Source organism: Mesoplodon densirostris, chromosome 10 (assembly GCF_025265405.1).
Source record: "Mesoplodon densirostris isolate mMesDen1 chromosome 10, mMesDen1 primary haplotype, whole genome shotgun sequence".
In the NCBI taxonomy this organism is placed as follows: Eukaryota; Metazoa; Chordata; class Mammalia; order Artiodactyla; family Ziphiidae; genus Mesoplodon; species Mesoplodon densirostris.
In genome coordinates, this window is record NC_082670.1 from 4,928,964 (window position 1) to 5,217,321 (window position 288,358).

Sequence of the window (288,358 nt, forward strand, 5' to 3'; positions counted from 1 at the left end):
TTAGTCAGGTTATAGACCCTGGAGACGGAACCACTTCAGACAGAGAGCCCAGCTCAGCTCCGCACCATAGGCGACTCTTTACTGCCCCCTGGTGGATGAAGTAAGAGATACATGGTTGCCAAGGACGAAGGCCAAAGACCCAACAAATTGGTTAATTCTTCCCAGAGTGAAGGTGGGGCCGGTGGGAGGCGGAACAATACTGGCTGGATGTGGAGCTGGGAGGTTAGAGGTTAACTGGGTCCCTCCCTTATTCAAACGCCCTGTCTCCCTATTTTGTGGTGTCCTCTGTTGGGCCCAGGTCCTTCATGGTTGTGTTCACTCTGGCCTTCCACTTTGGCCTAGCCTTCCTGTCCAGGGGTCCCCCAGCCCTTCCCACGTGAAAGGAGTCCCTCTCCCAGCTAACTCTGATGGGGGCTGAGCCTCCACCTCATCACACATTTTCCAGCTCTCTTGTTCCTGACAGCGTTTCCTCCCAGACCTGTCTTCTCACTCCTAGGCATCTCACAGCTTATCCACCTTCTGGATGGTGGTTGGCTAGCAATGACTCAATGAGTTTTCCAGTGAATTTGTGTCTCCATATATCCGCAGTGTTTCTTGAGCATTTGACCTCTTCTGACCTGCTAGTATAATTAACAGTCATTTTTGGAGCCAGGTTGATTATTAGCTGCCCAGCCCTTAACACATCTTTGCTTCCAGACCTTTACCTGCTTTTATAATACCCCATGGTTGTTAATTGAAAGGTAATTGTCATTAAAAACTGGGCCTCGCATGCTGTGGAAAAAGCCTGGGAATCTAGCTAATAAACTGGAAGGCTCTATCTTTTTGTTACTTTTACCATCTTTCATTACTAGCAGTCCAAGAGCATATTGTCTTTATCTGATAAAAAGAGTCGGCCAGAAGGGTGTATTGATGAGGCTCAAGTTATGGGTTAAGAGTGAGGTAATGATATTTTTATCTATGGACACACTGCAAATACAATCCATGATAACCATCTGGGTCACAGAAAGGACTGGATGACACAGTGAGTGATTCAGAGCGTAGACGGGGAAATGTTAGGTTTTCTGTCAAACACAGATCTTATAATAATTAATATTTAGACTTGGTAGTGACTTTAGAAATCATCTTATCCATTCTCGTGTCTAGTTTAGAACCTCGTGAAACTATTCCCAGCAGATGGGCTGGCAGCCCAGCCTCCATTTGGGGACCAGGTTGGGGATTCACTACCTTGAGTGGTTGTTTGGTCCATTATGGGAAATTGTATTTGTAGGAAGGTCAGCACATAGTGCCTAGTTTTGAGATAGAAAATGAAGGCTCAGCTTTTCTCCCTTCTGTAAGCTTAATCTCCAAATTCCCTAAACCCAGCCTCATTCTGAACCGCAGCAACAGAAGGGGCTCTAGGGTGACTGATGTCTTCTGCAGAGTTGTTTAAAACCACTTTGGCAGTAAGATGAGGAAGGAAAAGGCTATTTCTGACTCTTTGATTATTGTCTTGAGGGTGCTTGTGCATGGGAAAATGGGAGGTAGATTTCTGGGAAAACTTGGTTAGGATAATTCAGGCTAGAATGCTTCAGGATGTTCCATTCCCATGGAGGAGCAGACAGACAATGGGCTGTGTTCAAACGAGCTGTGTTCAACGGCTGAGTTCTAACCCCTGTTCCCTTTGATATTATTTTGGCTTTAAAGCTTAGGTCAACTCTAGAAGGCGGAATGGTAAGAAGGAAATGAACTACTGGAGGCAGATCACTTTAGGATTTTAGTAGCATGAAAAATACTTGAATGGGAGTAACCGAGATGACAGGGCAGCCTGAATTGTGAGTGCCAGGGAGAGTAGCTCTCCCTCCCTACTCCGTTGGGTGGCCATTGTGATCATTCATTCATTCAGCAATGCCTATTGACAGATTATTCAGCACGAGGTACACAGTGATGTATGCACCAGCGCCACAGAGCTCTTTTTACAAGAGGAAAAGTGGAGAGCTGCCTAAATGGGATCTATTTTAATCATTTGAAACTGTTAGTCATTTTTGGCAAAGGAAATCATCGTGATGGGTCAGCCAGATACTACAACTTCTTTCAACATTTGGTAGGAATTGTCAGGGAAGCCATGCCAAGGCACAACAGAGATGGAAAGAGATAATCTACTTTAAGCTTAAAGGTTATTCATTTCCCACATGTTAACATATGGTTTGCCATACAATCTCTACTGTATTTGTTGGCTTTTGTGTACGATGACATGAACCCCAGTTGAGGTGGTACAGATATTAACTGTGAAGGGTGTTGGTTTTCCAGGTTCTTTTCTAAGCTGTGTCTGTAATGTGATATTGAAGTGAAAATAGCAATTCCCCTGTCTCTGGCATCCAGATTTTGCCTTCTTAGCTAGAGAAGGAGATGAGCAAGCAGGTCAAAGATGCTCATTTGGGGGAATTCCCTGGTGGTCCAGTGGTTAAGACTCTGTGCTTCTATTGCAGGGAGTGTGGGTTCAATCCCTGGTTGGGGAACTAAGATCCCCCATGCCATGTGGTGTGGCCAAAAACATTTAAAAATTAAATTTAAAAAAAAGATGCTCATTTGGGTCTGATCAAATGGTGGTCTGTCAAGAAGTAAATCCTGAAGCTTGATGTCTTCTGTTAAGCAGGAAAAAGCCCAAAGAAACTGAATTAGAACTCAATATGTATTCATGGACAGCTTCTTAGGCCAAAGATGGACAACACAAAACTAAAAATCTTGTGTAGCCAGACCCTGTGACTTCACTTGGCAGTTCTAAGAATAGTATTTTTTACATAAATTTTATTGAGGCATAACTAAGATAGCCCCAATGATCCCTGCTTCCTAATATTCATCTCTGTGTGATTCCTTCCCCTTGACCTTGGGCTGGACCCAGTGACTCACTTTTCATAGATGTGACAAAAATGATGGGGTGTCACTCCTGAGGTTAGGTTACAAAAAGATTTTGGTTTCTGTCTTGTCCTCTTGCTTTCTCATTATGGTGGAAGCCAGATGTCAAGTTGTGAGCTGCCCTATGGAGAGGCCAGCAGGACAAGGAACTAGGAGAGGCCTCAGCCAACAGCCAGTGAGGAACTGAGGCTCTCAGGCCAGCATCTGTGAGGAGCCCACAGATGAGCTCGAAGGCAGAGCCTCTCAGTTGAGCCTTCAGATGAGACCTCAGCCCCGGCTAACTTTGATTGCAGCCAATCTTGAACCAGAGCAACCAGCTAAGCCATGCCTAGATTGCTGAAGTTTTTGGTTATTTTGAATGCTATGAACATTTTTGAATACTCATCTTTTGGTGAATATATGCATCATATTTCTGTTGGATATATATCTGGGAGTGGTATTACTGGGTCACAGCATGTATTCAGATTCAGTAGACACTGCCAAACAGCTTTCCAAAGGGGTTGTACCAATTTACACTCTAGCCAGCAGTGCCCAAGGCCAAGCTTTTATCTCCTTGTTTCGGCAGGACTCTGCTGCTTCTCAATTCAGCATGGGGCCAAGTAGGCCATGGGATTTTAATGGCATATTTTATTCGTAATAATACTAATAAGAAGAATAATAGCAGCAAAGGTAACCTTTTGCATACCTAATTATCTGATGTTTTAATTTTCAAAAAGCAATATACAGACAGGACTTCATTATGTATTATTACTTTATGTGTATTGAGCACTAATAGGACAAAATATTAAGCACTACTGAGAATACATAGATACCATGGTTGTCCTTAAATTAGATTTCTTAGGAGATAACCAGGATTAAAGAAAAGAAATGGTTGAAGTAGAACATTTTTATATTATGTTTTTAATATTTAGGTTATTTAGGTGAGCTCTGGCTTTTTTTTTTTTTTTAGTTTAAATTTCCCAGATAATGGCTTCATTTTCTGCTTAACATTGCTGGTGAGGAGATCACTGAAGCCTATTGTTTTTCGTCATAGACAGTGTTTTTCTTGTATTATACCTATTTTTCAATTTTATGTCATAACAACACTTTGTTGATCTATATGCATTTTTAGCATTGTATACTCGATAATGCTAATTGGGATATTATTGAAGATACCTAGCTTTTCTTTTAATGATCTGCATGAAAAACAGATTTCTTTATTAGAGTCATATTTTTTGAATTCATGGTTATAGCCAAGAAAAAGAATAATACTCATGAGCTTGGCCTTGTGTCCATAATAAAAGCAGCATACAGAAAATCAAGTTTGGCAGCAGTGGGCAAATACCATGGGCACTCGAGCCTGGGCAGGCCTGGTTTGAGTACAGAAACACTTGGTGGGAGTGTGAGCTTGTCACTTAAAAATCCCTGGAAGATACAGACGTCCAAATCTGAAATATGGGTAATGTTAGCCATAAGAAACTAGCCCCAGAAACAGTAAAGGAGAAGCAAATGATAAAATATCATTAAGAGTAGGAGAATAAAGATGTCATTATGGTAGGAAAACATTCAAAATCCATATTAAATGCCATGGTTCATAATATAAGGACATGTTCTTATAAGTTGAGGAAACTTTTCTGGGGAAAGGTATAGACTGGCAAAGCAGATGCCCTCAGCTTTCTGAGGAAGTGGTGGTGTCTGGGCTGGTGAGCGTGGCAAGGACCTCCAGTGTATCCTGCCACAGACCCGGAGGACTTTCCTGCATATGGCTCTTCTGTGGGTTTTGGATGGTGCTTTTTTTTTTTTTTCTGAGTATCGGGAGTACATCATTTATTGACCCTGTGTTCCCCCACTACTCTTGACTCGTAGGACAACAGGTACAGAACTGCAAGGGATCATCCCCAGCTCCATGGATGGTGCTCTGATGCGAGACTCTGCACAAGAACGTGGGCCCAGCTTTGGCACAAAGGTTCTTGTAGAGGAGAGTCTGGGCAGGAGGATGGCAACTCATTATGACCACTGGTGAGTACTCAGGACATGTTTCTAGAGGGCAAGACTGGTCTAGGGCCACTGCCATCAACTGTGGCAGGAGAGTGACATTTCCTATGTTCATGGCTAATTTCCAACAAATCTTTATTAGGCTGTTAGGCTGCTTACCTGTAGCAGTGGCCATAAAATTTGGGTTTAGGTATAGCTAACATAAAAATAACTTAACTTTATTTCATTTTGTTTCACATAGTTAGAGGTAAATCAGAGTTGACCTGTGTGCAAATCAAGGCATTTTAAGATGTTCAGGGAGAAACAATGGCATGTAGGTTTGTGACCAGACTCGTTAACTGTCCCCTGGTACTTCATTGGAAAGCTGGGTTGGTGGGGTGTTAGGGGAACTGACATCTCTTCGAGGTTCTCAATGGAATGGTCCTATTTCCTAAGTTTTTGTGAAAGAGCAATGCCATCCTTCATTGTTGTGTCTTCTCTCTCATCTTCAAGTTATCCCTAGTGGTATCTAACCAGATATTGATGGAGACGCGGGTGAGGAAAGGCCTAGAAAATCATAGCTTCAAAGTCAAGGTCACCTGCAATGCAGTAAGATATAACCAGAGCACTTAGCCCAGCGATCTCAGAAAGGAGACCAACTTACTGATTAATGTTCTTCCTGCTTGAAGGAAATGCTCAGTGTTTTGATCTTTATCTTTCCTATCCAAAAAATATACAGAGATATAGAGATATAAAGTTTGTTGTTAACTTTAATCTCCACACATTTGAAGAGATCTAACGTGTGTCCTCCCAAGTCTAATAGTTTAAATATTGCCAGTTCCTTTAATTCTTCCTTTTAAGCTATGATGGCTTTGTTATCATGTCTGGCACCTTGGAGAAGTAGCTGGAAAGCTGAGCTCAGCTAGGATGGTTGACCAGAGCATCTACATGTGGTTTCTCCAGTATGGCAGACTCAAAGAAGCTGAGCTTTCACATAGAAGCTCAGGACTTCCATGGAGAGGATTTCAAGAGACAAGAAGTGAAAGCCACCCGTCTCCCTGGGTCTGAGAACTGATAGAGTTGTTTCTACCATATTCCATCGGTCAAAGTGACAGGAGAGTCAACCTAGTTCAAGGGGAGGGCAGGAAAGGTGGATCACATCTCTCAGTGGAAGGAGTGACAATGATTTTATGGTTATTTATATTCTACCATCATAAGATAACAAATTCTGATTGCAATTTTTTCGTGCTATACTTCCCCATTGCCTAAACTTGCTCAAACCAGAAAGAAGAGAAAAGAGTACTCTTTTGTGTTACAGGCACTTGCTTTTACTAATAGGAAGTAGTCATTAGGACCCCTTATGTTTGAATTAGTTTCAGGGTGGTGAAACATTGCTTAGATAATTACTGAAGTCCTAGAACCATAATTAGTGTGAAAATTAATGGGAGTTTATGAATTGTATTAGCAGCAAGCTTGTCAAGCATCTTTTAAAAATGTCCATTGTCTTTGAAGCTAGAAGATCTTCCCAAACTCCTGGCAATTGAGGTGAACAAAATTTCCTAGTAACTTTTCTTGCTGCAACTGAGGTGCTTTTTTTCCCCCTTCTCATTTATTTATGTGTTTGTTTTTATAGAGTGATTTCTGACAGACACATTCAGAAGATGTTGATGTGGTTTTCTTGCTTTCATTCCTCTGTAGAGGCTTATGGGGGTAAAACTGAGTCGAACTGAGCTGAGGTGCTGAGAGCAGAGGGAAGCTTGTCCCGAGGGGAAGGAGTGTCTCTGGAAGCAGTGGGCTCTCGTGGGTACAGCTTTGCCTTTAGGACAGAGGTGAGCACGGCCCTAGGGGGCAAGATCCTGGGCCTCTAGCAGCCCCTGCCTCTGGTAGTAGGGATGCTCACATTTTACTTGGATGCTCAAATTTTAGCATCTAGGAACTTGCCTGTCACACACTTGGATCCATTTGTGAGACAGATGTCTCCCCTGACACACTTCCTCTCCCACTGTATCCACTTGGGCCCTAGCACACCTCATTTCCCATCCCTGAACCCAAACGTAGCCACACCCCATCGTCTACCCTCCTCCCTGACCTGAATGGGTATTCTACCCCATACTCACTTGTCCTTCCTGGACCCACCGTAGTTTTTAGCTCTGAATCCAGTTTTTGATCAGCAACTTCTTCTAACCTTTCTCCACAACACAGCCTAGAAGGAACAAAGTCTAGTTCCTGGAAGTGCTCCAACTCTGACTCGTACCGGCACTTCTGTGGCTAAAATTCTGTAGCTATTTACTAATGAGTGATCCCATGAGTCATTATGATGTGAATACAAAGAGCGCTGCCTCTCCTTGCTGGATACTCACAGTCCCCGCAGACCAAGGTAACTGCAGTTCCCAAGAAGAGTCGTCCTCTTTCCCTCCTCTAGGCTGTTACCTGAGCTCTTCTCTGTCTAATGTTCTCCAGCTTACCTCCTTTCTTTTTGTTTTTTCAAGATGCAACTTAAATCTTTTCTCCGTTATTCTTGGAGGTACTAGGGGATGTTTTTCAGGCATCTTTTTCTCTTTATTCCCATGGTACTCTAGATATATACCTCTATTAACATACCTATCCCCATCTGATTACAGATTGATAAATACATACTTTATACATATTTTATCTATTTATCTCTCTGGCTTCCCATCTGGTGTTGTGAACTCTCTCTGGGTAGGGGCCATGGGCTTTTTATCTTTGAATCTCTAGTATGATGCTTACTGTTCAATAAATACTTGTTGAATTCATGCTTGCATACAATAATTAATGTGTGATGGATGGTTGACTGGATGGTTGGAATAGAGGATGGACAGGTGGTTGGAATGCTGGCAGGCTGGATGGTGGGAGGATGGCTGGAGGTAGAAAAGATGAATAAATGGATGGTTGGGTGGGACTATTTTAAAATAACACTGGAAGCATGTTCATCAATGATAAATTTACACCTGGACTTTGTGACTTTTGATGGCCAACGAGTCTATAGCACAAACTCCGTTTCACCCCATATTCCTATTACAAATGTGTGCATTTTTTATTTGTTATTATACTGCAACTCTTCAAAGAGTATTGAGTTGGTTTTAATTCAGTATTCTTAAAACTCCAGGAGATAGGGCCTCCCTGGTGGCGCAAGTGGTTGAGAGTCCGCCTGCTGATGCAGGGGATACGGGTTCGTGCCCCGGTCTGGGAGGATCCCATATGCCGCGGAGCGGCTGGGCCCGTGAGCCATGGCTGCTGAGCCTGCGCGTCCGGAGCCTGTGCTCCGCAACGGGGGAGGCCACAACAGTGAGAGGCCCGCATACCGCAAAAAAAAAAAAAAAAAAAAAACTCCAGGAGATAAAATGAGATTTAAAGAGCGTACAGTAAAGCAGAGGCTGATTTCACTGCCTGCTCCCACCCCAGCTTGATTTGCCTCCATGCATGGCTTCCTAGGCCTTTTTAGCGTCTTCATCAACAGGTTGGAAATAATAATATTTACTCTTTTAAAGGGTTGATACAGTAAAATTATTTGAAACACAATCAATTCATACAATCTCTCTCATTTCTCTCTTTCTCACTCAACCATCTCTCTCTTTATCTATCTATCTATCTATCTATCTATCATCTATCTATCATCTATCTATCTACAGCTTTGCATGTGTTGTTTTTAAGGCTTGCTTGGTATACTCCCAGAAGAACCTTGTGAAAATAAAAGTATTGTTACCCCTCTTTAGTCATCGAAGCTATAAACACAAATAAGGATTCATTCAAAGAATAGAGGACTGGGCTTCCCTGGTGGCACAGTGGTTGAGAGTCCGCCTGCCGATGCAGGGGACACGGGTTTGTGCCCCGGTCCGGGAAGATCCCACATGCCACGGAGTGGCTGGGCCCGTGAGCCATGGCTGCTGAGCCTGCGCATCCGGAGCCTGTGCTCCACAACAGGAGAGGCCACAACGGTGAGAGGCCCATGTACCGCAAAAAAAAAAAAAAAAAAAAAAAAAGAATAGAGGACTATAACAGGCAAAAACTAGACTTTAGAGTCTCTGCTGCTATCTGAGATACACTGCTTGTTACCAGTGCTAAAATATGATTTTTAGAGCCACAGCATTATTACACAGTGTAGAGTCCCAGTTGTCAAAGGGGATGGGCTGGCTCTAAGGTAGGTATGGCGAACAGGTTTTATTTTGAGTGCCAACTCCTTATCAGTTGGTAATAGCTGCTTGGAGTACTGTGTACAGAAGGATCCTGAGGCCCTGTCTAAGATGCAATTTTTCAGTGATGTCTGCCATGAATATAGGACCTCCGATACATATCTGTCATATATTTCCCATCTCTGTTCTAAGACCACAAAGTGTGTCTGTTATGATAGGTATTCCTGCTGGCTTGTCCACTGAGTCACCATAATGATTCATGGGATTATTCATGAAAATGTATCTACAGAGATTTTGCAGTTTCTGGAAACTGATTTTTGAACCAAACTTGCTCCTTTGGTGCATGAGGTTATTGAAATGTAGATAGAACAGTGAGGAAAGCTAACTGTAACATCATTACCCATTCGAGTCCTTTTCTCTAAAGGAGAGATGCTTGTTTCACTATCCAGGGTGGGTTATCTACTGCTAAAGAAGGGTGGTTTCTTGAGCAGCTGTGGTTAGTAACACGTTGTATTGAAAAGCAAAAGTGTTCACTTCTGTGCAGATGCAAATACAATCAGATTAACTTTATTTTAAGCTTTGATTACATTCTAGTTAATAAGAATATACTATATTAAGCCAGTTGAACAGTCCAGCTAAATGCATTTCAGTTTAGAATTGAGTATGGGAAGGCTTGGCAAATGCTGGAAGATTACTTAGTACAGTTAGGTATGATGTACCTATAGAGGGGACCAGCTGACCCTCATGGATTCCTGGTGCTGAAGGTTCAGGAACAGTCTCAAAGGCTTAGAAATGTGCTTGTAGAGACCAGAGAATTTCACTGGGACGTTTCCCCAGCTTCCTTCTCACTGTTCATCTTTTATTTTCTTTTCTATCTTTCTTTTCTTTCTTTCTTTTCTTTTCTTTTCTTTTCTTTTTTTGCTAAGAAACACAGTCTACTGACCTAAATCACATTCTAGGCATATCAATGGGTAATTTTGACAATAAATCAGCCTTGCAAATAAATATCAGATAGCCTTATCTGTTGGAACCTTGGAGCCTAATATAAATGATGTCAGCGTCCTCTGTCACTGGGTGTGTGGTAGCGCAGGCAGTTTGCAGGGTGGAGTCCATATTACCTTGTAGCACCTGTGTGCCGAGCTGAGGTCTCAACACGGGTGATGTGAAGGACAAGACAGTGAGTGGGTGCCCATCCTTCCACATGTCTGGTCACTAAATCCGCCAGCTTCTCCGACTTGTTGGGTTTATCCCATCTCTAAAACTGTATCTGGACCTGTGTCATTGTGCAAAGGAGATGCTTTCAGAGAGACAGGTGAAGTATAACTACTAATTAAAGAGACTAATTCCTCATCCTTACTTGTCCCAAGTCGGCCTCGTCACTTTCTAGTACTACAGCCCCCAAAGGGTTAAAGTTAGGGCTAATGTTTCCTGCTGATCAGGCCACAGCGTGACAACTCCTATAAAATGCACTATAAAACTACATTATTTAATAGATCTGAGTATTGCACCTGCTTTCTTATCTCCCCTTAGGTGATTAAGTGTTCCACAAATGCAATTTGTTAATATGGGGCCACATCTTCTCCAAGGTAAATCTGTGAAATTTGGCAGGCAGTAGCTTTGCTTGCAGGTGCAAGATGAAAGACCTTTCCCTGGCTTTGCCAAGAAGAAAAATGATGCTGCACTCAATTCTGGGGAAAAATATTCTGACACAGAGGATAAAACTGATTCCAAGAAAGGGGAATAGAATTCTAGGGCCCAAATCATGTGCTGGCCTCCTGTTTGGGGAGTACATTACCCTGAAAAGGCTGAGCGGGGGATGAGCAGCCCTGTTTTACATGAGGCCAGGTATTGAGCAAATCCCCTTTCTAAGGGAAGTCCTCTGATACTTGGAGCTGCAGCCATCTGAGATGAGAAATGATAACTTTTACTCTTATGAGCTATGAGAGCTTAATTAGGGCTTAATTAAAGCTAATGCTCAGAATCCTTTGGAAGGTGAAGCGATTAAAAACTAACTTCCACATTGAATAACCACACTGAAAAGTGTGTCTTCAAAATACGTGGCATCACCATTCTGGGGCTGTATCCAGTCCTGTCTGGCTCTTCACAGCTAAGTTAAAGCAAGAGCTGACTATTTTTGCATTAGAATTTCCTTAGCCAAGACTACAAGAGGCCAAGTGCTCGGGCCCATCTCAGGCCCCTGTGCATCTACATAGACGGTCGTCTCTGAATCTGCAAGTCCAGCTCGCCGTACACGTGTCTCAAGTGGTCACTGGTCAAGCTGGCCATCAGCTTCCGAGGGCCAGAAACCCAAGGCCGACACACCTCCTCCCATTTCACGGTGGAGTTGGGCCGGATTTCCCTGAAAGGATGGAAGAGACAGGAAAGGTTTTATGCTCCAGAGAGGCAGATCCAGTTTCCCACCTTGACCAGGAAGCAGCGAGGCCCCTGCCTGAGTCACAGGCTCTCTTTCTTTTGGTTGATGGTGGTTGGAAGACGGAAGGGTCAGGGTGGCTGATTTCCAGTGACCACCCGAATGAGGCCCCTAGATGAGGCTCAGCCAGAGACAGCCCCGTGGGTCCTGGTTCCTTCCACACGGATGCATCAGCTGGCCTTCTGGTGGACGTGGTCCATGCAGTGTCTGGTGGAGCTGAGCTGAGCACCCGGCCAGCCGTGAGTCAGCTGAACTTCAGCTTATCCCCAGGCTTCCACAGTAACCTTGAGGACATGACTGATCTCCCTCGGTTCATTTGCGGGCTAAAGTGCCCTCCTGGGATCAGACTTCTCTCTGAACCCCCAGCTGCCTTTACTGAGGTCCTGACGCTCTAATTGGTTCTGGTCAACCCCTTTGGGATAGACCTGTTCCCAGGCCCACGATCTGGAACATCACCCAGCCTGCTCTGTAATTCATAATCCTGTTTCAACCAATTGATTTTGGTCCCTTGCCCACATACCTTGCTGCTACGCATTTGTTGCTGATCCCCTAATCCATCCTGATGCTGGGGCCTTCAATGGTCCTGCTTTTCCTCGTCCCCTGCGGCCATGCTTTGAGGTCTTCCTAAGCGTCATGGCCAAGCCCAGCCCAATGGATGACGAAGTCAATCAGGGTGGGGAATTTAGGCTTCTCTGGAGTATTTCACATATACCCACCCCCCCAATGTGATATAAGCTCAGGAGGAGATTACATGCAGGTTTTATATGTATGATAGTCCCCTGAGGTGGACACTATTCGACAAATTTTCTAGTTAAGAAAAATGAAGGGATTAAACACGGGAGGTGACATTTCCATGGTCACACAGGTGTTAATGGGCAAAGGCAAGATTTGGACCCAAGTTCATCTGTTTCTAAAGCACATGATCTTCCTACTTCTCTAAACTATATTTCATCCTGTATCCTCCAATGAAATGCCTTTTCCGACCACTGTGCTTGCTTTTTCATGTCTGATTTCTCAAATGAGACAGATGTCCTTTTGTTCAGTATTGAGAGCTTCCTGCAGGTCTTGTTATTGGAGGATTCCTGGTCTCCGCTCTCTGACTCAGGCCAGGCATGCGCTGGGCAGCTTTGAGTATAACCCTTGGCCTGCACTTTTCTGGGAAAGCATCAGGGATTTGAATGGAGACCACCATGCATGTCTTAAAAAGAGAGAAAAGGGACCAGACTCTTTTTATGGGGTTATTGGGGCACAGCATGTCAGAGTTGGAAAGGACTTAGAAATCACTTCATCCGACTGTCCCATTTTACAGACGAGGACTCTGAGGTCCTAAGGAGCCTGTGGAATCCTCCACAGTCACAGACCCTGGAAGAACAGAGACACACACACTGGGGACACAAAGAGGGTGCTCAGAAATGAAGAATGTGTTGTGCAGAGGAATTTGGTGGGTAGATCCTTAGACCCCTGGGCACTTCCTACGAGCTCCACGGGGTGGCCTGGGAACTAAAGGAGCTGACGGGAACACTGTGGCTTTGAACTGGAGTGGTGGTGGAGGGTGGCACAGAAGGGGACTGTCGGTGAGTCTAGAGTGGTTCAAAGGCCTCAGCTACAAGAGCCCCCATTTGCCCTTGGAGGTCAGGGCCATACAGCATCACTTTAGACAGAGCCAAAGCGAAGGAGAAATATGAGGCCATCCACCCGTGCTTGACCTAGTGTACATAAAGTTAGAATCCCATGATATCCACAAAGATCACTAAAACAATATGTATTTTATCTGGCTGCATGTATACATCCTCTGGGATGAAAAGGGGAAAGGCTCCAAATCTTAGAAATCTAGCTGCTAAATAAGAAATCCCTTTACCCTTGTATCTGTGGCCAGTGAATTGGGAAATGCCTCTAAGGCTAGGGGACTCCTCTCTCTAGGGCTGCTCCAGGCACTGGTTCTGAGAGTCTCAATGTCTCAATTAATTTGTCATTAGTTCTTAATTTTTGTTCTTTAGAAATGAGGCTATATAAATTATCTTATTGAGTTATAGAAAAGCCAAATTATGTGACAAGTGCACACCCAGAGCCTACATATAGGAGCATTTTTCCAACTCAGTAAATTACTTTTATGATTCAAGGTTTGAAAAACGCTGAGCTCACTGTGGGTTTCCTCACCTGTAGAAGGACACTATGAAATATTGAAAAGGGTGTGGAGAGGGTGGGTGAGTTAGTATTTGTGCTGCGCTTAGAACCATGGCAAGATGTGGTTAAATACCACATATTAGACATATGTTGCTGCTGCTGCTTTGCTATTATTATTATTATTATCACCATCACCTTTGTGGTCATCATTTTCTGCCTTAACTCCCTGCAACATAATTTAGGAAGGTTCTTCTGGCTTGTATGCAGGGAAACAATTCTCTACCCTTAACTTAAATAATCTTTTCAATATGAATATAGGTTTTTAGATATTTATTTCTCAGTAGCTGTGCTGTTTTTACCCTGATCCATTCATTCTTTCTTCCCTGGTTTCCCCAAGTGATCCATCCAGAACATTTTGCAAAAGAGCTGTCCCGCTTAAGGATATGGCCTGAGGCCTAGAGTGCAGGCAACTCCCTCAAACAGAAACTGTAAGCCCTGAGCTTTACTTCATTATTTGGTCTAACTCATAAACACGTCCTCGTAATGATATTCATCCATGTATCTATGCCCACTCATGAGCATCACTGAAGATACTCATACGTGAAGAGACACATGCATGCCTAAGTATGCATTTATCTACAGAAAAATGCATGCACAAAGAAAGAAAAAAATCATGTCCCCATCTTGCTAAGGGGAGTATAAAAAATAAATAAATAAAATTCAAAAAAAAGTGGAGTAATACTGGAATAATCCTATATTCCCAGGGATAGATGTTGTGATAAATGATTCTCAGTAACACGCTGAGCAATGAAGATACGCCGGCCATTTATCATCTTGAGCACGAGCAGGCGTAGGGGATTATTACCACAATAAACTGCAAGTATCTATGGTTTGTCCTCCACGTGTCTAGCCCTCTGTCCTACTTGAAAGCCTCAAAATTTAAAACAAAATCACAAAGTCGGAAAACTTTTCTCTTAAAATAACTTACGGAACCTCATCATTTTTTAAAGAGAAAAATGAATCTGGAAGATGAATTATTTGATGTTGCAGAAGTAGCAAGTGCAGAAGCCGGACAGCTGCTGGTCTGTGGGAGCAGCACCTCCGCACATCTGAGGAAGGTGTGGGGAGGTCGGGGGGAGAGCAGTAAGGTAAATCATTTTGGAGTGGAGTTGACTATGTCCTGACTGAGGAATGGACGTGGCACCACCTATTCCTCGCTCAATTCCCTGCTCACTAGCTCCCGCCTTCCAGACTCTCTGCTTGGAGCTCCAGACTCCCTAAGGCCTAGGGCCCTTGAGTGGGCAGGTGGGGTGGAGACTCCCTTGACTATTCAAGGCGTGGATCTGAGAAAGGAATACAGTCTTGTGAAGGGTTCTGGTTCTACAGAATTGCACTTCTTAAGGGTCCAAGTTGTTACATTGATCTGCCGCTCTTTGATCAGGTCTTGGCAGTATAGGGTACACTGCAGTGTTTCAACCATCCGAAAAGATGGTTGTGGGTGCTGGCTGGCTCAGGTCTGGGCTGTGAAGGTGTGAGGAGAAATCAGGAGGAAACAGAGAAACCAGTGGTCTCTCCGAAGTCCCTAGTCCACCCTAGGTCATAAGTATTTTCTATGTCAAGTTATTTCCAATTTTTGACAGTCTCTGAGAAATAAAGCTTCCCTTGCTTTGGAGAGATCCACCCTCTGGATCTGGATCCCCATAAGAGATTGAGGACCTGGCTCTCTGTCTGTTACTGATCTGCCATAGACCTGTGCGTTGAAGGTGATTACTGATAGAGCCAACGGCAGACTGCGGGCGGGACATTTGCTTTGTGTCCACCGTGTAGGGACTGGCCTCTTCCATCATTTCCCCAGTTCACTCCCCTTTGCCCTACCCCAATGTCAGATATTAACAGTAAGAAATGCACCTGGACACTCAACCCCCTTTGAGCCCTGTGTCTCCTAAGTGGTGGGTCATTGCACTGTGCTAGGATTCATCTTTCTTCTAATACACAGATTATCTCCTCCCTTGCATTGGTTTGGGATCAAGGTGGAATTCTTGCACAGCCAAGGTGTCAAGGTGGCAGGAGGTTCTGGCACCCTCAGATGAGGCTTGTTGGAGAAGGAAAAATTGGCTACAGCAGGGGGCTGTTTTAAAGAAGAAATGTGTTTCACTTTACCTGAATGATTCTTGCATCTGATTTGAGTGGGAAGGTGTAAGAATGGGTGAGTGAGATTGTCGTTTCTGATGAAAGCAGGGCTAGCTCTACTGACCTCTCCCTCTAGCTGGGGTTGATTTCTAATTTATTTTTTTTTCTTGCAGCTTTCCTATTAGCACAGGAAGGTTGTTATGTTTTGTGCTTGCATTTTTTAAAAAAGCACTCAAATTATTTTCTCTGTTGTCTATTGCATCCTCCAGCATCAGGTACCTCTTAAATGATGGGATGCAGAAGCTGTGAGCACTGTAATTTCAAAGAAATGCAGCGAACCTCTAGTGCACACATTGTCTTTAAAGGTGCTTCAGAAAGGGTGAGAGGTCTTGCATTTGTCTCACAGACTCCGAGCGGGGTAGCTCCCATAAAGGGCATTGGGGAAATTCCTAACATATCTGGGTCATAAGGCAGTTTCCAAATCCCTGCACCTCCTTTTTTATACCTTAGAAGGTCACCCCACAGGAAATATGCTAGATTGATTGATGCTGACAGGGACTTCTTTGCGGTAGAAATGAAAGTAATAAACCTCAAAGATTGGGATGCATTCTGGGTGTCACACTTTAAGAGGAGTACTGACAAGTTGGAGGATGTGGCCAAGGGCGGGAGCCGAAACCACGTTAGCGATGAGGGGAATGAAGTCAGTGTAGGAACAGAAAAGACGCAAGGAAGACTGGACAGCTTCTTGCAAACATTTGCAAGCCATTAAATGGAAGACAAATGTGCCTTACTCTGTATACAGGTCCAGATGATGGGGTTAGGATCATCAGTGGATTGAAAGGTGGAATTGTTTTCTAACGACCAGAAGTACCTGAATACAGAATGAGCTGTCCTGTTGGGTGACACTCTTTGTCAGTAGAAGTCACAGAAGCTGAGAACTGTAGGGCACAATCTAATGGCGTGAGGTGTGGAAGAAGCAGAGCCTCATTCGTGTTACTACAGAGCGCAGGGTGGTCGTTGGTCCCTTGAATAGGGAACCAAGTCTAGAACTCTCTAGGCTCACCTTTGTTCTACTGAAAGCAACAGTTCTAGAGAGAGGGTTGGTAAGATCTTGGAGGTGGGGTTGGAAAGAAAGGACTCATGAAAAGGGACATCTTTCAGCGTGATACCTCCGTAAACACGAGAAGAATGAGTACACGAGGAAGAACTATGGCAAAATTCTTGAACTTCGGGATCTGCAATCAGCCAGCCACGTCTGGATGTTGGCTTCCTTCTATAAAATGCACAACTTGGGACAAACCAGTCAACCTCTCAAAGCCTCAAATTCCTCCACCACCAAAGGGAGCTAATTATAGTGCCCACCCCACTGAGGTGGTTTTAAGGATTGAAAGATGGAAGCGCTGGTCAAAGCAACGCTGTGCTTTTGGAGGTAGCAGCTTCTCAGACATGTTCGCTGGGGATTGGATGTGAGTTTGGAAAACATGGAGAGAGACAGAACTTCCTACAACCCCACCTCACCTCCCCACTTTCCCAGCACTCACTGGAACATCTTCCTTTTGGGTTTCGTCACTCCAGGGCCATCCAGGTAAATCCAAATATTTTTCAGAGTTTCTTTTAAAGGATTGGTGAACTCAACGATCACAAGCATGTCAGAACCTACTACCTGAGCGCCATGGACCTAAGAAGTGAATTGGGAGAGAGAGAAGCTCCTTAGCAGCACATAAAGCCTCTTTATGCTCCCCTGTATTTTAACCCTCTTTACTTTTTCTTCTGTGTTACAGCATGGCCATTTTTTGGCAAGGGAACCAGTGCGATGAGGCTATCGCTTTGACTGGGGGATACCTATCGAGAAAAAGATGGGACAATTACTAATTAGAATCACACTCGTTTCCCCATTATAAAAACCACCCTAATTAGAATTCAGGTGAACGGCCGTGGCCCCCAGCTGTTGTTTTCAGCAGGAGGTGGAAGTGCATCTGGTGTAGCAACGGCTTTCCGTGGTGAGGGCAGCCAGGCGAACTCTGCTCCTGGAAGGGGTTCAAGTTTCCTGCCAGGACAGGAGGGATCCCTGAGTTCAAGAGGAAGAAAACACTCCATGGGGCCCGCGCCTTCTTACTTGGAGGCACTCTACAAAGAAATAGGTCTGAGGAGGGAGGCCTCACCGTTGAACTTGAAGGAGAGGAATCTGGACACTAAAATAGGCAAAAGGGACTTTCCCTCTGCAGCCACAGCATCTGTGTCCAGGAGGCTGTAAGACTTTTTGTGGTGAGTTTATCCATCACAAGTCTCAGAAGTATTGGGTATTTGTCAAAGTGGCCAGAGTTCAAGGACACCTCCAACGCTTACTAGCAGTGGGGACTTGGGTGACTTTCCAACCTTTGTGAGACTCAGTTTTCTTGTCTCTGTAACAGGACTGACGTTCCTATGGGGTAATCTATGTAGAATGCTATTATTATTGTTGTTTTTATTATTAGTTCTTATGCTGTGTTCACGATGTACCACACACTTGGGACTATAAGCTTTCCTAACACCAACACGACGTGCTGGAAAATGACCAGGGAGCTATAGTATTTGTTTGTTCATTTAGAGGCTTTGTATGCCAAATGGTTGGGTGTGTATAAGCTCTAAATAACTTGGGAACAAGATAATAACAATAGTTCTTCCATCATAGGAAAGGAGTAGGTTGAGTTAATACATATAAAGCAGCTAACACAATGCATGGCACATTGACAAAGTTTCAATACATTATAGCTCATAGTTTTTTGGATTAGCAATACTTGGGGTAGTTTGCTCTATTCACCTTATTTTAGCCCACTTTCAACTCCAGTATCTAGCTGGTGTCCAGTAGATATTTGTTATATTAGGTTGACTGCTTAAAAATGAAATTTATTGGTTGTTTGAGTTTTCTATACATCAACCCAGGCACTATACTGCCTTATTTTTTAAGCGGTCTATAACACAGGAAAAATCATGTGGAAATGAGCCTTTCTCACGAATAGAGGGAAAGAGGAAGGACATTGCCCAGAGAAGAAGATTCTTGCTCACTGGCTCTAGTGTTAAGAATTAGAACATTATGGCTTTACTCTTTTTTTTTTAACATCTTTATTGGAGTATAATTGCTTTACAATGGTGTGTTAGTTTCTGCTTTATCACAAAGTGAATCAGCTATACATATACATATATCCCCATATCTGCTCCCTCTTACATCTCCTTCCCACCCTCCCTATCCCACTCCTCTAGGTGGACACAAAGCACCTAGATGATCTCCCTGTGCTATGCGGCTGCTTCCCACTAGCTATCTATTTTACATTTGGTAGTGTATATATGTCCATGCCACTCTTCCACTTCATCCCAGCTTGCCCTTCCCCAGCCCCGTGTCCTCAAGTCCATTCTCTACGTCTGTGTCTTTATTCCTGTCCTGCCCCTAGGTTCTTCAGAACCTTTTTTTTTTTTTTTTTAGATTCTGTATATATGCATTAGCATACGGTATTTGTTTTTCTCTTCCTGACTTACTTCACTCTGTATAACAGTATCTAGGTCCATCCACCTCACTGCAAATAACTCAGTTTCGTTTCTTTTTATGGCTGAGTAATATTCCATTGTATGTATGTGCCACATCTTCTTTATCCATTCATCTGTTGATGGACACTTAGGTTGCTTCCATGTCCTGGCCATTGTAAATAGTGGCTTTACTCTTTAAGACATGTTGATGACTAAATTTATGTCTATGAGATTTTAAAAAATCTATAAGAAAAATGAAAATTGCAACCAATTCTCCATGGTCATTACATTCAAATCTCCACCCGCTAAGGTGGGATGGGTGGAGAGCTGGAAAGAGGAGTCGGGGTGGAGCAGACACTGATTATGGTGGTGACAACTGCAGGTGTCACCTACAAAGCATGGATTGTATGCCAAGCAATGTGTCTCAGTGGTCCTCAACCTGGCATGCACAACAGAATGTAAATTTGGTTGAATTTGTGGATACTCAACCTGTGGATATGGGTTTTGGTATCTGCAGGGGTCCTGGAACCAATCCCCATGGATACCGAGGGATGACTGTATAAAAGTGCATTATTAGAATACTTTACATAGAATCTTTGGTTTAATTCTCAAGTGCATCCAACATATTTTTCCTAAGTTGAAAAAAATTTCAGAACACTTTTTGGTTTCTAAAAATACAAGATAAAGATAACATTTACAAAAACTGTCTAAATTGGAGAAAGTGGGACTGGTTTAGAGACACTATTGGTGAAAGTGTTTGCTATGATCACTTTGATTTTGGGGGAAAATATTTTGGAGTCATCTGCTTTCTTCGTGGTATGCTATTGAGATTACGGGGACAACTTCTTAAAAATCTGATAATAGCTACTGATCCTTCCTCCCATGGACAAACACAGTGACAAATACAAGATACATACACTTTGTAGGTAGTTTTAGGGGGTTCACTACAGACCCAGGATGTCTATCCATGGCCCTCAAGGGGCTGATGGGCTCCAAGTTAAGGATCCTTTACATACTGGCAGGCTACCTCTACAGGAAGATTCTTCTGCTGTGGAAAGCAAAGCGGACCCTTCCAGGTGACAGATGGCAGAGATAAGGAGAATTTAGTATTTGAAAGGCTGGCCCAGGGTTTGGGCCTTCAGAGATAGGCTTTAGATCTGAATATGATTAGAAGATGAAGCCTTCTCAGGTAATTTCATGTGTCATGCCTAATCAGTTTGCTTCCAGATATGACCCCTGGTATTAGCTGCTGGCACGGGTATATAAATACTTCTCAGCCTTCCCTGATACTGGAGCCTGAAGGAGGGGGCCCTTCTCAGGTCGTAGAGTGTTTCTTTTGCCATTAACGAAGACTCGTGTCCCTTTTCTGACACTGGTCTCCTGCACCCGGATTTAAACGTCTTTAACCTGACTGCTGAGATAATAGCGAAACTTAGAAACGTGAACCAAACCAAATATAAAGCCTGCCCAACACCCAGCATCACTGTCTTCTGCTTAGGCAATTTAAGTGGAGGTATTTCCTCCCACTTTCAAGGAAAATGGAGCATTATACATAGTATTTTCATATTATGTGTTGATTTAAGTGGTGTGCAATTCACAGTGTGTGTTCACTATAGAGAAGACCAGCCATTACCTGGACCAGAGGAAAGGATGCAGCATATGTCATACTCAGTGACATCAAATACTTTTGCATCTTGATTTTTTTCAATATTCCATTTAAAATATTTCTGTTTTTTTATACCGACATAAAATATGACGCTTTTTCAAGTTAGACACCTTTTACCGATATTGACATACTGAGTTCTTGTCTTTTATGCTGTTTCATAATGATCAGTATTCTGTTTCTTTGATAAACAAGAAAGTTACTAACACACACACACACACACACACACACACACATTTTGGAGGAAATTACTTTTAGGAAATCACAAGCTCTCTTCCATGGGGTATATGCTTTATAATATACATAATAACTGTATTCAAAATCAAAACTGAAATGAAGGAAGAAGTGTGAGAAAGAATAAACCTAGTTGTCAATGTAATTCACATGATTTATTAGTTCACCTCACAGCCCTTACTTCAAGTGTTGTCAATCATGGATTCCGTGAATTAGTGGAAAATGATTTTTCCCCTCCTCCCCACCCTACGGTCACTGCTGGTAATAAGCAGTTGCTTGTTTGTAAACCGCTTCACCAGCACCGGCATCACTGTTGCTTCTCACTAGCCCACTTAGGTTAGCCTTGACTAAATAATGCACATTTTTTTTTTACGACGGTCAGGTTTTACGACAGTCAGGCAATGTTCTAAGTCTGCACCGTCCAATGTGGTAGCCACCAGCCACAAGGGGCTATTTAAATTTAACTGAATTAAAATGAAATTAAATAAAAGTTCAGTTCCTTAGTTGTACTAGCCACAGTTCAAGTACTCAGCATCTACACATGTCTAGTGGGTATTATATTGGAAGGTTCAGATTTAGGGTATTCCCGTCATTGTAGAAAGTTCTACTGGACGATGCTGCTAAGTGTTTTACTTATATTAACTCATTTAATCCTCATGACCCTATGAGGTAGACGCTATGAGAATTCATTTTACAGATGAGGAAAGTGAGGCACAAAGAAGTTAAGTGACCTGTTCAAGTTCACACAGCAAGTAGGGGAAGCGAGACTTGGATGCAGACAGCCTGGCACCAGAGTCACTGCTTAACCACCTGCTGTGCTGACTCTGATAAGTAACAACAATAATAGCGACTCACATTACTTTTAGTGTTTACTTAGGCATCCTGCTCATTATCTTGTTATCTTACATTATCTTGTTTGATCTTCTATGGACTTGGCAGTGGACATTAACATTATCCCCATTCTACTGATGTGAAACTAAAACTTAGAAGACAAACAAAATCCCCAAGTTACAGAGCCAGTAAGTTGGCAGGACCCAGATATGAATCTAGGTCTTTCTGACTCCAAAGCCTTTATCTTTAAGCACTACATACACTGTCATCTCTGACAGCAGAGAGGCAAAAATAGAAACCTTTTCTGCTGAGAATAGTTTTTTTTTTCCTGAGATCCACTGAAGAATCATTTGCAGGGTTACCTTTTGCCATCACTAAACTGCCAGTTGAGCACAGTGATTACAAGTCGATTCTGCACTAAATTTGAAAACATATATATTACTGCTCAGCTCCTTCTTTTTGACTTTATGGGGAAAGAAGCAGATTTCTATGCCAGAGTAAAATGTGACAAGGTAGACTTGAGGCCTTGATATACTGTATTACTTGATGATCATAGGATGTGCTATTTGGGGTAAAGATAGAGACATCATTTAAAAACAAAGAGCCAGTAGCTGAAGCACACTGTGCTCATGTGACAAGGTAGATGAGATTTGTTATTCTTTTTCTTTTTTTTTGCGGTACGCGGGCCTCTCACCGTTGTGGCCTCTCCCGTTGCGGAGCACAGGCTCCGGACGCGCAGGCTCAGCGGCCATGGCTCATGGGCCCAGCCGCTCCGCGGCATGTGGGATCCTCCCGGACCGGGGCACGAATCCGCGTCCCCTGCATCGGCAGGCGGACTGTCAACCACTGCGCCACCAGGGAAGCCCAGATTTGTTATTCTTGTTGTTTTACTTGGCTTCTGTGTGAACAGGAGTGCACGGAGAATGGGTTTTAGGTGCCCCAGTTACCAGTGGTTCTTGTTTTCATTCTCAAGTGCAGGTTGTTCCATAGCTGTGCTGAGAGGGAGGGGGAAATGCTCCCCTTCCAGTGGAGGCCTCGCTCACAGAGAGTCTGGGACGTGCTCTCCTGGCCAATGGAGTAACCCACTGCCTGATCCTCCGGGAGCAACAGAGGATGGAGGGAGAGTCAGCTATCCAAGCATGTCAAGCCATGGCTGGTGGTACCCTGTCTGGGACCCTCCCCAGGTCCGTGGACTTCACCTGCTCAGAGCGCCTCATGGTGGGGCCTCACAGACAGACTTTGATTTTCTCCACAGATGGCTTACGGCAGTGCTGAAGGCACCACTGTGGTGGCCGGGACGAAGACAGTGACCATGGTTGGGGCACGCTGAGGGGAAAGCATGCTGGGCTCAGGGTCTGAAGACCAGGGACCACTGCTGTGTGTCCTTGGGCCAATCACTTGAACTCTCTGGGCCTCGGTTTCTTACGAGGTTCTTGGGAAGGTTCAACGTGACATCGTACATGAAGCGATCTGGCAGAGCATCTGCAACATCGCAATTATTGACTCTAAATGCCATGGAGGTCTGAAGGGAGACAGTGCTGCCAGGGTGACCAGGAGGACTTCCTCAGCCTCAAGGTCCCCCGTGGGGAGTGATGTGGATTCGGGTTCTCAGATGCCGGAGCCGAGAAGCACAAAGGAGAGAAGCTGGCAGCCTCCACGGACACTTTCTAAAGAGACGTGGAGAAGCCCACCCCCCGTGCCCTGCTCCAGCCTCCCACTGAAGGGCTGTGGACACGGCAGGGTTGCGTCCTGGTGACTGGAACATGTGTCAGAGTCACGGAGAACCCACGGGAGGCCAGGAGGGAGAAACATGCTCGGTGGGAAACATGGCAGGAGAAATGGTTTAGGGGTTGGGGTTCGGGATAATTAGAACACAGAGTTTTGCTTTCATTTTCTGCCTTGATGGAAAGTTTCAGATATTTAGGCTCCCACAGAAGGAAGTGAGACTGCAGTTAAGCCTCACAATGTACCTGGTGGCTGTCAAGCATTTGGGGATGCTCACTATTCCTCAGGTGGTTCCCCAGTTTTAACCTGTCCTCCGGTTAAAAAGCAAAACAACATATGAACTGGGATGTTGGAGGAGCAGGGCCCAGGCATCCGCCACAGCATCCCTCCTCCAGGCTCTTCGAGACCGGCCCCCCTCTCAGGAGGCTCCCACAGGGAACAATGCACATGCTCAACACCCAGGGGTCGGTTTCAATGCCACCAGGTGAGCCTTGGCCAGAGGGCCGCTCCTGCCCTGAGCAAGTCTCAGGGGCTTGACTACAGAATCCCCGGCACAGAGAGGACTGGGCGGGGAGGGAGGGAACCAGACTGGTGCCAGCAGCCACCGGTCCTGGCAGGGGCTAAGCATTCTCAGCAACGGCCCAGATTTAGTCCTTAACAACTTTGTGTTTTATATATGATTGCAGTTAATAATGGGACTAGTATTATGAGTGTGTTATTTTGCAAAAAGGGACAGGGAAGTCCAGAGAGAGAGGATGTGTGTGTGAGAGAGAGAGGAGAAAGAAGGAGGATGAGAGGAAGAAGGAAAGGGAGAAAGAGGACAGGAAACTTGGTGGTGGCTACGCCGGGTGACAGAAGCTGACAGACGCTGGTCTTCATCACGGACTTACTATGATCAAGGTACCGTGTTACACCCTTTATGAGGATTATTTCTATTATCCCTCCCAGCAACCCAACAAGGTCAGCTATATTACTGGACCCATTCTACATCTGAGTTGTTGAAGAATTAGCCCAGAGCAGCCCAGGTAGAATTAGGAACCTGGGATGTCAGGGTCCAGCCATCCAAGCCCTTGCGCTGGGGGGCTTCTCTACAGAAGGGGCTGTAAGGGTTCCCCCCACCCCTGTGTTCCTGCTCTAGTTGACTTGGGTGAGGACGTGAAAACTGTGAAAGCTTCACTGCTCCCCGAGACTGGGAGGAAGCCACCGGTACGCTGCCCCCATGTCACACACCACGACTCCTGCAAACCAGCCTCTAGCCGGCAGACCAGCTGAATTCCCTCTGTTGCCCCCATCCCCTCCCCCAAATAGCCGTTCCTTAAACATCAAAATGCTGAAGAATCTTTTCCTGACTTAAAGCCTCTTAACAACAATCAACACGTGGGAAGGCAGAGACAAATTCTATGTCTGATTTTAATAAAATATACTTTTCTCATCAAAATATTTTGATAGTCTGGGAAAAGAGATGTGTGCTCATTAAAGTTTAATGACTGTCTCTCCCTGCCGCTTTCCATATGAGGATCACACACGGTGACTCATGCATGGTGAGTGCCGGGAATAGTCAACTGGGGGCACAGTTTAACCCAGTTCCCATATCTGTGCTCACAGGGACGAATGCAGTGCAAGACTGGGTCCTTAGGATGTAAGGACGTGTCCACTGGCCTAACTGCTTTGGTTGACGGTGATGTGGATCCAGACAGGTGGGCCCCATCGTGGTCCAGGTTGGTGTCTATTTGCTCTAGAAAGGCAGCTGGGTAAGAAAAGCTGCAAACTAGCCCTCAGGCAGCTCCAGCCCCCAGGCTGAGCCGGGTCTCCCAGGAGACAGTGCTTTGGGCAAAGGCTTTGAAGAGAGGGGAGAAAGGCAAGAGGTTCCGACTCCTGGGAGGTCGGAGTTGACAGTGATGTTACATTCATGCTCTAGAATCTCCACTGAAGCCCCCCTGTTCACAGATCAGTTAGGAAGCTCTCATCCAAACCTTTTAGCCTCACCTCAAAGTGGCCCCAGGCTGCCTTGCTCGGTCTCTCTTCACTAGTCACCTGCTTCCAGCCTGCACTCCCGCTGCGGCGGCTTCCAGCTGCTCCCCACACCGCCCTTGGTTATGTTTTTTTTTTTTTTTCCCTAGCATCTGGAGTGGTTTCTCCATCCATCTCTACCTGCTGAATGTTATCCACTCACCAAGGATCATCTATGGCTCTACAGCCTTAATCCTTGACACCCCACTCCACTCCAACTCCTGTGATCTCTCCTCCCTGGAAACACCAGGCTGTTTGGTAAGTGCAGACACCAACTTCTATTCTGGTGAAAGTTCCAGCGTGAGAGCAACGTAGCCGAGCCATTACCTGTACAAGCTTGCAGGTCAGTAAGATCTGGGTTAGAAGCTTCCTTCCCTCCCTTATCAGGCAGGTGATCACAGGCAAGTGGCTTGTGAGCAGTAACAAGGACAATACCAACAACCAACACGTACTCGGCGTTGACCGTGAGCTAGGCATTAGGTACCCATTATTTCGTTTTACACTCACAACAGCTCTATAAAGTAAGACTTGCTATCGTCTCTGTTAAACAGCGGAGAGAACAGGAGCTAAGAGACAGTAAGTGATGCGTCCAGGGTTACACAGCTAGTGTGTGGAGGCAACAGGCTTTGAGTTCAGATGGTTTGGTCCCAGAGCCTGTGTTTTGACCCCCATGCTACAGGGCACTGCCCTCTCTGGGCCTCTCAGATTTCTCGTCTGTAAAATGGGTACAATACTGCCCACCTCATAGGGTGGAAATGAGGATTACATAAGAGAGTACAGGAGAAGCATAAGAGCATAGACCTCAGTACTCAGAGCTACTGTCATGGTCAGCACTGTGCGCCGGTCTCCCCGCCCCCCGACTCCTGCCTGGGAGTCGGGGGGATCCTGCCTTCCTGACCCTTGTCTCTCACACCCTCTCATCCTGTGCCTTCATCATAGTGACCTTGGGAGCTTCTGTAAGCTGTGGGCCGATCCCAGGCTCAAAGAGATGGACCAAGGGTTCTAGCGTTTTCTTAGAACCCGGGGACATGCGTCCCACGTGGTCTGGACCTCTGAGCCACGGTGCTTTTGTACTTTCACTGCATTTAGCTTCCTCTCCAACTCCTGTTTATGCAGTTTATTGGACTTCCGCCCCGAGGTCTCCTGGGTAACACTTGTTTCCATGTATATTTCTTTTCTCCTCCCCTCCCCTCCTCCCTTCCCCGCTCCTCCTTTTGTCTGTGTCCTCTCTCCCTGCAGTCGCTTTCAGGATAACTGCCCTCTGGATACCCACGGTCCGTACCCCATGCCTCCAGTAGACTAACTAGCATCCTGGCCGCCAGTCCATTAGCCGGTTTCTGGAGTTGGGGCCTCTCACAGCTCAGGGACACCTGGGTGACTTTCAGGGTGTGAGGGACTTTACCCAGGAACACCTCTTCTGCGGCTCGGATTCAGTCTGTCCTTGGGGCTAATACAGTTCATGAGGTTAGTGGTTAAGCGACCGCTTCTATGAGAATACTCCTGCCTGCTTTCCTGAGCACTCCTGGACCTGAACGGAGGCCAGAATTGCTACCTCTCTCCTGCTGGAGTCCCAGTCAAATGACCCTACCCTCTAAATGCATTACCTCTAAGAACTGCCTCTTTGACACCCTTATGGAAATTGAAAAACAACACAACACAAAGCAAAAACCCCACACGACTCTTTGTAAAGTACACCCTCCCCATCCAGGTCACTTGAACCACAGGAGAAGGGATTTGGGCTCTGCCCGTGGGGAGTTAAACTGCTCTCTGAGTAAACTCGGAAGATGACTAGTCAATAATCCTTCAATTAATGAGGTCTAAAAGATGAAAGTTATCAGTTTCCTGTATTCATCCAGTTTATTACCAGCGGTGCAATTAAATTCTATTTTATGCTGGGGTTGGAGCACTTCCCAGCTGGGGAGAGCTCTCTCCTGCTCCCTTCGCGGGGACAAGCTGTCAGTTCATAATTAGGTGAGCGTGTGGGCCTTGCCTCTGGTGGGAAAGGTTCCGAGGTTGAGCTCCTGAAGCAGCGGGAAAGGAGGCCTCCCCCACCCAGCCTCCGGGAGAGGCCTGCGGGGCACTGCACATGTCCCAGGAGAGCCCGCCAGGAGGGCAGTCGCCACATGGCGGGTGGGCAGGGCGCCCCGGTCACGGCACCAGCGCCTTATGCTCGGGGGAGAGGCAGCTCCTCTGCAGGGACCCCAGTACCACTTCTCTGTTCTGCATTCGTCCCTGTTCTGCCTGCAGACCTGCACCCCTCACTCTTATGCTGTCTCTTAAGGCCTCTTGTGTAGGTGGTGCTGTGATGGGCCTGTAGCAGGTGACCGGGGTGAAAGAACCGAGGAGGCGTGAAGATTCAAGCCTTCCTAGAAAAGGAGGGCCTGGGGTTCTCCTCCTCCGGGGCCCTACATGTCGGCCTGGTGGGACTCATCGTACAGTAGCCCTCAAGGGCCGTCCACACGGCACTGGACCCAGGGAAGGCTGCCATTTTGAATGCTACATAGCATTATTAGCTTTACAAGTGTTTCTCAGCGAACGATTCAGAAGAGACACAAGGCCTACTGCTCCCTGCCCACTCATTGTCAACACCCCACCTCTAGATGCTTTAAAATATGAGTGCCTCTAAAATTTTGATTTACCCACCACTTTAGAGGAATGCATCTTTAGGTCTGTGCTAATCACTCAATCACTTGGAAAGGTCTCCAAGCCCTGGATAAGGCTGACATGAGATGTCACACTCCAAGAACCCTGATGGAGGCCTGGGTTTCTGCTCCCAGGGCAGGCGGTGTCTCGGGGATGCCTTCCCCTTTCACCCATGCTCACCTCTCCACTGCCAAGTGCCTTTGAGACATTTGGACAGAGAGTTCTGGCGGCTAATGGGGAGACAACGTTAAAACTATTAGCCAAACGGGCAAAAAAGGCCCTCTGGTGATAGAGGTCAGAGCAATGGTTGTCTTGGTGACGGAGGAGAGAGTGAGGGACTGCAAAAGGCGTGAGGCAGATTTCTGGGCTGTTGGATGTTACAAATCCTCTGTGTCTGCATCTGGCTGGTGGCTGCCAGGTGTATACCCACATGACAACTCATGATCATCGCGCTGACATTTCGGTTTGTGCATTCTACTGTATACAGTGATAGCTTCACGGACAACAGCACAGTCCAAAACGCAGCTGGGAGGGGATCCAGGCGGCTTCTCTTTGATGCTGTGCCTGACCTACTTTATTCTGGAGACACTGAGTTTCAAGTATCTGTATCCTTTACACATCTCTATCTTCCTCCACAAGCGTGTTTATACCCCCAGGTTATATTTATATCTGCAGCCACATCTATATATTTAAATCTGGAGAGGAGAGAAAAGTGTTATATGTGCATGTCAGTGTATAGGGTGGTTTACTTCTTTCAAAGAACAGGAGGATTCCTTGGATTCCTTTTTTTTTTTTTTTTTTTTGGAGCAGGACACACTTTCACACACACACACACACATATTTATAAACACTAACAAACTTGCCTTTCTCCCTCATCTGAGATGCTAACACTGACCTTGATGATGACCTTGGGGACGGTCAGCACAATGGACTTCTGCTTAGCCAGAACATCCTTGGTCTCATTGACACGGGCCGTGACAAAGAAGTGTAGGAACGCCTGCTCCAGCAGCTGGCCCATGTATTCGCCCGCTTGGATCAGCACCTCCTCTTTCTTGACTGGCAGGAGGAAAAAAAACATGGCGACGTCAGGACCTGGGGTAGGAGCTGCTTCACTCTTCCCTGAGGGCCCCATCTTTTCCACGATAGCACTGTCTCCACCAGGAACACACACAGGTGAGGGCAAGTGGAACACAGAGTCCATCAGGGACAAGAAGCTCTCCGGCTTCTGGGGTAAAGAATGTGCTGGAAATTTCACATTCAGTAAAGTCTTCCTAGAGAAAACGTGTCAAATTTTCCCAACAGTGCTTTTGCTGTTGTAAAATGCAACGTGACAAAGAGGTTTAAAATCAAGGACCAAGGGGTTTTAGCTGTGGCTGTGGTGACATATGTGGGGCAGTGATGTCCACGGCCACCGTGCCGCGTGCCCTCCTGTGATAAGAAACATCTCACGCGCCACGGGCCACGCTCGAGCAAAGCTGTCAACGACCTAAACCTTTTCCTTGATTCCTTTGCTCCACACTTTCTCTCCAGCTTGTACTGTACCAATCTGACTTGATTTTTCTATTTAAGAGAAAGAAGCAGTTGAAACCAGTTTTCACCGTAGGCATGCAACTCTCTCCCACCCCTTCTGCTATTTGCAACTTAAAAGACCTCTGTGGTCTCAAGGCACCGACAACGTGAGCATTTAGGGGTTGGGGAGGAGCCAGTGAGGATGACAGGTGGAGGGTGGGGCGTGGTCCTGGCACCCCTCTGCTCACCATCCAGGCTGAGGACGGGAATCCTGTCTTGCGGCTCTGACCGCAGCCGTGAGGTTCTGTTTGGCTGCACTGCCCAATTTCTCTCACTCTCATTTCCCAGAGCCCAGGATTCTTAAGGGCAAAGGGGCAGTTCTCCTGCCGGCCGAGCCCGGGCCTGAGCAGAGCCAGGGGCCTCCATCCCCCTGCATGGAATCGAACGTCCCCACCATGGCTTCCCTGCCTTTGGCCAAAGATTCCTCCTTCCGGTGGAAGTTATCGAAGGAAACAATTCCCAAGGTTGATAGTTTCAAGTGCAGGGGGTGGGTCGTCTTAGAGCTCCCTCACGAGCGGCCGTCCAGGACCCAGGACGGAAGACCCTGGGGGGTGAACTCCAGGGCACAGGGAGGCCTCCTGCCTTTTGGGCTCCCAGACGACAGTGCATCAGGCCGTGCCAACCGTCTGCCTCAAGGTCTCCGCATGGATGAGTAGGTGCTGTGACCACCCAGTCTTGGCTTTACCCCACAATCACTTAGGGACATTGAAAAACCTGCCCTGTTGGATCCCACTCCAGGCCAATTCAATCAGAATCTTGGCGGCTGGGGCCCAGGCTTTGTTTTAAAATTCTGCAGATGAGTCTTACGTGCAGCGGGGCTGAGAAGCACTGCTCAACACCTAGGGGGACCCGCCCTTTCCGCCCCCAGATCAGCCCTGTAAGAGCCTGACACCGGTTCTCTAACCCCACCCACACTTAGGGAATCAGGGTCTGTATTTGAATATGATGCTCAGATGGTACATATTCAAGTTTGAGGGGCTCCCAGAGATAAGAGATTGTAGCAGGAGATGGGGCGGTGTTAGGGTAGAATTCGGTGGACTTAGGCGGTCTCCGTTTTGAAACTGAAAGTCTTGCGCCCCAGAATGCACTCAATTCCCGGCAAAATGGAAATTGATGGCAAAATGGAAAGGATGGTCATCCTAGACCAGTGGTTGTCAACGGGGTGCAATTTTGCCCCCCGGGGTGTTTAGTAATGGATGGAGATGCTTTTGGTTGTCACAACTGGAGGTTGTTACTGGCATCTATTGGGTAGGGGCCAAGGATGCAGCTAAACATCCCACAACACACGGGACAGGCCCCGTAACAACTGTCCAGTCTGAAAGTTCATGGTGCCCAGGCTGAGAGATGGCCACGGGCTATGCAGAGTTATTAGAACATACTGGTCCACCCTAGACAAGCAGTCAGCAACTTGACCTACTTCCTAGGGCAGTCCCATTCCACTTAGAGCTGGCCTTTGGAATCGAAGACCTTGCCTTGACCTTGACCCTCGAATTCTGCCTTTTTGGGTGACCCACTCAAGTTGCCTTCTTTGGGACTGAGCCTGGACCTTGCTTCCTCCATGGCTCCCTGAGCAGTGAATTGTCCAGAAGACTAAGGCTCTGTCCCTCAATTGGAGACAACCTCAGATGAGCACATGAGGGCTGTTTTCACTTCGCCAGATGGGGCCAGATGGAGCGGCAAAGTGACAGGCCTTGAAGAACACGCATTTTGCCTCTAGCTGCCTCCAGTAATAATAATAAAAAAAATGGACATCCTCTGGCTATTTCTAGAGGGCCGTGTTTGACCACTGGGCTGTTTAGGTTGGTGAGATGTGCTTGACATCTTTACAGAGGCTTTCACCGCCTTGATCCTGTCAGCCACGGGACTCTTCATTCTGTGAGGTAGAACATCCTCTGAATCTTGGCACTAAAGAAACTGGGCTGTGTTTCTGAGCCCAAGAGAACAGGGCTCTTGAAATAGTACATTATGTAAATGCTGTGTTTTGCCACCGCACAAGAAATTGTTCTAGATAAAGTTTATTAAACGTGGCAAGAAGAAGAGATTTTCATTCTCTGAGTGGTGGAGCTGGGACCCTGCCAATACCATTTACGGTGTCTGGGGAAAGCCAGTGTGGGACACAGACAGGAGCTGCTTCATCTCTTTTCCAAAGAGCAAAGAAAACTAAATATAGCCAAGTGGAAACGATAGCACCTTTGAAGGTATGGGAGGTTTAAGTTATTCAGATCTTCCCAGCTGATTCTAGCCTACACATTCCCTTTCATCATCAATCTGGAAAATATGCTTCCCGTTCTACTTGGAAAACTTTCTTTGCAACAGACTCTCCTAGGATTGTACCCTGACCTGCTTGATCGATGTCTAGAATCCTGTGGCTTTTTGCCATATATTGCCATTTATTTTAGGTTGCAATATGCAATTTATTGCTTGCTGTTAGTGCCACCTACATGCAGGGTAAAGCAAGAAACAGTCTTCAACTCCCTTCAGGTTATTCAGGACAAGCCTTGGGGTGGGCTGAGTGCGTGGGAGCTGTGTTGATACTGAGTCAGGCTTCAGTATCCCTAGATCGATGACTGAGATGGCTAATGTATCATGCCGTTCCAGCCCGCTAACTCACGTAAGCTCATGCTTTTATTGGATCATGGAGAGAAGGGGAAGGAGATTGAGAGATGGAACTCTAGTGCGGTGGGGAAAGGATGGCATATAGTTCCTCGTCCAGGGAAGTGAGGGGCAGCTGGACCCTAGGCAACGGGGCACAAGTAAGGGGCGGGCCTACTTAGGGCCCAAGAATGCACGGAGCTGGCTCACCATACCTGCCTGAATGGGATGTGGCTTCTGATACCTGATTTGCCTCTGATTGCTATGTGTGGCCTTGAACATGTCAACTCACCTTTCTGGTCTCAGTTTCCCAAAGTGTAAACACGTTGGAAGTTAGCATTTATGGGAAGCCTACTTGCGGGAAGCCTTCCGCATATATTATCTCATTGAGTTTCCTCCACAGCCCCCTTCTCTCACGCCACCCATCCAACCTGTCAACCAATCCCGAGGGCTCTACCTTCAGGAAACACCCAGATCTGGTAGCTGTCACCACCTCCCTCACCTTCACCACCATCTCTCACGGGACTATTGCAACAGCATCCTAACTAGTCTCTAAGCTTCAATTCCACTTCGCCTATAGTCTGTTCTTAGCACAGCAGCGGAGTGATCTTTCAGAACCCAAGTTAGACCAGGGCACACTTCTGCTCAACACCGTCTTAAGGCTCTGCAGCTCACTTGGCATCACAGCCAAAATCTTTACGAGGGCCTCCAGGTCTTTACCTGGTCTATACCCACTAGCCTCCCCTGGATACCTTTGCTCCTGACCCTGGTCTCCTTGCTGCTCACTGAACACATCACATGAGCTCTGGCCTCAGGGCCTTTGCACTTACTTTTTTTTTTTTTTCTGGCTGGAAAGCTCACTCCTTCCCTTCTGTCAGATTTCTGTTAAATGTCACCCTATCGGAGGGACTTTACTTGACCACCCCACCCCCGGCACTCCCTGTCTTCCTTCCCTTGCTTTGTATTTTCCTATTCTACGCAGAACCATATATATTCACTTGTTTGATTGTTTATGTGGACCCCCCATCTTTCTCCCAGGAGACCATCAAGAAGCAACTCATCGCTGTGTCACCAGCACAAAATAATACCTGGACTTGTAGGCATTAAATAAAGGTGCGTGTGTGTAGCGGGGGTGAATCAACAACCCAGGGATGTGGGTAGTATTATTCCCACATGCAGATGAGCTCAGATTACTTAAGTAATTTGCCTAGGGACACACAACTAGTAGGTGACACAGTCACAGCTAAAATCCAGATTTGTCTAATTCTAAGGTTCAGGCCCTCTCAATCCACTGAGTCTGTCTGTCCTAAACAGCTGTGATTACTGTTTTTTCTCCTGAGTCCTTTATGTTGACAACGCGTTTCTGTAAGAATTATCTTTCTTCCAAGTGCTAGATCTTCCAGTTTCCAAAACAAATACCATGGTGATTTCTTAATTGTTGGCTAGTCTACTGAATCGAGGGGGATTTGCTTCCTTCAAGATTGAGTAGATTTCTTGAAATTAGGATTTTTTAGGAATAGTTTCCCATTTTTCTGGGAACATCTTTCTGAAGCCCCCCCAAAGATACTTCCTGTGGCTTGGGACAGACACCAAGTCCAGGAAGCTTGAAAACAAGTGAGACGTGTGGCTTGGCCACCCCAGGTGGGATCATACTCTTGCCTGCCTCTGTGTTTTAAAAATTATTATTCATATACTTTTTTTTCCATTTCTTTTCCTGACTCACCTGTCAGGTCAACGGATCTGGTGCCCTGCCATGTTGACCCTTTCAACATGCTCTGTGTTCTAACTCCGTGTGCTCTGCCTGGAGACCAGGTTCTTCTGGTTGGCTCATTTGGCCAGTTGAGTGACCAGCTGCTGTGCACACCAAACACTGGTACCCCAGGGAATGAGACGGGTCGAAATTGCAGTCCCCAGGGCAAGCTGTGGCTTGTCAATCCCGGGCCTACTTAAACTAGTCTGAATTTTTCATAGTGAAGAAGATGCTTTGGAAGGCCATGTATGCAAGGGAGGTGAGGATCGAGGTGTGGGAGGGGCCCCCGGGAGATGGCCAGGAGAGCAGAGCCTCCAGAGGTTTCTGGACAACACATCCCAGGGCTCGAGTTTCCTCTCCCAAGGATGGGCCCTCCTGACCCTGTACATCAGACAGCCCACCCTGCAGGGCTTAGATCTCCCTGCCCCCTAAATGGTAAAGCCAAACACACCATTCCTGCTGGGTGGCCCCCCAAAGCTGTTCCTGAGTTGGGAGAGAGGTACCGCCAGTGGGCCTGCTTTCTGAGACACAAGCTTCACCAACTCTCCTGTGCACAACAGTCCCCCTGGGATCTTGTTAAAATGCATGGGTCTGGGGTGGGGCCTGAGAGTCTGCATTTCTGACCAGCGCCCAGTGGGTGCTGATGTTTCAGATCCTTGGCCCACCCTGTAAGTAGCAAGAGGTTCAGTGACATTTAATGTTCGCGACTCATGGGGCTCTAAGCTTTGAAAATTTCAGCGCTCACTTCTGTGCACAAGTCACGAAGATGAAAGTGGGGGCCTTTCTAGAAAAAGTGGGTCCTGCCCTGTAGTTCATGCACCTGAGCTCTGGGCCAGGGCTTTAACTTTGACAGGAAGCTATTAGGGAAGATCAGCACAGAGCCAGACAAGGAAGCAGGTGACATTTCCTGGAGAGAACAGCCCCCCTCGTTAACTTACAGGACAAGGGCTCCAGTGTCACCTCAAACGTCTCGTTCTTGAATTCTGCCTTGGCGACCCCGGTGTAGAAAGTGATGTTGCCTGAGAGATAGGCTGAGATGGTGTAGCGGGCGGGGCCATTGTTTCGGAAGGTGATGGTGACCTTGAAGTCTCTTCCCAGCACGGCATTCTCCACTTCAAAATTCATGTGGACGTCAGACCTCGATTTGACGATGCCCTCTGTGTTGAGGGGCTTTTTAGCCCCATACATCAGGGCAGTTTCTAGGGCCAACCTCTCTTCTTCTCGACCTAGGAAAGGTGCAGAGATAAGGACAATGCAAGCCACCCGAGAGAAAGTCACCTTAATGAACAGTGTGCTGTGGGCACTGTTTGCTGGGCTTGCCGGGCTGCCTCTGTAAGCCACAGGCTTCCCTCTGGGGCAGGCGTCACCATCATCCCACGTTATACATTCTGCAAAATCAAGTTCCCAGAGAGTTAGGACCTGCCTGGCTGCCGGGTTCGGCCTATCTGAACAGGGGTTACTACAGAGCATACTCCAAGGGTTGTTTTTCCAGGGTCACTGTTTCAGGGCTCAGCAGATAGAACTGGCAAAACCTAACTCTTCTCAAACTGTGGGATTAGTTGGCTTTCCTCCCAATGTCCTAGCCACATAGCTGGAAGAGTTGCATCTTGCCTTTCACCTTCTACAATGTGAGTTTTCTCCCATTCATGGGTCTGCCCGGCAAGACCTGTCTTCCTCATGTCTCCTTCCACTCGGACCTGTCCCACTTGGCTTGTGAAAGCTAGTCATGCAAATGGCTAGCAAAAGAAGAATCACTTTGAAATAAAAATGCTGGTTTTTATAGTTACATTAATTTTTAAGATGTTGCCTCTCACTTAACTAATAACAAACTGCAACGAAAAGGAAGAGGTCAATTAATAGTGCTAACAGGTATCACTGGGAGCTAACTATGTGATGGGTGTCATGGGAAGTGCATATTGTGCTCCGGCTCATCTAATCCTCAGAAGGACTCTGCAAGGCAGGGACTATTACTACCATTGGTTTCCTTGTGTGTAAAATAAGGATGCATACGTGGTAGGGTTGGTAAGCGTTCTACAGGTAGGACATGCCTAAGAATTGGCAGCTACTAGGACTTTGCAAAGACAGAGAAAATGCCAGCAGGTGTTGCGAACAAATGAATGTGTATTTCTGTGTGTGTATTAACAATTTCTCTGATTGTCAAGACTGCAAGAATGTGCCAGAAACAACTGGTCCAGGACAAGCATTGGCTAGAGCACATGTTTCACAGTCGACAAGAGGGAGATAACACTAAAGGGGAAGAGTGGCTGTGATAGGAAAAGCATAGTGAAATATTTTAGCGGAAGGCATCTGGCAAATAGCTCCCCAAGGAAGAGGGCATTAATGATCATGGCTTTGGACGGGCACCAAACATGCGTTTAGGCAAAATGTGGGAGGTGAACACCAGCAGTGGGAACATGGTCATGGTCAGAGGGGTGCCTCGCGGGGAGAGGACGAGCTGGCCGAGTGGAGGAGGGGTGGTGGAAGCTTCTGGACTCTGGGAGGGACTTCACAGCGGGTCGTAGATGGAGGAACCTCTAGCTTCCTTCTGGGGACCAGCCTGTCCCGCTGAGCAGGAGCTGCCAGCGAGGCAGGCGAGGGTTTCCAGGAAGCGCAGGCCCAGGTAAGAGGCAGAATTCCCAGCTCGACAGAATCCCCGCTCTCTGCAGTTGTGGTCTGAGCTCTGATGTCTCACATAATGCAGGGCCATGAATTTGGTGCCGAGAGAATGATCTAAAGCCAGATCACATTTTCTGAGGCTCCTCTGTGGCTCCAGGACCAAGGTCAAAACCACCCTTCCATTAACTGGGTGTCATGAGAGTCCCCTTTATGTCTGATGAAGCCTCTTCTCATTGCTCAGGTCTTAGCTCAGATGTCACCTTCTCAGAGCGCCCCCCCCCCCACTTCCGTTACTCTGGTCCTCTCGTCTCTCACTAACACTTTACCTGGTTTTCTTTCCTTTTCCCAGAACTCGTCACTGTGTGACATTACTTCTCCCAGGAGATAGTTAGCTCTGTGTCCCCAGGACCTGGGACCCAGCCTGGCACAGAGGCTCTGGAGGACTGGGGTTTGGAGAAGCACTTTGCCTTCATCTAGGGACAAAACTTTCATCTTTATAATAGATATGAAATAGCCCGGTTTAGGACATCTGATGTTCAGTTGAGCTCACCTGTGCAAGTGCCACCTGAGCTACCATTCCTTTGATCACCTCATGCTAGGTGTGCCCCTGTGATGTCCAGGCACCGTGCCAGGCTCAGATGAGAAGCACAGCCCTTCCCACCCGGGTCTAAGGGGGCTAGTGCAGAGGGATCACCACACGCGTATCCGTCACAGATGCTGGGTCAATCGTTTGTGTGTGGTGCAGGGAACACGGGGCAGAGATTTGACACCACCTGGGGGCAGGGGAGGCTTCTCAGAGGGTATTTCCTTCCAGAGCAAGAGCAAAGCCATAGAGGCAAGTGGGAGCCTGGCTTGGTGGAGGAACTGTCACAGCTCACCTGGCTGCTGATTTTGATGCCTTGTGGGTATGGCTAGGAAGAGCTGCGAGGGGGCAAAAAGGCAACTAGCAGAGGCTTGGCGAGCTCTGGCTGGAATACCCTGCAGGCAACGGAAGCGAGTGAGGGCTTTTAAGCAGTGCAGCAACATGTTGAGATTTATGTCATTAAGTATGTCACTTTGGAGGCAATGGCTTAAACAGAGGGAAAGAGGGTGAGGAGGGAAGGTGGAATTGGGAGGCTATAGCAGTTATCCAGGAGAAAAAAAATCAGAGTCCAAGCTGATAGTAGGAGCACGGTAGTAATAATAGAATTACCCGCAATAGTGGAAACTAACTTTTGTTGGCCATTTACTACACATCAGGGACTATGTTAAGGGCCTTCCACGCCCGGCACCATTTGATTCTCAGGGAGGGGCCATGGAGACAGGGGAGGAGATAAATTTGGACCATTTCGAAGGGGACTTTTAGAGGATTTGCTGCTTGACTTATTCTCAACGTGCTAAGTTTGGGTGGATCATGGTTTTCTTCCCTGGGGCAGGGAGCATGGGAGAAATAGATCTGGGGTGGGGAGGGAGTGATAGAAGGTGGCATTTGGGAAGGTTCAGGTTCCTATGGGACGTTTAGGTGAATGTGGGGCTTAAAAGTGAAGTCTAGGCTGGAGACAGACTTGGGAGAATCAGTATGTGTGTGCATGTTAACACGAGCTACTGGGTAGGAACAAAGCCTAGAAGGAAGAAACATTCTGAGGGGGGCAAAGAAAGGGGAGCTCTGAGTTGCAGAAGAAGATGGAAAAACGAGTCAGGTAGGTTGGGATGGAACCAGGAGAAAGCTGTATCATAGGAACAAAGAGAAGAGAGAACGCCAAAGCAACCTAAGTGTCCAATCAAGAGATGAATGGTAAAGGAAGATGTGGTATGTATACACAATGGAATATTATGCAGCCATAAAAAAGAATGAAAATATTGCCATTTGCAGCACCATGGATAGATTTGGAGGACATTATGCTAAGGCAAATATGTCAGACAGAGAAAGACTAATACTGTCTGATATCACTCATATGTGGAATCTAAAAAACTAGTGAATAGGACAAAAAAGAAGTAGACTCACAGATATAGAGAGCAAACTAGTGCCTACCATTGGGAAGGTGTGGGAGGGACAATAGGAGGGTAGAGGATTAAGAGGTACAAACTATTAGGTATAAAATAAACTACAAGGATATATTGTACAACATGGGGAATATAGCCAATATTTTATAGGAACTCTCAATGGCATATAACCTCGAAAAATTATGAATCACTATATTGTACACCTGTAACTTATACAATATTGTACAGCAGCTATACTTGAATAAAAAATAAAGTTAAAAAAGTTTAAAAATTTTTTAATTAAAAAAAGAAGAGATAATTTCAAGAATTGTGAGTGAGCAACAGCCTCAAAAAATGCAGGAGGTTTTAGGCAAACTGAAATCTGCAAAATGTTTATTCTACATGGCAATCAGATGTCTTGGCAACCTTGAGGAGAAGGGCTTCAAGGATGAGCAGGTGGCAGAACTCAGGGCACAGTGGATGAGAAATAGCAGGAAAAGGAAAAGGATGTTGGGTGCAGGCAGCTGTACAGGCAAAGAGAAGAAAGGATGGACCATGTTTGCAGGGGACTTTATTGTTGAAAAAGAGTTTTGTAAATTTTCTTAACACAGGTGTTATGGTCATGGGAAGGAGCTAATAGAGAGGGAGAGACGAAAATACACGTGACAGAAGGTATAAGTGATGGAGCGAAGAGGAAACGGGACCCAGACACCATCACAGAAGAAGACATCGCTGCAGGAGAAGTTCTAAGAATTCTAGTTTTCCCAATTTTATAGTTTCTTCATCTTATATTTTAAAGAAGGGTATAAAATTGACATTAAGCTTTAGCTCATCGAAGTGAAAAATGATCTTTCCACAGTCTAGTTCATTAAAATAGTAAATGCCTAAATCTGGTAATATTTTTTTCTATGTTTTCACTCCTACCACAGGTTAGTGGCCACACTCAGCCTTTGTAGAGAAATTACATAAGAGATTCAATAATGAGGATCAGGGTGGCAAATGCACGGGCCCAGGTGCTGGCAGTCTCTCCTAGATGCCCTTGGGGGACATCGATAACCACTCCCTCTTTCCCAACGCATACAGGAGCGGGGTCGGCTTCCTTCTTCAACGGCACTCACTCCGTCATTCCCAACGTTAGAATAGGAAACCCACATGCCATCCTTGATTAAGAAGCTAACGATCCACCTGGAATCAGACTCCAGCCCAGGAGCAGGATGCGATGTCTCTTAAACCATCTATGCAGATTTTAGGGGCTCTTCTGTTTGGACAAGCCCTCCACAATTCCCACTCCTCTGAGCCTTGCCCTCTTGCCAGACCTTGGAGGCCTGGACCTCAGCTGTCTTCCCCATTCAGAGCTGGCACATTTTATGTGTTTTAATCTGGGATTCTCCCTTGGCCGAGCTCCTGACTCCTCTTTCATGGACTGACGTCTGACCCCGATTTGTTCTTCACCACCACCTCCGTGGCTGACCACGCAGGGCATCCTGCTGAGCAGTTTAAACAAGATAGCTGGTCACTTGGACGGCTTCCTAGAGGACGGCTCAGCTCTTGTTCTAGACACTGTCTGCTCAGGACTCTCCCACGCTGGGAGAGTTTATCCACAATCCCTGCCCTGCTGCCTTTTCCTGGAGAGCTCGTTCCCTGGGGAAAGAGTCATCCCCGTGTCTCCCTGTTTGTCCTTCAGACTCGGGGAGCCCACAGCTAAAGTCCTCCAGGATCCCTGAGCATCTGTCCAACCAGCCCTGTCCTAGGCATCCAACACACAGCTTCCTGCCCGTCGCTCTAGCTATTATAGATGGGAAGGCAGGGCTGTGTGTGGCTCCATCCCGTGTTTGGAATCTGGCGGGTGGTTAACAGCAAGTAGTTGAAAGGATGAATGAATAAATGCGTGGATGTTACAGCCAGTTCCTTTCATTCCTATATGGACTCCTTTTTCCTTTCCACATCCTTTTGCCTGTCACTCTATCACAAGAGGGCATGGCTCGTTTGTTTTGTTTTATTGTGCTTTAAAAAAAAAAAAATTTAGTTATTTATTTATTTTATTTTTGTCTGCATTGGGTCCTCACTGTGGTGCGCAGGCTTCTCATTATGGTGGCTTCTCTTGTTGTGAAGCACGGGCTCTAGGCGTGTGGGCTTCAGCAGTTGTGGCACATGGGCTCTAGAGCACAGGCTCAATAGCTGTGGCACACGGGCCCAGTTGCTCCACGGCATGTGGGATCCTCCTGGACCAGGGCTCGAACCCGTGTCCCCTGCATCGGCAGGCGGATTCTTAACCACTGCGCCACCAGGGAAGCCCTCGCCTATGTTTTTAAAAACTCTCTTTTTAGAAAAAAGCCCAAAAGAAAAAAAAATCTTTTGTATCGAGGTTGTGCAGTGGATGATAACCAACAGAAGAGAAGAACTATCTATTTCAGGAATACAGCAAAAATTCACGGGTTCAGATGGCACAAATCCTGAATTTCTCAATTCAACAAACTTTCTCTTTATAGTGCAAATTGCTTTTGTAAATAAGAGCAGGGAGACAGAGGATCTAAAATATTTAAAACAAATTCTGCTCTCAGCATTTCAGGAATACTGATGAATATTTAGGTATATGCAAATGACTCTTCATTTTTATCCATTTACTAAAATGGCATTTGCCATTCCTAAGAAGCTCTGTTGGTGAATCACTTGTAAGATATATTCCACGTCCCCACGAAGACATCCAAGGTCCTCCACCTCCTGTCCACTACTGACCTTGGGGAGATTTGACCCCAGCCTCTGGGCACTTAATGAGCTTAATGCTTCAGTAATGTCTGCAGGACCCTAAACACACCGGCTGATTCACACCCCATGGCCTTGTCATATTCTCATCTCCTGGAAACCCTGGTCCAGCTTCCTTTAGCTATGGTCTGTGACTTCTCTTATCGGGCTTTGTTTCTCTGAATCTCCTGGTTGGACTGACTGCCCCTCTTCTTTGTTTCCAAAGCCCTCAGCAGAATGAACCTATCCCTTGCCCAGAAACTGGGTTCTACTCACCGTGGGGGTCCCAGCACCAAACACAACTCCAGGCATAGAGCAGGCACTCAGTATGATGGAGACAGGACTGAACTCAACAGCTCCATCTCAAACATTCCACACACGAAGAGTTAACAAAAACCACCTTAACATTATTTTATGATTGAAACGGGCCTTCATTCTAATTGGCCTCAGTTAGTGAGACTGCAGTGTCCTATTAATGTTCTATCATCTACCTCAGGGGATTTCCACGATATGTCAAGGGAACAACGCATGTGAAAATAGTTTTCAAGGTACTATACAAACGTGACCAGGTATTTAAATTTCATTATTGAACTAAAAGTACATTAGTTATGTCATGTTTTCTGATAGGATGATTTGAAATTAAGATTCTTTCATATTTTTATGAACACGAACACATTCTATATTCTGTTAAAATAGACGTGACTTTAAAGCATTTATTTCAAAAGCCATGTGAAGCAGAATTCCGCTCAAAGCAAACAAACAAGTAAAACTACATTGACACGATAAATTGTGGGTGTGATGTGTATTCACTCCAGTTCTCGCCTAACTTCCAAATGCTGCAAATGGCCATGCCTTCTCCAGAACACATGTCTTCGTGGTGACCGTGACTGTAACTACGAAAGTGCTAAGCAGACTTGGGCAGAGCAGTCTTCATTCGACGGCAGGAACTTACCTTCTTGGAACTTGTAGGCATCAGTAATGTCCTTCACGCCGTCTCCTCCAACTTGCTTGGTCACGATTAATTTCCCAATGTGGGTGGTGTCAAGGGTTTCAACCACATGAGTGCCATCTTTCTTAGCTGTAATGTAAACAAGATCACTGTTGACCTAAAAACAGGAGAGGAGACCATTAGCCAGCATCCAATGTTCCTGTCACCAAAATCTCTAACCCTCAATAGTGTAGCCATGTAGGGTCCCTGGAGACAGCATTATTCATCGTGCTAAGTCATTTAAGTGCCAACCATTTCTTTCTTTCCTTTCTCTTGCTGGCAAATTCTACCTCCTAAGGCAAAGCAGAAAGTGCCCTGTCTGTTACTCTCCTTCTCAGACTTCTTTAAACTGACAGTGATGGCGTGACCTACTTCCAGGAAGAAGAGAAAGTCTGCTGGGTGGCTCCTGGGAGATTTTCCTCCAGGTAGATGCATAGGTCCAAATTCATCAAGATGTATACATTAAATGTATGCATTTTAAATATCAATTTTACCCCATTAAAGCTTAAAATAATTAAAGCAAGTAAATGGAGAGAAGGAAGGCTGTGCTAGGCAGAGGGCCTGGCCGCTTCAAAGGTTCTGAGGAGGGTATTTGAGAGACGCCCGGGATTAGCTGCAGGGAACACGGGCTCTGGTCTTGGGTGTGTACTTCTAGAAAGTTACCTTGTCCTCTCTGAAACTCCGTTCCTGCTTCTATAAAATGAAAATAATTACACTTGTTCTGCCAGTTTCATAGGAACACCTTGGGACTGAGCGAGATAGAATCTATGTGAGCACGATTCTCACAGAGGTTTGTAAACATCAAAATTGAGTAAAAATGTAATGATCACTACTAGGTAATGGGAAAACTTGATGATAGATCCCTAGCTTTTAAAGATGAGGTTTAAGAGAGCAACTTTTCTCTGCTTTCTCACAAAATGTTCTGAATTTACGTGAAGTCTGATCTCCGTTAAGGAGAAAGGAAGTAATCAATATTTATTGACCCATAATGTTTCAGGGACATTTTTAAATGATTCAATTTAAGCCCCACAGCGACAATCCTGTGAGGTAGGTACTATTATCCTTGTTTTATAGGCGAGGCACCAAGAGTCAGAGAGTCAGCAGAGTGTTTGTGGTCACATGGCTGGGAGGTGGTGGAGAAGAAGTACAAACATGGGCAGGGGCGTGCCCATTGCACGTGCCCTGACCTTCACCCTGGGTGGTCACAGCACATGCCCTGACCTTCACTCTGGGGGGTCACAGCACATGCCCCGACCTTCACCCTGGGGGGTCACAGCACATGCCCCGACCTTCACCCAGGGTGGTCACAGCACATGCCCCGACCCTCACCCTGGGTGGTCACAGCACATGCCCCGACCCTCACCCTGGGTGGTCACAGCACATGCCCCGACCCTCACCCTGGGTGGTCACAGCACATGCCCCGACCCTCACCCTGGGTGGTCATAGCACATGCCCCGACCCTCACCCTGGGTGGTCATAGCACATGCCCCGACCCTCACCCTGGGTGGTCATAGCACATGCCCTGACCCTCACCCTGGGTGGTCATAGCACATGCCCCGACCCTCACCCTGGGTGGTCATAGCACATGCCCTGACCCTCACCCTGGGTGGTCATAGCATATGCCCTGACCTTCACCCGGGGTGACCCGTACATGTTCCCTGGAGCTTCACAGCTCACTGCCTCTCCCGCATCACCCCACAGGACCATGGCACCACGTGGTGAGGAGATGCTTCCAGGCCCGGGGCCTGGGTGGTTCTATGCTGCCTCAGATTTCTGAGGGGTGATGATGCTGGCCCTGCTCCTCAGCAGAGTATCCAGGGCTTGGTGGCAAAAGGCACATGATGTGAAAGGCTGAAATGCGACACCAGGAATCAGGACAAAGAGGACAGAGCAGACACCTGAAGAATATTTCTCATTTTGGAAAACAAAGTTCAAGGAAACTTTAAATGAGCTTGCTGAGAATGTCAGCCTTCCCTCTGGAGGAGACCATGCAGGCATGGACAGCTCCCTCCTCACTTGCAAATTATAGCCACAATGATGATAAATATCCTCTTAATAAACAACTCTTACAGCAGCTTTCAGTTTTCCAGGGAGACCAGGCTAAATATGAAAGTGGATAAATCCTTGTCTCCCCTTGAGCATAGCTTAGGAAATTTATGTAAGCTAAAATCTCAGGCGAGCCCACTACACTGTCCCTTGTGAGGAAAGGAAAGGAGAAAGACACACATAAAATGGCTTTTGCATATGTATGTTGGGCGTCAGGGTTTAGGGAAAGGATCCTTTCCAAGTGACATCCGCAAGCTTTCTTTTCGGTTGCAGCCGCTAGTGTGGTGGTTCTCCATCCGGACTGCACATTAGAATCACCGAGGGGCTTAGAAAGTGTATGCAAGGCCAGCTGGATCTCTATGGTAGAACAGTCATAAGTGGAAGAAATATTGGACCTAGGCTGCGTGACTTTGGGCAAGTTACTGAATATCTCTGAGCCTGGGTTTAATTATACCTCCCTTGCAAGGCTGGCAAGTAGATCAGCAGCACCTGTGAAAGTCCTATGTTTAATTTCTTTTGAGTGAAAAGGAGTATTAGGGACCCTCTAGTCTTACCCATACATTTGAAAGGGCTCTGGTCACGCAGAACCTGGGCAACCCAACGTGAAATATGGCTATTCTCAGCCCCACCACCCCTTGCTTCTTGGTCAGACACAGGCACTTCCAAAGTGGGGTGGACAGTAGGGGGAGGGCTTTCCTACCAGGAGGAATGTATGTGTAAAGACTCTGATACGACAGAGTTTCAGGGCCCCTGGGGCTCAGCAAAGGTGGGCTGGGTCCTCAGGCTAGAGGGCGGCCGCCTGCAAACTTCTGCTTGTTGCCCAAGGAACGTAAACGTGTGTCCACTGCTGGCAGAAGCTACACTTCTCACCTCTCAAGATGGAAGCTCTGGTTTTCAGGACCCAGGACAGTGTTTGCTCTCTTCATTTGTTCCCAAGTGGAAGTAACCGCCCTGCAGGCTGTGCTGAGATGGGGGTGGTCCTTCCGGGGCTTCTGAAGGAAGGCAGTGGGTGCCCACCTGGTCCTGGAGCTTTCCTGGCACAACTGCCAGACGTCCACCCCGTGTTTGCCACTCCTTCAGCCCGTAGGGGCTGGCTAGGCGGCCACACTCCTGTGTACGCCCCCTGCTGCTGCCTACGTGGGCCTCATCTCCCACCAGGACTGCCGGCACTTGAGGGTGCCATGTGACCCCTGTCTCTCTGGGATACTGCTCTCAGCAGGGTACTATGCACACGCTTTTGCTTGCTCTATTCACTCACGTATTTACTGGTGGCTGCCATGTGCCAGACCCTGCTTTCAGCGATGAGAAGCCAACAAGAGCCTACCCGCGTGGCACTTACGTTCTAGCAAGGAGAGAAATAATAACACTGAGTCAGAGCAGAAGGACGGAAACAACAGGGCAGATGGTGATGTTTCAGGTGGGAGGTGGTGTCACTGAAGGTCTCTTCGAGGACGTGAGCTGAACAGCGATCGGGATGCAGGGAGGGAACAGGACATGCGAAGTGGGGTGGAGGCGAGGGGAGGAGCTGTCACAGCCAAAGGAACAGCATGTGTAAAGGCTCTGACAGAAGAGCAAGAAGGTCAGTATGGCTGGAAGGAAATGAGCAAGGCATGGGGGTGGAGGGGAAGCCAGGGTCCAAATCACACAGACTCTTGTAATGATTTATGCTTCAGTGTATTGTAAAAGTGATGGGAATCCATTAGAAGGTTTGGGGCAGGGGAGGGACATGTTTCTATTTACATTATGAAGGATACTTCTGGCTGGTTTGTGGAGAATAAACAGGAAAGGGGCAAGCGAGGCGGAAGCAGATGATTTAGGGGCAGACGTCCCAGATCTCAGTGCTGTTCAGAGCTCAGAGGGTAATGATGGAGATCGCTGGCGTGGTTGGATTTGTGATCTTATTGGAAGGTATTATATTTCCGGCAAGATGCCTGAGGAAGGTTAAGAAGAGAAGCCAAGATGATTTCAAAGTTTCATAGGGTATTTGAACGAATGGGTGAATTATTTTAGATCAGACTAGGGGGTGACAAAAAATGGGCTGCATCTAATAAGTGGTAGGAAAATAAACAACCTTGAATTGAGAACGAAGACTCTGCACAGGAGCAGTTGCACAGTTAGTGTACAGGGAACTGCTGGCCCAGAGCAAGGGGAGGTGTGGCTTCTGGAGCAATGGGGTGGTGACTGCGGCCCCGAGGAGCCTGTCACTGCTGCCGTGAAAATTAGCTTGGGGCCAGGGAGGGAAATCGGGTGTGTGCGTGTGCGTGTGTGTGTGAGTTTGAGTGGGACGGCGTGAGGGGGTCAACAGACACAACTAGAAGAAGCTAAGACAGAAGAGAAGCAGCAGTTCCTGATGCTTAGTGAACGTGGGAATTGCGTGGGAATGGGGAAAGCAGCCCCGACACTGAGAACTGTTCTGCTCTCTTTAGGAGCCCCAGGTCCCCAGGAGTCAGGAGGACAGGCCGAACAGCCTCCAGAACCAAGAAACTCACCGCAGGGCTGAGGGCATGAGAAGGGAGGGGGATAGAGAAGTAAGCTTCAATCCCTGGAAGAAATCTAGAAATGGGAAGGGTAGATTTCCAAAACGGAGGAGAAGAGAAAGGCAGAGGTAGGATGCTTTTCGTACATACCTCCCTTATTTGGGGTTGTGCTTTCACTAAAAAAGCCCTGAGAAAACCAAAGGACGTCAACGAACATGATGCTTGATCTGGCCCGGAAATGAGTAAGGAGTGACCAAGAAAGTCAGCCTGCCGAGAGGCAAGAAAAGGCACGTTCCGGCTGACGTGGCTGGGGTTAGGGAGAGGCAAGCTTAGGCAGCAAGGAGGTGGGAAAGGGAGGGAGGATGCTGTCTAGGACCTGAGTCACACAGACTCTCATTAAAGTGAAATCCGACGCGCCCCATGGAGTCCTACTTTAGGACCCTCGAGAAAAGAGTCCTCACGCACTTTTCAGCACTTGGAGCATCTCTTATAAATGGCTCAGCCCTGAAGCTCAGCCCGTGCCAAAGCAGCAATCCTACATGCTGTCAGACAAGTCTGCAGTGGGTGAGAGAGGAGTAATTATAACCTGAGCGTCCCGATGACATTCACAACACCCCGATCTATATTTAATAACAGCAGAAAGCGTTCGCATTAACAGCTCTTAGGCAATTTGCTCTTGGAGGGAGGCTGTTCCTCTCCCCTTCGCAGCAACAAAGCATAATAAAAATACAGAAAGAAGGCTTGGCGAGTTTTAGAGTGATTTCCCATTAAGAAGTGCTCGAGGCATCAGAAATGATCAGAGGGCAGCTGGGTAGGATTGGATAAATCTTTAAATCTCAAAATGAAGTCGAGAGGGTGAAATTCCAAATACAGTCTGCCTGTTCTCCCAAGGCTTCTAGAAACTGTAATGGTAGGAACAGTAGAAGAGACACTGTTCCTTCTGTGTAATTCACATTTCTGCTTTGGCTTATTTCCGAAACATTTCCCAGGCCTGTCGCTGTTTGTCTGGTTTGGGCGTGGGGTAACATCCCAGCCTTCCCGTGTCCCCGGCCAGAGGCCTTCCCTTCAAGGCCGTGCTGCACAGGTTCCCGTCCGTTCCCCGTGGGAAGCCTCTCGTTTACAGGACGAGGTGCCCGTTTCTCAGGACAGAAGGTCCCATGTCTAGTTCCTTCAGCTGTCATCATTTGACGCCTCCCAGCACATCACTTTTCATGAGCCTGTATAGTTTTGTGTGTGTGTGTGTGTGTGGTACGCGGGCCTCTCACTGTTGTGGCCTCTCCCGTTGTGGACGACACGCAGGCTCAGCGGCCATGGCTCACGGGCCCAGCCGCTCCGCGGCACGTGGGATCCTCCCGGGGCACGAACCCGTGTCCCCCGCATCGGCAGGTGGACTCTCAACCACTGCGCCACCCGGGAAGCCCCCTGTATAGTTTTTAATTGTCTGCACATACCATTCGGAGGCTCAAGTTTTCTCCTCTGTGTAAAATGCTTTCCTTCCTCTGGCTTCTTTCTGACCCCCTTTGCCTGAATAATTACTAATCATCCGTCCAGGCTTGCTTCAGCTCCACTGCCTCCAGGGAGCGTCCCTGGCCCTCCTTCCATGGGATCCTGTAATACTCCACTCATCGTACTGTGGCTCTCATGTGGCTGTCCTTGTGTCTGATCTCAGATCACTGTCCCTAGACAGGGTCTTGTGGCCTTTGTTGTCCTGGCTCAGCTCCCAGCTCATATTTCTCAATTAACTTAAACGCAAGTCATTTATCACCTACATTGCTCATCTGACATTTAGTTCCATAGCACCCCTTGTGTTATTGTTATTTAAATGTTGCTGTGTTTACGTACCACGTCTCCATCAAGAATCAAGTTACTTAAGGACACAGGCTTCTGAATGCGCACAGTGCCTGGCACATAGTGATAATAGACATTTGCTCATTCTAGAATAGTAGCAGAAAGTGGTGTTTACTGGCATGAGCTCAGGCGCCTGCCTGGCTTTAAATCTTAGCCTTACTCTTTGTTGGTTAGATGATTGTGGAAAGGTTATTTAACCACTCTTTGCCTCATTTTTCTCTTCTGTAAAATGGGAAGAATTATAACACCCATTTTAAAGGGTTGCTAAGAGCATCGGATGGTAGGCAAAGTGATTACATATCAGTAGGCATTATTTCATTGCGTTCATTCGTGAAATTATACTCTAGGTCAGTCCTGCCTCTCATAAATCTCTGTTCCTCACCCCTACCTTCAGCAGCCTCCTGGCCTTCTCCTTCACCTGATGTCTCTTACATTTAATTTGACTTTCTGAGCTCTCTTTGGAGCACCCTTGAACTGCCCTCTCTGCTTCCGACCTCCATCCAGTTCTTGCAGAATTTCAGACCCTTTCCCAAACCGTCCCTATCCACCCTTTAGTGTGCAGTGTTCCAGACCCTCTTCTCCCCTCCGTATTCCAGCAGCTGTACTCTCTGTCTCCACTGTTGGAGGATGGCCTGGAATGGCAGGAAATGGATTGGAGTTCGCAGACTAAGACCGTAGTTGGGGTGTGTTTGGGTGTTGTTCCACGTGAACTGTTGGGCTAGTCTCAGGGTGAAGAAGTACACTCTGCCATTTCAATTCATGGACCGCCTCCACCAACTTGTTATTGAGTGATTCATTTAGTCACTTAATTTCTTGGGAGCAGTTGATACCTACTTCAGGGGTACAGAGAACTAAGCTAAGGTTAGTAAAGCAACTGCTTTCCGGCAGAAAAATCTCAAAACATCAAGGAGAGAAAAATGTTTAAGTAAGAACTGCATTTAGCATGCAGTGCCTGGGGGTTGGAATGATGTCTAGTTAACTTTGTAAACATGAAGCATACACTATGTACCTGGGAAATTTAGAAGTAACAGCCCAGTACCTTATTTTTTGATGTGTTAAGAGGTTGGGAAGGAAAGCAGCTCTTTTCCCCAGCTTTCCACTTACCTCTGCAAAAACGAAGGGTGCGTCAAACTGGAAGCAAACATTGCCATGCTTAATGGCTTGAACAGAGGCCGGGCCACACCGATACATCCCTGTATCACACAGAGGAGGGAGAGCATGAGTTTGCCATCGTCAGTTCTGTCCAGATACAGAGCTGATCTGGATCATAGCCCTGAGGTGACTCTGTAGAGACAAATATTCCTCCACTTCATCACCGAGGTAGCCCCAGTGCTTTCCATGGCCGGAGCGGGTGAATGACCCACGTGTGTAATCAAGAGGGACTTGTTGGAAATGACTCTGCAAACCAAAATTTGAAGCCACGAAAAGAATATAGGGCAACACTATTTCTGCATCTACTCTTCCAACTACAAACAGACTCAAGTGTGTTGGTGCCCAGCCGCTGGCTTACATAGGGCTTATCCTTTTAAAACTCATATCTGGAATGTTGGAAACAGTGATCCGTCTTCAGTATTTGTGTTGTTGTTTGTTTGTTTTCACTTTTGTTTTTAGTGTTTGGACATTATGGACACACGTCAAGTTTAACTGGAGAATCTGGATATTAGCCACACACATGGACCACGTGCACTCAGGAAGTCAGTAGGCCCACGCTGACTTTTACAAAGTCCTTTGAAAGTCCAGCATCTCTTGTTAATAGGAGATTAGCTGCCTTTAGTCACCCAGCTATCTCGTCATGATATATAATCCGGAACATCAGAAAGTGTTGAAATTTCTCTCTTAAAATCCAGTACTGTACTGGCGTTCCCTTATGAGTATGTAATGAATGTTTTTGTGTATACATGTATGCACACATCAATATCTTATATCAACACCTGGGGAGATAAAAGTCATGTCCTAGACCACTGATTTTTTATCATCATGCTAAAGAGAAATGGGGCCTTATGATGTGTGTGATTTTATAAAAATTCGGTGGGGGGGGGCGGTCATAGCTGCCACTACTTAGCACACACGTTAGAAGATAAGTACCTACATACTCAAGATCTGAAAGAAATCACACAACCTAAAAAGAAATCAGCGTCTGGAAAAACAACAATTTAAAGGATGATCTGTAATTATTTTTTGAGTTCTTTATTTTCACCACTGCCTTCTATCTTATCACTGTTTATCAGGCAGGGCTGAAGTATATTTTATAGCCTAGCAAAAGTGCTTACCCAGATACTTTTTCTCTTGTCTTCAAAACTGCTTATCAAAGCAAGAATCGATGAGTTATATATGTTAAGTTTTATGCTTTTTTCCCCCGAAAAGTTACAAAATAATCAGAGTAAAGACGACCAGGGAAATGAAGTTAAACCTGACTGGCAGGTAGTCAACCCTGTACATGTGCTCAGGAAGCACACTTCTGATGCTGCTTCCCACTGGGAGGGAGTGTTCCCCACACATCAAATGCAATCATAAAAGCAAAATAAAGTTCAGTACTACATCCATTTCCCTGAGGGAGGATGCGGTGTTTACCGTCGCTGTTTTCCTGTGGGGTGCTGTCCACGACTTGCCAACCTCCAAACCCAACGGGAAGATCAGGCCTCGTCATCCAGGCTTCGTTCCAGCAGTGGTAGTTCCTTAAAAAAACACCACCCCAGCGAGATTAAAATTCCCATCACATTCAATGCTCCAGGAAATAAAAAAATGACCCAAAATCCTGTGACTATGCTATCTATAAATTACTGGAATGGCTTAAGCTAGCTGGAAGCTTCCCAGAGATATACTGGGGCTCTAGACTTAAGTTTTCTGTGCAGGTCCTTTTCTACTGGCACCCCTGGGGTGGCACTCATATGGCTGGACATTGCTCTCTCCCCCACTAATATCAGCTTCAAGGCCACCCAGAGATATTTTAATCAATGCCTTAAACAATTTTGATCTTAACCCTTGTCTATTGCCTAATGAAACAGAATTTACTATGGGCTCAAGGGATATGGCAGGGAAGAAAATTTAATTAAAACTGAAATACATATTATCTTTAAATTCCTTTTATATTTATATGTATATTAGATTTATAAAAAGCAAATCCCTTTGTAACAATTAAGCAACAGAATGCTTTTGTTTATGGGCTTAGACTATTGCCATAGAAACTGTAACGTTAACTCCTGATTTTAGCTGTCTGTAATTTGTGGCAAATTTCCATCTGGCGTCCAAGAAGAAGGAAAGGTTATCAGGGTGAGTGTCTCTTTACACTTTATCAAAGGTGGGTGACCCATGAGCTGAAGGCCAGGCAAAACTTTTCAGACTCAGCAAGTGACCCTTGAAGCAAGAGCATGGGATAAAAATATCATCATGAATTGTATTATTATGTCCTCGGAAAGACCTGAAATTATATGACATTACAGAAACAAATAGGAGCACATTAACCTGTCGGCATTATAGAAAATATTCATATAGTAATAACAATTCAATGGTGGCACGAGGTAGTTACAGCAGCCTTTGTTTACAGCACTGGTGAATTTCAGATCCAGCTACCATCCACCCATTCCTCAGTGTCCTTCAGTGTCAGTCATTCGTGCATGTGCCTATCTCTCTCTGAGTTCAGCTCATCTTTGATTGGCTCAGTTCAGAGGTATTCACTCATCTATGGGTCCATCATGCACCAGGCACCATGCTGGACACCCAGTCATGATCAAGTCATAGGTTCTTGCCCAACACAGAAACCAATTGTTAAAACATTTCATAGGTTTGCTGTGAGGCTTAAACAAGCTAAACATGTACAGCACTTAGAACAGGGTCTGGCATAAGATAAGTGCTCAAACATGGTAACTCTCTGACTTTTAAAAATAATTGATTGAAGTGATGCATGCTACAGGGGAAATTCATTTGGGGTACAATCGGGTCTCAGTGGGGAAGCCCTTGGGGCAGGAGGGAAGGCACCACAGCAGAAGTGATATTTGAGCTGAGTCCCCTGAAATAAATGGGAGTTTAGCAGATTAACAAAAGGACTAAGAACAAAGCTGTGGAGACAAGAAATAGCCAACATGGTGTGTTTGGTGACCTGTATGCTGGTGTGGCTGGTGAGTAGCATGTATGCATACTTGTGTGCATGCGAGAAGAGGATTGGCAGGTGAAAATGGGCAGTACATCACAAGACTGTCAGATACACATAGCACTTACTGTATGCCAGGCACTGTTCTAAAGTCTTTATGTACGTGAATACATATGACGTTCCCAGTACTCTGTGAGAAAGGTATTGTTATTATATCCCCCATGTACAAGGGAGGAAATGGAAGCACAGAGAGGTTAAGAATCTTGCCTGAGGTTGCACAGTGAGTTAGTGATAGAGCTCCAGGATCCATGCTTTTAAACACTGAGCTATGTTGTTGGTGAGGACGAGTTTGTGAGATCCTTTTATCCCAAGTTAAATATTTGGGCTTTATCCTTGGGCCAGTTAAATTCGCAGATCTGTATTTGTGGCAGCTGGGTGAGGACCAGAGACTGAGCTGAGTTTCCCCTCATCACCGTGGAGAAGCAGAGAAGCTGTCAGAAGGGAACTGTGAGTGTTGAGGAAGCTCTTGAGTTTCCAGGGAGTGTGATGGTTCCATTCACCAAGACTGGATGAAGGAAGAAGAGAAGCTTAGTGTTGGGGGCTGTGTTGGGTGGGTGACATGTTCATTTGGGACATGATGAACTCGAGTGCCCGTGAGAAACTCAAAGGATGAAACCCAAGAGGCATTTTTATATACACACGTGACACTCAGAATTGACGTAGGAAGCCACTGGCGTCTTTCTTGCTGATGGAGGTGAGTGGTGAGTGCAAACGCCAGACGCAGAGGGAACAGGAGGGGAGAAATGCAGAGTGGATTTCTCCCCCAAGGGTGACCTAGGTTGTGAATGCAAGATAGGGCAGTGGCTAGAAAATAACGCAATGCGGGAAGATTGTTTGGATTATTTTTACGTTAGGAGAGATTGTCATGTCTATGGAGGAAGAACCAGTGGAGAGGGGGTGAGATAAAGATAGAATAAAGGGAGAGATGGAATAAAAAAAGGCTCAGATACCAAGGATGCAGGAGGATGAGGTGGAGAGCGGCGCCATGCACAAGTGTGGGGAGCGAGGCATTGTCTGCAGGGGACGGGGGTGCAGGTGTAGGTCAGGGTCAAGGTGTGAGGTGTCGGGGCAGGAGCATGAGGCTGGCTCCCACCTGAAAGCCTCTATCTTTGCTCTGAAGCTGGAAGGAAGGTCCCGGTGATCAGGTAATAAGCAACGCTAACCCCCCTTAAGAACGGTAAACGTCGCACCATCAGACAGAGAGATCCAGAAAGAACAGCAGTGAGACATTTGCAATCCCAAATGGCCACAGTCACACTTCCCACACAGCCTGCGATGTTAGCAACCCTGGCTTTCACCAGCACCGCCCTAGGGTAATAGGCCCCAGAACCTCCTTATTTAAATTCAAGTATCCTGGGCCAGGTTAGCCTTGAACAAGATAAATAAGCTTTGCATTTCAGATCTCAGGTAAAGACATTGCTTTGAGGATTTTATTTCTTTTCAAATGACCAGGAGATGGGGAAAGGTTTCTTCTCTCTGTACTCATGGTCTCTTGCACTCTCACCTAAGACTGAGACCTTATTTGTGTGTTTGGGGTGGAGGAGTTTAATAAGAAGGTCAGGAACTTGTAGCAGTGGGTGAAGTGAACAGAACTTATGCTCTGGAGGGGTTGGCCTTAGTCAACGGGTGGCAGGCCGGTAGCTGGGCTCCCAGATTGCCACGAGCAGAGGAAGAGGATGCAACCTCTGAAGAAATGGGGCTTTTTCCATCATGCCATTCTCTCTGCTCAGGAATGGCCAGGGAAAATGCGTCCTGGGCCACCCATGCCACAAGGGTCCCCTTTGGGCTGGATGTTCAGTATTTCCGGTTATACACGCCTGCCTTTTACATCTCAAATTCCCCTATGAAAGGGGTTAACATTTACAGACATTGCTGAATTCCGTTTACCTACTATCCAGGCTGGGAAAATATATATGCTTCTTGGAAAGTTTTTTTTATTTTAAAGCTTTTTAAACTAGATCTGCATCTAGATAAATGTATCTTGCTGTTTCATCATACACTTGCACGGTGTGTGGATTCATTTTGTGAGCTCCGCCTGCCTGTTCACCATCACATTCCCAGAACTAGAACTGGCCCATAGGAGGTGCTCACAAAGTATTGGTTGCTTGAAAGGCAAGGATATCTCCTAGCAAGGCAGGCAGGCATAATTAAATCTGTGTGTGTTTGTTTTTAAGATTCACGGTTTTGTATTTTCTCAGAGCCTTCATTTGAAGCCTGACTTGCCACCATACCATCAAAATATGCAGTGTCCCTTTAAAGTTAAAAAGATTATCAACCTTCAATGTGATCTAGTATCCTTGTTGTCTTTTTCTAAAGAAGCAGGGTAGAAATTAAAATAAAGCCCCCATCTCGTCGAAAGTTATTTAATCAAATTGAAAATAACTTCTTTGGGGAGATGAGGGAGGTGACAAGTGAACATCACATCTTTACTTTATGTTACTTCCTGTATGTTTCCTGCAGTGGCAGCTAGTGATTTCTAGAACTCCTTTCAAGGATGTAGTAATTTGGCAGTAACGGAGCAAAAGACGTAGAGAATCTTCACCAAAAGCAGAGCCTCACTAGCAAAGCAGCACCATGCACTGCTGGAGGACCCTGGAAGGGACATGGCAGCATCAGTTTAGTTTATCCTTTGATTTGGTAAAACTCCTTTCCTTAGCATTACACACTTGCAAAGACAAGAATGTAAAATGTTCATCCTTGCATAATTTTTAAGAAGGAAAATCAGAAACTGTCCAATATGTGATTAACTATTTTAAATCACAAAATAAAATACTATTCAGCCATAAAAATCAGATCTGTATTTATTAGGTAGGAAAAATAACCATGGCATATCAATTTTTAAAAATCACGCTACAGAACACCAGGTACAGTGTTCATTGTGTATGTATATATGTGTGGAAGGCAGAACGTAAATGATCCTCACACTTGTATGAATCCCTCCCTTTGAATGTGGGTGAAGTCTATGAATAGGATGGGATGTTGCTCCTGTGATTACATTTTTACACGGCAAAGAGGATTTTGCAGATGTAATTAAGGTAAGTAAGCTGTTGATTTTGAGTTAATTAAAAAGGAGGTTATCAAGTAGGCCTTTAAATCTGGGAGGTCTGGAACATAGCAAGCTAGAAATTTGAAGCAGCAAAGACATTCTCCTGCTGGCCTCGAAGAAGAAGATGGAAACTTCCATAAGTTCTACAGCTGCAAGGAACTGAATTTTTCCAAGAACCTGAATGAGCTTGGAAGAGAGCCCTGAGCATCAGAGGGAACCACAGTCCAGGCTAACACTTTGATTGCCATCATTTGAGACCCTAAGCAGAGGATCCAGTTAACCTGGGCCCAAACCCTTCACCTACAGAGACTGTTGGATAATAAGCTTGTGTTGTTTTAAGCTGCCAAGGTTTTGGAAATTTGTTATGCAGCAATAAAAAATGAATACAATATGCAAAGGGACCCATTAAAGAATGCTTAGCAAAATGTTGTAAATGTTCTGAGTAGCTAGAAAGTGGATGACTCTTATTTTTATACTTTTTTCTGTAATGTTTGAAATTTTTATAATAAATATATACTAGTCCCCCTCACCCCCCAAAAGAACAACCATTAAGAGGACTCTTTTTTATTAAAGAAGGAAGAGCACAGTTCTAACAACTGGCTAAGGTCACATCCAGAGTGACAAGTGCCCATGGGAGGATGCAGACTGGACAGAAAACGCAGCTGAGACCAGGATGGGCTTCGGGGCTCTGTGTGCTGCATGTTCAAAGAAAATAGAGTGGATAATTTAAGCAAGGAGTCCTTTACTGCCTTTAACTTGGCTAACTGCTTAAACATTCCACAGGGTCATCTCATCTGCAATCTGTGCAGAAAGGTTTTCTTCCCTAAAAGGGAAGAAAGAGACGTGGGACTGTAATTTTGTTTCTGCAGCTTTATTAGGGCTCAAGGGAGAGCACAAATAAGATTGAGAGAAAGCCAGGGCAGAGATGTCTTGGACCAACTTCAAGTGTAAACCCAGTCTTTGAATTCTTCTATTTTACAAATGACAGGGGGTAGAAGAAAGGCCCTGGTCTCTCTTGCAAGCTATTTGTGCTTGTCGCAGATGGGCACAGCCCTACCTCTCTGGCCCTGTTGTTGTACTCCTGACACAGGCAATGATACTGGTAACAAAAACGACAGCACGCCCTGGACTTGTTAAACTCTGGTCACTCCAGTAACAAAGCGGGGTGGGGGGTGGGGGTGGGAAAGAGGTAGAGACAGGTTGGTGGACTCTGGGGCTTGCCTAGTAAGACATTCCAAAGTGGAAATAAAAGTTTGGACCAAGAAAAACCTTGTCAGTTGGGAAAGGTAATGAAGCAAGACAACAGAAAGGAATTATTCAGAGGAAGGGAAGTATGCTGGAGGAATCTTTTATGGAGCTGGGAGCTGGGAGAACCAGGCTAGTTCAGAATGCAGCTGCTCATTGTTGGAGTGCTGAAACAAGGGAGAGGCATCTGGAGTTCCTCTGGGGCCTTCTCCACCGAAGGCCAAAAGTCCAATCAGGTGGAGACCAAGCCAGTGCCCCCCGTAGGAAACAATCACCCATCAAGAAAAAAGAGAAAGTAATGAAGGTGTTTGTTTTTGCTTATTATATGCAGGAAAGGGATCCTATGATGTTCATTTAGAAGTCACAGTTTAGGGCTTCCCTGGTGGCACAGTGGTTAAGAATCTGCCAGCCAATGCAGGGGACACGGGTTCTAGCCCTGGTCCAGGAAGATCCCACGTGCTGCGGAGCAACTAAGCCTGTGCACAACAACTACTGAGCCTGTGCTCTAGAGCCTGTGAGCCACAACTACTGAGCCTGCGTGCCACAACTACTGAAGCCTGTGTGCCTACAGCCCATGCTCTGCAACAAGAGAAGCCACTGCAAAGAGAAGCCCGCGCAGTGCAACAAAGAGTAACCCCCACTCGCCACAACTAGAGAAAGCCCGCACACAACAACGAAGACCCAATGCAGCCAAAAATAAATAAATAAATTTATTTTTTTTAAAAAAAGAAGTCACAGTTTAAGCACAGTCTGATGTAGCACGAAAGACCCAGTTAAGGGGCTGAAGATGGCATGTGTGAGAGACCAAAATGGAACCTTCAAAATGTTCAGGAAGTAGATGACACCCATCCATATGAGCCACATTTGACACACTACTTAACAGAAGGCCTTCTGTAATTCTGCTGAGTTCCCCTTGCTGGATTTACTTTGAAAATAGTACCCTGAACCCCTTTACCTCTCTCTTTTGCATAGCAAATTACCAATTGATATTCCTGCTGAAAATTAAGAAAAGATTGGATTTAGAGAATGACTCTAAGGTATAAAAAGCTTTCTATAATAAATTCTGGCCAAGTTTATCCATAATTATTGAAAGGAGTTTTAAAAAATACAACCAACAATCTTAGTATGTACCAAAATTACTGCTTTGCATTATAAAGCTGTTTATGAGTATATATTCTAAAAGCTCTTATTTATATGATATTTTTCTAGAGGTCTTATTAATCATCAAAAGAAATTAAATTGCATTCAGTATAGCTCAGGAGATACATATTTTATTAGCTTTTAATTATTTGAAAACTGGTAACTTTTGATCAGTATATATGGTGACTCTCTTAAGCAGAATTTATGATTAACTAAAACATGACATTTTTCTTGTTATGAAAAATGCCTTAGTACCTTCTATGTGGTTTATTAGCTGGCTCCCACTTTCTTTTTTATTCTAATTTCCCGAGAGGTATTTGTAATGACCTCTGATTTTATTTACGTCCCAAACTCCCTCTTCGTTCACTGTTAAGTGGAACTCGAGTAGAACAGGAACTGCAGGCACTCTTTGGAGATATTGTAGCTGCAGGACTAGGGTAGATATATGAAAGGAATGGGAGGAGAGTCTAGTGCAGTGATTTTCAACCTTCAAAAATTAATGTCCCTTCCTAGTTTTAAAACAAATATTTTGTAACACCCCTCTATTATACTGAAATGAAGTCCACAGATTTCTATACACAATTTCTAAAAGATAATATAATGCCCTATAATGTATAGAAGAAATGAAGAAATAAAAATACATAAAATAATATGTATTTCAGATATATGTCAGGAAGATGGTATTAGATACCAAACTATTCCTACAAAATGTAAACCCTTCAAGGGGTGTGGTAGGCCCCCAATTTGGAACCACTTGTAGGGTGGTTAAAAGTGTGTTCTGGAGAAACACTCCCAGAATGACAGAGTAAGGGCCTCCAAAAATCTGCTCCTTCATAAAAATAATGAGGATACTAGCAAACATGATCAAAACCAACTTTTCCAGAACTCTGGAAATGAACCAAAGATTTGCAACAATATAAGGAGGATTTACTCAACAAGAACAAAAGAATCTCAGAACTGTGAGCTTTGTGGCATTTTAATTTGCCTTATTTCCACCCCTCTCTCCCTAGCTCCATGGTAGTCTTGAAAATGAACAGCCTTACAACTATGGTAGCCATAAAAACTTAATTATGCAGCCTAGCAAACAACAAAGAGGAGAAAATGGGCTTGGAACTCCCTAAAATTCAATAAAAGAATTGTCACTATTAACCTGTCTGGCAGCCCTCTGAAAAGTTCCATTCCCAGGGCTTATTTTTATTTGATCTGATTCAGAGCTTACTATGTGCAAATAGCCCTATCTATAGGATGTTTTTCAAAACCAATTAGAAGCAACTGTTTAACATTATAGGTACCTGAAGAGGTGATACGAACTGGGGCTAATAAAAGGCTGTCCCCAAAAATTTAACAGGAGGGACTGAAATTTCCTTAGGGGACTTTGAACACTTCTGACATACTCCTGAGAGTCTAGATGGCCACACAGATGAGCAGGTCTGTAAGCATGCCCAGGAAAGCCCCAGCAAGGTCCTAAACTCTCACCTCTGGCTGAACTTCAGACTCTGTGCAAGCAGGAAGTGAAGGCTACAGCAGAATTGTGTACTTCCTGCTGGAACACTGAAGACAATTAGCTGTCCACTGAGTTTACCCAGCACAGACTTCAGTGGCCATGCATGATGAATACAGACCTTACAGAATTAGTCCAGGAAAGTCACTAAACAAACAAACAAGAGCAACAACAACAACAAAACATCAACAACAAATTCTGGAGATCAGGATATCCTGTTTGCAGAGTTAACACATTATATTATTTAAAATGTCCAGGTTTTAACAAAAATTACAAGACACAAAGAAACAGAGAAGTATGGCCCATACACAGTGAAAAAAGAACCAGTCAAGAGAAACTGTCACTAAGGAAACCAAGACACTGGGCTTACTAGACAAAGATTTTAATTCAGCCATTATAAACATATTCAAAGAACTAAAGGGAACCATGGCAGCAATGTCTAACTAAGTAGAGAATATCAATGAAGAGATAGAAACTATGGAAAGGAATCAAACAGAAATTCTGGAGCTGAAAAGTATAATAACTGGAATAAAAATTTCAAAAAATTCACTAGAGGGTCTCAAAAACAGATTTGATCAGGTAGAAAGAATAAAGAACCAGTGAACTTGAAGATAAGTCAACTGAAATGATCTAATCTGAATAACAGAAGAAAAATATGAAGAAAAATGAACAGAGCCCCAAGGCATGTGGGCCATACTCATAATGAAACTCCCTGAAGGAAGGGAAAGAGAGAATCAGAAAGAATATTTGAAAAAATAATAGCTGAAAACTTTCCAAATTTGATGACAGATATGAATATACACATCCTAGAAGTTAAAAGACCCAAAGAGGATAAACCCAAAGGGATATACACCTAAAATCCTCATAGTCAAACTGTCCAAAGCTGAAGATAAAGGGACAATCTTGAAGACAGCATACAAAAAAAGTGACTTGTTATGTACAAGGGATTATCAATAGAATTAAAAATGACTTCCTATCAGAAGCCATGGAAGCTAGAAGGCTGGTGACCATGGTTAAGTTACTGTGCCTCAGTTTCTTCACTTATAAGTGAGGACAATAATAGTAGTACCTTAACAGGTTGTTAAAAGGATTAAACGAATTAATACATGTCACCCACTTAGCTTAGGGCCTGGCACAAAGAAAGTATTCCATAAGCATGAGCTATTTTGATTCTTGGAGGTGGCAGATAACTTTTTCAATCCTTCCTTCAAGACTCTGGTGTGGATTTACGGCATATATTCTTAGTTCTCTAATGACAGGTCTTGTGATCTAGCTCCAGGTAATTTTCTCAAAAACTATTTGGCTGACAGTAATGTAGTTAACTAGATAATTTATTTGAAAAGAAATATCTTTGGTAGCTGTTCAGAATTGGTAACTTGGATACATCACAGGATAATTTTACAAACTCGTAAGCATCTTAAACAGTTTGGCCTATATTCAGAATATTTCTTCTATTTTTTTTTACTTGGAATTCATTTTTGGATAATTCTTCTTTTCATACACCATGATTAAAAGTTAGGGTAATATAACAATATGAAAGTTCAACTAGTTGGAGCATACTGAGCATCTAAAAACAATGTACAAAGTGGATCAATCTGAAGTTCAAAATTGCACCTATGATGTGCAAACCAGCATGCCAAGTGTGCAGACTGCAATTAGAATTAGGTTGGTGGGACTGTGTTAAACCCAGGGCTGGCTCCCAGGTGTGAAAGCTGCTTACTTCTGCTATAAAAGTTGCTTTGAAAGAGCTTTGTTTATAGATTCAGTGCTACCCATTGCAGCAGAGTTTTCTGCATTTGGAGTGAAAAACACAACAGAACAATAACAACTGCTCTCTTTCCAAAAAGTACTGAAGGAAGTTGGGATTTTTTTTTTTTTTTAAGAATCAGGTGCATTGAGGCCAGCCAAAGAGTTACAGCAATTTTTTGTGGCGTGTTTGATTTCTGTGTCTTTTCTTCCTGGAGAGCTGACGTGAAGACAGTTTGCAAAGCAGCACCTACATGTGGGTGAGTGGGTCACAGCCCGGTCCTGTGAAGGCAAGCAGATCTTCACTCAGAGCACATGACAGAACCCGCTAACTGTGGGAGGAAAGGCCTGGTTGGAAGAACAGTGACATTTATTTAAATAATAATAATTTTGGAGCTGAAGGTGACCCTATACCTCATTAAATCCAAAGCCATATGAGAAAATGAAGGCTCAGAGAAATCAAGCAACTTGCCCAAAGTCACTCAGCTAGTCAGTGGCACAGCTAAACATATTGCTGTGAGCCATGGAGAGAGAGGGAGGGAAAGAAATTGTAAGAATAGTTTGACTTGATTTGGTGTTTTTCCATGAGATCCTAAGGAAAAACAAAATAAAATTGCAATTTCTTTCCACTTGGATCACTGACTATTTCTTAGATTGTCCCAACTTTGAGCTGAAACTGATAAATACAAATTTGCTAGTTCACAATTATTTTAAAACATTAAATTGAGAAAGCCAGTTTAATCAAACCTACTTAATTTGAAATGAAAAGGCAATAAAGGAAAGAAAGACTGTTGTTAATTGTTGTAGCATTCATCATCTTTCCAATTATCTTTAATATCATATGAGATGCTTAAAACTCTGAGTTAGGCAATTTTCTACATCTGCCGATTGGCCAATCAGCTGGCCTCTGAGAAGCAGAAGGGTCAGCCTATGGGCCTTGGTGTGCACACAGGTGCACAGCCCCTTCTCTTCACATCCTGAGGGCATGAGCAGCACATGCTCCTACCCACCCTACTTGGAACTCCATCATCCAGAAATGAAGACCTTCCTCTGGGAATGTGAGCGGGATGGAAAGGGGTGCATGAAGGAGAGGCCTAGAAGATGGACCAGAAGGAGTCAGGGTCTAGGAAGCTGTTGGCACCAAGAGAGACTCTGGAACACTGTTGACTGTCGGACCCTCTAAAACTAAGAGTGAGGGGTGGGTTTGTCTGAAAGGAGGCAGAACCTGGGATTGGACAGCGGGTAGGGAAGCGGGAGAGGTGGTGATAGATGGTAATAGCGACCCACCCCCATCCCCATCCCCAAACAGTATTGACTCCATCTGCCTCTTGTGAATGTACAGCCTTGGGGGGCATTAGCCCTTTCAGGAAGAGGACAAAGAGCCAGCTGTTCTTGAGGTCGTACAAGAAGTAGCAAGGGGCTGGATCTTGAGAGAGTGAGTTTCAATATCCAACAACTGTAACCATAATAATATGGGATAACTCTGCATGAAACTCCATTCCTTCCTGCCTGGTCCTTGAAACAGACTGACCTCTGGTTGTCTCATCTCAGCCCCTTAGACTTATACCCCTGAGTTTTATCTGTGGGCCAAGGTCATTTCCTGGACATTCCATCTTTGAACAGCACAGCCAGAAGATTGCAGGGGGATAACGGCTTTGAGTCTGCGGCCGCTGACCCTGTGAACAGCCTCCCCCCTGCTCCCCTGGGTTTAGGACAGAAGCCCCTTCCCCTCGTCTGCATGACTCCTGGCTCACCTTATAGCCCACCTTATATTTTTATAGAGTGTACTGTATGTGGTTGTTTCACTCATGAACACTGGATGGAGCTCCTCAAGGGCAGAGACCTAGTTAATTTCCTTCTGAATCCTTAGCATCTGGTATTTGGAAGTATTAGTGTATAATAGTGTTTGTTGAATGAATTAAATGAGATTTATCTGTTAAATCAGCATTTAAAATTTTTTCCAACCAATTCCATTTATCAAGTCCTTGCTCTTTGCCTTGCACCCTGTTGGCAAAAGTAAAATACATCAGACAAGGCTTCTCCCATGGGGGTTGCCTACTGGTGGAGGAAAGTCAAGAGGTGGGCACAGATCTTTCACCCAGAATCATCAAATCTGGCTACATCCTCTCCAGCAGCGGGACACAGGATAACACCTTCATTTAGAAGGAGAGGAGCCTTTTCCTGGAATACCTTTCATGACCCTAATAAGCGCCACCATCCTTTTCTTTGAAAATTGTTTCCATTTCCACTGTGGCCGTCGTATGATGAGGTGACCAAGCTGAGTTCTTTCAGGAAGTGGATGAAGGGTCACTTTACTCCTGCCCATTGTGAGCCCCGTATCCCTATTCACTGTTTAGATTGCAGTCGGACATTGCACAAGCATCTTCATTAAACTGTCCACCGTGATTCATGGATGCCATCTCCCAGAGGTTACACATAATCCAAACCCATCAGCACGCTGGGGACAAGAGGCTTAAATTGCTCCTTCCAGGGTATGTTACCTTCTGTTGGCCCTCCTGGAATTTCAGTTGGGAGCCCGAGGTGCAATTCCGCTGCCCAGCTGTGCCCTTCTAAGGTTCCTCGGGCCCTCCCTCTCCTGAATCGCTAACAAGCCCACTCTTCCCTCTGTCGGCATCAATAGCATGCCCACTCTGGGCAAAATTGCTGCCCCTGGCAAGGTGAGGCTCTCTGGGAAAGGAAATACACATGCAGGGACCTAAGATGGCAGACCAGGAAGCAGGCCTGTAAGCAGTCGGTGCTGGATGGTCTGCGGTGGTAAAGGGAAAGGGTGAGAGTGCGGGGTGAAATCCAGACCTCACCCCTCTCGGCTCTGGATCACACTGCGCACAACACACCTTCGCATGCATCCTTGAGCTCTCCCTCTGAACCCTCGTGCTGCCTTATTTCTGCTTTGGGGACACGGGACCCAGCTGAGCCGTGGAAAAGAAGATGTCGTGGGTCACCAAGACCCAACTGGACAAATTAATTTACCACATCCTGTACCATCAGGACCTCAGTGTCGAAGAGATGGTGGAGACACAGGAGAGAGAACCAGGAAATCATTCTCGTGGCTTCCTTTAGAAAGAGGCGGGCAGGGGCCACGTACAACCAAGAGTTTGTCTGAGTAGAGCCTACAGAGGGAAGTGAGGCTGGGGGGCTTGGGTGAGGCCAGTGGCTCCTGAGACCCGTGCTAGGACATTTGTCGGGCCACGTGTTGCCAGCCATGCTGCACTGGCCTCTGGGTGCTCAGCTGATGCCGACCGAATCCTCCCTGCCCTGCCTCAGCCTCTGTCAGCTTTCTGCCCCCAGCCCCACCCCTGCTCGCCAACCCTGCAGCTCAGGTAGCCCCCATTTCTTACCAGCGGTCATTACTAATCTCATCAGCAGGTGCCAACTGAGCACTCCCTCTGGACCTAGCCCTGTGGGAAGTACTTTAAATGGCCTCGTTAAATTGCCATTTAATTGGTAACTACTAAGTTTACCGTCATTCTACTGATGAGGAAGCTCAGAGAGGTAAAGACATTTTCTCAAGGTCACACAGCCCATGACTGCCCAAGCCAGAGCTTGATGTGGGGGGTGGCTGTGGTGACCATAAACTGGTGGACGTGTCCAGGGACAGCCACCACCAGCCCCCTCAATCAGGGAGGGGCTTAGAAATACTTTTGGTTTTCTGGAACCTCTGTAACTTCTAGGGTTCACTGGTGTTTGCACTGAGGAGGCAAAGTTTCTGCTTTTGTTTTTAAAATGGCCCAAAGTGACAGAAATAGCACAGTCATCTTAGGACACCGGGCAGCCCTCTCCTTCCGACTGCTTCAAGGTGCTTAGGTTGATGGCAACATATTGCCTCCAAGAAATTCCAGCTGTGTGACTAGTAATGAACACAATAACAGCAGCTAACAGTCATTAGGCACCTGTTATGCTTGCAAATTTTGTCATCTCCACTTTAGAGGACAAAAGAGAGGCACAGAGAGGTTGTGCCTTGCCCAAGGTCACACAGCTGCTTGGTGCATGACCCAGACCCGACGGAGCCCTTTAATCCCTGTGCTCCACGGTCTGGCGTGTCCCATTCAGTTAGTCAGACCGTAAGCCACCCTCTGTGAGCCAAGCAAAGGGAAGACGAGAAGCCTGGGGCAGTGGTCTGGCTGTGAGGAGGAGGGCCCCAGACCAGGGAACATGGTCCCAGGGTGATGGGATATGTGGGGAGGACAATGAAGGAACAAGGGTGATAGAAGCAGGGAAAGGAATTCGGAGCAGAGAGCTGAAAGAGGACAGGGTTACCGAGAACGGGGTCTAGCAGCTTCACACTTTTGTAGCAATCTGGTGAGGGGCAGACTTGTGCGGTTATTTGCTGGGGCGCCCGTGGGGATTTATGGTGGGAGGGCTTCGGATCAAGGAACCGGGAGGAATGATTCTGAGCGGCAGTTGGCTTCAAGGGCATTGAGTGAGTGAGTGTGTGTGTGTGTGTGTGTGCAGGGCGGCGGGGTGTGTAAGGAAGAGGTGAGCAGTGCAGGATGCCACATAATCCTTATTTTGTCATTTTTGGCTGTCACAGCAGGCTTAGGGGGGTGGCTATTTGGGTCTGTTTTTGTCATTCCATATACATGCAGGGCTGCTGTGCTGTAATTCCAAGGGCTTAAATGGTGCTTCAACGTGCTATTCAGTTTACAGGGCTGAGGCTTTGTCTAGGCTATAGCCGCTAACTTGTCATTGCTGAGCTCTTTCCCTGCAGATGAACTGCAGTGTTTTTTATCCACAGTAGCGCTTTGCTACTAGTTCAGCGCTTTCCTTCTCTCCACATTCTCGAATGAGCGTTTACCGGCACTGCTGAGTTAATACTGCCCTCCTACAAGTGTGCACCATTCCTGTAACATGGGGCAATTAAGACACTTCTAACTTTTCATTTCTCTTAAAATGAGCTTATAACTTCCTACCATCCCCATCTGGATGCTTTTACAACCGACAGTGTTTTAGCTTTACTGCTTCTAAAGAACCACTCTAGGAGACACATTTTTGGTTCCACTGAGCCGAATTCCACTGAGTTCAACGCCTGGCAATTTCCCTCCCGTACAGACCTTTGTAAATATCCTTTACATTTGGACTCTTGGGATTTTCCCCCCCTCTTTTTAGAATATTGTTTTGGACTGAGTGGGTCCCAATGGAAAAAAGAAATTTCTTTGGAATCCTAAACTCCCTGCAGCCAGCTTGTGATATAGCTGTTCAGGGCAGTGAAAAAACTGTGTGGTTGGTATTTGGTAATAATTTCAGTTTTATTTCCACTTCTATCTCTGAATGAAAGATGAGGTCACAGATCGGGAGAACCACATCTTTACATTCAAAGAGCAATCCTATATTGCAAAGGCCAAAAAAAAAAGGGCGTTGTGGTTTAGGGTCAGATGCTCTTGGGTTTTATTCTTAGCTTACCAGATGTATGACCTTGAGAAAATTATTTTAACCTCTCTGTGCCTCAGTTTCCTCATCTGTAAATGGAATATTAATAAGCACCCACCTGATAAAACTTAAAAAGCTTAGATAAGATCATGCTCAGGCAGAGACTGGTACACAGTAAGTGCTTAGTAAACGTTGGCTGTCTTACTCTTAGAGTAGAGAATGCTTGACTCCCGTGTCTCTGCCATTCACCATAATAGTCATATACTAAGGTAGAGAGGAACTAGTATAGGCTCTGGCCGCTAAAACCATGGCCTTTTCCAGTGGTTGCTATGGTAATGTGATGATCGATCTCTATTATACGAAGCCCAAACTGCCTGTTCAGTAACATTTCTCATTCATTAGCTAAAAACAATCTCTGACAATCAGACATTTCTGCCTATGGTATCAAATACTCCTTAAAATAGAACAGAAAGGAACACTAGACCGACTCCGTCTCCTGGTAAATGTATGTCACTTCAATTTGATATCGGCAAATGCCCTTGTAAATCAAACTCACCACACTGAATCCTTGGTGAGTTTGGAGTTCACATTCCCATCTTCTTCCAGGAAGATGTCCAACTGCAAATTGGCATTGTTATCATGGGCTGAGAAATAGTTGGTAACGACTCTCGCTGGTATCCCGAGGCATCGCAAAACTGCAGGAAAGAAAGATGGACCACAGCTAAACACATCACCAAGATCTAATAAATGCAGAGTGAACAATCCCTTCTCAGAAGGGACCTTTTTATTTTTTTTTATTTTGCGGTACATGGGCCTCTCACTGCGGTGGCCTCTCCTGTTGAGGAGCACAGGCTCCAGACACGCAGGCTCAGCGGCCATGGCTCACGGGCCCAGCCGCTCCGCGGCATGTGGGATCTTCCCGGACCGGGGCACGAACCCGCGTCCCCTGCATCGGCAGGCGGACTCTCAACCACTGCGCCACCAGGGAAGCCCCTTCTTCTTTACCAACATGGACATGTTGTTCTCAAATGTCCCACACTGAGGAAGGGGGCCTTTTGTCAAGGATCAGGGCTGCAGAGAGAAGCCTCGCTGCCTGATCATGCAAACTGTAGTTGGCACCAAACGAAGCCAGTGGGAAGGGGATCCCAGGAACAGGCTTCCAGGTGTTTAGTTGCTAATCATACGATCATCAAAGTAGGATTATTTTAGTCCAGCTAATGGACTAAAATTTCTGAAAATAAAATTTTAAAACCCCAGCTAATAGGAAGTTAGGAATTTACCAAGCAGACCCTCAGTGTGGTTTGCTTTCTCAGCTGGAACATGCTCTTGTGACACTTGGTGGAGGGTGACAGCACAGATTCATTTTAATCATTAGATAATAAATTACAGGGATGCATCTCTTGCCGTATATGCACTTATTGATTAAACTTAATCCAAATGCCCTCCCTGGCTGCCAGGACGCCAGACCTCAGGGCTCATTGAAAATAATTCAGCTGACACCTTTAAGATGAATGAGTTGCCTTCCCTTTTTTTTTTCCTATCAGAATTGTTTAGCATTTTTAACCAAAGACTATCCACCTCCTTCAATAGAACAACCTTGGAAGTCCAAACTTGAATCTGGTAGAGACTCAAGGGTCCTCATTCAATGACTAAATCTTTTTTTAAATTAATTTTTATTGGAGTGTAGTTGGTTTACAATGCGGTGTTAGTTTCTGCTGTGTAGCAAAGTGAATGCATTATACAGATACATGTATCCACTCTTTTCTAGATTCTTTTCCCACACAGGTCATTACAGAGTATTGAGCAGAGTTCCCTGTGCTCTACAGTAGGTCCGTATTAGATATCTATTGTATATATAGTGGTGCATATATGTCAATGACTCAACACTCCAAACGTCACCGATGGCAGCCACCACCCGCCTCTCACTTCCATCTTCCTCTATGGATTTACAGCCCCTACACTTGCTACAGTTTTACCAAAGAAATGACTGGCACTCTAGTTCTATTTCTAGCTTAACACTAATTCACGTGATTACAGAATCTGCCGAACTCATAATTTTAAGACAGGTGAAGTTTGACATGGGGGCACCAGTGCCTCCTTCCCTCCAAATTTCTTTTTCAGGTTTATCCTCACAGTGACATCCCACGTTGGGTCTCTGCCTTTTCTTATCACCAAAGTCTGTGTTCAGGAAGAGACCCGAGGACCCTTTTATACAAAAGGCATACATGAATGGAAGGTGTTTACTATTTTATCTGGTTCTGAACCTAAAGGAATTACACCGGGAGAGTGAAACTGCAGACATCAGGAGGACGTGGGGAGTCCTTTCTCTTTTCCTGGCATCATCTCATAAGAGAGGCTGCCTCTACTGAGCACCCTGTACTTAGACTTGGCTTGGGAGCCATGAGGGAGGGGGCTTACCTCCAACTGGTAGCCCTTTGTGAAGTTCAGGCTTCCATGTGGCACTTGAGAGACCAGCCCTTCTAGGACACTGACACATTGGCTACAATGCCGTTCATTGCTCCCAGGAAATATATATTCCTTTAGCCCTTGGGTATATGCAAATGGTTAAGAAAATGATCTTATCCAGTTTGACGCCATGGAGAAACAAAACACACAACCCAAACTCATGATTTCTTTCCACTTGGATCTCTGACTAATTCTTAGACGGTCAGAACTTTGAGCTGAAACTGACAGGCTTCATAATCATTTATAAAAAAATAGTCTCATCCTGGCTTCCAGCCTCCAGATCCTCCTTGATTTTTCTGATTAAAAACCATGCTAACTGGGTTTCCCTGGTGGCGCAGTGGTTGAGAGTCCGCCTGCCGATGCAGGGGACATGGTTTCGTGCCCCGATCTGGGAGGATCCCACATTCCGCGGAGCGGCTGGGCCCGTGAGCCATGGCCGCTGAGCCTGTGCGTCCGGAGCCTGTGCTCCGCAACGGGAGAGGCCACAGCAGTGAGAGGCCCACGTACCGCAAAACAAACAAACAAACAAACAAAAACATGCTGAGTTAAACAGTGTTTATTAATGAGCCAGCAGAAATGACACTTTGATTTGAGCTTAATGTTTTTTTTGTTTTTTTTTTTTTTTTACAGGGCTTTAGAAATGGCGTGTTAATGAAAATCATTACCAATGATGAAGACATACTGAAATAAATGTTTTTTAAAAATACCCACTGAATTAACAATAACATTTTCTGGGCCAGGACAGACAAATGCCATATTGAAAAATGGTGCCTGAGGCTGAAGAGAACAATTCTGTTCCCATATGTTTTCCTCTATGGATTGGATGTTGGGTGGATTAAAAGCAAAAGGGGAAGCTGGGGAGTACAGATCGTTCATTAAGTTCTGGTATCTAATTGCTCAGGGGCATTGAGACTCCCATACAAGAATGAAGATGTGCCCACCTGCCACAGTCCCTTCCATAGCTGGGGTAAAAACTAAGTGGGTAATGTTTAGAAAATTCTCAGTGATAAACAGTAAGCAAATAAGCATATTTACAAAACTGCTCAGTAACAAGCGGTACATATCTTATTATTTATTATTTTAAATTTTGCTAATTGAGCCTTTTAAAATGTGGGGATTACTAGGAAATAAAACGGCATAGCCTTTCCCTCACATCCTTATGTGGCCCCGTAGATGCTCCATTTCTCTGGGTATTGAACGACGGATTATGTAGGAAATAGTCCATGATTCTTTCTATGAAGCTTCGGCAAAGAGAAACTGTGAGCATATTTGGCCAAGTACAATTTAATTATGCATTGACTGCATCCCAGAATAGCCACCCACAAATTCTATAGGTCCAACAGAGCTTGCTAGGTTGCTTTGCCAGGTTATGGATAAGATGTCTTGAGGTGAAATTTCCTTTGCATTAAAAATATATTACTCAACTGGATACTTACATGTGTTAAAGACACCAGCAAAAACCCAGCACTGACCATAGCGGACTGGATTCTCAGAGCTCCTGTATTCCAACAGGATGTCAACACTTCCAGTCCAGGCTGATGGGGGGATGCCATAAGCATAGACATTGTCCCAGGATCCAGCGACGACGCCTTCATCATCCTTGGCGTTAATCTAAATGAGACCATGAGAGGTGAGAAGGGATCAAGGTCATTTAGAAGAGTCCTCTCCAGACTCTGACACTGGGCAAGCTAAGGTTTCCAGTGCCTTCTGTATTCCCGCATGATGAAAACAGTTCCACTTCTGTTCAGTTCACTGTTATTTGTCAGGGAAAGTGATGTGATGATGAGAGTGTGAGGGGAAACCAAATAACAAGGACTCCCTGTTATATAGCATATGATCGTTGTAAGGTGGTGTTGAAAAGCAGGCAGGAAGAGTTGTCATGTTTTCTCACATGCTTGGGAGAAGATACACACAGGGCCCTTGGTCTGGTTGAAATAGTGCTGGAGAATGTGTGAGGAAGAGAGGAAGAAGACCTGCAAAAGAAGACAGCTCAAGTAGGGAACTTGTCTTGAAAGAAGGAGAGTTAAAAGCTGACAAATGACAGAAGATGTTAGAGTGGGGGTCCAGAGTCTCATGGTCTAACGAGTTTTGACTTTGAGGATGAGTGGCAGACTCTAATAAATTGAAAAAGTAAGCAGGTGCTGTCATAGGAACCATTAAGAATTAATAAGAAATTAGATTCCCATAGGTGCCTTGCAGTCTGTTTTTTAAGAAGTTGCATTACAGAAGGATTTTATTTATGATTGCCTAAGGTGATTAAAGATGCATAATTTTGTTAAAAGATATCTCCAGTTATAATACATAGAGGGCCTGGGGTTTATAGTTTAAATATAGGGGAGACTTAAGCAAAGAATGGCAATCGAATATTTGGGAAAACCTGGCTACATGTTCAGACCACAGTCATTTGGTAGCAGCAGACCTCAAGTGCAGGAAACTCTCGTGTTTAGACAATAAAACGGGGCAGGAATAAACAGTTTCAAGGCATCCTGTCAGTTTCGTGGGGGTCACTGCTGAATCTTACTTCTCTTGCTGTAGCTTTCATTATGTTTAATTACAGTCAGAAGAATTTCTAGGTGGGGAGCATTGGGAGTTTTTCCAAAAACGGATGACACTTTAACAATGTTTATATGTTGACATGACAATGGTTTATAGATTTCCAACATGTGGTCTGTGGACCAGCAGCAGTGGAATGCCCGGGAACTGGTTGGAAATGCAGACTCTCAGGCTCCTCCCCAGATCTACTAAATCAGAGCCTGCCTTTTAATAAAATCCCCAGGTGATTTTTGTGCACATTAGTTTGAGAAACATAGGTTCAGACTACACCAAAAAGACATTAGTAAGCCATGTAGAACATATAATTGAAGCAGGTGGGTTTGGATTATGACAACCATAGAAGAGATATTAAAATATGGTGATTTTTTTAATGTGTTCATAAAAAAATGTGTGCCTTGCTAATTAACAGCCCACCCCCAGCACTCGCCCAGACCCCTCTCTTAGGCTTGCTGAGTTTAGTTTTTATAAAAGTCTATCCTCCCCAGTGGGTCGTGAGTACATTGAGAACAGAGATAAAAATCGATGCCTTTCTGACTTCTAACAAGTATTGGCAAAGAGCAGGCGCTCAATAGCTGTTGAATAATCTGTTGTATATTCAACAAGCATATAGGCATTGCACATCTGAGTAAGAGTAAGATCTTCTCTGTGAAAAGAGATGGTCGAAAACCCATCAAGCAGAAGTAAATGTTATCAATATTAATACAGAAAGATGTACAGGGAGAGTCGGGTCCCAACAGAAGGAGTAATCCGTTTTATTAGATTGGAGGGTGTGGTGACGGTTGTGGGCTGGATAGAGAAAATGACATGAAAGCTAGGTCTGGAGGGGCTGAGGTCCAGAAAAGGTTATCTACATGGTAGAGAGAGTTTGAATAATTGCTTGGTGTCATGAAGAAATATGGCATGTTCAAGGACCTACTGCAAGTATCATGTAAGTAGGCAATATTGGACGAAGTAGAAACTACTAGAAGAAAACACTTAAGATGTGCAAGCAACTTCTATTTTTCCCCTTTGACTCTGTCCAGTTAGGTTAAAGGGAAGGTAACTACCCAGATAATTTGTTTAATGTAGAAAAAAATTAATCCATTAGAGATTACTGAAGGACCCCATTCAACTAATGGCAAACTCCTTCCTTTGAGGTTAACTTTGACTTTATCCTGTAACTCCATGAAATGACTGCAGAGCAGCAGGGTTTAGACAACAATTTTGGTTCTATTCATGATCAATAATGCTCCTTGCAGTTGAATTGATTATTTACATCTCCATCTATTATAGTGAAGCCTGAAGAGTGCCTTGGTAGGCTATGATGTGGTTTGGTATTTGTGAGTAGGTGGATTCAGCTTTAACTCCCATTACCAGTTTCTTATCCTTATCATTGAGAAATAGGGTAGAGCAATGAATCTCAGAGGCAAAAGTTCCTAAATTATGGTTCTGATGACTGATTTTCAAACAGACAGCCATTAATTAAGTGTTATTTATAGCATACAGCTGAACCCAATCAGCCAAAGGAAAGAGTAAGGAAAAAAAGAGCTCTCTCCTCTACAGACCTTTTAATTCTTAATGCTGAGCTGTTCCCCTGTTGCTAGATAAATCACAACTCTCATTTATTAGCATTTAGCCAGATTAGCTACTGTTTTCTAATTAGAATATTGATTTCTGGGGAGCCTAGATTCAGAAAGAGATAAGTCTTTAGTGACAGATGTAAATGGTTAAAGTAATAGCCCCCTCCCTAGACAACAAGATATGTTTTGGGGACAGTTCAAGGGCATGCTGGTCCCTTGTCAGGCCACAGTTAACTGTGAGCACCCTATCATGAACTCTGAGTTGGACCAGTGACAGAATGAAATGTCTTGGTCTTGCATCATTGGTGGTCAACAAGAATATATGAGCCCAGGATTTTGGACAGGGAACATTATTCAACTTCATTAAGGTTTCACTAAACTGTCCTCTCATAATACCTACAATATTGGAAAAAATTTAAAAACCAGCCCCTTTGAAAGTCACTATCAGCAACCTCAGTGGCATCACATAATTCAATAAACTTCAAAACCTGATCCAAGAAAAGGGGAGGATTTTGGAGTGCGGCAGAGGGGCAGCTTGGCTCAGCTTCTAACCCTGACCACCAGGGCTTCAGAAGCCCTGCTGTCAAGTCACCAAAATCCTGAGGTTGCTCATTTGTATTTCCAAATCTGGAAAGAAACAAACTGGATTAAAATGCTGATCTTTTCCTTGTTCCGACCAGAATCATGGAAATGACTGCGGTGGAGAAGTGGGTGAAAAAGGGTCTGCATCCCTTAAAAGGTAGAGATTCTGGGACTACAGTGGAGACATGATACAAAGCCTGTGAGTTATCTCCATGAGGGAAGGAGATCTACCTCCAATTAGGTAGAGTAGATTCTAGAATGAGAAATTTAACAGAATCTTAAAAGAAAGAGCAGAGCCCACGGATTTTAACAGAGTTTGCCATCTCGCCAGCTAAACTCCCTCCTCTGTTCCAGTCTGTCTCAGGGTACAAAAGAGTAGAATGAAATACACTGGCCTCAAACTGTAGTTCAGAGGTTAAATCAAACTAATCTTGGATTGGAGAGTCAAGATTTTATCTACAGTATATTACAGCAAATAGGACACTTGGAGAAGACTTATGCAAGTATGAGCATGAGTAAAAAGAAAAGCAAAGAGGAAAGAGAGAGAATGGAAAAACTATACATAGAAGAAAACAAAATTAGGGAACATAAAGGAGTTTCTCACAACCTCCTAGGAGATCACAGACCTAAAGGAACACATTGGGCACCAACTCACATCATCATGCAACTAAAGATAAATTATAAACTGTAAGAAACAGAATAGATAATGTTCAAAACAAAATTAATGACATGGAAGAAAAGCTTGAGACAAAGAAAATGCTAATGAAAAAGATAAAGAGATGAAGTTATTAGAGAGAAACTAATAGTTATGGAAGACAAGGATGATACAACATAAGGATAATTAGTATCCTTAAAATAGAGAACCCAACAAATGAAACAGAAGATATATTCATGACATAATATAAGAAAATTTTACCTAATTGAGGAAAAACTGAATCTATACATTGGAAGAGCAATCTGAGCTCCAGGGTAATTTGATGTAGAATGCTCATTACCTAGGAATTTTAATTAATTAATCTAGTTGAACTTAAGGTTAAAGAAATAATTGTTCAGTCCTACAGACAGAAAATGCAAATTAACAATAAGGGGGAAATGGGGCTGTCTTTAGACTTCTCCAGAACAACCAGTTGATGTCATCCACATTTGCATGGTCCTGAGAGGAGGGTGGACCCAAGAATATTATGCACAGCTAAGCTGTTCTGTGAGTATAAGGACAACCAGCACACATTTTCAAACATGAAGGATCTCAGAGAACACAGGACGCATCACAACCAAACCACTTGAAAAGTGATATCAAGATAATTAAGGGATGAATCTAGCACAGATCCCAGTAACAGAGACTCTGTGGTAAAGATCCAGGGGTGAGAAAAATCCACATACATTCAAAAATCTTTGGGAATCACAGTAACAAAATGAATATGAATTTTAAAACTTGATAATGTAAAAACAATGATAATCCTAAGAAAAAAATTAGACCCGAGGGAGGAAAGAGGAAAGGAAGAATGGCAGTACTGATGTTTTAATGTGTTCATCTCTCTTAGTTAACTGACACTACCTAAGACATAACTTAAAACATGTAATTACTTTATTCTTTTAATGGTTTTCATAATTTTCTAATAACCTTAGAGGGATCTGTTAGGCAATAATATTTCTTGTAGTAAAGAAATATTTATTTGAAGTTTAACAATTTCTTCTGTTGTAATTCAGTTTTTTTCTTGTGTGAAAGTAAAATTTAATAAAATTAAAACAAATTTTGATTTGAGTACAATTAAATGTAATACTTTATTAAATAGAATGATACCATTCAGCATAAATACAAACAAACAGACCAATGGATCACAGTAGAGAACACAGAAGTAGACCCTAGAATTATAGTTAACTGATTTTTGACAAAGTTGCAAAGGCAATACCATGGGCAAAGGATAATCTTTTTAACAAACGGTATTGGAAAAATTGGATATTCATATGCAAAAATGAACTTTGATTTATACCTTGAACCATATTAAAACTTATCTCAAAATGGATCATAGACCTAAGTATAAAAACTAAAAAACTATAAAAATCTCCAGAAGAAAACAGAGGGGGAAAATTTTGTGCCTTTTGATTAGGCAAAGATTCCTTAGATGTGGTATCAAAAGAATGATCCATAAAGAAAATATTTACCAATTGAACTTCATCAAATTAGGAACTTTTGCTCTTTGAAAGACATAGCTAAGAGAATGAAAAGATTACTCCAGAGTGGGAGAAAACATTTGTAAATAATATATGTAATAAAGAACTTGTATCCAAAATATGTAAAAAATGCTTGAAACTCAATAATAAGAAAATGAACAAAATTTAAGGACATGGGCAAAATAATTGAAGAGATACTACATCCAAGAAGATATATGGATGGCAAATAAGCACAACAAAAGATGCTCAACATCATTAGTTATAGGTAAATGCAAATTAAAACCACAATGAGATAACACTGCACACCTATTACAAAGTCTAAGATTAAAGACTGATCATATCAAGTGTCAGGGAAGACGCAAGCACCTGGGACTCTTATACACTTCTAGTGGGAATGTAAAATGGTAAACCCATCATGGTAGTTTCTTAAAAATTAAACATATACCTACCATGTGACCCAGCCATCCTACTCCTAGGTATTTATCTAAGAGAAATAAAAGCTTAAGTCTATACAAAGACTTTCACATGAATATTCCTAGCTTTTTGTAAGAGGAAAAAATTGGAGGCAGCCCAAATGTCCATCAGCAAGTGAATGGATAAACAAATTGTGGGTCATCTATAAAATGGAACACTACTCAGAAATAAAAGGAGGGAACTGCTCATACAAACAGTAACATGGATGAATTGCAAAATGAGATAAAGAAGCATGAAAGAAGCCAGATAAAAAATGCACATACTGAATGATTCCATTTATATAAAATTATAGAAAACATAAATCAATATGTAATGACAGAAAACAGAACAGTAATTGCCTGGGAATGGTAGACAAAGCAGGAAGTTACAAAAGGGAGAAATTACAAAGGAAACTTCTGAGCAGTGATGGATGTATTTATTATTTCCATTTTGGTGATGGTTTCACGGGTGCATCAAAATTATCAAACTGTGCATTTTAAACATGTGCATTTTATTGTATGTCAACTATATCTCAATAAGGCTATAGAAAGTAAGTATAATACCTTTTAATTATACTAGCATATACAGTATAATACCATTTATGATCTTAAAACTATATTTGTTTATTTAAATATCTATCTAGTTGGAATGGTGTACATCAAATATTAATAATGGTTATTTCTTGATGGTGAAATTCGGGGTGATTTTTTTGAAGGAAGGTTTTTTTTTTTTTAACTTTTATCTTAACATTTTTCTGGATTGTCTGAATTCTTTTTTAGAAAGCATTGTTATTTTTTTTAACCAAAAAATAAAAAAGACCTTTCATTAAAAAGACTGGAAGCAGATAGGCCAAGATGCTGTGTTCAATTCTTGCAGAGAGAATAAATATAATTATTATTTTCTTCTCTATACTTCTAAAAATGTTTAGAATTTTCTCAAATACTTACCCTAAGGGAGAGAATAGTTAAAATTCCTTTTATACCCAGTTGGGTGGGCTGCCTCTCTGAATTCAAGGCTTAGGTCCATTACAGTTTGCATAATTACTATTTTTTTGTGCTTCTTTTTAAATATGTAAAGGTATTTTTCTTATCCTGTGTGCACATTTTATATGGCTATGAAAAGGTGACTTTTCTCTGTTATAAACCTACTATATGTGGTTAAATTTCAATGTTAAAAGTTGTGTTCTCATAAAGGCTAGGATTTCTGTAATTCTTACAGAATACAGTTTTATACCTAATCTTGCCTATAGTAGTTTTTCAAAGACCATTGGAAATAAATTTGGGGCAACATGAACTAGTTTCAAAGGTGGAGAGTTAAATTTGGGAAGGAGAAGGACTATTCCTTGAAGAAGAGTCTTTCCAGGTTTTGTGAACAAGCCCCCAAGTACAGTCTGGTGGAGATGAATCTTAATTGTAGGTGGAAGTTGTACAGTATGTGTCAAATTGTGTCCATGACACTTTAGGGTTCCAATCACTTTGGAAAACTGGCAGATTCTTATCAAGTTAAGCATCTACATGCCCTGTGATTTAGACATGCCATCTTTAACTACCTACCTCAGAAATACCAAAGTGTATGTACAAAGTGACTTGTACAAGAGTGTCCCTAACAGCTTTATTCATAAGAGGCCCAATCTGGAAACATCTCAGACGTCCATCAGCAGGTGAACAGGTAGACAAACTGGGATATAGAATACGATAAAATACTGCTTGCCAGTGCAAAGGAACACATTGAAGACACGTGCAAGATCTGATTGAGTAGAAGCCAGCCCCAAATAGTACATACGGTATGAATCCAGTTATGTGAGATTTAAGAAAAGGCAAATCAGGCTTCCCTGGTGGCGCAGTGGTTAAGAATCTGCCTGCCAATGCAGGGGACACGGGTTTGAGCCCTGGTCCGGGAAGTTCCCACACGCTGCGGAGCAACTAAGCCTGTGCGCCACAACTACTGAGCCCGTGTGCCACAACTACTGAAGCCCGTGTGCCTAGAGCCCATGCTCCGCAACAAGAGAAGCCACTGCAATGAGACGCCTGCGCACCGCAATGAAGAGTCGCCCCCGCTCGCTGCAACTAGAGAAAGCCCATGCGCAGCAACGAAGACCCAACGCAGCCAAAAAAAACCCCCCAAAACAGTGAAATCTATTGTAAGGAATCAGAATAGTGGTTGCTTGCTTCTGGGGATGTGGAATGATTACAAGAGAGCACGAGGGAAATTTCTGGGCTGATGGTAATGTTTATATTTTGGTTACATTGGGGTAGTGATTACCCCAATCAAAACTCATTGAATGTTACATTTAATACCCATACATTTCACTGTACGTACATTTTACTTCACAAAAAACACATAAAAACCACATGAACTAACCCTAACCTATATTGCGAAGCATATAATCACTGCAAATGTGCTCTGCTTTATAGACTTGACTAAAGCTCTGACAGGAGTTGGTAATTAGCTTCATTTCTTATGAAAATCTTTACAACTAGAGATTATTAACCTTGTCTCCTTTGGTAACTGAGGATTCTTATTTGGCCCAAACATATTTTACTAATTGACAATCGTGAGAGAAATAACAAAAGGTGGACCAAGAGAGAGAGAGATACTGAGATTTTAAGCTTTCCAAGCACTGTCTGCTGTTTTTCATTGCTATTCCGCTGCTGTGTGGTGCAGGGCTGGTGTAGAGAATGGACCTCCAAAAATATCTGAATGAAGGAATGGATGGATGAATAGATGAATGGGAAAGAGAAAAAGCAGAACAAGGAGAGGAAAGGAAAAGGATGTCAAGAGAGAGGAGATGGGGAGGAGAGAGGGCAAGAAGGGATGCAAAGCGCACAGCCCTGAGAGGGCATATCCTAAAGGGCGGTGCTGGCTTTGCTGCATTTCTGTTTATCCATCCTGGGGATGTCTGCCCCAGGAGACCAGAGCAGCCCTGACTGCACAGCTTGGAAGGAGTGCTGAGAAGCAGCCCCGTGTTTCAGAAATAGCCAATGTGATTACAAAATAGATGTAGCACTGAAACCTCATTCCGGGAAGCAATTCAGGGAAAGCAGACATTTAGATTGACTGTGATTATCACATTTGAGAGATGGCTTGTAATAAACGTCTGTTTTTCTCCCAATATATGGGGAGCACAGGCATAAGAAATGTAACCTTAATAATTGAGAAGCCAAGCTGTTTGCCCACAAATGGAAACTTCATTACATTGCTAGTTTTTAACCACAAGAGAAGAAAATGATGTCTGAACAGTTCATTTGTCTCCTGAACCCCTCCACCCCAACTTAAAAGAGAAGGATTGAATGAGACAGGGCTTGTAAAAGGCATTACTTTTGTACCCAGGGAGGTCATGTGATACGGAGAGAGGACAGGCAGAGGACAAATACAGGGGACACGTAACATCGTGTGTGGAACAGTGGGGTCAGGCCACCTGAGAGCCATTTCCAGTTTGACCGGTGACCTTGGATAAGTCATTTAACTTCCTGATACTTCTCTCTCTTTATCCGCACATTGGTTATTTATGAAACGGATACGGTTTCTCAAAATTGGCTATGAAAACAATTTCCGTTAGGTAAATTCTAATTTCCTACTGGCTTCCAATGTATTTGTCGATTGTTAAAAATTCTTCGATAAACAGAAATGAAAATCCCTGGTGAATGAGGTGACCTTATGGCATTATGTTTAGTTTGAAAGGCACTAGAGATCGTCCTGACTCTGTACCTTCCATTCATCACTGGATTCCCTTAGCCATTCTTAAATCTTAGGAAGGCCTCCCATGCTTGTGGGTACCTAGACTCCAACTTTAAGATAAAAAAAAACTTATTAGAATTAGTATTTTACCCTGTTGAACTACAACCACGTTTTTCGTTAATCCTAACCGGTAGATTCTCCAAAGTTGCCACCCATGGGAGCTCTTTTTTTTTTTTTGCGGTACGCGTGCCTCTCACTGTTGTGGCCTCTCCCGTTGCGGAGCACAGGCTCGGGACGCGCAGGCTCAGCAGCCATGGCTCACGGGCCCAGCCGCTCCGCGGCATGTGGGATCTTCCCGGACCGGGGCACAAACCCGTGTCCCCTGCATCGGCAGGCAGACTCTCAACCACTGCGCTACCAGGGAAGCCCCCGTGAGAGCTCTTGATTGAGGCTGGAAAGGTTATCAAGAGCAGCAGAGACCTCTAGCTTTTTCTCCTCTACCAGAGTGAGGAATGTCATTCTTGACGTTCCTGGGCATGAATCATGGAGAGAGAAAATAACAATTTAGGATAAGAAAGCAGATAGGGTCAAAGCTCCAGAAACTCTGGATGGGGGCTGAAATCCATGAAGGAACCTACATCTGGCAATGGTCGCCAGCCTGGAAATTTTAACTCTTAGGCACCTGCAAAATTATGCAGGCGTGTGAGTCATTGCCACTTTTCCAAAACACCGATGGAAGTCATATCTTTACCTTCACAGAGGTGGCATCGAGTCACACGGAGTGCTTGCACTGAATGTAGCACTCCCATTAGAAGTTCTGTTTGGCCGTTAGATAAATCTCTGATGCAAGAATGGGAAAACAAATTATTATTACATAAATAAGCTTTTTTGATAGAGGACATTTTTCCAAAAACAAGATCCAAAAGCAGAAACGTGAAGAAGCTCCTCGGTGGGGAAATGGTTGGGGACAATGGCTCTTAAGCACCTGAGTCCTCAGATTTCTCCAGGACAATTCACTCCAAGAAAGGGGGTTTTTAGCTGCTTATAAAACAAAGGAGCAGTTATATAGTGCTTTAGCATTTGTATTTATTTTTTTTAAATAAAAGTTTTAGGGAGCTATGCTTTGGCTGGTCTGTAAGATCAGGGACTAGACTTCATGTATGTATTTCTGATTCTAAAGTTCATTTGGGGTAGCTGGGTGGAATTTCTAACCCAAGTGAATTTGTAAATGTAGTCTGAATGGTTGAAGTAGTTTGTTGCATGAAGAGGTTTGTTGAATGTGAAGCTTTCTATGAGATGACCAAGTAAACAACTGGGGAAAAATAAAAACTCCGTTCTGTAGTAGCTTCCTGTGAAGCTGCTTACCAAAATATCAAAAGAGTGATGTCATGACTGTCTTTTTCATGCATAGAAGAAAAAAAAAACAGTCTAAATACTGGGACAAGAAGAAGGGGAAGAGAGATGGACTTTATTTTCAGTTTATCTGTGAGATCATGTGTGCTTGGGGATCAGAAGCTCTGAAGTCCACTTTGCCTGCAAGGTCTACAGTCATTCGTCTTGTGTTGGGCCCTAGGGAACTCCAGGACCTATACTTCCACTTGTGATCAGTTTGATTTACTAGCTGGAGTGCAAGAATTTTTTTTTTAAACACCGAACATGATTGGTTAAAAAAAAGTTCAATCTTGAGTTAGTTCCCAAAAGGCACAGTTAGAATAGGGTATCAATGGGGATTAATGATGGCATCGTGTTTCGATGTTAGCAAAAGACCAGGGTTAAAAATAAATGTGTACACCTCAAGGGAAGCAGGAAAGCCCAGGCTGGCAACAGTGTAAAGACTGGTATTTAAAACTATGTAACTAGTATATTGATATTTTTTCTTCTCTCTCTCCTTCCAAAATTTCCCCAAAATGTCACTTTTTTAAAAAAAATGTAGTTGAAACAAATTAGTCCCCAGAGGAGCAAGTTTCCCCTGACTACATGTTCCTGCAGTGCTTTTGGTGATGGCTATTTGGGTATAATTTCCACCAAGGAAAAAGGGTTTCCATGAATAGTAGCGTGGCTTATTATTGCTCTGGACCCTTGTCAGTTATTCTTCTATCATTTCATCCAATACCCCAACATTTGTTAGGTCACTGCTTTGCTCCGGGAAACCTCTGAGGAAAGCTTGAGAGGTTTGCTTTCTTCTACAACCCCATGCTTAGTTCATCAGAGACTTTGCCATACTGTGTTGAAATGTTCTACTTACAAGTCTATCTTCTCTGTTAGACTCTAAGCTCTGTGAAGGCAGAAACTATATTTTTTTTTTTTACAACTGTACCTAGACTGGAGAGTCTCAATAAATACTTGTTGAATGAATGAGTTGATACTAGTGTTTTGCTACCATGAGAATCATTACAGCAATTACTACCATCACTGTCACTAATACCACCATCAAAGCACATCACCACCACCTCAGCCGCCAATACCACCATCAAACCATCGTTGGTACCTAGTCTTCTTTGGGAACTCTTTCCCCAGGGACCCAATGCCTCTGGCTATTTAGAATTTTCTGATTTATGCCTGTCTTCACTTATTCCCCTATTTCAAAATTCACCTGTTCTGGAACCCATTCTCTTGGGTCCTTCTTTTCTAGGAGATAGCTACCAGCGACCAGTGACCTTGGATAAGTCATTTAACTTCCTGATACTCCTGTCTCTTCATCCGTACATTGGTTATTTGTGAAATGGATATAGGTTCTCAAAATTGGCTATGAAAACAATTTCCATGAGGTAAATTCTATTTTCCTACTGGCTTCCAATTTATTTGTCAATTGTTAAAAATTCTTCAATTAACAGAAATGAAAATCCCTGGTGAATGACAGATTAACATGATGTACGAATTGTGTCATGGGTGCTTGTGTGTTGGTGGTGGCCGTCTAAGGTCTAATATGACCTGAGAGCAAGGACAATATCTAGTTCCAGCTCAACCACTTATTTGTGTGTGACCTTGAGTGACATCATTTCCAAGGGCCTCCACCCCTTTACCTAGAAGACCCCTGGAGAGTCTTCCACATCTCATGTACTGGTTCTGTGTGCATGTTGACACAGATGTCCTATTAATAAGTCTCAACCCAAAGGAGGGAACCTGCACTGAGGTGGGATGCTAGGGCTTCCACAGGGAATAAGCAAGCAGTATCCACAGGCCCAGCGGCCACGGCAGGGCCAGTATGGGAGAACTTCTCTGCCCAGACTTGCTGCCAGATCCAATCAGTCATGAGGCAGAAGCAGGCAGGGACCAGTTACCACCCAGCAGTAAAGGCAGGCTATTGTCACCGTCTCTCCTTTCCCCAGGACCCTGCTGTTCTTGTCAGATGGCATAGTACACCTGTCTTGAGAGTGTGACTCGGGCTCAGAGTCCATGTCTGGTTACTTCACTGTAATTCAGGGTCCGTGATGGAATGCTTTATTAGTGCCCTGTGAGCAAAATAAGTTTTCAGATGGCACAAAGCATCCTTCTAAGGTTTTCCTGGCACATTTCCTGGCAATTGTCCTGGTGGGGACTGTCACATCAGGTACGAGGTGGAAAGCAACCAGTAATCAAGTAGTTTAAAGGAGGAAGTATAACTATTGATACTATGTATAAAATAGGTAACTCATGAGAACCTACTGTATAGCACAGGGGACTCTACTCGATGCTCTGTGGTGACCTAAATGGGAAGGAAATCCAAAAAAGAGGGGGAATATGTATATGTATAACTGATTAACTTTGCTGTACAGCAGAAACTAACACAACATTGTTGTTTTTATTGAAGTATCAGGAAGTTAAATGATTTATTCAAGGTCACAAGGTCACTGGTCACAAAGCAACTATACGCCAATAAAAATCAAATAAATAAATAAAAATTTAAAAATAAAAAAAGGAGGAAGTATAGCTTTGGGCAAGGTTTTTCTTTTTTCTAATCTCTTAAAAAATTTTTTTCTCTCTTAAATCAATCTGCAGTGTAGCTTCGGTAAAATGTACCACTCACTATTTAGAAAAGCCTAAATAAAAGTTCGCTTATGTAAGGTTATAGCATCTCAGGACTAATCCCCAGACAATGAGCTTTACAGGAGTTTTCGACTTTCCTGTAAAACTCTTTACAGGAGTTTTAGACTCTCTTTCCCCTGGGAAAACCCAATAGCCCAAGGCTGTCCAGATTGTCATAAATTTTCCTGATTTTCACATCAAAATGAAGTAACAGCAACTCAAAAGAACTAAATATTGAATTTATAAAGGGAAACAGTAGAAGAAAGAAGAACATTGTTTTGCAGGAGAAAAGGGAATTCTTGCTGCCACCGGGAATAACAAGTGTGATTTGAGTACAGAGGCAGAATTTCATTTTAAAGATAACGGAGGCCCGGAGAGGCTGAGTGATTGGCCCTGCGTCACATAGGAAATTCCAGGAAGAGTCAGAACCCAGAGGTCTGACGTGACCTGGACCAGGACCTTCCCGCAGGATGCTGCCTCCACTTTCTCTTCAGCAGAAGAAGGAAAGCCAGCAGGTTCTGAATAAGGTAAGAAAACAGATCCTCCACGCAGGCAAGAAGAGAGGGTTATGTCCATCGCACAGGCAGGGAAGCTGAGCCTCGGAGGCGTTTAGTGCTGTGGCCCTCACTGGGGGTGATTTTGACCCAGAGGGACATTTGGAAATATCTAAAGACATTCTTGGTTGTCACAACTCCTGGCATTTCTTGGGTAGAAGCCGTGGATGCTGCTAAATATCCTCTCGTGTGTAGGATACCCCCAAGGCAAAGAACGGCCCAAGGTCATAAACGCTAGACGACAAAGATTTTTATCTGGGGCCTGTAAAGCCAGGTTTAGATCATCATCATCATCACCCTCATCAGAAAGGTAGATAAGTCAGATAATAACCTGAGTTATTATCTGTGCTCATATAGCACCAAGCACCCATCTACTTTCTGCAGATTCCTGGCCAGTCTTCAGTGCCAGACTTTGCCGCGACCACAGGAAGCAAATTTGTCTTTGGGGTCCCAGTCACCTGCTCTTGCCTCCTGTCCCCTCCCCACCCTCTGCAGGTGCCCAGCCAGGACCAGGCTTCTCATCCCACTCCTTCCTGGCAGTAACTGAGCCCAGGAAATCTCTGCCTTCCATCACTGTCACCTTGGCATGAACTGCAGTCAGTGTGCTACCCCTCCCAGAGAATTTGCATGTCACGGTGTATCCTGTTCCAGGATTTGTATCCTATAAAAGGAAGCTCCGGCCTCAGTGACCAGGCTGGGGAGATGATGGAGAACTTTAAAAATAACCATACAGCTCCCTCTGTTCTTCCAGTGGACTGGACCAGCCCCCTAGAAAACATCCACAGGCCTATCTGCTCGGACCCAGGGTTCTGGCTAGACTCAAGCAACTTCAGAATATTTTCTTTCTGGGCACCCTAAATACGTCTTCTCACATATATATATATATTTTTTCTCCCGTTGTGGAGCACAGGCTCCGGACGCACAGGCTCAGCGGCCATGGCTCACGGGCCCAGCCACTCCGCGGCATATGGGATCTTCCCGGACCGGGGCACGAACCCGTGTCCCCTGCATCGGCAGGCGGACTCTCAACCACTGCGCCACTAGGGAAGCCCCATCTTCTCATATGTTAAAGCAAATCTTTAGTGAGAAATTTGAGGGGTTTCTGTTTTGTTTTTGTCTTTCAGTCTTTGCTTAACTTCCCTCAGCAATTTCATGATAGAGTTCCAAGATTTGTGAACAGGAGAGGAATTCCCTGAGTGACCAGAAAACAATTGATTTTTTGGGAAAGTTGCATATTTTTTATTGATTTTTGGAGGCTCAATATTTTATTTTCTAAAATCATTATAACTGAATAGACTTTGGAAAGATTCACAGAGCTCTTCTAAGGATTAAAAGACATAAGAGATATAAAAAGATTTGGAAAACTCTCAGACGTATATTTTGTGTATGTAAACGATGGTGGTGGTGGAAATAGAGATATTGCCCAGGGTGGGCCTCTCCCCTGACACCCAAGGCCTCTCCCTCAAAAAATAAAACCAAACCGAACCCCCCAAATTGATTCTGTCCAGTTCTAAATCTTGTGAGTTATAGATTTTCAAAATCAGAACTTCATTGGCTTTTTATGATTAATAAGATTTCAAGGCAATTTGCATTAGGATTCTCTGCTTAATTCAAGACTTAACGTCTTCCATCTGGCCAGATGCCACCATAGTGTTGGGTTAGCTGCTTCCTGTTTGTGTCCCTCTTGCTTTGGCTTGTGTTAGGTAGTGATTTCTAGACTCATAAATATACCCACAACATATGAGTAAGCTCGGGTTGACGAGCATGTCATTTCAGAGTGCCTAAGAAGGAATTAATTTCTATCTAACCACTGTGAGCAACTGCTTCCCATCTCACTGCAAACCTGTCATGATGACTTCAAAGGAGAAAAGGGAGAATTTTGTCCATGAAACAGGAAAAACAGAGACTGACTGCAGGTCTAATGCGTGTTGTAATAAATAGCTATTATAAAGAAATTCCCAAATTCTTTAGAATCCATTGTCTTTTCACTTGCACAGTTTATGTTGCATACATAAACTAACAACAGAAAACAAAGCTGCCTTTAGATGTTAGCTTTTACCTTCTCTTTTTAAGCTCCACTTTCCTTAAATTTACACATAGCCTAGTTACTAATAAAACAATCTTTGTTCTTAAGAGCTAACCATAAATTACATTTCATATCATTCTCAGTCTAATATCTTTATATAAACAATATCTGATTTTGATTTTATTTAACTTAAACCAAACCCAAAGACAGCATTCTTTCAGAGACATTGTTTTTTTAAATAAAACTTAAGGAAATTGGTAACAAAAAAGAGTATTTGTTGCTCAGTCTTTGTATGAAATAGCACCTAGCTTGATGTTTTTTCAGGAATATTCTGCTCGTAAATCAGATTTGATTCGCTTTCATGCACCAAGGGCAGGATCTGTGTGTGTGGCACGTTGGTATGGTCCAGGGCTGCACAGGACCCGGTCCACACGTCAGTACAGTCCAGGACCTGGGCAACACAATTAATTCACCGCCCACACCTGACCCCCAACCTTCCCACTCATGAGAATTGTATCTCCTCTCTCAGGAAGCTGTTCCGTTGCAGGGTCTGTGCATTCCCCGAGATGTTTCAGGATCTCCTGCAGAGACCAGCAAGGAAGGTAGAAAATGTCTAGTTTTGGAGTCAGCAGACCTGGGTTCTAGCTGAGGCTTTGTCACTGACAAACTGTCATCACACTGTTTCCTAACTTGTAAAATGGCATGGGTAATGCCACCCCCTCCCCACTTATCTCATGTGAGTACTGTGAAGAATCAATGTCCATTTCATAAACTATAAAGCCCTGTGGTGAGGTATCATTGAAATAGAAGCTGGGATTATTCATTTATTTCTTTACTCTTACTATGGGTGTGAAAATGTAGAATATTTCCATCTTGCAGGGTTTTTTTTTTGGTGCTCTTTGATGTTTGTTTGTTGATTGATTGATTATAGTTGCTGACATTTTGTCATGGTCACTCTCAGCCCCTAGGCAAAGATTCTTAAGAATAAGTGATCTATACTGTCCACGTCATCTATCGGCATTTGTCTGAAGCCAAAGCAACACATAGTACTGACGTAAGAACTTTGTTTTACGGCACATGACAAGTTCAGGGAATTACAGATTCTTCCAAATAAAAGTATATTATGTGTAAGTCACCATTTCAACAGCATTTAATGAGCTGACATCTATACTGAGGCAAATGACATGTGTGATCGATTTTAGTAATCAGTGGTTGTTCTTACCATGGCAGATCCAACACGGCTGACTTTGATGGGATTCCCTCTTCCAGAAAGGTCCATCTTTGCTCTGTCCATCACATACAGGCAAGCATCGAGGATGCCATCCTCAAACTATTTGGAGAAAAAAAATTAGAAACTATTTAATGTCCATTCTGAAAACATGACATTCTCTGCTGAAAAATAAAATGAAACCACAGCCTCATGTTTAGAAATGTGTATTTCCTAGATGGTAATCACTCATGATCTTTAGCATGAAATATCAAGGTGGAAGGAAGGAGACACCCTCTCTTATTTTTTAGTAAAATGATTAGGAACTTAAATGCTAGCTAGAAATATAAATAGAACTACTAGCGAGCTGATGTACTCAAAGGTCAAGAACTGACTTGAGGGCTTCCCTGGTGGCGCAGTGGTTGGGAGTCCGCCTGCCGATGCAGGGGACACAGGTTCGTGCCCTGGTCCGGGAAGATCCCACATGCCGTGGAGTGGCTGGGCCCGTGAGCCATGGCCACTGAGCCTGCGCATCCGGAGCCTGTGCTCTGCAACGGGAGAGGCCACAACAGTGAGACGCCCACGTACAGAAAAAAAAAAAAAAAAAAAAAAAGAACTGACTTGAAGTTCTTCAGAAAATTGTAGGGTTAATTTAGAGGATCTCTCCAAAATATTGGCTCCAGCGCCAAGGCAAGGGAATGAACCATTTACCAAAGTCAGGCCAAAGTCTCGAGCCCTCAAAAGTAACATGAGTCCTTGTGCATATCGACAGTAAGTGGCTCTCAGGTACTTCTCAGGAAGGCACTTCAGGTCTGCACTGGAAATAGTAGGAGACCTCACATAGTGAATGTCTGTCTAAGGTTTCCTCTCTTCTGAGATAAGGTGGATGACAGGGTCAAAGAGAGGGCAGGAAGACTTAGAGAAAGGAGGTTCTATTATCAAGGGAACCATCAGGTAGTCAGTTCAATTTCCTTAGAAAGAACTCCTAGACACATACAATGCCAAAATTTTCCAAACAAGGAACAAAGACAAAATAGTTTTTTTAAAAAAAGGGGGCAAAATTGGAAGATTACACTTATACTGTACCTCATCGTACAGACTATTTCCCTGAATACAGAAACCTTGTATATTATCCACCCAAGGGCTTAGGAGAGAAATCACAATTTTAATGGCTAATTTCCATGTAATTCCTTATTAAAATCCAGTTAGAATAGCAACTCTGCATGTATCCTAAACTGATATGATAGATGCAAAAATGGGTAATTGCACTAGCTCTCCAGGTGAATAAGAACTCATGACTCTGGTTCTTATTAGGCAGCATCTTTTAGCTGTGTCTCTGGGGCATGAGAGCCATGAGCTGGAAAGGTAAAGACATAGAGAACTACACTACAAACTACTGGCTTGGCTGGTTGTTTGGACTGAAGTACACAAATTAATGGACTGCAAATGACAGTAGAGACAGGCAGTGGCTGTGCTCAAGGGCATCTGTCCAAAGACAGGCTGGCTGGGGAGAACACGACCATGCTTGGAGCCCTTTCCCAGTCCTCCTTGCTACCCGCCTAGGTGACTTTTTTCCTTGTTAGCTCTCTCTCTATCGTCACACTGGGGGCATAAATAGAATCACACCTAAGGGTTAGGAATTAGGGACCCAAGGCAAGAGCACCAGACAATAAGCAACAGTCACGGGTTTTATGTCACTCGGGAAGGAGAGGACTTGGAACCAGAGAGCGAGGTAGGGACCCCAAAACAGGGGAAGAACACCTAGATCATTAGCCTGGCAGGACGTCAGAAATGCAAGCAAGCAAACCTGAACACTGAGAAGGAGCAAGACATAAAGCTGGGTGGAGAAGGCAAGAGCCAATGATGACAGCCCAGTGGTCAGGCTCGAGCAGGGGTGAGCACTGCAGGGAGAGCCCATATGGAAGTTTAAACAAGGGTCTCAGGCCAAGAAAGTATCATGTGACCTGGTGAGGCCAGGCTCTGGGAAATCTGCCCCTGGATACCCAGAACGATGGTGCACAATTCCAACCATTTCAGCCAAAACTCTGAGAAATGACACATTCACCTGCCTTCACGTTGCTAACGGAAAGTCGTTTCTGAATCACAGGACATGAGTCTGTTTATGGAAACATGGTAAAAATATTCATTTGCCCCATTGTTAAAGATACCAAGCTGAAATAGTTTGAACCATTGAATATCTCAAATGAAATACCATTTGCTACCTTATATTGGGACAGTAATTTGAGGCTGCAACTGATAAAATGTCTTGAGGTGAAAGCCCAGTGGGCCCTCCTTTGACTAAATGGTAGCATTATTTTCTTAGTTAGCATATCTAATCCTAACACTTAAAAAAAGTGATTTCTTTGAGTTGGGCACTTGCCTTTCTGTATCCTTTGCATTATTATCAAAACACTTTTCCTTATAAGAAAAGAAAAACATGAGTTTATTCCAGGGTGTAGAGCAGAGTCTAAGCTCATGAGGTTTCACTGTACTGAGTTTGCAAAGCATTTCTCACTGGAATGCCATATCATCCATACAATTTCCCATCTCTATAACATTGTAATAACTGAAAATATGTGATTTCAGCTGATAAATTATGCAGGTGCCTTTCTAAGTCTCTACTCCCAGGCTATCTTGGAGTCTCAGATCCTGAAAAGCAGGAAATTGTGCTTGTCTAATATCGACAGATAGCACCCTGCAGTGATACATGGGGCTAAAAATATTAAGTAAAAATGTCCTTGACAATGACAAATTTTAAGTGGCTCACCTGACCATAGCTCCAGCTTCTACTCTTGATGTCATTGAAGTCTCCATAAAAAATAACCCCGATGTCATTCAGGACATATTCTTCTCTTTCTTTTTCATTATCCAGGTATACAGCATCCTCTGCATTGAAATTTAAACATAAAGACTATTACCAAACCAGAAGGTTTTCATATACTTGCAAGTTTGTTTTGGTCCTAAATTGCTAAATGGGAGAAAAACTAAATGGGAAAAAAGTCTTTTGTTTCACTAAAGGTAGCTCATTTCACAACATGTAATTTTAGCAATGGTGAACATAATTAGTGGTCAAGATCAGTCTGTAAATGATGACATTTGTCAGCAAAATGCTGACAAACTCTGGCTCTTTAAATTCCAACTAGCACAGTTAAACTGACAAGTCTCAGTAAACATTTTAGGATTCTGTTGCATCAGTGGTTTCAGAATCAGAATTCTAGAATGCAGATAAAAGTCTGTAACACAGATCAAAAAATAATTTCCAAAGTATTCATGTTAATAGAATTCCAAATGATTTAAAAACAAGTCTGGGGCATATTAGGAAGCTGGAGTACCATCTGTCACGCCTGGTTAGTGGCCCATCAGGGACAGGAGGAGAGAGGCTGGGCTTTGTCTCCTTTCAAGGAAAAATCCTTGTGCATGTGTTGGTAAGTGTGTGTCCAATCAGCCTCCCTGGTCATCTTCCTCCATTGCAAGGACTTTTCTTCCCTGTGGCTATAATCTCAGGAAAACCTCGCTGCCCATCTGCCTGCTCAGTAATCAGCTGGTACTTATTCCCAGGCCAGGTGTGAAAGCAGCAAAAGCATCTTTAACACAGGCAGGACCATACAGGCTATAAGTTATACTCAGGTCAATTTGCAGGCTTGGAAATGGTCAATTTTGGTTCTGATCGGGGACATCGTTCATCACATTTCTCTGGCCCTACTTGCCATCCTAGTACCTTCTCAGGGCTCTTTCCTCCTCATTCCCTGATAAGGTTTTTACCATCTCTCTGGAGTAGTGGTTGTCAACCCTGGTTGCACATTAGAATCATCCGGGTAGATTTACAAACTCTTGATTCCAGCTGAACTCTAGATCGATTGCATCAGAATCTCTGGGAGTAAGGGTGAGATCCAGGCATCAGGGTTTTTAAATTAATTAATTAACTAATTAATTAATTTTAAGCTCCCCAGTGATTCTGATATGCAGCCGGAGTTGAGAACAGATGCTCTAGCCCCTTGCTGCTCAGAGAATGGTGGAAAGACCAGCCGCATACAACACCACCTGGGACCTTGTGAGAAATGCAGAATCTCAGGGCCCAGTTCTGAGCTACCAAAGCAGAATTTGCAAGTTAGCAAGGTTCCCCGGGATTTGTGTGTACATTAAAGTTTGCCAAGTGCTGCACCATCCAACCAGCTTGGATCCCCATTTGGGCTGTATTATAGCTTTGATAGAACCCTTTGGAGATTCTGTGGTCTTGTCTGCTCTCCAGTACTTTCCTGTAACTTCCTTTCCATTCTTTGCCTCTTGCCTACCATTTGCCTGGTTTCATGCAACAGTAAATACACACACGCATATACACATTTACATATTTACTAGTGTCCAATAAAGTACACACATTTAAAGTGTATAACTTCACAACCAAAATAATAAACATGTCCATCACCCCAAAAGCTTCTTTGTACCACTTTGTAATTCTTCCATCCCAATCCTCTCCCTGATGTCCCAGTCTGGCCAGGGAACCATTCATCTGCTTTCTATCACTGTAAGTTCATTTGCATTTTCTACAGTTTTATATAAAAAGAACTGTACAGTATGCACACTTTTGGGGGTCTCGCTTCTTTCACTCAGGCTAATTCTTTTGAGATTTACTCATGTTGCTGTGTGCATCAATAGCTTATTCACCCCAAAGCCATTTTATCTTTCTAGAAGAATCAGAGTTACAGGACAAATGTGCCGCAGCCTTCCCCCAGCCCTCGCCAACGTGAACTTTGATGCTTCAGACTTCTGGCCTTGCTGGGTTCCGTGGTTTCGCCAGCAATCTCTATACAGTCATGTGACTCCCCAACTGAAATGACAGCTTCATTTCCAAGTGGAACAAAGCAGAGGTAACACATAAAGAAGTGACAACAGAAATATCGAGGTCAATAGTTCTGAGTAAAATCGTAAAAGAATACATTTATTTTAAAATAAAATAATCTCAGTGTTAAAGGACCTTGACCATTTACATGCACACCTTTTACAGCCTGCCACCAGATGATGTTATCAAAATGGCCTGAAAAGGAAAGGCTACTTAAAAAAAATTCCTCTATAGTAGTGGTTTAACTGTAGTAAGTATTGTAATAATAAACATCTTAGCCAAGTGGGTTTCAAATGCCTGTTATTGAGATAAAACTCCTCTTAAGGCCACTGAGGTCTAGAAGTGCCATTTAGGAATGTTTAAAGATGTTTTCCTTATAATATGAGATGTTTATGGACTTGTCCTATAAAATATTAGACTGTATTATAAGCTACCATAATTTAAACAATTGGTATAAAATTAGATTAATGGGTCAAAATAGGTAGCCTAGAAATAGATGTTACAATATGCATCTGTCTCTATGAAATAAATGTATGATAAAAGAAATGTTATAAATCAAAGAGGATGACTGGAGTGTCCATTAATTCAGCTGAGAAAATTGGCTGCTTGGGAAAAGTAAATTTTGTGTACCCCAGAATAAACTGAACATTAATTTAGAATCTGAATTTAAAAATACAAAGTATAAAAAATCCAGAGTACAGTAACTGTGAATATTTACTTGGTCTCCAAGTGAGAAAGTGTTATCAAGACAAAGATAAAAGAAAAAAATCAAAAAGGAAATAATCCCTGCATTTTATTTGATATAAATGTGAAACGAATTTCGGATATATAAAATATAAAGTCTACAACAAACTAGAGAGATATTTGCAACAATAGAAAATGTTAGTAAATTTTCCTTACATGTAGAGAATTCCAATAAATTGATAAGAAAATCATGAAGTGTATAAAAGAAAGCCAGTAAAGGGAAAACCAGTTCACAGATGAGGAACTGTGAACAGAAAATAATTTAAAACAACTTTAATTAAGTAGTGATCCAAGAACTGCAAAGGTTTAAAAAGATATTATATGTATATATTCATTTGTCTATGTATTTTATTTTATAATACTCAATACCAGCTACTGTGTGATGAATTGCCAATCTACTGATGGGATTGTGATAGCTACAATATTTTAAAAAGCAACTTGGCAATTGTATCATTAGCCTTGAAGATATTCATGATCTTTGATCCAGAGCAATGAATCTATCTGTCTTCTATTTGGTATTGTAACTCCTGCTACATAGACCAACAGCTGAACTGACTGTAAGAATGAAAGCGTTAAAGGGCTAGAGTACAAAATGAAGTTTTCCTTCAAAATCTTCATTAAATGGCTCTAAGAAGATTGACTCATCTTTGAAGAGCATCACATCGGGTGAGACTCACATGATTGCTGACCCTCCCCAGTTCCCACCTGTTTCTATAAGTTAGTGTGCTTAACTTCCTCTCTTAATCTATTATATGTAAGATCTTTTCTTTTTCTGAGTCAAGAGAAAGAAAAACTTAGTGAATAAATAAATTTAATAAATAAAACATATTAAATAATTCTTTAAACAGTGTAATTTATTCATTTATAGTGTGCCAGGATAAATTAAAAGAACTTTCATCTTAAAATGCTGCATGGAGCCTATCGTGTAAATGGAGGTATTTTGTAAAATAACCTTAAAACTGTAAATTGACATGTTTGGTCAAGTTTAATTTGTTTTGTTTTCTTTTTCTTTTTTCATTTGAAAACTACTTTAGCAAATTCCATGATTACCACATTCTGCCATCAAGAGATGTTTGTTAGTATCCTAACACTGCAGAAATCTTAATGAGTATGAACTCATTCTATCCATCCTCGTCAGGTAAGGTATTTGTTTCTTGACAAATAAACCCTTTGATACTTTCAGCCTCAGAAATCAGTCTCAAAGCTATTTCCAAGTATAGTTTGTGTGAAATGAAAATGTTTAGCTTTGGTGATAATTTTTCCAAGCTGACCTCCCTTGGGCAAGATACCTTTTTAGTGCTTTTATTTTGTTAGACTACACTTTTTCTGAAGTATTTTTGTAACATGTAACTTTTTTTGTACTTTTGCCATTTGAAAATGTTGTGGTGTAGCTGGTCTGTAATTAACTTGCAAATTTAAAACTACCGTTGGCTTTGTAAGTCAAAAAATAGGTGATTTTGTCCTTGTATATTGTCATTCCATCTGCAGAAATCCTATTGATCTCATAGCTACTATTGGTTTCTTCACAGTTCACAAATGAAGAATAGGAACTTCAGTGAATTCGACTATTAATCCTGTTGGGAGGTGAATCTCATTTCACCAGAATTAATTTCTGTTTTTGCACTAAAACGATGATGCAGGGTGAGGACACATCACTCTGAAATTGGAAGACGTCCCCACTTAAGGCTCCAAAGTGGCCTACTCAGCTGAGTTCCAGGTTACTACTCATTATTCTGTTCACCCATTGGGGAATTCGATTATTTTATGTGTTGGGAGATGGCCATTCTAACTACTATTGACTACCTCTGTTTGGGGAAGATATAATAAGAAAATAAGAAAGAATGTATGTGAAGGGAGAGGCTGGTTATTTCTTCCCATACATACTTCCCAAAAGTTGTGCTTTTGCTCATATGACCAACAAATAGATTTTTGGATTCACTATGATTTTTCACCAACAAATATTATTATTAACAGATTTTCCTATTTCCACTAGTCCTTGCAATACTTTGTAGTGTTTCAATCAGAACATACTGTAATAATCAAAAACTTAATTCCATCATAAAAAATATTGAATAAAAGGATTTTAGAAAAAAAAATAAGTTGAAAGCATCAGTAACAACTCATGATGCATTTTCCCTTTAGAAATCACATTTTTGGGCTTCCCTGGTGGCACAGTGGTTAAGAATCCACCTACCAGTGCAGGGGACACGGGTTTGAGAACTGGTGTGGGAAGATCCCACATGCTGCGGAGCAACGAAGCCCATGCACAACTACTGAGCCTGTGCTCTAGAGTCTGTGTGCCACAACTACTGAAGCCCGCACGCCTAGAGCCAGTGCTCCACAACAAGAGAAGCCACCACAATGAGAAGCCTGTGCACCACAATGAAGAGTAGCCTCCACTTGCCGCAACTAAAGAAAGCCTGCACGTGACAACAAAGACCCAATGCAGTGAAAAGTAGAAAGAAAAAAAAAAAAAAAAGAAATCACATTTTTTTAGTTCTGACCACTGAAAAGAACCAGAAAAAACAATCAATGCAATGGCAACAACAAGTACACTTGAGCCCAGATCATGATCTCTAAGTACCATTCCTCTCAGCCCACCCCCCATTAAAAGGTACGAGGGCTCCTTAAGAAAAATGAGTGCAGGTCTGGGTCAGGAAATGTATGAGACTAGCCTGAAATACTTCTTCCTACCAGAAAACAAGGAGGCTTTTAAAGATTCTAGGACTTATGACAAAGGAATCAGAAACCAACTTGAAGAAGCTCCCACTGGCCAAGAAAGGGACAATTCAAATAGCAAAAATAATAGTCACTGCAAAGTATTAGAACATGTGAAATATTTCAATATTTGTAGTTTCATAGTGATTTTAAAAATTCATTGGTCATCTTTCTAGGGTGCTAAGAATCAACTCATTATTTTAAAAACTTAGAAATAAGAAAGAGCCATGTATCTAGACTTTCTTATATGGCTACTACCTCAAGGCACCCAAATAATAGATGCTAATAAATGCAGAAAGAATGGTAGATGAGACCATCACCGTTTTGCAGTCCCTAATGAAATAATGGATCTAGGCTAAAATCATTTGTTAAAAGGCTAATGGGGAACTTCATAATGGATGGATGAGACTGATAAAACCTGATCCTACTGATAAATCTGAACTTCACAAAAAGAGGGACAAGCAGACATTATGAGTCTCCTGATGGGATGAATGACCCAGGAAGCACACAGCATATAACTTAAGAAGTATATAGTTCTTAAGTGCTCTCTCTGCCCCCCTCCAAAGAAAACAGAAAATAATTCACTTATAGATGAATCTGATTGAGTCTCTAGATAGAACTAACCGCTTAACAGAAAATACAGGGGTTAGAGAAACACTACACCCATGCCAGCATTTGTTCTCTCTTGTCCTTTTTGTTTTTAAACATCTTTATTGGAGTATAATTGCTTTACAATAGTGTGTTAGTTTCTGCTTTATAACAAAGTGAATCATCTATACGTATACATATATCCCCATATCTCCTCCCTCTTGTGTCTCCCTCTCACCCTCCCTATCCCACCCCTCTAGGTGGTCACAAAGCACAGAGCTGATCTCCCTGTGCTATGTGGCTGCTTCCCACTAGCTATTTTACATTTGGTAGTATATATTAGTCCATTCCTCTCTCTCACTTCATCCCAGCTTGCCCTTCCCCCTTGTCTTTTTGATGATGGCCATTTAACAACAGTGAGGTAATATCTCACTGTGGTTTTAATTTGCATTTCCCTAAGGACTAGTGAGGTTGAGCATCTTGTAATGTACCTGTTGGCTTCTCATATATCTTCTTTGGAGAAATGTCTATTCAGGTTCTTTGCCCAATAATTTTTTTTTTTTTTTTTTTTTGCTATTGAGTTGGAAATACCATATTTTGCCTAACATATTGGCATATAGTAAAACACATGGTAACACCTGGTGCCAATGAAGGTTTAAAGAAATGGATACGCTCATGTGCTGTGGCTGTATTATAAACTACCGCATCCTTTAAAAAACTTGGCAGTATCTATGCAAGTCTAAGATGTGGATTCACTTTGACCAAGCAAAGATACTTCTAGGTATCTATTCTACAGAAATACATTTGTATGAAGGTATGTGAAACATTCAATGTAGCACGGTATACTACACTAAACATGAGAAGAAATCTAAATATTTGTAAATAAAAGACCAAATCAATTATGGTACAACCATACCAAGCAGTCACTAAAAAGAATATGCTTGTACTGATATAGGAAGCTCTCCAAGGTATATTGTGCAAAAAAGTATAGAGTAATGTGCATAACACAATCCCACCTGTGGTTAATAAAATCCAAACTCTACAGATGTACATATGGACATTAATATGTAAAATTACAGCAAAATATCTGGAATGAAATACACAGTTGAAGTTTGTTTTCTCTGGAGATTCTCTAGGATTGGAGGGTAGGTGAAAGGTAAAGTCCACTCTTTACCATTTATATACATACATGTGTGTATATTTGAAAGGGCAATATATTCAACTAATTGTCAATTAAAAATTAAAACCATTCAAAAATACATCAAGTGAATAGAAGTACACCAAAATGGTAGTTGTGATTTGTAGATCTCTGAGTTCTTTTTTTGCTTTCTTTATTTTTTATTTCTATTAGAAGACTTTCATCATGAGAAAAAAGTTACTTTTTAAAGTGTGGTTGCATTTACATGAAACCACCTATTTAAGAAAAGGTTAACAAGTTTAACTTTGTTGCATTAATTTTTCTTCAAGAACAATATGGTATGTTCTTTTTTTATTATCAATGTCTTTATTAAATATCTTCATACAATGATAACTTCCCCCCTTCTTTACGTCTCCCTGTACTCTTTTCTTCCCAGCACAGATTGGATTAAGCCTTGTTTTGTAGTGTCCTATGGATGCTGCAGTGACATTCACTCCACTATATGGAAATTGTTCTGTGATTTAATTATTTCTTGAACAAGTATGTGTTTAGTATTTACTCCATGCCAGAAACTTGCTAAATGTGGTACAAAAACAAACTCTTTAAAACTCATAACATCTCTAAGAGGAAGGCATAATATTTTCCCCATTTTAGAGATGAGGAAACTGAGGAAGAGAGAAGTATCCATCCCAAGGTCATAGTGCAGGTAAGAGGTGAAGCCAGGATTTGAATACTAAGCTGTCCCCCTAATAGACTATGACTCTGAGTCCAAAGGATCAGGGCACTGTCTCCCCAGTGTCCAGCACATTGTGCCTGGGAACGTGGCACAGTAAATGGCAACCGCAAAAATGAGATATGGGGATGGATGTCTGAGCTTTGAGAGTGAGAGAGAAGTCCAAGAAAATGAAGGATTTATTTTTGGGCTTTGGGTTATTATTGATGGGAAGTCATAAATTTAGGTGGCAAACCATGAATAGGAAGGAGTTCTGCAGCTCGAGACCATCCTTTTCCTTCCAGCGGCTGAATTAAACCTTACCTCAAAATCGGCAGGCATAATCATGAATCCACAACAGGGCAAGGAAATCAAATGGGGAGGCTTGATTTTAATTTTAAATTTATTTATGATTTTAAAAGAGGATTGAGGGTGGAAAGAAGAGCTTTCTTTCCTCTGTTTTTATTCAGATCTGTCACTTTAAAATATAGTTGTCCAAAGCTAGGGTAAAAAAAAAAATTACATCCCCATGGAAACGCCAAAAAACTCTCTTTGTTTGATAGGCTGACAAAAACAGGAAAACTTAATCATTTGCCTCTTGAGATTTTTGTTGTTTTGTTGTTGTTGTTGTTTGTTTTTAAAATTCTTTTGTTAGTTTGAGAGGTGTGGTGAGGTTTTTCTAGATCTGGGGGGGCACGGAGGGTACTATTATACTATGAAAAGGAAAAATGAGCTGACAAACAAGTCACTGTTCTAGTGGCCCAACAATCTGAACTGTTATTGATAGAAAGCAGAGGTGTGTGTGTGTGTGTGTGTGTGCTCGTATGTAAGGGTGGGGGCTACACTTCTCAATTGCATGAGAGCTGATAGAAGCTAGGTCTAGAGAGCTCATAGAGTTGGAATGGCAGCACCATGGACCCACTGACATCCTCTTGATCCTATGAGACCTCTGGCAAACAACCATCACCACAATAAAACTCACAAGAAAACATGGCGCCACTGGTGATTATGCAATAATACCTCCATCTGCTTTACCCAGCACCTCTGCCACCAGAACAGACCTTCAACATGCCTTGTAAATAACCACTCTTCCCGGGTGACTTACAGGAGGCAAGTAGTAAAGAACGGCCTCATTTATTTTACGATTCCTCTGGTGGGAGGAGTGGGGCAGTTCAAAAGAGAAAATTGTGGGCTGAGAAATGCTGAGAATCACTTCTACAGCTGATTTCTGGCACCCTTGGAAATTACAATTTCCCTCCCCCCTCAGAGAAAGTAAGAATTTATAACAAACCTGTAAAAATGAATGCTGAGCATATTGATTTTAGTATCTGTATAACCTCTTAGGGAGAAGGAGGGCTATTCATCACCACGTGGGTAGAAAATTTCCTTTTGCTTATTTACATGCTATTTTAAAGTTAAAGCAAGTCCCATTTCTAAGGTCATTAAGTTCAAGCCTGGCAAAGGGATCAAAGACAATTGTACAGCTAGGAATGCTATCATATATTCGATCTCTGAAGAGACTGCTGGACAGCTTAAATCAGAGTTTGGTTCTGCTTCTGATCCTTTGGAAGAAATAATGGCTTGGCCTCTCCAAGAAGGCAAAATGTCTCACGTTTTTAGTGAAGGGAGAAACTTTGAATGAGGGATTAGAAATAACTTCTACTTGCCTCCCCTTTATGTAAAAGCTGAGCGTCACTAAAGAAAGATGCAAGACGTGCTGGGTGAGTGTAATCAGTCTTCGAGGGGGTGCCTTCATCTGTGGAGCAAGTGTGACTCCAAATCAGTGTCATCACGATATGTTTTTCCATCTCAAAGTAAATCAGAAGGGGTGGTGACCCCAGCAGGCTGTGTGCACTATAGGCATGATTCCCACCCGTGGGAATTGGGAAACACTGGAGTATATTAGGGAATGGCATTTTCAGAGTCTGTGCTTTTTTTTCCTGGAAGGGTCCAGAGCCACTGTCTTCCTAAAATGGTTTAATTCAGCCTCTCTAGAGGCCTGCCTTTGTACCTGTGAACTCTGGAATGGAACGAGCCCATGAAACCCAGGCAAGCGATTCCTCAACAGTTGGGTCTGTGTATGTTCCCTGCACACACGCTGCATTACATTACAGCTCAGGCCAGCTTGGGAAGTTTATTTGATTTGTGTTATTTTTCCAGTTTTGCTGGTTAAGGAATTTTTAGTGTACTTAAATATCTTCAGAAGACAGACTATTATTCATGAAGCAGTTCTACAAAGAAAAGTATCTGATATTCTTTACTTAGCACATTTCCTCAAAGGGAGCCTGTGCCCTTGCTGGGATGCTTAATTTCTCTCTCTCTCTCTCTTTTTTTTTTTTTTTTTTTTGCAAAGGAAACTTGTTTGATTTCTTAGCTAACAACCTGGTTTTATTTTTTTTTTATTTATTTATTTTTAACGGCAGGCTTTCCCAGTGTTGATTAGAACATCATAGAAGCATCTATCCCTTGTTTCTCTCATTACACAATAAAGGATACCCATGGTTCTGGTTCTGAAAATAAAAGAACTTACCCTGACCAAATCAGGGTAACCAGGTTTTAGCCCCAGCGTGTTTCCTGATTTTTCTGTGTGACCCTGAAACTTTTATGTAATACTACAGGGTCTATTTTTTACTCTTGAAGTATGAGGCTAATAATCCTCTCCCTGCCTCTTGGAGCGGTGGTTATCAATTCAATCCAGCAAACATTAATGAGTATTAACTCTGGGCCTGGCACCGTGTTAGGCTGAATGAGAAAAGGATCCTGCTTTCTGAAACACAGAATGCAGGAAGATACCTGCTTTGAGCATCATTTGAAGATATATAAAAAAAACTGCTCACCTAAGGAATTATAAATGACATGAATTGGCAGATGAATTCTGGAACAGACCTTCCCACCCTGCTCCTTCCAGAAACAGCTTTGGACCTTGAATCTGGGGTCATCTATATGCCACTGAAAATAACTTTCACTGTGAGCTCTCTGGCTTCCTTCTGATTGCAGTGTCACACTGAATAATGCTTACTGGGTACAAGAAGTATGAGTGAGACTCTAATGATTTAGACACTTGCAAGAAGGATATATGCTATTTCTTTAAATAGAAGGTTAGAATAAATAAGGGCTTAAACATTTCACATAAGCTTTATTAAAACTTCATCAAAATTCAGTTAACCAACTGTCTGACTGCTGTTGTATGCAAACACTATTCTAGGGGCTGGAGAGGGTACAAAGATAATCCGCTGACCCATCTCTCCCTACTCCCCAGTGAGGCCAGGGCTCTGTTCCTATTACATGTTCTTGTTGTGTCACAACGTCTTTTGCAATTGTTTGCAACTGTTGCAATTCATGTTTATTAGTAGCTCATTGGTAAAACCTTTGCCAGATGCTCTCTGAGGACAGATTGTCTTTTTCACTACTTACCACATTCAAGTGCCTGCTTCAGCATTGATCCTTAATATGTGTGAATGAATAAATAACACCGCTGTACTACCCATGGGTAATTATGTTGTCATGAGCGTTGGGGGAGATATACTATTAATATTTGTGGATTGATGGATGAATGGCTCTAGCCTGAGGGTGTAAATTCTGGTCTGGGCTCAAGGGTCTCCAAGAGAAAGGGGTGTTGGTCATTGTTACCCCAGGAATACCAGGCCTGGTGCATTACTCTATTCTGTACTGAAGGGTATAAAAGACCATGTATAATTACAAAGCACATAGTATAAAGACAAATGTTATAGTAAAATACAAGTTGGTCCTATGTTTTTACTATTAAAAGCATCCAGATATTGGAAATTTATTGATTTCTTTACACTAAATTTAATAGATTTCTTTGTTTAAAGGAAAATGCAAAAATCACATTGAATGAAAAGCTAGAAATAACAGATGCTAATTTAGTGTCAGGTGCTAAAAGAGAGAGAAATCTACACACATGTACCCACAACACATGTCCCCCATGCACCATGTATGACTTTGACCTTTTTCTAAGATGGTAAGTTGTGAGATTACATTCACAACTTCTCTGTGATGGTAAATGCAGTGAACCTAAAAAGCATTTACTTGGAATCATTAAATCAATGCAGCAAACATTTATTAAACATGAAGTATGTACCAGGCGCTGTGCTAGGTGCTAGGATGAAGGCTAGATTTAAGGGAAAATCAGTGATGGGGAATGAGGTGGGAAACAAGTGATTGATAAAAGCCGAACCCCTTGAAAAGGACTGGTGCCCTACCAAACAGAACAATCAAATACTGACCTGAGTACTGAGCACAGGATGGGACACTGAAATCTTTCAGAACACACTCTCTGGCACTAATGCTCGACTACCAATCGGGAACAGTTTGAACTTAAATAGGGAAATACATTCAACCATTCAGAGTTCCCAAGTGGTCAGAAAAATAAGATGACTTCACAATAAACACCCAGCTCACTCCTGCTGCCTTTGTGGGTACAGTTTTCTCTCCAACACCCAGAGAAGGGCTCCTTCCTGGAACGGATCTGAAGCCTGGTTAGCACAGTTAAATTACAAAGCTAACCAATAATTCTCCGGACATCCAACCCTGCCCTCCGTCACGTGGTACAGCTATTGATCTGCACTAATGATTTAGTGATTAAGGAAGATAAATTGCCTATGAATGCAAAGCAAGCTGAAGGGCCCCCAGCAACAGAGCTGATCATTCTTTATCAATCAGGGCTGTACTTGCCTGGGTAATTTCAGCCCAGTGTCCCAAGCCACCTTGGACATCACTTCCATGTCAGGAGTGTGGTGTTTTCAGCATCTTGCTCACCTGGCTTTATTTTGACAACTTCTGATTTCCTCTTTTGTTATCTTTTCTCCTTGGGCAATGGCCTCTCTTCTTATCTACTTTCTAGTTGCCACATCATATCTCTATGAGTCCATTGTTATGAATTAGCACACGCAAGCACGAAACTGGGTGATTGTCAGGCTACAGTGTATTTGGTTGTGTGTGGGGTTCATCATACAGATCCCCTGGCTGGATTATGCTTTGGTTTCTAGGCCGGGAAAACCACAGCATGAGAGAAATGAAGAGATAACCTCTTTCTCCCATTCCATTCACACCCCCTGGGAGATCTCAGTGATCATTAACATAAAAATGTAAAAAGGGGGCTTCCCTGGTGGCGCAGTGGTTGAGAGTCCGCCTGCCGATGCAGGGGACACGGGTTCGTGCCCCAGTCTGGGAAGATCCCACATGCCACGGAGCGGCTGGGCCCGTGAGCCATGGCCGCTGAGCCTGCACGTCCGGAGCCTGTGCTCCGCAACGGGAGAGGCCACAGCAGTGAGAGGCCTGCGTACCGCAAAAAAAAAAAAAAAAAAAAAAAAAACTGGTGCCAGAATTTTTCTGGAGGGAATAGCTCTGGAAAAGTGTGTAGAAGCACAAATGTGTAGTCTGACTGTTGGAGAAGCTCAAAGAATGAAATAAAAAGGCTTGCTGGAGTGTTCTGCATGAGAGAAGAAGAGAATTTGCTCCTGAGAGAGGATGAGAGCAGAGTTTGGAGGACAAGGAAAAACAAAAGGGGAGAGAGAAGAGTCAGTAAAAGCTGGAGAGAGACTGGGATTAGGGTTAGGGAGGAGCCAGTGGAACTTTAAGAAGAGTGAACACAGTCTCCTGTGCTTTGTAATTATTATCTTGTGATTATTATGTAAACCAGCGGCCCTGTGAGTGTGGTCCCTGCCCAGCAGCATGAGCATCCCCTGGAAACTGGTTAGAAATACAAGTTCTCAGGCCCCACCCAGACCTCATCACTATGAGAATGCTGCACAGGAACCTGTGTTTTAACAAGTCCTCCAGGTGATTCTGAGGTGGTCTGAGTTGGAGAACCACAGCACGGTTGGGGTCTGTGTACCCGCAAGGTTCTCATCTGCGGATTCAACCCACCGCAGATTGTGTACTATGTTTACCCTCTCTGTTGGTGGAATCCATGGCACACAAGGAATATGAAGGGCAAATACAGGACTTGAGCATCCGTGGAGTTTGGGTATCTGTGGCGGTCCCTGAACCAATCCCCAGGGCTTCCGAGAGACGACTGTAAATCTTTTTTCCTCTCACCGCCCCACACCCAGTGGCAATTAACGTCTAGACATTCATACATGTTTTGGGTAACTGTTTATGATGTTTCTCGGGCAGCACAGGTGTCAGCACGGAGAGATACAGGATTCCTACACGTAGAGATGTGACCACCACAATATCCCCAAGAAATTGGCAGAAATGTTTGGACTTTCACAGGCCAAGGAATTAAGGGGTTGTGGCAGTTTTCTCTGGGTTCTGGGGACCGGGGCAGACCCATCTGCCATGTTCATGTAGTAAGCCTGCTTCCCACCTCCCAACTCTCACGTCTCCTCCAACAAGCCTCCAATACTCCCTCCTTGATTCTTGCTCTCAACGGATGATTTTGCTTTACACTTTACTGAGAAAAACAGAATCACAGGAGAGAACAACCTCATCCTCCTTCCACTGAGTCTAGAAGACCTGCACCTTCACCCGTATCCTACTTTGCTCCTGTCACAGTGGGGGATGGATAGTCCCACCTATCAAGGGCTCTTCACCTGTTCCCTAGATCCCACCTGCTCAAGGATTTCTCTAAGTCAGTGACTCTCAACCGTGTCTTCAAGAATCATCTACAGAGCTTTTTATAAGCCCTAAATGCCAAGCTGCAGTCCAGACCAATCAGAATGTTTGGGTGGGGAGACCGTGGTGTCAGTGGCCAAGCCCCCAGGTGATTCCAGGGTGCAGCCAAGGCTGTGAACCACCACCCTCCCTCTGGGCTGTAAACTCTTTCTCCTGGTTGGTCTCCAACACCAGAAAATTATGTCCACTCTGTCCTGTCTTTAAGAATTCTCCTTTGACCTTCGTATCACCATCTCTGTTTCACAGCAAGTCTTCTTGAAGGAGATGATAATACCTGTGCCTCCACTTTCTCACCTCCCATTACATTGTAGCCCGTGCCCATCTCTCTGATTTCTGTCCCCATCACACTAGTAAAACAATCTTTCTAATTTTCCCAATGACTTCTGTCGTTTCACAGTGTATGGCCACTTTCTTTTCTTATCCGACTCAACTAACAAGCAGCACTCCAAAGAGCTAAAGCCTGTCTCCTTGAATCAATTGATATTCTGACTCTGTGACACCATGTTCTTCTGATTCCCTTTTATCCCACTGGCTACTCTTTGTCAATCTCCCTGTCCTTTGTTTAGACTCTGATTGTGGATTATACTAAATCCATCCTTGTTCTTCCTTTAAGCTTGCCGCTAGCTCCTGCTGGCGGTCATATTTATATCTCTAGCTCAGCTATCTCCTTTGAGCTCTAGAGTCACCTATTCAAGTGCCTACTAGAACTCTCTGGTTTTATTCTCACCTTCCGCTGATCAGCAATGCCTAGGGGCAATGCCTCTCTGCTCCTTTTCTGTAATGCAGCATCTAGTGCCAGCACCATGTCATCTCTAGATCTATGTCACTCTTTCGGAGCAGAGGTACCTGGCAGCTGCTCACCGTGGCTACAATGGAAGACCAAGGCAATGATCAGGTAATTGAAGGTTATTAGACCATCCACCTCCTGAATGGTCTTCCTGTAAAGTCAGTATGTCAGGCAACATGACTAACCCTTTTCACCTCTAGAAGAGAGGCCACATAAGTGCAAATGCATGTAGACATGTGTCCCATTTTACACGGATGATGTAATCCAGAAAAGCTGTTAATAAACCAAAGTTTGGGCAGATCATATCATTCTTTAAATACCTTAGGGTGTTGGATAGTTATATGAAGTTGTATGATTTTCTTTTTGTGATGCCAATAAAATCAATAACAAATTCTTGGTTTACCTATTTTATAAGTATGGCTTTTAAAAATACAATTTTCTTATATTAGGCCACCACCTACGTACTCCACCATCTCAGCCTCCTTTGCTGATTCCTACTCTGTTAGACCCCTAAATGTTAGGGTCCTTTAGGGCTTGATAGGACATCTTCTTTCCTTCTGAATCTATATTTTCTCCAAAGGTGCAGATAAGTCCCAAATTCACATCTCTGATTCTCATCTTACCTATCAGGGTATCTCCGGTCATTTCTGGTTGAGTGTCTGCAGTTATCTCCAAGGAAACATATTCAAAGTCTTAGTTTGTCTCCACCCCCTCACTCCCCTCAGTCTTCTCCATTATCCACTCATTTGCAGTTGTATCTGGTTGGCAAGGTTACTATAAACAGATCCCTGTACCTTTGAACTGCACATGGCCCAGTTAGCAGCTCCTGTCACCTTGAAGGTTTGTCTCATAGATAAGGATTATTGGGTATAGGATGATGGAGGTGGCGAGTGGGGAGTATAGGATTAGCTCAGTGCCATCTATTGGAATAGACAGTTCAAAGAAAAGGTCAGTAGGATCCAGGTTTATGTTATACAGGAGTAGAAAACATTGTTGTTCACTTATTATCTATATGTAAGTTCAGATCAAGCCTGATTTAAGTGCAACTCTCACCTTCAAAATCAGCACTAATATAGACCCAGTTTGGAAGATATTGGAGAGAAATGCATATGGAATAAGATGACGTGAGAAGTCTTTGGTCCCATCAGCTTTTATATGTTTCATTACCTTATTTCTTAAGATCTAAAAGTGGACTCTCTTCTCTCAATTTTGCTACAACATTTGCATCTGCCTCTGGAACTTAAAATCAGCCTCATGCCAAGTATGGAAGCAAGGGTCAGACAAGGAAGAGCAGAGATGAGGATAGGGAAAAATACTGTGTGTGACTGAGTCTTTAAATTGGATTGGTAGAGAAATCCTTGGACTTGACTGAGTTTATTTGACTATAACCAGATTAAGTTTCTGCAGCAGCCAGAAGGGAAGACTCAAAATAGCAGTAGAGATTAAGCTGTATTGTATTAAAATAAAGTTACATGTTTGCATCTCCAGAGTTACGGTTTATGAAGTGTGCATGTACTATGCATATAAACAAATTTGTGGAATCTGTTAGACATTCAGGCTTTCTCTTCTTGAATTAAGGAGACAGAGAAATTAGTTCCACTATAGACAGGGTCAACTTTATTCTATTTTTCTGAAGCCAGATTATGGATCCTAATAGTTTTTTTAAAAAAATTGAAGTATAGTTGCTGTACGATATGAGTTACAGCTGTACATATATAATACAGTGATTCACAATTTTTAAAGGTTATACTCCATTTATAGTTATTATAAAATATTGGCTATGTTCCTCATGTTGTACAATATATCCTTGCAGCTTATTTTATACCTAATTGTTTGTAACTCTTAATTCCCTACCGCTATATTGCCCCTCCCTCTTCCTTCTCCCCACTGGTAACCATTAGTTTGTTCTCTGGGAGTCTGCTTCATTTTGTTATATTCACTAGTTTGCATTTTTTAGCTTCCACATATAAGTGGTATCACATGGTGTTTGTCTTTCTCTGTCTGATTTCGCTTAGCATAATGCCTTCCAAGTCCATCCACATTACTGAAAATGGCAAAATTTTGTTCTTTGTTATGGCTGAGATTATATATATAGATATATAGATATATATATACACCACATCTTCTGGATCCTAATAGTTTTGAAAGTCAAGTTAAAGAAACCCTTTTTGTTTACAGAGCAATAACATACACAGAGGTGATACCATCAACATATAGCTCCACAGTTAACTAATTGTGCAGCTTTAGGCAATCTTCAATTGTTTCCTGCAATAAATCTATAGCAGCATTAACTTCAGGTTATGCCCTCATATACATGAGGACAAATTTTGTATCTTTTTCTATCTTTAAAATATGGAAAGTGTATGTAGGAAAGGGATGTCTTGTAGAATAATTTTGCTATCATCCAAAAAGAGACGCGTTAGAAATATAGGAACTATTTTTGTAATAAGAAAATAAATCCCTGGCCCTTACCTTCACACCAAGGATTGAAGAGAATGTACGTGTCTGTTTCTGGGTTTCGGCTGGTGCGGATTATACCATAGGGGGTCCAGACAGCAACATACATGCGGAACTTCCCCACAATGCAGTCTGGAGAAGACTGGACGGACAGCCGGACAGACCTGTCCTCTCTCGTGATAACTTTGGCTCCCCACTTGCCACCCTGCAGCTCGGAGACCACAGGGACGGGGATGTAGGTTCCCTTGTTCTCCTGAGGGTAGCGACCTATGAGAAGAAAGAAGGAGTATAGCATTAAGGCGATTTCACAAACCATTTTGTTCTCACTCTGTCACCTTTATAGCTAAAGGTGGGAAATAATTCATTAGACTTGAAAGCCTGAAACTTGGGTTGGAATTTCACTTTGGCCACCAACTTGCTGCCTGATGGTGGTCAATTTTCCTAACTTCTTTGAAGGTCAGATTTGTCCTGTCTAGATTAAAAAAAAAGAATAACAGTGCTTACAGAGGTTTTTGTTGGTTGATCAATGAATTCAAATAAGATGTGGAAATACTAACCTTGGAGGCAGAAACAAAAACAGAGCTTATAGGATAATGTGAAGTCATCAGTACCTGAAATTCTGCCCTCTAAAAACGTAGAATTGCTTTTTTAGGGGTGTAAGGCAAATGTTTTTGTTTATTCTGAATACAATTTTATTATTTGTTATACTACCTATAATAGAGCTACATTTATAAGTTGTCCATATGTCATTATTTTTGTATTTAACTGAAACGTATTTATTGCCAACGTCATTAGTAATTTAGGCTTATGTCATGGGCAAGAATTCAGGCTCCAGACGCAAATTACCTAGGTTTGAATCTTGGCTATGCTACTTCCTTACCTTTGTAACCTCTGGCAAATTACTTGACCTTTAGAGGTCTCTATTTTCATCTCTTTTTCTCTATCAATAAATGAGAATAATAATACTACACAGTTGTTATAAAGCAGAAACTAACACACCATTGTAACGCAATTATACCCCAGTAAAGATGTTTAAAAAAAATACTACACAGTGATGAAATAAAATAATACACGTAAGATGCTTTGCACATAACTTCTCATGCATAACAAATTTTTAGCTATTATTTCAACAGGAAATTAAACAGCAGGGTATTTTACCATATGTCCAGGCTCATCATACTTTATGCATAAGCTATCTCAGGGTAAATCTTATTTCTCTTTATTGCTGCCATTTTGGGCCAAATTCTAATTTCATGATGTTGACCTCAAAAGTAAATTTTACCACTGGGTTCCTGGAAAATCAGAGTCTTCACTGCGAAAGTCAAACCTCACAGCATTCTTTAACTCTTTGGCTTACAGTTCAATTTATAGTTTGGTTTACAGAATAGTCAAATAGATAGATATTTTAAACTGGAGCAAACCCTTCATTTATGAACGTTTCCCAAATGTATTAGACATTCAGTTCTTCTTGACTTGAAGAAAATTACAAATCAGACCAATACATCTAAATTATGTTGATTGTAAGCAAAAGAAACTTTAAAACTTATTCACTTCAATTGCTTAACATAAACCAGGTAGAGGATTCTACATTAAAACAAATGAAAACAATGATTCTTTTTGGCCTCTCCAGTTACTGAGGTCTTTAAAGGGTTCTTTGGTAGGCATATTGTTGAAGATAGAGCGTTCTAAGGAGGTAGTTACATAAGCTGCCACTGTGTAATTCTGTGAGATACTTAATCTTAATGACAATAAATGTATACAGCGCAAGCCAGGGAGAAAGATTAGAACCCCAGTGCTTTGCTGTTGTTAGGGGTGTCCGTTTATCAACACTCAGTATGAATATTATCATAAATCCAATAAAGCCTTGAAAATGTTTTTCTGCCAAGGTATGACAGTGTGTCTAGGTTGTGTTCTTGGGAATACATGGGGCTCAGCTTCCCGGAAGCCTGGATATAAATCCACCTGCAAGAACTGTTTGTTCCAAAGGCACCGCCATCCCCATACTTCCTGTATATGCGCCTCTTTGTACACATTCAAACTGAGGGATGAGTTTACCCTTTTCTCTGGAGGCATTGTTGCTCTCTGGAGCCTCCATCAGTGCTGAAGTGTAGACATCAAAAGCAATCTTGCCAGCTAAAGGGGACCTTAATTCATTTATTACAGTGACTCCTGGCAGCTGTTGCCACTAAATACTGACTTGCATTTAGAATCCATGGTATTAAATATGACACAAGTTTGGTAAAAATAAACTTTTGGAGATAAAATCTGTGCGATAATGACAGACTTATAAGATTTAAAGAAAAAGGATGAAAGGAATTTTAAAATGAACTACATAAGCAGGCTCCTTTAAGAATACCAAAGAATTAGGAGTGTATCAAAAGCTATGTGCTATGAGACTCAGCTTCACCTTTGTACTAACATCCACTATTGTCAGGGGTATCGAAACAACCAAGACAATTGCTAGTTTCCATTGTTACACTTCCTGTTATGATTTCAAAGACATATTAAATGTTATGTATCAAATTCAAGTTATACAAAAAAAAGTAAAGAAAAAGGAGAACCATGTTTTTTTTCATGCTGGCTTTGAACCCAGTCACAACTTAATCTAAAGGCTAGTTTGTTTGAAACTTATTCCTTCCTGCAACGATATTGCCTACTGTGTGCTGGGCATTATTCTAAGTGCTAAAGACACCACAGCAAACAAAACAGACTCCTGTGCTCACAGAGCTTATAGTCTATGGAAAAAGCCAAGCCCGTGCTATTTATGATATGCATGTTATTGTTTTACTCCTTGTAACAAACTGTGAGAGGGAAATCATTATCAGCATCCTAATTTGACAAATCAGGAAACTAAGACACAGGGTCATTAAGCAATTTGTCCAGGGTGATACAACTAGTAGCCAGTGGGTTGAGATTTGAACCAGTCAGTCTGGCTTAAGAGCCCGGGAGTTTAACTTCTAAGCTCTACGGCAGTTGTATGTGCAGACAATGCTTTGGCGTTGGTGAGAATTGTGATGACATTCTGACTCTGCAATTAACTCTTGGTGCTACCTAGGGCACATTTCTTAATTGTCTGAAGTTCCATTTCCTTGTCTCTTTGCAGTCCTGGAAATGGGAAGAAAATAGCTTTTGTAATAGAATGAAAGCTTTATGCGCAGCACGCAGTAGAGGTTGACTCACGAGACATCATTTATTGTTTGTGTTTTAAACATAACAGCTACTGGAAAGGAAAGCTAGAAGGAAGAAGGGGTGATTTCCCCCCACCCCACTGCCTTCTCTGGTTCTAAACCTGAAGAAGGTGGGTGTGTCCCAGGGAAAGCAGGTTACTTTTCTTGAGGGAAGTACTGTGGCCGAGGAGAAAGCAATACAGCTGGCTCTGACCCTTCCTGTGTGACCCTGGCAAAGTACTCATCCTCTCTCAACTAAAACTTCACGTATTCTGTAAAACGGGGATAATATGGTCATAGTTTGTGATGGGGAGGACGGCTTAATATGTGGTAGTCATTGTTATTGTTATTTCCCCCTCTTCTCAGCCTTTCTGATTCCCCTAATTCATCCTTTCTCTGTTCCAGGAGCGGGAAGACAGGATGGGTTCACTAATAGCCAACCTAGAGAACCCAAATCTACTTACAAAGGCCAGTTCATTCAAGATTCAAAGATACTGAGCTGACTAATGTTTCCATCTAGGAAACGTGCACAGCCCCTGCTCCCCCCATCTGCTCCCCCCCGCCAAAGTGACGGCATTCAGTATTAACCGAAAACCTTAATAATTCCAGAATTATCATAGAAGAGTTATCTAAAACCCACCCTTCACTAAAAAAATCTGGTTTCCTGAATCACTGTGGTCACTGTCATCTCCATTCATGACTTACGTAGGAGGTGGCAAACTTTATGGTCCATGGGCCAAATGTAGCTCGTTGCATGTTTGTGTAAATAAAGCTTTATTGGAACACACTCCTTCATTTGTGTATTACTGTGCTACAATAGCAGAGTTGAGTAGCTGTGACAGAGGCGATATGGTCTGCAATGCCTAAAAGATTCACTAGCTGGCCCTTACAGTAAAAGTTTGCCAACCTCTGCCTTAGAGAGTTTTATATTTTATTTCTTTAAGGGGTGATTGATTATAGACACTCAGTGTCAAAGACTTGGGCCTAAGAAGAAAATATCATCACCTAGTTTTTTCTTCAAAGAGAAATACGTTACTAAACTAATAACAAACATCTTCCCTGCTATGGGGTCAACATTTAGTTTCCTTAAAACCTCCTAGTTAAATCCTTCACAGTCTCAGAGGGTACTGAAGACATAGGAAATGGGTTGTAACTTTTTATTGATTTCACTAGACACAGCTAAAATGTTCAAGTTTATTACTGTAAAAGTTGTTTAGCGTTGCCAAGGCAGTTCACAGAGAGATGGAAATAAAGCACAACAGGAATGGAGGTTTATTTCCCCGGGTCCCTGTGAGGGAATGTTTACAGATGGGAAACGGGGGTTCTGTGAGGTTATCACATGCAAGACATCCGTATAATCGGGCAGAGGCAGACACGGGCGGGGCACGGACTGAAATCTCTGCGCCGGAAACTCCGTTCTCCATTTCCTGCATCGTGCTGCCTCTGTGGGGACGGTGGGGGAATGCTGGAGGAATTACGAAGAGGAGGAAGCCAAGGGGAGACTAGAGCTGCAAGATTTGACAGGACAGGAAGCAGAAGGACAGTTAGGACTGCAGTGGTGGATACGGCCTGTGTGAGGCGGAAGTATGAATCCAAGGGCTTAATCACTGGGGGTGAGTGAGAAGACCTGGCAGACGGGGGCTTCCAAAGAGGGTCTCTGGGCTGCAAGGGACATGAGTTGGGAAGGTTTTTAAGGTGATGTCAGTGACAAAAGGGAGAAGGGAGAAGGAGAAGGACGCCACTCATTCGGTCAGGCTGTGTGGCACAAGACCAGCCTATGGAGGCAAATCAGGAACATTCCAAAGGGACAAAAAAGAACCCAGATTCGCAGGCCTTTTCATATGCACCGTATGGAAAGGCTGATTATTAATGTGAGACCTGATGTGTCAATAGTACTTCAGGGTCTTGTCAGCTGCTCCGCTGCACCATGTTTAATTCTGAATGTAATGATTTCAGTGACAGCTCTGGGGAAGAATTTTCCTGGATCGAACTGTGAGTGAAGAAGTTGTGACAGAGTAGTATTTCATGTCGCTAAATAGCCCTCTCCCCTTGGAGGTAGCACGTTTAAGAGACCTCAATCAGCCTGCACTCCGGAATACCCATCCATCGACATCCAGGATGGCCCAACAGCTACCCTTGGCCAAATCTGGATGTGAACTTCGGCCCTCCAAAGGTGACCGCCATGCACACGTTTGCTGAAAGCAAATAGTGCCTGCACAGACATTTGTTTTGCTTTTTTCCAAAATTGTGTAACTTTCACGTTAAAAAAATCTGAGCAAGAAAAATAGAAGCAGGAAATATAATATCCCAGAAGGGATTCTCATTTTGTTTTTAATAACGTAGTCTTTGAAATTGGACTACTTACGAACCATGAAAAAATATAATTACCAATTGCATTCTTTCACACTTAACTAAAATGGGTGTCATTTTCCCAAGTGATCTAGAAATTAACATATGCTCTTAGTTTAAATGTTTGTTTTCATCTGTAAATCATTTTTGAGGCCACACTAATACTACTTGTAAGGGAAAATTCGCTTGGACCATATGCCTATATTCAAAGGCACCCATTCCTTCTTTAATCTGACTCGCTCTTTATATATAATATATATACGTGTGAATACAGAGAGATGCACCTACCTTAACATCCCACTGCTTGTAACGGGGAGGAAGAGGATGAAAACACTTAATTCCTGTACAATTTTATTCTTTACTGACCTTGGCTCAATGGGCCTGAGCTTTTTGCATGGCTTCTTCATATTCGTGTCATTTACATGGTGGGCAAGAGAAATCCACCTCCAGCTCAGACTCAGCCCTACGTGACCTTGGGGGAAATTTGCTCTCAATCATTCATTTTACAGACCTGAGAACCCACTGCATGCAAAGCCCTGCATAGGTAACACCCCGCAGAGGAATGTGCTGCATTAAAAAAATTACTGTTTTAGTAAGTGGATGGCTTGGAATATTTTTACATTAAAAACATAATGTCCTATGTGATGATTAGGGTCCCAGGTAGTCCAGGAAGGCCACTAATTAGCCTACAGTGTGGTCAGCAGAGTTGAATAGGGTTGCTAATAGAATCATTCTGACTTCACCTTGCTTATACCTAGAACCTGGGAGGACATAGGATGGAGGAGGAGGATGTACCTGTAACTGAAGAAGGCACGCCTGTCAGTCACTTTTCCCTGGTGCTCTGAAATGGGGAAGTGTGAACCTCAGGACACCCCTGCTTCTCATCTCTTGGGCACATCATCCGTAACTCAAGTGGCCATAGTCTGTGTTCCACCTACGCTATACTCAATGATAATACTCTTGGTCATGAGAGTCTTAATTAATCACCAGGAAACCCCAGACAAAACTTTTTTTTTTTTTAATTTTTTTTTTTATTTTATTTTTTATTTTTTATATATTTTTTTCTTTTTGCGGTATGCGGGCCTCTCACTGTTGTGGCCTCTCCCGTTGCGGAGCACAGGCTCCGGATGCGCAGGCCCAGCGGCCATGGCTCACGGGCCCAGCCGCTCCGCGGCATATGGGATCCTCCTAGACCGGGGCACGAACCCGTATCCCCTGCATCGGCAGGCGGACTCTTAACCACTGCGCCACCAGGGAGGCCCAAAACTTTTCCTCCTTATTAACTTAGATATCTATTTTTCTTATTAACAGAACTGAAGATATTGTTTTATTGCTTTATAGACCCCACAGAATACCACAATGCCTTGTAGGTGCCAATAAATGTCAATGGACTGAACTGAGACTTTTGCAGATGCCAAGTCCCATTAAGAACATCCCACAGACTTTAGAAGCCCTGGAATGAGAGCCTGTGGTAACCAGTTGTCAATTCCAAGCACCCTTCACAAGAGACAAAAATTTCTGGTTCTAAACTTTTTCCTTCAAGGGGTACTTTTCATTCATATATAAATACATTTCAAGCTGAGCTCTGACTCCACCTAACTGCAGACTTTCTTTAATAGTGAATTCTTATAAGAGGATTGTCTCTAAGGAACTCATGAATATATCATGTCTCCAGCCGGGAAGGTAAATTTCATGATGTTAATTCATTTTTCCATTTGATTCATTTGTTTTTCCCAAGACACACCTTTCATGTTCAAAATAATCAATCTGTTTCCAAATGGGCCCTGGAAGTATTACCGTGACAGCATGATGCATGGGGCAGGACTGGAAGTGTGAATACAGCAGCCTTGTAAAGGGAAAGTAAACCTTGTTTTAAGCACCTTAGAATGGAATGGGAGTGCACAGGGACCGGGATGGAATAAGTCTCTGAATAACTTTTAGGAACACCAGGTTACCAACTACAAAAACAAAACACCACCACCAAAAAAGAAACTATCAAAAAACGCACAAAAATCTTGGATGGTAACAACTAAGAGGAAAGCAACATAAATGTTCAAAAGCGAATCATTTCATTACGGAACTCAGGAACCTACGCTTTCTATCTAATACCTTGCCAGTGGGATGTATATATAAAGTTTACTTATCTATATTTATTTATTTGGATGTTTTCTAAAGGAAGAAAACTTCCTGGCAATGTTTATTCTAGCAAACCAGAGAAGGAAGGGAAAGCTTCTTGAGGACAGGGACTGACTTTTGTTTAACTTTGTACATCCGGTGGCTTGCATCATCTTGGAACATAGTAGGCTCAATAAATATTTGGTAATTTGATGATAGCTATATTCTTTAAGGTGTCTGGTCTACCTTATTTCACTTTCAACACTTCCTAAGTCTCTTAAAATATTTTTTTGGAGTAAGGTGTAATTCTGTGAAATATATATGAAACCAGCACTGTGCAAGGCTCTTTGAATGATTCAGGAAAGATAATAAGGCCATGCCCGATGAGGGCCATCAGCGTTACAAAGTCCATGCCTCAGATGACCGACCAAGGTAATAATCTGGACATGAGGAGACAAGGGCCTGGCCCAGGGTGTTGCCCACAGCACAGAGAGGAAGAAAAGGACGTGGGATAAAATTCAGAGGACACGTCAACAACATGGAGATAAAATAATTTCTTCCTTGGCGAAATAAGACCTTAGGGCTCCTTCAACAAAACTGACCACATTTTGAACATGCCTCCAGCATGCCGAAACGCAAATCATCACAGCTGGTTGGTGCAGTGGAAACCCGGAGAAGGAAGCAGCTAAAGGTGCTACAAAGTGAGAGAGGATCCCTCTGAGAAGGTGGCTTTGGGATATAATCTTAAAAGTGGACAAGGCAGGAAGGAGCCTTCCTAGCGGAGGGAAGAAGGAAGGCACGGATTGTGAGGGAACCACGAGATGCCTGTGGTAGGAGAAGCAGCTGATCTGGGCAGGGTGAGGACCAAAGGGACCTTTGACACTGTGCAAAGGCCTCTAGGCTGTGTCCTAGGAAGGACTGGAGAGGGGGCAGGAGAAGCTTTACTTGGCCTGATGAGATTTGTGCTTCAGGAAGATCACTCTGGCTGCAGGAAGGAGAATGGTTTGGTAAGGGATGGGGGTGGAGGGAAACCAGTCAGAGGGTTGCTGAAGTACTCGGGTGTGGCATGTACGTCATCCCTAGAGTGATACTGGCTGGCTCTGGAGGGAAGATAAGTGCCGGATGCAGAAGAAATACAGGCTTGGTCAGGTATGAGATGCTCGTTCTCAGTGAGGAGGGTGGAGCCAAAGGGGACCCCAGGTTTTTTTCATTCTTCACCGAAGAGTTTTTGAGTGCCTACTAGGTGCTGGACACTGTGGATATTGGGCCACAGCCACAAGAAAAACAGTCATCCTCTCGAACCCTGAGACTCATGACCAAGCTGCAAGCCTAGTCAAGCCTGCTGCTTTGTAAGGCATCTGCTCCAAAAGCAGGGCCTGGTGTGATTAACTGCCACACAGATTTACTCAAGGAAGCTAGTTTTCTGGGAATCCCCTTAACCCCATGTGTGTGTTGACTCTGGAGAGAAGGCATAATATTTTTAGTCTTTAAGAAAAAATAATCAACATAAAATCTCTACGATTTAGATGAAGTTGGTTATAGAACGTAACATTGCACTGAAGATTTGTTCATATGGCTGATCCAATTCCTAAAGAACAGGAGAAATAGAAGTTGGAGAAGGTGGATTTGAGGTCCAGACTGTCCACTGGGGAATAATAACTACTGTTTGTGCTTATTTACTGAGCCTGTCGACAGCCTGGCTGCTCTCAGACCCAAGGCCCACACCTCCCAAGATCCTCTTCTTGGTTCCCAGGAAGCCCCCTTCCCAGGCTCCATTGCCCTCTGGGTTGCCCTCTGAGTAGGTTTGGCCAGTGAGGGGCTCTGGAGACAGATGGGGAGATGCTGCATTTTGTGTCTCCGTCTCTCTCTGCTTCTTGTGGGGCTGAGTCTCCTCCATGGCTCCCAGATCTCAGGAGTGGCTGCTTGGTCCTGGTAAGCCCTCCCCCTCGTCCATGTGCCCCAGGTCCACAGTTTTCTGCTGATACTAACTCCTGAGTTGCCTCACTCTGACACCCGTTTGGCTTCTTAGTTGTTCTCTCACCAGTGTAATCAATTCCTTTGATTAAACTTCTGTGTCTACTTTATGCTCTGGGCCCTGACCCTGCAATGTGTTAGATCTTGTCCTAATACTTTATATTGGCTTTAGGAGTTACATCCATTTAATATCTGGGGAAACTGGGGCTCAGAGAACTTAAGTAACTAGCTCTGGGTTACACAGCTATCAAGTTGCAGAACAATGATTTGAAATTCCAGGTCTGTTTGTTCAGTCCAGCACTCATGTCTGGGGAAGGTAATCAACCTCTCTTAGTCTATTTTCCATCTGTAAACCAGAAATTATAAAAGGTGAGCATTGAAATAATAATGTGTGATGGGCATGTCATGCACTGAACAAATGATTATTATTTTTATGGCATCTAACGGTTACAACAGCAAATAAAACTCATTAGACCTATTTTATTTTTATTTCTGAGCATGAATTAAAATGGGGCTGCTGATGTGGCATGGTGCAGGGATTTACTCAACAGGCATTTACTGAGCACCATTTAAGTGCCAGGCACTGTTCTAGGTACTGAAAATATAGCGATGTCCACACAGGTTCATGGAGCATACTGTCTAGTGGGGGTAAACAGACAATAGACAAATAAATACATACAACATCAAACGAAGATAAATGCTATGAAAACATAAACAAAGCAGCTAAAGGGGACAGAGAGTGATAGGGTGGGGTGTTGATTTGGTGAGAGTGGCCAGAGCAGGACACTCTGGTAAGGTGACATTGAGCAGAGGTTGAAGAGCGGGGAGGAAATGAGCTGTGCAGACACTGAGAGGGGAGCATTAAAGTGCGTGCAAAGGTCCTGAGGAAGGTGTTCTTGGCAGGCTCCAGGAGTCTGATGTGCCTGGAGCAGAGAGAACACTGGAGAGAGCTGTGGGAGATGGGGTGAGAGAGCCAGAGGATCAAGCAGAGCCTTGTAGACTGTTGTCAGGATTTTGGAATTTATTCTTCTTGAGAAAAGAAATCAGTAGAAAACAGATATGGTCTACTTTAAGTCCTTCTAAAAAATCACTCTGGTTGCCATGTAGACTGTGGGAGAGTAATTGAGATTGCTATGAAGATCTCCTGACTTCCCATGATATGCACACATTGCTTTTTTGATCATGAAAATCCTTCCAAAAGAGGACAAACTAGAGATACGGCTAGAATATTTCTATCCCTGGAAAGAAATACATTTGCTTAAATCTGTTACTCTGTGATGTGAAACCTGATTACCATACCTTTCCTAAAAGCTGGTTTTCACAGCTGGGAGAGAACTGGACATTGAGGTAGGGAGGTGGTGTGAAACATGTGGCCACTTGAAGTACAAAGTTTACCTACACCACAGTTTTTTTCTAGGGAAATCTGTAGGCCTTCCCTGGCATGAGTCTGAATGAGGTTCTGTTGTTCTAACAATCCATCGAGGTTTATATCCTCTAGGATCTAGCGATATTGGGGAGAGAGGATGCTGGTTTCACAATGTCTAGTTTACTGTACTTTGATGGATTTCATGATTATGAACCAAATTGCATACTGGCCTTTTGTCCCTCCTCACTCCAACTGTTATGAAACAATTTCAAATGACGAAGGATGTTTACACATTTCTCGGGATTCTGCCATCCACAGGCTGGGCCCTGGAAGCCCAAGGAAGGTTTGGAGTGGGTGGGAAACACACTTTGGGCTGAAAGTAGGGACCACTGACCAGATGCACGGCAGCTAGCAGCTTTGGTGCCTATCTGTTTCTCAATCAGCTTCAGGAAGCATGCCATAAGGAATTCTCTCTTATAGGAACTGAATCTCCTCAACAAATGGCAATTCTGTGGAGTTAAATTCCATATGTTTGTGTTGTATCCATCATGTAAGCCGCCTGAGGCTAGCAGGTCTTATGAGATTTAAGAAGTGTCATTAGCTAACAAAGATAAGATCAAAAGTTTAGCTGAATGTCTTCCAAGCAAAACAGACCTCTGATGAACTTTTCACTAAGACAGTCAATTCTTGTTAATAATTTAATGGCAACAATAATGGGGAAAAGAACAAATCATTGGTAATTATAATAAAATATTTGTCTGTCTTTGGAATGCAAATATGTGAATGCAATACATAGCAGCAACTGTTAAATGAGTTCACATCACCAGAGATTAAACCAGTTCCTGGCAAAGCAAAAATCAATGTGGAGGGGCCTCCCTGGTGGCGCAAGTGGTTGAGAGTCCGCCTGCCGATGCAGGGGATACGGGTTCGTGCCCCGGTCTGGGAGGATCCCATATGCCGCGGAGCGGCTGGGCCCGTGAGCCATGGCCGCTGAGCCTGCGCGTCTGGAGCCTGCGCGTCCGGAGCCTGTGCTCCGCAATGGGGGAGGCCACAACAGTGAGAGGCCCGCATACCGCAAAAAAAAAAAAAAATCAACGTGGAGATAATCTAGGAATAAGAGGCAGTCCATTTGGTATCAGTCTGCAAGTGGATATTTACAATAAGCATTTATTTATACAGATATTTACTGGTTCTTATTATGAGCAAAGTAATATCACTTAACCTGGTGGTGAGTGTATAAGAGGCATGTGATATACTTCCTGTATTCAGTGAGTTTATAATGAAGCATCCAAGTTTAGACTGTAATTCAAGTCAGAAGACTAATTCCACACCAGAGTAACAGACCAAGAGCAGTGAATTGCTAGGGGAGCCAAGAACAAGTTTATTAAAGACATAACAACAAAGATAGAACTTGAAGGATGAGAAGAAAGAATGACAAGCACATTGCATTTTGTTAGTTCATGTGTATGTTTATGTGTGGATGTTCATTTGCCTATGATAGATGCTCATGGTTGCTTTATGAGCTGATCACTGCTTACATTTAAAAGCATCAGAAAACGTAGTGTACTCAAGCCAAGTTTTCACAATTGACATAAATCAACTACATAAGTGACCATGTAGAAGACCTGGTTTAAACACAAAGATGTAAAGGAATCACACCCTAGGTTGTACCAGCAGAGCCCTACCCAGGGACTCCTTGTGGGAAAAGGAGATTGTTCTTCTTCACATGTCCCCAAGGCCTTGAGATATATTCCAGTTTTCCTTCATTTCCTCCAGTAAACTTTTTAAATCAGCAAAACCCACTGATTTGTCTAACATCTTTAAATAGAGGTAATTGTCAAGTACCTCTTTATTTGTGGACTGAAGTTGTATAATTTGGCCTTCCATGAATGAGCCCACATCCAGTCTTTTGGAAAATGGCATGGTGAAGGAATTTTGTCTAAAAAATCTCTCACTGCTCTAAAACCCCATAGTTTAACTCCAAACTCAGAGCATGTACTCTGAAGTTTCACACTCTCTGCTGTGTGACCAAAGGATCCTCCCTTTGCGACCTCTGCTGGGCCTGTCTTCCCTGGTAGCTCCTGGAGGCCAAACATCTCTACACATCACCCCATAAAAAAACCATTTGGCCACTCGTTCTAAAGGACCTGGTCTTAGCTAACAGTTAATGGCAAGAATCTAAGAAATCCATTCTTCCTAAAATTTTAAGATCTGATAAGACATTATACTTCCTCTCACCTCCATATTTACTCTTTATGGAAATAATTCCCTAACATCTTAAATGAATAAATTGCCATAGTTGAATTCCATTCATTACATCAGCTTGGAGAGTGGGGTGGGTTCCTGTCTTTACTTTCCATTCAGTAAACCTGTATCCTTCCAAGACCTTATCAGATGCCAGGTCCAGTATCAGGCCAGGAATACTAGGATTGGCCAGTAATCACGATCGGAATTCCACAGATTCCTCCTTGAGGAAACAAACTAGGTATGAGGAGCTGGGTTAAGGCATCATTACAGCTTTATAAGTCATTACCATTATGCCTCGTGTCAAAATTGTACATTTTTGTTGTTTTAAGCCACCAAGATTGTAATTATTTTTTACAGCAGCAATAAAAAACTAACACAAACACAAAGAATTGTTGGCATGTCGTGAAGATTCATTAAATGTCATTTTATGAGTGATATTATTATCTGCCCTACACACATACTCACTCAAGTCTCCTTGGATATGAACTCTCAAGGATGAGCAATGTTATGGAGGTCGGGGGTCAGGGGTCACCACAGGCATAACATGGATGCACAACAGTGATAAGTGAGATAAACCCAGATAAGATTGGGAAATACTGAAAGGAGGTAAAAATAGTAGTGAGTACACACAGGACTCAGATCCTGATTTCTAAATGCTACTTTCTCCTAAAAGGAAGCAGAGTTCCTTGGAGAAATGGTTGATTTCAAGTCTGGTGCAAGGAAAATAAAAGATGAGCTTGAAACATCTTTTTGTGCCAGAAAATAAGAAAGTAAGGATACTGAGGCCAGTTGGAAAAGTTTCCAACTGGCAAAATTTAGGACAATTTGAACATCAAATTAATTAAAGATAGTAACAGATTTAAGTAACCTATTTAATTAAAAGAGGAAATCATGAATTCATATTGATAGCAATCATTCAATCAGTAAAAATTTGATGATAAATAGAATAATTTCACAGTCTGAAGGTACTTGCTTGTAAAGCACTTAGTAATTACAATGGGAACAAAGAGCAACTTGCAGTGGAGAATCCCGACAGACACCACTGTGTTGGATTCTGTGATGTGCTGCCCAGAGACTCCTCCAGGAAGGACAGATTTATCCATAGCTGCTGGGATTGATGGCAGAAAATGGTCCTTGGTGGGTCAGCCCTCTTTGGGAGCTACCAAAGCTGAAGAAACCAGCCTCATCCAAGGTTATACCTCATTTAGGAGCAGTTCACATCCAATGGATGATCAACATGGGTGTACAAAGGTCGAGTTCAGGTGCCCCCATAGCAAGAGAGCTCTGAAGAGCCGTCCCATCTCCATAGTTCCTCGTGGGGTCAGCTGTGGCCTTTGCTGGTACTACTTGAAGCTCAACTTCTCTTTCTGCCCAATTCTGCTTCCACAGAGGTTAATCCCAAGAGCATTCCATAATCAACTTCTTGTATGCTAATTTCAAAGTCTACTTCCTAGAGAACCCAACTTCTATAGACTGAATATGTGTATTACCCCCAAAATTCATATGTCATAGATGCAAAGGCTTCACTTAAACATACTACTAGAACATTATGCTAAATAAGGCTTCAGAGTAGCTTATAGAAACACTAGTATTACAGCCCTTTAAACAGTTCGCTAAAAGCTCCACATAATTGACAGTGGGGCCTTTGAGAGGTGACTAGGCCATGCGGTGCAGCCCTCATGAATGGGAAGAGTGTCTCTATAAAGGAGACCCCAGAGAGATCCCTTACCCTTTCTGCCATGTGAGTCCACAGTGAGAAGACAGCCATCTGTGAACCCGTAAGTAGGTCCTCACCACACACTAAATCTGTCAGCACCTTGATTTTAGACTTCCCAGCCTCCAGAACTGTGAGAAATAAATGTTTATTTATAAGCACCCAGTCTATGGTATTTGTTAGCAGCCAGAACAGACTAAGACACTGACCTATAACTCTTCCTTAATCAAGTAATCAAAATTAATTAAGGGGATCTAAAAAAAGTTATGTGCAACCGGGTAGGGTTCACCGAGAAGAGCTCAGCACCACTTCTGTGATATTACTGCCAAAGATACATAACCTGATTGTAATCACGAGGAAGCATCAGACAAAAAAACCCAAATTGGGAGGTATTGTACAAAATCACTGCCTTATAATCTGCAAACGTGTCAAGTAATGAAAGTCAAAGAATGACGACAAAAGTGTTCCAAATTGAAGAAAACTAGAGACGAGACATGACAACAAAATGCAACGTGTGATTTTGGACTGGATCCCCTTGCTATAAAGGATATTATTGGGACAACTGGTGACACTCAAATGGGGTCTGAAGATTAGATGATCATAATGTATCAATTATAATTTCCTGATTTTGGTTGTTATACAGGAGAACGTCTTTGCTCACAGGAAATACACACTGAAGTATTTAAAGTATTCAGTGATGATGGGACATAGGGTTGATAGCTCTTTAGTGGTTCAGGAAGAAAAACAGAAGTTCTTTGTACCACTCGTAAATTTTCTGTAAAGTGGAGTTTGTTTCAATTTTTTTTTAAACGTGTTAAACTACAAACAACAGAACAACATGGGTAACCATTGTTTGTACACTTATCTTGTACATCCATGTTCTCCTTTTTAAAAGTTTTTTATTTTTTGGCTTTTTAAAAAAATTTATTTTATATTGGAGCATAGTTTTCTCCTTTTTCTTTTCTTTTCTTTTTTTAGACCATCAGTGAAGTAGGTCTTTAAGTTTCTTAAGATGGGCAGTACTTTTTGAGCTTCTTCTCTTTGGAACACCTATATCGACTCTTCAAAAATACGTGGTGAAGGGAGCCTCCGAGTTGCCCTACACTAGGCAACGTCCTATCTCTCTAGGCTCATCCTTCAAGAAGCATCAGCTCTAAGAGAATATAGGACTGATGATGAGCAAAATGTCAAGGAGGAGCTCAACTCCTTGCATAGTAATGGAAACGGGATCCAAGGCTGAAGAAATCAATATGGGGGCTGCTACTTAGTAAAGCATTGAAGCAGGGATGGCTGAGCTCCCACAAGGTCAGGTTCACTGTGCCATACAAATCTAGGGGATATGAGACAGAAAGCAAAAGGAGAGTTCTTTCTAACTTCTGAAGATGATTACCTTGTACTTGTTCCCTAAATTATCTGTGATTTTTTTCTTGAAATTTTATCATGATGGTTATAAGCACAAGTACTGTCTTTGTGAATCATCTTTATTTTTAAAATTTGGCTAACAATCCACTCAAGTGTCTTTGACATGTTTAAAGCAATTTGTTTCACAAATATGAAAGTTAGAAAAGACTGAGACGATGGAAAGGAAGTAATGGAGACAGTGTGTCATTTTCTGTCACTTGGAAATATGTTGCACAAATAAAAAAAGTTGTTTGATGGAAAATGTCACCCTAGCTGTCTCCACTGCTTCATTTCCATCATTTTAGTCAGAAAAACACTGTTTTTGTCTAGTTAATTGCTTCAGAATACCAAGGGCTCTTGTCTACCTTGCACACTAATTTTCCAGTGAAAATAGCATATACGTCAACCTAACTTTGAGATGTTGGACCTCTAACGTGGCTTGTCCCTTTGGGAGCCAGTTATAGGGCTGAGAGGGAAAGCTATTTTGTCTTTCTATTTTCCCAGTCAAGGAAACAGGACTTGAACTAGCATTCGTTCTTGCAAGTCCAAATGGAAAGCATGACACCTTCATTGGAAGAGTTGATAACATTGTGCTGACGGCTGCTTTCCAAAAAAATCCAGCACGTGTGTTTCTCCCCAGGTCACACCATGGTGTGACCAGGTCACTTCTCACAGTGAGAAGTGCTGCACACACTTCATTTAGCTGCTGGACTGCCGGACATCTCAGGGCCCAAAGATTCTCATTCTACGATGTCTGTTTTAGTCTGCGGGGGCTGCTTTAGTAAAATACCACTGACTGGGTAGTTTAAATAACAGACATTCATTTCTCACAGCTCTGGAGGCTGGGAAGCCCAAGATCAAGTTTTCTTGCTGTGTTCTCATGTGGTGGGGGAGAGAGAGAGCTCTGGTCTCTCTTCCTCCTCTTAAAAGTATACAAATTCCATCATGGGGCCATACCCTCATGATCTCGTCTAGACCTAATTATTCCCCAAAGGTGCCACGTCCAAACACCAACACTTGTGAATTTGGGGACCAAGACATTCAATCCATAGCAATGTCTCTCATCCCTCTTCTCCATCCCCTCTCCCTCACAAAAGGTCTTTCAGTTGTCCTGCCCAGACTATACCTTAACCCATCCCCTCATACCTGGTCTCTTCCCTCAAGGAGGAATCAGTGGAATTCAGATCCTGATAACTGGCTGGTCCTAATATTCCTGACCTGATGCTGGCCCTGGTATCTTAAAAAGTCTTGGAAGGATACAGGGTCCACTGGATGGGAACTGAAGACAGGAACCCATCCCCCTCTCCAAGCTGATGCAATGAATGGAATTCAGCTATGGCAATTTATTCATTTGAGACGTTAGGGAATTATTTTCATAGTGAGTAAATACACAGGTGAGAGGAAGCACAATGTCTTATCAGATATTAAAAGTTAAGCAAGAGTGGGTTTATTAGACTCTTGCCATTAGCTGTTAGCTAAGACCAGTTCCTGGATGAGTTGTCAAAGGCTTTTTTATGGGGTGTAGTGTGGAGATGTTTGGTGCCATAAGCCCAGAGGAAGTCCCAGCATAAGTGTTTCTGAGCCACTCAGTGGGTAATGCAAAATTTTTGATACATTTGGCAGACACTGCCTCAGTTCCCCCATATGCCTAAGGTAGGTTATAACTGTGTATCTTCTATGTCTAAACTGCTCACACTGAGAATGAGCACACACCTGGTTTCCATGCTGGTCAAGCCACCCTGATGGGACTCTGGTCTATTTATTTCCCTATTTGTTCCAAGTTTCTTTCAGTGCCCACCCTGTCGAGTCCTAGTCCTCTCCCAGGCGATCTGATTGAACTTCCAGCTAATTCAAGGCTGCCACCCCTACCCAGAACCCTGAAGGGTTACAGAGTACTGTAGCAATACCCTGTACAGCCCCCAAACCAGAGATCAGGAGAGAGGCTTAGCTCTTGTCTGCTGGAGGGCAAATGTGGTCACCTTCCTGCTCAGTCCCCTCGGGTAGCTTGCATCTCTTTGCTTCTGCAGCGAGGAGGTGCAAAGGTGCCCATACTGTGCCCCTGATGGCTCGCTGGGGCCCACTTCCAGCTCTGTGCTGGCTCCATTTCCTGTGGCGGGTTCTTCTTCCCTTGCCTTGCCTCATCTTGAATGGCTGTTTCTGCTTGACCTCACCTATGCTGGATGAGCTCACTGTCCCCAGTCTGCACTTCCAAAGCTAGATCAACACTACACCCCACTCAGTCCAATGATCTTGGCCACTTTTCTTCTCTTGAAATGGATTTTCTGTGCCCTGTTTGGACACTGGTCCCAACTGTAAGCATCATGAGATTGCTCCCTTTTCCCCTGTATATTCCTCTAGCTGTCTAGTAGCTTCCTCTCACCTCAGCTCTGATTTGACAATCCTATTCAAGGTTGCCTAGCTTATGCTTGTTTTCCTAGCATCCCATCTATTTAGTCACCTTCCCTCTCAAAAGTGTCCTGGTTTGGAGGACAAATTATAGGGTTACCCATGGAGCTCCATCAGACCCTGGTCTGGCCTTGGGCAAAAGTATATTTGATCCCTCTGTTGGGCATGGATCGTTCCCAGATCTGTAAAATGAGTGGGCAAAGTAATGGCTAAGATTCCTTCCAGCACCCTAACATTTATGTTCTGTGATTCTATGAAATATACCAAGCTTTGGATTGCTTCACCTTTAACAATGAGCAGATGCACACAGTAAAACATTTAGAGAGGCGTGCTTTTCAGAGCAGCCAGTCCTAACTGGATGCTGGGCAGTTACTCCCGGGTACTTCTCCTCTTTGGCTCTCAGTTTTTGCCTTGAATATAAACACAACCCTCAGCATCTTCATTCAACTCATGGTACCCTCCTCTCCTGCATCTCTCTATGTCTGACTCCCCAGGGTTTTCGTCTTTTCTCTCAAAACTTGTTCTTGGACTATGCATCTCACCTCTTTAGGATACTGCTCTCTGCAGGGTGTCGGAGAGTTATTTTTCAAAGCCAAGCTGTGCAAATTTACAAACAGGGGTCATTTGGGTAGTATTATCTACCCTCATGGAGCATTTTCGTTTTGTTAGGGGAGCTTCAGATGTTATGTGTTAATTCAGAGAAGTGACTACAGTGGAGGAATTCAACACGCTGTTGCTGGAATACCTTTCACGTCTCATCATAGAGACACTTGCCTCTCTACCTGGCTATAGACTTGGCAGGTGGCAATCTGATGTTCAACATATGGCTGGTGAACATAATGTGTGAATGAATGAATGAGATTGAAAATTTGTTTCTATTATAACCCATCTTATTATCAGTCTACACATTACTCCCCTGAAGCGTTTGCTTTTTAAGTATATTTGGTTTCACAAAGTGTGAGAATCTGCTCATCTCCAGGTTAGCAGGAAAGCAGGGATAATAGATCTCTTCTCTCCACTTTCCCCACAGGCATTTCTGATGAATAGATAAAGGGGGTGGATATCATTCAAGTCTCTCTTGATCTGTCATGAGCACAGAGACCTACACCATTTATTGAGCCCCCCTTAAACTGTTCTTGAAAACTAATGGTGACTTAATTGCATTTGATCATGTTAATGGGATTCTGATCTTTGACAAAAGATAGTTTTTCAGGGCTCGTGTTTTAATCTGACATGATGAAATGGATTGTTTAGGAAGTGTGATGATTTGCTGCGTGGAGAATCCAGATGCCACCCCGACACATGCAGAGAACCTGAGCTCTGAATTCTAGTTAGTGAAGACTCGTTCTATAAAAGATGGGCGCATCCTTTATGGGGTGGCCAGAGTAGGTCTCCCACACCACTGCAATCTCCATAAAACTCAAGGAGCCTCAAGAATGAGTGGTGCCCAAACCCCAAACGTAGCTGTCAGATTTGATTCAGTTAAGGATTCCTTTGTCATTAGAAATATGTATACATCAGCAGAACAATAAGCTCTTGGACTTCCAAGAAGGCCTTCCTCCCAGCCTGGAGGGTGCACATTTCCTATCCCTCTTGTGAAATTCCCAGTTCCTCAGGATCCATCTCAAGGACTACTTGCCTTGTCCCAAGACCTTAGCTTTCAACTCTAACCTAGGTCCCTCCTGACTGCCCAGCATCGTGACTACCTGCCTCTAGTACACATTTCTAGTAGATAATTGTATCAGTTCAGCACTTGATTATATACTGTATAGTTATATTTGTTTACTGTTTGTGGACTTCTTCTCACTCCAACTATAGTAGCTCTTTAAAGACATGAATTGTGTCTTAAATCCCCCATCTCACCCAGTGCCAGATACAGCAGAGGTTTCTGCATCCGAAATTCACTGGACCAGAGATGAGATGAGATGTTATAAAGGCACTGTAACAGAAGTGGAAAGGAGGTAGATAGGAACCTGAAGAAGCCACAGCAAGACTCCCCGAAGCACATCCAACAGTACAGCAAAGGAACCTCTAAATGGCTAAGCTAGGCTTCAGCCAGAGATGCGACAAAGCATTTACAGCATCCAGCCCAGCTCCCTGAAGCCTGAAGGAACACCTACAGACAGATACAAAAATTGCTGTACCTACCTCCTGAGGGTAATTTGCATTATCCTCCTAACTACATGAGAAATATCAAAATGTCCATCCATGGGACAGTGTGTATGTATGTATGAGAGAGAGAACAAGAGCAGGAGAGAAACAGACAGAAATGGAAGTAAGAGAAATTATAAGAAAGGGTAGAAAAAAATCAGAAGGGCTGAGATAATGAGAAGAAAGAAAAGGTGAAAAGGATAGTAAAAGAGAGGTACAGCGATTTATAGTCTGTCTTATGGTCGTCTAATACCTGTATGGTTCTGACTGCTGTTATAGTAATGTTTTATGAAAGTTATACTTCCTTAAGGAACACAATAAACATTTAGCTTTCCTATACAGTTGCAATATTCCAAATAAGGCTGGTAATTGGGTGATCTTATTAGCAAGCAACTATCACTAAGGAGTTCCAAGAGCTTTCCAGTTGTTCCCTCACCAGTTCTTACAACATGCTCATGGAGTAATGAGAGGGCACAGATTATGAATAATTAGTCCATTTTCATCCTTTCTTCAGTGGGTTTTAATTTCAATCAGTAGCTCTCTCTTTTCACAGACTGGAGACTTAAAACCAAGGGATAACAGTGGGCACATTCATTTTCATTAAATGTTTTTTTCACCCACCTTTGTCACCCCCAACTTCACAAACTGCAAGAACTTCTTAGAATTTATGTGGAAAAGCCAGAGGATGCCCACACGCTATAATCCCTGAGTTCAGATCATGAGTTCTGGGAGAATACAGTTTCAGTTATGTGATGCTAATTAGCCAAGGTTATGAATTCTAATAAGTGAAAGAGGTTAATGTGAGACACAAGTATGGAGATAGAACAGAGAGAGGAGCCAGGGTGAAGGCAAATTAGGGGAATAAAAAAGAGAGGGAGAAAGGAGGGAGGAAGTCAGGAAGCTGTGAGATTTCTCATTCCAACATCCATTGTCCTTTATATGTGCTCCCCAGAGCACACTACATGTGATGAAACACACTGACAACTCTGGTTCTCAGGATACTGAGCTTTGCTGAGAAACTCAAGCTCTGTAGGATGGGATTGGGTCACAAGGCAGTGAAAGGGGGCTCCCTGTAGGTCTCTGGCACTAGAATGTGCCTGGCAATCCCTCCTGCTTTGAGACTAAAGAGGCTCTGTCACTTCAGCTAGAACTGCGGGCAAATAATTCTGGGCAGAGCTTGGTCTGTGGTTTGTCAGGGTGCCTATTTGACTAATTAAGCTGTCAGCATGGATACTGCAGACACTGGAGAGTTTTGTTTGGAGGTTCAGTGATCGTTATCTTTTCCTGCTGCCAGGAGAGAAAAGACAGAGAGCAGTGGTCTCCTCTTGGCCTTTTTGACAGCCTTTTCTTATTTAGTAATAGTCCTTCACTGGAGAACCTCCCCCAAGCCCGCTGGTGCTAAGGTCCTTAAGGGCTAACCCTAAAGGGAAGAGATGGCAGTCTTCTTCCATTGCCCTCCCTTCAGACCCAGGATGGGGTGGGGAGTTACAGAGGGCATATTTAGTAATGGAGAACTTGATCCCACAGAAAGGGCTCGAAGAGTCTGGCTAGGCTGGTACCTCAGCAAATGTCTTCATTTACGGGGGGAACAGTCAGGAAGATCAGAGCAGAACAAATGAATTAATCCACCAAACAATGCAACTAGGATTAATTCTATGCTTTTACTTGACAATGTATTTGTTCTCTTTTAAAGGGCCAAGGTGGACAGGCCACTGGGCTAAGATTCTGATGGTCTGTGGGGAGGCAAGGACAGGAGACCTCCCCTCCACTGCACCATCCTGGGTGAATCATTCACTCCCTGTGAATTTTGTTTTCCAGATTTTCAATGAGGTTTATTCCTATCCCCCACTTCCCAGTATTGTTGTGAGAATGAAAATGTGCTTTCATGTATGTTATCTCCTAAAATCCATGAATAGCTGTTTGAAGGATTATAATCCCTTCTTTTTTTCAGGTGAGAAAACAGTCACTGAGGGGGTTAAGTGAGACCACCACTGTTCTAAGTGGTGGAGCTAGGATGCTGACTGCGGTCTTCCTGACTCCAAATCATCCCCCCTCCACTGCACTACCACCCAGCCCTTTTATCAAATGAGCTGTCATCCCTGAAATGACTCCAAAGAGCCAGCCACCACAGCATACTGTGCTTCCTCAGACCAAAGTGCATTACTTTACTATAGGTGAGTCTTACTGGACTCTGCAAAGAAAAAAACCACTGATTTTACTAGAGGAAAAATCATTCATAATGATGCTTACACATTTACCTTGTCATCTATTAGTAAGATTTCCCCCTCAAGTCTCTTACTTATGTCCCCAACAATAATCTCAGACCTCCAGTTTATCTTCCTTACCCTGCCACAGTAATCTAAAAATTTAAAACTTAGATCTTCTAAATCTCTGCTTAAAACTCTTCCATAGAGGCTCCTGGCTACTTATAGAATAACATCTAAACTTCTTATCTAGGTGTACAAGATTGTCAATATGCTTCCAACTTTTCTTTCTCCACTGACCTTTCCCATTTTTTTCCATTCCACTGGGGCAACCTCTACTCATCCTTTGATACCCAGCTCAAATAGCACTGGCTGGGGGTCTCTACCAACTAGCCGCATGGTCAATCTCTCTCTCCAAGGTGCTTTCCAGAAGTTTTGTCCAAGAGGCTGGCATTGAACTCAACCTCTAGTGTTCAGACTATCCTCTCCAGACTCTTCGAGGGCAAAGGATAAACATATCTTACTACTTTAATACCAATGCAGTGCTTTGCACATGCAAGGTTATCAATAAAAGCTCAATAAACACATTCAAAAGGAAAGTAAGCTGGCTTCATGGTAAAAGAAGCCAAATAAAAATCTGGAAAATAAATATATAAATATAAAAAAGGAAAGTAATCATTTTTGAAAAGTTACTGAATATGAATGCCAAACTGATAGAGTTATTTTAATGTTGGCACAAAAAGTGTCAAAAAGAAAAAAACAGATATTATGCTAAGTTACCGTAGCACATTGACTACAAATGCATGCAAGTTCCATCATCCACTCTTCTCAGTGTTCTACAGAATAAAGGTAATTTGCAACTGTAGTTTGGCATTTCCTAGAGTGAGTTCTTTTACTAAAGGGTATCATAACAGTAAAATATGGTGGAGTAGTGTTTGCAAACAATTTTGGGACAGTTAGGCTAAAGAAGATTCTTTTTTTGACTTTGTGCCCCCTCAGAGCCTTTAATATACTAATGTGTGCTGGAACTCTCCAAGAAGAGGCAGGAAACACAGCATGACCCAAATACATTTGACCACAGAACTTTTTTTTCAAGGAACATCACACATGACAGGTGTTCATAGAGAGCACACTCTGGGTAACACTGTCCTAGATTCTTAGATGCCATTATCAGTCACTTCATAGAAGCACTTAAGAATGAACACGCTGATCATTGATGCACAAACACACAGCAGCAAAAATCTGAAATGACATCCTATATCAGTGTTGCTTCAGAATAATGAAACAGGTAGCCCATTTTCATCAAAATGCTGCATAAAATAGTGGGAAGAGCATTGGCTAGGAAATTTCTCTACATCTTTCGAGCTGTATGATTTGGGGCAAGACATTTGTCATCAGAGAAACTGTGCTGTGTCTGTGACAGCCACGGATGGTGATTTTACCTGGACTTTCTGACACATTAAGTCCACAGGGGTGCTTAGTTTTTAAGGATTTGGGTGATGCTCTCAGATATGAGAGATGGTCCTTTTCCTCCCTAAGCTCCTGTAGCACCTGCTCACCTCCTAGGTCTTTGATAAAGTTGAGGTCATCAGGCATGATAATCAGTTTCCTATCTCTCCACCTAATATACTAACACTCACCCTACCTCTTTTCCAACACCCTCAGAAGATAAAGTCTTCCTCTGCTGTGTCTTCCCCTCATCCAAGCCACTTGACGCTATGCTTCTATTTTCTCCAGCATTCTCCTGAATCTTCAGGATTCTTCCTCCACTGGCTTCTTCCCTTCTGCCTACATACAAGTTCAAGTACCTCCAATCCTGAAACAGACACCCAAGACAAAATTCCCCTCTTCTTACTCACATTCTTCTCCAGATATCATCTAAATTTTCTTCTCTTCCAAAAAGATGAAACAATTTCCTCTTTAACACCCAATTCTCTTGGATTTAGTGGCACTGCACTTCCCTGATGGCCCTTCTACTTATCTGATCACGTGGTCTTTGTCTCCTCCAGGGGTGTCAGCTCTTGGACTGACTCCCTAAAAGTTGTTTTTCCCCAAGATTTAAAGCCTCCATCCACTTCTCACTTGATTTATGTTTTCTGAATGATCTTGCCCATCTTTGTATGTATGATATCCAAATTTCCATATATCCAACCCAAACCTCTTCCCTAAGCTTCAGATTGATATATGGGACCATCTCTTGGACATATTTACCTGGAAATCCCTCAAGAACTTCAAACTCAGCAGGATCAAATAGAATCTCATTTATATCACTACTGTTTCATTGGCAGAGGTCCTATGCATTGATTAGGAGAGAATGCCTGGATTCGAATTACAGCCCTAACACTTTCCAGACGTGACCTTGGGTAAGTTCCTTAATCACTGAAAAGATGGAGATAACTACAGTCCAATGCCCAGAGGGGTGCGTGAAGAGTTCAATGGGCAGCATGTGGCACCTCTGCTCAGTACCCTGTGCCAGTAAGTGAATTATCAATGGGAGCCATTAGCATTATTATCACTTCCCACACTCAGTTTTCCTCTCCTGAATTCCCTCCATTCCTTATCTCGTCTGGGAGTGCTAGCACCTATCATCAGCAGCACACAAGCCAGCAACCTGCGAGCTGTAGCTGACTATCCTCCCAGTAACTCCATGAAGACTACCAATCACAAGTCCAGTAGAGTTTTCTCTCCTAAACATTTCTCAAATCCCACCTCTCCTCTCCATCTCTACAACCACTGCCTGAATCCAGGCTCTCACCCTCTCTCCTTTGAGCACCTTCTCTCCAGTCTCAAGCCCTCTAAATAAGAATCGTTCATGTCACTCCTATCCTGAATACACAGCAGTCTGTCACCCCAGCTGGCTTTAGATAAACACTACTCAAGAGATAGGTGAAATAGAAATATTGAAGTCTTGAGGCCATTTCAGTGTTTTAATGGGGTTAATAATGCAGAATATATGCAGTTGATGTGGTCCTATTAATGCTTGGCCATGTGATGACTGTACCCATGAATGACCTCCATCATTGTGCTCAGAAAAGGCTGCACTTTTGGACTCCCAGGTTTGCACAGCTGGAAGGGACTTCTAGCACACACCACTGGGTGTCTACCAGCATCCATGCTTAGCTCCCCTTGTCCCTCTCTGAAGAGACTGGAAAAACGAACTACTTTCACAGCTCCTCTTACAGGTAAGGGTAACAAATGAGACATCAATAGTTTGCTGGGGCTTCTGGGAAGACTTTGCTCTTCTGATGAGAGGGGCAGGCTTTGCTGGTACCATCCTTCCCCTCTTCTTTCTGAGGTACCCAGAAATATGAACCTGGCACTCTGGGAGCCATTGAGGGACTGAGGAAAAAGGTCAAGAGAATGTCTGAGGTGCTGGCCTCAACATCCCTGTGCTCCCGCAATGGGACTCCAGGGAGAAAGGAACTGGCCCAAGAACCCTGCAGCCACTCTGGAGGGCTCACTGGGTAGGGGAAGTCTGTTGTTTTGAGGGGGGCAGGCTGGTAAGGAAGATAGCTGCAAATTCTGTCCTTGGAATGACTCTACCTCAAAGAAGTATCACACCAGTAGGGAGCCCATGCGAAAGTAACAGCAAATTAACACCACAAGTTGTTCCTAGGTCCTCACAGCCCCAGCTACGGGTTAAGGAAACCTGTAATTAACACTCTACCCCATGCCTTCCATGATTTGTCATGGCTGCAGGCTCAGGGGTGGAAAGAGAGAAAAGGCCCCACAGATGACCAGGCACGTTTTCCAGTCACACCCACCTCCTCAAGTTCATTAACACCTCCCACATAACTCACAGAGAGGGCGGTGCATGGCCAGCAACTAATGAACGCAGTTATCAAAGCGCTGAGAGCGTCTGCAGCACAAGCTAGTGAGGCCCTGGCAGAGGAAAGCCAGTAGCTCCCTGTTCACATTCTCTGCTCCGAGAACCCAGTGTACGATGGTTAAATCTGGGACCACCTGAGAGGCTATTTACTTAAATATTTAAAAAGAAAGAAGCTTGATTTGAAGGCAGAATCACATATAAATAAGTCCCATGACCCTAGGTTCTGAGGACAGCCACAGAAGAAAACTCTAGGGTATTAAGACATCCCAGCTCATCTTATATAAAGTCACAGGGAAAGACAAAAGAACAATAACAAAGAAATGCAGACTGGAAGCAAATAAGTGTGGTTATTTTCTCCATATTTTTAATATGACGATAGGTCTCTCTATTCAATAGTTACAGTCTTTAAAAGTGGTGCGTAAATTGGTCTTTGTTGATAAATCTAACTGTGTTATAAACACCCTAAAATAAATATCTGAAGAGACTTTTATGTGTCTTTTATTTTTTTACAAAGTATTCTCTTTTCTGTTTTTTAAATCACTTTTTCACATTCTAGGTTTCTTGAAACTGAGGTACACCCACATATCCAAACATTTGCACTGAATTTCATTTCCAGTTCACATTCGACAGTTACCTCTTCTCATTAGAGCAATTACATTTTTTGAAGATTGAAGTGGAGTCGATCTACAATATTGTGTTAGTTTCAGGTGTACAGCATAGTGATTCAGTATTTTTGAAGATTATACTCCATTAAATGTTATTACATGATAATGGGTATAATTCCCTCTGCTATACAGTAGGACCTTGTTTGCTTATCTATTTTATATATAGTAATTTGTATCTGTTAATCCCATACCCCTGGTTTGTCTCTTCCCCCTTCTTTCTCCCCTTTGGTAACCACAAGTTTTTTCCTATGTCCATGAGTCTGTTTCTGTTTTGTATATACATTCATTTGTATTATTTTTTAGATTCTACATATAAATGATATATACAAATACATATAGTATTTGTCTTTCTCTGATTTATTTAATTAGCATAATATTCTCTAGGTCCACCCATGTAGCTGCAAATGGCAGTATTTCATTGTTTTATGGCTAATATTCCATTGTTTGTATATAGCACATCTTCTTAATCCAATCATCCGTTGATGGGCATTTGGGTTGCTTCCATGTCTTAGCTATTGTAAACAGTCCTGCTATGAGCACTGGGGTGTGTTTATCTTTTCAAATTAGTGTTTTGGGGTTCTTTAAAGATATATACTCAGGAATTGCTGGATCACATGGTAGTTCTATTTTTAGTTTTTTTTTTTCCTAAGGAAGCTCTGTACTATTTTCCATAGTGGCTATACCAATTTACACTCTCACCAACAGTGTAGGAGGGCTTCCTTCTCTCCACATCCTCTTCAACATTTGTTATTTGTAGATTTTTGATGTTAGCCATTCTGACAGGTGTGATATAATACCTCATTGTGGTTTTGATTTGCATATCTCTAATAACTAGGGATGTTGAGCATCTTTTCATGTACCTGTTGGCCATCTGTATATCTTCTTTGGAAAAATGGCTCTTCAAGTCTTCTGTCATTTTTGATTGGATTGTGGGGGGGGGGGTTTGACGTTGAGTTTTATGAGATATGCTGTTTTTAAAAATACATAGATTTTTTATCTCAAAGGCAAATTTGCTATGCTTCTCCTCCCCCACCTTTTTGCTGAAGGAACAAAAGTAGTACTATGTCTTTTTATAAAAAGAGAAGACTTTGAATGCTTGCTGTAGTGGATTCTGTGGTCTGCTACCCAGACCGTTTGTGTTTAGGACAGAGGCATCCTTGCCCTGATGCTGGGAGTGCCGGCGGCTCACAGCTCTCATTGAGCTGCTCTCATGGGTTTACCCTCAGCCATGGAGACCCAACTACACTATTTTTTCCCTCCCTAGGGGTAGCTTGTAGCCAATGACTGTCAATGCTAGAGTGTAAATGACCCATGCCCTTGCCCCAAGACTGGACAACTCTAAAGATACAATCCAGCTCCAGAGCTCACCATGGGATCCACTGAAGCATTTGCTCATTGGAGTTCAGCCCCACTCTCTGCCCAACACTGATCCCTTCACTCCCACACTGATGTTGACCCTGAGAGTGCTCCCCAGTAAACTCGTTCCACACAAATCTCCTTCTCAGAGTTTGTTTCCTGGAAACCCAATCTAAGACATTCATCTTATTCTTCCTAAGACTTTCATTATTATAGTTATTTTATGAAAAGGTGTGGGAGAAGATCTGAGACCTCAGACAAGTCCAGTGCAGGGACAAAGCTTCCCTGTCCTCTTCTCACTGCCTGAAATATTTGGCTATAAAGGTGAAGGTAAAAATTCCCATTAAGTTGGAACAAAACTATGGGTATTTACTGACATGCATGGAGTGATCCTTTTACTAAAAATGTGTCAAGGACATTTTAATCATATCTAATCCAAACAAGCATGTACATGCACACACATATATACAAAAGAAAGAGAAATGAACTTAGGGAAAGAAATAAAATAAGTTTTCATCATATTTTAAAATATTGTTAAAAAATTACCTGTGGATTCTTCTCTCACCTGAAGTACCCATTATTTAAAAATATTAACAATAAGAGTCTGCTCCCTAAATTAAATTGGAGTTATTTCACTTTGCCTAACACACAGGAACAGTAATTTTGTTTTCCCTTTTCTTTTCACACAACTGGGATAACAAACAATTCTATGTAGAACCCAAGCACTGCACTGATGTTGTTTATTCTGACTCAAGGATCTCTTTTCTCCTCTCCCCCTTCTATTCTGTCTTCAACCAATTTTTCCACATTTATATACAAATTTGCATTGTAAATTCAAGTAAGCACAAACTATGTTCCTCAAGTGATCAGTGGCCATAGATTTTTTTCCCAAGGAAGTATTTTTAGTTTTAATTTTATTACATTTAATTTCTTTATATTTATTCCCACAGGTCAATGATTTTACATAGATGCCTCCATATAATCATATCATGGTCACTTTTTTTTCTACCTTTCTTGCTTGGTTCCCTTTCCTTTTGCTTCTCTTGCCTTTATTTTGGCAGTATTTCCAATATGGAACCCATATCAACACCAGTGTGTGTGCTTCATATTCTTTTCTGAACTCACAGTAGTGATCCATGCACATGTACATTTACACACACATGTATAGAAGATCTTATGTATACCCTTCTACATTTTGTTTTCTCACTCACTACCTCTCTTAAAGTCATCTGGCATGGGTCAAATTCACAATCCATTATGTGAATATATCACAGTACTTTCAACCATTCCACTATTGAGAGTTGTTTACTTTTAGGGTTTTATTTGTCACCATACACAATGCTGCAGTAAATAATACCCACTTTTAAAAAGTGGATTTTAAGATTTTAGATATCATTGGTATAGATTTTTAAGACTGGAATTGCTAGATCAAAGCTCATATGTATTTCTAATATTAACAGATATACCAAATTGCTTTCTAAAAACCTTATTAAATTACACATATATCAGCCATGTATGCTTTTCTCTACGTACACATTAACATTTTATGCCAATTGTATTCACTTTGACTTATACCAGATTTTTGCCTGATTAGGCAAATAATATGTTGATGCTCGGCATTGTATCAGACCCATCTTAGAGTACAGAGTGGTCCAGGGGTTGGATGTAATCCCAGCTCCAGCCAACTGTTAAAGTATGATTCCAGGAAATAACACAACTATACCTTACCCTTCCTCCATTATGACCCATGGTATCATGACTGTCATGAATAGGGCTTGCACATGGCACTCACCAATGACATATTCCACCCTGAAGAGGTCCCTTCTAGGATTATAGGGACGATTGAAGTCGATCTGGATGTAGAAAGACTGTCCTCTACGTACAATCAGCTTGTTGTTGTTGTATTTGTCAGTGTGGTGATCCACTTTGTTGCTGTCCCATCTCTCCTTGAACAGGTGAACATCCGTAACATTAAGGTAGTCTATACACAAAGAAAACAATCAAGAGAAACCATTGAGTAACTTTGGTTTAAACACAAACTCGAAAAACAAGATTATTTTTCCTGAAGATGCAAGGTAGTAAGGTTTATTAGATAAAACTCTATACAGGGGGCTGGTAGATTTGGGAGCCAGTCTCTTGTGACATCCTTGTTTTCAAAGAAGATTTTTTAAAAAGCTTTTTCCCCTTCTGATCTCATCTCAGACCACATGGCACTCACTTTGGGATAATAAAGCTGTGCTGATAATGCCTATCAATAGGTCTAGACACAGAGGAACTAGCACCTGAGTTCAAGGCTTCACTTCCGAGCCTCATGTTGGTTTTCGTTATGTCAGATGCTTCCCACGATGACTACAGCTTCCACACGTTGGGATAAGCAGGGACTACCACTTCAATTTTCTTAGCTTTAAAAAGGGAGGAATCAAATCTGACAAAGCCTGCAAGGGATGTTCTAAGGACAAAATTGATCATCAGTCCAAAATTCTCCTCTTACTTCAGGAAAGGTCAACCCACAGCCCCCTTCTTTAATTCTAAAAGTAGATCTTGTCCTTCAAAGGCAGGAAACAGAGGGAACAGGCATGGAGGAAGGATACCAGCATTCCTATGAGGTAGGTAGGATTGTTTCCACTTTGCACATGCTGAAACAAGACTTAATTTCCCTGGCTACTAAACAACCAATCTGGAAGCAAACCCTGGTGTGACGCCGAAATCTACAGGCTTTTCCTCTGATTTTTTGAATCGGGAGTGTAAATGTCAGTTATATATTTACCTGAGACATGATAGCACTGGATAAAAGTTAGATCTCCTCTTGCTTTTTTCCCATTCCCTCTGAAAATGATCACTGAATGTGAAGGTAACTCTAACTACCCGTCTACACTGCAGTTTAGAAGATCTAGTCTAAAGACAGAGTTCTGGGTATGCATTTGGAGTTCTAAAGGGGCACTGGAGAGAGAAAGCTGGGCGAGGTGGTGGGTGTGCACTGACCTCTTGCCTTCCCTCCCTTTTCCTGATCTTGACTGTTGCATGGTTTGTCCTCATGGCTGTGGACTCAGTGTACATAGAGAGCTGGGGCTTCACCCTGAAAGACTCAGTGATTTCCTCTGGTTTTACACAGGAATCCTGTGCAGGACCCCTGGTGTTCTCTGGCCTCATTTTTTCTCATAGGCAAAATGGAGAAATTGGGTTCATTGAGGTACTCTATAGGTCTAAAGTCTAGGAGTCCCTGCAACACCCTTGATGAATTCAAAGTCCAGGTAATCCTGAGTTTGAATCTCAGGTCTCATAATTACTTAGTTAAGGGATGTTGCCTCTCAGAAGCTGAGTTTTCTCACCTTCAAAATGAAGATCCTAATATCTTGAGAATTTCTACAAAGATTCAATGACCTAACAGTTCAATGGGTCTGACTCTATGCCTGGTGCATAGTGGGACCAGAGGCTTCCTTTGAGCTTGCTGACTAGGAACTGTGATGGAGCCACTTTATATTTTACATGGTGCTCAACGGACTATTCTGACTGCAACATTATAGCAAACAGAAAGTGCAAGATGCAATTTTATTTTTGCTTCCTCTCAGAACCCTGTGGTACATGGTCCCCTGAAGGGCCGTTTCCTTCCATTAGGCTGTGATGTGAAGACGTGTATTTCTATAGCTCTCTCTTCCAAGCTGCCTTCCTCCTAAGTTCTCTGGTCTTATTAAGGTCACAATCCCCAGTGCTAAACCAGCTTCAGAAAGAGCTGGAGAATCATAAACGTCCCAACTGAGAAGAGCCTTTGTAATCAACTCATCTGGCCCTCTTTCTTAGAGCCATGACTTTTAATAATGCTTTGTTTTATTTTTTTAAAACGTCTAAAAACCTCATCCCTCAGAAAAGGGTTTAATCAGCTCTCCACTCATCAGCACCAATGGAATATACTGATACTGCACCCTCACAGAATCTCAGAGGGCAAAGGTACTTTCTGGACCACCTGGTAGACCTGCTATGTATTGCACGAAACATCTCCATGAAAATCCTAATACTTAGGCTTTTAGCCTCCATCTGAACAGGGAACCCACTATCTTATAAAGCAAACAGGCCATTTTTAAACCACCCAATTATTTGAAAAATCCTTATAAGATGAACTGACTTCTTCTTCCCTGTAATTTTTCTAACCATAGATCCTGGTTCCAACTTCTGCGTAAATATAGAACATGTTCTATTCATTTCATCTGGCACTCTTTTGGTATATAAAGACTATTGTTAGGGTTTCTCTGAGTAAAACATTCTCCATATCTTCAACTGTTCTTTAAGAAATTATTTCCAGACCTTCTACCCATTACTGTGTTCTGAAATATACATATTCCATTTTATGAATTTCTCTCTTATAGCGTTTTTCCTAGAATTAAGTACATTACTCTGGTTATGGTTTTTCCAATGAAAACCAATGAGAACACTGCATCTTTCAAAATAAATAGTATATTTCTATGATTTCAGTCCAAGATACCATTAGTGTTTTGAATACTCTTATGGTTGATTTACATTAAGCATCTGATGAAGCAAAATGCTTATAAATACATTCTGATGTCACTTCTACCAGTAGTGGATTAAAACTCAGTCCAGACCCCTATAAGTCATTTTCTCATGTTGTTATTCAGCCATTTCTATCAATGCAACTGTTTTTTTCTTTTTAGCTCAGTTTTAAGGTCTTACATGTATTCACATTAAGTTTCATCCTATTGTATTTGGTTAACTGTTCTGAATTCTTAAGATAACTTTAGACGCTAAGTATATATTCACTATATTAACATCCTCCCTAATTTCCTGTCCTCCAGGAATTTCATAAGTGCACTATTTTATGTTGCCATTCAAGACATGGATATAGATGTTGATTAGGGCACCACCAAATATGGTTCTTATAATACCTGGTAATCTCAGGTATTATATATATATCTCAGGACTCTCTACAGATGGTGTCATAAGATATGGTCATAGGCATAAAAATATCATAGTTCTTTTTCTTGTCCATTGCTCCTTCCCATGTAGCAGGCACTCAGTTAACATTTATTAAGCTGGAATATTGATTTCTGCTTCGTTTACTGGCTTAACAAGACGTAGTTTAGGTTGAAAGAGCCTTCTCATCACTCAGGCTCCATTCGCCACAAACAGGAAAGGAATTTGCTTCTCCCTGTCCAAGCCCAGTTCCTGGCAGAACAGAACAGAACAGAACAGTTCATTGCTAAGCTACCTTTTTTTTTTCCTTTGGTTTTGAGAGAGATATTGTAGCTGGAAACTTGGCAGCTTGCTCTTTCAAAGTGACAGCTTTCAAAAGTTTACCTAACGCAATTTAGCTTAATTCCAAAACATCAGAAAATGGACTGCTAAAGAAAATAATCTCTCCTCATGAGCCAGCTGCCTCCCTGTCTTCCTACCCTTCCCCTAATATGAAAAAAGTGGATTAAAAGTGGATTATTTTCACCTTAGGTGGTAAAGATATTCTTCAGAGAATGATTATACCTGCCACAGATGGCACCTTTAAATAAGTTAAATGTTTAGGTTCGTATCCTAGGAATTCCCTAGTGAACTGAGATCTCCATGCAATCTTTGGTAATATTATTACCAAACTATAGGTGTAAATACTGTTCATGAGGAGGTAGGTCTGTTTATTGTGAAAAGAACAGGGTGAAGTTTCCTTTCTCATATTCCTTTTGGACACCCAGAATTTTAAACTATCATTAATTTGAATCATTAAAAACATTTTCTTAAACAGCTTATTGTTTTCAACTGTTGCTATTAAAATGTCCTGTACTCTGTATAAGAATGCTCAGCAGAAGCTAGAATGAGAGAAATGAGTCTAACACCTTCTCCAGGGACTAAAATCCCTCTATGTTTCTATTTCTATTTCTCTATTGGTCTATTTCTCCTCTAGCCTGAAGTATCCCAACAGCCTCCAAATGTGTCTCCTTCTCTCCATTTTCTCCTCACTATCATCATTATTTTTATAAACATAATTCTGATTATGTCATTTGCTATTTAGAATCCTTTGCAAGTCCCCTGTATCTGCAGGAGGAAAGGTAAGGTCGTCCAGGCCTGTTATGATGTGATCCCTGCTTACTTTTCTCAGGCTCATCTCCCCTCTCTTGTCCTCACTACTTGACATACACTGTGCTCTCTGCTAGAAATGCCCTTCCAGGCACTTGTCTGCCCGGAGCACTCCTACCCATCGTCTAAGACATAACTCAGGTGTCCTGTACTTACGAAACCTTCCTCACCTTCTTTCCCACTCTACCGACACCACTGGTCATTCCTTTTATTTGTTTGTTTCATCTACTAGGTGGACAGTTGCTTGAGGCCAGGTATTGACTTGTTCATTTTTGTGTCCCCAGAGAGAGATTGGTATCGTTCCTGACACAATCATTAAACATTTTCCCACAAATCAAGTGGAAAGTGTGAACTGGTTCTATACAACATCATTTCTTAATCATACATTGGAGGCCTTTTTTATTCTTTCAGTAACCTCGAATCCAGAGAGGTTTACTCTGCACAAAGGCGAGATGGATGACTAACTAGTCAGTTAGTTGATTTCGTTCTCACCTGGAGTCATGGGAGGGAGGAGGCGATCAGAAAGGCACAGACCCCATTACCCTGAAAAATACTAGATCCCACTTGCATTTGATTTTTTTATAGATCTAGCTTGCTTTCCAGTTTGAATTCAAATTGCATTAGACCTGCCAAATGAGTATTATAATTACTACTGCAAATTGATCACCTACTGTTAATAGCACAGAGTCAAACCAGCCCAAGAATATAAGGTTATCTTCCAGAACGTCTCCGGCTAAAATAACCTTCGAGACCAGGAAGGCTCTAGAGAGATTTTCAGAAACACCAAATGAGCATGCAAAACATTAGAAATGGATGCAAATCCAAACGATCCGAGGGAATTTTCAGATATTTTTCTCGGCTACAATTGAGTTCAAAGTGGGCATTAGGATCCCTAAAAACACAGGAGGACATCAAACACCTCCATGGACTGGCTGGTCCCATCTCTGGGGTTCCACTGTCACCTCAAATATCTCAATGTTTCTTAAATATCATGCTGCCACATGGGAGGAACCTTATGTACCTTTGTACATTTTGAAATACAGGCAAAAATAATTCTAAACCAAATATTCACTGAAGTTGTGAATTAAAGGTATTACACACACTCAATATATATTATATACATCGATTGCCACAAGACTATTCAAAGGGGAAAATCTGGCATTTTCCCTCTCTTGCCTCTCTGCCCTTCTCAGTCAATTTCACAAGAGTAGCATGCTAAAGGGACACTTTGGAAAGCTTCCATGAAACAAATGTGGAGAGTTTGTCTTAGGGCTTTGTTATCCTGGAAGCAGTCAGCCTCAGACGAGATCAGGGAGGTACAAGCCCTCCACTAGTGGCCACTGAGGAAACTTCAAGAAGGTGGAACTTAAACCCACGTGATTAGGTCTTAGCAGGGACTTGGGGACAACTTGACAGACAGTCCCAGGACACCCACTTTTAGTACAATTAAACAGAGATTTGAAATGTGAAGGAAAACTGGGAAATGGACCTCCTTGATCAAGACAGTGCTCTTTTTCTTCTGTTCTACTCATCTGGGACTTACTGCGATACTTCCTGGGTTCAGAGGTCCTATCTTCAGAGCATGTAGCACGTAGCTCATCTGTATGAGAACTACTAAATGGATGCGTGTTTGTGAAACCTGGAACCTGTTAATAATAATAAGGTTACAGTGACTCTAGGGCTGATGAGTCATTAATTTCTCAAGGGATTGATTTTTCACTGGACACACACTCCTATGCCAGGACCTGTGTTAAGTACCCCAAAATGTCACTTGGATTGTGGACACATACGACTGCCAAGCAAATAATGACTGATCTTTCAAAATAATTCAGTTCAAACTAATTCCCCACCCCTGCCTCCAAAAATAAGTAACCAAAAAACCAGTATTCCCAGATTTTAAAAAATTGACCTACCTGCTCAAGTTCTTTGGCAGTTTTCTTACTGGCAACATTTTGGTCCATTTTAATTCTACGGGGGCTACAGGCTGCACATATTCCCCTTAGAATCAAGGTTCCCTTGGGTGGGTTCCTGACCTTGCAGAGGTATGATAATCTGCACATTCTGAATCAATGAGCATGTATTGATTGGGTATTCTCACAGCCACTGGTCATTTGATCCTCACGGCACCTGTGAAGTAGGTATTGCTCCCATTTTGCTGATGGGGAAACTGAGGCTCAGAACACTTACATGACTTGCCAGGGGTCCCAGGGTGAGCAAGTGGCAGATGTGGGACAGGACCCAGGGTCTTTTGAGTCCTGGACCAGGGGACACTTTGCTACACCTCACTGCCTCAGTGGTGCCTCCCATTTCTCCTGTGCCCCTTTCTCTTTCTACTCCCCCCCCAACTTCTTCCAGAACTTTGCCCCCCTCTCCTGGGTCCTAGAGTCTTCTCTGCCAGAGGGGAATTTTGCTAGAAAACTGAATACACCAAGATAACTTGCTTGGTAATTTGACATCTGTACACTTTCCAATTTTATTTGCATTTCAAGAGAAAGAAAAGAGGGAGGGAGGGAGGAAGGAAGACTCCTAGACTGAGCAGTGAAGGAGTGAACACCAAGTGCTTACTTTGGTTTCCGTTTCTCAACCTATAACATGGGGATTTAGATGAGTTGACTAGCAAGTCCTTTAAAACTCATTTCTGTGGTTCTAATGGTGGCGTTTTAGAGAGTGCAGCAGCTAGTAGGAAGAGAGCTCAGAACTCCAAGTTCACACCTTGTCTTGGCCCTTTGACTCAACCAAAGGTGCCCCTCAGTCCCGTGAGCCCCCTGCTCCCAGTTTGGATGGTACTCCACGGCTGGCACTGGATATCTCTCTGTCTTCACAATTAGATATCACACCGTCCAGACATGATACTAACACAATCAAACTTGTCCACCAGACCCAGGCTGTTCTCTGACTTTCTGAGTTTGTTCGTAATCAACATTGTCCTTTCCCTTTGCTTTCAACCTCTTGGTCTCTTTCGGGCAAGGCAGATTAACCACACACCACAGGGTGATCGTGGGCACCTACCCCTACAAGTGGGTGTTTACCCCCCAGTGAAAGCATACACAGAGCCCCTCAGGAGCAAAAGTGGGTTTGGGTGCCTGTGTGCAACTGACAAAATGTGCTCCCCGCTGGATGCCATTCAGGGACGTGAGTCTGAATGTCCCTGCCATGGCCCAAGGGAACGGCGTCTGTGTCACCAAGCCACTGCTGGTACCTGGGCCCTGTCACAGCTGACAGGGCTGAGTGGAGGTCAGTGGGCTGGCGGCTGCTCCCAGAGCAGGTCCCTCCGGATGGGCGGAGGCGAGAGCAGGGGAAGCAGCTCACCCCACCTGCCCCCCAGCCTGCCCTGGAGAGAAGCAGAGGGCTTCCACCTCCATTACCATCAGGGTCCAGCATCTCTCACCAGCTCTGAGATTCACAGCGATGGATGCGGGGACGGGGCAGGAAGGAGGTGTGAGTTAGACAATCACAAAAGCCACAGTGTTTTGGAAGTGGAAACTTCCAGCTAGAGAACATTCTTAAAAACAAAACAGCAGGGCTGGCAGAAGACTCAGCTAATGCCCTTGTTTTGCAGAGGTGACTTCCTTAGGTTACAAAGTCATTAAGTGGCAGAACTGGGACAAGAATCCTGGTCTTTGGTGCTTTTACTCCTCAAAAGAGGGTTTGGGAGGCTTTTCTTTAAAACCAGAGATGGGCAGGGGACCAGTTTTTGTGGGAGTTCAGTGGAGACAGAGGGTGCTGAGCCAGCACCCGTGGGGAGGGCCGGCTGTGGTGGCCCAGGAGGTGACTGTACCTTGCAGATTGAAGCCCCGGGGCACCAGGCCCTGAAGCTCCATGGTGGGGGGATCATTCTCTGATGCGTTGGAGGTGTTGGGGGGAATGGCTCTCCTGCCTCCAAAGGTGGCCTCCGAGGACTCCGACATTCTCAGTCTCACAGGTTCCTTGGGGGGAGAAAAGGAGGCACGGAAAGGAAAGTGAAGCCAGTTGCATTTGTGATAAGGACTCAAAACCAGGGAGACACGTCTGTCTGTGACGGCTCTTGAGCAGCACATTGTGAGTTTCGCATAAATGAACCCTGAGATGTGGCAGGCAGGTTGAGTCGAATGATGGAGTACAACTCCCCAAGGATCTCGGGGAGATTTCATGTTTGTCAAAACATATGGGAAGCAGAAGAAAGAAGCCTTATTTGAAGAAATGAAAAATGTAAAAGATTTTGGAAAGCAGGGTCTTTTTCTCATTCCCCCTAAAGGCAACCTCTTGAAAGAAACGTTTGCTATCCTATGCATGTACCTCTGCCCATTTTATATAGACGTATGAGGCCTACATCACTATAAGAATAAACTCATACACCCATATCCAGATCAGTGGCATCCTTTCAAGCATTCACGTCTGCAAGTTAATTCAGCCAATATGTATCGAGGGCCCCCCTATGCGTTCTGGGCACTTGGGGTACATCGGAGAACAAAACAGAAGGATGCTTGCCTTGAAAGCTTCCAGTCTAGGGGTGGGGGTACGGATGAACCCAACAAGATTCTTAAGTGAACTCACTCGGTAGGGTGTGAGAAGGTGGTCACTGCTTTGGAGTCAGGACCACAGGAAGCGGGACAAGGGAGGGGAGATTTGCGGTAGGTGAGGCGGAGGCCACTGCAATAGTACATAGGGCTATAAATAGCCCGCTCGCTAAACTTACTGGGTCGGCTAACACTGCCCTTGCTCCAAGCCTGCTTCCTCTCCTTTGGAGTTTGTGTGGACAAACAACCAGTTTAATCACCACACCTCCTGTCGGGCTCCTGTTGACCAACAGACCAAATGAAGGGACACCTTGTTTCTGGCCCCAGTGAAGCTTTCCTCTTGATCACCTGGATCACCCAGTCGCGACTCTGCTTATTCGGCTGTTTTCCGCACCCTCAGAAGATGAGGAGTAACCCTTACAGAGGCGAGGGGAGCAGACTGTCCCAGAAACATGTGGAGCAAAAAGGCAGCACAGCTGGAGCCGCTTCCAAAGGCACTGGGGCTTGGAAGCAGACAGTAGCGTTTGGAAGTGTGAAGTCTGAGTGGGTATCCAGAAATACCTGCGGTCAGATTTACAGGCTCTAGTGGGTTAAGGGGTGGGGGGAGGAGAGAGAGAAGGGCTAAGGATAGAGAGAAAGCAGGAAAAAGCCTTCCTCTGGTGGGGAATGGCCGCGGTGGGCTGCAGGGTTGCTAGCGGAGGGGAATGTTTGGACAGACCAGCGCAGAGCAGTGCGGTAGCCCGCTGGGAGAGAGAACCATTAAAGCAGAGACTGGGGCGCCCCAGGTGCTCCCCGGGTGCAGGCCAGGCTGGGTGAGCGCAGGTGGGCAGAAGCGCCGCCTCCTTGTCAGGTCTTGGCTGGGGCAGGGGCTCCAGTGCGGCTCCCTGCAGCTGGGGGGATGGGGTGCCAGCCATGGAGAGCGGAGCTGGACCACTCGCAGCGCCAGCCAAGCAGGTGTTCTTACCTGGCCCTGCCTGCCCCCCTCTGCAACCTTCTGCATCTCTCCATAGTCCTCTCCCCTGAAGAAAGGGGTGGGGCTGTCCTTTGGGGGAGCATCCCAGTTGCCCCTTTGTGGCCCTTTTCAGGCAGCAGCGCCTTTAGGGAGGCTTCGCGGGATGCCTGAGAGAAGGCCCGCTCGGAAGTTGGGCTGGGTAGATGCGGAGTAAGGGGCGAAGAACGGCACTGGACCGCTGGGGCTGCTTCTGATTCCCTCTCCCCTGCACTGCGGGCACCAACTGACGGATCGGCCCGGAAACCCAGGGGCAGGAGGTGGACGCAGGGCTGCGGGATGCCCCGGCAGAAGGGGCGGCTGCTTACCTGCAGTCCTCTGCCGAGGTGTCCCAGCGCAGGCTGGCTCTGGGCGTCTCTGGAGTACTCCCTCCAAAGGACACAGGCTAAACGACAGGAAAGTTAGCTCTTAAATAACTTCCTAAGGGCCCCCCCGCTTCCTCCCCCCATCTCGCAGCGTTTTCTCCTCCCCCTTCTTGAAAGCTGGAGAAGCAGCTGTCTCTGGGACTTGCTAGTTACCCCAGCCATGCTGCTGTTATTCTGGCATGCCCCCCACCCCGGCCCCCCTTTCTCCCAGTTTCCAACCTGGTGGCTGGGAGCACCGGGCAGAGTGCCCCGCAGTGCCTGGCAGACTCCGCCCCCTTCCCCTCACCCACTTTGGTCAGAAGGCTGGGAAGGAGGGGTCTTCCTTCACAAGGGAATGTTTTCGCCCTCCAGGATTCCGAGGGTGGCTGGTGTGGCTTGGCAGGAGGGAGGGTCTGCCCTCCTACAGACAAGTCACAGACAGCTGTGACCATGCACAGCAAGGAACTTGTCCTTCTTGGGTAAATAAAGCTGAGGGGCATGGGCTACATTCCTGAACCATCCACAGAGCCTCGCCACCACCTAACCACAAGATTTCCTTCCGGGGTGGGGGGATGCCCAGCTGGAGGGAAGATGAGTAAATACCTTTAAGAGTGTTACAAAAATTAGAAAATGACATTCTTTTTTTCTGAAAACCATTTTGGTTTCTTTTCAAATAATGGAAGAAAAAGAAAAGAAAAATGTCCTTCTAAAATTTTCCATATTTTCTTTTCCTCTGAGTCTTTATATCTCTATAGACTCCTATTTCCAGTCGTGGCTATTTCTAACCTTCTTTACTGTCTTCGTATTTCTGACCCTGTCACTTGATCTAATTTACTAGGAAAAAAAAAGATGCCACTGTTTAAGAATTCTCTTTTTTTTTTTGCTACCAGATCTATGCACTCGCCTGCAAACTTACCCATCTTTTCCCTGTTTCTTCTTATTACTACAGTAGAAAGTTTCCCACCTTGTACATGGCCAAGTGTGCTGTGTCCCCCCTTTGCCTGTGTTCCCTGTCACCTTCTTCAGGGCCTTGTTGTACAGCTTCTCCACTCTCCCTCCTGTACCTTCAGGCTCCCTGTCTCTAGCAGTTCCCTCCCATCAGCATGTATTCATTCAACTTCAAGTCTCTTTAGTATTTTAAGAAACCCTTGCTCAACCCACATCCCCCAGCTATCATTCCTTCTCTCCCCTCTTCATTGTAAGCTTCTGCCCCCATCATTCTACTGAAACTGTAGTTCAGGGTCATCCATGGCCTGTGCTAGATCCAAAGGACAGGATCCAGTTCCCATTTACTTAACCTTTGGAGGCGCTGAACTCTGTTGCCCGCTCTTGCCTTGAAGGTCTTTCCCCCGGCCTCTGAGATGCGCCCTCTGGAGTTCCTCCATATGCTACACAGGCTCCCTTGATAATTTCAGCAATCACCATGATTTCAGTTTCCATCCTGACTTCTCCCACACCTAGGTCTTTAGTCATAATCTTTCCAGAGCTTCAGACTCCCCTCTCTAACTGCCCACCAGCCATCTTCACTTGGCATGTCCCAGTGATAACCTGCAACCCATCATGTCTAAGATGAGATATATAATTTTCCCTAAAACTCTGGACCAGGAGTGTCCTGGATTCCTAGCCACCCTTGCCCACGTGGGGTCCGCGGAAGAGTGGTCAGCCCTACACCCTCCAGATTAGGTTACACAGTTGCCAGGTCCCCCTGGGATTCCTGGCTGTGTTGTGCCTTTGGGACAGGCTTGCTACCCTCAAAACCACTACCACAGTGACACTTTTGGCCTGAGACTCACTGATTATTGTGTGAACATGCATACATGCTGGTTAACTTTCTAACTCACCAGCCGAGGAGCATTAAGCACACAATGGCTTTCCCTTGCCCAACAAATAGTGTACGTAAGAGAGTGTCTGAGGGCACCAAGCCCTAGCATGGGTGGTTGAAGCCCACCCACGTTACAGACCCTTTGCCCACAGTCCTGGGTCTTAGAAATCAGCACAAAGTTTTCTGACCATACGGTGAGCCTGGGCGAGAAAATGTGACCTCTGCAGGGGCAGCTGGGTGCATAGACTCAGGTCTAAGGTGTCTTGTCTCTGAACATCATTTGCTTGGCATGGAGGTGGCACAGTGTATGTATTTAAGGAATGTAGCAGCTGGTGTTCAGCTAGGAAAACAAAAATGGCTTGAGGTATTTTGAAAAGAGGGAATTTAACGCAGGAGATTGGTTACACAGGTGATGGAAAAGACAAGGTGCCAAGTAGGGGCAGATGAGGCAGCCAGAGCAGGGAGGACGTGGCATCATCACGGCATGCGGGCTGGGGTCGTGTGGCCGAGACTGGGACCACCAGCGCTCCACCCTTTACCAGAAACACTGCCTGGGTTCCCGTAGGAGGAAGGACCACTCTAGCTCGTTTCTTTCTTCCCCGTCCTCACTCGCCCCACTGTCTCCCATTTGCTGCAGTCAATTCCAGTCCGTTAACGAAGGGGTCAGGGAAACACAACCTGCAAAGATGGCGCCACCACGCCTGTGTTGGGAGGAAGGACCCCAAGACCACCCGAGGTTCGATGAATCACAAGGTGGACCCACCAGCCTGTCATCCTCACCGCTATGATTTAGGACAGTAAGATGGTACAAAGCAAAATCAGCAAAGGGAAAAAGCACATGGGGCAAAGGCCAAAGGAAGCCAGGTACAAAGTGACAACGGTCCTCACCCGCTGGAGTCACACAGCCCATGCTTGACCTCCCAGCTACAGACTGTGACAAGACGTGTGAAATGGCGTCACCAGGGAGACCATCAGAGACCCAGAGCCCAGGAGTTTTATTGGAGCTGCTCACAGAGGGCCCCTCTGCCTGGCACAGATGAGTCTCCAGGCTCCCAGGAGGAAGCAGGCGCTCGACATAAACCACCCTGACTGTACAACGTAGACACCTTGAGCCATGCCTCTAGGTCAAGGAGTGGGGGACGACTCCTGAAATTGGAGGCCCCCAGTGAAGCCAGGCCAGCCTCGCGAGCAGGCCTCTCTAAGGAGAGTGGGCAGGGCTCCAGTGGGGACCCCTTTCTTCACAGCCTCCCCACGCCCACCCAGGCAGATGAGAGCAGAGACAAGGTGACCTCAGAACAAACAGTTCCAGGACTGGCACATCAGGCAGTGGACCTTTCATCACAGTACGGCCAGTCCCTCTCGCTCCCTTCCCAGCACTGCTGTAGGGCCACAACCATGGCCTGGAGAGAGGAAACTCCGGTGGGAAAGTCACCGGGAAAATGGAGCTCTGCCCCCCACGTTCCCTGGCCTCACGGGCTCGGGACGGGACCTCTGGGGAGATGTGCATCCTCTCGGGTGCATAAGCCCTGGCACCTCTTCCCATTTCTCTGCAACCAAAGGGGTCACGATCCAAACATCCTGTTGATTGAACCTTGAAGCAAGCTGCAATTTATACCTCGTTGTCTCCTCCAGGGGGAGGGCAAGAAGGCCTGAACACATCACCTAGGGATCCTGGCTCCCGTCAGAAGCATGTAGCAGCCTTTGGGAGTTGTAGGTAAACAGGAGATGCATGGGCGGAGGGATTCCAAGTTCCCTTAATTTGACTCTTTGATTCTGAGTTTTCACTTATATGATATGGACACTCTTCTCTCCAAAGAAACTCCCATCTTTCTCCTACTTGGCAATACCCGGGAAGCAGACTATTTGCTCAGGGGATGACTTTTCCAGCAGACTCTATTTGATTTACATGCAAAACTTCACATCCCAAACAAACAAACAAAAATCTCAGTCACATCTGGACCCAACTGGTTTTTTCCAGCTGAAACAGGATCTGGATTTTGTTGGTTATAGATGTTGTGGCACAGGGAGGTGAGTGGGCATAAATGACAACGAGCCTTCAAAGATGCCAAACCTCTCAACCTCTCCCTCTCTTGGGGGAGACTTTTTCCTCCAGTGCCCTTGAGCCTTAGGAGTTGGGGGGAAACTTTCCACTCTAGGAGGAGGTGGGGCTGGGGGGAGGATGAGATGCAGGCTGAGTGAAAAGTTTACAATCTCGATGCAGCCACATCTGTGAACAGCTGGTGAGGGAGTGGCCCTCTGTCTCCCTTCACACCTTTCTCAGAGCCTCAGGGGAGCCGTCACAAAGTCTGGCCGCGGCATTTGAAGCCCCAAGAAGGAATTTATAAAGCACCATCAAGCGGCTGCCACAATAGAGCTTGGCTTCTGAGAAAGGACCCTTCCTCTGACAGAGCTCCTTTCCGTCTTCTTTTAAGAGAGATGGAATCCACGCCAGTGCGCCAGCGACAGCTCCAGAGGGCAGAAGCTTCTCCTGCTTCAGCTTTCCTGGGCGTGGTTCCCTCTGGCCAGCGCTTTGCTGTCACCCTTAGTCTACCATCCCGGGGAGCAGTGGATTGCCGGGCTGTCTCCTCATGGCTGGGCCCTCCAGGAGGACACACGGAGGAAAGCTCTTTTCTCCTTAGGCGTGAGAGTGAACTGATGCACTTGTGTGCTTATCACTCGCGTGAATATCTCTGTCTTTATTATTATTGTTCTTTGTAATTGTGGCACAATACACATAACGTAAAGTTTACCATCTTAATTATTCTTCAGTGTACAATTCAGTGGTGACAAGTATATCACATTGTTGTGCAACCAAGCGACAGAATTTCTTCATCTTGCAAAACTGAAACTCTATACCCAGCAAACAACTGATCTGAGTGTGTGTGTGTTTGTGTGCATAAGGGTATTTGTGAAAGTGTGCCTGTATGTGAGTGTGTGCCTGTCTGTGTGAGTGTGTGATGTGAGTGTGTGTCCAGGGGCAATGGGAGGACTGCAGAACCACCCAGAAGATGCTTCAGCCCTGCACTGGCTTCCTAGCACCTCCAGAGTTCTGACTGGACTTGTTTAAAGACACTCCAAGACTTTTTAAATTTAAAAGACTATATAAAATATGAGAAAAGTCAACTAGAACTGGATCTCTTACAGATGAAGTCTTCCAAGTTTGAAGGGAGGAGATCTTCCTGTAAAATGTTGATGACAAAGATATCAAGAGTTGAGAGGGCTTAGGAAGCTATAAACAGCTTCACCAGCACAGACACAGGGCAAAGCCTGCTTGGTTTGCTCAATTCCATTCCTTACTCTGGTGGTGCCCAGACTCCATGACCACAGAAGCAAATAAGAGACCCCACATCCACCTTTCCCACTTATCTTGCTTTTGGGGATAAAAAGCATTCAGTGATAATAAAGCATTGTGAAAAAACAGCAAATAAAATGATAACGTAGCAATGCATATGAACGTAATGATCAACAGAATTGAAACTTAACAGTAATTCCACAAATTTATAACAAAGGTGTTAACTGAAAGGACAGCAGCAGTTAAAAACCACATCTAGCACCAGATAACGGGGATGCACTGCAAACAAGGCTTGCTTCGTTAAAATTGCCAGAATGCCAGCTACCTGTGTGTGTGCATGTGTGCACGTTCGTGTGCACACATGTGTGTGCAGGTGTGGGCTCCAGTCCAATAGGAGCTCTGCAGGTCCCAAGGGTAATATGACAACTGAAGCTAGAATCTAGGCTTCCTCACCTGCTACTTGTGTGACCTTGGGCAAATTACTTGATGTCTCTGCACCTCAGTTCCCTCACCTGTAGAGCGGCGATCATGAGCGTGTCTACTTCACAGGTTCTGAAGATCAAAGAAGAGGTTACTGGGCTTCCCTGGTGGCGCAGTGGCTGAGAGTCCGCCTGCCAATGCAGGGGACACGGGTTCGTGCCCCGGTCTGGGAAGATCCCACATGCCGCGGAGCGGCTGGGCCCGTAAGCCATGGCCGCTGAGCCTGCGCATCCGGAGCCTGTGCTCCTCAATGGGAGAGGCCACAACAGTGAGAGGCCCGCGTACCGCAAAAAATAATAATAATAAAAAAAGAAGAGGATACATCCAAAACACCGTGTGCAACGCCTAGCACAGCGCTAACATTGAATATTGCCAGTAACAGCAGGTGTGAACTGAACAACCTCTATGCATGAATATTTTAACTTTTTCTAAAAGTTGATATTATCTTGACTTCCTCATTATCAGGGAAGTGAATATTTAACTTGCCAATAATTTAGGATGTTTTGGTGTATGGGGGAATCAGCAGCAGCACTTTTAGTTTTCAGTCCAGCAGGTCTTCAGGAGTTACATCTGCAATTCACTCTTGTCAATGGGGGATTCCATTTATAACTGGCCGGTTGCAGTTGTGTATGTGAGAATAGGTATGGGTGTCTTTCTAACGAAGCAAATGAAAACCCTAGCAACACAAGGAAGCTGTCAGGGGAGTGGGTCAGAGAAGGATTTTTAGATGAAGTATGACAAGCGAATGGACCAGCTTTTGTGTTGTCGCCCGCTGTCTTTGGAAGCCCGCATCCAAGCAGGTCAAAGGGCAGACCTGCCTGGGCATCTCACCAAACTCCTCTAATGAGACCTGAGGGTGCCAGCTTCAACGTGGTGCCCCAGTTTATGGCACTCACTTGTCCAAGGGCCCTGCTGCTGCCTGTTGTAGATGTTGGCGATGTCACACAACATCTTCTTGCTGACAAGGCAAAGCCCTAGAACCAGGCCTGCAAGACTATTCTAAAGGGGAGCAGATCAGAGACAAACTAAACTTGGAAACAGGAGGAAGAGCTTCCAGTGAGGTCAGGCCGGAAATGGAGAGGACTGGATGTTCTGCAGGGTCATCGCAGCAGTAGAACTTCTGGATAAGCTCTATGGATTTCTAAAGCGAGCCAAAGACCGTTGCATAATCGCATGTGTGGGCACTAAGATACAACTGAGGAATGGAGCAAGTTCTCATTTCTTTGATGCTCACTCGGCAGTTTCTGCCGTGAGGTTTGCAGACAACGGTGCCAGAGTCCTTCCTGTCACTGTGTGTCTTTTTGGTGCATGTTTCCTATCACAAAGGTAACTAGGAGTTGTTCAAGTAGCATCTGAAATACTAGCTGTACCACGTGGGCGTGACCCACCAGAAATACTTGGTGTCCATGCATGTTGGTGAATCTACTCAGTACCTGAGTCACTCCTACCAACCTCTTCTCTCCGCACTTTCATTGATTTCAACCATATACACTTGGACACTTCAGTCAAGATCTCATTTTGAGAGGGAGATAGTGCTACAGGAAAAGAAAAATTAAGTATGTCATAGATGAACACAATCAAGTTAATTAAATCATCTTGAGACTCACATGGCATGGCTTCTTATAGTCTCTAGTCCCATGAGAGTACTAATTTCATTTCCCATAGTGCTAAGTTCTCTCTCTCTCTCTCTACACATAATAAATTATATAAATAATTTATTAGCACTACATTTATTTTAATTTTCATATGGATACAATTATTTTATTATGCAGGAATTCTGTGATATATATGTATGTATATTTACAAATACATAACATGTATACTTTATGTATATGTAAAGCATATATATGTATTTATGTATGCGTATAATGGGTGTCATAGAGCTGAACAGCCTAGAAAGATACAGAAATCAGAAGCATTTTATTTTGATTTTTAATATTTGGCTTCCAAATACTTTCGTTGAAAAAGGCAGCTGTATCTTCTATTACTCCTTAAATTGGGATTGATTATAGAAAACCCAGTTGTGATCTATCGTGCCCTATTAATACCTTGTGGTTGCCTGGTAACTTATACCATATGAAGCTCTTTCATGGTGGCTATTTAATTCTCTAAACAGCCCTCTGCAGCATCTCTGTTCACAAATAAGGAAACTGAGGCTTGAAGACACAAAGGGACTTGTTTATACAGCCAGTCAGTTACACATCTGGGACTTGAACTGAAGTTCACACAGTGGCCGCGTCAATTTACATTCCCACCAAGAGTGCAAGAGGGTTACTTCTTCTCCACACCCTCTCCAGCATTTATTGTTTGTAGACTTGAACTGAAGTTTGTTGCAGAAATCAAATTCAATGTCTCAGCTAAAATACACTCTCACCAAGCCACCATCTCTCCCTTACTCAAAATTTCCCTTCAACCCTACATGTTCTAAGGTCCCTCTAGAGTGGGGCTCCTGGAAGATGCCAGTTGCCTCTATCCATCCTCTGAGTGGTGACAGGCAAATAGGCACCTGCTCAGGGCTTTTTAAGTGTACTGAGTAGGAGACGGTGAGGGATGTGGCCAAACCGTACCTGGTGGAGGCCATCCCTGTGGGCGGGGTGCCTCTACCCACCCTTGCTGGTGTTTGTTTTTATTGGACCTCCATATGGGCGAGGGATTCTGCTAGGTGCTGCAGGGGATTCCTTGGGGAGCAAGAGAGAGATTGTCTTTTCCCTCAAGGGCTCAAAGTCAGCTCCTAAGCTCACCAGTGAAGAGAAAGAGCAACATTTATCCCGAGTCCTGGACCCTTCAGCCCTGATACTCCCACCCCCGAGCGCTCTTTCCCATGGCTCGGCCTCATGGAATTTGGCTATTTCTGCTCATCTTCTGCAGCCCCTGGTCACCCCGAGCAAGTTAGAACAACCGGTTATTCTGAGTGTGCCGGCCAACCTCCCATCCTCACTCCAACCTCACTTCCCATCTCTTCGTGTCTAACCTGAAAACGCCTTTCAGCACAGGCAGGAAGTAAGACAGAAGAATGTTCCAGTCTAACAACTGATAGTGGAAAATGCTCTTTGCTGCTGGGCCTTGGCGATCAAAGCGCACCGCACGTGTTCGCCAGCTGTAGTTTAGATGGTTTCTATTTTACCCGGCATTAATTTTTTATGAACTCTCTCCGGGGCCCAGGGGACCCGTAATTGGCTTTTAGTTCTTCATTCTGCACTGGCGTGGCTAATTGCTGAGATGGTTCCAGGGTAAGCCTCACATTTTAGGCAGCTCTAATGTATTTACCAGCCTTCTCGTCTGCAGGCCGCCTCACATCTTTGTGCGGAATTCTAATGTTTTTCCTTCGGAGGGGAGTTGAAGGAATTATTGGGCTATTAATATATTTGCGTTTTTTAGATCAGTTTTTCACATCGGTGGCATAAGGTACAGAGCATTGCCAATAACAAACCTCAGATTCTGTTCTCTGACTTCAGTGTGATTCTTAAGAAGAGCATGAAAGCTGTGCAGCAGAGGCATGGCGTGTTTCAAATGAAGTCTGCTCTTGGAATGAAGCAAGCTTATGTGGGCAGGTGTGACCTGAAGTCTGTTGGACCCAAGGGACCTCTTCCACCCCCTCAGCGCAGCTCTGATTTTGCATCACATTGTGTCTGGATCCTTTCACGCAGCTAGTGGTTCTCACAGCCTGTCCCTGGACCCTCTTTGCTGCCCCCATTACCAAAGCACCCCATGGACCATTCAGAAAACACCGTGATGTAAAAAAGAAAGGGTTTGAAGAGTCGCTGATTGCCAAGGGTCTACACGCCAGGCCAGCGCTACTATCTCTTTCTCTAATTTCGGATGTCCTTCTCCTTACCAACTTCATATGCCTTCTGAAAAATAAGAAAAACAAAACAAAACAAAAAACAACAACAAAAAAAACCCTTGGTCATCTGGCCTTTCTTCCTTAAAGTAAAGCTAATAGAGGCATAACAAGGATCTGCCTGTGCAGCTAATTTTCTTCTAACGGTGACGGTAGCTGCATACTCTGTGCAGCCCTCGTGCAAGGTTGCCCTGAAAGAGAATTTCACAGCCTCGACTTCTCCAATTGGTTTCAACTGCTTACAGAGTCCAGATTTTGCGTAAGCGGCTGTGTTTGGGAAGAAAGACTTCACTTTGGGCAGTTTGGCCTTGATGGCACTAATGCCAGTTTCCTGACTGCATCCCGGGGAGAGTGGACCTTGGATTTGTCTGGGAGAAATCCCCCCTCTCTGGCGGTGACAGCTCGAAGGTTATGAGACTTCATTCCCTGGAGCGTCTGGCTTTTGACCCAGCCTCTGGTGAGGACCCGCCCTCTCCACGGTCGTTAGCCTCCTCTCTTCTGCAAGCACCTCCCATCTGCTGGGCAGCCTGGGCGCTACTGTTAAGTCCGAATTTGCTAGTACTTAACTCACTCATCACAGACCATAAAAGCCTCTGCTTCTTGAAGTCTCTCGAGTGTGTGAAGGCAGGAGGTGCGGGGAGGAGCTGCCTCTGAATGTGTGTTTTACCGCATGTTCTCAGGGCAAGGCGGTATTGTTCAGCTGCATTTGTTCCGTCCTTGAAGACAAAAGGCAGTGCTTCTATTTGAAGCTTTGACTCATTCAGAAGGAAGCAATCAATTCAGTTCTGCAAGTATTCATTGAACACTTCCGATGACCTAAGAACAGCACCAGTAGGTGTAGGGCAGTGCCTCTCAAACTGCAGCGTGCAGGAGCTGCCCAGAGAGCCTCTGATTAGACAGGTGTGGGGCAGGGTCCAATCAGTTTGCATTTCTCAAATGTTCCAAGTGGCTGCTGCTGCTGTCTGTGGACCCTAATTTGAGCAGCGCTGCTGTAAAAGACCCTTTAGTGAATGTGTAGGAAGGACATTCAAACACATTCGAATCAGAGAGTAAGACAGCCAATAATACAGAACCAAATAATCCAAGTCCCCAGATGCACTCCAGAGATGGGGAATGCCAAGGGCTTTCAGAAGCTGATGAGCATAAAGTGGACCAAAGTCTCCTCTAGTCTGGGGTAGCGTCTTGGAGGTGGCAGGGTTTTGAGAAAGGGCATGTTATGGATGGATGGAGAAGAGAGGGGAAGGCTTTCCAGGAGAGGAGACTAAAGGTGATAATTAATGATAATAAAGGTGATGATGTATGGGGAGTTTGCTTTGAGAGCGGATGAGGTTAGTTTTGCAGGGTTCATAGTTTCTGTGGAAATAAATGAAGACCAGCCAAACGAGAACAGGAAAAGGCCATTTATTCTGAGCTTGCTAGCAAAGGAGTCAGCCACCATCACTTGTGTTTTGGCAGAGACTCAAAGGCAGACAGCGGAGTGAGACGGCTGTAGAGTGGAATAAAGGGAGGCTTCAGGTGTGCCCTGATGGGGGCTGCTGGCATGAGGGGCTGTAGACAGTCAACCAGAAGTGCAGCATCCTAGGTGATTTGTTAGGAATGCATGTTTGGTTTTCTCTGTTTAGTCCTAAGCTGGAAGAAGGGACAAACATTAGAGAAGCTGCCTTAAAGTCTTGACCATTTGGGGCTGATCATCACAGAAGTCCTTGCTTGGCTTTCTGGATTGCTACTCAAGATAGCAGTCAGGCTCCCTGCAAGCCTGACTCCCAGCCACTGGCTTCCTGGGCTGGTTACTGTAGATAAGGGGTTGGTTTCCTGGTTGCTTGCTGCTGGCTGTGGGTCAGGGCTCTATTTTTATGTATGGTCTGGCCATTGTCTGTATATTCCGTCTCTCATTTCTGTTTTAGAGACTGTATGGTTTTGTGGATCGTCCTGATGTCATCCTTCCCTTCATTTTGTTTTCTGGTCCTATTTGGCAAATGTGGGCCTATATCCTCAATCCGCTTAGCTGGTGAGTTTCGAGCACACCTTTCTTTTTGTTCTGGGTGCTCAGGAGCCCCTTCTATGTTCTGTTTACTCTATAATCCCTCAGTTTGATTGCCCCTGAGTAAAGCCCAATTCTTGGGCCGCATCGCTACTCACAGGGCAAAAGCTATGGCTTGTCTCACTGCAGAGATGCCAGGGCTGCTTGGGTGGCATCAAGGACTAAGGGTCCCGGTCCTCCCCTTGACCTCATGGGAAAGGACAGTTGAGTGCTCTCTGCAGAAGCTCCCAAGTCTCCAGATAGAGAGGAGCAGTGCGGATTCCTGTTGGATGGATGCAGCCACAGGCCCCGACACCTCTGCTGGGGGCAAAGGGGAAGCCTGCAGGTGGGGTCCTCTGCTGCCCAAGCCAACATCCGACAGTCCTGCAGGTCCTAAACAAGAGCGAGGTCCCCTGTTTTCCCAGCCACCACAGCAGTGCTCCCCAGGCACCACACTGCGGGAATGGCCCTCTGCTCTCACCATCTGTCAGCAGATGCTTTGGCCTCACAGGTGGGCTGTCAGTTTATATCTTGCAGCAGAAATGTCCTTCCTTCAGGTTTCTTGACTACCTCTTGGATGATGGTACATAACATTGTAGCCACCTCCCTACTTCTGCAGGCAGCTCCACCGTTTTTATTTGGCCCATTTCCTTTTGCTTTCTGAAACGCCTCTTGATGTGGCTCTGGGCTGTGTCCAGTGGGCTGTGAGCTCCTAATTAAATTCTGTAAATGAAGCTCATGTGTTGGTGCATCTTTCTTTTTTTTTCCTCTCAATTGTTTACTTGCAGCACTTAAAATCATTTTCATGGAAAAATTCAACAGGTAAATCCATCGGATATTAGATTAATCCAGTAAAGAGAAATGGCCCTAGGCACTCAATATAAAATACCTTAGCATTTAGAAAATCCATAGCAAAGATTTATTATTTACTATAAACATAGATATTATCAAAATAAATAATACATCTGGAAACTAGGACTTTTCAGCTTTGACTGCAGATGTGTTGAGTATGTTTGGACATATGTATTTTTTCCTGGGAAAAAATATTTTTGTGTTTGTTGCACAAGAGATGAAAAATGAAGGTATGGAAATAATGATTCTGTTATATATATTGAAATAGAGATTCCTATCTATCTCTCAATGTCCATTTTCCCTTTCTTCTGCAGTGATTGAACCCCCAATTTTTATCTGAAGAATCCTATTTCCCAACTTATCTAGTAGCTGGTTATGGCCAGGTGACTGAACCCTGGACCATGAGAAATAAATGGAGATGTGTGTGAAATTTTTTGTGTGAGGCCTTAAAGGTGGAATGTGCCCTCTCTTGTTCTAGTTTCTTTCTTGCTGGATGGAATGTGAACGTGATGGCTGGAGTTAAAACAGCCTCGTGAATCACAATGTGGAAGCCTTAAAGATGGTGAAAGAAGCAGCATATTAGAAAGAACCTGAGCTCCTGTGGCTCCTATTCCAGACCTGGACAGCCTAATTAGACACTTAAAGTGAGAGTAAAATAAACAAATGTCCAGTTTAAAACATGGTTGTTTTTGTTTTTTTAATCCCTTGCAACCAAACTTAATCCTAGCTAATACATACACCAAAATAATCAAAGAGCCAGGAACGAATTTGCATCACTCTTCGAAGGATGGGAGGAGCATCTATGCTATGTAGGACTACTCTCCCCTGTGTCACTCTAAATCAAGGCAGAAACATATTCTCTGGAGTTGCAAATAGCAAGTCATCATCCTCACAGGCTTTAGAGTGTTAGAGCTGCTCACACCCACAGGACAATACAGATATTTGCCTTTGTGTTATCACCAAGAATAAAGTAATGTCATATTAAATATGTAAGCAGTGATGCTCTCATAGCACCAGGAAAGCCTCACATTAGAAATGATGGAAGGATGGGTCCTCTTTAAAACAGACAAGCAAACAAGCAACAACAACAGCAACAAAACCATGGTAAAAGCCAGGCTTTTACTCAGTCTCAAATCCCTTCAGGGACAAGCAGGCAATGTAAACGTGGTGTGATTTAAGACTGCTGGAGTGGCAGGAACTCATACTCAAAGCCTGGGAATCGTGCTCTGCCTGAAGACACTCAAGTTTCTCTAAAATATGCTTCTGGATGCATAAAACACGTCTGTGAGCTGGTCCTACGCCTGAGCCACGTGTGTGCCCTGGTAAATTTCGATCAGCATTTGCATCGGGTTATGGTAGATTCCATTCTTGGGGCAAGAGAGAATCTCAGGCTTTGAGGAGTTTGTAATCGCAGAGAAGAAAGCAAGACGGATCAACACAATTTCCGTCTGTATGAAGATTTTTAGAGCCTGAAGTGCCTCACTAGGATCCGGAGTTATAATTTGGGAAGGTTACCTTTGAGCTTGGCCTTAGATATGGAGGCTGAGGGAGTGGCCAGAGCAAAAACCAAACCCCAAGTATTAGACAAACAAAAGAAACACATGCACAGTCAGGTTGGAACCAAGGGATACCTAATTTATGTAACTAAGGTTTCAAATCCCAACAATAAGCCATCAGAGTTTTTTTATTTCCCTTTCCAGCTTGACTGAGATATAACTGACATATAACATTGCATACGTTTAAGGTGTGCGAGATGAGAAGCCACCAGTCTTTGTAGCATAGGACAAGAAGTAACCTGAATAAGAAACAGAATTTATTTTTTTTTAATGAAACAAGATAAAATTGATGTCTTGTGTGTTATATACCAAAATCAGGGTTAAGTTCGGGAAGGGTAATAGGTAGACAATATGAACGGATAGGCTGATCATCATTCCTCCCGTCTACCTACTCAAAAATACAAGGCTCAAAATAATTACATAAAATCAGGATTTATAACAAAACCTCATGTTGATGACCTACTTGGTTCAAGTCCCCTTTAATTTAAATCGGTGATGTGATCTTGGAAATTATTAGTAATACATCTGTTCCCTTCAACCTCTAATTTAGCTATTGACCAGTATACAACATTATTGCATAGACTGTTGTTAAGACAGGCTATACGGATCCAGCTCCCTATGTGACGAAATTGACAACAATTCAGAAAATCAAAACACATTTTCCTATAACATTATTCTTTTTTCCAGTCACAGCATTGTACCTGAATTAACATTACCTAGCTAGAAAAAAAAATGTCTCATTTGGGATAGTAACGGGATAGAGTATTAGAAGACACTATGAGAAACCATATACTAAAAAGAGGAATGAACCACAAATTCTAGGCTCTAGCCTTACACGTACTCTTCACTTGTGATCTATCTTCACTCAGGTGAAGGGATAGGGCCTGTAGGAAAAATTGCCAAAGAAGCTCAATATATAGGAATCAGCATATTGACACCTAAAAGCAGGAAAGCATGGCTCCGTGGCATCAGTCTGATTTCTCACATCTATATTGTGAGACAGATGGAGAAACAAGCTGACTTCCAAAAGGTCACTGATTTTGATATTCCTAGGACAGAAATGCTTCCAGCCGGGAGTAAATCCACAAGTCACTGAAGTGTGGAGGACTAATCCACTTTATTGCCTTCATCAAATATTTAGAGATGGTACAGTACTCACTGGAAAAAACTGAGGGGATAAGAAAGGAATATTTAGGGTCTATGGCTTAAATATGCACAAACCAGACCCTTTATTAAAACATCAGAATTATTTTTCTAGGAAAACAAGAACGTTTTAGTGGGATTTGAGAAAGAGTTGATGAGACTGTGTATCCCAAAGGTATTACCAGTTTTACATACATCTTTATGTCGTAACACTAAAATCCCAGTTAAACGTATTACAGAATGCAAGAGGCTGAGGGGTTACAGGCCAGATAAAAATGCTTGGTCTGCTGGACCAGTGACTGATTTTTTTTTACATTAAGGATTTGACGTTTAAGATTTACATCAAGGTTTGGTTGCTGGACTGAAACAGAATACCAGTGAGAATCTCCTCACGAATCTCTTTCTCCCAAAAAACTGTTTCAGAGACAGGGGAAAAAATTCACTAAACTGTATGTGTCTATTTTTAGAGAAATTAATTATAAGGCTTCAATATGTGAAGCTGATCACTAGAATAAGAGTTATCCTGGGATCCACTCCAAATAAAATGAAATAATACATTAAGCATAAGATCCAAGTAAGAAACTTCTTTCTAATAATTTAAAAATTCTGCACAACTAAACAATGAAACCCAAAGAACGAAGCCACAATAAAACTTGGTTTAATAAGATACAGAAGGTTATGATACAAAACAATAGTCATTGAAAATTAGTACAGTTTTTCTCCCCAAGTACTATAGTTCTTTTTCAGAACATTGGATGCCATTTAAAAATTTTATTGATAAGGGACAAAATAACTACACAAGACCAGAGTATTGAAAGGTAATCTATATCTTCAAAAGAAACTAAAGGGTATTGTAGACAATTATATCACATAAACTGCACTTACCTTTCTCCTCAGTTTGAGCTAAGTTACCTGCCAGCTGCTGGAATCCCTAAGCAAAGGAAAAACAATCAGAATCATGTGCTTTGTTTTTGTTTTATTAGTTAAGATGAAAAAAATAGGCTAATGTTGAAAGCACAATAGGTCTGAAATAATAATGCTTAAGTTAAAGTCACAGCTGTGCCACCTTTGGTGGTGCAACCTTGGGCAATTCACTTAATTTATTTTTTGTCTTGAGTTTCTTTACTATAGACTGGGGAATTTGAATAGATTATCTCTAAAAACTTTTCAAGACCCGAGGTTTAGAAAGTTCTATATAGCTATCCTCTCCTTTAGGGGTTCCTGGGAGGTTTTGCTGTCATTATCCCATAACATACATTGGGAACACTGTGTATTGTTTTCTCCTTCAGTGTCCCTCCTATACGATCCCCAGGCTTGAGAGTAAAGTATTCTTTGCTGGTGATTAGTTCAGAAATGGGCATGTGACTCAAGTCAGGGGCACTGAAATCAAGGGTTCTGGGCAAGTTCATTCTTGTTTTCCTGGGAAAACGTCTGCTCTCTTTCTCTGGACCTGGTTGGATGCAGAATACGAAATCTGAAAAGTTATCACTATCTCTCCACCACTCTAGAGGTGAAGCCAATGATTTGAGAAAGTCTGAGTCAAAGGACTACCAGGAAAAATGGATCCAGACCCTCAGGATTAAGTCAGCATTGAAACTGACCCTACTCTGGACTTATAGTTATGTAAGCCAACACATTTTCTGTTGCTTCAGCCAGTGGCGTTGGTGCTTCCTGGTTCTTGCAGACGAAGACGTTGAAATGTCCATTTTGTTGTGTGTGAAGTATTCATTCATGCAAATCTTCACTCACTCAGCGCAGAGGAAGCAGTAAGACTGATCCATCCGCAGTGTGTCTGCTTGGTCTAGAATCTCAGAAGTGTGAAGACCCTAAGCTATGAGGTTGTTATGTAGAGAAGCTGCATTTCATTCATCTTTGTTTCCCTAGTACTTGGCACAGGGTCTGCTAGAGAGTAGCTGCTTTATAAATGTGTAGTAAATAAATAAGAAAAAATAATATCGGTGGCTCACAGTTATTGAGTGATTACTACTTGCCAAGGCATACTATAGGTGTTATTCCTTTCAGAAGTTCACAACCCACTGAAATCAGATACCAACATGATTATTCCCACTGATCAGATAAAGTGAGAAATTAGGTAACTTTTCCAGGAGTACTCACAGGTTTTCAATCGAGCCTTGCCCCATTTCAGAGCCCAAGTTCTCTATTTTAAAGTTCCAAATAAATAAATAAGTAATAAATAAATATTTAAAGTGCAACTATTTTAGAGGTTTTCTAGTTCAGTGATACTCAAAATGTAGTCCAGGGACTGGCTACAAGTCTGCAAACTGTTTGCACTATTCATTTCAGCTGACATTTTTTTTTCATAGCAAGACTTTCCCAATGAAGGAAGCATACTTACTACCACATTAAAGGCGAGTCTTCCTCAAAACGAGTTGCCAGCTTTTCACCAACAATGCAATGTTTGGAATGATGTGCTAGTTCAGTTCATTACCTGAAAGAAAAATCTCTCACTATATGATAATGCCATATATAGAGAGTTCATATAACGGTGCAAAACGTTTTTCTTGCTATTCCTTTCAAGTTACTATTCAGCCCATAAAGACTTCCTCTTCTCTCTGATATCACTTCCTCTTCACTCCTCTCCCCATCTCCCCACATGCCCCTCAGTGTTTCCCCTCCTCGGTTCACTCACTCCCAGTGTCCCGGCTCCATCCTAGGTGAGCCCACAAGGGCCCCACGTTCTGAGCGTTGGTCCTGACTCTGGCTAGGACATGTGTAGACAGGTCCTTGCTGTGCCTGAGGTCCTTCAGATTCCTCAGAGTGCAGCATCTGTAGAACAAGTAACCAGACAAAACACATCAAAACCATCCCTATTTTCTAACATTGGCCACTTCTTATGGAATAACCTCGGTGTCATCTTGTTAATAAAGCACTGTTCTTCCCCCTAAGGAAAAAGAAGGAAAGAAAGGAATGTGAGGGAATAAAAATCCTACCCTAGCACACATACACCTGGTGGCGCTCATTTTTCCTCAACATGTTGAAGAATATGAAAATGACATTCCTCCTTGCATGGCATTTGGGACCCAGTGGTCTTGGATGAGCACCCATCTGTCAGACGCTAATGCAAAATCAAAGAGAACATAAAATGGCCCTTTAAAAAAATTAGGTGAAGATATCACCTTCTTCATTCTTTTTTTAAAAAATTTTTATTGGAGTATAATTGATTTACAATGTTGTATTGCTTTCTGCTGTACAGCAAAGTGAATCAGTTATACATATACATATACCAACTCTTTTTTAGATTCTTTTCCCATATAGGTCATTACAGAGTACTGAGTAGAGTTCCCTGTGCTACACAGCAGGTCCTTATTAGTTACCTATTTTATATATAGTAGCGTGGGAGATAAATTGGGAGGTAGGGATGGACATTCCTCATTCTTTAGGTTTTCTTACTCTGAGGTCAACTGCCATCTGGTAGATCCATAAATGGAATAAAAAATGTTATATATTTGTGCAATTTTCTGTAGAGCCTGTGACTCCAAATGGGCTGATGACACATCCTGATCTGCATGCCCAGTGCAGAGAGAGCAGTCAACTATGTGGTTTGCATATTGTTCTCCTTCCACTCATGGGTTTATGAAGGCATATATATTTAATGACATTTTATGAAAATAAGACAAGTTAATAAACAAACTGGTATAGCATAACCACGAAATTCTATGCCATGGCTTCAGACTGTACCTGTGCCTTTTCCAGCCATCTCACAAATACAGGGAGGACTGAGCATGAGATTCAGGAACTTTATAGCTAACCTTTCACCCCTAATGGGAGAAAAAAGTAAATGTATGTCTTAATTTATGTGGGTCGATAAAGGAAGGTGGAAGATTTGGGTTTCACTTGGAGATGGCTAAGTGAAGAGAGCATATGACTTAAAACAAAATAAAGCTTGGGAGATACTAAATGTCAATTTGGAATTTAGCGAATTTAGCTCCTTCTGTTATGAGCCATTTTGGGGTTCTGCACAAGAAAAGTTTTTTGTTTTTTTACAAACTGAAAGAAATCTCTTTTAATTTTTCAGTGATGATGGAAACCATGTCATCTCTGTCCTTCCTTCAACCTTTATTTTGCTTCTCCTTTGGAAACTAGGTCACTTGTGAAAGTGTAGTAGTACAGACCCTCATCTGTACTTTGTGAACAAATAAGGAAATTAGCTTGTTCTACATTCAACCATACTTTTCAAGAGAGAAAGAGGACAATATATAACAAATCTTAACTGAATTAAAAAACATATTGTTTGTGTAGTGGTAAGTTTAGATATTTATCAGTTAAGAATTTTTATATTCATTTGGAAAGTCTTGTATCCTAACAGAGACTTTTGCAAATAAGCACACGGGGTTAAACATCAGTTGACTTATAAGTTAAGCACGAAGCAGTTAAAACCATCTTCTTTCTTCACTGTGAGTCTTAGTTACCAAGAGCTTTACTAGGTCACTGAATGTCTCTCCATGGTCACCCCTGACATTTTCTGACATGCTTCACAGAACTCAGGACCAAGGAACATCTGGTGCCACATTTATGATTTATCATTACAGAAACCCAAGATGCTGAGAGTGCCCACATGAAAGAAGCACATTGCAAACACATTTAGTTTCAATAAAATCACTATTTCATTTCTGCTGTTAACTTTTCAAAGAACTTCCGCAAATGAATAACATGAAATCACATTTAACTAGCACTTTTTCATCTACAGAACCCCTTTTACATGCATTATTTCATTTTTCTTTGACAAGAATTCTGTAAGACAGATAGGACAGGTACTCATACCCGCATTTTTTCAGATGAGAAAATCTAGGCTAAGAAAGGTAAAGGGTTCTGACTGGGTAACACAGAGAGTAAGGGGTGACACTACAAGCTTTTTCGTTCTCTTTTCACCATACCTCAATGTAACTTCTATTTAATATCTCCTGTTGATCTTAGAACCATCTTTTCAGATAATTACATGAGATATTATGATGAATAACATAATTAGATCAATATTGTAATTAGAATGTAGTCTCAGATTGGGTAGTAATTTCTTCAAGAAGCCACTTCTGCATTCTAAAAAATAGAAATGGTGTCTGATTTGAGTTCTCTGGATACAGTATTTTTCCAGACCCCAAGGCCAAAGAAATGAAGGAAGCTTTTAAGAGTGGGGAACGTGGAGAGGAAGAACACTGAATGGTAGAGTCCAAGACCAGGTGGGAGTAGACCCACACCTAAATGGCTATGTGGCCCTTGTCCAATCACTAGGAATAGGTGCTAACTTTGTGGACTATTGGGCCAAATACTGTGGTAGTTGCCATAATTTCTCCTATAGTGTTCTTGAAAAGCTGTTTTCCAAATAAGAGGAGATTAACTAACTTGCCCAAGGCTATGTAACTTGGAAGTAGAATTGGGGTATTTGGCTCCAAAACCCTCACTGGCCTCAACATCCTCATTGGCTTTTTGACTGCAATGACCTTTGGAAGTCCCTTTCTTCTCTCGAGTTCTGGATCTACTTTGGTATTATAGAACCAGACTGTCTCCATTGACTTCATTCCCTCATAGGGTGGTTTTTTGAGGATCATTTGAAATTTAAGCTAGTAAGTTGTGATGTAGCCTAAAGAGCATTATGATTCAATAGTACTAGTTTCTCGTGATTGTTGTTACTGCTTTGGGTTTTAGGTTTTTCTAATTGTTTACTAACATCTGGTTTAAATTGTATTTGTTGCTCCAAATCACATATTTTGAAAGCCTACTCATACCTTGCTTTTTTTTTTTTATGCTACACAAATAGAACATCATCTGGCAATAAGAATAACCATCTCTTTTTCAAAGAGCCTCTAGCTTGACACACACAGTTCTCCTGGTTCTTTTCTTTTCAAATTAGCGTAACTATTCTTGCCCATTTACTCTCCCAGATGATTTTCAAATCAGCTCAGCACTTTCCATGAAATATCCTACTATTATGTTAATTGAAATTGCATTGTTTATACATTGATTTTAAAACGGTAGCTGTCTTTAAACACTGAGTCTTCCCTTAAATAAATAGAATCAATTTTTTTGATTTAATCAGATTTTCTTTTTATGTACTTCATTAAAATTTATACTTTTTTTATCTGAAGATTTATTACTAGGTTTATTTAAGGTTTTATCATTTTTATTCTCACCATAAATTATTCTTTCTCTTTATATGGTCAGTTGATTATTGTTTATAAACAAAATACTGATTTTTGGATATTGTTCTTGTAAGTGATCACTTAGCTAATTCTTTCAGTAGTTCCAATCATTTTCAGTTGATTTTCCTATATTTTGAAAACATACTGCCTTACCATCTGAAAAAAACCCTCAAAGTTCTCTTCTTTCCAAAATTTAAAACCCATATTACTTCTTGTTTTATTGCATTTTCCAGAACCTCCAGAATTATGTTGAATAGTAGCCATAAATGTTGACAATTTATGTTGAAATTGAATAGTAGCCATAAATGTTGAAAATTTGTTAATTTTATTCTAGTCTTTTCTTATTAGACTAGAGTTCAAGAAGCAGAAACATAGCATCAATAGATATGAAAATTTTAGAGACTATTGTTTCATATTACTAAATGTCATTTAAAGACGTTTGTAGCAAATCTTACTTTGACCAGCAGTGTATGAGAGTATCTGTCTAGTTAATCTTTAGGCTGCATTTTGTGTCCAGTAATTATAAGAAATGAATATAATAAGTTTTAAATGGTTCTGATGTTGAAAAGACTGTAAAGAGATGAACTACACAATGGGCAACTTAGCATATCTTTTCACATTTACTGATCAAAATCTATATTCATTTTGCAAGATTATTCCAAGGAAATACATTTTGGATGGTGGTAGATAAATACATTCTCAAAATGGCTCAAAATTTACCTCATTCTAACACAAAGTGTATTAAACAATCACTGCTCTTGTCTGGTTATTGCTGTACTTGGAATACACAATTCTATGTTTCTGACAATATATTCTTTGCATTTGCATCAGTTAGGTTTATGAAATTTGTGAATTTCATATTTACTGAACTTTTAACTTCTCATCTTCAAATGACCGGCTTGGCTAAAATTTGCTGCATACCATTAAACGTTCTGTGCAGTGCAATGCTGCGGAGGTCTGCTAAATAGACTTTCCAGATACATTTCATCATTTCACCTCCTGCTCTACCACAGTATTATAAATGGAGTAATAATATTTCTCACTTGCTTCTATGTCTACCCTGACTTAGATGAACACCGTAAAAACAAAAATACCTTCTGGGCACTGCTTTCTACATGGGCTCTGCCAATCGTAATCACAACAGTTACCCATTTTTTAGGAATCTAGAGCTGGATTACTATGGGTTCTTTCACCCTCACAAGGTTTGCAACTTAAAAGGATTAGAGGTGACAGGGGCAGAATTTAAAAAGCATAATTTATTACTGGACATAGTATTAATCCTTAAGTGTCTCTACACCCACCTGTACTCCAGACAAACTCCCACCTAGTACCTTCTTGATGGTTGAAAGATGGTTAAAAGGCTAAGGAAGTGAGTACAATCCATATTAGCAACTTTGATCTTTTGAATTATTGGATCATCCACTCATAATTGTTTCTCTTCTATTTCTGCATATGTATGTGATACCTAACAGGATCATGTGAGGCTCCTAGGCACAAAAGCCTTTCTGTGTCCCCCATTTCTTGATTACAGGAAATGGGCTTCATTCAGCCTCCAGGACCTTCCCTGAGTTCCAAGAGTAGGTTCAAACAGATACTAATTAGGAAAGGGAGGGGATGCAGAGACAAGGGAGGAGCAGTCAAAAGAAAAAGTAGTGCAGCCTTGGGGCAGGGTCCTGGTTCCCCCTCAAGGGACACACATAACAACATCTTTGAGCTGTTTTTCAGATACTGAAACCCCCACCAGCTGGGAGAGGTTAACTGCATGCTGCCCACAAGCATGTAGAACCCAGACCGGTTGGACCCAGAAGGTTGATGATGCCAACTCCCACTTACCTCCCCACCAACCAGTCAGAAGAATGTCCACGAGCTGATCATGGCCCCTTTGCACTATTACTATAAAACTCCTCACTACCTGCTCCAGGTTGGGACACACAGTTCTGAGGGCATTCACCCGCTGTGGCACCCTTTGCCTGGCAAAGCAATAAAGCTATTCTTTTCTACTTCACCCAAAACTCTGTCTCTGAGAATTAATTTGGTGTCAGGGTACAGAGGCCAGATTCAGCTTCAAATGCTGCCTTCACTAAATATACAGTTAGCCGAGAGTCGTTTTGGGGGATTTTTTTGAATTTTTTTTATTTTGAGAGTAGTTTTTGTAAAAGTAAAGAGCTGCTTAGTGAGGGGTCTCTTAGCCCTTTGCTTGTTTCATTACTGCCAGCACAACGTTAAAAAGGACTATTTTATAAAGCAGTCAAGGACTTAAATGATTTAAGGATTTAAATAATTGCTCAACCAGCTCATTGACATGATCTAACAGAGCCTCACAGAGCAAACTATCCTTGCATGATCCTTTCTTTATTACCTTTTGGTCCTCTAAAAAGGAACAGCTGCACATACAAGCCCCCAGTAGCAGCAGCTCTAAAATGATAAAAGTGGAAAAATAGTAACTTTACAGTGGAGAATCTGGTGGGCACCCCCTTCATCAAGGGATCAAAGTAAGTGCAGTAATGGAACAAATCAACATCCTATGCCCCCTAATATGATGCACTGAGAACACATCACTTTTGAGGTCTTACTGCCAAAAATGCACAACCTGCATCTCATTGTGAGGCAATATCAAACAAACTCAAATTGAAAGACATTCTACAAAATATCTGGCCCTTTCTTCAAAACTGTCAATGTCATGTTTCCCATACCTACCGGCCCCACATATGATTCCAGATGGCATTCCCAATCCCCAAGACCATATTCTATGGCAGATCCAGCTTTTACCTTCCACTGCCTGTTCTTTTCACATCTCAGTTCACGCCTGACTGGTCCCACTGTAACGGGAAGAAAATAATCTGACTCTAGGTTGGATCTGTTTCTTTTACTTTGATCTTTGCTTTTCATTGCTTTTGTCCTGTCTATAGCTATAGGCATACATAATGGTCTGCCTCTGGGAAGCCTGCCCCTCTGCCTGAATGTTAAACTAAAGTGCCTTTGTTCAGCTCACAGGGAAACACCCTAACCCTGCCCACATGTGAATGGCGGCAGAAAAGAAGAAATTAACACATCCCCTCCCCAAGGCTGGCCAAAACCAGGAGATATTTTGCAAGACTTATGACATTTTACTTTACTTCCTCACCTCCTCCCCAGCTCTGTTCTATAAAAGAAACTAGCATCCAGACCCGATAAGATGGTATTCTAGGACACTAGTCCACCATCTTCTCGGATGCCCAACTCTCCTAATAATGTCACTATTCCTTGCCTCAATACTTGTCTCCCAACTTATTGGCCTGTTGTGTGGCAAGCAGAGTGAGCTTGGACTCGGTAACACCACTCACACTTTCGTGAAAGGACTTAAGTTGACCACGATATGCACAGCAGTGCTTGAGGACAGTTGTCCTAATCATATGTGGCTTGAGAAGGAAGAGGTGATCACCTGGTCTCCCGGACCCTCAAATAGGGTTACATTCTGAGATTCTCCTACAATAATAAATATGATTAGCAAGCACCATGGTCTCTAATATAGTACTTCAGACAGGCTGCAAACTGGACGATACTTCAGAATACTTTTCACTTGGAAGAAAATGCCAAAATGGAGAAGTGGCCCGTTCATTTCCAGAAGTTAAAGAACTGCTAGGATTCATCTTGGAAACAGCAAACCAAGTAGCCAAAGTGGAAGTGTGCAGTAAAGACGATGAAATAAAATTACACCCTATAAAAAGCCACTACTGTCCTTTTTGCAAAGCCCTTTCCCCAAGAGCATATGTATAGAAGTGGGTGGGGCATGGGAGGGGCAACAGGCCATTAGTCCAGGCAATTTCCAGTGAAATGAAAAGAGAACTGAAACCTGTGAGGTTCCCCCTCCCTAGTAAGCTTTCTGCCTTTCCTTGAATCTTTTTTCTAGACTCAGAAGGTCTTGGTAAATCTGGCAGCTGTCACAAAATACCATCTGTCCTAAGAAAACGGGGGCAGAGGTGGCTGTAACCCAGGGGATTTTTCCAAGTGCTGTCAGCATGTATTTCCATTGGTAAAGGAGCACACTCAAGTCCCTGACAGGAAAGTGAAAACCTTACACAGCAAATCTCTGAAGTTGCACTTACATGGGAACAGGTGAAGTCTCGGGTGTATGACTGGGGTGGTGGCTACCTGCCTGTGAGAGAAGTGAGACTCTACAAAGTCCACACATGCAAGAGAGAGAAGGAGGGAGAGGGTTCTATAAAGTGGGCAAAGAGTTGGCCATGTGAGAATCCACCTGTATCTGGTTACCTGTGAGGACTGGTCAGTATTGGTTAACTGGTCTACCAGCTGAGAGCAGCTCCCGACCTGGACCATGTTGACATTTAAATGCTGTAAGCACTCTGTCTAGTTCAGTGACGGATTCAAAACTGTCCTCATAAGCCCCCTTTAAAGAAGTCAGTCAAGAATTTGAGACGAAATCCTTTTAGCCTCTTTCTGCCATCATCAATAAGAGGTTTTTCTCCAAGTTGCAAAGGAAGCCATCTACCTAACATTTAAGATAAACTCGGGCTGCTGATTCTTCCAGGTGTGTAGGCAGGACTTGGTTTTGGAGCAAGAGTTTTTTGCAAGAGTTTTTATAGAGTTTTTTTGCAAAAGACTCGATTTTGCAAGAGTCAGAGCACTGTGATTGCTTATATTCCTCCTGCAAAACTGTGTCTATGAGGCATGTTTGCTTGAGATCACCCCTAGTGCTTCTTTAACCAAGGCCCTGGCCATTGTTCAGAGCCAGTATTAGGACCACAGCAGACTTGCTGATGAATAATTCAAAGCCTTCTACCCATGCAGTTGAGGTGCCCCAAAGTGCAGCAAGAGCCCCCCTGCCCCCGATTCCACCAGATGTTTCAGAGGAACTGGGGCGATGCCTCTGAAAACTAAAACCTCAGCTAGGCAAGGCCAACTGCCCACAGATGAGAAAAGCACAGAAATAAGTACAAAGGAAACATAAACACACACACACGCCATGCATCCACCACACACACACACCACACACATCCCATACCACATCCACATACATCCCACACAACACTTCACATATATCCACACACACCACACACATATCCACACCACACACACTCCAGACACCCACACGGCACACACACTTTTCAGTTCCGCAGGATACCCCAGGCAGCAGCAGCAGCTCATGAGTACTTCTTTCTCACACATAAGAGACGGCATGAGTTACATGTCTGGAAAGGTACCTGAGCCACGGCTGATGAAAGCTCTTGCAGGCCCATAGATGTCAGAGTCACAGGGCTTCTCAGCACCCAAGGGGCTGCGGTGCCCTCTGGGTTTGGGAGCAGATCCCTTTTAAGACGCTACAGAAACTGTTCATCTGTCTGGAAAGAGCTTCAGCCCGATGCTCACTTTGAGCTGTAGGCTGAGACTTACCAGGCACGTGCCGGGCTGTGGAGGAGATGGCGGTGCCCTGCTTGTGGGAAATGCATACATTCTACCAGAGTCTGAAGCATTTAGGCTACAAGTCTAGGCAGGCGCTTTGCCCTTCTGGTTATTTTCTCTTAGCTCTGGCTATGTCTACCAGTTGGTTGGTGGTGCTTCTTTGTAAGATGATCAATGAGCCAAAATGTCATGGGGATGCAGGAATCTCCCTTGTTACACTGGGCTTTATTTAGAAATAAAGTTTATATATATATATATAAAAGTGTATATATATGGACTTCCCTGGTGGCGCAGTGGTTGAGAGTCCGCCTGCCGATGCAGGGGACACGGGTTCGTGCTCCGGTCTGGGAAGATCCCACATGCCGCGGAGCGGCTGGGCCCGTGAGCCATGGCCACTGAGCCTGCGCGTCCGGAGCCTGTGCTCCACAACGGGAGAGGCCACAACAGTGAGAGGCCCCGCATACCACACACACAAAAAAAAGTTTGTGTATATATATATATATATATATATATATATATATATATATATATATATATATATAAATGTGTATATATATAAATATATATAGACACACATATGTACTGTATATGTGTATATATATAAACTTATATACACATACGTTTATATGTATATAAACATACTATACATATATATACACATACTATATATTATATATACATAAATCTATGTATACATACTATATACACACACTATATATTATGTATACACACTATATATACATACTATATATTATATACACATACATCTATGTATACATAATATATATACACACTGTATATTATATACACATACATCTATGTATACATACTATATATAGACACTATATATTATATATACATACATCTATGTATATATCTTTTATTTAATTAACAAACACTTAAATACCAGTTCCTATGTACACATACATACCAGCTACTATTTGTAAGACACTCTTTTAAGTCCTTCACAAAAGATAATTTGTTTAATCTTCAAAACAACCCCAATGCTACAATTGCTTCTCTTCTCCGACTTTACATATGGGGAAACTGAAGCTTGGGTAGGTGAAGCAACACACTCAAGGTCGTAGAAGCAGCATGTGATGAAACCTGGATCCAAACAGAGCCTCAGACTCCATAAACTTGGCATTTGTGGTATATTCCCACAACCTGCTTGCTCTTCTGCTGAGTAGGGACCTGGGAGGGAGAATTCAACCACATTTAGTTTGGTAGTATTGGGATAGTTACATGGGTATTTTTCCTACAAGCTCTCTAAGATGGTTTGGGGGTATATGCATCTATACCTCCCGACCATTCACATTCAGCTTGGCAAAGCCTTAGGCTTTGTATAAAGAGAGTTATAGAAGATGAATTTGTTAACACTGCAAACAAATGTTAATTGTGATGCAATTCATAGTAAAGAGTGTGAAAAGTCAGAGCGAATCTACTTTCACCAGATTTCATTTAAGCTATACATTTATTTACCTCAGGTAAAAATAGAAATGTTCTAAATCATTTTTTTTAATGCTACCAAATGGTGCAAAAGACAAAAAAATATAAGTGTAAATGTCTTCTTATTACCTATGGTAAAATTCTAGACCTTCATCTTGTTAACTGGCTATTACTGATTGCCACTGACACTTTCTGCTATTTTTATCTGCTTTTATTTTATTCTCATTCTTAGGGAATTTTACTCAGGTGTTAAGTTATACATTGAAACTATTTCTTATGTAACATTGTTTGAATGTAGTCATTGTGTGAATGTAGGATGTAAGATATTCAAGGGTTAAGGTCTTTTTTCACAGCAATAGCTGTTGCTGTGGACTGTGGAGTGTCTGAAGGACATTCTGAGATAAGAATAAGATTTGAAACTGGAGATGGGAGTTCAGACCCAGTGCCCTCATCACCTTCCTTCCCCGAGGAGGGAGTCTCAGGAAGCAAAAATGCCAATGTGGGAAGCAGGTGGCCCAGAGAGCTGAGAAGGCTTTTAAAGATTGTAATTCTCCTCGTCCACACAGGGCCTGTGACAGACCCCAGGAGAGACAGTGTCCTCTGATGCTCCCCATTTCCCTGAGAGCTGTAACGAAAATAGACACATCCAAAGTAGCCTAGGGTCAGGCAGGGCCTAGACTCCCGCAGAAGGGAGTTGCCCAGTTTAGGAAAGAAAAACATAGAAAGGCCAGTTAAATTCAAATTTCAGATAAACAGCCAACAATTGTGTAGTGTAAGTATATCATGGAACATGATAGGCTTAGCATGGAGCATATTTATACTTTATCTATATTCTGTTTGGTAACCCTGCTGGGAGGCAGTGAGGGAACAGATGCATGGAAGCCACTTGACCCTGCTGACAGGCAAGTACAATAGTCTCTGCATCTGCTTTGCCCAGATGAGAAATGAAACTGAGTCCCCCTACCACTGAGTTCCCCTGCTGAGTTTATGATTAATCTCTCTATCCAAAACTTTATTCCCTTTCTTATCCTGCCCCTGTCCCCCTCAGGATCAAGGAGTGTCAAAGAAAAGGGAGGAATTGAAACCAAGCAGGACCCTGCGGGACCTTTCTGTGTACAAAAGCCCCACAATGTCCCCCATGTCTTGTTTGTAGGAAAAAGTACTTTCCAAGGCCTTCCCTGAGTTCCAAAGAGCAGGCTTAAGCAACTAATGATTAGAAAAAGAGAGTCACAGGACTCCTAGTTCCTTCTGAAGGAATATACGTAACTATGACACATATCTTTGAGTTGTTCATTAGAAACTAAGAGTTTCTAAATCTTTATTAATCATGTATGGTTCACAGATGTTCTTTTAAAAAGAAACCCAGTGGGCTTCCCTGGTGGCGCAGTGGTTGAGAGTCTGCCTGCCAATGCAGGGGACATGGGTTTGTGCCCCGGTCTGGGAGGATCCCACATGCCACGGAGCGGCTGGGCCCGTGGGCCATGGCCGCTGGGCCTGCGCGTCCGGAGCCTGCGCTCCACAACAGGAGAGGCCACAGCAGTGAGAGGCCCGTGTACTGCAAAACAAAAAACAAAAAAACCCAAAAACCCAGCTTTCTAGAGAAGCACAGTCTTCCTGAGTGGCTTCATCTTTGCATCATGGGTCTTGTTTTAAAAGAAAATCAAAGTGGTACAAATTGTTTACACTATGATATTTTCTAAATAAACTCTTTTAAAAAAAACAAAACAGTCTGGTCTTTCCTTAAATGTTACAGAAAAACAGGTATAAAATAGCCAATAAATTATAGTTTATATTTACAAAAGAGCTGTAAGTGCAGTTATAGATCATAAATGTATTATTTATCAGTTTAGTATAAAATTGATTTCCTAGTACATGATCATGTAAAAGACATTGTAAAAATATTCTCGGGCTTCCCTGGTGGCGCAGTGGTTGAGAGTCCACCTGCCATTGCAGAGGACACGGGTTCGTGCCCCGGTCTGGGAGGATCCCACATGCCGCGGAGCGGCTGGGCCCATGGGCCATGGCCGCTGAGCCTGTGCGTCCGGACCCTGTGCTCTGCAACGGGACAGGCCACAGCAGTGAGAGGCCCGCGTACCACAAAAAAAAAAAGAAAAAAAAATTCTCAGATTTAATCTGAGTCTTACTTTCTACAAGAGAAAACCGTGATGCTGACCACAAGCACCTAGACTCTAGAATGGTTGGAACCAGAAGGCTGATGATATTGACTCCTGATTACCACACCACCAGCCAATCAGAAGAAGGTCCACAAGCTGATCAGGCATCCTATGACTCTCTCCCCTAACACTGTCTTTAAAAGACTTTGCCTAAAAACCATTGGGGAGTTTGTGTCTTCTGAGCATGAGTTGCCCATTCTCCTTGCTTTGTGCCCTGCAATAAATGCTGCACTTTGCCCATTCTCCTTGCTTTGTGCCCTGCAATAAATGCTGCACTTTCCTTCATCACAACCCAGTGTCAGTAGATTGGCTTTGCTGCATGTTGGGAGAGCTGACCCAAGTTCTGTTTGGTAATAGTATTATAAATTAATGTTTTTATGCTCTCGGGGTATGAGCATATTTTGGGAAGTCTCTGCTCAGCTGTGAATGAGAAGAGAGTGTTAGTAGAAAACGGTGAGACTGGAACTCAGAATCCAAGCCACTCCTGACACTGTGTGTGCCCTTGGACAGGTCAGGTAACATGTAAGGAAGGAAGAAGGGACTAAGATTTTTGTCACGTGCAAACCATGGTTCAGCTTCATCCTTAAATTGGGATAATATCTACCTACTGATTATGGGATCTGTGAGGCTTAAATATCACCAACCATAAAAGCCCTTTTTGCACACAAAAACTACACAGGAATATCACACAAATACAAGATATCATGATCACATTCACCAACTAACTCTACGATTTGGGGAGGGGAAAGGGAGGAGGGGGACCAGGGGGCTCTTTCTCCTCCTCTTCCTCTGGTCTCTATCTCCTGATATCCAGCATCTGAAGTGTCTTTCGTATATTAAGGAAAGTAGTATCACTATGACCATCTCAACTATTATTAATTAATTCAATTCAAGCTATGGGTAAGTGAATGGCTCAGCAAAATTTGATGGTTTGCTAACAAACTTTTCAACTTAGAGCAGCTGGGCTACTTCACAACTAACCAAATATATGTCAAAGAAAGTTAAGCCTTTACATATAGGACAGGTTTCTTTACAAAATAAAGTTGTAAGGTCAATATTCACTGAAGCAAAAGGCTGAAATACATAAATGGCCATCCAGTATGAAGCATGGTTATCATGGTGAATGTTCTTGTCTTCAGAAGACCTGGATTTGAGGACAAGTTCTGCTACATACTGTGTGGTCTGGAGTCTATCTTTTAACCTCTCTGAGCCTCAATTTTGTTATTTATACAATAAACTAATAAGTTTCTACCTGTTGTGAGGATTAAATGAGGTTTACAGACATATATAGCACTTTGGGGAATATAATATACAATGTAAATAAAGTTGCATTTTTGATATCCTAACTGAAATAAAAACACCCAAAGTGTCAAAATCATGGCATTTTTTTTTTGTCATCTAGTTCCTACAGAGATTTTTTTTACTGTATACCTCTCTGAGATAAAATTACTCCTGCTTTCTTTCAGCTAAAATTCAAAGTATTGGGGAGACTTTTATGCAATTTAGTTTAGCAGTTTGGAAGGATGTTGAATATTTAAAATATGTCTTTTTTTTCTGAGGCTGTGAGAGCCTCAAGATGACTTTGGCGTGTGCAGATTCACCCTCTGACAATTCAACATCAGCTTCGTGAAGCTCTCCATCTTTCACATGCAGACAAATTTGTTAACAGTGCCGACAAATGAGAATTACAGTGCAATTCAGACCAAGAGGTGTCATAAGTCAGAGAAAATCTGCTTTGGCAAGAATCACCTAGTGGATGCAATCAAGACAGCTCTGAGCTGCAAATGTCACTCCCTACCCTGTGTAGGTCTCCGCTGAGCAGGTAGGGGTCCTCCTTACGTTGAACCACTGAGCAACTGGGAGCCTGACTAATATTTATTATTCATGAGAAATGGAGCCAGTGCATCTCAGACATTTGCAGAGCATTGCAGTCATTAACGAAGTGGGGGAAGTGATCTGTTCCCTGGTGCCCCCCACCGTGTTTATTTGAATGTGTGATCATTAGACAACGCCAGACTCTCTGGGGCTCCGTGCCCAGAGTGCATTATACCCTGGAGAACGTGAAAACACTTTAATTAACAACAGGAGTGGGCAGGCCTGCTGGGTGCCTTCTGTTACCATCTTCAGGGCCTGGGAAGTCAGCACTCAGTCATGACCCCCACTATTTTTATTACCAACATACAAGAAAATACAATTAGGAAACAATTTCATTTAAAATTGATTTAGAAAGACCACTAAATATAAGGTATTTCTCCCCATTTCTTCCTCTGGCACAACTCTATTAGAAATCAACATCACACCAACACATACACAGATCCACTGGCACGCTTACACGCACACACACACATGCACGAGACATGAACTTGATATTCCTCTATATTCCACATGCTCTGCAAACAGTACAATACTCTGGGGTGTATAGATGGATAACACGCCAAACTGGCTTGGAATATGCATTCATTTCAATGTGCAAATTTATATTAGTCAATTAGTCAGATAAATGATTTGGTTCATTAATTTAAATAAAATGCTGGCAAATTCCTAGCATACCATCCAGCTGAGAGATGATGTGCTTTCCTTACTTGTTTGCTGGTTTTTAAATGAATGAGTGATTTCTGCCTGAACTGGGTATATTTAAGATGATGTCATACTCAGCCAAATTTTGCTGCCATGTCCTCTGTTAAAAGACAAGCTTGTTGAATTGTTTAATCTTCCACTTCTGTATCAAGAACTGATTTGCTGCCTTGTGTGAACGTGAATGTGAGCAGAGCTGGCTGCGTGCACGTGTGCAGGCTGACCCTGGGTGTTGCCCCCATGACTTGGTCTCTAGGCCAGCGTCTTGGAAAATAGTTATTCTATAACAGGAACTCTAGTATGACCAGAATTCACTTAATGAAGACTAAATGATCATATCACTCCATCCGTTAGTAAGTATTTATTGAGCATCCGCTGGTGTCCCATGTGCATCCACATGGGCTCCAAAAACAGTGAGCAACCAGACAGAGAGAGAAGACCAGAATCTGAGACACATTTGGAGAAAATCAAATGTTGATGTGTGGGGCTGGGATTTTAACCTTCTTGAAAGCATACTGTTCTTCCGGGCGTATTGGGGAAGTTTTATTTTTTTCTTTTAAGAGTAGCTAGTAGGAGTGAAATGGATGGCAATCTAAGGAGCCTTTTAAAAAAATAAACTTAATATTTTAGAACAACTTTAGATTTATAGAAAAAGTGTGAAAGTACAGAGAATTCCCATATACCTCATATCTAGTTTAGTCTATTATTAACATCTTACATTAATATAGTACATGTGTTACAATTAATGAATCCATATTGATACATTATTGTTAATTAAAATCTATACTTTACGTGAATTTCCTTAGTTTTTGCCTCGGGTCCTTTTTCTGTTCCAGGATTCACATTACATTTAGTCCTTATGTCTCCTTAGGCTCCTCTGGGCTGTGACAATTTCTCAGACTTTGCTTCTTTTTGATGACCTTGAAGTTTGAGGAATACTATCAGGTATTTGGTACAATTAAATTGGGATTTGCCTGATGACTTTCTCGTGATTAGACAGCGGTTATGGGTTTTGGGGAGGAAGACTACAGAGGTCAAGTGTCACTTTCACTATATGATGTCAACAGTGCATACCATCAACACGACTTGTCACATAGACACTGTTTTCCTCCCCAGTAGACTATTGCCTAAAAATACTTGATCCCCTGCCGGCAAAAGTAAATCTACAAGGGATCTATCACTTCTACAGGCTCCCCTATCCACCTCCTGGACAATGGCTGGCCTCTTATTTCACTCCAGTGGTTTATGGATACTAATATTTATTTTGAAGCATGCTCTTTCCCTAGTAAACATCATTTTCATTATAAACGTTAAATATTTAAGATGCACAGAGGTCGTTAACTATCATATAGAGAATATAGTTTCAACCCCTTTCTAGAGAATCAAATAAATCTTCGTATACTTGATACCTAGCAGGACTCTGCGGGGCTCCTGGGCATAAAAGCCTTTCTGTGTCCCCCATTTCTTGATTATAGGAAATGGACTTCATTCAACCTCCAGGACCTTCCCTGAGTTCCAAGGAGCATGTTCAAACAGATGCTAATCAGGGAAGGGAGGGGATGTGGAGACAAGGGAGGAGCAGTCAAAAGAAACAACAGTGCAGCCTTGGGGCAGGGTCCTGGTTCCCCCTCAAGGGCTACACATCACAATATCTTTGAGCTGTTTTGCAGATACTGAAATCCCCACCAGGTGGGAGAAGTTAACTGTGTGCTGCCCACAAGCATGTAGACCCCAGACCGGTTGGAACCAGAAGGTTGATGATGCCAACTCCCACTTACCTCCCCACCAACCAATCAGAAGAATGTCCACGGGCTGATCACGCCCCCTTTGCACCATTACTATAAAACTCCTCACTATCTGCTCCAGTTTGGGACACACAGTTTTGAGGGCATTAGCTCGCTGTGACCCCCTTTGCCTGGCAAAGCAGTAAAGCTATTCTTTTCTACTTCACCCAAAGCTCTGTCTCTGAGAATTAATTTGGTGTCATGGTCCAAGAGGCCGGGTTTGGCTTCATACTTGTGTGTGAGGAGTCTTGGCATTTGAGTGTTTTAAGAAAAAGCTGAACATTTACATTTGACTTGTTCATGATCTTACACTTCAAATGTTTCTGTCATAGCTTAGTAGTTACAGGTACATTTTTTTTTAAACAAAACTCCTGGGACTGGGTGGGAACACAAATATTACTGAGCATCTCCTCTGCATATTGTACTTAATTTAATAATCACAGTAGCCCTATAAGTCAGGTACCATTATGTGCATTTTACAGATGAGGGAGTGGTTCTGGGACACCAGGTGACAAGACTGATTAATGATGAGCCAGATGTGAATGACCCACATTATTTCTGTGATATGACCCACTCCTGCTGGAGTTGAGAAGGGAGTGTAATTGGCGGAAATGCTCCCCTTAGAGGTGCAAGACTTTTGGCCTAAGAGAATTTCCAGGATTCAAGAATCTTCTAGAAGAATGTAAGTTTTTATTCTCGCAGACATTGTCACAGCCTTTGCATGCTTGATAAAAAAAAAATTATTTACACTTCTTCACTTAATCTATATTTAGATAATGGTTCTTTCTCCTTTTTTGATAATAATGTTAAAATACATGTCTTTATTATAATTTTTCACAAAAATTTACAGGACTTTCCCAGAAAGCCAAGTGAGGGTGACTTTGATAATAAAGGGGAAAAGAAAAATACTTCATGGTAACCAATAATTGATCAATATGAAAATAGTTACAGCGATGTGACAAAGTAGAGTTTATAATACATAAAGAGCTCAATAACTTAATGAGGAAAAGAGCAATCCAATGGAATCATGAGCAAAGCTCACGAGTAGGCAGTTTTCAAATGAAGAAGTAAAAATGGCTAGTAAATATATGAAAAGATATTCAGCCTCTTTGCTAATCAAATAAATGCAAATTTAAACAACAATATGGTTTTGACACATCAAATTGGCAAAGATTTAATATGCAAATACCCAGAGTTGGCAAGAATGTGGAAGGGAATGACTTTTTAGCAATACCTATTATAGCTTTAATGTATGTTTCCTTTGAGCCAAAAATTCCACTTATAGGAATTTATCCTATAGAAATATTTGTCTAAGTATGCAAAGATATATTTCCCAGGATGTTAAATGTCATTGTTTACAAGTTACAAAAAAGAAGAAACAACCGAAATGTCAATTAATAGGGGCTTGTTGAAATAAATTACAGCACACACATACAGTGGAGAGCTATGCAATCACTAAAAAATATAAAGTGGAGTTCTGTACGTCCACATTATGTTTGGAGTGAAAAAAAAATCAGTTTGCTGAAGAGTTTGTATTTTTTTTATCCGATTTACGTCAACATATATGGCTTTACCTAGATATTTTCACACCACTTTTGAATGTAGCAGTGATGGGGCTTCGTAAGAAAGAGAATCCTAAACTCAGGATGCTGTCAACTGAAAAAAAAAAAAAACCCTCACAATCTAAAAGTTGAGAAACTTTTTTTTTGGCAGAAATGTTTAGGACTTCAAGCCAAGGAAGCAGCATCTCAAGCAACCCTGAGAATACTACTCTGAGGAGGGGAAGGGAGAGCCAGGATATACAGGAGTTTTGTAACAAAGGGCAGGTAGTCTGAACGTCAAAAGATTATTGTTAATTAAAGAAAACTAGGAATCTCAAGTTAAGGAATTTAGTGCTTTTCCATGTATGGGAAAATGCAAGAATGTGGGCTCACTGAAATCATTCCTTTGATCTGCACCTCAGCTATCTCAGGCCAGGATCCTGTTTTCACATTCTGAGTTGTCTCAGGGCTCACCTTAGGGAGTGGCTGCAGTCTGATGGTTGCTAGATGGCAGGTATTCTTTGTTTCCTTCCTGAGTTCCCTCAGGGCTCACCAACTCACCTTTGGAGGTGGCTGCAATCACTGATGGCTGTGATCTATGGCAGGCAACATTCCATTTCTCAAAGCTCTTAGTTCTTTGGATAGGATTGCGTATTCATCTGCAAACAGACCAGAGATTTAAGAAAATATTGGTAAGCAGAGTGAGGATGTTACAAGCAGAAAGTTCAGATATTCATTGAAAACACATTGGATTGAAGTTATTTTGTATGAACTGTCTATGGTGACTCCAGGAAATATCAAAAGCAGAGAAGTTATAGAAAATGATTCTCTAAACACATAGATTGCATTCATTGAACGGTTACTAATTTCTTTAATATTTTCTCTGATTTCTTTATCACATACTGAATATTATAGAATAAAAAATACACAAATATTATATAAAATGTTCCTATACTATTCAACTTTAAATAATTGCTTTTCAACTCTAATTAACCCATTTGAAAAAGATGTTAGTCTGAAATGTCTCCTGAGGCTTTGTCCCTGCTTAGTCAAAGCTCATTTAAAGAGGGGCTTATCACAGCCATCCTCAAATAATTTGATCCTCTAGAAATATTTTAGTTACATCACACCAATGAAGGTAAAGAGCTGCATGCAATAACTACACTCAGCCTAAGGGGTAAAACGTTATCTGGAAAAGCACTAGTTGACAAAAGGTGGGTATTCACCTGCCATGTATGGAGCAGACCTGTTGTGGGTCGCAGGTTTTCAGCAGAAAAGGAAGCCTCTGGTGGCCAGGGTGGAGGCTACCCTCTCCATATCTACAAAGCTTGGACATCCTTGCCTCTGTCTGGTAGAGCAATAATACCCCCTGTATTTTCTTGCATAAATCTAGGGCTTTACATATATCGCATATCTTATTGATGCTCAGCCTAATTTTGGTTCAGAAAATAGTGACTGTGTAACAGGGAAGAGCCAAATTGGACTCCATGTTGGATCTGCTTCTTTTACTTTAATCTTTGCTTTCCACTGCTTTTGTTCACTGAAAGGATACTGTCTATACATAATGGCCTGCCTCGGGGAACACTGCTCCTCCGCCTGAACGTTAAACCAAAGTGCCTTTGTTCAGGGAAACATCCGGACCTTGTTCCATCTGGGGATGGCTACAAGAAAGAAGAAATGAACACATCCCCTCCCCGAAGCTGGCCATTCCAGGGGATATTTGCAAAACGTATGGCCTTTTTACTTTATTTCCACACCTCCGCCCCCTCTCTGTGCTATAAAAGAAACTGGCATCCAAACCCCGATAAGATGGTTATTTTGAGACTTTAGTCTGCCACCTTCTCGGTTTGCTTCCCAAACAAAGTCCTATTCCTTGCCTCAACACCCCGTCTCCGATTTATTGGCCTGTCGTGAGGCGAGCAGAGCGAGCTTGGACTGGTAACAACTCCAGTCACTTCTAACATGAAATGGTAAAAACTGGCTCACAATTACACAGATCTGGAAAGTTGTCAACAGGATACCTGATCACCATCATGAGCATTGTAATTTTGAGTAGAAAATGTGGGCACAAAAAATACTTTAATGGGGATGCGCAGAAATGCCACCTCAAACAACAGCCAGTAAGGAGAAAAGAACAAAAAATGAAGCACCTGTAGGAAATAAATCAGGAAAGTATGGCAACCTGGTTGCACTCAAGGAGTGCCTTGAAAGCAACCAGCTCTGGAAATAGCAGCAGAATTTAGCCCAGTCATACATACAGTCTGGCCTGTGGGCTGCTGTTCATTCAGTGTGGTCTTTCTGGTAACCTCTACTCACAAAGATGGAGCTCGCCCACTTTTAGTACATCTTTCAATCTGGTGTTCACTTTCAAATTGTTGCATAATTACATGGAATAAGCCATACCAAGTTTTTTTTTTTTTTTGTGGCATACCAAGTTTTAAATGGTAACGTGCAAACCTCAAAGTCACCAAGACTTGGATAGGCCTTCAAAAGTCCAGTTGAATGAATCATAATCTCTTTGATCTAACATCCAAATGGCAACCTCTTCAAGGGTCTTATTCCCTATATATGCATTTCTCTTTCTCACATCACAAGATCTAGCCTTAGACACACAAGCCAAAACCAGGGGAAAATTTCTGAGCCTAAACTGACAATTTGTATTTTTGTTTCCAAGCACTGTGCATGATTCAGCATTTTGTTTTTATTTAGCAAAAGAAAAAATTTTAAACAAATTAGATACCTTTTATCACTATCATCCCAATGTATCACATACTGCTTGGGACATTGTTGACAATAAATAGTTAAGAAATAAGGGAAAGAGGGAAAAGAGTTTATTTGAGAGATTTGGGACTTAGTTATTTGCTCATATCTTCCATTCTCAGATTTCCTGCAGCATGAGTCAACTACTTGCCCAGGGAACACCAGAAATTTCACAGTGTTTAAAGGAAAGTAGTGGGGCAGTCCTATTTCAACTGCCAGTAAAACCCAGGGATGGCCACAGCAGAAAAAGGAATAGAACACAATTTCAAGGCTAAGAGTAACCAGTGTAATGAGCTAGAACCCCTAGCCTCTGAGTTGTGAAGACAAACCCAGGTCTGGAATTTTACAGCTCATGGATCCACAAGGAGAGAGATTTTTTTACGAATTTATTTATTTATTTTTGGCTGCATTGGGTCTTCGTTGTTGTGCGCGGGCTTCTCATCGCGGTGGCTTCTCTTGTTGCAGAGCACGAGCTCTAGGTGCTCAGGCTTCAGTAGTTGTGGCTTGCGGGCTCTAGATCACAGGCTCAGTAGGTGTGGCGCATGGGTTTAGTTGCTTCGCAGCATGTGGCATCTTCCTGGACTAGGGTTCGAACCTGTGTCTCCTGCATTGGCAGGCAGATTCTTAACCACTGCACCACCAGGGAAGCCCAACAAGGCAAGAGATTTTAAATAGAAAGGACTTTTTATAATTATCTTCCTAGTGTCCCTGTATGTCCCTGAACAAATAAGATGTAAACAACCTTTTGTAATATTGTAAACAATATTCCTGGGTCTCCACCCCTCCATTCTCAAATAGACTTCTGGCTACACAAATTCTTCATGAAAAGCTATTGATTAATTCAACAAGTATCATTGAGACAATAATATGTACCAATTGTGGTATGGAGATACAGCTGTGAGCAGGATAGTCATGAACCCTGCCCTAAGGAGCTGACAACCTAGTGCAAGATTCTGGCTTCTCCTAGGGCTTGTCTCACCTGCCTGAGTGCTAGTTCTGTTGGCTCCCAGGGACATCCACTGTTCTCCTCTCCCTGTCCCATTTGCTTGGAGATGAGTGCTACTATTAGTTATACCCAACCAGCTCTGCTGTCAGTGCCCAGAAGATGGTGCTCTGATGGTGCCCATAGAACTGCTCCAAGGCTGGTAGTACACCTGTCAAAGTTGTGAAGGACAATGCCCAGGCTTCCATCGGCTGAGGATGCTGAAGCTACTGGCGCCATTTCCCAGTGTGGCAGAAGTTCCCTTCACCAATGTTGCCAACATCTTACAACTCCGTCAGGTGACTGTGACCATTGTTAAGAGGAAAAACAAAGGAAGGTGAACAGTCAGAGAGTAACGGTAGGGATAGTCCTTTATATACAGTCGTCAGCAAGGACCACTATGACAAGGTGATCTTTGAACTGAGACAGAATAAAGTGAAGGAGGTGGCCATATGAACATCTGGGGGAAAAACATCCCAAACAGAGGGACCAACAAGTGCAAAGACCCTGGGTTGGACTTCACCTGACATCTTCAGGCAACCCCAAGGAAGCCAGTGTAGCTGGAGGAGAGTGAATGAGGAGGAAATAAGGTCAAGGATTAGGCAGTTCTCCTAGGCAGATCACATAGAGTCTTGCAGGCCTTGGGAGAGACTCTATATTTTCTTCTGAGTTAGATTAGGAGCCACTGTGGGAGGCTGAGCAGATGAGTGACATGATTTGACTTAGGTCTTAGAATTATCACACTCTGGCTGGAATGCAGCAAATAGACTGAGAAGAACCAAGAGGGGAAGTATGGAGTCCACTTGGGGGCTATTGAAATAATACAGGTGAAAGATGGTGGTAACTTGGATCAGGGTAGTAGCAGTGGAGTTGGAGGACATGGTTGGACTCAGAATTTGCTACCATATTGGATGTTAGGTGGAAGGGAAAAGAATTAAGGATGACTCCAAGTTTTTAGCCTGAGTAACTTGAAAAATAAAATTAGATGTCTTTGGGATAGGAGAGTCTGACAGCCAAGCAGGCTGGTGGGTTAAGATCAAAACTCTGATTACGGACGTGTTGATTTCAAGATGCCTATTAACCATCCAATAGAGATTTTGATTAGGCAGCTGAATATACAAGATTAGAATATAGGAAGAGATTTGAACTGATGATTTAAAATTGGGCATCTTCATCATATAAATCAATGGGACTGAGTGAGATCAGATAGGTACTAATCATTCATAAATAAGAGAAAGTGTCTGAGAACCTCTTCTGAAGGATTCTGGAGGCCCCAAAACATCCAGAACTATGGAAAGAACAAGGGTGCAGCAGAAGAACCTGAGCAGGAGCAGCCAGTGAGAGCGGTACCCCGAAGACTCACTGAAGAAAGCAGATCAAAGGATAGGGAGTGACCAACTGTATCAAATACTATTGACACATTGAGTAAAATGAGTCTGAGTACTGACTGAGAATTGAAGACTAAGATTGTCAACATGGTGGTCATTGGTAAGATGAACATTTATTTCCCAAACTGGGACACCTTTGAGAATGAAAGAGGATGTGTATTAGTAATCTATAGCTGTGTAACAAATTATCCCCAGAACTTAATGGCTTAAGATAATAACAAACATTTATTATCTTGTATAGTTTATGTGGGTCTAGAATTCGGAAATGGCTTTGCTGGACAGTTCTGTCTCAGGACCTTTCATGAGATAGGATTCAGATATTGGCCAGGGCTACAGTCATCTGAAGGCTTGGCTGGGGCTGTAAGATCTGCTTCCAAGGTGGCTCACTCACATGGCAAGTTAGTGCTCATCGTTGGCCGAAGCCTCTGTACTTCATCACATGGGCCTCCCCACAGGCAGCTTGAGTGTCCTGACAACAAGGAGTCTGACTTCCTTCAGAGCAGGTGATCCAAGAGAGCAAGGCTGAAATGGTCACACAAGTCAGCCCTACTCAGTCTGGGAGGGGACCACAGAAGAGTGTGAACAGCTGGGATAACTGGGAGCCATCCTAGGGAATGGCTACAAGAAGACATTATTAATATTTAGGCCCAGACAACAAATATAAACAAGGGCCATCTCAGGCAAATAGAGGTGTACATTCATCGTAGTCTGGTGACTGAGCGGAACAGTTTCAAGAGAGTAGATTGATAGAGATGAGAACTATATCAGTGAAATTCAATGCCAAAACTTTTGCTCAAATACTGGATGAAAAAATGAGCTCTCTTCCCCTCTCTTTCCACTAGGCTTGAAGCTGATAGAATTGCACATATGAGTGGTAAATACTTTGCCATTAACTTGGGGTCAAGAAATAAAACCAACAGAGAACCCTCCATCAAGAGGTGGAAATTCCTGATGGTAACATTGTTTGAGCACTTGCATCCAGTCAAGCCTAAAGCTTACATTAACTGGAACCATGATCACATTCTCGTTTTACTCCCTTTAAAATACTTAAGTTAAATTTCTTAAATTTACAATCCCCAAATAATCCAGATCAATGCCTCCGTTATTTAAGTAGATCCTTGTGGACCACAATCCACTAATCTCCTAGACACATCCAGACATGTCTTTGTGCAGGGTAAAGGTAGATTAAGCTCAGTCTGATCTCCCTGCCACACAGGAAGGCTGTTCAGGTCAACTCCTTTAACAACATTTACTTATACTAGCATTTTAACTGGTGACTAGGATCATGTAGTGGATTTTATATGTAAGAGTATATATTGACAATGAGTTGGCATTGGTATTTGAGCAACCCATAAAGGTCGATCTTCAGGACAGGCAATGCCACAGGTACATTTTTAGAAACAGCTTTACTCTATGAAACATGGTGGGGGTGGGGGTAATTCTTGAAATCAATCCAACAACAAAAGCCTTGCCTGGAAAAGTGCTGTCAGCAGAATAGCTGGACCATCCATCCAGGACCAAACTGAAGTCCATCTCTACAAAGGAAAAGAAAATGTTTTCAAATTCCACGCTAGTTGCTTTCTCTTCTCTTTTTTTCTAACCTCCCTTCAAGATCTTGTTTCCTGCAGTCATCAGGCAAGAATAGAACTGGATTTTCACATAGCCTCTCAGGAGGCCTCTTATTACTCAAAATAAGTAAATTTATTTTGCATTTGAAAAAACAAAACTCTGCGGGTAGAAGGATTCAGAAGAGAGACTAGAGGTGAATAGAAAAAGATGGCAGTGGCGGAAACCAGGCTTTGGGCTCTTTCTTGCAGGAGGGACACCCCAAACGGAGACTCCCTCTACAGCTACCTCTTCGGAATGCACATCCAGAGGCAGAAACAGAACTGAGCTGTGCATGCAGAAAATCGAAGGCGTCCATTGAGCCAGCAAGTCTGAATAAATTCTCATTCTTGTTAACATAGCAATGAGTCCTCATGGTCACTGGAACTTTGAAACAAGGCTGTTTTGGTGCCACTTGTCTTACTCCCCCATGTTACCCAAACATGAAACACATCCAAATTGAGACAGAACAAACTCCCTTAACTTTCAATGACCACCTGCTTCAATTCAGGAAACAGGCTGAGGAGAGGGAGCAGTGTGGAGGTGACATTTAATTTCAAGATCTCCCCACTGCTGCCGCTCAGCATCAGCATGCTCCTTCCAAAGAGCACAAACATTTCCTGAGCATCTACTATACATGAGGTGATTTCTGATACACGATCTCATTGAAACTCACAAGTAGGATTTGCAGAAGCTTATCTTGAAGAGGCACAGCTTATATGGAACACGTACGTATGGTAGAAACCCTGGCAATGGACAACATGTGCTAATGGGTTACTCCTGGAGCCAAGAAGCAACAGAGCCAATTCATGATCCCGAGTCCACCACTGCCCTTGAGATGTGACCTCAGCAATACCATCTATACTTCAGTTTCCCTTAAAGTGCAATGTATAACGCTAAGCTAAGCAGAGGAGTGGTGTTACCGCACTAGATGTAACACTCTGAGCTTCTTTAAAGAGAGGTGTTTTGAAATGCTCAGCCTGATAACTATTGAGTAAATAGGCATTTCACACTCAGACTTACCCAGTGGGCATGCAGAGGAGAATGTAAATTGATCCCACTGCTCTCTCTTTGTAGTTCCATATTTCCAGATGGTACATTCAATTAGAGTTTATCTCAGCATCTTAAATGAAATCTATTGAGAAATAATAGTTCATTTTAATAGTGTACACTCTACATGTGTGGGGGGGAAGTATCTTGGCATGCTATTCCTAACATGCTATGTTACTTCTCCATAGAGCATGGAATGGGACCTGCCATAACGTCCCCCAGCCAGACTTGTACAGAGAAAAAGCTAGTGTCATTTCCTTTATTGAGTTTCTCCCCCTTGAGCAGGGTTTCTCCACCTTGGCCCTGTTGACACTTGGAGTGGGGGCTGTCCTCCTCACTGAAGGCTTTTATTAGCATCCCTGACCTCTACCCACTAGATTCCATAGCAACCCTTTAACCACCAAAAACATCTCCAGACCTTGCCAACTGTTCCCTGGGAGTAAAGTCACCCCTAGTTGAGAATCATTGCCTTAGAAGATAGATAGTAACTGAACTACAGAATATTTGAGTTATAAGATCTAGAGGGCTGAGTGATCATTCATGCAATCATCCATTTCATAGATGAAGAGACTGATGCTAGAGAAATTTGGTGACTTGCTTCAGGTAACACAGAGGTAAGCGATACAGCTAGAATTAAGAATCAGGTATTGTGACGACTCCCCGGTTACCTTATCTAGTTCTTGGGAGTGGTAAAAGAATTATATTCTTATCTACTTGGTCATATTAGGAAAGAGAAAATGAATTTCCTTTAAAGGGATCCCATTAAACCTAGAAGGACACTTTCCAGATCTACAGGCATTAGTTTAGGCCATTAAATTATTATAACTCTAATCCAAATTCCTCTGAGGTCATGCTGATTTAGGCAAAACAACCCTTGGTCAATTTCACTCCCCTCTCCCATCCTTCTGTTCCCTTCTGTGCCTGGAGAGATAGCATTATTCCCAGGACATATAGTCATAGAGCATCCTACAAAGTTGGATACACTCCAACTTTCTAACACCACCCCATTAGGCAACCCAAACACACGGTTGTAGGGTGATGAATGAAGTCAGTCAGTCTCCACCACTACGGCTTCCTTCCTCAGCTCACTGGAACTTTCTTTCTCCAACCTTAGAATAGCCCATCCCCTCCCAGTCACCAAAGTCTCAACCACGTTCTACCAAAAAACTCTAAAGTGGCCCTAATGTGAGAAGATACATGACTTCCAAATCTGAAGTGATCTTAAACACTTTAATTGAAAATTAATTTCTTCTTTAACTACATCCACCAAGTTTTTGGCCTTGCCCAAGCATCAACAGGTAATGTTCTGAAAGAGACAGAGAGCGAGAAAGATGTTTGTGGGACTACTTGATGGTCCAGTGGTTAAGACTCCGCGCTTCCACTGCAGGGGGTACAGGTTAGATCCCTGGTCGGGGAAGTTCTTCATGCTGCATGGTACAGCCAAAAAAAAAAAAAAAAAAAGATGTTTGAAGTAACATGCAAATGTAATGCAATGGATTTTCACTTACAACTCATAGAACCAGCTCTCATTACTCTGAGGTAACTAAAGATTTCAAATACTGTCCCTTGGGCTTGAAATTCCCTTCCCACTTTTATTCATCAAGCTCTACCCCCTTCTCCTCTAAAATGCAGTGTAGGTATCTCCAGGAATCTTCTCCAACCCTCTACCCCCCAGCTGGAGTTAGATGGCCTCAATCTAGGGCTCTATGGCATCATGGGGACACATCTATTGCCCTTACCATAGTTTTTCTGAGTTGCACATAGACGAATATGCTCCAGGAGCAAATAAGAATAATGAACATGTATAGGGTATCCTGCTTTTACAACAACATAAAAAAAATCTGCTGATATATATGATTATTGCAATACTGCATAGAATTTCAGAATGGTCAGTTCTCAAATATATGGCTTTAATTGTATTGTCAAATAAATAGCTAATTTTTTTCTTCTGATTTAGCTAATTCTATAGTCAGCGTTAGTCTTGATGACTTTCAGATACGGTCTACAAATGCTCACCAAATGTGGCATGGCACACAGGTGCTCACACACAATTTGAATAATATATATCCAGTTTCCATTGCCCCCTTTCACACCACCTGCTGAGGTTTCCTGGGCCTCCCCCTATGCACACATCCTACTGCTTCGTCCAAGGCCACCCACCCACACTTCTATGCTGAGAGGTCTGGGCAGCTGCAGCAGAAGGGCTGGACTCCTGGGAAACAGGACTCCCAGTACAGTGAGGACCAAAGGCAGGTGAACAAGTGAATAAGACATGGTAATGAGTGTGCAGAGCCCACAGGGCAGGCTGGTTAATCGTATCTTGGGAAATGGGCTCCAAGAATCCCCCCTAAAGAAAATGGCATCTAATTAAAATTTAAACACGCATGATCCAGGCAGAGAGATGATGGGAAAGGGTTGCAAGTAGAAGTCTGAGTAACGGAAGATGTTAGAAAGCTCAGGAAGGGAGACTATCCCTTTCTGACTTAGCACTTTCTGAATATCAGCAACAGGTTAAAATGAGTTTGCCCTCAGACAAAGCTTCATGACGACATAGTTTCAGGACAAGCAGAGAGTCCCCTGAAGTCCCCAGATATCTCCCCATATGTTCTGTAGTACCTACAAATAACTGGGAGAATGAATGTTTCATTCCATAATTAGAAATAAAGCACCTCAGGAGAAGTAATGTCTTAATGTTTATAAATTTGGGGCCAAAGAATACGAAGTGATGTCAGATCTTTTCTAATTTCCTAACGGCAATGATTCTTAAAAATCAAAGAGCGTAAGAATTACCTGGGAAGCCCATTTAAAAAGCAGGTTCAGATATTTATATACTCACATATATGGCAGCCTTATTCACCATAGCCAAAAGGTGGAAACAACCCAGGTGTCCATGGACAGATGAATTGCTAAACCAAATGTGTTACATACACATAATGGAGACTTATTCAGCCTTAAAAAGGAAATTCTGACACATGCTACAACATGAATGAACCTTGAGGACGCTATGCTACAGAAATGAGCCAGTCACACACACACACACACAAATATCATATGACTCCATTTATATGAGGTGCCTAGAGCAGTCAAATTCATAGAGACATAAAGTAGAAGGGTGGTTGCCAGGGGCTACAGGAGGGAGGATGGGGAATTAGTGTTGAATGGGGACCGAGTTTCATTTGGGGAAGATGAAAAAGTTCCAGAAACGGATGGTGGTGATGGCTGCACAACAATGTGAAGGTACTTAATGTCACCAAGCTGTACACTTCAAAATGATTAAAGTGTTTGATTTTATGTTAGGTATATTTTACCACAATTAAAAATAATGATAAAAAGGAAACAAAAAACAGATTCCTGCTGTCAGAAAGTCTGATTTCATAGGCATATGTGCTACTGTTTCATCAGGAGACAGAATTCAACCCGGATGGCTCAGGTGAAGGAACTAAGATGAGGGACTGCTTACTTAGCTGTGGACAGAGGTGTTGATGCACCCAGAGGCACGTGACAGCAGAAGGATGTGACTGCTCCAAGGGCTGAAAAGGCAGAGGACGGAGACTGTGTTACCCTAGCCTGGTATGAGCTGGAGCCCGAATGAGGCCCAGGTGAAGACGAGGGCTGTCCGCTAGGAACAGCCCAGGAAGATGCTGGTACTGCAGAAATGAGAGGACGGGGCAGGAAGGGAGTTGAGGGAACAGGCCCATCCCCCCCCCATCTCTCATCTCCCACTGGTCCCTCCCATCCACTGAACCCAACTAGAAGCCAGATAGCACTCTGAGCCAGGGACACAGTTAGCAAGGGTCAGCCTGGCAGGGCACAGAGCAAGCAGAGAAGGCGGGGGATAGGTCTGGGAGAAGCAAACAGAACAACCAGCGCTATAAGTCTGGGTGGGGCTCTGTAATCTACTTTTTTAAAAAACACCTTCAAAACTCTTTCTGCAGCCCTTCCAACTCTCTCCCTGCACCACTCCATCCCAAACACATCTTAAGGACATTGTCTTAGGGGAAGGGGCCAGAATGCAAGAAAGCACCGAGCAGCTAGAATTGTTGAGAAAGGTGGAAGTGGGGTAGTTTGAGTTGACAGAAAGGGTGCAAGACACACGTCACAACTGTGATCCACAGACTGGTACGACTGTCTCCCCTCAGTTCCCAAACCGAATCTGTATATGGGGACACCTTCACCTACTACACCACCTCAGCAGGCTCTGTATCTGCAATGCATACAGCTGTGGTTTCTATGAACAAGTAGGCACCTGAACTGGATTTATCTGTCTGAGAAAGCCAACCAGTTCTCCTTTGCAGCCCCAAATATATAAAGCATATCAAAACTATAAGCATCATTTTTCTGGAGACTGCATCCACTTTCAAATAAACTCTCAGATGAAGGAACAAACCAATATATTTCTAAGAAAGCCAGATGTAACAAAAAGAAATCTTGTAACATGTGTATAAATACAAATAATTTGCTAAATGTGGGCAAGTAAGAAGTAGCTATTTCAAGAAATCCTAAATTCTGTAGAAGTTAAGTTTGAGGCTCCTAATATGCAATACACATCAATCACGGGCTTCTTTCTCATTTATTTACTTATTTAATTAACATTTACTGAATCCCTATGATGTGCCAGGAGCTGATCTAGATTCCAGGGCTATGTGCTAGATAAAACAGGTAAGACCTGGACCCCTGTGCAATTTAAGTAACTGAGGATGTGACAAACTGGTTTTTACACTCTGGATTTCAGAGACTTAAGTGAAGGTGCTGATGTTCTCCTAAGACCAGTGAAATTCTAGGCTGAGTCCCATAAATTCTGTCCCCCAAAGCTTGGCAGAGCAGTTTTTTTTCTTTTTTTCCTTGCTCTTTTTTTGGGGTGGGGGGTGGTTTTCCCAACCATACCTAAACTGTTATATTAGTTGTGTTTTAAAAATGAGTACTTCAATGTGCAGTCCCATCCAAATGGTTCTGGAATATAACTTTAAAGAAAACCCCAAAACTCAAGGGTCTTTGAAATGGAAGTCAAAAACCACCTGGGATTGTTCAGTTAATAGCCTCTTTTGTGTTCCTACAGACAAATAGAAACAGTACTCCCCTAAGGCACTCCTGTCACATGGCTACTTGATCATACTTTATTTGTCACTGACATACCAGCTCTAGCCAGGTCAATCAAATCATCCCAGTTTTAGCACTGAGAGATCTCAGGTCCCTGGAAATTCTTCAGTCCTTGGGAAACAGAAACAGTTGGTCACCTTTCCTCTAACACAATACTACCTACCAGTTTTTTTCTTTTTAAGTACCGCTGATTTACAATATTGTGTTAGTTTCAGGTGTATAGCATAGCTATTTTTTTTGCAGATTACATTCCATTATAGGTTATTATAAGATATTGCGTATAATTCCCTGTGCTCTACAGTAAAGCCTTGTTGCTTATCTACCTTATGTATAGTCGTTTGTATCTGTTAATCCCGTACTCCAATTTGTCCCCCACTTCCCTTTGGTAACCATAAGTTTGTTTTCTATGTCTGTGAGTCTGTTTCTATTTTGTATATATATTCAGTTGTATGATGTTTTAGATTCCACATATAAGTGATATCCTGTAGTAGTTGTCTCTCTCTGTCTAACTTATTTCACTAAACATAATATTCTCTATTCTGTACATGTTGCTGCAAATGACGATATTTCATTCCTTTTTATGGTTGTGTAATAATCCAGTGTGTGTGTGTGTGTGTGTGTGTGTGTGTGTGTGTGCGCGCACGCATCACATCTTATTAAGCCAGTCCTCTGTTGATGGGCACTTGGGTTGTTTCCATGTCTTGACTATTGTAAAGAGTGCTGTTCTTAATACACTTTTCTGTATGAATGAATGAAGAAATGACTTAATTAAGAAATATGCAATATCACCCTCACACGCTCCCAATTTAGTTCTAAGACATCTTCTCATGTAAAATCAGAAAAATGAGACTTTCACACACAAGGCTATTTCCATTTATAATCATTAAAAATCAGATATTTTGGGTTTGAATCTTAAAATATTGAAAATCCACATGTAAACTCAGTCAGTATGCAATATGTGTTTTAGGCTTCTTAGAGAAAAATGTCACAGTATTTATTTTTGTTATACTCGGTTACTTTCATTCAGTCAAATATAAGTGGTGTGAACAAATGGATTTTGGAAAACGGATTTTGAAAAATCTGACTTTTAAGAAACAATCTGCTGGCTTTGGGGCAGTCATAAATCTGAGATTATGGCTTTCTTCAAGGCAGAAGCAGGGAGGCCTGTGTAAGTGTTGTTGGTCTCACTTCCCCCTTCCCCAAATGGCCAAAAAGAGCCACTTTATATATGTAACGTCCTCTTCACATGAGCCATAGAACCCAGACAAGTTCACTTGTGTTTCATCATTGAAGTCAACCCCTGTCTTGTGACCTCATGCTTAGTAAGCCATCACAGGAACCGTGACATTCCATGGCACTCAGATATTTCCCAGCCCAGTGCATCAGGAGAGGGCTGGCTGCTGACTTAGTCTCTCCCACTCCAAAGCTTTATTAGTCATTATCCTTCGTGGCTTCAAGGTGAGATCTTGGCATGCTCATTTCCCACTGTTTCTCATATAACAGGCAAATTTATTTCCCTTATAAAACAGGAATTGCAGATGTAAACGCCATCTACACAGCTATTTCACTGCAGGGACCACCCCTTGAAAAAGGAGTATCTTTTCTGTGGGATATGTTTTCTGTGGTTTAAACCAAGTTCAAAAAGGAACAGCCACAAATTTATTTTCCTCTTTCTTCCTTCCTTCCTTCATTTTTTATTCCGTTCGTTAACTTTTTTTATATTTAAGTTGGCTGTTATGATGTGCGATGTCGATTTCTTTTTTTCAGCTTTATTGAGTTATAATGCACAAATAAAATTGTAATATATTTAAAGTTTACAATTTGATGATTTGATATATGTATACATTATGTAAGGATTCTCACCATTGAGTTAATTAACACATAAATCACCTCACATATTTAACTTTTTGTGTGTCTGAAAACACTTAAGTTCCACTCTCTTAGCACATTTCAATTATACAATACAGTATTATCAGCTATAGTCTCCATGTTATACATTGGATCCTCAGAACTTATTCATCCTGTAATGGAAAGCTGGTGCCCTTTCAGCAACCTCTCCTTATTGCCCCACCCCCTACCTCCTGGCACCACCATCCTGCTCTGTTACTTTATATTAATATTAGACTTTGTATTAGATTCCCCATATAAGTGATATCATACAGTATTTGTCTTTCTCTGTCTGGCTTATTTCATTTAGCACAATGCTTTCCAGGTTCACCCATGTTGCTGCCAATAACACAATTCCCTTCCTTTTCTTTTTTTTTAATTTAAAAGCTTTTTTTTTTAATTTATTTTTGGCTGCGTTGGGTCTTTGTTGCTGCGTGCGGGCTTTCTCTAGTTGCGGCGAGCAGGGGCTACTCCTTGTTGTGGTGCACGGGCTTGTCATTGCGGTGGCTTCTCTTGTGGAACATGGACTCTAGGTGAGCGGGCTCAGTAGTTGTGGCGCATGGGCTTAGTTGCTCCGCGGCATGTGGGATCTTCCTGGACCAGGGCTCAAACCCGTGTCCCCTGCATCGGCAGGCGGACTCTCAACCACTGCGCCACCAGGGAAGCCCTCAGAATTCCCTTCTTTTTAAAGGCTGAATATTATTCCATTGTATGCATATACCACATTTTCTTTATCCATTCATTTGTTGAGACACTTAGGTTGTTTCCAAACCTTTTGTGAATAATGCTGCAATGAATATGGGAGTGCAGATATCTCTTTGAAACAATGATTTTGTTTTCTCTAGTTACACACAAAGAAGTGGGATTGATGGATCATATATTAGTGCTATTTTTAATTTCTTGAGGAATTTCCATCCAGTTTTCTGAAGTGGTTGTACCAGTTTACATTCTTACTGACAGTGCACAAGAGCTCCCTTTTTTCACGTCCTCTCCAGAATTTGTTATTTCTTGTCTTTTTGATAATAGGCATTCTAACAGGTGTGAAGTGATATTTCATTGTGGTTTTGATTTGCATTTCTCTGATGATTAGTGATGTTTAGCACCTTTTCATATACTTGTTGGATGTCTGTACGGTTTCTTTAGAAATATGTCTATTCAGGTTCTTTTCCCATTTAAAAATTGGATTATTGGTGTTTGTGGGGTTTTTGTTTTGTTTTGTTTTTGCTATTGAGTTGTATGAGTTCCTTGTATATTTTGGATACTGGCCTCTTATCAGGTATGTGGTTTGCAAACATTATTTTCCATTCTGTAGGTTGCCTTTTTATTTTGTGGATGGTTCTCTTTGCTGTGCAGAGCTTTTTAGTTTGATGTATTCCCACCTGTTTATTTTTGCTTTTGTTGCCTTTGCTTTTGGTATCAATTCCAAAAATCATTGCACAGAGAAGAGACCATGTGAGGACACAGCAAGAGGGAACCATCTGCAAGCCAAGGAGAGAGGCCTCAGGAGACTCCAACCCTGCCCACACCTTGATCTCAGACTTGTAACCTCCAGAACAGTCTGTTTCTGTTGTTTTGTTATTACAGCCCATTTTAGGGCTTTCTTCTTGAACGCCACCCAACAAGTTCCACTAACCTCTCACTGGCCAGTACCGCATGACCGCCTGTTGAGAGAGAGGCTGAGAAAGGAATTTTTTTACCGAGGTGGCTGGCTGCTCACCCCACAACACAGTTGAGAAGAAGAGGTGAAAAGGAGAATGGATTTGGGGTAAGCAGTGCAAGTACAGGGCGGAGAGAAATGCATTCCTCTGGGATGCTCTATGAATTTTTTTTAGAGGAGATAGAATACAAGCTGCATCGAGAGTCAGGCATGGGGAGAAGGGAAATTTATGTAGAGGGGTCATCAGTGCAAAGACAGAAAGTCAGAGACCACAAATCATGCGAGAACAAGTGAGGCCAAGGCTTAGGATATGTGGCAGGTGAGGAAAGGTACGAGAAGCTCAGTAAGAACATGCAGGTTAGGGGCTAATTAAGGAGTGTATTGGTTTGCTAGGGCAGCCATAATAAATATTCAGTCGCTTAAACAAGAGAAATATATTTTCTCACAGTTCTGGAGACTAGAAGTTTGAGATCAAGATGTCAGCAGGGCTGGTTTCTCCTGAGGCCTCTCTCCTTGGCTTGTAGACCGCCGTCTTCTCCCTGTGTCCTCACATAGTCTTTCCTCTGTGTGTGTTGGTGTCCTAATCTCCCCTTCTTATAAGAACATCAGTCCTATTGGATGAGGTCACCCTAAGGACCTCACTTTAACTTAATCTGATCACCCCTTTAAAGGCTTTGTTTCTAAAGGCAGTTCCATTTGAGGCACTGGGGGTTGGGACTTCAACATATAAATTTGGTGGGGGGAAACAATTCAGCATATAGAAGGGAGTCTCCACAAATCTAGGCTTAGGGAGCTTGTGCTTCATTCTGTATGTGATGGGGAGACAGCAAAGGTTTTTGAGCAGGAAAAAAAACATTATCAGAGTTATTATTATTTTAATTTATTTATTTACTTTTGGCTGTGTTGGGTCTTCGTTTCTGTGAGAGGGCTTTCTCCAGTTGCGGCGAGCGGGGGCCACTCTTCATTGCGTTGCGTGGGCCTCTCACTGTCACGGCCTCTCCCGTTGCGGAGCACAGGCTCCGGACACGCAGGATCAGCGGCCATGGCTCACGGGCCCAGCCGCTCTGCGGCATGTGGGATCTTCCTGGACAGGGGCACGAACCCATGTCCCCTGCATTGGCAGGCGCACTCTCAACAACCAGGGAAGCCCTAGGAAGGATTTTGACTAAAGATGCAGGCTCAGTGCTCCCAAAATCACACAATCCCTCTCGGGTGTCTCAAAGGGCTCTGAGCACAGAAATCATGCTTTGACCACCTGCTTTTGGCTGCTTCTGACAAAATGCCTTAAGCCCTAAAATATGTATTTGAAAATCAAGAGTCGCACATCTTGGATCTGCATGTGTGAAATGGGTTTGTACAATGCTTGGAAACTTCACTTTCCTGAAGTTGTAGACGCCAAACGGGCCTTAGTCTTGGGGAAGATCATTGATGCTACCATCCTTCCAGCATCGGTTAACGTCTGAATTATCTTTCTATTTGCCACTGAAGAATTCTCTAGAATTCTCATTAGGATCAGCTGTGGGCCAATGTCTGTCAAATTTTCAGTTGCCCTAAACCACCATGAAGAAACATGCCCTTCCATTTCAGACCTGCCAAGTCCTGTACTCTGCTGAAGAAATGGATACCTTCCACCCCAATGCTGATTCTCTCTCTCTCCCAGGCCCTTCTCTGGGCCACTATGTCCTGTGAGTAGCAAGTGTCACAGAGACCAGCCCCAGGGCTGCCCACCCAATTCCTGGATCTGCCATTGAAGCAGTGACAGTGCCCTTCAGCCTCCTCAGTTCTCTCTTTATTGGCGCCCTGCCTTGTGCAGAGGTTTTGACACATGGAAGACACAGTCAACTCTACTGTCCTGTTGGGTCCCCCAAGAAATGAGCTTGCCTGGGATCCACCTTGTCTGGGACATGGCTCAGAGCTTGGCCAGAGAGAAGCACTTCTATTCCTTAGACAGAGACGGGGCTGAGCAAAGAGGAGACATGTGAGACCAGAGCTAGAGGAGACGGCCTCACAGGTAATTGTAAGTGGGCTCCCAGCCCCAGCTGCCTTCAGCCCCAGGAGGACAAGACAGTGTGTACGTACCTCCCAGGTGCACAGGGCAACCCAGACTCAACCGCCAAAGATTATTGAGGAGGAGACTTCGTAGCATGAAGGCTCCCTCTGTTTTCCTCTTGCAAACTACATATCTGACAGTCTTCACCCCAAAGCCAGTGGGAATGACAGCTTCTTGTCTCATTCTACAGTCTGACCTGCTGGGGAAGATCTGAATTTGCAAGTTTACTTCTTTTCAAGCTGCGGATCCTTTGCGGTGAAATGATACCAACATCCGCTGAATTCCAGGCAGTTGTCTCCACTTGGCTCCCAGGACCCGCTTCCTAACAAGCCAGCTCAGGGTCTTAATTCCCCCCTTTTCAGATTTCAGATGATGTTTGAATAGTTTGCAATTCTTGCTTTCCCCCTTTCCACTCAGGTCTGAGTTGAGCATTCATGTGCAGACAGCCTTACCTCTTCCAACCAGAATGAGAAAATCCTAAGGCTATCAAGGCTCAGATCTGGTGCTGAATTAATTCACCACGTTTGTATTTGTTGTTGTTGTTGTTAAATGGACAACATAATTCTGGAAAAGGATAATTGCATTCTCAGTCTCTGTGCAGCCCAATACCATAGCAATTAGCCTCGTGTGATCATTTAAATTCAAATTAATTAAAATTGGTAAAATTAAAATTCAGCTCCTCAGTCACAAAAGCCACATTTCAGCCACATGTGGTTAGTGGTTACCACGTTGAAAAAGCACACACAGAACCTTTCCAACTTCATAGAAAATTCTACCAAATTAGTTCTTAAATAATCACTGTTTCAACTATTCCATTTCTGCCCTTTGATTGTGAAACATAACTACTTCTTTTCCTGTGGCCCTCCTGTCACACACATAAGTTTGGTCTAATAATGAAAAACCACTGGTTACAGGGTATGTTTCATTTGTATTAGTGTCTTAGTTGCTGTTATCATGTTGATTCGCAGAATAATGTACCTGCTGGGCTTTTGACTGATTTCTTTATTATTTCACCAATATAATTTACTTGTGTGGTTAATAGAACTTATTTCTAAGCTTTATTCTATTTCCAGCTGCTTCCCTGTTCTTGACATCCATCCATTTATTCTTCATTCATTCACCAGATACTTACAGAGGGTGTATTCTCCATGCTTAGAGAGTGTGATGTGTGAATTTCGGACAAAAGAACATTATGATGAAGATGTGGGGCTCCAGTGTCCTCTGTCTGGCTCCGTCACTTTCTATCTCTATCCCTCATTTCCACATTTGTAAAATAATAATAATAACATGGAACGCATGAGGTTATGAAAATTAAATGAGATGGACCATGTGCAGTTCTTAACACAGAGGTTAACATACCCTAAGTAGTCATAAGTGTTATTTTAATAATCAACCTATTTACTTTCATTATCGTTATTAAGGGGTGGTATTTAGGGCCCCAAAATAGGAAAGAATCCTGTATGCCTTTATTCTCATTGTTGTCTTTTCTTTTCTGGCCAATCATTCTACAAGGGAAATGGAGAGGCAGGACCAGGGTTGTGGTTTGTGTGAATATGCAGTTTCTTGCTTGGACAACCATTTTGACAGTTCTGCCAGGTGGTGAAATTTCCTGTTCTTTGTTTCACTGCTTTTCTTCCATGAGTAAGCTGAAGAGTGGCAAAAGCAAGCAAACAAGAAATTAGATTCTGAAAATGCTTGCTATTCTTTTACAAAAGAACAGAGCCTGTTTTAGAACACCCATCCGGGATAAAAGTAACTGAGTTTAGGGCTTCCCTGGTGGCTCAGTGGTTGAGAGTCCGCCCGCCGATGCAGGGGACGTGGGTTCGTGCCCCGGTCCGGGAAGATCCCACATGCTGCAGAGCGGCTGGGCCCGTGAGCCATGGCCGCTGAGCCTGCGCGTCCGGAGCCTGTGCTCCGCAGCGGGAGAGGCCACAACAGAGAGAGGCCCGCGTACCGCAAAAAAAAAAAAAAAAGTAATTGAGTTTACCTTGCTCCCTCTGTCTCATTCCCTTCTTTTTAAAATGGCTTTCCTTTAACAAGAATAAAATTGGTGATGAAAAAACACCACCTTTATTATCTAAAAGCGCTTTGGATTTAGTAGAAACTCTTTCAAAGAATTCCAAGCACTTGAAGCACTAGCTTCTTTCTAAAGCCTATCCTCATGTGTGGACAGATTTAAGGAACTCTAGTGCATTCAGGTGACCTGCACTACTACTTCTCCACCTGTTCTGGGCTTTACCCCCTGCAGTGTGGCTTCTAGCTCCACCCATCTTGATGAAATTACTCTTTGAACCTTCCCAGGAATATTACAGTTTGACTTCTCTGCTTCCTTTGCCATTGCTAACCAACTTTAAAAATTTATCTTCGACATTCACAGCATTGTTTCTGCTCCTGACCTTTAAAACTCTCTAGATTGGGTTACACAGGGATGCTCTTGTATTAAAATTTAATATTATCTCAGATATAGTATGTTGATAGTATGCTATTCACGTTTTTGGATGCTGTAGAGCTAAGAAAGTTACCTAAAGTGATGGATTACACAATAAAGACAATGAGAAATCAACAGATGGGAACAATGAACCAGTTGCCAAAGCTTCATCTTCCATGCCTCCAAAACAACGGTCAGATTGAGGATGGTGAAGAAGAGAAGTGGGTGAGAGCAATGTAAGACGGTTGTCAGTTTAATAAGGACAATTATGTAAGTGAATTTGGGGGTACGCTAAGAGATGTTTGGGATACAGAATAAAAGAGTCTAACTTTTCTCATTGATTGAGATAATGATTGATTTAGCATCTGTAAAGCACCCAGTGGAGTGCGTGCCTGGCACATACACTCAATGCCAGGCGGTCATTTCCCTTTCCTCCCTGGCCAGACCAGAGCCAGAGCTTTGTGAACCCTTCCTGGGTGTGCACTTTACGATGGACATTGACATAAGGAGCTCTCAGAGGGAAGTAGCCAGATAGTGAGGATATGGAAATCCATAGCCTGTAACTAACTCATGGGGCAAGTTGTCTGTCCTCATATCTCCAAGGCTTTCAAAGGACTTTCTGATTTAGTGCCTCCCCAGAATGAGAAGGACTGCTGGAGGGGTCAGGCTGGAGCTGTGCTACCACTGAGCCGGCAGATTAAGGTTGAAATGAGTTGCCTTTGGACTGTCTTCTATCCCTGCCATGTCCTGATCTTTGATGTTTTCAATGAGTGTAGACCATAAGTTCCATGAGAGCAGAGGCTGTAACTGTCTTTTCTACCCCTGAACCCCACATCTAACAGCACCTGGCATATAGTAAGCACTCAAATAATGCTGTGTTGAGTTGAATTGAAGGTTGTTTCTCCCCATAAATGTGTGTGTTCCTGTGGTTAAGCCCTGGTCCATTTAAGCTTCTCTCTCACTGTTCTCTCCTCCTGATACCTCATTCGCTCATGTGGTTTCAGTCTTCAGTTCTCTACGGGGAAGGTCCCTCCAGGTCTGACGCTTCATGCCACGCCCGTATTCCCAATTCCATGCTGGCTGGCTATTTCTAACTGGAAATTTCAGTGTCTCTTCAATTACAAAATTGCTAAGCCCAAGCCCCTCATCTCACCCTCCAGATCAGCCTTCCATCCAAGGTCCCTGTTTCAGTGCTGCCGCAACCATTGCTTCAGTTGCCCATCTTCTCGATGACAATGTATAAACTGGAACTTGGCGTTCTGAACGTGAGATGTACAGTGTAGATTGTGATCAGCCAAAATGGAGGCAATCTCAGCTGGTCAGGGAGGCTTATAAAGACTCAAAGCATGGCCTGGTGTATGTGCCACACAGGTGAGGGAGAAACTAATTTGGGTGAAATGCAGATTTCTATATCCATGTAATGAATAAATTCATGACTATCACCTTCTCATCAATAACAAAGAAATGAGATGAAGGAATGCCAGCTAGCTCCATTCAATGTGGGTTTTTACTCCCTGCCCCCAACCATTAAGACATCCTTAAATCCCAGCTTAGCCATTGTTGTTGAAGATCTTAGTCTGGTGCCTACATGGAGTAGATGCTTACTAAATACACGTTGAAGAAACGGAAATAAATTTATTTTCAGGGAGAGTGAAATAACATTAGTTAGCATCTAGTCCCACTTTTCTTCTGGTATAGGGCTATGGCTATTAAGTGCCTGAAATACGGCTAGTCTGAACTGAGATGTGCTCTAAGTATAAAAGACTCATTGGATTTTACAGTCATAGAATGCAAAACATTTCATTAATGGTTTTTATATTGAATACAGATTACATGTTGAAAAGGTACTATTTTGGGTGTATTGAATTAATCATATACATTATTAAAAATATCACCTGTTTCTTTCATTTTTAATGTGGCTTCCAGAAATTTTAAAATTATATATATAGCTCACACTATATTTCTCTTGGACAGTGTTGCTATGGACCTTCAGTATTAGTCAGGGTTCTCCAGAGAAACAGAACCAACTGGGGTACATATAGATGACATAGACATAGACATAGACATAGACATAGATATAGGTATAGGTATAGATATAGGTATAGGTACAGATATAGAGGAATATTTATTATAAGGAATTGGCTTATGTAATTATGGAGGCTGGGAAGTCCCAGTATCTGTAACCAGTGAACTGGAAACCTAGAAAAGCCAATGGTTAGTTGCAGTCTAAATCCAAATGCCTGAGGACCAAGATGTCCTCACCAGATGGTGTGAGCTCCAGTTCCAGGGCAGGAAGAGACCAATGTCTCAGCTTGAAGTCAATCAGTCAGGAGGAACTCACTCTTACTCAGGGGAGGTCGATCTTTTTGTTATATTCAGGCCTTCAACAGATTGGATGAGGCCCACCCATATTGGGGAGGGCAATCTGCTCTACTCAGTCTACTGAAGACTGAATCAAATGTTAATCTCATCCAGAGACACCCTCACAGACACACCCAGGATAGTGTTTGACCAAATACCTGGGCACCATGGCCCAGTCAAGTTGACACATAAAATGAACCATCACGCCTTCTGTGGGTGATATTTAGCCCCTGTCCACATTTCAGTGATGAAGAGGAATTCTTTGTCCCATGGGGGGTACACATTTCATTGTAAGGTAGCAGCCTATTAAAAAAGGATATTAAGCCTAAATTAGTTTGTCTATCATTTTCAACCATCACTCTTAGGCAAGGCCTCCACCCCAGTAACTTCATCGGTCCAGTGAAGCAGTTGGACGAGATGCTCCTTAGCCCCCTCCTTATCTAAAAGTCTAGGAATCCTCAATTCCTTCCCTGTTCCCCCTTCTACACGACAGTCCTCCAAATCCCTGCAGGCAGCCCTTGGATCTCCCCTTAGTTTCTTTACCAGCTTTTTTCAGCTCCTTGGCACTTCTGAGAGTTTTGTAAAACATTCCCTTCCCAGAAAAGTCATAAAATATCTAGTTGGAGCCAGTCTGAGGGGGAGGCAGCTCACGAGGCTCCGGGGGAGGCAGATGCTGTACCCTGCTTTGGGCCACATCTATACCACCTCCTGCACAAGGGAGTCCCCAGGAGGGGCTCCTGGGAGGGCAGCTCCCACTTCACTATGGAGAGAATGTGCTGTTAGTCAAAGAAAAGAGATGCCCCCTTGGCTTCAAAGAGGGGAAATAAACATCTTGTTACAACATTTTCCTTGGAGGGGGTGCCTGACAGCCTTACTTGAGCAGCCCCTTTGACAGAATAACTTCAAAGGATAATGACTTCAAAGGATATTCCCCCCCTAAAATGTCAAATACACAGCCTAGAATTACACTGCTGTGGCTTCATTCTTTAGCTCCTAAAGAGTTTATTTTCTTCAATTTTTTGAAGGATCTTTAAAAAAAAATCCCTTAAAGGGATCAGACTGTACGCCAATATCAGTCAGTGGACTCCTTCATTATTAGTGTGTCTCTTTCTTATGAGTTAGCTGGTGCTCAGCTTGGCAGTACTGCATTTGTGTTGGGCTGCACGTCGAGGACAGTTATCTACTCCTGGTGTGTTCTGTTTCCATCAAAGTTCGTATTTCCTTATTTTCCAATCGCTTAAGGAAAATTGCAACTCCCAACGACCAGTTGTTTGTAAACCTGTTCAATTGGTATAGATGATCTAATCCAGACGACCTAATCAGATGCTCTGTGAAGTCAGGGACCATGTGTCTACTTCTCTGCGTCCTCAACACCAAGAATCTGCAGATACATGTTTGCTAAATTAAGCAGAATCAATATATGAACCCAGGCTTCCCTGTTCCTATGTTAGCCAGGGGTAAAATTCAGCATGGCCTGGGTGCCTTTTAGTAATTAATTTAATATTTACTTGCTCACAACATGCCAACCGTTGGCATTGGAGAGCTTGAGGAGTGAAGACAAGTAACAGGCAATCATAAACTCACGTGTTGCGTGTCATGTTGGGGTGGTGTGTGCAAAAGGCAGCCAGCGCCTTGGCACCATCAAAGCTAGTCTGATCCTTTATAGCTGAGGTTCCTTCTGATTGGCCAGAAGAGACTCCAGCCTAGCTGGTGGGGAGCGGGCAGTTGACCTGTGAACCAACAGGAGCAAAGAACCCACACTTTTAGCATTGGATTTAAAGCTATACAGCCCTGCCCTACCACCTTTTGGTTGACCTTCCAACCTCTTAGACACTAGCTCCGTCCCTGCCTTCCTTCTCTGGACACTGCTGCCCTCCTCACCAGGCCCTCCTGGCTTGTCCTCCACCATCTGTCCCAGCTCCTTCCGCCCAGGAGGCACGCATACCCAGTTTAGCATCTTTTTCCCTCTGGGTGTGTTTCAGAAGCCTGGAGCTTCTTGGCGAGCTCACACTCCAGTTGGAGGGAGGCCGCGTGGTAGAGAGAAAGGGCCCTAGAGTCGGGGGATGAGAGTTGGATCATGGGCCCATCTATCAGAGCTGGGGGAACTCGGGCAACTCATACATCATCTTCACCTAGAAAATGAGGACAATAATGTCTGTCTCAAAAGGGACAAAACGAGATGACTGTGTGAAAACATTTTGTAAGCAGGAATAATCTTACCCAGCGCTAAGGGTTCCACCGTGGCCCTTAGGAGGACCTGAGTGGATAGAAGCTCCACACCCGTGCAGCGGTCCTGTTTCAATTCTGTTCATCAAATGACTGAGAGATTTCAAAACTGGAAAACCCCTCTTGCCTATTAAACATCTCAAATGGGACGTCCCACAGATACCCCTTGACTCTTTCTGGCTTACTCCTGTTTGTTCCTTAAGACTCCACTGAAGCACTAACCTATTGGAAGCACAGTCTGATATTTCCCTCCCCCTTTTCCAAGATTCGAGGCTGAATTCCGTGCTCCTCATGGCATGCCAATGGCACCCAAAGCACAGCCCCTGTAAAAGCCCCCATGTGACACTGGCTTTCCAGTCTGTTCCCCTCTACGAATCCCTTGATGGTGGAGGCCACATCTTTCAGTTCTAGATCTTCAGTACACTGTAGGTCCTCAGTAAATATTTCTTGAACAATTGAATAAAGGGAATTGTGGACTCACCTCTAACATGCACATTTTCTGCTTTCTATGAACAACCTGTCAACACAATGTAACCGTAATAATTCTGTTCCCCCAATGGAATTGCACATTTTGATGCTAGATGTTGGCCTGATGATGGTATGATACAATAAGATACAGAGAAGGAATCCCATGCATCAGTGGTTTCCCTCACCTATTCCTTTATTGCGATAATTCCTTCATTACAATACTGCTTTATTACAATAATGCCTATTTCACTTTGTGAATGTGAAACATTCACAAAGGAATGCCTATTTCACTTTGTCTTGAGATTCGGCAGCTGCATTACTAATAAAGGAAATTCCTTTATTACACGCTTGGAGTCTGTGTTCAGAGATGCAGTCAAATGGACTGCATAAACAGAAGTCACAAATAAATAGGTGCCATGTTACCTTAAAGAACCCATTTTGGAATGGTTGGAGCATCACGACCTCACCGGATATAATATAATGTAATGATTAAATGCCTCGACTTTGGTGTCCAATAGACCTGGGCTAAAATCTCAGCCCTGTTTCTCATTAACTATGTGATTGTAAGTGATTTTCTTAAACTTCCTGGGCCTCATTTTCCTCATCTTTATAAGCTTTGTGCTCCTCACATATTTGTTCTGAGGGTTAAAAGAGGTGATGCACATACAGCGATTAGCACAGTCCTGGGCCCCTAGGCAATGCCCCATGCCTGCCAGTTCTTGCGTTGTTGTTGTTGTTGTTGTTATATTTATCACTAGGAAATCACCCCTTCTTCCTCTTGTCGGCATTCCCGCCCATCTCTCCCAGTTCTAAAGATCTTTTTGTTTCCCCCACATCCTTATTGGAGTATAAATGCTTTACAATGTTGTGTTAATTTCTGCTGTACAACAAAGTGAATCAGCTATATGCATATGTATATCCCCATATCCCTTCCCTCTTGCGTCTCCCTCCCACCCTCCCTATCCCACCCCTCTAGGTGGTCACAAAGCACCGAGCTGATCTCCCTGTGCTATGTGGCTCCTTCCCACTAGCTATCTATTTTACGTTTGGTAGTGTATATATGTCCATGCCACTCTCTCACTTCATCCTAGCTTCCCCTTCCCTGCCCCCCATGCCCTCAAGTCTGTTCTCTATGTCTGCGTCTTTACTCCTGCCTGCTACTAGGTTCATCAGTATCACTTTTAAAAATTCTCTATATATGCGTTAGCATATGGTATTTGTTTTTCTTTCTGACTTACTTCACTCTGTCTAAAGATCTCAAATACAGCGTGCTCCACAAGAATTTCAGTTCCTCTGGCAGAGTTATGGATTTGTGTCTGTTTGTGGATGGAGATAGTTGCAAAAAATATCAAAATTCTTTACCCCTCATCAAACCAAGTGTTTCTACAAATATTCAATCACATCTCAGTGTCTTAAGAACAAAACAATTCCAAACGTTTATTCTTTTCCTGTCCCTGGTGCCCAGCCACCTGACCGGTGCCCCTTGACCTCCATAGCAACATGTACCCTGCAGGAGAATCATATTCCACCATCTAGGTAGTTGCTATGCATATCTCTTGCTTTTCTGATCAGGTTGGTTTCCATGGAAACAGGAGAATTTACTCCCTTTTCCTGACTTCCTACTACTGCAGGATGTATGGGTCAGGGAAAGGAATGCCTATTTCACTTTGTCTTGAGATTTGGCAGCTGCATTACCAAAGCTGAGTTGTTCACCTGTCTGTCTCCAAACAAACCTTTTCATAGATGTGGCCTCATCTTGGTCTCTCAACTCAGCTGTAGAGTCAATTCTATACCCTGGACGTGCTCAGGAACATACAGTGAGTTAATGAAAGACTGAATGAATAAAAAACTAAGAAAGCCAGCTGAGTGAGTTGTACTAACCATGAATTGCACTAGCACTAGACATCAGGGAAGAAACCCTCAGGCTTTTCTGGAAAAACACTCTTTTGTTCTCTATTATAACATGAAGAAGGAGGATGAGGAAGAGGAAAAAGAAGGACTTAGACACTTAAAAATTTTTATGCAATTCCATTTATGTGTATATTGTTTTACAAATTGCAAGGTATCTTCTTGTTCATTTAATACTCAATATATTTTTATTAAACAACTACCTGATGTGGCTACAAGTTGAATAGAAACAGTTCCTGCCCTCACTTCATAATAATCCTGAAAAGTATAAAGGGTGTGTAACTGGGTTATCCCCCATGTAATGATGAGCAAACTGAAACTTGCTCAGAGCGAACAATTACTTGTCCAAGAGCACACAGCTGGTCAGTGCAGGGTCTGGGACTTGAATCCAAGGTTGTGCTCTCTGCCTATACCAAGCTACCACCTTTATGCTTTGATGAGGTCAAGCAGTGTTGAAGCTACTTGTGAGCCATAATAAATGTCCCAAAATATGTATATTGGGCAAAAAGACTTTATGCATATTCAGGAACTCAAAGTATGTGAACTTTGTTTTCCTAATACAGTTTATGCCCAGAATCTGAAAAAGGAAGATTAGATCACATTTATAATACACATCTAGACAGTCAAGAATTAACAGCACTAATCTCCAGGATGCAATTATCGTTATACCAAGCCTTTTAGCTATCACATAATTAAGCAAACCAATTTCAATACCAATATTTAGATTTGAACTATGAACCCTGAATCAGATTAAAAAGCAACACTTTGCTGAGTCTTGAACTGATAGCAAATACTGGTTACTACACCAGAATCAGAAGCTCAATTCCAAGGAACCACCAGTGAACCATTTCAAGCATGAATTAAATTAGAAAATCCTGGACCTGAAAATCATAACAATGTCTAGAACTAAATGTCAGTCATTCCAACATTCTTTTCATTTTAGCCCCTATAATTCACTGACCAGGCATTCAATAGGAGAAGGATGGGGCTGCTGCTCTCACGCTGATAAGGACTGGCCAACATGGCAGCCAAGTTCACCCAAGCCAACACAATTGACTTTGTCATTTGGAAACCAATACGGATTGAAAAAAACAAAAGTGTAGAAAGCAAAAACTCTCATTGTTCAGTGGGAGACATTTTTGCAAAGAGCAGCTGCAAATGCAAACTCCACGTTCACTCGGTTGCAATCCCAAGTAACTGGGAGTGCGGCTCATCCCCGTTTATTTTTGTAACATCGCACGCCCACAGAGAGTTCACAGGCAAGCTAGCTGGAGGAAAGGCTGCTTCTCCCTTTTGTACCACTACCCTCAAGAGACAGGCACTCCAACTGCTGCTAAGGAAATCTAATAAACATGGTAACCAGGAAAAAGAACCAGAGGCAATCAATTGATTGATCGACCAGATTACTGAATTCATTTTCGATTATGTCAGAGTTTGAACTGTTTGTTGAGCTCACGGTGGGGAGAGTCAGGAATTGGAACAAGAAACAGGTGCAATTAGAGATGGAAGGCAATACCGGATGGGGTTAATGGAGTGACCTGCTGTAGTACGTGGCAAAATCCCTCTGGTCATTTCCTTTCTCCCACTTCAGACAGGCTTCTGGCGCCACCACCCCACTGAAATTGCTTTTGCCAAGATCCCAACCTGAAAAGTTAAATTTCCTGCTTACAAGAAGCCGTTGACCCTGCAGGGTGCATATAAATTGGATTCACCATCAGTCAGGCATACAGGGTGGCCCTCTTCACTCAGGCAGGGACCAAGGCTCATAGAATTGAACCTGCTACAGAAGACCTTTCCTATCCCATGGAAAAGACACTATGAAGCTCTTTTCATTCATTCACTCATTCAACAAATATTTATTCCCGCCTCTGTGTCTGGCCTTGTTCTAAGCACTGGGGATGTGCTTCAGCATTTGAGTAAGACAGATCTGAGTCTCGCTCTTGTGGGGCTTATAGTGAGCCAATAAATAAAAAACAAATAAATGAACACAGCCTAGGACAGGGTAATGTGAAGCGGAGCTATGTGACACTGCGTATCGGGGAAGGCCTCTTTAAGGAGGCGATGCTCGAATGACATGAAGAACTTCTGGGTGCCCTACCCAAAGCTGCCCCCGCCCCCAATGACAACACTCTCACAGTTGTCATTCTCGATCATGTAGCATCACATTTTCCATCTGTACTGAATCATTCCCATCTGCATACCATTGGCCTGCAATATATCTCCCAATAAAAAAACCCCTTTCTCAGCCTTATCACTCCCTCCAGCTTCTACCTCATTTCATTGCTCTGCTGTCCTTCCCTGTGGGAGTTACCTCCCCATCTCCTCCCCTTCTCTACTGGACCTGCTTCACATCCACTGAAACTGCTCTTGTCAAGATCCCTGCTGACCATCAGACGGCCCAATCCTATGGTCACTTCCCCAGTCTCACTTCCCCATCAGTGCCCGGCATTGTCCATTCCCTTACACACAGAGCTCTCTCCTGTAACCACCTGGACACCTGGAGGAAGCTAGAAGTCCTGGGGTGTCAATGCTTCCAGGAGCAGCCGTCAGCCAGTGACAGATGGAGCAAGTGTACAGATGCCTCCAATGGGGTGACTCTGACCAGGTCTGTACAGCTTCCCAGAAGCCTCCAGTGGGATCGAGCTCAGTTTCCCAAAGTGAGAACCTTTGGGGAGTGTACCCTGCAGAGACTTTTCTGCCTTCCCCGTCTCACTCCCCTAATCCTTTCCTGGTGCCCCTTAGAATCACCTCTCAAATTAACTGCTTACAGTTCATTCCTTGTCCCAAGATCTGCTTCTGGGAATGAGGTGGGGACATCCAACTCTGGTAGACTGGTGGCAAAAATAGCTTCAATTTACCCCTCATCGTATCTCCTTTACAATGTGACTCTACAGTTTCTCCCATCAAAACATGAAGACTGTTTCCTCACTCCTTGAAAGTGGGCTGACCTGGTGAGCTGTTTTACCCAATGGCATGCAACAGAAGTGACAGGGTGCCAGTTCCAAGCATAGGCCTAATTGATCATTACGTGCTTCTGCTTGCTCTCTTGGGATCCCACCTCTGCCATGTTAAAAAGCCCAGGCTAGCCTGCAGAATAATGAGTTCACATGTGAGCTAGAGCAAGTCAGTTAAGCTCCCATATGTGAGACAGCTTAGCCAAGATCAGCAAAGCAATCTGCAACGAACCATGGACGCGTAAAATAGCCCAGCCCTCAAGCATAACAACCACCCAGCTATGCCCAGACTAAACTGCCATCCTACATAATCATACGCTAAAGAAATGTTAGTTTTTGAAGCCACTGAGTTTTGGGGTTATTTATAATGCAGCAAAAGCTAGCTGTTACACCTGCCTAAAACAGCTGGTATCAGAAGTGGTCTTAGGAAGAAGATCCTCAGGGTGAGATTCTGGAATTGGCTCACTTACTAACCAGAGGACTGCAAGCACCCCACTTCTGGTGGTAAATGTGGAGGTGATAACCCCTGGCATGCAGCTTCCCAAGGACTAAAACCCTCACCTTTGTTGCACCGGGATGGGGTAGAGGTGAAAAGAAATACACTGGCTTCTGCAACAACTCTAGCACTTGATACTTATGTAGGCAATGGTAATGAGGATTGCGGAATTGCTTGCCTGTTGTTAATGATCACGGAAGCCCTGAAAGAAGAAAATGACAGCTATCAACTCCAAGGTCTGGTATGAAAGCCAATCATCTATATGGCAATATTTGAAGGGATGCTCATCTCCTGTAGCCTGAAGACAGACTGTGTTGAATAATCAGGCACAATATTTGATTGTAACTGTGGTGGAGATAGAAGCCACCTACACAAAAGTCAGCGTTCTGTTCCAGAAGGAGTGGGACACTGGGATGGGGAACTTTGGGTAGATACACTTGAGAACCTTAAATCTCTCAGATTAACTTGAATAAGTGCATAGGTCTACTTCCCCCTTGTTAGAAGAGAGCAGTCTCATTATCTGGAGACCATACACATGCCTCACTTGAGGTGAAAGTCTTGCAAGATGACATTTATCCTCAAGATCTGGTCCCACCTCCCCTCATTGCTTCTAGACCTATAACCAGGGTCGTTTCTGTAAGGCACAAGTGGGAAGTGTTGAGCATTTTCTGGGAAGAAAGATATTATTCACCGCAAGAACTGTACGTTCTGGCAAATATGTAACAGCAGAAACCAGAAGACTACGAACCTGGGAGTACATATGGGGGGTGCTAGACCAGGGCCCACTGACTGAAGGGAGGTCTCCCTGAGGAAAGACCTTGCAACATAACAGCAAGAATCAGTAACTGTTGTTCTAATCCTTCCCCAAAGGCTGCTTAGCAGAACAAATATAAGTTGGGGAAAGAGGAATGCCCAGATCCTCTGACAGCTGCTGGAGAGGGTCTGAGCTGACATGGGTGCCATGAAACTGCAGACACCACCAGGGCATCTTGTTAAAGTTGGGATTCATGGGTGTCAAGAGATAAATGGGGTCCTGGCCAAAGTTCATCTTACAGTGAGTCCAGTTGATCTATGGACCCACCTGAGGTCATTTCCTTGGCCCCTGATTGCATAATAAAGATGGATATACATAGCATCTGGCAGAATCTTCATACTGGTTTCCTAACCTGCAGAGTAAGAGCCATGAGTAGGCAAGGCAAAGTGGGAATCCCTGAAAATGTTCCCCTTTCATCAACTAAGATAATAAATCAGAAGTGGCACTGCATCCCAAGGAGAATGAGATTAGTGCCACCCTCAAAGATTTAAAGCATGCCAAAGTGGTGGGTCCCATTATATCCTTATTTAATTCAACTACATGACCCTTACAAAAACCAGATGGATCATGGTAGCGGATGGGTGATATCACAAACTTAATCAGGTGATATAGTCCCAATTATAGTTGCGCCGCATGTGATAGTTCTACTAGATGTAGAGCTAGATCAACACAGCCTCTTGCATTTTAAATGTGGATACTGATTTGGCAAATGAATTCTTTTCTCTGTCTATCAAGAAAAGGATCAAAGCCAATTCACAATAACCTGGGACAGATAACTCTACACATTTACTATCTTTACCTGTTCTGATCTTTGCTACATTTAGTCTAAAAGGACTTTGATCATCTGGACACTGCATGAAAGATCATGCTGGTCCACTACATTGATAAGATCATATTAATCAACTTGGGAAGCTGGAAATGGCAAGTCTTCCTTATCCTCTGGTAAGACATGTGCACACCAGAAGGCAGGAGAAAAACCCTGCAGAGATTTAGTAAAGTTTCTAGGAGCGGTGATGTCTGGAGCATGCCAGGACTCCCCCTCAAGATAAAGGATGACCTACTACACTTTACCCTTCCTACCACCAAGAAAGAGACACAGTGTTTGGTAGGCATCTTTGAAATTTGGAAATATCATATATTACATTGGGAAATCCGGCTCTAACCCATTATTGGATAAGACAGCTGCAAGTGGGTCCAGAGCAAGAAATAGCTCTGTAGCAGGTTCAAGCTGCCGTATGAGCAACTCTACTACTTGGATCATAAGATCCAGCAGATCTAATGGTGCTAGAAATACCTATAGTAGAAAAGGACATTGTGTGGAATCTCAGGTAAACCTCGGTATTGGAGACACAGTGAGGAGCCCAAGGGTTCTGGAACAAGGGAATGCAATCCGCATCAGAGAACTATTCACTATTCAAAAAGCAGCTCCTGGCCTGCTGTTGGGCCATCATGGAGACTGAGTGTCTGACTGTGGAACATCAAGGGGTTATGTGACTACAGCTGCCATCAGGAATAGGGATTCATCACAGCCAGTAAATTATAGGACTGGTCAGTCTAGGCAACGATCCACCATTCAGTGAAAACTGTGCATGTGGGATGGGGCCCAGGCAGGTCTGGAAAGCACAGGTAGGTTACACGAACAGGAAATCCAGACACCACTGCTACATACATCCACTGCACGAATGCCTTTCCCTCAGTTCACAGCTATGTGAGCTGAAGAGTAGATTACTTACCAACCACAGCCCTAATCAGGGAGAGGAGAACCCTATGGTGGCACCATGGTTCTCCTCATCCTGATACAGATGAAGAGGAAAAATTCTCCCTGTGGACACAGCCGCATGCAGTACACCTGGCATCACATCTGTATGGAAAGAGAAGCGGTACCTAGGTAAGGCTACACCTGGCTCCTTGGACATTGGTTAATGGCTTGGCTAGGTCAGCGGTCTAGGTGCACAAGTTAGAAAGATCAGAGACAAGGAGGTCTGGAGGAGAACATATTCGAAGGACCCGTGGGAATAAGCACAATATGTATGAGTCTTTGGGTCAATGCCAGCAGCCCAGTCACTCAGACACACAAAGGCAGCAAAGCCGGTGTGATGATGGGCACATCACTGTAGGATCCAACGTGTCTACCCTATGTCGCATCACCCAGAAACTACCAGGTTGATAGAATGTTGGATGACCTCTTAAAGGCACAGCAGAGGCAGGAGCTTGGCTCAGCAGAGACACTCCATAGAATTAGCAAGGAGCATGTCATTTGGGATATAGCATATGCTTTGAACCATCATATGGCCATTATAGGATACATTATCTGTGAGAACTAGACTAATGAGTCCAGGAACCAAGGGTTAGGAAGGAGGGGCTTCTTCCATAATCACTTTCAGTGACTGACTTGGGGAAATCTGTGTTTCCTAACCCTATAATTTTAGATTCTTCTTGATTATAAGTTCTGATTTCCAGGGAAGGGAACCCAGACTTAACCGTAGGTGCTCCATTAAACCCTTTAAATACAAAGTTATGGTTGTCACCTGGTCACCTGGGGCTCCTAGTGTCAATGCATATGCAGGCAAAGAAAGGAATCGTTACTCTGGTGGATGAAACCAACCTTGATTATCATCAGGACCTCTGACTGCTGCTAGATAAAGGGGGTCGGAGGAGTGTATCAATAACTCAGGCATGGCTTTTTGTGCTTCTGTGTCCAGTGCTAACCATGGATGGGGAGTCACAGCAACCACAGTGCAGTAACCAGAGACTCAGAACTCTCAGGGGTGAATGTCTGGGTTATGGATTGCTCAAGCAAACTAAGCTAGCCGACGTGTTGAGAAAGGTTAAGGAGAATCTAGAGTGCGTATTAGAGGACATATCCATTATGCCTTTAGGATAAACTGCAGCAGCAGAGACTGTGACTTGTCCCGTTAATCTTCCCTTAAGATGGGATAGAAGTTGATCACAGCAGTGCAAGTGTTGATGCTTCACCCAAGGAATCCTCTTGACATTCACCATTCCCTTATACAGAGGTGGCCTTCTGCTGTAAGCTCCTGTGACCCTCTTCCTGGGGGCAGTCCCTAATCACAGAAGCATGTTTGATTTATGTGCAGGACTGGCCTGGAGTGCCAGGAAGTTAATTTCCTCAAAAGGAGACCTCGACTAATGTCAGTTGAGAGTTAGTGGATAAATAACAAACACCCCTCACCCTCAGGTAGGCCAACTCTGAAGCAGATTACACAGAATTTCCCAGGGACCTCCAGCGGGGCCGAGCTGTTCATGCTCACTCATGTACCCCATACCGGCTTCCTTCTCTTCTTTGTCTCACTACTTCAGCCCCAGTGGTTCCTTCTGTTACTACAGAAATCCTAATATCTCCTCACTGAGCAAATCGAGGCAAAGCCATTTTCTTAGTAATAAAAGAAAAAAGAAAGCATGCTAACAAATTTTTAAATAGCATCCCCCAAAAAGGTTTATAAGTAAGGATATTACATTAAACTTTATGTTTTTAGAGTAAAATAATGACTTCTTTGTGGAAAATTCGTCGATGGGAGGCTGATTGTAAATTATTGCAGTAATCCAGGAATGATGGTGGCGTGGGTCAGGGATTTAGCAGGGGTGATGCATTTAGTTTGAGTTTATTATTGTTCTTCTTCTCGTTTCCTAGACTGATGCCCGACTCATTGCTTTATGTCTTTCTTTTATCTTATATATTCATCTTGAGGATATAAGTTTTCCCCTAATCATGCCTTAACTGCATCCCATGAGTATAAACGTGTATTTTCATAATAAGTTAGTTTAAAATATTTTCAAATCTCCATTATGCTTTCTTCTTTAATCTGGTTAAAGAAAAGTTGGTTATGTAGAAAAGTATTTATTTCAAAACATTTAGAGATTTTCTAGTCTTCCTTTCTTTAAAACTGGTTTCTAGCATGAGAGCTAGAATATACTCCCTGTAGTTGTAAAGTATGTCAAGACCTTGCTTTACGGTCCAATATATATGAACAAATTTTGTAAATGTTCCATGCATGGTTGACAAGAGTATGTATCCTTCAGTTCTCGGGAGCAGAGTTTTATAGTCTAAATTTATTATCCCAAGGTCTATAATTTCTAATTTTTCTATTATTTATATCAGCTATGCCATTTTTAAAAGTTTCCTTTGGATGCTTATATATTTTAACTTCCTCTTTTACTTCTTCAAACACATTAAGCATAGTCATTCTACGATCTGTCTGATAATTCTAATATCTAAAGCCACTGTGGACTCTTTCCGTTTTCTGTTGTTTCTGCTTACAATTAATCATGATCCCTCGATATCTGCAGATTAGACACCATGGATGCTCAAGTTCTATATATATATAGGTGTAGAACAATGAATAGAGTTGGCCCTCTGTATTGGCGGGTTTCCCATCGCGGATTCAACCAAACACAGATAGAAATTTCATTGAATCCGTGGATGGGAAACCCACAGAGAGAATGTTTATCCTTTCCTACAGCTGTTTGTGTGTGTGTGTGTGTGTGTGTGCACGTGCACACACAGCAGAGGGTGGGGAGCAGGGGTGCAAGCCCACCTCAATTCAAGTTCAAGTCTTGATGTTCTCCAGACTAGACAGAGGAAGAGAACATGGGCTATGAGTCAACGTGAATGCTGGTTTACATCTGGTTCATTCTCACCCTAAGGCTGACGGTCTTTGGGGTCCTACCTTTAAATACAGGTGGGGATGCATCAGACTTTTCATGTTGGATGGGTTCCAGATTTTGACTTTTGTTCACCTTGCCCTGGGATTCTGCTAAAACCTCAGTTTAGTTTTTTCACCTGCTTTCTCTGTATCAGGGATGCTCTCACAGCAAAAGTTTTAAAGATTTTTTCCCTCTATTTCATCTTTTTTACTTGTTTTCAGCAGGAGTGTTTGTTCAAGTTGTCTTACCATTACTGGAAGCAGGAGATCCCAAGTGAAAAATGTTTCAGGTCCCAAATTTCTGTATTTATTTCATCAGTAAAATGGTAACAACAACAATAATATCAACCTACTCTTTTCTTGTAAATATTAAGCAGAATAAAGATTAACTACACATTTCTCTGTAAAAGGTACGTTATTGTAATTTCTTTCACCATAGTAGCATTTAAGCTGTTTTTCAGAAACAGACCCTCAGTTGAAAGCACTATGAAGTCTCCAACAAAAACCACAAATAATATGCTCAAGCTCTCCTTTTCTATTTACTTAAGGATTTGTTCTCTTTCAGACTTCTCAAATCATGAAAAATGTTTTCTTAACAAAAGAACTCAATTTTACTACCATAATAAATGAACTAAATAGAAAGGACCTCCAGGTGGTAACGGAAATGTACACTTCCTACATGAAAGGAGTAATTTTTCATTCTGTTATGAGGTGGCCTAAACTTCATTTAATTTGAATTTTAACTTCCTTAAAAATAAAAACAAGTCCAGCAGAATTCCAGAGCAGCAGAAATATCCTAAAATCTTTAAATTACTCCGAAAGCTAGCAGGTCCATGAAAATAAGCTCAGCTCTAAAAACTCTGAAAATCATTCAGTTTATCCCTAAAGTCTGTCTAGGAAGGATCTGTTTAATTTCAACTAAAAAAAAAATGCCCAATTTTTTTGAGTTTATTACACACTAAGGCTGCAGATTGGGGGAGCCAAAATAAACAAAAAGACAGATCATGCTTTGGGCCTACCCCAGAGTAGATGGCACTTCTCCAAATTTTTCAGCTACCCCACAGGGGACGCTAACCTGAGACCAATGGAGACTTTCTCCATGCTAAAATATTATGGTGATTTTTTATCTAAGCAACAGTGATTTCCAAGAAATATATAGCATGGTCCCAAACCTAGCATCTTTCACCTGTATCAAAACACCTGTTTTTATACATGTAGGTTGGTGGTTTTGGATTCATTCTGATTTCTCAGGATACTGTTTTCACTCTGTTGCTCAAATGTTGTGTCATCATTTGTTGTGAACAGTTAGAGACCAAGAGACCTCCAAGCAAAACCCTTTGCAAACCCAGAGGAGCTTCTAAGAGATCTTGACTCATCTGCAATGTCAAAAAAAAAAGAGAGGATGATGACAAAACCAAAGTTCTCCATCATTTTAAAGTGAATAATTATTTTAGAGTTCTTTTCACTGGCAGAGTAAAGTATTTCATTGTAGTCTCATTTCTGTCTAAAGTCTTCCAAATCTGTTCCCTGACTCTCATTCGGGTATTTCCCATCACTCTCCTTCAGCAAATCCCAAGCTTTTGGCAGCAATATAGGACTGTGTTGGGCACACTTGCATTGCAAAATGGGAAGGTTTTACAGGTAAAGTCACGTGAAAATATGTGCAAACAGCTAGCAGTGGGCACTCAGGCAAGCTTGCTGAATGCTACTAATCCTCTTATAATACTTTTTCTTTTGCAAAATAAGAGAAAACACTCATCATGTAGAGAGGATAGAAGGAGAGAAACACATAATCAATCAGGTAGTCTCCATGTAACCTTCGATGATCACTTGACCGGCCTATGAGTAGTTAGCCTTGGTCATCCTCTGGTATTCCCCTGGGAGTCTTCTTCCTTCAGCTGCTGTCCATCCCCACTTGCTACCTTCTCTAACCAGGTTCCTGGTACTGTTTCCAATGTTGCATTTTATTATTGGGAAGCTCAAATTCCAAATTTTTCCCTGCTTCGCACCTAAATTGTCCTGTGTTTCATTTCCTCAGAGGCTGCTCTGTTCTCTCCACTCCCTCCAAAATGAAAGATTCTTTCTGACTCGTGTAAATACAAGAAGTCCTCACTTTGCACAGTTCCACTGCATTTGAATTTCAGTTACTGTGGTGTGTTCAGTGTAACTAATTGCATCAAGTACAAACTCTGCTACTTACTCTTCAGTCCAAAGATCACTACGTAAATAACAGATGTGCATCCTGATAGAAACCAGTCATGTCACTTCTTCTAGAAGTTGTGTGTGACTGGTCATGATGCATCTGTTATCAATTCATGCACAGACAGCAAAGTGTGTGGTTGTGGGGCCTCCTTGTCTCCCAGTGATCAATAATTTACATGACATTTTACAAAAGTGGAGAATCAAAAGGGACAACAAGCCACCAAACATGAAAGTGTAGCAAAGAAACAAAAAGTGATAACACTGACAGTGAAATTCACAATGAAAGTAAATGGAATTACTGAAGAAAGAGCTGACTGTGGAAACGTGGACACTGCCTCCAGTGGAGAGACTCTAGCCATGCAGCCAGGGGAACTTAGGAAGGTGAACTCACACACAAAAATTCGGAAAATGGTTATGATGCAAACGGTGAAGACGTCCCAGAGGAAATGACAGCAGCAAAAAAAAAAAAAAAAAAAAAATCGTATTAAAGGAACTCTCAGAGATTTTTCAAGACACTGAAGGCTCAAAGCATAAAATATTGGAAGCTGACCCAAACTTAGCAGGGAGTAAGACAATCTCACAAGACCTAGGGAGGATGTTGCCACCACCAAGTAAGTCATATGACAAGAAGAAGAAGGCAACTGCTGTTCACACCACTCATGATAAGGTTTTTATAAAATATAAAATTCTTTAGTTCTCGATGTTTCTAATGTTTTAAATTACAGTGTACTTAATAAACATCAGTTTTGCTATTTAAAAAAATTTTTCCTATATATTTATAACCAGTAGGGAGAGAGTTCTTGATATTTGGGTGGGCTAATGCCTAACCCCATCCATGGTGGAAGCGTTGTATGTTAACAGCCCTTTGTTGGTACCATTACCTAAGAATTCGTTTCGGTTGCCCTAAAGTAGTGACTACAAAAATTAGAAGTTCAGGATCGTGCCTTTCAAAGTATACTGTGACAATAGCCATCGTACTGTTTTAAAGAAGCTGAAAGACATATACTCTGATATCTTTTCTAACCCTCAGCTTCCTCTCTCTGCCACCCTCTCTCCTTTTCTCTTTTCTCACAGGTTCGCTGGCCTTTCTTTTTAAAAAACTAATAGTAAATATTTTAGATGTACAATACATATATGGTGTTGTAATGAACTCATGAACTCACTGCCCACCTTTAAACAAAAAGCAGTATTGTATTATAATTGAAGCCCCCAGTGGCCTCCTCCTACATTGCATGTCCCTCCCTCATTCCTGGCACACCAACCATAACCTCAATCCCAGATTTTATGTTTATCATTCCCATTATTTTGTTACTCCTATTCTTTCACAGCTAGCCTTTTCCTGGATCCTTGAACATTTTATGCTCTCCCTCCACCACCAGGGACTTGGAATGTGCTGTTTCCTTTAGCACAAGCTCTCTTCTCTGCCTAGCTGCTCCTCCTCCAGGTACCCCTGATTTCTTTCAGGTCTGGACGACATCATCACTTTCTTTAGGAAGCATCCTTTGTCCGTTTTCACTTGGTCAGGTCCTATGTTATAAGTTCTCAGGGCTCCTAGCACTTTTCCTTTGCTCTGGGTACCTCAGGTGTGATTCTACATTTATTTGTGTGATTCTCCTATTAATAGGTGTCTCCACTACAAGCCTAAAGGCGGGAACCATGTTTGTTTTCACTCCGTACTCTATCCCTGGCAACAAGCTTTGTGCCTCACGTATAGAGGACCCTCAATCTCGATTAAATAAATAGGGACCAGTCTTCCAGAATGTGAGGCACGTTGGGAATGTCTTATAAGTATCTAAGAGATTAGAGTCCTCTGGCCACAAATTGCAGAACCAAAAAAAATTAAAATCTCTGTAAAATCAAGTACCAGCAATGACCAATGAAAAACACGAATCCCCAGAGGTGATGGGATTTGTCCCACAGCGCTAAAGAAAGCTGGGAAAATGGAAGCAGCTTCTAAAACTAATTCTCTTACTTCTGAGGCCTAAGTTATAGATTGGGAAGTTTGCTTCTATTAAAAGGATGGCGCAGGTAGCCCCGCATGGCCCAGGGTTGAGGATGATTTCAGCAGAACTGAAAAGACGTGGAAGGGGCACTCAGGAGAGAAAAGGACAGTGACCTAATAGGCTCATCAGAGGCCCCTGGATTAGGAATCTTTAGGGAGGGAGCACAAAATGAGGCCGTGGAACAGTTTCTTGCTCAAGAAGATGCATTTTTAATGAGACTACTTTATACTTTCTGGCCCTTCTCACCCAAAGACCTCATCTCCCAGCCCCACACAAATTTCTCTCCCTGTCTTTTCCCACTCCTGTCACTTCTATGTACATCAGCTCATTAATCAGCAGAAACCCTTGTGGAAGAAGCAGCTCCAATATACTGTTGCCCCAGTTCATGTTAATTACTTGGACATTTCCACAGAATCCCAAGGGAGGTCGGAGTCCTCTGTGCATGAAAGTGCCTCTTCAGAGTCTAATGTTAGGATTTTTTAGAAAAAAGAAAAACTTTTTGAGATCTGACATGCTTGGTCTGAATAAATCTTGTAAGAATGTTTTCACATCCAGGGCAACTGCATTTCCTATACAACATTCTCTTGGGTTCCACTGGTTTAGATTTGGGACCTTTTAGGCATAGAGAAAAGAGTCACTTTAAAGTAGATGTTCTTAATTTAGGGTTTATGAACGAACTAGAATGGGAGAAGAGAGGATGCATGATCTCCAGGAAGCTGTGGGCATCCTTTTCAGTGCTGGTACATTTCTGTAGCAAGGACAATAGCATCCATTCGATCCTTAAAGCTGGTCATGGCTCTAAAAAGAACCTTATTATTGGGCTAATGACCTAACCATGGAGCTAATCTCTAAGCAGGATTGGCCAAAATGCTTTAGACGTTGCCACCTGCCAACAGTGAGACAGATTCCTCGTGGCAGAGGAGCAAGGTTGGACTTTTGAGGAGGAGACAAACATTACTCCTGCCTTTATAGTCCCTGTCGGTACTGTAATAATTTTCTTTTGATGACCACTGATGTTTTATATTACAAGTAGAGCATATTATTTACAGAAATTCCAAAGAAACCTGGGCTTTAACCTCTCTTTTCCCCAGAGATCCAGTTACGAAACATTTACCAACACACCGCTGATGGGTACCTGATCATGAGGGTGGGCGGGGAATGGCTGTCCGGGGGCCACGACCATGGTCTAGATGGAGACCTTTAAGGATCCTGCGTATGGAAAATATTACAAAGTTTCTTTTCATAAATAATTACAAAATTAAAACTGTGCTAAATTATAAGACAAAAATGAATACACATACACCAAATTGAAAGGCTTTAAAAAATAACTTTGAGGGCAAAATTCTGAATAGGTTTATGGAAATGGAACTCTTTGCAATTATTTGCTGCCCCTGCACTGATGGTTTCCTAAGCTTGTGCTTCGTCTGTGTACTGAGTGTCCGGCACAGTTGTGGACACAGATGGAATTTTATTTTGCTTTCTCAAACAAGCAGCATATTCTTTCCTGGACCAATAACCACAGTCTTACATTTTTCAAGGTTTCCCAAACAAGGTGGGTTTTTCTGTTGTTGTTTTTCATGTTTTTGCTACTGTCAGAAGCTCCTGACCACTTAGGTTACCAAACAGTAACCAACTGGCTTGGCTAATAAAACCTGGACAGGCACCTTGGCTGAACTCCTGAAGGGCTGAACTCCCAGTCTAGAAGCAGCTCTGTATTAATGTCTCCTTCTGTGATTTCAGCTGCCCTAGAAAATAGAGGGGGGAAAACCCAGTGAGAAGAAACCAAATCTCACTCTGCTCGACATCACCAGCTCACCCAGTGCTCTGAGCTTCCAGGGCAGCCCAGAGGCTAGCCGATGTGCAGGGGAATGAAACACAGGAACCTCCAAATGCACACAGGTTACACCAGTAAATGCAGCTCGGATCTGTAAGCAAACATCTCCTTGGTTACTGGTTATGTTAATTTGGGTCCACTGAGAAGCAAATGCCAGGATAGGATTTGATGTCCAAGAGATTTATTGAGCGAGGCCTCCAGAGGAGTCAGGCAGCATCTTCAGACCATGCTGCAGGTCTGGCAAATGTGAGAGGAGAGAGGGGAGGGAGGAGACTTGGGCAGGAGGAGTTCTGGACTGTGGTACAGCCCCAGGTCAGGGTCAGCCAGGCTGACGGTGAGGCCTCTAGTCCATTCACCCTAGGAAGCTGTGTCTCACCAGAGAGGACCTGCATGGCAGCACCACAGTGTTCAGTCTGGCAGAGAGCAGCCCACAGGGAACACGGCCTCAAGTGAGCATGACAGATCCAGAGGGCCGTGGCTGGGCTGTGGGTCACCTACACTCCCGCAGCTGATCTGACTGGTGCATTTTTCTGGCCACCACACTGGTCATTGTCATTCTTGCGTGGATGGGTTGTCACTGAATTTGCTTCTTCTGTTTTTTTTTTTTCTTTTTCTTTTTTTTGCAGTACGCGGGCCTCTCACTGCTGTGGCCTCTCCCGCTGCGGAGCACAGGCTCCGGACGCACAGGCTCAGCGGCCATGGCTCACAGGCGCAGCCACTCCGCGGCATGTGGGATCTTCCCGGACTGGGGCACGAACCTGCATCCCCTGCGTTGGCAGGCGGACTCTCAACCACTGAGCCACCAGGGAAGCCCTGCTTCTTCTTTTTAATAGAAGGGGCTGTGAGGGAGATATGGTGGCTGCATGTAGAAGTGTAAGAAATATGAGATATTCATTCGTTGTGAATATCATCATGGACCTGCCAGTCACCTGGGGAAGGGTCCACACCTCGGACAAGAAATAAGAACTAAGTATGGGGTCTTCTAAGGCTGTCTCTTTATTGACTTTGGCTTGGACTCAAAATGTGCAAAGTGTCTGAGACATGACCTTCAGGGACGGGAAACTGAGGAAATGTGAGGAGCTGGGAAGCCGGGAGCTTGGCCACAATGTTGATCCATCCTTGAGAGTAAGACTAGATTCCTCTCTGCTCCCACTGGAGGAGAGTGGGTAGGAGCTGATGATGGCTTTGCCCGTCGGGAGCCTGCGCTCTCTAGTTTACATTTTCCTTCTCCACTCCCTCTTTATCCTCTAAGACATTAAGTAAAGTCCTTTCAAAAATTCCAGTCCTGAAACTGACACAACATTGTAAAGCAATTATACTCCAATTTAAAAAAAACATATATATATTATTAAAAGAATGCATGAACTTAAAAAAAGTGATTTTTGTTTACTCCTGGGACAGAGTTTTAGAAAAGAAGCCAATGCAATGGTGGCCACAGTAATTAAAAGAGTAATTCTCTACACCCTATGGGGTAGATAAAATTTAAGAAAAATAGGGGTAGATGCACTTGGCCCAAATACCTTGTCTTACTTGGGCAGTCCCCTATGAGGACTAGAACTCTGTAGAGTTTGCATTTTGTTTTAATAAGGGAGTTCAATTCCCTTAGATAGATTATAAAAGCATGTGTCTATGAGTGAACCAAAAGTTCATTATGCAACACTTTCTATACAGCACTCCATAACCACTCTCATAGATTCAGGAACTCAACAAACCATTAGCCCTTCCAAGCATCCTTGAGAAGGGCTAACAAACCATTAGCCCTTCCAAGCATCCCATTACCTGTGATGTCTCCAGCAGCCCAACCCCACAGTACCTCGAAGGCAGCAACTAGGGTCTGAGATCAGAGCTTATGTAACCCAGACATCTCCTAGGTACATGGTTTCTCCCACATTGCTCTGCAATAGGAATTGAAGAGGAGGTTCTCTTGGTTTGAGTCTCAGAAGAATCAGAAGTTCAGGAGAATAGTCTCTCTCTCTCTCTCTCTCTCTCTCTCTCTCTCTCTCTCTCTCTCATCTACCAGGAAATTAAGGTTGAATGAATGAACAAGCAGAGATGAGAATATGGACCAATCTCAACCTTGCCTTCTAATATTCCATATACCCCATCAAACAAAAAACTAAATTTTTATCTCTGGCAGTGGACTGTTCAGCACAGATGCCCCAAGGCCTCTCCCAAGCCTGTTCCAGGTAATAGGAGACATAACAGGAGAACGTGATTTCTTCCACTCATTTGGGACTAATCTAACAGATGACTGAGACTTCCTTATGTTTGTTTAGTGTTTCATAGTTTTCAAAGCAACTCTACAAATGTTATCTTACATAAGACTCATAACAGACTTGTAAAATTGGAGCTACACATATTATCTTCATTCTCCCGAAGAGGAAACTGAAGCACAGGGAAATTTATTAACTTGTTCAAAGTCAAGCAGGCAGAGAGTGGTCCAGCTAGAATAATGATAAAGCAACACAATAGCAACCACCTGTTGAGTGTTTGTTTTGTACTAAATTCTAAGCCCTTTACATAGGTTACCTTTAATTATTAAAAGAATCCTCTAAGACATTAAAGTCCTTTCAAAAATTCCAGTCCTGAAACTAACAGAACACAACTAAGGAAGGTATTCGTGTGTTCATTTTGTATCCTCCAAAGGAAGTGGCGAGGTGCTTTTTGTATATAGACCATCAAGGAACATTACTGGATTGATTTATTGGAAAGAGATAATAGATAATCTGGTGGCTGAGCCCAAATCCATTAAAGTTTTAGGAAATGATTCTGAATTTTAAAGAATTGTAGTTGAGCAGCAAACAGAAAATGGGGGGAATATTAATCTAATTCAGGAACATCAGTGTTCCAATTTCCTGAGCTATTATATTGATGTATAAATGTTTACCTTAATTTTCACTTTTTTTTCACTTTTGATTAAATCTGTCTCCATCAAAGTTGGCCTAATCTTTAGGTGGATTCAGATATGCCATAGTTTGTATTCTGCAGGATCCCCAAAGGCTTAAAATTCCTTCCCAACCAATCATCCTGTAATTGATATTCCATGATTTAGCTACCATGTTCCTGAGTATTATCTAATTAAAAGAGAAAAGAGGACTTCCCTGGTGGCACAGTGGTTGAGAGTCAGACTGCCGATGCAGGGGACATGGACGGGTTCGTGCCCTGGTCTGGGAAGATCCCACATGCTGTGGAGTGGCTGGGCCCGTGAGCCATGGCCTCTGAGCCTGCGCGTCCGGAGCCTGTGCTCCGCAACAGGAGAGGCCACAGCAGTGAGAGGCCCGCGTACTGCCAAAAAAAAAAAAAAAAAAAAAAGAGAGAAAAGAATTTAAAAGTTATTCTCATTTGACCTGCCACCTACTATTTACACCTTAGCGTGAATAAATATTTTGAGCGCAGGCGCTTTTTTTTTTTAACATCTTTATTGGAATATAATTGCTTTACAATGGTGTGTTAGTTTCTGCTTTATAACAAAGTGAATCAGTTCTACATATACATATATCCCCATATCTCCTCCCTCTTGCGTCTCCCTCCCTCCCACCCTCCCTATCCCACCCCTCTAGGTGGTCACACAGCACTGAGCTGATCTCCCTGTGCTATGCGGCTGCTTCCCACTAGCTATCTATTTTACATTTAGTAGTGTATATATGTCCATGCCACTCTCTCACTTTGTCACAGCTTACCCTTCCCCCTCCCCACATCCTCAAGTCCATTCTCTAGTAGGTCTGTGTCTTTATTCCCACCTTACCCCTAGGTTCTTCATGATCTTTTTTTTTTTTTTTTTTTTTTTTTGTGGTACACAGGCCTCTCACTGTTGTGGCCTCTCCCGTTGCGGAGCACAGGCTCCGGACGCACAGGCTCAGCAGCCATGGCTCACGGGCCCTGCCGCTCCACGGCATGTGGGATCTTCCTGGACCGGGACACGAACCCGCGTCCCCTGCATCGGCAGGCAGACTCTCAACCACTGCGCCACCAGGGAAGCCCTTCATGATCTTTTTTTTTCCTTAGATTCCATATATATGTGTTAGCATACGGTATTTGTTTTTCTCTTTCTGACTTACTTCACTCTGCATGACAGACTCTAGATCCATCCACCTCATTACAAATAGCTCAATTTCGTTTCTTTTTATGGCTGAGTAATATTCCATTGTATATACGTGCCACATCTTCTTTATCTATTCATCAGATGATGGACACTTAGGTTGCTTCCATCTCCTGAGCACAGGCTTTGACTGGGGAGGTAAGCAGAAAAATAATCTGAGATGGGATGGGAGAAAGAGGGGGAAACAGAGGCAGAAAGGAAACAAGGCTTCTAGCAAATTTACTCCACACCTTCAACTGAGCCTGTCTTATTTATTAGGAGCAAATTAGTGCACAGTCACCTCTTTGGCCATTTCATTCATTATTCCCCAACTACCTCCCCAATTTCTCATCCCTTCCACCAATATCACCAACCCCTGCAGACTCACACTCAGGCACACACATAAAGAAGGAACACTTTCCCAACCTACTCCCAGGATGAGGTTCAGACACTAGGGGAAATATGTCTCCACCATGACTCCTTCTACAATTTAATAAAAGAAAAAAACAGCTGGCGTGATGATAGCAATGAAGCAAAAATCACTAACAATGCAGGGAAAATAAGGGAAAAAATATACTGACTGGAAAGATGTTTTATCACTAAAAAGGTTTACTAAAGTCCCTGATGATGTTCCTCTTCTTGGAGGGCTTAACCAGTACAGTCAACTAAATACTTGGGTGGTTTAGGGAGATATATAACCATTAGGAGAAGGGTCAAAGGCCCTTGAAAGGGCCTTGAAAAGTCAAAGGCCACTTGACATGCTCTTCTGTCCCCAAAGCCAAAATGGCTATAAGTAGAAGTGAAAGTCAGCCAGGTGTGTGAGGGCACCTTACCGTGGACTGAAGGTGTGGCTCTGTCCTTTAGAACGTGACCCCAGGAGCCCTTTCCCATTTTTCTTCAAATCTCACCCTTGAAAACAGAGTTCAGTGTCTTGCTCTCCAGAAGCCTTCCTGGGTCTCTCAAGCTAGATCCCTGCCTTCTCAGAAACACTAGTGCTCATTTGACTCGTAGACTCAACAGAACAGAGGCAGCAAGACACAGCTAGTGAGCACTGCTCCAGTGAGTACTTGGTGATGTTGTTGTGTTTCCTAGAGCCCAGGCAGCAAGACCAGGTAGGCTTAACTACATTTTGTTTTGCTTTGGTTGGGTTTTCAATTTTTATTGTATTGCATTGTATTGTATTGTATTGTATTGTATTGTATTTATTTATTTTTTGCAGTACGCGGGCCTCTCACTGATGTGGCCTCTCCCATTGTGGAGCACAGGCTCCGGACGTGCAGGCTCAGCAGCCATGGCTCACGGGCCCAGCCGCTCTGCGGCATGTGGGATCTTCCCGGACCGGGCCACGAACCCGTGTCCCCTGCATTGGCAGGAGGACTCTCAATCACTGTGCCACCAGGGAAGCCCCTGTATTTATTTTTTATTGAGGTTGAGTTGATTTCCAATATTACATTACTTTCAGGTGTACAACATAGTGATTCAAAATGATTATAGATTATACTCAATTTAAACTCTACACCTGAAATTAACACATTGTAAATTAACTATAGTCCAATATAAAGTACAAAATTTAAACATAAATAAATAAAGTTATCATAAAATACTGCTACATTTTGGGGAACTCTTGGCCTCGTCACTGGGGAGCTGATCCAGGTGTTTGGAGCAGCCTCCTCTGAAGCCTTACACCTAGCAGAGCTGAGTGCAGCCCATTGTCTCAGCACATGAAGACACGTAAGGAAATGCAGCCCCAATGATAAAGAACTGGGACCTGTGGTTATTGTCAGGGTGTCTGTTAATTTATCTGCCTCCTCCCACAACCAAATGGGATTCAGCCATAAAACCAAATAGATGCTTTGGAAACTCCTGGATGCTGGAGAACATAGTTGATCAGACTCTTGGCACATCTTATTTAGGAAATTGAGCCAGCTACCAAGGCTGGAGTGGGTGCAGCTGTGGGCCACCCACCTGAGTAGAGGTCAGTAAGCTACAGACAGAGTCACCAACCATCTTGGTTTACCTGGGATTGAAGGGGTTCCTGGGATACAGGGTTTTCAGTCTTAAAACCAAGATAGCCTCTGTCAAACCAGGTAAGTCGCAAGTCAAAGAAGACCAGGGAAGAGTAAAGCCTCAGAGGAATGAGGACTGATCCTTGGTGGGTGGACAGAAGGCACACAAGAAGCCAAACGATACAGCGTGGTGTCAGGGCAAGGGTGAGAGGGAGGAGAGACACCTGAGTTGTGAAAGTGTCCTCCAAAAGAACGAGGCCCCTGGAGTAGACACTTCCTCCAGCTGGTTCAGAAGGATTCTGCAGCAACAGCTCATGATCATGGAACACTTTCTGCAGACAATTCCAAATCAGGAAATGGATGAGAAAGTAACAGGAAGAGGGCTCAAGTCCCTGGATCAGAGGTACCTAAAAACCACCATTGGCGACTCAGCAGAGAACCTTGTTACCGTGTTACACCCCGGGCTCCCAACCAGCTGACAATGCCACTGCTTCAGAAGGGAAATGCCTACATGGTAGGGCTCAGGAGGGTATGGACAGTCCGTGTTATGGACTGAATGTGTGACCTCCCAAAATTCATACACCAAAATCATAATCTCCAGGGTGACGGGGGCCTTTGGGGATGATTAGGCCATAAGGGTGGGACCCTTCTGAATGAGACCCCAGACACCTTCCTCGCCACTTCTGCCATGTGAGGACACAGTGAGAAGATGGCCATCAGTGAACCAGGAAGCAGCGTCTTACTAGAACTCAGCCATGCTGGTACCTTGATGTTGGACAAGCCTCCAGAACTGTGAGAAGTATGTCGTTGTTTACAAGCCACCTCATCTAAGTTATTTTTGTTATAGCAGCCTGAACGGACTAAGACATTATTATTATTATTATTATTATTATTATTACAGAATATTGAGCTGAGTTCCCTGTGATGTACAGTAGCTCCTTGTTGGTTATCTATTTTAAATATAGCAGTGTGTATGTCAATCCTGAACTCCCAATCTATCCCTTTCCTAAGATTTAGGACTCTTTCGGAAGGTGAGGAGGGGACCAGTCTTACAACCTCGCTGCAGCGATGGCTCAGCTGAGACCCCAAACTGAATGTGAGAGGCACAGCTCTAAAACGTTCTTTCCCAATTTGTGCTACATCTTCCCCGTGCTGGGAAGCTTGGCCACTTGCCAGAGGCAGGGCCCAACTGCCGCAAGCTTCAGTAGCCAACAGGACAAGATAATTATCAGAAGCTCCGCATGCTGGTGTCCAGCTGATGGATGCTGCAAGCAACGTGCTTCTTAAAAATTCTGGACTTTCTCACACACACTCTGAAGCAAAGAATCTTTTTGGATTTTCTCTTCAAGTCGGGGACATGTTTGACGGTGCTGGGTAATTGGAAAAGGGATTTAAATAGGTCTGGAGTCTTCCCAACACTGTGGAATTTGCAAACACTGTATTGAGTCCACAAGCAAATAGAATTCACAAAGAAACCCTCCCCTCTGGAATTATTCAGGAATCCAATTTGAAGAGATTTCAGTTTATCTTAAGGTAATGCCAGGAGGCCGTGAAAATAAGAACAAAGCAGACTGGAGGGGGCGTGGAGGGAAAGTCGCTTTCTGGTAGAGAAAAAAACAAAGCTAGTGTGATCACGCATCTGTGATGGTGAATGTGCGTGGGATGCAGAGTCCTTTGGTGAGGCAGTTGAAAAGAAAAGCTCTAGAGACACAGGGATGTGTCTTGGTCCTTCCGGGCACCTCATCCCAGGATTTCTGGACTCATCTTCAAGAAACTCTGACTCCAGGGCAGCAGGATATCTGTCCCAAGTCATTTCTGATAGTGTGTGTTTGTGTGCCTGTGTGTGCACTGCACAGATTCTCCTTTACTTTGTGAGGCAGGAAAATACTCTGGCTTTAATTCAACTGCCCATTCCGCTGCATAGAAGCTGTTACCAGCCTCACAGAGCCCAGTGCACCTGTGTACACACAGGGAGAAGCACACGCCTCCCTCTGGAGGTTTACATCCTCAAAAGTGTTGAACAGGGCTTCCCTGGTGGCACAGCGGTTGAGAGTCCGCCTGCCGATGCAGGGGACACGGGTTTGTGCCCTGGTCCGGGAAGATCCCACATGCCACGGAGCGGCTGGGCCCGTGAGCCATGACCGCTGAGCCTGCGCGTCCGGAGCCTGTGCTCCGCAACGGGAGAGGCCACAACAGTGAGAGGCCCGCGTACCAAAAAAAAAAAAAAAAAAAAGTGTTGAACAAAGACAACCTTTAAAAAAAAAAAAGATTTATTTTTTCTTTATTTATTTTTGGCTGCGTCAGGTCTTAGTTGTGGCACGCGGGCTCTTCGTTGAGGCATGTGGGCTCTTTCTTGCGGTGCACGGGCTTCTCTCTAGTTGTGGTGTGCAGGTTCTCTCTCTAGTTGTGAATCGCAGGCTCCAGAGCACGTGGGCTCTGTAGTTTTGGGCACGCAGGCTCTCTAGTTGAGGCGCGTGAGCTCAGTATTTGCGGCGCACGGGCTTAGTTGCCCCGCGGCCTGTGGGATCTTAATTCCCCCACCAGGGATCAAACCATCGTCCTCTGCACTGCAAGGCAGATTCTTTACCACTGGACCACCAGGGAAGTCCCAAGCAAAGGCAACCTTCCTTCTCAGCCCCTTTCTCTTTTTTTTAGGTTTTTTTTTAAATTTTTATTTTATGTTGGAGTGTAGTTGATTAACAACGTTGTCTTAGTTTCTGGTGTACAGCAAAGTGATTCAGTTATACATATACATGTATCTATTCTTTTTCAAGTTCTTTTCCCATTTATGTTATTACAGAATATTGAGCTGAGTTCCCTGTGCTGTACAGTAGCTCCTTGTTGGTTATCTATTTTAAATATAGCAGTATGTATGTCAATCCCAAACTCCCAATCTATCCCTTTCTTTTACAACCACTTAACTGCCTGGAGATGCCCCAGGGAACTCCTGACACCACCTCTACCCACCCAGGATGCTACACTTCACTCAGAACTCTCAGTGAAGGCTCCAGGGGGATTTTGAAATAAAGCATTTTAGTTTAGAATAGTTTTAGATTTACAAAAAATTGCAAAAATAGTACAGAGTGTTCCCCTACCCACCCCCTACATGTCCAGTTTCCCTCTATTACCAACATCTTCCATTAATATGATATACTTGTCACAATTAACAAACCAATGTTGATAGACTATTATTAACAAAAATCCATACTCTACTGTGGTTCCCTCAGTTTTCACCTAATGTCTTTTTTCTGTCCCAGGATTCCATCTAGGAGATCACATGACATTTAGTCATCATGTCTTTTTAGGCTTCTCTTGGTTGTGACTATTTCTCTGACATTCCTTGTTTTTGATGATCTTGACAGTTTTGAGGAGTACTAGTCAGGTATTTTGTATAATGTTCTTCAGCTGAGGCTCACTGGTTGTTCATCTCATGATTAGACTGGGATTGCAGGGTTGGGGAGGAAGACCACAGAGACAAAGTGCTATTGTCATCACATCTTATCCAGGGCAAATTCTGTCAAGATGACATCACCATTGATGTTGACCCTGATCACCTGGCTGAAGTCATGTCTTTCAAGTTTCTCCACTGAAAAGTGACTCTCTTTCCCCATCCACACTGTGCTCCTTGGGAGGAAATTTCTATCTGCAGCCCACACTTCAAGAGTGGGAAGTTCTGCTCCACCTCCCAGAGGGCAGAATATCTGCTTAAATTACAATACTTGGAATACTCCACATGGGAGATGGATCTATTCTCCTCCATTTATTGATTTATTCAATCATTTATTTATACCAGTATGGATCCACTGATATTTGTTTTACATTTTGGGTGTTAAAGGTTAGAGAAAAAATGATTTGAGTAATTTTCTATATAAATACAAAAAGAGTTGCAGCTTTGACTAGCACAGGGACCAGGGAGATACATAGTGAAAAAACCGATTACGTTCTTCCCTGTTTATGGCTGAGACAATAACTACCTGGGATTTTTAAAGCCTGAAGACAAGAGATCCGAGCTAGGCAGCTGGTTGAATGTTCTGAGCTCATTTCAAGGGGTAAGATGTACAAAGAGAATTCCAAATGTTTCAAGCATGGAGAAACTAAAATTTCTCTTTAAGACTGAGAACAAATAAGCATTCCCTATTACCACCAGTGTTTCCATATATTATTGCTTAATTTTATTGGGAAAGGAAAGGAAATAGTTTTAAAGATTGGAAAGAAAGATAAAACTGCCCTTGTTTACAGATAATATTGCCATCTATCTAGAAAAATAAATCAAATCAACAAACTTCTAATGGAAGATGATTAAGAGTAAAAAGAGAGTTCTGCAAGTTATATGGATAGAAGATCAATCAAGAAAAATCAATAGTATTTCTCCATTCCAGTAGAGATAAACTCAGAATAAAATTAATAATGATATTTCTCAAAATAACAAATATTATAAAAGATCTAGGAATTAACTAAATCAGGAATGCATGAGAATTCTGTGGGGAAAATTTTTAAACTTTAATAAAGAGTATAAAAAAGTTTATTTGAATAAATGAAGACATGCCATGCTGTTAAATGAGCTGGGTTGATATTATAAAAGTATTGATTGTCCCTATATTGATCTAAAATTCAATGAAACTCAATCAAAATAGTAGTCAGATATTTATAAGAAATTCATTAAATTTAATCTGGAATTTATAAAGCAGAACTAATGTGTGTAAAGAGACAAATCAACTTTATATATATATATTAAAAAAAGAACAAAGAGAGAGAACTTGCCCCATCAGATATTAAGACATACTGTTAAGTGCAACCATATGAAATTACCTTTTTTGTAAATCAAAATGATAAATATTAACAATTTTATATCATTTAAAGTACAAAAATCATTATGATTAAAAAATACTGGGTCCTTGGTGAAGAAACAAACAGGTAAATAGAGCATTGAAATGGGATGGAAAGTGCAGAAACAGACCTGTGTATATCCAGGAACAAAATATTTGATGAGGAGGGCATTGCAAATTGATGGAGAAAAGACAACATGATTTGAGATAGTGTAGGGAAAATTATGTGAAGAAAATATATGGAAAAAAATATCTCATTATATGGAGAAAAATCAAACAATCTCTTCCTAATAACACTACATAGAAAGGTAGATGAAAACTTAAATAGGAAAGGTCAAACAATGAAGTTCATAGAATAAAACGTAGAAGTATCTTTGTGAACTAAGGGCAGGGAAAGACTGATTAGAATAAAATAATGTAATGCATAGGTTAAAAATTGTTGAATTCAAGTGTATAAAAATTAAGAATTTCTATTTAATGAAACACACCTTGGACAAATTAATAAATACATGACAGAGTAGAAGAATAAACAATGTCTAAAAAAAAAGTGACTAAATCCAGAATATCAAAGCTAATCTGCCAGTCAAAAAACAAAAAACTAAACAATAACAAAAACAAACAATAACAAATACAAAAACGTACAGCAACTCAAAATTTAAAATGAGTCAAAGGTATGAACAAGGAAGTTTTAATATAGAAAGCTCAAAAAATTAATAATCATAGGAAGAAATGCTCAAAATAATTAGAAGTTAGACAAATACAAATTAAGTTCAGGCATATAAGACTGCATATGATAGGAAGTTTGTATAATGCTAAATTTTGGTAAAAGATTGTTGAGCTATAGAATCCTCATACATTGTTGGTAGGAATATAAACCAGTGTAGCCATTTCAGAGAGCAGTCTGGTTTTACTTTACTTAAATTGACTCCTTAGTCAAATTAAGAATACACAAATCCTGGACTTCCCTGGTGGCACAGTGGTTGAGAGTCCGCCTGCCAATGCAGGGGACACGGGATCGTGCCCTGGTCTGGGAAGATCCCACATGCCACGGAGCGGCTGGGCCCATGAGCCATGGCCGCTGAGCCTGCGCGTCCGGAGCCTGTGCTCCGCAACGGGAGAGGCCACAGCAGTGAGAGGGCCGTGTACCGCAAAAAAAAAAAAAAAAAAAAAAAACACAAATCTTAATACATGAGATCCAGCAATTCCATTCCTGGGCATATATGCCCAAACTGGTTTTACACAGATTCACAAATGGACACGAGCAAATATGTTACTACAGCTTTATTTAGACAGTGAGGAGATGCACACAACCTGGGTGTCTACCCTGGGAGAGAATATAAAATGATGTGTAGCCACATTAGTGGAGTATAATGTGGCCGTTGGAAGAAATATGTATGGCTCTGAAAAACATCACACCTATTACAGTGGCTACTATTAAAAAAAAAAAAAAAGACCTGAAAATAGCAAGCATCAGTGAGGATGTGGAGAAACTGGAATTCCTTACAGTTGGCAGCAATGTAAAATGATACAGCTGCTGTGGAAAACATGGTGATTGCTCAAAAATTAAACAGAATTACCATATGATCTGGCAATTCTATTTCCCGGTATATACTCAAAAGAATTGAAAGCAGGGACTTTAAACAGATATTTTTACATCCCTGTTCATAGCAGTATTATTCACAACAGCCAAAAGCAACCCAAATGTCCATCAGTGGATGAATGGATAAACAATATGTGATATATTCATACAATGAAATATTATTCAGCCTTCAGAGAGGGAAATTCTGACTCATGGATGTACCTGGAGGCTATTATGTTAAGTGAAATGAGTCAGTCACAAAGGGATAAACAGTAGGTCCACTTAATGAGGTCCCTAGAGCAGTCAAATTCACAGAGACAAAAAAGTAGAATGGTTGTTGCCAGAGTCTGTGGGGGAGGGTGGATGGGGAGTTGTTACTTAGTGGGTACAGAGTTTCAGTTTTTTCAAGATGAAGAGAGTTCTGGGAATGGACAGTGGTGATATTAGTTCAACAGGGTGAATATACTTAATGCCATTGAATTGTACGCTTAAAAATGATTAAGATGGTAAATTTCATGTTATGTGTATTTCACTACAATTTTAAAAAATGACTGATGAAAAGTAAGAAATGAAAATTTAGATAGATAGATAGATACCATTTACATGAATTTCAAAATACATTCATACAGGTGACATGATGCAAAATGGTAGGAAGATCTAGGAGTTTCTCCCTCTAACAAAGCAGCCATCGAACTGGAAAAACCATTTGGAATCCACAATTTCAGAACTCTGGAACCTGACTGGAACTTATAATAACTAGGGTAGTTCTGGATGAAGGCTGCTATTCTTAGGTAAGAGAGTGCGATGCATGAACTGGCCACCAGTCCCCATTTGTCAGCCCCACCGTGGCTGTGGGGATAGCTGTCCTGTTCTTGAGGAAGTATTTACTGTTGTATATTTAATATTTGGAGATCTATACAAATATCTCCAAGCAGAGAGCTTTTTCTTAAATTCTCCATTAAAAGTCATTAACTCCTTGTCAAAGAAGCTGAGAACAGAGACATTTGAAGCTAATATGTCAGTATTACGGCCAACTAAATATCAATCAGGGAGGAGAAGAACAAATCTCAAAAATATTATGTCAGTGAAAGAATATGTTTTAATTTACGAAAAGGATATTCAGCTATACAAGCACATATTTTTGCAGAAAAGGTACACCATCCTTCACCACAATATCTCTCACTTTCAGGGGCTGGAGAAAGGAGGTGATGATGTAGTCATTGCTTAAGTCACAAAGTGGTGAAGCAAGGAGATGAGCCGAGTGCCTGCCAGTGTTCACCAGTGAGCAGCCCACAGCCTCAAGTCTGGCTGTGTGCGTCCATCTAACTCTGCTGCCACCACGTCTCTGGAGCCTCTGCATTACCCCTTTCCTCCCTTGGAGAACCCTACCTCCTGGCACCGTCCTCAAGAATACAATCTCAGTTCTTCCCTCTGCCAGGATGATTTGGCCCGTCCACAGCATATTGATTGGAACTCAAGTAGAAACTTCTGAGTCATTTTTTTAAAGAAAGAAAAACACCAGACACAACTGAAAAAAAACTCTTAAATGCTGTTCAGTTATCTGGGCTTGTGCCACACTGGAGGGAACAACTTGCAAATTCTTCTTCAAAAGCTGTCAGAATATTTGCCTTAAGTTTGCTCTGACTCAGCTCTCTGCAAGAAAGACATGTTGCTACAGCTGACTCATCAATAACTGCCTCTTGCTCAAGAGCAGTCATGAGTCACCTTTGAGTCCACTTGACCCAGTTCAAGAAGGGGGTGCTTGTGGTCAGAATGGAATAGCACTTAACTCCCACCACTTAACTGCCCAGAGTGTGGCAACTGGACTTATCTTCTTCACTCCTGGGTTCTTCCCAAAGGCTTTGTACAGAAACAAGTGTTTGGAGGAAAAGGCACAATTTAGAAAATGTCAAATCACCAGGTGCTTCTTTTGCCATAATGAATCAACAAAAGTTTTTAAAAAAAGATGTTATCAGTACCAATCCAAAACATCTACTATGAGAAGTGAAAACATAAAAGTACCCTCAATTTTTAAAAAGAGCTTAGAGTATTTTATAAATTGTTTTCCTGTACCCTATAGCATTGTCTAAAACATTAACAGTCACCTTTTATCCCTAGTGCCGGAAGAATTGGTAATAACCTATATAAATTTAACCATGTCTGTATCAATATGCTCAACTGTGGGTATCACATACATTGGATGGAGATAATATTCAGTAGCAACCTACTCTCTGTCAAAAACTCCAGGCTTCTTGCATTTGAATTTGAATCTCTCAGTTCACATTTTATTTAATGCAGTATGGGAGGAAAAAATTTGATCCCAAGGTCTGTGGTTTTCCTTATTCCCAGAAGAGCTTATATAAATTTTGTAGTGATTAACACAATACTGGTACGTTCACTTACAAACTTAATGAACAAATTCCGTATCTTACAACCAAAATAATATATTGACAAAATAAAGACTAGAATGTTTTACATGCTTCTCAGTTGGAGGTTATGCATCAGGAAAATTTAATAAGAATTTTGTGCTTAATATTGATCCAAGAAGTAGATGAATTTTCTAGTCCTATTGAAGAGCTTGGGTAATTATCAGGACTGGTATACATAAAACTAATATTTTCCCCCTTTTGTCTATATGTTCTTTCTTCTTTGAGCTACTATCTGAGCTCTGTATTATAAACATTCTTATTTTACAGAAAGAATACTTTAAAATTCAAAATACTTGATAACCAATCTGATTCTTTCTTAAAGCTTATTATATACCACTGTGACTTATAGTCTATTTTAATTTTAAGCAAAATTGAATCATTTGCTTCTCTGATTTTAGTTTCATAATTTCTATTTCTAATCAGTGAAGATATGCAAATATTAATAAATCAGTGAGATTTTTGTGGAGGGGGTAGCATTTATATCAACATGAGATTGATGTAAATCTGTGTCTCCATAAAAGCAACAAAACAAGGGTGAAAATCATCAAAGTCAATTTTTCAAGAACTCAAAATTACTGAAAGTCTTGCAATGATTGAGGGGCATTTATTTAAGAAAAACAGTTGAACTTCAGTAGGAACCAGGGTTTTGTGACCTCTTAACTTGTCCTACTGCCACTGTCCTCTCCCAAGTTCCATAAGAGCCTTGAAAAAAAGCAGCTTTGCAGCCACTAGAGGGGACAGACTTGATTTTGAACTTCCCAAAAACTCCCATCTCCAGATCAATGTCACTATCTGACCTGACTGGCAGCTTCTTGGAAAAGCCATGTTTACAGTCATTATTTGACCTGACTTGGAGATTGCTCTGCCAGAAAAGCCCTATTCTGAGAGCATTTGTTGAAAACAATCAATGGCAATTGTTTAGCATCATAGTAGCCTGAGGCTGCCATACCAACTGGGCGAAATAAGAGCGGGTCAAAAACTTAAAAGGAAGATCTACAGAATGAGATGTTCACCAGGGACTTTGAAAAGCTGAGACGTATTCTTAGGGATAAAGAAGGCCATGCACATGTGCAGGGCTGTGTGCATTCCCAAAAACATCTGAAAGGACCCCAGTCTCCCATCTCCGACTGACTTTTAGGTCCTGTACAAGAGTATGTGAAAGCTAACATAGAGTTGTAAGCTACCTGAGCATTGAAAGCACTTCCCAACACACACAGACCCCCTTCAGCAAAGTGCGGAAAATCATTGGCTGAAGACATGTAAGGAAACCTCTGACCAATCATTAGGTGACCACTAAGCTAACTAAACAAAAACTTCGGTGACTTAACAATACAGGGAATGCAGACTTTACAGAATTAGTTAAGGAAAGTTGATAAACAAAAAAACAGCAGGAACAACAAAAGAACAGCAGTAACAAACTGGGGAGTGGAGTGAAATCTGATATGCAGAGTTGTCACATTATATTATCTAAAATGCCCAATTTGGTAGAAAAAAATAAAGAGATATGCAGACAAACAGAAAGGTAAAAACCATACAAAGGAATAAAAGTGGTAAAAAGAAGTTCCTAAGGGGTCCAAATGTTGAATTTCCTAAAGAACTATTTTAAATTAACTATTATAAATATATTCTAAGAACCAAAGAAAATTATGCCTAAAAGAATTAAAGTTGGTTTAACAACTGAAAGTTAATCAAAGTAATATATTATATTAATAGAATAAAGAATAAAAACTACATGGTTATCTCAACAGACACAGAAAAGACATTTGACAAAACCTAACACTTCTTGATTAAAAAAAAAGCAATCAACAAACTAGGGATAAAAGAAAACTTCCTTAACGTGATAAAAAGAATCCATTAAAAAAAAATCTGCAGGTGATGTCATAGTTAATGGTGAAAGACAGAATGTTTTCCCCCTAAGATCAGAAACAACAATATCCACTCTTGCCACATCTATTCAATATTGTACCAGACATTCTAACCATAGCAATTATGCAAGAAAAATAAATAAAAGGCCTCCAGATTGGAAAAGAAGTAAAAACTTTCTAATTGCAGATGACATTATATTTAATATAGAAAATCCTAAGGAATCCACTAAAAAAAATTTAGAATCAGCAAATGAGTTCAGAAAGGTAACAGGATAAAAGATTAACAAAAAATCAGTTGTATCCATATATACTTGCAAAGAACTATCCAAAAGTAAAATTAAGAAAAAAATTCCATTTACAATAGCATCAAAAAGAATAAAATACTTAGGTGTAAATTTAACAAAAGAAATGTGAGACTTGTACATTGAAAACTACAAAACATCTTTGAAGGAAATTAAAGAATATCTAAATACATGGAAAGACGTCCCAGGTTCATGGATCCAAAGACTTAATATTGTAAAAATGGCAGTGTTCCCTAAATCAATCTACAGATTCATCACAATCTCTATCAGATTCCAGCTGGCTTTTGGACAGAAATTGACAAGATGGTCCTAAAATTTTATAAGTGTTCAAGGAACCTAGAATAGCCAACAAAATTTGAAAAAGAAAAAGTTGTAGGACTCACACTTCCGAGAGATATCCATGTCCTAGTCCCTGAAACCTGAAACTTTGCACTTGTGATTAAACTAAGTGTCTTGAGACGGGGAGACTGTCCGAGATGATCTGTGTATCCAATGCAATCACAAGGGTCCTTAAAAGACAAAGGCAGGATGGTCAGAGTCAGAGAAAGCTATGTGACAATGAAAGCAGAGTGAGTTAGAGATGTGACAATAGAAGGAAGAGAAAAGGAGACAAGATGATGGAAACAGAAGTGGGAATGATGCCATGGCTGGCAGGAGCCAAGGAATGCAGGTGACCTCTGGAAGTTGGAAAAGGCTCCCCAAGAGCCTTCAGAAGGATAACAGCCCTGCCAACACCTTCATTTTAGCCAGTGAAACTGATTTAGAATTAAGACTGCCAGACCTGTAAGATAATAAATGCATGTTGTTTTCAGGCACTTAGTGTGTGATAATTTGTTACAGCCGCTATAGGAAATTAATACAAATTAATACAAGAGAAATAAAAAAATTAATTTGTATTAAGAAATTAATACAAGAGAAATAAAAACATATGTCCACACAAGAACTCATAGAGAAATGTTCTCACATCATTACTTACAATAACCAAAAAGTGAAAACAACCCAAATGTCCATCAACGGATGAGTTGGATAAACAAAATGTGGTGTTTCCAAACAACGGAATGATATTTGCAATAAAACAGAAGAAAGTATTGATACAAGCTACAATGTAAATAACCTTCGAAAGCATTATGCTTAGGGGAAGAAGTCAGTTATTTATATAAAGTATACAGAATGGGCAAATCTATAGGAGCACAAGTAAATTACTAGGAGGATGGGAAGTGACCACTAACATGTTTGGGGTTTCATTTGGGGATGATTAAATTGTTCTAAATTATATCATGGTGATGGTTGCACAACTCTGTGAATATACTAAAATCTGCTGAATTACATACTTTAAATGGAATAATTTTATGTTAGTGAGTTACATTTTAATAAAAGTATTAATCTGAAACAAACTACAGATGCTCACCTCACTCTACTTAACAGCAAAGTATTTCAAACATACAGCAAAAAATAAAGTATTGATTTTTATCTCTGAATTAGGTTTTTAGATTTATTCTACATATTAGCTAACCTGACAGTGAATACTAAGTTAATTACTTTGCTTATTTACTCAACAAATGAATGCCTACTTTGTGCCATATCTTGGTTGGGCTCTGGACCGTAAGTACCAATGGAATAGACTAATGGGTTCACCGATTTTTTAAATCTTACCCGTACAAGGGTAATGGGTTTGCTGCCTTCCTCCCCACCAATCACATATCTTGAATATGACAAATTTCATTACTTCTATATTCCTTGTGTAGTAAGGCAAATCTACACTGTTGATACAGATTAGTTCAAGCTTGCTCACTTTATAAGATTACTGTCCAGCTCTAAAAGGTAGATACAGGTTAGGTTTAACCTGTTTACACACACATGCCTCACTATTCATGCTGGGGTATTTTGAATACTGTATAACAATATTAATCAAATGCTTACATAAATATGTAACTGAATTAATGCTATGAATGAAATATTTAAGGAGTTAAGAGTAATTATTGCCTTGTTTCTTAGGTCAAAGAAGTTCTTTCCAAGGAAACAGGCAGGAAAGTGTTTCAGGAAAGCAGCAACATGTGCAAAGATCCAGAAGTAGGAGGATACTTGCTCACTGAAGGAAGACACCCCAGTGTGGGTGGAGTTTATGAGCAAGCAGACATGGCAGGGCAGAATCTTGCAGGACCTTAAAGAGCGTCATGGCAGAGACTGGTAGTGGTTCCCCAACACTTATTTCCAAAACCTTTATTGTGAATACTCAATTATTAATATCCACTTGTTAACTGCATGTTGTTCACTTGGATAAAAAAATTATATCCTACCTCCTCTACAGATAGATGCAGCTGTGTGATAAACCTGTGGACAACACAAGGTAAGCTGATGGGCTCTGACAGGAGAGAGTGAATATTTCTTCATCACGTCCTCCTTCCAGATACCTGGAAGGTAGATATTATGACTGGAGATTAGGCGGCCACCTTGACCATGAGTGAAAGCGGAGTATTGCAAATGCCAGAACAAGATAGAAGGTGTGTCTTGGATGCTATGTTAAATCAAAACAGCCCTAATCTGCCTACCTTTTATTTTTCTTACATGATAGGGAAGAAATTTCTATCCTGTTAATCCACTGTTATTTTACGTTTTCTGTCCTTCATGGTCAAACACAATCTTAATTAGTATATTGTTAAGGATGTGTTAGTCTCTCCTACAAGCACAGGGAAGATCATAAAACATTATGACATAATTGCCTTGTGCTTTAAAAGTTCACTTTGGCTGTTGTATGAAGAATTTAAATGGGAAAATTTTTGGATATAAGGAGACCAAGTGGGAAACCATTACAATAATTTAGGTTAAAGATGTTGGTGAATTTAGACTAAGACAGTGTTAGACAAAAAGAAAAAAATGAATTTGAGATATATTTAGGATAGAGAATCAAGAGGACTTGGTGCCTGATCGCTGTAGGGAGTGAAGGAAAGGGAGGTGTTAAGAATGACTCCAGTCTTTCTAAGATGAGCAATGGGTGGGTTGAGGTGTTATTTCCTGAAATGGGAAACACTGGAGGAAGAATACTCTTAAGGGAAAGATCAAGAGTTTAATTTTGGACTGAGAAAATCTGAAATGGCTGAGGCTATGATAAGTTTGCAACTGGAAATGAAGAAATGGAGATCAGAAGAGAGGTTTAGGTTGGATTCAAAATATTGTGTTATGGAATATGGTTGATGAAAACTTAAGTTGTAGGGATTTTGGCTATTGCTTTTCTTTCTCTAATCTAGTGTTATGCTTCGTTAACTGAAGATTATGATCCCTTATTGGTTCACAAAATCAATTTTTTTTACCTCATTGGCTTTACTTTTAAAATGAGATACAATTTTTAAATCATGATACACCATTGAGAGTATAATTCAAATAAAACTTGTGTTCCTATTTTTATGGATGCATATGTAAACATGTACACATATATATGTATGTACACTTACATTAGTGTAGGTGGATAGATAGACATGTGGGTGGACAGATAAACATGTAATCTTCTTGAGAAGACATTTTTGTCTTTGTTGCCCACTGGTGTATATCCATTGACTAGAATGGTATATGGTGGGCACTTAGTAAACATTAATTGAATGAATAAATATGTGGACATGTATGTAAGTGTACATTCACTGGGTTGTGATGTAAATTTTATTTTTATTATATTTATCTTGACATAATTTCAGATTTAAAGAATATTTGCAGGAAAATCCAAAGCTAACACTTTGCTGCATTAGCTTTCTCCCCTCACCCCACTTACTCTCTCTCTCTGTATAATATTTTTTTCTGAACCATTCAAAAATTACAGCTATAATTCTCCTTTACCCTTAAATCAGTATCTGTAAAAAGAGGAATTATCAACATTGTTAATCAGCTATACTCCAATATAAAATACAAAGTTTAGAAAAATACTAAAAAAAAATCAGGGTAAATAACTGATTTTATTTTTAATATAGAGGACTTACTTTTCAAAACACACATGAACCTTCATGAATGTTTACTATATATAGCTTCTTTTATTTTATTATACTTTTTTCAGCTTTATTGAGGTATGATTGACAAATAAAAAGTGTATATATTTAGATTGAAAATAATAATAATAAAAAAATAAAAAGAGGAATTATCTGGGTTTCCCTGGTGGTGCAGTGGTTGAGAGTCTGCCTGCCAATGCAGGGGACACAGGTTCGTGCCCCGGTCCGGGAAGATCCCACGTGCCGCGGAGCGGCTGGGCCCGTGAGCCATGGCTGCTGAGCCTGCGCGGCTGGAGCCTGTGCTCCACAACGGGAGAGGCCACAACAGTGAGAGGCCCGCATACCACACAAAAAAAAGAAAAATTATCTTATATAACCACAGTGTAATGGTCGAAACCAGGCAATTAACACTGAAATGGCATTATTATCTAATATACAGACCATGTTGAGATTTTTCATAATTGTCCCAATAATGCACTATCAAGGGAAGGGTGGATCCTCACAGGAAAATTACTTAGATGTCCGCTGATCTGGAAGGTAGAGGTCTTCAACACCCAGCTCTAATTGACGTTGTGAAACAGAAAGGTGAGTCTGAATTTGCACAGTGAATTTTCGGAATAAGTCCTGCCTGTTACAGATTATATTTTAAGTATAGGAAGTGGAAGAAATATTTTGGGAAGACAGGAAAGAATGCAAGGGGAGCCCAGGGCTGGGCCTGCGGAATACCATCATTTTAAAGTCAGGCAGAGAAGTAGTCCTTAAAGGACACAGAAAAGGAGCAGCCACAGGACAGGAAGGAAAACCAGAGAGTGTGGGTCACATAAGCCAAAGGAATAGGGGTTTTAAGAAGGCAGAAATGCTAACACATGGTTGAACTTTACCTGGGAGTGTATACTTCTATAAAGAAGAAACAATTATTACACACTTACTATTGTGCCCAGAATTTTCTGTGTCCAGTGCTGTTGTTAAGCTGTGGAGGTACGTGGCAACACACAGCAACTAATGAGTCCCATCAGGACTCATGGCTATCGGTCATGGAAACCTTCTGCTGCTACCCGAGGATACTGGGGAAAGAACAGGCCTGGAAAATGGGCAGAGCCCCTGGGGCACTCCAGTGGGCTGGGCAGCAGCAACACAGTCAAGGTCCTGTAGCAGGAACACTGAACGTGCCCCTTTACTGTAGCCAACCTGTGCGTTCTGTCATTCACTGAGATTCAAGATGCCAGAAAGGGGACACCTTCCTGGCCAAGCTTAAATTGTATGCCTACACTTGGAGCATGCACTTAGGTGGGTTGAGCAGCATCGGGGCTTCTCAATCTCTTTTATGTATTTAAAATTTGAATCTCTTCTGTGATTTAAGGCTCCCACGCCCCTCAGAACTGGTGGGGAGGAGAGCAGTACCCTAGAGCTAATTGGATATCACTGTCGTCTTGTGTGTGTCCGTGTGGCCAGGTGCTGGGACTCCAGGTTGCCTCCCAGGTAAGGGGCTCACTCCTGAACACTGGGCTACATCTTTTGACTAACTCAGAAGCTTTGCCTCCCCCACCCCCATCCCACCTCCCTACTTCCCTCCCACGCCCCCCCATGTAATAACAGTCCTGGCAAAATTGCAGCCCTTGTTCAGTCTCTCTGGGGACACCTCTTGGTCTGCAGGCACCATGCCTCCTGGCAACTGGAACATTTGCAGGAAAAGGGAAGGGCTGGCCACCCTACCCGGCAAGGCCACGCTGTGCCATCTCCCCTCAGTTCTGTCATTTTCTCCCATTCTAGTCACTAGAGGCGGAGCAGAAAGTTGGCTGGCTAAGTAGGTGGCTTGGGAAGGCGGGAGGCTGCAGAGTTGAAGGGTGCTTTGGGGAGCCTTTCCTTCCCTCCCAAGTGGACAGTGATTGGAAGAAATAATGCTCCCTCCCAAGCACTGCACTTTCCAAACAGTGCTTTTCTCCTCTCCCAGTCCTCCCCTTCCATCAGGGAGGATGGGGTGGGGGAAGAGGAGGGGGCAATGGGAATGGTTCTTGAATTGGTGCCCCCCATAAGCTCTGAAAGGTAGAGGCTGACCCCAAACACCAGAGGTCCAGAGTGGGGCAAGGGGCACAGTTTGTCCTGGTGCCAGTGATGGTTAGAATTTAGATTTGAGGGAGGGGCATGGGGATAATAAAAAGGAGACCAACTTTCAGGTGGTTTCATTATTATTTTTAGACTCTCTGCAGACAGTGCACTTCCTTATAGCCTGCAGCATGGACTGGACTGCTCGCACCTGCCCACCTTTGAGGCACTACTGGATGGTTATCTGACCTTAAAATGAGGACTATTGATTTTTAATAAGTTTCCAAGACATCAAGAAAAATCCACCTTGAAATCCTGTATTAAATATTCCTTGAGTGGAAGGGAGTGAATTATTGATAGATGATGAGCAATCAGGGTAAAAAAGAACAAATTTCCACTACAGTGAATTTATAATTATTAGAGAGAAGATATTTGTGTGTGTGTGTGTGTACAAACACTTTTCATATATACTTACAATCCCCACATATATGCACACTGGAGACCAAGGTTGCATACACAGACAGGTGAAGAAGACAAGCCCTTACTAGGGTGATTATTTGAAGGAGGTCAGATTTCTCCCTACTGCCAGTTTTCCTAGGGCATGGATATCCCACTTTAGAGAGTCATTCCTTTGCTAGCATCCATTTCAGGCCATTTTCCCTTAGGTTTCCTCTGCAGAAAGCCCAGCTAAAATATCCTCTCCTTCTCTGAATTCCCAAATGCTTGGTCTAAATTATGACTTCCTACTTTCCATCTGCTTGAGGGCAGGAATCTCACTAAGTCATCCCACAGCACCAAATACAGTGCCTGGCATATCACTACAGGGACAGCACCAAAATGGTAACATCAGAACATCTTACACCTGTTCCTGCTTCATTAGATACCCCAGGCTAGTCATTAATTTCTCTGATCTCAGTTCTCTCCTCTATAAATTACCAAGGTTGGGTTAAGCATCCTCTATGTTCCTTTCTCCCATGATTCTCCTCCCTGCTATGTGGGGCTGGGGAGGAGTTGAGGGGGACCTTTGTTATTTACTTGCCATCACATCATATCTCTATATGCATCACTTTGATATTAGCCCTCCACTCCTTTATACCCTATAATGATTCCCTATTACCTATAGGATCAAGTCAAGCTCCTTCAGCTGATATCCGAGAACCGCCCTAATCTATATACCTTGCCTAATTTTTCAGCCTATTTCTCATCAGTTGCCAATTTTAAACTTCCCTTTGTAGCCAAAATTGGTCTATTTTTTTATCCCCCAAATAGTCCTTTAAAGTTTTTGACTTTGCACTTTTACTGAAATCATCTGTCCACATAGAATTCCCAAATCCTCCTGTTTCACCTTAAATCCTCCCATTCTTCAAAGCCAAGCTCAAATACAACTTCTCCCAGCACGTTTTCTATAGCAGAAGCGACGGCTCTTCCTTTGAATTCTTATTGAACCTCTCATTTATACCAACCCCATAGCTCTTTCATGACTTTTATTTTAAATATTCGCGTACTTTCATGACTGATATCTCCGAAGTTGCATGTTCTTTGAGGACAGGGATCATTACCTAGAAGTCTTTATATCTTCTAGAACCCTGTCATAGTGACTTGCAGCAAAATGGTGGAAGAGAACCAGCATTTATTCATGTCACTATTGTACCAAGAACTTATCTCATTTACTGCTTACAACAATCCTATGGTGGTACATGTAAGTACTCCCATTTCACAGGTGTGAAAAGTAAAAGAGACTATGAGCTCACTGATTATTAATACCTAAGTGGTTAGGATTCATGACCAATGCGCCTGACTCTAAAGTTTGTGATTTTCCCACTAAAAAGCATCTGATTTATATAGTACTCAGTGAATATTGACGAACATATGGTAGACGACCACGGCAGAGACAGTCAGTGCTCACCAAATACCCATGCACTCTTCTGCATTTTTAGCCCCCCTCTTGCAGTGAGTTTGGGGCCACGTGACTGGGTTCTGGCCAAAGGGATCGTGCCTCTCTCTCTTTCCCTCCCAAGGGGACGAAGGTTGTGTTTCAGATGGCTACATCAGAATCCAGGTGATGCGACAGGAAATAAACCTTCACTCGTTAAGTTACTGAGATTTTAAGATGAGTCTGTTGTCAGTTACTCTGCATAATAAAGTGACGGAGCTGATTAGCACCATTAAGAGGATGCTATGCAATTCCAGGAGGAAGTATTTAGGTGTGCATTTTACTTGTTCCTTGTAATGTTATTGCTGTTCTTGGAAGGATCAGTCAAGGCCACTGCTGTTCTCAGAGTAGATCCGCGTGAATCCTTAATCCTTGAGTTTGTGTACTGACAACTGTGACTTCAAGACACACGAATAAAGGCTTTCGTATGTGCATTTACCATTACGGTCCTGGTAAGTGAGCATGGCTCTTGAGCTGTACTCCATTTTTTTTTTTTTTTTTTTTTTTGCGGTACGCGGGCCTCTCACTGTTGTGGCCTCTCCCGTTGCGGAGCACAGGCTCCGGACGCGCAGGCTCAGCGGCCATGGCTCACGGGCCCAGCCGCTCCGCGGCATGTGGGATCCTCCCGGACCGGGGCACGATCCCGTGTCCCCTGCATCGGCAGGCGGATTCTCAACCACTGCGCCACCAGGGAAGCCCTGTACTCCATTTTTTATGTTTATTTAGTGGGGTGAGTTTTTCTTCCTTTGACCCTGGATACAAACTTAGGCAGGGCATGACCTTTCTGGTTACTTTTACAAAATAAAAATTCCTACAGTCATTTGCAGTCCCAGAAAAGAGTCTCGTTTTAGTAATAATGTACTATTCATCTAATAATCAACACTCCAAACTTGACTTAAATGTGACATTTCTCCCTTTCCACCAGCTCAGGTCTGCTGCAGCTAGGGAGTCATCACTAGAAGGGTGCTTGTCCGCCTCCTTCTTCCATTTCTTACTGCTAGACCCTCCAGGGTTAGAGCCCAGGAGCGGGGGCAAAGGCAAGGGAGAGCTAGAAGATTCTCACTTGATGGCCACTGAAGTGAGCGGATGCAGTGTTCCCTCATCCTTCACCATCCCTGGAGAGATTCCATCTACACTTCCACTAATCCCAGCAGACGTGTCTCTGTTCCTGCACAGAATCTGAGCTCCTTCCTCAGCCTCTGGAGTCTGGACGTTCACCTCTGATCTCATCCTGCTGAGCTGGAACCTTTAACTGGACTGGAGTTGACCCCAAATTGGTTTTCTCTCTCACATGGCCTATACCCAGTCCATGGGAAACACTCACCTATTGTCGCCCCTGCAAAGCTGGAAAAATAGACCTTTCCCAACTAGTAACCATCTCTCCTTCACTCAGCACTTCGGGCCAACCAATCTCCCACCTTCTAGATTTTTCTGGCTGGAATTAGATACTGGCCCAGCAAACCCCCATACTTCATGGGTACATAAAGCTCTAAGTAGTGTCCTTAAAACCCCCATATGTGTGTAAAGAAAGGGGAAAGCTCCTCTACTTTGGAGAGGGAACTTACAATATTCCAACAGCACTCTCAAAAATCTTCTCCCCAAGGGGATATGGGAACATATGTATATGTATAACTGATTAAATTTGTTATAAAGCAAAAAAAAAAAAATCTTCTCCCCAGATCTCCTTATTTACCTCCAAAACAACCTAACCCTTTATATAATGTGAGTAAGATGTGTTATGAGTTGTATAACTTATCTGGCCATCTCCTTTGGACAGGCTCTCCCCTCCCTTTCGAATCTCCTATCTCTGTCTCAAATAACACTTCCATTTTAATGTTCAAGTAAATACACAGATTGTTGCTGAGGTGAAATCCAGGAAGTGGCGTTTGAGGAAAGGGGGTTAATTTTTACTTTTGTACAGTTAGATTTATTAACAAGCTTCATGGTTTCTGCAATAATAATCATTTAATAAAAATTACCCTTAGGAAAAATATGTAATTGTTACATGTTCCAATCTATAATCCCTGTCAGGAATGTTTACTTTCATTAATTTATTGCCAAAATAATTAAATTTCAGTAGTTTTAAGGCTAACTTTCCTACAAGAAGCTGTCAAGAAATAAGAGGTATTGAAAAAACACAATGAGCAACAGCTCCCATAAAATCATGATTCACTGCAATTTTTCTGTCACCAGGATGAGGAGGAAGCAGATGACCACTGACTTGGGGATCTCCAACATAATCAGACAGCCTACTTCACATATGCAGCAATTTAAATAAAATCTCTCGTTTTCATCAGAGGGAGATTTCTCATGTCACTGTTATTTGCAAAAAAATCTCTATATCAAAAATCTCAAAATCAATATATTTTTACAACGTAACATAATATTTTTGCAATATAATTCCTGAACGGCAAAAAAGTCATGCTAACTTAGCCCCCCATTACCAGCTCCTGTCCCTACATGACTGGCATACAGTAGGTGCTCAACACATATTCACGACAGAGTTTTCCAAAGAGGAGACTGGCACCACCTCTGTCACATGTCCCCAAATTGGCCCTGGTGAGATCCATCACAGAAACATCTGGATTTCTGCTCTGTCTGCTCCATGGGCCCATCAGCAGAGAGCTTTTCCCAGCCTGGATTCACAGGGAACAATCCTACTAAAGACAAGTAGTCATCACCACTTTTAATTCTCTAACTTTGAAAAGGGGAGTTATCTCCTGTCCCCTTTTTATACAAATGGGAGAAGAAATGCGTAGACTCAGACACATTTTTCATCGTATTTGAGAACAAGAAAAAAAGCCCCCCAAATTAGAATCCTAAGAACTGATTCACTGAGTATGGTGAGCCTCGGTGACTTCATAGAGCAGTTATAGGATCCCAGGGACCAGGAAACACAGCCCTAGTTGCCTCCTACAAAATCCTAACAACCCAGGTGCGATGTTACTACACACCCCCTGCTCTACTTCTAACACCCATCTTGGGTGGGCTGGTAAATGTCTATGAAAACCACAAGGCTGTGAGTGAAGATGTGTGCCTTCTGCTCCTTGTGGCTTCCGACCCACCCAAGCAACGGTGACACCGGCAGATGGTGGAAGGGATGGTTGTTAAAACTGAAGCAACTCCCAGACACATGCAGCAACAACTCCCAGCTCTGGAGAAAAACGCCTGACAGGCTTCTAGATAGAGCTGAGTTCCAGCAACCATGGCAGAGCCTGGGAGGAGGAGGGAGGCTGTGAAAGAGAAGTCTCCAAGCATGGGGTGCATCTGTGTCAGGACAGATGCCCACATGTTTAAGAAGAAGCCAAGTGCTTGGAGAGATAAATGTGGGCAGGGGGAGACTGTACCTTAGGAGAATGTTCTCTTTAACTGTAAGTGTAGATGCCCATGCAGAGTAAATCCTCCATATGCCGGGTCACCCCTGAGGATCAAACAGGGAAACATCTCCTCAGTGGTCTTTGGAATAATCTAGACTTTCAGGTAATTGGGTGCTGTCTTAGGTCAAGATCCCAGAAAGAGACCCCAAGATGAAGTTTCATAAGGTTTATTAGGAAGTGTCTTTAGGACACCTAGTAGAGGCACAGGGAAGTGGAAAAAAGGAAAGTGAGGAAGACATCCCACAGAGGATAAATTGGCTCAGTCCTGCAGGGGGAGCTGTAGAGACAATGCAACCCCACCTCAGAGTGCAAGGGCAAGAGAGCTGGGGTATTGATACTGCTGCATCCATCAGTCACCCATCCAGGCTGCCCTGGGGGTTGAGGGAGGGGTGTAAGTTCCCAGGCTCTTCCAGCTTTCAGAGTGTGCAGATGAAGCAAACTTAAAGGCGTCCTCACACCCAAGTTGGATGTCACAAGTGAAAGCATATGGGGGCCACTGTGCAAGAAAATGGCAAGGGAACCAAAGGGGTATATATGGAGCAGCAGCAGCTCCTGCTACGAGGGGCCATTGCCTGCAGAATCTGCCTAGTGGCTGCTGTGGAAGGAGGTCTGCCCTCTTCACAAAAACATAGGCCATCTGTGCTCCTATTTCTAACAAGGAGACCCTGGGCTACTCATTAGAGCCAGCTTTGCTGTAACTGCCCTGCTCCTGCAGGCTTAGAGAAACTTCCCTAGACCAGCCTTTCTCTCCTGTCCTTCCTCAGTATTTTTTGTCCCTCTAGTTAGTGTCCCCTCTTACCAACCCCTGTCCTTCTCTCTCTTTCCTCCCTCCTTCCCTTTCCATTTTTCTTCTCCTCTGTTTCTTCCCCTCCTGCTCTCTCCAAAATTCCAATACCATTTCCTCACCTTGGGCTGCTGTTGAGTCTATATAAAGACAATGGTTCGGATACCAAAAACTAGTTGATGCAAAAAAGACAATCAAAACAAGTTTGGAAATTTTTTTCAGCTAAATCAAACTTATTCAAGAGGGGGAAACATCCCTGGGTAACCGATAGAGTAATATTTGATTCCAAAATATCAGTTAAACTCCTTAAGCTTTAAAAGGTGGTTGTTTCACTATAGCTATAACATTCATTTGAAAAAAAATGCTGGTTAAGTGCTTTGTGGTCTACTTCTATTTCTAGAGTTCTTTGTTTATTTAGCAGTGGCTTTCTGCTTCTGTTAGAGGTATTGCCATGTGAAAACGTTTGATGAGCGTGTCTTCCTAATCAGCATAAAAACCTGACAGTGTCAAACGTACTTTGAAAGGCTAATGGGCACTAGATGAAGATCAGAGATATTTCCCCCCATTTGCACTCATATAAACTTGAGAAGAGATAGTCATAACTATAACTATTTTCTGTTCTCATTAATATCTGTCCCTAGTTTAAATCTGTCCCTAATAAAAATGTAGTAGGAAGAGTGAGTGTATTTGGAAACCCTTATCTTTTTTGTCATTGATCGTTATCAATAGTAATACTTTTTATTTAGTTAGTTATTTATTATACAATTTTTATTTTATTATTTATTTATTTATTTTTTGTGGTACACGGGCCTAACACTGTTGTGGCCTCTCCCGTTGCGCAGCACAGGCTCCGGACATGCAGACTCAGTGGCCATGGCTCACGGGCCCAGCCGCTCTGCGGCATGTGGGATCCTCCCGGACCGGGGCACGAACCCGTTTCCCCTGCATCGGCAGGCGGACTCTCAACCACTTGCGCCACCAGGGAGGCCCTATTATACAATTTTTAAAGGTTACTTTCCATTTACATTTACTACAAAATATTGGCTCTGTTCCTCATGTTGTACAGTACATCCTTGAGCCCATCTTACACCCAATAATTTATACCTCTCACTCCTCACCCCTATATTGTCCCCCCACACACACTGGTAACCACTAGTTTGTTCTCTATTTATGTAAGACTGCTTCTTTTTTGCTATATTTACTAGTTTGTGGTGTTGTTTAGGTTTCACATATAAGTGACATCATATAGTACTTGCCTTTCTCTGCCTGACTTATTTCACTTAGCGTCATGCCCTCCAAGTCCATTCATGTTGCTGCAAATGGCAAAATTTCATTCTTTTTATGGCTGAGTAATATTCCATTGTATATATGTACCACATCTTCTTTATCCATTCATCTGTCGATGGACATTTAGCTTGCTTCCATATCTTGGCTATTGTAAATAGTGCTGCAATCAACATTGGGGTGCATGTATCTTTTCAAATTAGTGTTTTGGGGCTTTGGGGGAGTGGAATTGCTGGGGCATATGGTAGTTTTGTTTTTAGTTTTTTGAGAAATCTCCATACTGTTTTCCACAGAGAGTGTACCAATTTACATTCCCACCAACAGTGTATGAGGGCTCCCTTTTCTCCACATCCTCGCCAACATTTGTTATTTATGTTCTTTTTGATGATATGGCAGCCCTTATCTTAATAGTTACAGAGGAGACAATAGCAGGTCCTCCAGATTAGAACCCAAAGAACTGATTTATGAAACAATGAGGCTCAGGTATGGAGACATTAACCAAAAAATCGGGACTTTGCTGTGTCTCTAAAGATACTAAGAGGTATTGCCATGTGAAAACAAAATAACTAATACCTTATATTTATACTTTTAACAAAATTATTGGGTTGGCCAAAAAGTTGTAAGATCTTACAGAAAAATCCAAACGAACTTTGTGGCCAAACCAATAGCTTTGGGAATCAATGGGTAAAAAGAAACATAGTTCTCGGCTTTAATTATTTTTTTCACCATGCTCTAAACTTTCAGTTTGGACATATCCAAAGAAGATCTTTTTATCCTAACTATAAAAAGGACCATTAAAATGAAATAATCAGTATTACATATCTACTCTTGAGAGATGCAAAATAAATAAGACATGAACCTTGGCCTCAGAATGCTTACACTAAGGAAATCAAACATACACTCAAGATATAATTTGAGAGTAATGAAAATCTACAAGTGAAAAATAATATTGGCAATAATCCAGAGTGAGAAAACAAGACAATTCCATCACAAACTATTAAGAAACAGGAAACCTTGCCTAATAACGAGACACGGTCACAGGTTTAAATAGTGTTTCTTAAGTGCCAACCCTGCATTTATTTAAGCTGGAAAGTAGGACTGGAATAGTTTCACATTCTTTACCTGAATTTACTACTTTTCTATGATTGTCCGAAAACCATTTTCAACCCTATGGTAACAGGAGCCCCTGAACATAGAACACTGGGGAATTTAAATGGCTTCTTATTGCTAGTTCACATAGATACTTTTTAAAATTCACTCTGACTCTCTCTGGTTTTATTTTTAATTTTTTTGATGTGAACCATTTTTTTAAAGTCTTTACTGAATTTGTTACAATACTGCTTCTGTTTTATGTTTTGATTTCTGGGCCCTAAGGCATGTGGGATCTTAGCTCCTCGATCGGGGATTGAACTTGCACCCCCTGCATTGGAAGGTGAAGTCTTAACCACTGGACCACCGGAGAAGTCCTTCATTCTAACTTTCATTGTACAAATTCTATCTAGTGAGAAATGGTGCAGGGGTGAGTAAAGGCAAATACACCAGGATGTGTGAACAAGCTTTACTGGGTAAGGTGGATGCCAAGATGAGTAAGAAGAGGCAGCTGCTCCCATTCTCTCTCCATCCCAGGAAGAGCCAAGCTAGGGTACAGTGATGCTGCCCACATTCCACAGCTGTGCTCTAGGGAAGGGCCACTGCCCTCCTACCTGCTTATAGGGAGGCAGAACCAAAAACGGCCTTGGGTGTGAGGGATAATCAGGCAGGACATTGGCACCAAGCCATCTGCCTAAAAGTTCCAGCTGGATATGCTATGCTGAGCACATCAGCTGATGCACTTGGAGACCTTGTGAGATGCTGGATTCAGGCTGCTGCTTAAGTAGGGAGAGGGCACAGTCCTATGAGAATCTGAGTTTGGGCACAGGTCTGCCGTTGGGGAATGGGGAGCCCTTGAACCTGGTAAGCCCGTTGCCATGAAATTGAGCTTCCAGGCATTCACTGGACAATCCTCCTTGCTTTGTATGTTTATTTAAAGGAAATAATTGGGAGATACTTCATAGCAGCAGAACTGAGGGCAGGAAAACACACTGTTCGTTTTTTAACTCCCAACAGCCAGCCCATTGCTGAGCATGATATATGCATTCTAACAAACCTTTCCTGAATGTTAAACAGACCCAGCATGAGGGGCACTCTGGAGCATTTTGCTTCCTCTGCCACATCTGATGGGTCAGTATCACAACAGAGACGCAGCTGTTTCTAATGCAAACACATGTGACCCCACACCAGACGGGGTGTTCTCTGTTGGTTTTTGTATTAGACAATTCAGCAACTGAACTCAACATTATTGGCTTTTTGTCACATCTCTTTGCATTTTTCCCTTGGGGAAAGACTGCTGCTGCTGTGCTGGGCATCGTATATTGAAGTAATAATGATAAGAACAGCATTAGACACATACCGCATATTCACTGCACTGCAAGCACTATAATGAATGTACCATCTACATTATCTTACTCGACTTTTTCAAGAAACCAATAGGTTGGTTATTATCATATCATATTTTACTCTAAAGAAAATGGAATGGGAAAGTAGGGATTCCGACCTATACTTGTTATAACTCTGCTATTCAGTGTTGACTTTATTGGATAGAGAAGGCATTGGAGACTAAAGTTAGCCACAAGCACTTAAGCCATAAGGGTCACTGAACCTTACCTTTTACATCTCCAAAACCAAAGCTCAATGAGGGTAGAAATTTTGTCTGCTTTGCTTCCCAATCCAACCTCAGAGATGAGATCAGGGCTTGGCATGAAGTAGATGTTCAATAAAATCATGCAATAAATGAGCCCTGCAAAAGCTACCTCTTCCAGGATGACAGAGGTATGTATGTACTCAACCCATGGTGCAATGGTTGGTAGGAGACAAAAATGCTTTTAGGTCCACCCTAGTTCCAGGCCTCGTGAGCTCTGCTTCCCAACACCTGCTTCCTCTGTATCTTTCAGATGAACCCAAAAAGGCAAATATCAACTCTGACAATATATTATGGTCAACCTATAATAGTATCGCATCTCTCACCCATTAATAATGATTTGACATCACCTGTGAACCTAACAGGTCAGCCAGTCTTCAAATGGTTCAGCCACAACTGTAGGTGTTTCATGTAGGTACCTGGAGTCAAGAGAGACTGTGCAGTAGTGGGAAATTCAGCCCATTCAACAGAAACTACTTTTAACTTGTTCCCACCATCAGCCTGTCCTACACATAACACTCTGAAAAAGATGATGTCAAAGGAACAGAAGTTCCTCAGGCCAATATCACTGATGAACATAGATGCAAAAATCCTCAACAAAATACTAGCAAACAGAATCAAACAACACATTAAAAGGATCATACACCATGATCAAGTGGGGTTTATCCCAGGAATGCAAGGATTCTTCAGTATATGCAAATCAATCAATGTGATAAACCATATTAACAAATTGAAGGAAAAAAACCATATGATCATCTCAATAGATGCAGAAAAAGTTTTCAACAAAATTCAACACCCATTTATGATAAAAACCCTCCAGAAAGTAGGCATAGAGGGAACTTTCCTCAACGTAATAAAGGCCATATATGACAAACCCACAGCCAACATCGTTCTCAATGGTGAAAAACTGAAACCATTTCCTCTAAGATCAGGAACAAGACAAGGATGTCCACTCTCACCACTCTTATTCAACCTAGTTTTGGAAGTTATAGCCACAGCAGTCAGAGAAGAAAAGGAAATAAAAGGAATCCAAATAAAAAAAGAAGAAGTAAATCTGTCACTGTTTGCAGATGACATGATACTATACATAGAGAATCCTAAAGATGCTACCAGAAAACTATGAGAGCTAATCAATGAATTTGTTAAAGTAGCAGGATACAAAATTAATGCACAGAAATCTCTTGCATCCCTATACACTAACGATGAAAAATCTGAAAGAGAAATTAAGGAAGCACTCCCATTTACCATTGCAACAAAAAGGATAAAATACCTAGGAATAAACCTACCTAAGGAGACAAAAGACCTATATGCAGAAAACTATAAGACACTGATGAAAGAAATTAAAGATGATACCAACAGATGGAGAAATATACCATGTTCTTGGGTTGGAAGAATCAACATTGTGAAAATGACTCTACTACCCAAAGCAATCTACAGATTCAATGCAATCCCTATCAAACTACCACTGGCATTTTTCACAGAACTAGAACAAAATATTCCACAATTTGTATGGAAACACAAAAGACCCTGAATAGCCAAAGCAATCTTGAGAAAGAAAAACGGAGCTGGAGGACAGGCCCCCAGTCTTCAGACTATACACTATACTACAAAGCTACAGTAATCAAGACAGTATGGTACTGGCACAAAAACAGAAATATAGATCAATGGAACAGGATAGAAAGTCCAGAGATAAACCCACACACATACAGTCACCTTATCTTTGATAAAGGAGGCAAGAGTATACAATGGAGAAAAGATAGCCTCTTCAATAAGTGGTGCTGGGAAAACTGGACAGCTACATGTAAAAGAATGAAATTACAACACTTCCTAACACCATACACAAAAATAAACTCAAAATGGATTAAAGATTTAAATGTAAAGCCTTAGAGGAAAACATAGGTAGAACACTCTATGACATAAATCACAGCAAGATCCTTTTTGACCCACCTCCTCGAGAAATGGAAATAAAAACAAAAATAAACAAATGGGACCTAATGAAACTTAACAGCTTTTACACAGCAAAGGAAACCATAAACAAGATGAAAAGACAACCCTCAGAATGGGAGAAAATATTTGCAAATGAAGCAACTGACAAAGGATTAATCTCCAAAATATACAAGAAGCTCATGCAGCTCAATATCAAAAAAACAAACAACCCAATCCAAAAATGGGCAGAAGACCTAAATAGACTTTTCTCCAAAGAAGTTATACAGATTGCCAACAAACACATGAGAGGATGCTCAGCATCACTAATCATTAGAGAAATGCAAATCAAAACTACAGTGAGGTATCACCTCACACCAGTCAGAATGGCCATCATCAAAACATCTACAAACAATAAATGCTGGAGAGGGTGTGGAGAAAAGGGAACACTGTTGCACTGCTGGTGGGAATGTGAATTGATACAGCCACTATGGAGAACAGTATGGAGGTTCCTTAAAAAACTACAAATAGAACTACCATATTACCCAGCAATCCCACTACTGGGCATGTACCCTGAGAAAACCATAATTCAAAAAGAGTCATGTACCACAATGTTCATAGCAGCTCTATTTATAATAGCCAGAACATGGAAGCAACCTAAGTGTCCATCAACAGATGAATGGATAAAGAAGATGTGGCACATATATACAATGGAATATTAGCCATAAAAAGAAATGAAATTGAGTTATTTGTAGTGAGGTGGATGGACCTAGAGTCTGTCATACAGAATGAAGTAAGTCAGAAAGAGAAAAACAAATACTGTATGCTAACACATATATATGGAATTAAAAAAAAAAAAGCCAGGACAGGAATAAATACGCAGACATAGAGAATGGACTTGGGGACATGGGGAGGGGGAAGGGTAAGCTGGGATAAAGTGAGAGAGTGGCATGGACATATATACACTACCAAATGTAAAATAGATAGCTAGTGGGAAGCAGCCGCATAGCACAGGGAGATCAGCTTGGTGCTTTGTGACCACCTAGAGGGGTGGGATAGGGAGGGTGGGAGGGAGACGCAGAGGGAAGAGATATGGGAACATATGTATATGTATAGCTGATTCATTTTTTTGTAAAGCAGAAACTAACACACCATTGTAAAGCAATGATACTCCAATAAAGATGTTAAAAAGAAAAAAGACTCTTTTACCCACACAGCTCGGAGGGTGATGGATGGCATTTGATTGCATTTGCCTCTATTGATCTGATTCATCCCCAGCCTCACAGTCCCTCATTCAGCTGTAATCTCATGCTTGACACTTACTTGCTCCTCATTCACTGTGGAGATCATCACTGTTTTCTCGTTTTCTAGCTGGTCTGTGTGAGCCTCCCCCAGCTCTATCAAGCATGGACCCCAGTTTGTCTCATAAATAGGAAAATTGTACTATATTTCCTGCTTGTGTCAGATTTTGCTTCCAGCCCTTGTAACTCAGGGCACCTTGGTCAGACCTTCCTCGAGTCTATGGCCTCACATAACATTGCTCCCCACAGGGCTGGCTAATGCATGATATTTTGGCAAAGTGGTATGTGAGCAGCAAAATCACATAGAAGATGAGCTGCATCAGGACGGAGGCTACATCTAGTAGACAACTCCAGAGAAATGCACGTGCATTTTTCAAGGCCATGGCTACATACCCACCTCCCCCCTGCCCCCTCCCAAATAAAGAGCTTACAAAGACCAAATGTAATACCATGATTGAAATAACTTGTTGCCTGGCATTCAAAAACTAGGGAAACCCTCAAGATTAAAACTAAGAATGATTACAAAAGACATGAAACACAACAGTCTAAAAATCTCGGGGATGCACAAAAACATGTTGGGATTCAATTTAAAGGACTGGGAAAGAAACCCAGGAGGCCAGCTAATCCTATCTTGACCCTTTACTCCAGAGGTGTTATCTCATTTTAAAGAACCCCCCTCCCCGGTGGAAGGGATTTCACAGTTCCTTGCACAGTAGCTGCAAAAGTAACTTTTGTACTAAACAACCTAATATTGACAAGCTATACTGGTTCTCATAGTCAATCTATTCTCTTCTCCTAAGAACTAATCCAGTGGTACTTAAGAAAAATCACTCAGTCTTCCTTTAGATCGAACCTTAATAGCATGTGTTGCAGCTTTACTCTCCTTTCTTCTTATTTTCCCCAAAAGAGATGGGGCCCATTTTGTCATCACTAATGTCACTTCTTATACCAGAAATCCTAACATTGGTCTCTCTCCAATCCTTTCTTCTTTTAGTTTAGCTGCTCAAATCCTTGTCATTTTCCTCATGAGCCTTTGTCTCAAACCTCATTCCCACCTTCATTTCATGGATTCTGTACAATCTCTCTGACACCGTTATGCAATGACCAGAGGACAACAGAACATTCTGGTAAATTCTGGCTCATTTGGAAATAACGAGTCTCTCTTGGGTTGCTAAATTCTTTACTCCTATTAATCCTTCCTCGGACGCTCCTTGGTTTTTCTAAAAGTTGCACAACGCTGCTGATTCATACTCAGTTCAGTTTGCAAACATCAAAGAGCGTATCACATTTCTACTGGCTGCACATAAGAAATGTGAGCTTCTTTGCAAAACATTGACGGGGCGAGGCTTTACTTCCAGTCTCTGCTGCTACATGCCAACTGCCCTCTTCTCCACTGATAAAACTGACTCTCAAGAAAAGACACAAAACTCATTCACAAATTCATAGCTCACTCCTGGAGTAGGTCCCATTTCAATAGGGTTCAATGCTTTTAGCTAAATCAATATGTCCCCCACAATGGAAGTGTTTCCTCTAAGATCATGCCAACGTTGTCCCCACATTATGCCACTACTATCCAGGTGTTCACTTGGCTCCAGTCCATTTAAGCGAACCAGGTCCAGGTCCACAAGACTGTGCTGGACCTTGTATGGGGCCACTGTGAGGGACAATATTCTCTCTGTTCTACATCTGCTATTCTCAGCTCTCCTGTTCTCAGGATTTCATACAGGTCTTTCTGAATTTCCTACTCCTAGGAGCATCATCTCTAACTGCCTAGAAATCACCCAAGCCAAAACCTAGAAGTAACCCAAGGCCCCTTCCCTCATTCCTTTAAGACCAAGCCCTTCGGTTCTATCCCCTTATCACCTCTTCCAGACAGCCATGTCCTCCTCTCTCCTCACTCCCAGGAGGGCTCCGGCCACCAGCATTCAGTACCCACATGGCAAGTGCTCAATAAATATTTGCTGAGTGACTCTCAGGGATGACTTTCATCAACTTACATCTCTCTCTGTAAGTAATCAAATCATCAAAACTAAACTTGTGAAATATAATTGTTTTATACCTCCCCTTGCATTCTCTCATATCAACAACTTTGGTAAAATCATCTTTTATTGGCACTGGGCATTTTTTTTTAAATACTGGGTTGCATGAAGAAAAGTATGCAGGCTTCATTAATTTTTGCTACAAATAATGAGTTGAGTAGATTTGAGTTTGGTGTTAGTATTATACAGAAACCAAATGTAAGGCAAATGCACAATCTTTCTATCCGTAACCCTGTCTAATGATCCAGTTTCACAAACTTTTCATGTTTACCTTAAACACCTCAAAATCATGTCAGTAATGACATTTGGCTTCACATACATTACCTGCCCCAACCCCTGCCCTGGTCACAACCTTATACATACATGACAATGGTGGCAGAAGGTACACATTGGAGAGAAGAACTTGTAGGTGAGTGGACAGCACCCTGGATATAAAACACTGCCTCTCCTGACCCTTCAAGCCCTCCCAAATGGATCTGTAATAAGCAGGGCACCTGGAGGAGGTCGTCCAGATGTTGGAGGTTAAGGACCATCCACTCCTCCCTCCCCTGTTCAGTGCTCGCTGACTGCTACAATCAGGCTTTTGCCTTGGAAGCAGATGACAGGAGTGCAGCCCTTGTTGGGAAACAAGCACTGATTATCCCTAGCTGGCTCCGTGGGATGTGTTTAAATCCTGACGTGCATGATTTTGTTACACTAAACATCTGAGTAATCTTGGCACTCAGGAAGCAATGACTGGAGGGCAGTGTCTGAGCAAGCGGGTAGCAAGATGAAGACGTGGCAATGGCAGAGGCTCGGTGGAGGCTCCAGGCCCTCACCCTTGGGGCTTTCAAGACCTGCTGTCCCTCATCTACCCACACTCAGGGGTGAGGACTCTTCCTCCCAAACCTATTTCATGGTGCTGCACAAATTACTCAATACTCTCACGTATATTTTTTTTCAATAATCCTCACGACAATATTACAACTTGAATATAATTACTATTTTTCCTATTTTATGAATGAAGATAAGACTAAGATAAGGTAGTAGATTGTCCAATATTACGTGATAATAGTAAGAATGGTTACTATCAATTGGCCACTTTCTATCTCATATTCATTTTCTTTGGGCCTGATAAAAAATCTTGCTAAGTAGGCTGCACTGATATCATTTTACGGATCAGGAAAGAGACCCAGGGCGGTCAAGGTCAAGTGACTTGTCCAAGGTCAAATAGCTAAAGAGTGTCAGAGCTGGGATCTGTACTCAAAGCCCATGTTGGTTTGATTTTAGCTCACTTCCTCTAAGTTTATTCAGCCTAACCTCCTTTGTAGCCTTTGGGAACCTGAGAATTTAGAGAAGGGTCTGGAGTCAGAGCTTTGTTCCCTTGACCCATATACAGCCATTCTCTCGAGACCTGGCAGCTGACCTTGTCTGCAGTTTGCCATTACATTAGGTAAATCCTAATTTTCTGACAGCAGTGTGACATGTCAAGATATTCCATAGGAAGAGACTGACATCATCAAAATGCCATATCTGGACCTTTTCACCATCAATGTACTAGCACCAAGAACAACTTTCTTTGGGGTTTTCCATTGAATTTACCTACACGCTTGCAGACAGAAGGATCTTACTATTTCCACCCCACACCCATAGCCACTTATTTGGAAAATAAAAATTCTTAGCCTTTCCCTAGAAGATTCTGGTTCTTGGCTTATCACTGGTAGCAAAAATTCATAGGGACAGCAATAAATATTCGTTGAGTATCTGCTAATTGTTAGTCATTGTGCTAAACATTTTAATATTAATTTTATTTAAATCTCATAATAACCTGATAAGGTAGTGATTGTTCTTATTCTACACAATAAGAAACTTGCCTGTCCTCATACACCTAATAAGTGGCAACTTGAGATTCAAGCCTGGATTTTCTGATTATAAGCCCACCTTTCAATTTTTACTCTGATAAGAAGTCATGTAATTTAGTAATATGTACTATTTAAGAATCTTAAAAGTATCATATTCTTTTTTTTTTTCTGATATTGGGGGTAGGCGTTTATTTATTTATTTATTTATTTTTGCTGTGTTGGGTCTTCGTTTCTGTGCGAGGGCTTTCTCTAGTTGTGGCAAGCAGGGGCCACTCTTCATCGCAGTGTGCGGGCCTCTCACTATTGTGGCTGCTCTTGTTGCGGAGCACAGGCTCCAGACACGCAGGCTCAGTAGTTGTGGCTCACGGGCCTAGTTGCTCTGCGGCATGTGGGATCTTCCCAGACCAGGGCTCGAACCCGTGTCCCCTGTATCGGCAGGCAGATTCTCAACCACTGTGCCACCAGGGAAGCCCCAAAAGTATCATATTCTTTGATCCCAAATTCTATTTCTAATTATTTATTATAAAGGAGTAATCAGAGGTAATCTTAAATACGTATGCACAAGTTATAACACAACAGAGGTATTTATAATTGTGAAAAATGGAAAAAATGTAAATGTCTACTAGCAAAAATATTTAAATATCTTCTTCATCTGCATTGTTTAATAGTATGCAATCATGTTTCTGAAGATATAACATGACATTTAATGATATGAGAAAATACCCAGACTACAGTAAGCAGAAAAACACAGAACATATATTTCTATGTGGGCTTCTGCTGTGAGGTGAGGTCTACAGATGCCCGCTTCCTCATAAATATCAACATGCGCAAGAACAGGTCTGTTGTTGAAATCTGAAATTTTGAGGGTGAAAAATACATCTGCAGGGTTCAGATGAGGCCAGGCATTGCTTGTACAGTATCTTAAGCCCAGAAAAGTGAGTTAATTCTTGAAGGAAATGACATTGAACCTGTATCAAATTCAGCTGTTTGGATTCTGTAAGCCACAACAGTTAAAAACAAGGATATCTTGGGCTTCCCTGGTGGCGCAGTGGTTGAGAGTTCGCCTGCTGATGCAGGGGACATGGGTTCGTGCCCCGGTCTGGGAAGATCCCACATGCCGTGGAGCGGCTGGGCCCGTGAGCCATGGCCGCTGAGTCTGCGCGTCTGGAGCCTGTGCTCCGCAACGGGAGAGGCCACAACAGTGAGAGGGCCGCATACCGCAAAAAAATAAAAATAAAAAAAATAAAACAAGGATATCTAAAAAAATTTTTTTTAATAAATAAATAAATAAAATAACAAACAAGGATATCAAAAAATCTTTGGAGGGCATCTATGTCTCTGAAAAAGGAACAGTTTAGCAGACCGATGAATAAGATCTAAGCGTTGCCCAGCTACAGAAAGTACAAGATGCTGATGATTCCTAAGACCTATTTGTGATTTTTAAAGATGCACTAAAAAGCCCTCTATTGATTTGGGGGGGAAACTATATATATAATATGATCTCAGTTTTGTCCAAGATAAAAAATTTATACATCTACATTAAAACATTGTAAATGAATAAAACATGCTAACCTGTTATCGCTTTGTGAAAGAATTATGGCTAATTTTTCTATTTTTTCTAATTTTCATCAATGAGCTTACAACATTATTATAAAATAGAAACAGTAAATGTATTATTTTCAAGGAAAACTATTCCTACTATTATTTCAAGCAGAGGTCAAGGTGGCCCCACACAAAAGGCTGCTGGGGACACTCCTCTATTTGCTACTCCCCAACTCAGGGAGCAAGAGAGGCAGTGTTAGAGAGAATAAGGAGCTAGCTGTGTGACCTTGGACAAGTCACATTACCTCTCTGGGCCTCAGTAGGCTTTTCTGCAACATGAGCAGGCCGGACCAGTGAGCTCTGCCCCAGGCCTGGGCCCACAGCCTCCCTCAGTGGCCTCCAGATAGAACTGTCTTTCAACATGAAATGAGATCTGGCCTTCCCCCATGACTGGAGAGGAAAATATTTATGAATTACTCTCTAGTTTAGAAATGGATCTGTCTGGGAACAAAGAATCATAAACCCCACTGGCAAATTAGAGTCCATTATCAGACACTGTAGCAGCAAGCTCAGCCTGGTGGGAATTGTATCTGCAATAAGAAGGTTGGGAGGACCACTTTAGGCCATTTGCTATGTGAATCAATCATCATTATGGTCTAACAGCAGAGTGGATGTGGAAGTGAGCCCATGTTATCAATGGCTGATAAGAGCAAAAATCCTTCAAGAAGCTCATGGGGTTGGGGTGGGGGAGGACACCACGAGTGGCCTGGGCCTCTCTGTCAGCTCACTGATGTCATATGTCACCCAGGGAGATCAACCTGAGACTCGGCATCCTATTCTGTTTAGGGTCCCTAGTAGGCTGAGTGGCCTTAAATAATGCCAGTTCTGCTTGGCTGTGGCATGCCAATTTCATGTAAATAACTGAGCGCACTCCCTAACAGATGATAGGACATTTGAGTTTGCCCTGTGCATTAGCGTCCTAGGGCTGCCATAACAAATTTTAGGTGCCTTGAATCAACAGAAATTTATTCTTTTACAGTTCTAGAGGACAGAGGTCTGAAACCAAGGTATCAGCAGGGCCACTTCCCCTCTGAAGTCTCTAGAAAGAATCCTTCCTTGACGTTTTCTGCATCTGATGACCCCAGGGGTCCCATGGGTTGCAGAAGCAGAGCTCCAGTCTCTGCTTCCAACAGCAGAGGCTTCTCCTCTGTGTGTCTTTTCTTATAAGGACAGCTGTCATTGGATTAGGGTCCACCCTAACGCAGTATGGCCGCACCTTAACTTGCTTACATCTACAAAGGCTCTATGTTCAGAAAGGTCACATTCTGAGGATCCCAGTGGACATGAAGTTTTGGGAGACACTATTAAACCCACCACACTCTGATATCAGGCACTGTTTGATTTTCACTGGTTATCTTTCACCTCAGTCTTACCTGTGATGGTAGATAGGTTAATACCTAAAATTAAAACAACACTTGCTCTGTGCTGTGCCTCAACCATGGGTACCTTGAAATTCATTACTGAGTATAAAACAAACATTCCCATATTTTGACTTGCAGGACTGGCTACTGAAAGGTGTACATTCCTTAGTCATATGCTTACTCACCATCTTAATGATCCAGAGAACAGAGGACTGCTTGGTCCCCACAGCCAGGACAGGTGAAGATGCAACTCTGCCTATGGCCTGATAGTGAAAAGTCAGACACTGGTGACCAGGAGCAGACTGGTTGGCCCTTAGGATCCCCAGCTAAAGCTGTTTCTCAAGTGGACCCTCGGGTGATTCTGCTCAAGGTATTACATGAGTGCTCCAGGGTACACTGGAGAACAGACCTGGGCCAGCCTTCATGAACAAGCATCGTGTGTGTCCCACTGCAAGGAATGGGCTCAGCCCATCAGGTGAAATGCTGATGAGAGCCACACCTCACTGACATGGCCATCTGATATGCTTACATTTGCTCATTCAACAAAATTTTGGCAGGAGCTTTATGTGCGAGGCACTGAATCAGATGTTAAAGACATCAAGATCACAGTGTAAACAGAGAGGCAGAGACATAAACCGACAGTTACAATACGCACATACTGGAAGGGGGGAGGTACCTACACCACATTGGAAAGAGGCTGGAAAAACATCTCAGAGGAGAAGATGGGTAACCTGTGTTCTGAAACTCAGTGCTCTTCTGGAGGAGAAATCTGGGAGCCCCAGAGATGGAGAGAAGTAAAGCAAGCTGCCAGTCTAAGTGTAGGGTAGAAACTACATATTTTCCCAGGACCCTTTGGGTCTCTAGAACCATAGGACACAGGGGCTGCAGATAATAAGATTTATGGCACAGAATCAGATCATTGCCTTGGTGTCCACTAAAAGGTAGGACAAATATTTATAATGCCAGGCCTCTTGGCAGAGTGTGTAGGAACTGCAGCTCATTACTAGGGAAATAATATAATCAAGACCTGTAAGCTGTGGAAGCTACAGTTCAACCTGGCGATTTGGGCTACATGTTTTATTGCTCACCCAGTTAGCAGGGCCCCTGGTCCTATGCCTCAGTTTTTACTTTCCACTTACTGAATAAAAAGAATTTAGATTCTTAATTGGCTTAAGGGGATCCTTTGGCTTGGCTGATCCCTTGAGTTTTGGACGGAGGAGAGATCATCAAATTTTAGAGCTTGCATCAGAGTGTATGTTCAACTCTAAGAAAAGCGCTTCATTTGTCTGGTTAAACAAGCTATGCCAGTTGCATATGTTATATAATTGCACTAAAACAGGCCAAACTTGGCAAGATGTTGGCATTCATTGAAGAAAAAACTAAATATTTTCACATTATAAAGGTGGGTAAAAGCAAAGATCTGAGTTGGGTTAGAGGGGGTTATAAATTGAGGATTCTATGGGAGGTAGTGAAGAAATTAATTCTGCAGCCAAAGAAATTAATTCTTCAGCTAAAGGTCTTCCAAACATGCTCCCTTATAAAGCCAAGGATGACAGCGTATCTTGAAGGATTATAAAGAGAGGGCATTCTAGAAGGAAGTGTTCCATTGGGGACCACGGGGACCATCTGACTTTGAAAAATGATAGGTTAATGACTTAGGTCTAGAAAGAGGCCAGAGTCCTTTGAAAGGGCTGAACAGAAGAACCAAGGGGCTATCTGGACATTTTTTTCTTTTATTTATTTTTCTTTCTTCTCAAACTAGCTTAGCAGTACCCCATAGTTAATTTTAGAGTCCACTCCAAATTCACAGACTTGGAGCCCCAAACCGGACTTCACCTCCATCTGTCACTAGTTTAAATATTTTTCTTAAAATTTTCTTTTTTAAAAGTGTTCTTGAACAATGATTCTTACAAAATATGACACTTAGAAAGTAGCATCGTTATGACTTTGGTTCCGATGAAGCAGAAGCCCAAGGATTATGTTTCCCTTCAAAATAAAGAGGAGGCAAAAATTAACTGGGAGAAAGAAATGTGTGTTTTATTCAAACGCGACTCTAAGAATCCAAGATGCCTGGGTTAGCTTGCCTCTCCCCAACATGGATCCTGCAAAGGAGACAGGCGGAAAGGTCATGACTCTCAGCGTCTGTGATAAAGTATACTGAGGGGGAATCCCCCCTTCACACAGTGGAAAACAAAATGAAGGATTCTCTCTTTAAAACACTAGTTTCCATATTTTTTAATGTCAAAGGAAGAAAACATCAATTATCCAAGGAAATGAACTGGAAGCTGCAGCTTCATCGCTTCCAGGAGGCCAAGTTGTCTCCAAAAGACAAGTCCATTTTTTTCTCTCCAGCAAAGCAGTTACTGTCCTTCCCTTGGTGTCGGGTGCTCTTGTCACACCTGACACACCACTTTGATTACCCAGAGAATGAGCAGAACCGTGAACCCTGACCGCAGGGGCTTCCTGAGTTTGCCGGCACCAGGGGCCCTGGGTAAGCACTCCAGGTGGGCATTAGGAAATTAGTCCTTCAAACAAAACTGCTTCATCACAGCCCCACTCCTACAAACGAGAAAGAAAAAAGGAAGAAGACTCTGAGGCCTATTTCTTCATACATGTGCTGAAGAAAGATATTCAACTAAAAAGGATATTTCTGGGGTTCCTGTTTACAGGTGACTTCCGGGGCCAGCGACCTAGAAGAACAGCTTTGGGAATGTGGATACGGGGATGTCAGGAACGGGTTTTGTTTGGTGCTTTTGTGACACATCTTTTCTGCCCGGGCTGAGTGTAACCTGCAGCCACCTTGGAGACAGAATTATATGTGAGCCCAGGAAGCCATCTGACAGGACAGTGGAGATAAGTAAAAGACGTTCAGGGCTTCCCTGGTGGCGCAGTGGTTGAGAGTCCGCCTGCCGATGCAGGGGACACGGGTTCGTGCCCCGGTCCGGGAAGATCCCACATGCCGCGGAGCGGCTGGGCCCGTGAGCCATGGCCGCTGAGCCTGCACGTCCGGAGCCTGTGCTCCACAACGGGAGAGGCCACAACAGTGAGAGGCCCGTGTACCGCAAAAAAGAAAAAAAAAAAAAAAAACATTGTGAATTCAAATTCAAGTTTAGGTTATGGGGGTTTTATATAACTTTGGGATTTTTCGCTTGTATCTCTTGTTACCTTGAAAAATCTTAGTTCCTAACAACTTTGGCCAAGTTACTTATTTTGCTTCATCCACACAAAGACGCAGGTAACAATGCCCAGTATTGTTACTGACTATGTGATGTCTCATAATAGTTTAGAGGTTCCTTACAATTCTTCATGTTCTTGGAGATGTACGCATCCTAGGAATGTACAGGGAATTACTGGATTTTTTGGTTTTGTTTTTTACACTGCAGGGCTAATTTACTTTGTTCTTATTTATTTTATTTATTTTACAACTGGAAGTTTGTACCTTTTCACTATCTTCACCCTTGCCTCTGGTAACCACCAATCTCTTCTCTGTGTCTAGGAGTTCAGTGGGTTTTCTTGGTTTTGTTTATTTGTTTGTTTGTTTAGTTTCCACATTTAAATGAAGCAGTAAGAAGCAATGCTGCTACTTATTCTCCAAGTTCTCTTTGCAGGAGTCCAGCTTTGCATTTACCACCTTATGCAGGAATTATTTGCCTCCCTGTGATTTGTAAGTTCCTTGCAGATGGGCACCTGATCTTATTCTGTATTTCTCTGTTGCCCAGCACAGCTCTTGCTATTAAAAAAAACAAAAAAACAAAAAACTACTCAATAAATGTGTTAAGCTAGCCCCAAATCACTCGAATCCAGTGTCATTTAGACTTTCCACCATGCATACTCTTCACCTCCTACCCTGTATGTGGGACGTGAAGGTAAAGAACGGGGACAAACCTGGACGATCTTTTCCTCTTCTCAGGTTTCAGCTGATTAAATATGTCAAATTCTCCACTTGCGGCAGCCAGTCTAAACCAGAGGGTCCCAAGATTGAAGAGCACAATACTCAAGTGCAAAGCTTCTTAAATATGCGGATTCCCCGGCCCTGGCCCCAAAGACTCCAGTTCACTCAGTCGGGAAGGAGTTTGGGTCTGAACTCTTACGAAGAACTCCAGAAAGTTCTGATGGTCCACACGGTGAAAAACACAGGCTTAGACACACGACGCTTCTGGCCTTGGAGCGATTACGGGACACTGAATGCTAACTGAATATTTACAGGCAAGCTGATGTGATACACCCTTACTAAGGGGAGACACCACAGTTTCAGACGGTACCCCCCAAAGTATGGGGTCTCTGGTGAGTCTTTCAAGACAGGACTATCCTGAAAACACCTGGATTAAGTGGTCCCCTAGGATCCATTAGATTCCACCTTTCTTTGGAAACCAAGAGGCATATAAGATCCTTAATTCATCTGAGAAAACAGCCATTATGGCAGAGAGTTCACTTCTGAGGTCATGTGCTACTGAGCACTGGGAAAACAAGGAAACTCTGTGAGGTTCATAAAAAGATTCTCTTCTTTTTTTCTTTTCTTTTCTTTTCTTTTTTTAAAGTTTTTGGGTTTTTTATAATTATTTTTTATTGACATATAGTTGATTTACAATGTGTTAATTTCTGCTGTACAGCAAAGTGACTCAGTTATACATACATTCTTTTTTTATATTCATTTCCATTATGGTTTATCTCAGGATATGCAAACTATTACATATAGAATGGATAAACAACAAGGCCCTACTGTATAGCACAGGGAACTATATCCAATATCCTGAGAGATTTTCTTTTTAAAAAAATGATATTCAGGGAAATGTTTGCCAATTTCTCTCTAGATAGAGGTCTTAAGGTCATGACACAGACTGACAAGAAGCTGGAAACTCCAAATCAAAACTGGCGCCTTCTCCCCAATTTATATCAGTAAGTGGAGAATGAGTTGTCAGATTCAACTTTCTCATTGTGTTCAATTATTTTATCAGGTAAATGGTGTTCTTTGGGGAAAATATATAAAAACAAGGGACATCGATCAGTTTACAACTTAAGTTTCTTTTAAGCAGTGACATAAATATATATGTAATATATATTATATATATTATATATATATATTTATATATATTATATATATATATTTATATATATTATATATATTTTTTATATATATAGAGAGAGACTGAAACACAAGAGACAGAGAGCCAGGGACAGAGAGAGGGACAGCATTATCAAGTCCTATGAACAGCAGGCTATGATTATACCATAAATACAACTCCCTGAAGAAACCATTCAGAGTCTAGGCACTCCTGTAATGTACCTGACCTGGGTTGCAGAGTAAAACCAACAAACCAAAAACAGATATATAACTAAATACAAAATAAACAAACCACTTGCAAACACAACGAATGTATGTCACGTACAAATACGTGGCCATCCAGGAAATTTTAGTTTAGCTCCTCTGACTGGCATGTAACACATGGCTTTCTAGTTTTGCTTTGTCATCTGTTTCTTCCTAATGCAGACAAGAAAAATATTCTTGAAAAACAGCTGTTAATGGATAGTGGCAAGTGGTTTCCTGTGATCTAAGAAACAGCCATCAATTACTGACTTTTATGTTCTTTTAAATCCAGAGGCAAAGGAAGCTCAATAATGCCGTATTGGCTTCATGGTTATTGAGTGAAGAAGAGGAATCATAAGGCAAAACTATTTTTGTCCTTTCTGAATGAAGTTATAAATAAGTTTTACATGAACACTATGAAATTTCAGGGAATCTCTGAGCTTAAACTTGGCTCCCTCTATCCCTCTGGACAAAACAGAATGACAGAAATGACAGAACTAGGATCCAGTGAGGATTTTCCCAGGACAAGGGCAGTAATCTCGCTCCTCGGAGACCCTAGGCCAGGCACTTGGCCTCCTTACCCTCCCCAGCTCCATCCCTCCACTGGGGCCCTTCAGCAAATGTTTTCTGGCTTCCAGACTCTGGTTTCATGCACATGGGACAGAACCCAGGAGCTACATTGAGCATCTTGGGGAGAAACATCTGGAATTTTAGAAGGTGAAATTTAGAGGTGGATGTTTAGCTTTTACAGCCTCAACCTTTCAAATTCTTTCCTCTTCTCTCTTCCCATCACCACTCCATCCACCATCATCCCCCAGGATCTCAGGCACAGCCTCCAACCTCCATCTGTACCTGCCTCTGGGTCATTTCATTGCCCAAAGTTATAAATAAATTGTAGCAGCTCCAAATACGGCCCCTAGCAGAGAATTTTAATCATTACAGGGGAAAGCAAAGGAATGTTCTATCTTTGGAATTTAAGGAAAGGTGAGAGGGCCAGGGGGAGAAGAGAGAAGGCTTGAGGGAGAAAGTGAAGAGCTGAAGGGAAGCCACAGAAGGCAGAGGAGCATGAACGAGCATCCACGTGCACTTACAGCTGCTCTTATTCCGGAACAAGCGATACCTCTTCCTCTAGGGATGTGTTCGCAGGCACCTCCTAGGGGAGTGCATGCCCACGTGGTCACAGCTTTCACTCTCTACCCTGAGAACGTCACTGTCTTTTTTCGTGACATTTATCACTGCCTGAAATTATGTCTTATATTTATTTCCTTGTTTATTATCTGTCTCCCTCACTATCTATGAGGTAACGTCTTTGTCTGGTTTACTGCTGACTCCCCAGTTGCTGAACCAGTTCCTGAGACACAGTAGGTGCTCAATAAATATTCATTGAGTTCAAGAGTAAATGATGGAGCAGATGGATGGGTGGAGTCTGGTTTCTGCAAGCCACCATGCCTCTGTACTGGCACCCAGGCAGTATCAACCCAGACTCAGAGCTGTACCCAGGCGGCACCTACAAGACTCAGAGCGTAGAGCTAGGATAAACAATGGATCTGGTTTACCCAGGACTGTGGGTTTTCTTGGGATGTGAGATTTTCAGTGCTGAAGCTGAGAAAGTCCTGAGCAAACTGGGACAAGTCAGTCACTCTACCTAGAGACTCCTAAAAGTCACAGCTTACATGAAAGGAGAGTGAAGTCAAGGTATTTTGTTATCCTTTCAAGGTCACCTCAGGCTGGCTTGCCCCTGACTGAAGGTCACTGCTCCTTTCAAGGTGGTCTCTGGTACCCGCCTCTTCCCTTGCAGTTTTCAGTCATCACATCTACTCTTCATTGGTGGGGTCCTTGGGATGCAAGCACCTCTGATGCTACTAACCCTGGATATCTACCATCCCTTGTGGTTTTTCCCCACTCCCTTGTACTTTAATTGTGCTTTTATAAATTAACCCTCCTTGAATTATCTGAAGTTGAGGGAGCCACTATTTCCCATTGAGACTCTGACAAGAGGGGGAAAAGGAAAGTGTAGAATACGCATTATGAGAAATCACTAATATGCACGGTAATTAACCTTTGTAATCCTCAGTTTCCCATCCATGAATCTACGGCCACCTCTCAGGGCTATTATAAGAAGAGATTAAGAAAATCTGCTGAATGCCGTTTATTGGCATATCAAAAGCACTCAGAAAATTTTAGCCACTGTTATTTTAGCCACTCTTCTTCATAACAAGACCAACCAGGAGGAGGACTCCGGCTTGTCATCCATCTGAGAAGGGCTCCAGAATTTCACCTTTCCAAGTGGCATGAGGTAATGGGTAGAAATACCCTAGATTTAAAAATTCAACCATGCACCAGTTACTGTTTTCTTACTATTGTACTTTAGGGCTTTGAGTTATGCCCTTAATGATCTATATGTTTTGAGATTTAGTGGTTAAGTCTGATGTCTGTTTTGGAGAAGGTTAAGAATGCGGGCATTGGTAGTTACTTTGCAGATTTGCAGGAAAGCCCCTACCTGAGGGATACACTCCACCTCCTGTCCGGGCTAGGCTGCTGAAATATACAAGAAATCAATCGGCCACTAAATGGAAATAATTTTGAACCCCAGAAAAATGTTCTCCTTTTTCCGATTTAATGGTGTAGTGACCTGTCTGCAGACCTTGGATGGAAATGGGCCATTGAGAATGTCTCCGGGGATTGCATAATCAAGGAGCCTGAACATTAAGAGCAAGAAAGACTTCTTTTCTCCTTAAAAGGAAAAAAGGTACATTTGGATTTATAGTACCAAGTAAAGTGCCAGCAAGGAGGTGAAAATTCCATGATGAAAAATAAGGCAGTTTAGGAAGGACAGGGGTGTGCACAGAGCGCTCAGCTTACTCCAAAGCACGTGGAAAACACACACGCACGCATCAGAAAATGCTTTGCACGTAACTTTCTAAGAAAATTGGGAACAAAGAAGGAATATGTGGGGAACTAATGAACACTAAAGTGCCTCAGAGCAGGGCCAAAATTAAATCATGTTGTAGTGTATTAAATAGTATTCCCCCCAAATTCCTGTCCACTCAGAACCCCAGAATGTGTCCTTATTTGGAAATAGGGTCTTTGCAGATGTGATCTGTTAAGGGTCTCAGGACGAAGTCTTCCTGGATTTAGGTATCCATGCAAGAGAAAACAGAGGGAGATTTGGACACAGGGAGATGCATTGACACATGGCCATAGGAAGGTGGAGGCAAAGATTAGAGCGACTTCCAGAAGACAAGGAATATCAGAAGGTTCAGGAAACTGGAGGAGAAGGAGAAGAATTCTCGCCTAGAACCGCTGGAGGGAGTGTGGCCCTGCTGCCAACGGCACATTGATCTCAGGTTTCTAGCCTCCAAAATTGTGACAAAAAATTTCCATGGTTTTAAGCCACCCAGTTTGCAGTAATTAGTTAGAGCAGCTCTAGGAAACTAATACACATGTTAAAGTTCTTTACCTAGTTTATACAGCAGGAGCTCAACAGATCATCTAGATGAATCTGCTGCACTCTAAAACTATGGCAGTACCACAATACTAACACTGCGGTCTTGTCTCAAAGTGAAAAGCCAGCACTTCACGTTTCCTGTTTTAAATTTTGCAGCCAGTGCATTTCATGTAGAATGAGCCTGGAATTCAGAATACGGAACAGTGTGACTGAGATTGACGGGCCTGCTAATCAAACCTGGCACTCTATTTCCAAACTGCTCCTTCTAGCAGAAGTCACTAAGTAACTATACCCAACAGGAGACTGGTACCCAACACTGCAGGGATGTGTCTATTACCCTCACCTGTCTCAAGCCACACCCTGTTAGGACATGCTATGACTCATCTTTGCCGAGGTGGGTCATCCATCGATCTGGGGTAGAATTCCAGCTTAGAACCCTTTAGCTGTTACTGGTCACAGTGAGGGAGGGCTGCCTGCGTAAGGGAGGTGGGAATCTATTGAGAATGAGGCATCTTCACTTCCTGAGGGATTGGAGGAGGGCAAGGAAGAATCAGAAATAAAGAAAGCATGTGTCTTCTAATACCCGGGGCAAACTATAACCTGGAAGTTATCAGTTACCCTTGCTCTGCTATGCAGTACCCTGCCCAGGAGTGACTGGGAATATTTTTAATCCCAGTGTATCGAGTGAGGCCACAGTGATGATTCTCTTCTCCATTTCATGGCTGGTGAAGCCGTGGACTTTACGTCCAGTTTGCTCTTCCTTCTTACGTTCCTAAATCATGCTATTTGCTTCATTGCTCGGCTGTTCTGATTTGATTCCAGGTTGGCCACACTTGTAGTTGGCTACCGTGCTACTATTCTCCACTTTCCTCTCCCCATTGCTCTCTGCCCTCTTCCTGGGCTCCAGGACATCCACCCCCATGGGTTGCATCAGCCAAGCCCTCATTGCACTAGTTGTGGTTAAGTAGGAGAGGTACAGCGAGGAGACAGGAGGGTGGGAGGAGGGAGAGGGCAGATCAGGGTATTTATCCCCCTCCCCGAGCCCTCCCTGCCCAGCCTCTGTTGGGCCGTGTCTCCATGTCTCTACAGCCTCAGCTCTTGCTAGAGCACCTCTCACAAGGCTAGAGCTCTGCGGGTCCTTCAGGCCTGGGGCTGGAAACTGCTTTCCGCTGGAGTGAGTTCCAGATCACTAGCCAATACTTTGTGGCTTCCTCAGCTGTGCGCCCACAACTAGAAACAGTGCTTCCCTTAAACCCCTTTTCATTTAAACCCCTGATCCAGTTACCAATATTAATCATGATTTACATATTTAATACTTTGCCCAGCTACATGCATTAAACACACACACACACACACACACAGCCCCTCTATGTTATATGAAGAGTATGGCTTCAGAATCAGAGACCCCCAAGTAAGCAGTCATGCTATTGGATTGCTCTGTTCACTTGGGTTATTTAGTCTCTATGTGTCTCAATTAATTCATCTGTGAAATGAGATCATAATATATACCTCATAGGGTTATGATGGAGCAGAAATGAACTAACACAGCACATTTCTGTGTGCCTTTCCCCATCCCTTCATCCAATGTCATACATATATTCCAGACGCTGCCTGGCCATCACCTCTGCACTGTCTGACCTCTGTGCTGTCTGACCTCTGAGCTGACACCATCTGGTTGTCTGATGGGTATCCATGAGCTGTCATGGCTGTGGCCTTCACTAACCAGTCTGGTTTTGAGGCCAGTATTGGAGGGTGCTGGGGCCCTCCTGCCCACGTGTCAAAGCTCTTTCCCATAAGAATTCACTCAAGCCTCACCACCTCCATATCAAGTGGGATGGACATGCAATCTCCGGCAGTAGAGGGGGGTGCAGGGGGGCAGTCTCTGAGGCAGAGGGATGGGGGAAATGATCTGTCCACATTCACCCAAAATTCTAGTGGCAGGTGTCTCATCTTCTGGGCGGGGGCTCTCTCTCCACCCTGCTGCTTCCATTCTCTTGGAGGAGAACCCACCCACCCTGTGGTTTCTGGTTTGCTTGACCAGGTATGAGATCTGCCTGAGAAGATGAAGACAGTGACAGCTCTTTTGTCACCAACAACGGGCCAGGGTGGGGAGGTTGGAAAAGAAACTTTGGAGGAAGTCAGTGTGGGCCCAGAACCAGCCCCCAACGCCCCATCCCACCCCCGCCTTGCCTGCAGAGACCTGGACGGAAACACATTTACTTCTCAAATTGATGAATTGGCAGCTGGACACCCAGCTGCTGGGTGTTTCCATCCTGATTGAAAACCCCGCGTGACATGTCCGTGAGCGATAAACCGCAGAAATCAGCGCTAAGACTTTGTTTGTCCCTCGGCCCTCAAGAATCGTGCCTCAGTGGGCACAGCCATGCACGAGAAGACATAATCAGAGTGAGGGCGGTCTAGAACAAGTGCTAAGTTATTTCCGAAGCAAGGGGGAAGTTGCACGCATCCCCAAAATTTCTAAAAAAAAAAGAGAGAAATTAATTCAGAAAATGTGAACCAAGGCAAAATAGAAGGGGAAAACTTCTTACTGAGACTTGCCCCTGGAGACTTCACTTTTGTGATTCATTTCAGCAAAACAGAAAGGAAGAGAAACATTATTATCTCTTTCATGGACTATATAAATGTAGACGCATAAAAGGAGGTGAAAGAAAGAATCCAAACCACTTTCTTACCAAAGAATCTGTAAGAAGGAGATATGTGGCTGCTCACAATCCCAAAATATTCAATAAAAGGTTTAGAAAGAGTTGCTACAATTACTTTGTTTAAAATTTAGTTTCCAGATTGAATCTATTTAATTTTTTTAAAAATCTGAATTTACAGAACCCCCTCAGATCATGACTGCTGTGCCCATTTCATGGCTAATCCTCACGGTGGGGGTCGTTTGTGTTTATGTCATCATCTAGACTGACAACTAAGATAGTGAAAATGAACAGATCCCCTGTGCCCACTCATCAGACAAATGGGAAGCTCTACCTCATCGATAAAATCTGCCCTTACTTTTTTCTCAATTTTAAAAGCAAACAAGCCCACTGCCAAAAACTGAGAAAACAAAGACAATCACAAAGAAAATTAAAATAGTCAATAGTTTCACATTCCAGAGATACTCGTTGTTAAAATTGGGGACATGCCTTTCCATATTTTTCTAGTTCTTACATCAATAAAATAAAGAAATAAGATTTAGATATTAGTTATATGTGAATATAAATTTAAAAATATAAATAAGTATAGAGCTCTACAATACGAGTGCATTTTAGTTCATGATATGACAACCATAGTTTATCAGTCTTCTATTATTAGTCTTGTTAATCTTTTCAAAATTTTCAGTTATAAATCAAAGTGCTCTTTTTAATGTTTAAAATGTATTTAGTCTCCTGACCTTAACTGAAAAGAAAAACCCAAATGTTAAATAACTAAATCCCATGCCATGCTTTTACAAATTTTCCAGGCTCCAGGACCTTTGCATGTGCCATGCTCTCCATCTGAAAGGCTCCCTCCTTGCTGTTCATCTGCCTACAAACCCCTGGCTTCTGGTGGAAGGTGCTTAATTATTCAGTCCCGTCAGGAAGAGAGGACTTACACTTCATGCCCAGGAGGGAATAACGTGGGAAGCATAATTCCGAGACTCTCTCCCTCCTTGCTCTGTGCTCCCCAGAGGTGTCATGCGAGAGTACGGCACGAATATTGCAAGAATATTTGGGAGCTCATCTTTCCCGAGTGTATGGAGTTAATGTTAAAGCCTCACCCTTTCCTGTGACTTCCCTCTTCTGGACTCTTGCTTCCCTTGTATGTGATATGGGGGGAGGCTGGCCACGGTCACACTTCGGGCCAGGTGAATATTTACTATTCAAACTCAGCCTCCCTCTGCCTGTAGTTCACAGTCTTCACATGAAGAGAACTGGAAAGTCCAGGGGGTCAAACTTTCATTCTTCAAACTAGCTTAATTAGTTCTAAAGTCAGAAGTGGACATTGCGATACCTATCTGATTTCTACATGTAGAAATCGAAGTATGCCTCAGTGTTCAGACCTAGTTCAGGACACAAAAGCTTTCCTTGGACCACAGCTCTCACAACAAAAGTAATCATTTATACACACATTTTATAGCACTTAACACACTGAATCACATTTATCTATTTCTTTGTGCATATCCCTTTGAGTCTAAGACATCCTTGGGGCAGAAATTATATCTTCTTTATCTTTTTTATTTCCAACACCTAACATAGTATGTGGCACACAGGAGCCACTTAATAAAACTTTGTTAAATAAGTCAACAGCAAATTCTTAGCAGGGTCACATATTTTTAAACAATGAGACCAATTTTTAGACAAATAGTTTCCCTAAAATAGGGAACATTTTAGTTCCCTATTTTAGCATGTTTCACCATCATCAAGAGCATAAAACAATTACTGGACCACCTCCAGAGTGTCTGATTAGTAGGCTGGGACCCCAGGATTTATATTTCTAACAAGCTCGCAGGTGATGGGGATGTTGTTGATCTGAGGAGCACACTTTGAGAACTACTGTCCTAGAACAATGTCTTCCAAACTAACTATCATCAGTATCCCCTCTGGTGTTTGCTATATTTCCAAATACAACTACGATATTCTTACCAGAAAAGGTGGTCACAGAAATCAGATATTTCACACATGATTCTATTGTAGCAAATCCATCCACAGACAATTGGAATCATTGGACTTGAGCCACACTCACAAGCGAACTTTGGAATGAGATATGAAAAATAATTTCCTGGCCATTTCTTCCGTGATCCAGCTGAATTATTGAGTAGCTAAAACAATTTTCTGGAAAAATCTATCCCAAGATACCTGAGTTGCTCCCTCTATGAGTTTAGCTAAACTTCACTGTTTAATTCCTGACTTTATCACACACTGTGGGACCCTCTTCTTCTGAACATTGTAATCTGGATACAGAAAGTCTCAGAGTAGCAATCTCTCAATCAATAGATATTAACTAGGTACCCACTAAGTGAAAACCAACCTGGAGGTCCCAATAGAGAGAAAAAGAAATAAACCATTTAGTTGTCGTCTACAAGGATCTTATCAGCTGGCTGGGAAGATAAGAAGTAGATACAGTTTTTTTTAAAGATAGCCCCAAATTCCAAATAACAAGTGTTAATTGTCAAAGAATGTAGACAAGGGATGCTAAAGTAACTTGGAGGGAGAGGAGGAGGGCTATCCAAAGCTAGAAGAAGTAAAGAGAAATCATATTTAAGAGAGGGCACTGCAGAGCAGCAACTGAAGATAGAACTTAGGGGGCAAGATTATGCCCAGAATAAAGTTCCAACATTATTGAGATCTTGAGACCCAACCCAACTGTAAAAGGAAGTAGTAGAAGTAGGACACCTTGACTTCTATAAAAACATCAAGGGTATCTTTGTCAATTAGCTATTGGCTCTCTTCTGTGGATGACATTGGTCTGGAATAGTACTAATGTGATTCCTCATTGCCATCTGGCATTTTCTGGCTGAGAACAGCTCTTGTGCTGAAGTGCAAACATGGCAGCAGTTAAAATAGCTCAGAGAAAATGGTGGCCTGTGTTTACTGATGTGTCTTAGCCTATAGAAGTAGGAGTCAATCACTACTAGACTTTATAGAAACTGCATTCATTTTGGAGACCTGAGGCTCTGGAATGCCTTTCTCCACTAGGCGATAAAATTGTTTGGTAACTGTTGCCATTGGAAGAAGAAGTTACAGTAGAAATGAAACAAGCCCATGAAAAATAAAAGCCCTTGATTTATTTTTGGATCAGGCATGTGGCCACATACCCCTTCATTTGCTGGAGCAAACACCAGCAACAGTGATACCATCAGGGGGTTCCTTAGTTATTGAAAACCTTGTAGAACTCCCTAAAATAATTCTGAAAGATAATCTTCTGTTCATTGGTGAATATGCAACCACATATGGAATCAGAAATAGAAAATATTGACTATTTCTAAGTCAAAGGCAGGATGCACTGAGGTAAGTTATAATTGCTTTAGTATCTACACTAACAACATCAGGATTAGCTGTGGATGAACAGAGTACTGAAGAGGCTAGTTACTGTCTTGTTGCTGTCATGCTCTTATAAAATAATATCCCCACATCTCTGGCTTTGGATAAGGGACATGACCAGACTACTGTGTTTTTACCAACAATCTCATCATCCAGGAAGCAGCTCAATGGGCAGTAGTGGACAAGACTCAACCTTGGTCAATCAGATTCTCTCTCGTAGGAAGTGGATTCTGCACGCTGAGAGACTGGGTCAGTTACTATCAGGAACCAAGACAAAGTCATGGAGGCTTGAGGCTGGTGGCCACATTGAGCCATAAGCAAGCAGAGGATCCAGTCTGTGTGGGAAGAAGGCTGAAGGATGCTGGCCGTGCAGCCTGACAGGAAAGCCGACAAGTGGCTTTCCAGTTCTTAGGGAACCCAGCCAACTGCTAACACTTTGTTTCTCATCAATACTTAAAGGGAGAGTTGAACGTGGCTGCTGAAAATCCTGAGCCACAGTATAGAAGCGTTTATCCATACCAGCTCAGTTTATGTAGCCCAGTAGGTCCATGTGCTTGGTTTCAGAACCTGCTTGATGAAAGGTTCATAATCCTCATCAATGTTTTTTTCCCTTGAGCAAAACGAATCTTTATAGTTTTTAAGTGAATAGACGTCAATTGCTGGATACAAATGGGACCCCACTGGCCCCCTCTAAAATTTAGAGCCCCTTGGATTACTGAGAGAAACCAGCTGTCCTGTGGCAATGGCGTCAATGCACCAATTTTTTTGTAATCATGAACTTTTCAAGGAATGTTTGCCCTTCCCCTATAAAGATTAGAGAAATTTCCACATAACATGACTATTCTACACGCTTGTAGCCTCCAGGAACATCAGTCGTGGGCTCAGGAATCCTCGTGAATGTCGGGTAACACAACTTTGACAAAGCCCTCTGTGAAAGGGGGCATGGTTAATGACCAGTCCCCTACAACTGGGGGACATTTTCTTCTTGTACTCCAGTGATTCAAGAGGTCTGTCGTAGTTCCTGTGGAAAGGCCTTCAGAAAAGTCTCCCTGTTTGTCTCCCATCCCTGCTCTGCCCTAACCCTCCAAACCCATTCAGGCTGGATGCCATTTTGAATTCCCCCACATAACCCACTGGGTATACATTTACATTTGAATGTACACACTATGGCATGATGGTATTTTTGAAACGTTAACTGATTTTTTTTTCCTTCTGATATTTTCCCTCTCTACCCCCTGTATCTCCTATTCCAGCCCACTCCCTTACCTCTATTCAAGCAGACAGTCTTCTGGATTCATTGCCTCAAGAAAGGGCAGAGAGTGTTTTTAAGGAGAGATGAAAGGTCTATAGATCTCTCAAGAAAGGGAGACCTGGGCTTCCCTGGTGGCGCAGTGGTTGAGAGCCTGCCTGCTGATGCGGGGGACACGGGTTCGTGCCCCGGTCTGGGAAGATCCCACATGCCGCGGAGCGGCTGGGCCCGTGAGCCATGGCCACTGAACCTGCACGTCCGGAGCCTGTGCTCCACAACGGGAGAGGCCACAACAGTGAGA

The 288,358-nt window shown here is 42.7% G+C and overlaps 1 protein-coding gene across 1 annotated transcript; it reads right to left on the reverse strand.

Moving 5' to 3' along the window:
• Nucleotides 1-11,201: 11,201 nt before the first annotated feature.
• F13A1 (coagulation factor XIII A chain) lies at nucleotides 11,202-147,896 on the reverse strand. The gene is made up of 14 exons (XM_060110217.1): nucleotides 147,761-147,896; nucleotides 139,703-139,891; nucleotides 108,982-109,233; nucleotides 91,114-91,232; nucleotides 88,362-88,469; nucleotides 70,994-71,168; nucleotides 67,648-67,786; nucleotides 51,450-51,553; nucleotides 49,983-50,071; nucleotides 42,472-42,625; nucleotides 35,138-35,425; nucleotides 29,184-29,344; nucleotides 17,223-17,359; nucleotides 11,202-11,355 (listed from the first exon to the last, which is right to left on the reverse strand). The coding sequence occupies exons 1-14, from the start codon at nucleotides 147,888-147,890 to the stop codon at nucleotides 11,202-11,204; spliced, it is 2,199 nt and encodes a 732-aa protein (XP_059966200.1). The 5' UTR covers nucleotides 147,891-147,896.
• Nucleotides 147,897-288,358: the final 140,462 nt, after the last annotated feature.

What these genes read in the sequence shown, in the direction of transcription:
- F13A1 (XM_060110217.1), bottom strand. Translation starts at nt 147,890, where the DNA reads ATGTCGGAGTCCTCGGAGGCCACCTTTGGAGGCAGGAGAGCCATTCCC. An exon ending in CTTCAATCCTTGGTGTGAAG is followed by an intron (nt 91,233 to 108,981) that starts GTAAGGGCCAGG and finishes ATTTCAATGCAG; the next exon opens with AGGATGCTGTATACCTGGAT. An exon ending in GCCGTGTTGGATCTGCCATG is followed by an intron (nt 71,169 to 88,361) that starts GTAAGAACAACC and finishes GGTCTCATTTAG; the next exon opens with ATTAACGCCAAGGATGATGA.